Genomic DNA, 288,358 nt, shown 5'->3' with positions numbered 1-288,358 from the left:
AGTGTGAAAAACTTTGTTTAGTTGAGAATGAAAGAGACATTTCATTTATCGCTAGAAGACATTCGATAAATCAGCCAAAAGGTGAGGTTCGAGATATCAATCGTATTTTTAGCTAAAGCTAAATGGACTCCTAATTTCTATAACCACTGATTTTGTTGTCACTCTTCGGAAGACGAGTTATTTCTTCCGGACAACGTCAATTATTGCTGGCAGTTTAACTTCTCCACAGGTGCGCCAGCGTTTTGCTGTGGAGGCCTAATACTGTAAATATTTTCACCTGGAAATGACGAGGACTGAACGCGTAAGCTATAATATAATCATGAGCTGACATGAATAGCTTCAAAATTTGACACATCCAAGCAGTGAGTACAAAAAAACTGTCGGTAAATTATGCAATGTGCTAGTATCAGTTTAAAATAATTGTCATTTTCAGCTCCCTTGGCACAAGAGCAGCGAAATATAATTGTTTCTATACACGTATTTTCATCATTTAATACTGTTACATTGAATTTAATTTTTTTAAATAGCGTTTCCAATCTCACGAGATCCGAGCCGCTACTGTGTGTGCTCCGGAGCGCCAATGCTTTTCTGTTTGGAATGGTCTGCTTTAGAGTAGGTATAGAGCATTTCCTGTGATTTAAGAAGTCAAAAGTAGTTAAGTTGTCGCAGAAATGGCACCCTAACAATAACTATGTCATTACATACAATAATTCTAAGTACTACTCTCTATTACTATTAATTACTCATTCAAAATTTAAATATATGCGAATAAGGAACTTGCGGATGCGGATTAATTGCTGCGGATGCGGTTGCGGATTAGGACCTTGCGGATGCGGATTGCACTTTTCTTATCCGCGCAGACCTCCTCCCATGGAGCACGTCCAGTGCACCAACGGCAACCAGCAGCTGTTAACCGCGCTGGCGGCGAGTGGAATGCCCTACCACAACTACTGCATAGCAGCTTTGTGGCCAGCATGGGAGTATGTTGCAGAGGCTGCATTACCGTCCATAGTCATCACACGCCTATTAACAATCATGTTCAGGAGACCATCAAGAACCGTGGTGACGTCAGTGTAATTATCATCTTGAAATGTAAATAAAAGTGTCATTTCTGTACATCTCATTACGTATTTCTTTCAGTTACCTTCTGTACTACACTGTAAGAGTTCTTTGTATATTTGGTCCAAGTTCCACAGAGTTACGTTGTATGGCAGTGACGTATTGCGAAAATTACTTTCGTCCTTAAGTTTTGCACACAAGTGTAGTTTGGGTATAGTTATGTCATGGCTGAAGGTAATTCTTAAATAATGATCAGATGCAATGAATTGTTCTTATTTCCTCCGTCATACTCCAAAGGCCGGTGTGGCTGAGCGTTTATAGGCACTCCAGTCTGGAACCGCGCGACCGCTACGGTCGCAGGTTCGAATCCTGCCTCGGGCATGGATGTGTGTGATGTCCTTAGGTTGGTTAGGTTTAAGTAGTTGTAAGTTCTAGGGGACTGATGACCTTAGAAGTTAAGTCCCATAGTGCTCAGAGCCATTTGAACCATTTACTCCAAACTTCAAAATGCTAGGCATAACATAATGTTGTTGAGAGACGTCTACCAGTTCGAATTATACACACATCAAAAAGTTTTGCATCACCTCGGTTCCGGAACCTGTACAGAAAATTGTAGTAGAGATTAATATAATCATCACTTCCGCCGTTTTTATTGCTAATAAAAACCACACATTGCATGCATGTTGTACCACCATACAGCGAGACCTTCAGAGGTGGTGGTCCAGACTGCTGTACACACCGGTACCTCTAACACCCAGTAGCACGTCTTCTTGCACCGATGCATGCCTGTATTCGTCATGGCATACTATCCACAAGTTCATCAAGGCACTGTTAGTCCAGATTGTCCCCTTCCTCAACAGCTATTCGGCGTAGATCCCTCAGAGTGGTTGGTTGGTCACGTCGTCCATAAACAGCCCTTCTCAATCTACCCCAGGCATGTGCGATAGGGTTCATGTCTGGAGAACATGCTGGCCACTCTATTCGAGCGATGTCGTTATCCTGAAGGAAGTCATTCACAAGCTGTGCACGATCTTCTTCTATTGAAAAAGCTGCTTCACACAAACAAAGACTGCAAGATAACGAATTCATTTTCTGGCTATCATTTTTCTATAACTTGTAGATTATAGATTGCAGCGATCAGTCGTTCTTTTTAAACTTTATTGTGCAGATCTAGATTTCGGCTAGAAGCATGCAAAACAACCAATATATTTTGCATTTACAAGGAAAATCGGTCGTAAGGGATAAAGAGGTTAGCACCCTCTATATCTATAGCGGAAAAGCCAAATTGCACCAACCATGCATCTGACTGACATTTGGCGCCATCTATGAACTGTTTAGTAATATGATGAACAATATACTTTTATGTTTTAATAAAGGGAGATATAATATAAAGATAAATATATTTAAGCCATATCAACTAATAGGCGTATACAGTACGTGTCTTTTTATGTTTTATAAATTTTAAAAAAAAGTTTTACCGACCTGACGTATTTTAAATGTTTTAATAATAATAACGGACTCACAAGGAGTGAACATAGAAATTTTATTACTTACTGGCAAATATGAAAGAAATCGGACGACAATGTAAGAATTTTAGTTATGTTTCATTTTGTGTAATTCTCATGCAAATTTGAAATGGTTTACTTCCCTTGAAGTTTATAGACGTAGTTCACGTAGATTTCGCAATGTGACCAACCGATGTGTTCTCCGTACAGCCTGCCTTCCGCAAGCAGTGGAATTCAGTGAACTGTGGATGAAGCCCGATCAACGGGGAATTACGTGCATTGAGCGAAAATAATAGTGGTATGTAATATACAAACCATATGAGTTAAGCCATTACTTGCAACTTTTTATTACATCATCTAACTATGTACTTCTTATATTCTTAGCATTGAGAATGGCTAGATTCTAGCCGAAATCTAGATCTGCACAATCAAATTTAAAAAGGACGACTGATCGCTGCAATCTATAATTTACAAGTCAATATAACAGTCGTTGAGTGCAACAACTTTCTGAATGGAAGGTAATCTGATTTTTCTATAAGATAATACCTCATGTACTATTTAATCAGCCTCCGAAGAAGATAACCGAACCGACCAAAGCAAAAAAAGACAACCAGAACTTTGAACCGGCACTGCAAAACATCGGACATGGCATTGACTCCATCCTTAACGACATTAGTTTAGAAAATGACAAAAAGATGCCTGCCACCAGCCACGGATTCTTCGTGGGCATAAAAAAAGAGAAGCTTTGGTAGTGTGCGATGCCGTCCTTCCTGAAACAAAATTGCATTTTCAGTTCTCCGGACACCTCATTGCAGCCAACTTATTTGATGTAAATCAGTTTGACAAATACAATACCGATTTTCGAGACAAATACCTTGAAACTAAAGACACATACACATTTCTTGAAAAAGCAAGTTGAAGGGTGAGCTTCAAGTCTTCTATGCTAGGCCTAAGTTGAGAGCAGCTTCTTTAGCAGTTCCGTTTCTTTCGCTGATTCTAGAGGATGAACCTCGTGACACATTCGACGAGACTGTTAAGTTTTAAAGCTGCTAATCACGACGCCTATCTCGACATCAGAAGCTGAGCGCTGCTTTTCAATGCTCAAGAGAATTAAAACTTTCCTACGAAATACCATGAAAGAAGAATGGCTTAGGGATGCTATCGTGAGAAATGTCATTCGTGTGTAAAGTTGAACATTTCATTCTGTGATGATAGATTTATTTGTGAACAAGAAGGAGCGACGAATCGATTTACAGATATCTTCCTACTAATTATTTTGAACCTGTTTTCCCAAAGTTGCTGCTTTTGGTTAGTACAGTGTTTATAGTTTTAAATGTTGGTAATTTGATTAAACTCGCTTCGCAAAATCCAGATTACAACTTCGAATAATTTATTCATGATTTATTATTTCTCATACTGACACTCATGTTACAGCGAACACTTTTCTGGCAGTCGGCCGCGAACGTAAAAGAAACGAGTTTTACCTGTCGTGGGGAGAAGAGCGGATTGGGGGGGGGACAAGCCACACCTCCATCTCACAGGGCTGGAAGCCTACGTCCGTGTTCTGTGCTCCTGGGAAGGCAGAACCGATGTAATAATGTACATATGGATCACTGATTCAATCTGGTGTTGTGAGAGTCGTATTCGAACGCCGCGACAGAGCAAGATTGCTCTCTGCACCCATTTCAAAATAAGAAAAGGAAACAACCAGCAAGAACAACTCGAAGCAAAGCGGAGCACACAAATCATTTGGTAACGGCTAGAGCGCAATTGTTAGCTGAGTATGGTGGTGTCGTTACACGGTAGGTCAGGCCCGATCTCGACCGTTATCTTGAGCAACTATACATCAAAACACCCCCTGCTTACGACTGCCACGTAAAAATGACCGAAGATACCCTTTGAGGATTGAAGAACTGTGTTGTTGATATGCGTGTGCGCATGTGTATTTGTGTGTGCGAGAGAGATTTTCGGAGTTAGTGTTACGTTTTACATCTCAAGCAGACATGCGAAAAAGATAGCTAAAGTAACCCCCCCCCTCTCTCTCTCTCTCTCTCTCTCTCTCCCTCTCTCCCCCTCTCCCCCCCTCTCCCTCTCCCTCCCCCCCCATACAATCACCTGCTTTCATATTCTCCAGGAATATATAAATCTCTTACTGTGCATAAGAAGGGCGCTGTTATAAGTATTTATTTCTGTTTCTGTATACGTTTTGTTTTATACAATATCTTTTGAAATAAATGAATTATCGACAAAATACCGCAATACGTTCGATGCTACCAAACTGGAATGCCTCAGCGGCCTCCACTGCTAGTCACCTTACAAGCTTCGCCCCCATCTCTGAACTGCGTGAGATTCAGTAGCAGTTCTGTACAACTTTTGCTAGGACGAAATCCATCTTGCTGATGCGAAAATAACGGGCCTATTACAGGCAGACGGCGATTTAGGATTATTGTTGGTAGCAGTTTGTAGAGGTGACAGTAATGCAATTGGTCTAAGTTCTTCGGTTTGACTCTTCCTTTGCAGGTTTTAACAGGGCAACTACTCCCCTCTGCATTAACTTTGGAATTTGGTGTCTGTCCGTACAGTATTTGTTGTTGACCAAAGTCCTTAATTCGTTCCGTCGAATATTATTCAAGCCACCAGATTGTCCATTTTACTGTGATGGTCTTCTCAAATTCAGCCACGCTAAATGCTGTTGTAAAGCCAGTACTCTCCACTTGGTGTTCTCTACAAGCCTCGGCATTTTACATTTGTGGAAGGCCTGTCTGTTCAGCAGTAGCTGATGTACTATTTGGTTGGCAGTGACGGTATAATTTTAGTGATCGTAGTTGAATCAGGTGATGCTGAGGGAATTAGATTAGGAAACGAGACACTTTAAGTAGCTGATGAGTTTTGCTACTTGGCCAGCAAAATAACTTATGATAGCCCAAGTCGAGAGGATGTAAATGCAGAGTGGCAATGGCAGGAAAATAAATTAACATCAAATATAGATTTTAGTGTTAGGAAGTCTTTTCTGAAAGTATTTGTATGGAGTGTAGCCATGTATAAAAGTGACACATGGACTCTCAACGGTTTAGACAAAAAGAGAATAGAACTTTCAAAATGTGGTGCTTCAGAAGAATGTTGAGATTAGATGGGTGGATCACTTATCTAATGAGGCGGTACTGAATAGAATTCGGGAAGCAAGACATTTGAGTCATAACTTGGTTAAAAGAAGGGATCGGTTGATAGCACACATTCTGAGACATCAAGGGATCGCCAGTTTAGTATTGTAAGTGTTGGAGGTAAAAATCGTAGTGGGAGACCAAGAATGAATACAGTAGGCAGTCCAGAGGGATTTAGGTTGGAGCAGTTATTCGAAGATGCATCAAAACAAGCTTCGGACTGAAAAACACAACAGTTGAATCATTGCATCCAACTAATATTGTGTGGTCAGGATGCTTCCTTGCTTCTGACCAAAGACTTTCTTTGGATGATTAATACTTTTACATCGGAATGGGGTGGAAGGTAAAAACATGCAGTGATTAATTTGTGTTCACCCAGGACGGTTACTCGCATCCAGATAATTTGGAGGCAAACTCGATTTTGACTTCGCTGGATTTAATATTTTTCTCGAGTGAAATGAATATTCTCCCTCCTTTTCTTGAGTTGCTTGAATGAACGACGCTACTGTTACCCATGCGCCAGGTCAGTTGCCTGCTGTAGTTATTTGCTAAAAATGCTGGCAATTGGTAGTCTGATCGATCACTTAGGTACTTACAGGCATGGTAGTTTTGTTCCCGAGTGTGACAATGTCAGGAATAACTGCACAGCAGAGAATAAGACAGCACCAGGATAGCGAGCTAAACAAACTAAAAAAATAAGAAGTCAGACATGTGGATAACAACACGTTTGTATTATACAGAAAGGAAAACAGGAACAAAATACATTACTGTTCACTGTGCAACACAGATATTGCATCATGATGGGAATTGTCAACAGATCTTTTAACCAACATTTAAAATAGGTCATGTCCCTATCCTACTAATGACATGAAGAACACACTGTAAGACTCATACTCAACGACAAAGTATTGATAAATAGTTTTGAAGGGCTGCTTAACAAGGGCGAGAACTCTTTTGGAGAACTGAGGTCACGACATATGGAGTGTTTGGAAATTCCCGTTACAAACTTCTGGGACTTGTAGAGGGAAGTGAATACTTAATATTTTGGATAGGAACGTACCGTTTTCGTTCTACAACGCTTTCAGTTCAGATGTTAAGTCATTCACTTCGGCTTGATGAATTGAATTATGCCTGATGCAGTACAATTATTAGGTAACACTTCGAAGGGAAACATAATGAAACATCCACTTATCACTCAAGCACACATATTTGTAGTAAGACGTAAACATTGCGTGTTTTTATTCCAAAACAAAAAAGAACCCAGGATACTGTACGTACAGAACAGTACTGCTGCATTACAATAGCAGCTCAAAGTGACGACCATCAACATTTTTACAGACATTTTACACGTCATCCTGTCCACCTTATTGCATACCAGGACAAACAACTTAGAGATTTTTCTCTTTCCCTCAACAGACGTTGACGTCGGTACGTTTCCGGACATGTTTTCCTATTCAAAATATTATGTACTCACTCCTCTCTTACAAGTCCTAGAAATCTTAACGGGGATTCCAGACACCCTGCAGGTGCCTTACCTGGTTTGGCTGCGACGTCTGGAGAATGAGCAGCAGCATCTAGCGCTGTAGCGGCTACGGCGACGGTGATGTACTAATAACACCGTGATGCGCTTTTTTAAAATTATTATTCCGCGCGTAACCCTTTGACTGTCGTGTAACCGCAGCAGACCCTCACGCCTAACGCCGTGTGCCTGGTCTGTCGGTGAAACATCCATCTCTGAACATGTGCGGCAATCAAGGTATTAATGTGTAGAGGAATGCCTGACTTATTCGGCTCGCCAACTATTGCTAAACGTATAAATCAGTCAGCATCGGAAAACATGCGCCAGCGCCTACAGCCACCTCGTGAACCTGGGAGGAACAGTTGGCACACACTATGCGTGGTAGAGGTGAGCTTTTAACGAAGCAGCCGTGTTCGACCTACGCAATGGCTGCCTGTTTCTCCTTAGCCACCATATTGTGGTTTTTAATTAAACAATTAAACTTACTAATGCTATCAAACTGAAATTTCGGGTGCAGTGCATCCTGTAGCTGGAGATGGTATTGATTGGTCTTCTTGCTCAGTCCAGCGTAATTAGACCTCTAAATTTCGACCATAAAGTTTTAATGAATCGTAACTAAAAGATATCACATTCAAATTTAAATTACATGACAACCTTCATTCAACTATAAGTGATTAAATGATGGTATTATTCAAGGAAATATGTCAATATTTGAGGTGCTACATTTGATTTCTATCCTGTCTTTTCAATACACGTTCCACTATTCAAAAAACATGTAGGATGACCTCAGAACCCAAGTAACAGGAGTCTCTGGTGTCGATGTGAGCCACAACTTGACAATGACTGTTCCCTGCAAAATCACCTCCATGTCCCCCTCTCTTCCCAGTACCCATACCTGGTGCACATTGGTCCTTATTTCCCTAATGGCTCCATAACATGTATAACAATGGAGTTTTCAATAACTATCAAACCCCTCTCCGTGAAACAGAATGAGGTGGTGCTGGACTTGCATTCGGGAGGACGACGGTTTAAACCCGCGTCCGGCCTTCATGATTTAGGTTTCCCGTGATTTCCCTAAATAGCTTCAGGCAAATGCCGGGATGGTTCCTTTGAAAGGACACGGCCGACTTCCTTCCCCGTCCTTCCCTATTCCGATGGGACCGATGACCTCGCTGTTTGGTCCCCTGCCGCTAAATCAACCAACAACCAACCGTCCCTCTGCGTGTATGCCCAGACCCTGCTGCAGGAACGACCAAATGTCCACTTGCAGGACAAATGAACGAGGCCAGACGGCCACCCCTCGCATTCAACCTCTGCGTCCAGCAACGCGCATATGTAAGCTGTCACTCGGCCTGAGCTGAGCACAAGTACGCTGGAAGTTGCCCCATGCGGCTCGAAAGTCTCTTTTCCCTAGCTACTCTCTGAGACAACAGACGGCTGGCCGCAGCCAACAGCATCTTCAGCTGGTTCGAACTGTGTTTTCACAGCAAATACACTATCTGTCCATCCAGCACTACCAAACTTCTTAAGATAACAGATGCAAGCTGCTAGAAAACACTGAGCCTGTCACTGACACCAGATCACTGCACGTCGGCAAACAAGAAAATTTCTCCTTTGTTTCCTTAACAGCTTGCTCAGTGAACAGTTTTAATAACGTAAGGAATATGCTGCGCATAAACTTCCCTCCCTTCTCAACTACTGCCTCCCTTTCATTTCCTTCGACTCTTTATAAGTGCAGTCTGATTAATGTGTAAGACTAGATAAACTTTAGCTCCCTACATCTTATCACTGGTAACTTCAAATTTTCAAACAATATATTTAAGTCAATACTGTCCCACAAAATTTGCTACTATAACTTGGTTAAGCGAGACGGGTATAGACGTTAACGGGAGACTCCACTAGATCATGACTCCACCACCCGATCAACATCAAAACATTGCTGAGAATCGATGATGTCACATGAAGTTCTATCGTGTTGGTGTAAATACTTTATTTGAAATACATTGGGGAATGCTTCTCTGTGAAGTCCAGTGTGACTTGCTTGATCCTGTTATTTTAATGAAACCAAATACTGTCCCCATCTGATTTACTGAAGTGTGTACTTAGAATTCTCAATATCTGACTATGAATGTTCTGATTATGCAGGACTGAGAAGTGTAAGGAAATAGCTGCAGATAATAATATTCTAATTTTCTGGAAGGCGCCTCAGTAAATGAGGTGCAGTGACCCTTGACTCAGAGGTAGCCAGTTCCATTCCTGGGCGTGAAAAAATTTATATCCCTAGTATTTGGCTGGCAAGGGGTGGAGAGGTGGTGATGCGGTATTCATGATCACCATAACCTGTGCCTAGGCCCAGAGGTAAATTTCGAACATCACAGTGCCTCATGAAGCGAGGTATGTGGCGTTGTTGCTAGACTTTCATCCACTGGACTATAACATCAAATGTGTCGGCCATGTGGTGTTTTTTGAGAGGACTAGGGTATACCCTGACACCATGTTTCACACTCGCCTTTCTCTCATCTTCATAAACAACAAAAAGCTAACCCTAGCACTACACTCACTCATTACTAATCACCTGCATGAGGTGGTTGCACTTACTTCAGTAGCGCTGTGAGGGGCGGCCGGAGGGGGGGGGGGGGGGGGAGGAGGGTCCATCATGATTCGGGCGCCACTTGCAGATGGCCGCCAAAAGCTCTCCAAGGCAAACAAGATCTTCCGGAAAATGTATTGTTATTAGAGTAAATTCTATATATTATATAGATGGGGGGGGGGGGCAATTAAGTAATAAAGTGGAGTGTCGTACACCGGGTGCCGAAGAGGGGAGGGCACAGTGAACCTTTGTGCCTGGGCGCCAAGGGGGGGGGGGGGGGGGGCAATGAAGTGTCATGCCCCTGAGGCCATTATGTTCGCTACGTCGCAGGTTACTCTTAAAGAGACCTAACATATAAGTGGCATCAATCATTAAAGACTCTCCTCAAGCACTGATCCTCAACAGTAAATCATTCACATTTATGGAAATAACTTTTCTTCACATGGAGGTACCAATGTTATACAGCATGTACAGCACACAATTAATTCTGATCTACATGAAATTAACTACTAATTTTATCAAGATAAAAAGCCTGAATTATTACATTTAAAACTGCAGTGTAGTTACAGGAAAAAACCGAAGAGCAGCGATTTGATAGTCCTTGTATTGAATCATATTATTTTTCTTTCTTTTCTTATAAATAATCTGTATGTAAACTGAACCAAAGACACCGCCAAAAGTAAATTAACGAGTTGTTTTGTGGCAAGGATAATGTTTTGATACATCGTTAAATATCTTTATGAAACAAAGTAATAAATACGCTCTTCAGTTTATTAATTCATGTAACTTCACCCTGTTTGTTTCGGAAAGTGGTAGCGCACGGACATATGCTTGGATCGTTGTACCAGCATTGTTAAAAATGTGTATTTTAACCGTTCATTAAAAGTATTATAAAAAGTTATTAGAAAAGGAATATTTATTCGCACGGTTATAAGTTCAACTCCTAACATTTCACTCGCTGCCGAGATCCTGCATGAAGAGGTTCAGTGCAGACAAGAATAATTAACGCCGTACCTGGAGGAGCGTTGCTGCATCGACATTGTCGCACTCAAGACCAAACACAATGGAATTAATGTGAAGGTAATAATCAGACTTGACAGGCGCCTATTGAACTTGGTTTACTTGTGCTATTAGGTCTACAACTTTGCTTCCGCCGTTTTGCAATGGACGGCAGTAGCGGCAAGTGGGGTTCAGGTGGTTGGTCATAGGTGCAATACAATAAGCTTAGGCATCTGAAAACACAATGCCAAAAATATATTAATCGATTTGTGATTGCATCATAAGGTTATTCTCGATTAAGTACGTCAACTTACGTACCCATTCTCGCTATTTGCGGGACGTTTTAATTTTCTGCTTTAACATGAGGACATGTGCGGCTGTGGCTCTTAAAATGCTGGATAAGACCAATGGTGAGGGAACTATTAGTGTAAGAAAGTGCAGAGAAGGTTTTCAACGCTTTAAGAACGTTGGTTCTGATGTCGAAGACCGGCACGGCGGGGGAAGACAGAACGTTTTCGTAGCTACTGAAACAGACGAAGACAGTCACAGGACATCATTATCGAAAGCAATTGCTGCATTCGAGTTCAGCACTGAAACACAAACGGCCACAATACAGCGACAGACACGTAAAGGTAATTTTGCAGCAGGTCAGTGCTCGACCCCATGTCGCAAAACCCGTCAAAATATTCATGGAAACGTTGAAATGAGAAGTCCTATCGCTCCCGCCGTATTCTCCATACGTTGCTCCCTCTGACTACCACCTTTTTCGATCAGTGGCACACAGTCTGGCTGACCAGCACTTCCGATCATATGAACAAGTGCTAAATTGTATCGATTCATGGATCCCCGCGAAAGACGCCCAGTTCTTACGCCACGGGATTCGTATGCTATCCGAAAGATGGGAGAATGTAGTGGCCAGCGATGGGCAATACCATGGATCATAATTTTTTTGTAAGTTTTTCACAATAAAGGCCCGAACTTCTAGAAAAAACGGGAGAAGCAAAGTTGTAGACCTAGTAAAAATAGTGTGCTTCGTGTGTTTAAGAACTTATAGACAGATTGGCAATTTCAATGGTTGCGTTGCATACTACTGGAAGCAGCAGAATGTAATGCAAATTATGTTTATTGGCGTTGAGTGTAATGATATTCAAGGTCTGTCGATATTGATATCAGTTAAATTACCAAAAATTGTGCACAGATTCATAAATTACCTTCAAAATTTTCTCAACTACTCTTTCCAACCAATTTTTCCAATTATTCAAGCAATTATTAATCCATTTCCACACCCACATTCATTCTCATGTCAGTAACCCATGCGGATACTGTCAACATGAAGAAAATGTGAGCTAGGCATCTGTTAACTTATTTCAAAGTCAAGAAATTTACAACATTATTTGTGCGGAAAAGTGTTAATCCAGAGTCACTGTAAATAAAGTCACAATTATCTTCTGTTGCAGCTTTGGATGTTTTAGCCAAAAATGTTGTTATTGACAGCAATAAAAGATATATTGTACACTCAAAGCACTCGCTAGCACAAGATACAAGAGTGCTAATGTTCTTATTATACAACTTGCCGTTTTCCACCGTTTTGGTTTAAGAAAAGAAACCAAAGACACTACGAATGAAATGATAATTAAATCAAGGCTCTAAGCTGTCGACAGGCGTTGATATACATCAACGGGGACAGTTGAAAATGTGTTCCCCGATCAAGACTCGAACCGCGGATCTCCTGCTTACATGGCAGACGCTCTATCCATCCTTCTTTATCGCACTTTTTTTCCTAGCCACTTTTTATTTTTTATTTATATTTATTTTTTGTTTGTTTTCTCTATCCATCTTTATATATTACAAAGAAAAATTGTTTTACAAGGTCAGGCTTACAAACTTTGCTGACATACATTTTGTACGCTACCGCATAAATAATGTCTAAAATGTCCAAATGTTGACAAATAGTGGCTGATTAGAAAATTAATTAAGTAAATAAATGAATAAAATTGAAAATGTCCAAATGAAAAAGATATGAAGACATCGCTGATAGTACAAATACAAAAGAAACATGCTCCTCTAGCAATGAAATGAAATTCATGTCGGGGGCGACACCTGATCACCACCCGACGTTCGATAGAGCAATAGAGCCATCTATCGACCCGTTCTCCAGACACTGGCGTAAGACTGGGTCGTCTTCTCGAAAATAACTAAGGTTCCATTAAGTGTGATTGATGTCTCTCTCGGCTTACTTCGTCTGTCTCATCTCTCACCCGTCACATGCCATCTGGCAGCCGGGTCGGTAAATGTCCGCCGCAGGTAGTCAGCGAATTCTTGTCTATATTTCTTATGCTGTTGCAGCTTCGCGTGTCCATCCAGGAGAAAATGCCAAAAATCCATTTTGTCCTTTTCCGACTTGTTGTAGACGTAGCCTACAACCATTCCCCGTACCCATGTCACTGCATTGGTTTTATGGACCGGAAAATACGAGGGCGGTTCAGAAAGTAACCTCCGATTGGTCACAGTGCGGGTTGTGGGGGGAGTAGCGATGCCATCTGTGTGTTCACGCACTCAACAGGTCAGTCGGCATCAAGCCGTGGTCGAGTGAACGTCGTACCTGCGCTAGTTTAGTTTTTGTAGCAGTTTGAAATGTGTGCTGCAATAGAAAACCCCGCCAAATGTGAAGTGCGTGCTGTCATAAGGTTTTTTACAGCCAAAGGATATTCTGCAGCAGCTATTCATCGTGAGCTTTGTGCCGTGTACGGACCTAGAGTTATGAGTGAAGGAGTTGTCCGTGAATGGGTACGTTTATTTAAAAGTGGACGAGAAAACGTTCATGATGAAGAGAGGAGTGGTAGACCCTCATTGGTAACTGACGAACTCGTTCAGACAGTTGATGCAAAAGTTCGTGAAAATCGACGTTTCTCAATGTCGGAGTTGTCTACTGGTTTTCCACAGATTTCTAAGACTCTCTTGTACGAGATAGTGACAGCAAGATTGGGTTACCGTAAGTTCTGTGCACGATGGGTGCCCAAAATTCTTACCGACCACCACAAAACTCAAAGAATGGCCTCTGCATTAGACTTTCTGTCATGTTATGAGGACGAAGGAGAACCATTGTTAAACAGAATCGTGACCGGTGACGAAACCTGGATTAAGTACGTGAACCCTGAGACAAAAGAACAATCAAAGATGTGGGCACATTCAAATTTGCCTACCAAACCAAGAAAAGCCTCGCAAGATTTTTCTGCCAGAAAACTGATGGCAACGGTGTTTTGGGATGCCAAAGGGGTGTTGTTGGTTGAATTCATGGAACGTGGTACGACCATTAAACAAGACGTGTACTGTGAAACAATAAAAAAGTTACGACGGGCTATACAGAACAAACGCCGAGGTATGCTGACTTCCGGTATCGTTTTTTTGCACGATAACGCCCGTCCTCACTCTGCTCGCAGAACAACGGCCCTTCTTGAGTCCTTCAAGTGGGATGTTATCAACCATCCACCTTACAGCCCAGACCTGGCGCCAAGTGATTATCACCTCTTCATGCATTTGAAGAAATGGCTCGGGTCACAGCGGTTTGATGACGACGAAGAGCTCAAAGATGCGGTCACAGGCTGGCTCCAGGCACAAGCGGGTGATTTTTATGCAGAAGGAATTTCAAAGCTTGTGAAGAGATACGATAAGTGCCTCAATCGCTATGGAGACTATGTAGAAAAATAGTGCAAAGATGTAGTTGTAAGATGTATATATTAAAATATTTTTATTTAACTTGGTGTATTTTTTTAAATCAACCGGAGGTTACTTTCTGAACGGCCCTCGTAAGATTCTTGGGGGGAAAAAAAGTGTGTCCGATGAAATTGTTTGAGGGGCGTAGCACCATCTGCCGTGCCAAGTGCCACACGGGAGCCGTCTCACTACATGATAAACGATGTTTATCAGTAAATGTGATTTGAGACTTTCTCGGCGTATTCCATTCGTGAAATCTTCTCGGGTGATCAGCCGAGTAAAGGCGTCGTCTTCTCGCAACGTTGCGAGAAGACGACGCCTTTACTCGGCTGATCACCCGAGAAGATTTCACGGATGTTTATCAGTGTCCACTGTTGCCCAAGCCGGCCTTTGTGGCCGAGCGGTTCTAGGCGCTTCAGTCTGGAACCGCGCGACCGCTAAGGTCGCAGGTTCGAATCCTGCCTCGGGCATGGATGTGTTTGATGTCCTCAGGTTAGTTAGGTTTAAGTAGTTCTAAGTTCTAGGGGACTGATGACCTCAGATGTTAAGTCCCATAGTGCTCAGAGCCATTTAACCACTGTTGCACAGCTTAAACATAGTGGAGTGTCTGCCAAATGAATCGCATGCCGCCGTTCATTCCTTGCGAACTTCCTATTTACCACCACATCCATGTTGAGCGCACCGACGTTAGGAGGTAAACGTTCCGTATAACGCTCCATATCTGTCGCCAGTTCTTGTCTGGGTACTTCTTTTGCAGGGTATGCCTGGGGCACCGGCGCAGTAAGATTTGGTATAAATCTCGCGTCGTCGGTAGTCGTGTTGTTGAGAAGGCTTCTCTGACGTAGCTAAGCTCCAAAACGAAAGGCTTGAAATGTGATATCTTCGGTGAAATATGGCCCACATTGACTGGGGGCACCACTGAAGTGGGCGCCAGTGCATCGGCCATCGCACCCAAGATACTGCGAAATTGACCGCGCCACTGTCAAAAAATCGTACTGACGAATAACACCCGTGCCTTTTCATATACGTTCACTAGATCAAGTCCATCCTCTCCAGGCGGTAGCGTAAGCGTCGTGTATTGAATCTTAAACAGGTGTCCCACACTCACGTAAGTTCCGAAAGTTGTTTATATCCTTGTTGCCATTGTGCACGTTAAAGGCAGGACATGCGCTACGTGAGTGAGTATCGGCGCTAGGTACACGTCAACATAGGTCACCCTCTGAATCATATCCAACGCTCTTAATTTCTGTAACAGCACCATTGTCCGCATCAGCTTCAATATGCGTCAGTAGTTATCAGCTGCTGTCCGCTGCACATCCGTGTGGAACGTAACACCTAAACATTTTATGTTGTTAACTAACACGAGCGGGTCTTCCTCCCCTGGTTGTAATCCTCGACCGACATTCATGCAGCGTGACTTCTGTAGATCAAGCACGCTTCCCGCCGCCATCCCGTATCGCTGTATCCATACCAACGCCGTGCATACGTCGTCGCCTGTCCGTGCCAGCAGCATCACATCGTCAGTATAAGCGCGGCAATGATAAGTCAGTTGTGGCAATGGCACTCCCTCCAGCCGTCTTCGGAGACCATAGAGGCAGGGTTCCAACGCCATCGCATACAAAAATATCGAAACGGGGCAGCCTTGACGAACTGACAGTGAAATGACATTGTAGTCAGTGCTCCGCCATTCACTGAGACCTTTGATCGCACACCGTGTAACAGTCGCATGATCGCTAGAATTAAGGACTGTGGGATTCCCAATCTGCCCATCACTGCGTGCAAAAAGATATGATCCAACCTGTCGAACGCATGATCGAAGTCAATAGAAACTAGTGTCCCGCGCAGTCGGCGTGCCACTGCTAATGCGACGATATTTCGGTAACCACCAAGAGCCGTATGTACATTACTCTTACCGCCGAGGCATGTTTGATCTATGAGGGGTCTATCAGAAACTGAAGACTTCAGGCGAGCCCCCAGGGATGCGAGCGAAAATCTTACAGTCGCAGTTCAGGAGAGTTAGTGGTCTATAATCTCCTGGCCTTCTGCCGTGGCGTAGTTTACGTATTGGGATGATGATACCCTCAGTGAATTCCACAGGTATCTCAGTCTGCGGTAACAGGAGTTCGTTATACATCTGAATCCACGTCTGTCCCATGAGGTATGCAAAGAGCGCTAAAATTAAATTGGGAAGCCGTCCTGTCCTGCGGACTTGTTCGGAGCTCCCCTGGCAATTGCGTCTGTCAGCTCGTCCTCCGTTATCGCTGTGATGAAAGTCACTGCATCCAGTGGTGGTCCTCTAAGTGGCATTTCGGAGATGACATCATGTAGTGTCTCGTGGTTCACTTGTACAGGTCCGTATAACTGGCGGAAGTAGTCGGTAAACACCTGCGCAATATCTCGTTGGGTCACAACTTGCTGGCCAGTTCCAGAGATTAGTTCCCTGATCAAAGTCCTTCGTCGTCGTTGGCGTTGACGTACTACGTGGTGCACTGAGGGTGGCTTTGGCAGCAACTGTGTCCGCCAATCTCGCCCGAACCATTATCCCTTCCATTCTTAGTCTCGTCAGCTGTAATAACTTAGCTTTTATCCTACTCATGGTCGCGTGCCTTTCCGGCGATGGTTGTTGGGTCATCAGCTCCCTCAGAGCTGTAAAATAAAAATCCGCCGTCGCGCGGTTCCACTGCGATTTTTCCTGCCCGTATCGTATCAACGTTCTCCGTTAACGTTGGTTTTACAAATTTGATCTGCCAGTGGAGAACCGACGTGTATGCTCGTTGGTGGCGAACGCAGGTCTCCCAGACCACCTCTATCGACCGGCAGCGTCACGTAAAAGTGCACTATTCATTTTCCAGTGACCCTTACTCCGCCATATCTTCTGCCGCGTTAGTGAAATCATACAGACTTACGTCATATGATCCGTAAAACCCGCTGGCCAGATTTTGGCATCCAGTATCGCTGTCCGTAGAGCGCGCGTCACATACACTCTATCAAGTCTACTCGCCGAGTGTTAAGCCGTCGGCACACGGACCGTGCTATCGAACGTTAACGTTGAGCGTGCCAAGTTCAACGTGTTGCTGAACGCTCAGGAACGATGCGACTTGTGCACACGGTACGTGGGGCCCCAACGTGGTATACGCGATCGCAACGCACTCCAGCGACAGATAAGGGAAGTTTCTAGTTCGTAAGTCCGCAGCTCGTGGTCGTGCGGTAGCGTTCTCGCTTCCCGCGCCCGGGTTCCCGGGTTCGATTCCCGGCGGGGTCAGGGATTTTCTCTGTCTCGTGATGACTGGGTGTTGTATGATGTCCTTAGGTTAGTTAGGTTTAAGTAGTTCTAAGTTCTAGGGGACTGATGACCATAGATGTTAAGTCCCATAGGGCTCAGAGCCATTTAAACCATTGAACCTAGTTCGTAAATCACACTGTTTACTCAACGGGCGCGCGTAAAATTTCCAAGTTAGCTATGTTAAAACGCACATTTCCTTCATCGACCACGAAAAGGAAAGTACCATGTCCAATCAATAAAGACACAGGCTTATAAAACTTCCATTACAAACAGTGCGGTACAAATTTGGAATACTTCTCCGCATAAGATAAACATTATTTCGTCACTCCCACATTTTAGTAAAACCCCAAGGTCAGTCTTACTTGATCACAGTTCCTACCCAGTAGCAGAACCATTGTAACATGTGAATTAGGAAGCGTAAAACAAAAAGAGCAAAATATCTTTACACCAGTAGCGCAAGCTGTCCTGTAGATTAAGCCAATCGAACAAAGTAAAAAAAAAAAAAAAAAGGTGAACTTATATTTCCATAACATCAAATATTATAGCATATACTTATATTAAACTAATAATAAAGTATCAAAACCTAATAAATACGCAAATGTTAGGAAAAAAAGTTATTGGAAGTGTTAGGACGCGAACCACCGCCCAAATGAAGGCTCACTTACTAGACAAGGACGCTACTCATTACGCTAAACCAACATTAGACTCATTGGACGTAAACATATTTCTTACACTTCGCTAAAAACGTTAATCGTAGATAATTATGTTAGTAATTGAAATTTAATTATAACAAATTGTACCAAGAACAATGCGTTTTGCGTTGATCTTCAGTGTGTCGCTGCCTTCAAATAGCCTACTCTCATAATACGCAATTTACAATAATTCTTTTGCCACGAATATGATGTTTCTCATTATTTTATTGGAACGAATCACACAAGTAACTACGAGTTTTCCAGTGATTCTCAACTTGCTGGTGCTCAGAAACGGCATATATATACATATAGGCTTGAAATGAATGCCAATATGGCGCCTCAACTCTGTGCTGAAGGGAGACGGCGTGCGTTTGACGTAGGTGGCGTTTGGCCATCTCATTGGTCAACGCTTAGACGCACGCTCAGAATATCTGACATGCCTGATATTGCTCTGCACGTTCGGGAAGACTCCCGACCGTGCTATTCCATGCTATGACGTCAGAAACTCGGCACGCTCAACGCTCAACGTTCGGATGCACGGTCCGTGTGCCGACGGCTTTACATACGCGTAGCCCGTTCTATCGCCATGCTGCAGTTCCCAGGTATCCAGAACCGCCATTTCGGTAATCAAAGCGCGCAGTTCCATGCATGGCACATAATTAATAATTAGGTACCTGGTCCTTTTGGTCGACGACACAATTAAAGTCGCCGCCCCCTAAACAATTGTCATAGCGTCCGGCGAACAATGGTGCTATCTCTTCGGTGTAAAAGGTCGCTCTTTCTCTTCTTTTTGTGGAGCCAGACGGCGCGTATACATTGATGAAACGAACGCCGTCGACAGTGATCGCTATTCCACGTGCCGAAGGAAGAGACATGACTTCCTCCACTCCTATTCTTTCCCTGGTGAGGATCACCACACCGCATCCACTCTCATCGCGCATTGAATAATGTGCTTCGTAGTCGTAGAACTCCGAGGGCGATGTGAAACGCACTTCTTGTAGGAGTACAATATCCACGTCCGCAGCGTGTAACATATCTTTCAGCATTTGAATTTTAAGTGGTGTCCGAACGCCATTAATGTTTATCGTTGCAATGCGGTACGCCTGGCGTGCATTCATCGGTCGCTCCTCACCACACCAAGTTGTTCAACATTCCGCGGCCCCTCCCGGCGCTTGGCCAGGAATATCCTCAATCGCCACGTCCGTATCTTCATCCTGCTTCTGTTGGTCCATTTCTTGAGCACAGTCCCCCGGCATATTTCCGGAGCTGGCCGAAGGATGGCAGGCAGTGGTGTCACCGCACTGATGTTGGACAATTGTCATCTCCACTTCTGCCTTCCGGTCACCAGAAGGAGAACTCAAGTTAATGTCGCTATGCAATTCCTGCACCGTCATCTCGGTATCTGTTGAATCTACTGGTCGCAGGTCTTTACTGTCGTTGTCGTCCACTGTCCCCTCGGGTCTATGGCTATCGTCAGCACAACTCAGTCGACGCTTCTTTCTTCTCTTCGGCGAACGCTGTTTCCTTTGCCTTGCTTCCGCATCGGCTGTTTGGATTGCGTATCCTCCGTCTTGGGCCTGATCTGTCACGCTCTCGGTGGAAGCACTAAGCGCTGGCAGCCATCACGGTTGAGTCTGGAGCGACCGTCAGCTGCATCTCTTGTATGGGGTCCTGTGTCTGCTGTGATTGAACTAGTGGTCGGAGTTCCAATCCGTTGGTGTCCATGTTCTCTATAGTGCGTAGCTGCTGGCGCCCATCGGAAATCACCCTCACTTCTTCTCTCAGGGCCTCCACAAAGGTCAACAGTAATACAGTCATCTGTTGTGGCGCCTGAACGTCATCCCGCGGGGTTTGCACTAAACGTCGCTGGAGGCTTTCCGATCGGACGTGACCTTCTTTCCTGTACCCCGAGCAAGTGCGAGGTTGTCCATCATAGATTATAATCGCTCGACAACCCCCTATGTACAAATAAGAGGGTAATGTGGTTTCGCAGTTCTATCCATACTTGTCTCACCCCATTTAGTACGGGGTATGCGGTAAAACTCGTCCATTTTTCGGCCACATGGGATGGAACTGTACCCTACGGTCGAAAGGCGTCGATCGCAAGTTCAGACGGCACCTCAAACGGAAGTTCGAAGACCCGTATGGTGCGTATCCCCATTCCTGCGTGGTCGACTGTAACTGCACCAACATTCCCGTCGGCGTGACAGAAACGATATCCGTTCAGTGATCGTTGCAGAAGTCTTTCACTAGCCGCCTCGTCGATAAGCTTGACATAGACGACGCTTGAAACGATCGATAAATGTATTCCTACAATTTCCCGTGGACCGATTCTAACCTCTTCTCTTAAAAAACGTTCAATCTCGTGTGCCTTTGGTTGTGTATAGTCGTTCGCAAAACTGAACTTCAAAGTCGTTTTTCTGTACGGGTGTGCCATCTCGTTCTAGACTAAAAACACCGCAAATGCGAAGCTGCTCCGGCGTAAACAACAGGCGCGCGCACCGCAGCGCTGCCGGAGGGCAACACGGTCCGCACTGTGTCACTGCCGAAGGCAGACTCTCCATCTGAGCCACCGAGGGCAAAGAGGATAATGCGACTACAGGAATTTATCTCTTGCACGCTCCCCTGAGACCCACATTCCCAACTTAAATGTCCACACACTGCATTCGTAGTGCCCCTGCCCATTACACTCATTACTCGCAGCAGACAATCTTACCGAATCCCGTAAGCTTTCGGGTAATGCGTGTGCATCCAGCACAGAAGAAGAAGGTCAATGGCCGGTTAGCCTTAATTATATGAAGATGGTATCTGTTCTTTCATACCATCTTCATATTCATAAAGACACTATGAGGTTTTGGTAGAGCTTTGATACTCCAGAAGCTAGAAACAGTTGTTTTTCCTTGCTCGCAAAGGATAAATTTCAGTATTGACTGTAATAAATCCTTAATTGACCGGTAGTGGTGAACGATGTCAGAACACTGATGTCTCTTTCTACTTGTCGCACTCAAAACTCTCATCTAGAAATTGGCAGCAGGGGTCTACAGGCAATGAACGCATAAATAAAAAGAAAGACTCCATGTAGACTATGATATGCTGTACTAAAGTGTCTTCTAGGCTCTTTGTACTAATGATATTAGTCTAAGACAATAGTTGATAGGTCGTCTAAACTCTGTGCAGAGCATTATGCATCACGTTTTCCAAGATATTACTGCTATCTATAAAGAAAAAAAGGAACTAGGACATTGGCGACCACGCTTTTCACAGTGTAAATTAGTGGTAATTGTTTACGTAAAACCTGTGACTGCAGACATGACTGTGGCAATGATGTGCAGCTATTTTATGCATGTAGCGATGAAATATACTGGACAATCATAAATGTGATTAAATCCAGAGGTGTACGTACCACGTAGGGCCTGACAGTATGTCCGTCTGTTTGACATTTGTTCCAGTCTACTGGCATAAATTACCCATAATAGCCGTCATCATCTTCAAAGTTTATCATTTGCTATATACTGTTTAAAAAAAGTAGTTCAGTTCTAATGACAGCTTCGTTTAGCATTAAATACTGTGATTGACATACGCAAAGCATTTTTGTTGGAAACCATCAAGAGAGAGAAAGAGAGAGAAGAAACAAGACCTGCACTCGGATGCGGCTCGTGGAACAACTATGAAGGTAATTATTGTGATTATTATTTCTTGTTCATTGTAACTTGAACATTTGCCACATAATGTTGCAAATACATTTCTTATGTAACTGCTAACCTACACAAAAAAATGTGCTATGAAGAGCATTTTTCAAAATCATTACAGACTCCTTAGGAGTCCATCAGCAAACTCCGAAAAATGTAGGCGATTTCTCCAAACTTCACTCAAAATGTGAGTTCAAAACATTTTCAGTCATTCATCGCTGGGTCAATATTTAGTAGTACCAGACAGTGGTAGTAGGCCTACTGTTACCACTTTATTTTTTAGCACTGTCTTATGTGGTGTAATTTAACCTGCTGAGGTCTTTTGAATGGCAATCACATGCGTCGAGTCTCAGCAAATGATTCTATGCAACCCCTTTAACAGCTGGCAGGATACAGATTAGCTGGTTGTTTTTCAAGGAGTTCCTCGCGGAGTGGGGTAGTGGCTATGTACGTAAAAAAACAGTATTCCTTTTGAGTCGGTAGATATATCACGGCACTGCGCTGAACAGATATTTGAATGGTGTGCAGGGGCAGTTGAATTTATTGAAACTAAACTTCTAAGTGTTGTTGTTTATAGGTCCCTTACCTCTGACTTCAGAGCATTTCTGCTCAAGTTAGTGAGGATTCTTGGTTCACTTTATAGGAAGTACGAAAAATTAATTAACATAGATGACAAATATAATGCTTTCCTTACCACATTTCCCATGCCCTTAGAGAGTTGTTTTCCATTAGAACATTCTAAACAGGGTACTAGCAGTAAAAGGCAACCTGGGTGGCTGACTTGTGGGATAACGATAGCATGTAGAACAAAGCGGGAACTATATCAAAATGTGGCAAACGACAGTAGCCCCTTACAAACAGCATTGTAAGGTTCTTAAAATGTTATTAGGATGGCAAAGAGTATGTGGTACGCAAATAGAATAGCTAATTCATAGGATAAAATTAAAACCACATGGTCACTTGTCAAGGAAGAGTTTGGTCAGCAGCACATGGTCGACGGTATAAAGTCACTTTGTAGTAAAAATATTTCTGCTCCTGACAAGTCAGATACATGTACAGTAATTAGCAATCATTTTCTGAGCATTGCTGGTGGATTAAATAAAAATTTGGTTTCTACAGGGAATCATACAACTCTCTTGGCCAATGACTTTCCGAGACTGATGTATGAAATACTCCTCTGTGATACTGACAAGGGGAAGTTGAGTCAGTAATTAAATCACTGAAGACTAAGAACTCTCAAGGATATGATGGAGTGCCTAGTAGAATATTAAAGTACTGTGCTGTACATGTTAGCACTGTACATAGCCATATTTGTAATTTTTCCTTTAAGAATGGTCAGTTTCCTGAACGATTAAAGTACTCAGTAGTAAAGCTGCTTTATATAAAGGAGAAAGGGATAATGTAGACAATTTTAGACCTATTTCTGTGCCATCAGTGGTTGCTAAAGATGTTGAAAAGGTTTTGTATGTAAGGATAATTGATCATTTTATATCACATAATTTGCTATCAAATGTATAGTTTGGCTTTAGAAGTCGTTTAACAACTGAAAATGCTGTATTCTCTTTTCTATGTGAGGTACTGGACGGATTAAACAAAAGGTTTCGAACGCAAGGCATATTTTTTTATTTAACTAAGCCGTTTGATTGTGTTGATCACGAAATATTGCTCCAGAAGTTGGACCATTCCGGAATACGGGGAGTAGCTCACAATTGGTTCACCTTTTACTTCACAGTGCTTTCGCCAAGCGTTTGTGAATATTCCCACAGTTTCTTTCTGTGCAGTGAGAAATTCGATAATGGCATGTTGCTTGTAACGTACATCACCTACAGACGCCATTTTGACAGTGGCGGATTTACATACAGGCCCGCTAGGCACGGGCCTAGCGGCGGCACCTGAAGAGGGACGGCAATTTTTTGCTCTGTACTCATTTTAACGTTTTACAATTCAAAATAGCTGCGCTTAAAAAATTTTCAATATTATTAAACAACTTGCTAGTTTAAATAAGCCTTAAGAACTAAATTCGACAGTACAAGCTTGGAAATATACAGTTTACTTGGTAACTGAATGGAAATTTAACATTGGGTTTCTGTCTGGTATCATCTTCACGATTGTTTAAAATATTTTGAAGTAAGCTGTCAGGACGGCAATCAACATTAGAATGTTTGAAACATTTTTATTCCGAGAATGTTGTCGGCTCCTACTTAACCCTACCATATTTTCCCCGTGAAAATACCGGGACCCCTCAAAAGCTGTGATAAACTGGTCAGCAGTTTCTTAAATATGGTAACATGTGTGGGCCTCAGTATGTAAAACCGGACTCTACATAAATTTCTTGTAGAAATTACGGGGCAGTATCAAGCCAATCCTCCATTACTGTAATTAATGTGAAAGATCTGTGGTCTTCAATATCTGAGCTTTGATTTAATGACACCCATTGAACTAAACATTTTGACACTGGGAATGTTTTACATTTTTAAACACGTGTTTATGCGAAAAGAATGTAAGCAGAATATCTAATAATGCGTGAAATACACGTCACAACAGTTTAAAAATTTTATTTATTTATTTAGTTAGTTACTTTTTTTGGCGAAAAAAGAAGAAGAAACCAACTTTCGTTTGTCTCATTTATTGTGCTGCAGCCTGCATGATAATCAAAGCTCTCACTCTTTGCAATCTAATAGTACGTGGCATTGCAAATTTTATGTTAAACTTCTTAACTAAGCTTTTTTCTCCGAGGAAAGGTTATTTTTATTTTATGTTGGAAAAAAGGTGCTTTTGCATGTAAACTTAATAGCAAAAAAGCAACGTTCAAAATTAAGTGGGGTGGCATTTCGGAAATTGTCGAAAGAAAGGCGACAACGAGAAGCCAATGTTCTAAAAACTCTTGGCAGAGTAGATAAATTTTTCGCAAAAAGTGTTGCTGGTTCGACTTCGAGTTCAAGTAGTACAGATGATATTTCTGGCACTTCAGCTGTTGTAAAAGAAGTAAATACAGACGAAACAAAATTTGAAAATGAAGAAAAGCAAATTGTTCCTGACTTCGAGTTTCACGACAAACTAAGTTTCGAGTCAGACATTACAAAAAGAAATAACCTTGTTAGTGATGATCTTGCAGAATGGTGTGTCAATGATTCAACAATCGACATTCTCTTACAACGTGGCATTAATCAAAATTTTAACGATGATTTTTCTAATTCAAGAAGATCAATAGGCGACAAAACCAGATATGTGAACAAAAGTGTATTTTATCGTAAACTCTTAAATGGTGAATGAACTTTGTGTTATTTTCTAGTACGATACTCCTGTAGCACTAGTGCTGTTTTTTTGTGCACCATGTAAATTGTTCGGAGGTAAGGCCGAGATTGCTACTAATGGTATTGCAGACTGGAAAAATATTTCTAATATTTTATCTCATCATGAGAATTCATTTGAACACAATAATTCTGAGTTTTCACTCTTAACAAGAAAAAAGTCACTTGGAACAACAGATAAAAATTTCGAGTCATTTGTTGAGAGAGAAAAAATGTACTGGCGCAGTGTATTGAAAAGCTTGTTTGCAGTTGTGAAGAAGCCATCAAATCGTGGACTTCCCCTACATGAACACGTTGAAAGATTCCATTCAGTACATAATGGTCAATGTATGATGATGTCTCCTGAACTTATAGCTGAGTTTGATCCTTTTCTCGCAGAGCACAATGAGCGATATGGAAATCTAGGGCAGGGACATACAAGTTATCTTTCTTCAACAATATATGATGATATAATAGAGCTTCTTTCTGAACGAATAAAAAGAATTATCATAAGTGAAATAAAACAGACCAAATATTTCTCTGTAATACTAGATTGTACTGCGGACATTTCACATATTGATCAATTATCTTTCATATTAAGATATGTGAACGTTTGAATGGTGAACCTGTTGTACGTTTCCTTCTGTTTTTACCAAACCCGGGACACAAGTCCTAAAACTTAGCTGAGGCCGTACTAAAAGTCCTGTGTACAAATTCCATTGATATTACTGAGTGTAGAGGCCAGTCATATGACAGTACATGCAATATGACAGGAACGTAAACTGGTTTTCAGGCACACATTAAAGATCGAAATCCGAACGTGCATTATGTGCCTTGTGTAACACATTCGTTGAATTTAGTCGGCACTAGTGCTGCAAGCTGTTGTCGGGAAGCATCTCCATTTTTCAGTGTAGTGCAAAACCTTTATAATTTTTCTCTCTGCATCTATACAGTGCTGAAATAAACTTCTTTCTTTCATGAAACCAGGAAGAAAAACGGTATAAATTTATCAATGCCCCCACACATATTGCCAATAATACATTTGAAAAACCAATTGTGCGAAGTGAGGATTCAGCGTCATTGAATCAGCTCAGCAGAGTAGAAACATTATTCACGATGACAATTTGGAAGGACATACTCCAGAGATTTAATAGTGTAAATCTGTAATTGCAAAGTGTAAATATTGATACTAAAATAGTGCATGAACTACATGAATCACTTGTAGGATTTATTGCATTTAATCGTGGTATGTTAGATTATTATGAAAATAAATCCATGGAGATTGTGACTGATATAGACTATGAATGCACCCATAAAAGATCACGAAAATGCAAATTCGTGACGACGAAGAAGACTATGTAGAAGTTTTTTTGACAGGAAGGGAAAAATTTAGAGTCGAAACATTTCTACCAGTACTCAACAACTTGTACGCTGAATTAGTGAGGAGGAAGGAAAGCTGTAGGACACTGTTGGACTCCTTCACAGTTTTCAGTAACCTTAAGAACAGTTCACCTGACGATATTGCAGAACGTGCAGCAAAACTTCAAGGGTCCTAGGGACAGATTTAGAACCTTCCTTCACTAGTGAATGTGTACATTTCGCGCAACTTTTGAAATCTTCTGAGATTAGTGAAATGGGTAAATTTTTACGGAAAGAGAGGTTACAGTCCTTGTTTCCGAAAGTTGACATTGCTCTTAGAATATTTCTATGTATGGCACTTACAAATTGTTCAGCAGAACGCTAGTTTTCGGTTCTTAAAAGACTGAAATCATACCAACGTTCTACGTTGTCTGAGAAGAGATTGAACGCCTTGTCCATTCTTCACATCGAAGCCGACCTCCTAACTGATAACCGTCTGAACTATGAAGATATGATCAACGAGTTTTCTGCTGCCAAAGCAACACGCCAGCTTTGTTGATCGGTGGGTTTGTTTATTTATTCATATTAGTTTTAAAAATTTAACATTATAATGTGATTTTTATTATAACTTAGAGCACATTCATTGGATTTACAAACTATGTATTGCCTGTTTGTTTTACAATTGCCGATGGCAGAACGCGGAACTAAACATCGTTTACGCCCAGACGTGACCGAAGGCGCCCGATGATACTAAACAATATCCGAATGACCCAGGCCGCTCGGCGCTGTACAGTCAAGTCGTACTGATACTGTAGTATATTACAACTGATGCGTGTTCTTGGCGTCTGCTGAAATGTATACTTATCGCGGAAATATACGTTATCGGAGAGTACGCTCAGATGAAAATGTGTTAATAAATAACGTGATTCAGTTCTGTCGATAGATATGTAAAAGCTTTGCTAATACCGTTAGAAACAGCTACGGTGAGAGCAGTAGCTGCTGTACAAAACTGTTCAGCCCCTCCATGGATTAAAGGCATTGTGTACACTTATTATTCAGCATCTAGCCACACAGACCCTAATGCTTTACACGTTAACTGTCGGATTATAAAACAATTTGGTTTTTCCACACTAGTCTGTAAAATTATTCTGTAAAATTCTGTGATTCTTCGTCTGTATTTACTTATTAGTTCGTGCACCGAAATCTCTATTTCATTTTCATTTCTTACGCTTTCCTATAGATTCACGTATTAATATCGAACGTGGTTGGTTTTTTTTTTTTTTTTAGTCTGCTACATTCAAGTTATTAGACCGTAAAACGACAGTTTAATTTTGAACGCTTCTCTGTAAAAGTACGTATTAATTATAAATGTATGACACGTTCGCTTCAATTTTTAGATCGTAACACAACTTTTTTGTTTTCATTTTCGACGGTTTCGTGTAAAAGAACAGATTAAAAGTGAATGTATAACAAAAATCCGTTGTCTCCTACATGCTCTGCTGAATTTTTAGGCCATAAAGGAAAAGTTATTTTCCTTGCGTTCGTTTCAGTTGTGTTTCGACAGAAGAATGTGTTAATGCAGTTTTAAGTTTGTTTTATCCGCTGCCGTTCACCAAGTAAAGTTGAGGAACCATATTGCATTTTGATTGAGCGCGACTAGACCGCTGACGCGGCCTTCAGAACAACGAATAGGGGAACAGCTCCAGCGCTCCCAATCAAAACGGCAATTGTGAAGTGATCGGGTTATAGTTATTATTTAAAACACGTTTTATTTGGGGGGGGGGGTCATATAATATGGTGTGCCTAGGAACGCAAAACTGCCTTGCAGCTACGCCATTCGTCGGAAGTGTCGGAAACTTGGCACGTTCAGTCACGAGCAGCGTTGCCAACTCTAAAAAAATCCGAGTCGCTAGATTCAATATCAAAAGTCGCTAGAAAGTCGCTAAAACTGATTTTACTATGGGTGTACAGAAAATTTCGTGCTGCGAATGGTGCAGTAAGCCAGTCGTGGTGGGGGGTGGGGGATAGTAAAATATTAATAAAAATTGTCTCATACGTAATTGCTATATTGTCTTAATTAAATGACACATCGCTTGCAACAACATACATATAAAATATGCTAACGTATAATTAAACATGTTATCATAATTGACGCAACACATAAATTGTTTCAATCACAGTAGTCAAATATACTAGAAATATACAACTACATTTGTAACAAAAGAAAGCAAGAACTCAAATTAGGTTACAAAATATATACATACTGGTATGTGAGCTATTCATCGTCGTCACTCAGAAGATCGAATAACTCTTCTGTTTCATGCTCTGACAGAACTGTAGTTGATGTAGAGGGTTGAACGTCGCTCAAAAGATGGTGTTGCAGTTCGCCTGGTTTTGTCGCAAAAGAGTAACTTTTGTTCGTTCCAATAAACTCCAATACGTCTGACAGTATGTCAAAAGATGAACAATCTTTATTTTGTTTCTTCAGCTGGTCACTCAATATGATCAAAGCATTAATTGTCTTTAACGATAACCTGTTACGTTGATTAGTTTTTATAATCTTCATAGAACTGAATATTCTTTCCATTTTTGCATTTGAATGCGGTAGGCATAGAACAGTCATTGCTAGCTGTGAAATCAGAGAAAAAGGATTCTCCCCTGCGGCATTTTTATACTGCAAAACCTCACTCCAAAATCGAACAGTGTTAGTAGTGTTATTCCACCTAATGATCCACCTAATGAAGTTGATATTATGCCATTCTTGCAGCATACCGTCTATGAAATCGCCACTAAAACCCAATTCTTTGGCTACATCCGCTACAGCATTATTTTTATTCACTTTTAGTGTTTCTTCAACATAAAGTATTGACATTCTTTTAGGATCGTAACGTTACTTGGCAGTCTTTGTTGAATTTCTTTTATGAGTTTCAGACTAAATTGCATGCATCTCTTCTTCAAATCAACTTTATTTTCTTCTGACAAACTTGACTCAGACAATTTCTGTTCAAACATAAAGCCAAGGTTCGGATTTGCGTACATACATTCGCTTGGAACTGGTGTTGTCAACAAATCAACAGTTGAAAAAACTATGTTTTGTCCAAGTGATTGCATGACAAATATAAGTGTATCTAGTAATTTAGTGGAGTCATTGTCGTCACCTTCAAAAGCTTTTATTGCTATTGTACGTCTTTTAAAGCATGTCTGAGGTAAAACATGTAAAGATGATTTGAGTCGTCACAATACATCTTGTACTAAAGATCGGCCGTGTAACAATTGTCTTGAACCATGGCAAGTGAAAAATGTAGCTTTAGTTGTTTCCACTGCTCCAGAATTCTTCGTATTGCTGGTTCAATTGAAAGCCAACGTGTTGCACAGACCTTCAAAATTTTTAGTGGCTGTTTCCCACAATTTATTGTCTCATCAACTTTTTTATATTCCTCTTGGCTTTTGGGTGAAATGGAGAACCAATTGTAGGTGTCCCGTACAAGAAACTCTGTTTCTAGGTATGGTATTCACTGAGGCGTGCGAAACTGCAAGACGAAGAGAGTGAGAAATGCAACGGATCAATACCAAATGTGCACTTTGTACGATGTAATTGCATGTTTTTAGCGCCCTCATCACCGGAAAACACCTTCTTGCACAGTATTCCTAAATGATCTACAGCTAAAATAGGACAATGTTCAGCAATAAATAAAGAAAGGGCGCCTTCCACTCTGCTTGCTATTCTAACTGTAGTTTTCGGAACAATTTTCACAGGTAAGGCGGTTTGTGTTTTTTTTTAATCAATTTTTTGTTTATGCTTAATAGTTTTCGAATGCTTTCTAATATCACACAATTTAACATAAAACTCTGTTGCAGATACTTGACATCTTGCCTTGGATAAGTCTCCAACGACTGGTTTCAGCCACCCATTGAATTCAAGTTCTGCTTCCCACGCATCCCGATATTTTTGAGCGTACTGCTTCTTCTTCTGCGGTAAATCCATTATGTAAGCCGCCACAACATAAGTTTCATCAATTTATAATCACTGAAAATACATTAAAACTCAGGCGAACTAGATGTCATGAAACAATCTACTCACTCGGTGACTGGATATTAGTCCAATTGTTCATTGTTTAAAACGTAGTAATGTCTGAGATACCCCCATCGAATTGTTCTTGCATTACCACTGTGCATGTGGTAATAATTTGACTGCGAGTTAACATTTCGAAAAATTAGAGGTTGCTGGACAGAAATGTATTTTATTATACTTAATATTACGTAAGTTTTTTGTCAATTCGGAAAATAAATGGAGTTCAAAAGTTGAAGAATTGTAGAGCGATACGCTATCGACGATAACAGGCTAGTGGGCAATGAATAATGAATTGTTCTATAGTCAAGGTTTTCTTACTCTGTAGGCAATTCCCACATTCAGGTTTACTAAATGCTGAACAATTCTACATGATCTGCTAAGAACTTAATTTAACTTGTAAATCTAGAACAAAGTCAGTGTAGTACCCATTCTATAGTTCAAATCTTAGTTTTGTTAATGAAAATACTGGCCCAAAATAGTTTTGATTTGTACTTCAAAAGTCGTCAGTACTCCAAAAGTCGCCAGATAAGTCGCTAAATAATTTTTGTCGCTGAAAAGTTTTTTTTGTCGCTAAGACGAAGGAAAAAGTCGCCATTTCTAGCGACAAAGTCGCTAAATTGGCAACACTGGTCACGAGACTTCAAATAATACATACGTAACGTTTCGCATTCGTAGCATTGTTTCCGACTGAGTGAAAAAACATGCGGTGCATTACCTTCTGGGCAATTCTCGTAGATATGTCGCAACGAATTCCGACGTATTTTAATATCAGATGGCGCGTTCATTTGTTCGACAAGTTGTGTCAGAGAGGCCAAAGCGGCTTTGTATTTTTATTACACCGCTGTGTCCATTCTTGTCCATTGTCGTCAGGTCATTTGGAGGATCGCTCCAATAAGAACAAGCTAGGAAAGACAGGCCAATAATAGCTTGTATTTTCTTACGATAGCTGCATGTCACTTCCACATGGTCTATAAAGCAGAGTACAGTACCAATTTATGTCTACTTTGCGCTGTTGCATTACATAACGGCAAAAAAGAAAAGAAACTGAGCAAGCTGTGACGATGTCGCATATTCATTTTATTATCGATGCTTGCAATAAAGACCTACTAATTTTTAAAGGAATACCGCTATCGAGCAAATGAACGTGTCATGTGTAACCATTATTGCGCGCGGCTGGTTGCTGTAGTGAAGTATTTTGTCGTGGTTGTATTAAGTGAACCGCACACAGCATGCATTTAGTTTGAAATTGAAGTGTTTAAGAACGACAATGTAGTGACTGAATGTACGTTTATGTACATAACATAGTATTATAGTGAGCTTCTCAATATCAAAAAGAGCAAGCTAAAAAACAGCGCCGTGAATGTCATTTCAATGAAAAATGGCTACAAGAAACAGATTTTCCGGTGTGGCTTTAGGATCGAGATGAATGTACCTGATGTTGTTAAAACATGTCATTTAAGTTTTACAGTGAAATACGGCTCAGTGAAAGCGGTAATGCATCGTGCCTGTACCAAGACTCGTATTGATAAGGGTGTCGGTTGTGTTAAGAAACTCCACTGCTCAAAGGTATTTCGTGCCAGCAGGAACCAGTCAGGAAAAGGAAGTGTTAGCAACAGAACTAATATTAACATATCATGTATTGAAACATCATCACAGTTATCTTACACAAGACATTGGAAATGCTCTATTATCTCACTTTTTGTGTCAAGATTCGAAATATCGTCCAAAACTCACTTGGACGGACTAAATCTGAAACTATAGTAGAGAATGTATTGGCTCCATATTCTCTGCAACAAATTCTTAAAAAAATTCGTTGAACTCCAGTTTATATTGCATGTGATGCTTCAAATAAAGGAAATATGAAATATTTCCAGTTGCTGTCCTGTACTTCGATCAAGAAATGGGAACAGCTTCAGCCATTATATATTTTAACGAAGACGCCGACGAAACGTAACTTCTGTAACTAAGAAGCTTAAAGACAGCATAATTAAGACTGGACTTTCATGATCGCAAATAGTCGTTATAGTGCAGACAACTTTTTCGTAAATAATGGGAAAAACCTATCTCATTTCGTGGAGTTGAAAAAAAAATGTTTAAGGCACCACATTTTATTGCAGAATATCGTCACATACATGTACTGCATAATACTGCGAAAAATGGACTAAACCTACTGTCGTATGATGTGAGTCGTTAGTGGTTAAAATATTTAATGAGTTTTCTTCAAGTGCGAAGAAGGTGAGTGAGCTGAAGAACTTCCTAGTCAGAGCACTTCACACCACTCCGGCATGTTCCTGCACGCATTTTGACTCTATTTTTTTTTTTTCTGCTATAGATAGATTGATTCAGAGCTGGTCATTGTTGAAGACTTTTCTAAGCCAACGTGAAGACAATGCTGCCAAACTTATTTGGACATTCTCAGAGATTTACATGTATTTTGTCCACAATATTATGCATTTATTTAATACAACTGTAAAACACGCTGAAAGTGATTATATACAGATAACTGAAACATATTCTTATTCCTGAAGTTATTTACAGAAATTATTAATTGACAAAGAAATAAATTTCTTCGGATTCAAGGTATTACAAGAGGTGAAGAAATGTCCGCAGTGTGAAAAGCAAAATTCGTCAGAGAAGCTCAGCAAGTCTATACCAGGACTCTGGAATATATAGAAAAATGTTTTGACTTGGTCTATACCACGATTGTGGAATATCTGAAAAAATGTTTTGACTTCAGTGAAGATTCTGTTTTCGATCTTAGCTCTCAGTTAAATCTTGGAGCCCCTTAAAATGGAGAACGTAATGAAACTTATAGGTTGTTGTTGTTGTTGTTGTTGTGGTCTTCAGTCCTGAGACTGGTTTGATGCAGCTCTCCATGCTACTCTATCCTGTGCAAGCTTCTTCATCTCCCAGTACCTAATGCAACCTACATCCTTCTGAATCTGCTTAGTGTATTCATCTCTTGGTCTCCTTCTACGATTTTTTCCCTCCACGCTGCCCTCCAATGCTAAATTTGTGATCCCTTGATGCCTCAAACATGTCCTACCAACCGATCCCTTCTTCTAGTCAAGTTGTGCCACAAACTTCTCTTCTCCCCAATCCTATTCAATACCTCTTCATTAGTTATGTGATCTACCCACCTTATCTTCAGCATTCTTCTGTAGCACCACATTTCGAAAGCTTCTATTCTCTTCTTGTCCAAACTAGTTATCGTCCATGTTTCACTTCCATACATGGCTACACTCCATACAAATACTTTCAGAAACGACTTCCTGACACTTAAATCTATACTCGATGTTAACAAATTTCTCTTCTTCAGAAACGATTTCCTTGCCATTGCCAGTCTACATTTTATATCCTCTCTACTTCGACCATCATCAGTTATTTTACTCCCTAAATAGCAAAACCTCCTTTACTACTTTAAGTGTCTCATTTCCTAATCTGATTCCCTCAGCATCACCCGATTTAATTTGACTACATTCCATTATCCTCGTTTTGCTTTTGTTGATGTTCATAGGTTATGCAAACATAAATATAAATGATGACGAACTATTTTCTGAAATATATGCACTGAATGACGTCTTGCCATTCATTAAGAACTTATCAGACGCAAAAATTTCAAACAAATGGGTGACATTTTTTAAGAGATGCAAAGCTCATAATTTGCTGAAAGTTGTTCAGCATGCACTAGCAGTAGCACCGTCCAGCGCGTTTGTAGCGCGGATTTTCAGTGTGACGTTAAATATTTGGAACAATGAAAGAAACAGACTGAACGTGAAAATGGTGAAAGCTGACCTATTTGTGAATTTTAGCTACCGTATGAAAGATGCTGAATTTGCTAATTTTTGTCAAAACCAACAACGGGAAGAACTTCTTAAAACTGTGAAGTCAGAAAAGAAGTATAACTTTACAACATATAACTAGCAAACAAACTAGACGCTCGTAAAAATGGCTGGATTCACAGTATTAACAGTGAGTAAAGTGTTAAAAGATGTGTTGTGTAATGTGTTGTGAATAATAATAATAATAAGACATTTTCAGTTGTCCGGTTATGGCTCCTGTTAAAGTTGGCAAACCTATCTTCAAGCGCAAAGCACATGTATAGCGTATCGTAACTGTCGCTTGGGACCGGCAACAAATCGAATCACGTCCGTACCGCGACCTGCATGACCCATCATCATTCACGAATCAGGCCTCCGCTTCGCAAATATCGAAATCAATGTGGCAACTGCTTAGTTTCCTTCTGTCAGCCAGTCACAGCCTAGGACACTGTGCCGTCGTACGTTAGTGTTAGTCCTCATGGTTTTTTTAAATACTCTTGCCAATTATACGGATTTTATAAGTGATAATCTTAACTTTGTACTCTGCAAGATGTTCTCACGCCTTCCCTTCTGTGACACTGAACCAAAGGAAATATAGCTGCAATTCTTCTCAATCTGCGCCCTAAATGAAATACAATAAACCTAATAAGAGATTAAACTTATTCATACTGTAGAATTTAGTAACTTTGCATTAAATAAAACATAGCTATAGATAGCTCCTACTTATAGTAATATATCACTGTAAATTATGTATATACTCCGATGTGCTAAACTGAAGGACAAAATATTCATCATTTAGATTTGACGCTCCTTGAGTTTACCGTGTTTGCAGTTAAAATTGTAGGATGTGAAGTCCGCCAGTTACGCAAAACACCGTTTTTTCCAAGTACCCAAACATGTTTCAGCATCACTATGCCATTCTCAGTGGGTTTCCGTTTTATTTAATCTGTAATGTGAACATTTTTATTAAATGATTACAAAATTATATGGATATTTAGTTCAAACGATAGTTTGTTTCTTTTGTTAATACCTTCACACTTGGTGTGCTTGATTTTTCAGGACCACTTTCGTATTATTTATTACAGGCAGCTTTAGTAAAAATTTCAGATTAAATACAACGGAAACCCAATGATGATGGCACAGTGGTGCTGAAACACGTTTGGGTACTTGGAAAAAAACTGTGTTTTGCATTACTGGCGGACCTCACACCCTACAATTTTAAGGACAAAAGTAACTTTCAGATGATGTGTCACTGTCAAGTAACAAAGCTTGATGGATCTTGGACTATACATTGAAAGAACAGCTTACGGGATGGTACAGAAGTTAAGTGTAAGAAATACACTATGAGACGAACAGGAGTGACACTTTTATTCAAAGGCAATGATTACACTGAAGTCACCTTCATTTATGGTGATTCCCTGGTCACTTACAAAAGACAGGGCACAGTTCATAATATACTGTGTGATCTCCATGGATGGCAATGCAGGCTCTGCAACTGATTTATGGTGATTCCCTGGTCACTAAAAAAAGACAGGGCACAGTTCATAATAGATTGTGTGATCTCCATGGACGGCAATGCAGGCTCTGCATCTTGCTCCCATACTGGCGACAAGACTGGTATGGTCGTTTGATTCCACCAGCTGGATGGTCGTCGATGCATGTGGCCGTGCTGTAGTACATCTGCCCAACGCTTCCCACATGTGCTTGTTGGGTATTAAGTAGAGGGAAACGTGCAGGCCAGCCCAGTCACCGAATATTCTGTCGTTACAACAGCTGCTCCAGCTGCGCAGTTTGATGGGGTCTCAAACTGTCATCCACAAAAGTTAAGTCAGGGACCTCGTAAATTGTGTCGAAGTTACAAGCGCTGGCGCCAGCCACTGGGCCACTCCTTTAGCATTAAACGACTGATTGGCACGATCGTCAGTCAAGGAGATGGAGCTAGTTGCTGTGTAGACCCACCTTGTCCCCTATGACTATGATGTTCTGCTGTCTCGGTGGATAACGATTTCCGACACAGGTTTCCATCCATAGGTTTCCCCCCCCCCCCCCTCCCGGAACCCTCCAAAATCTCCACTAGTTTTCTGTATGCAGAGAATATATATGCTACTTTTATCTGAATGTATACCAGAGCATCATGCAATAATTTGCAGTAAATCAGCCAAGAACTTTTCCAGGTTTTTGTCATTGTTTCGCAATTACTAAATGTGTATAGGAACTGGATGTACGTCCTAATGTTCTTCTCCCTCCTCTCTCTATCCCTCTCCTCGTCCCCTCTCCCTTTGTCCATCTGCTCCTCATCCCCACTATCTCTGACCATCACCTTGTAAGGCTAGGCGCAAATTGAGACGCGTATAGCGCGTGTGGCGCGACGCAGCGCAGCGCGCGTTTTTGTAACATCACAGGTTCAAATAGATAGGACCGCGCAAATTGCGACGCGTCGTGACTGGGACGCGACATGCGCCTGCGCCAGGTCGCGCGGCGTTGTGGTTGAGGCACAGTTTCTCGCGCCGCGTGTCGCGCGTGCCTCGCAAGCACCGTGGGAAATTTGAGGCGGGGTGCGGAAAAGTAGCCCGGCCATACGCTCACATCGGAACGGCGAATATGAGCCGTGGTAGTATTGCCCATACGATAAATTTTGCCTTACTGTGTACTAAATTTTATTGCCTTTGGGTAGTGTTTCGTTTTTCGCCATTTAAACGCTCGAGCTTTATTCGTTAGTACATTATACTTTCCTGTTATTTATATCTGTATAGTTTTGTTTTGTTTTGTTTTTCTTCTGTCAAGAGAAATGCATACTTCTGCGATATTTTCAGATCGCAAGATCGGACAGAGGGCAGTGAATACGGAAGCAAGGAATATTATAAAATCATGTGATTAAGAAGCAAGGCACGAAAGTAAAACAAGGCTATCTTCTCGCTGCCCAGTATGCTGACGTATCTGTACGATCAGTTACAAAAATTTAGAAAGGGATAATCTCCACAGGTGTGAGCCCTTTATGCTCCTAGTAAAAAGCGTCCAAGATCTGAAGTATAGATGTCTCACTATGATTACTTGGATATAGATGTAATAATGTAATACGACACACTGTACTACATGCATGTGAATATCACATTTCCACTGCAAGCTAGGAACAGTCGAAAACAGTCACAAATAACAATGTGTTAATTGGTTCGCCGTGATGAGAAAAAGCATTTCAATTGTTGCATGCACATTATCAGCATTAAAAAACTAATTATACAACTAACTACGCAAATGAAGAAAATGATCGGTATTATTACGAAAGTAGGAATAGCCTAAAAGAGTGTTATGATTAGATATATTTAATTTGTTGAAATGTACTGCTGACAAGGGCAGATCTACTTTCATGACAGTGTTTATCGAACTCCAACTCACAAGGCACACATGGCTAGCTTGTGCATTCCTGTCGCGCGCATTATCTTCCGCTGCTGACAATACACTGACTATTGTGTTGTGGGAGAGATCAATTTTTTATTTTCCTCAATAACAACTATTTTATTCGCGATCGCACATTTGCCAAGCAGTAGGTGAGTAACCAGTATGTGGCATGTGCCTATCATTCCACCTGAAGGAACTATTGCCATTATTTTAATACTGCTCAGATCAAGAGAAAGAATAAAATTCTTTGGTAAGTTTCCATTCCAATCGCTCAGTGTTAAAAATACGATGGGTTACGCGGATTCCGCCAAAATTCCAACAGAATTGGCAATCTATTGTTGTGTGAGTTGTTAACCTTTTCTCATTAAGAGGCATCACCGTTTGTGGGAAACGGCCACATTTCTCTTGGTGACTGGATTAATTGTATTTCCTTTGACACAGTGTAAATTGCCAAACTCATCTCACAGAAGCTATTGAGACACAATTCCGAAACGGAGTGCCTGGTTAAACTAGTAATTGACAATCACAGAGCTCAATAGCTTACGAAAAACCTCATAGTGTCGGTTTGCAGTAACATAAAAGAAGAAATTTCGTGTTTATTTTCATACTACGAAGCTCTTGTTTCGCTAGCTGTCGATAACTCTTAAAATATTATAGTCACTGGAGTGAAATAAATAAAAAGTGTAGTATAAGTACTGATATATCGCTATAGATAAGAAAGTTCCGTGTGTTTAAGAATTGGCAAAACACTCTCCTCCTTGTGCGCTATCATTCGCCAAACTTTTGTTTCGATGTCTCGAGCGGTTTAGGAGATATGAGAGATGTTGCGAGTGTTTCATTCTCGCGAGCGTGAGATCGGAAGTGAGCGCGCTACATGGAATCCATTCTCTCGAGATCGGAGGCAGATAGAGACCTCCTCCCAGGTCTAAACAAAAATTCATCATGTTAGCTAAATTTCATACGCGGCAACATATGGTGTAATACGCACCAAACGCAAAATCATAGCGACCCCTAATTTTCGTTGCAAACTTTTTGAGATTTCCGTAGCGTCTTACTAAAATGTGTACTTAACAATCAGAATGGTCATTAGCGACATGATGGGCACTTCGCCTCGAAGCTGACATATAACGCTACAAGTACGGCAAAAATCAAATATTTTCAGTATATAGTTTCTGAAAAATCGTTAGAGAAAGATAACAGGTTGCGCGCACTTCGGTTCTGTCAGCGCAGAGCGTCGCCTAGCCCTTGCACTTATGCAGGCAAGCTAATTGGCCGCCTAGAAATGCTACGAGGTAACGAATGTGATGTACAGCTGAATGCTAGTGAGCCCGGGGCTGAGGGGCGCGTCGCAGTGGACGCTCCAGGCCAGCTGGGGATAAGACAAGGAGCATATGGCTGGGAACCGGAAAATCCCGGAATGGGGAATTTGGACGCTATGTTGATCTCTTAAGAGGGCAGGCAGCTATGTTCCCAGCAATAGCGAGCTTTGAGACAAACTCAAAGCTGTCTTCTTACAGCTCTCTGAGAGTCTGTAATAACTTATAATCAAATTTTAATGCAAATCTGAATACATAGACGATCCCAGAAAAAATGAGGTGTATCCAGTGATACAGAACTATTTCAATATCTTTAAAACTACAGAAGTTAATATTTCACACTGAACAAGTATTTTCACGATGAATATCAGAATTAACAACTTCTAATTGCTTCGTGCAGTTTCAACGAACGATTTCTCAGATGACAGCATTGCACTATAGCTATCATCCCTGAAAATTATATATCTGTATCTATTTTATTTACTGATTTACGATGCCTTTTGTATCTTTTTCATTACGCAAATGTTTGTCAGAATATCATATTCTACACATCTAGACAGCAAATAAACACAGCATCAGTAACTCATGTTTTATCATAGTTGTGTGTTATTTGATGGACATTTTATTATTTTGCCAATAACTTTATTTAAATTTTGATTGAAAGTGCTATTAAAAACTGTGTCAATTTAAAAGTGGTCAGTTGCATGTGTTAGCGCAGCAGTTGAGAAGAGAACTACAAGACGCTTCAGTCAAGAAGGTATAAATAATTGTTTAAAAATTTAACGACAATCTGCTGTCATTAATCATAAGTACACTTGCACAAGAGTTCTAGGTTATTTATTTATGAACCAACTATTATTTATCTTTATTGTAAATGAAATCACTGTAAACGAGTGTTTTTAACATTTATTTTATGTAAATATTGGTGGAATATAATAGTTTAGTGCGGGAAAATGGTCAATGTGAATCAGATCATGTCTGTAGAGCTTAAGGACGGTGTATTTAGGGTTCAGATGGCCTTCAGCCAATGGAAAAGCAGACGTTAGCGGAATACTGCGTGAAGCAAGTGGAGACTGAGACTTCTTGATTGAAGAGCTCAAGGGAGTGATTCAGGCCACCTTTACGTTTGTGCTGGAAGAAGACAGACCTGCCTATGGTGCGGTGCATGATTCGGATGTGTACGCGGTAGACTCTGGGCGGTGAACAGCTGCTAACATACTTTAACTTCTCAAGGGACTTAATATCTGGAGAGGCCTGAATGTGCTCCCATTAGGACTTTAACTATTGCTGCTTGATCTATGGATCTGAGAACGGATAGAGTATGAGTTACTATCCTTTGTGTCATGTGTGTTAATTTGTGAACCATCATGTTCAACTCTAAACTGTTTTGAGGTTGGTGAATGTTTCGAGTATTGTGGTCACGAAATGAACTTAGTTTTCACATCTCTCTGATGACTGTTTCGTTTGGGGATTTTGCTACCATTCTCATATCAACCTCAATGTAACTTTACTGGATTTACTAAGGGTGTTTTTGTCTGTCTCTTAATTGAGTGTTGTAGGTCCACTTTCTGTTTATTTGAGGTGTCCTGTCTTGAATAAACATTATTCAGCAGAATTCGTTGTTGTCTACATCAATTACAGGCTTTAAAATAGAACCATTGTTATTCATTTAACTTTTATATTCTGTTTTTGTGTATTTTATTAATTTCCAATTGTAGCCAATGGATAGACTTTTTGACTGCAGGATCAAAGCTACAAGTTATTATTCTCAGCGAATTAGCTGTGGGGCATGAAAGCAGACAGGTGTGGCTCAACCATGTGACTACATTGAGCTATTCTTCTTAAACAGAGCCCTACATAGCCTATGTACCTGAAGTATGAGTAACCACAGGTAAAGAAACAATTCGTTTGCTCTTTTGGGACTCTGAAGTAGCAACTACACTTAGCAGTAACCATTAGATACCACTGCAATCTCCTCTTATTCCACACTCTCTCTATCCATCTCCTCCTCCCTCATTTGTCTGTCCATAACTTCCTCTTGATATCCATTTCCTCCTCCCTTTTCTGTCCCTCTTCTACCCCTCCCTCTCGCTCTCTGACTTTATTGTTATTACAAACAGGATCTTGACTGGGTATAAAAGTCAAAATGGATGGGTAAATCGGTTGGTACATGGGATATGAGAGAGACCTTTACAGCTGCCGGATCTGTGTGGATAGTAATTTTAATGACATTTTCGTATCGTTTTAATCTACGACAGGTGGGACTATAAAGTTAGCCATAAACACAACTTTCCCGTTTTCTGTTAAAATGATTGCGAAAAATGTAATGCTATCGGAACCTCAAAACATTGCAGTGTTGACAAACAATGTTCTTTGTTCCGAAGTCGACCAATACATCCACGGCATAATCGACAGTTGGATAGTATCTGAACGTCAAACTTTCAGTTCGAATTGCCATCATTGGCCGTCTGTTTTGCCGACGTTCCAAATTATATCGTGCATAAGCTCCAGCTGAGCGAGTCTAATTCGACTGTATCCCTTGTTCCAGAACAATAATGGAATTCAATTTGCCTCCAAACGCTGTCTATGCTCTTTGTCAGTCTCATTGACATGATAGTTACGTAGTTGGTTGGCCTGCGACGCGTGTACGCTGACCATAGACTTACTAAATAAAAACGACGCTGACCGATACTTCGACGCTTCACTGGCGACATGTTTTCCAAAGAAATAAACCACAAACTGCAATCAATTGAATGTTTGCAACACACCAAATTACCACGAAATCAATTCAATCTTTGCAAAACACCAAATATATAATCCCCGCTGATAAAGCAATGAAATATTGCTTTCAGTTTTTGTATTCCTTGTCGTAAAATATCAGTATTCAATGCAGAATTTATTTTATGAAAACATGCGACAGATGAACCTTAAGCTGAATGTTACTTTTTTTTATGAGAACATTCGACTGGAGAACTGTCGAACCGACCGTCACATTTTTTCACTGAGATTTTCATACAAAAATACCATCAAATTTTCGACTTTTCCGGTGGATTTTCCAAAAATTTTCTTTCATAGGAACCTTGTGCTGACAGTTACGAACACAAAAAAAAAAAAAAAAAAAAAAAAAATCAGCCAAATTGGCTGAGCCGTTCTCACATAATGATCTTTCATACGTAGATTTATATACCATATAGTATATTACAGAAATACGTAGCCTATGCCCGTCTTTTATGAGAGCATCTTGTAAAAATTTGAAGGAAATCGGTCACATACCTTTCGAGATTTTTGATAACAGCCTTTCCACTTTCTATATTAAATATCTTTTTCTATATTATAGACGTTAAAAATGTGTAGGCCCATGTCCGTCTGAATGTTCATTAGAGTACCACGTAAGAATGTGAAGTAAATTGGTCAAGAACTTCTCGAGATTTTTGGTAAAAATAATAAACAATCGAAGTGTCTTAATAGGCTAGTGTAGATTATACGCTGGACCGCCTTATGAGCAGCGATCGGCTGAAATACTACTCAAAGGTGCAGACTCTTTGGTAACAGAGGACGATAATACAGAGATGATAACCTTTTGGACATCCTAAAAGCATCCGCGATGAAAAAGACGTATGGTTCAGGAATGTTCTCCCTACTGGTGTAACGTTCAACTCTAAATTGTATTGTGCTACCTTCAAATATTGAAGAAACTGCTTCAGTGTGTTCGTAGCCACAAAAATGCAAACGAACTTCTCCTTCTCCATGACAATGCAAGACTTCATACAAATCTGCGCTCCGAAGAGGAACCCACAAAACTTCACTGGACTGTTCTTCCTCTTCCACCCTACAGCCAGGATCTTGCACCTTCCAAATTCCACGTGTTTGGCCCAATGAAGGATGTACTCCGCGAAAAGCAGTATGCCTCCGACGTCGACCAGTGGAGTGGCATAACGCGGGCATATGGGACCTTCCAGTAAGGAGGCGTAAGGCAATCACATTGAATGGAGATTATGTTAAAAAACAGGATTTTGTAGCCAAAAGAGTGGGGAATAATGTAGTGTATTGAGAGGCTGAGTAAAACCAACCTGCTTTCAGAAAAAATAGTGTTGCGCGTCTTATTGAACGCCCCTCATATGTATTGCACTTGAATTTTGTAAAGATTACACCAGAAGAAATCAGAGGAACAGTTTCGGCAATATGCTAAAAATAATATTTCAGAGACAAAGGATAGGTTAATATATAATCAACTTTCAACATGATATACATTCTGGTATGAAACATTTTGATCAAACATGAACACCAGGTGCTGACTACATAAACAGGTTCGATTCAGTGTATGTCATTTATATAATGAGTGTTGTAAATTCCACAGCAAGCTTATATTTTATCTCTCTCTTTTAAATGCTATGTGTAAATGACTTGACATTTATTTCATCACATCTTTACGGCTCTGATACGTGACAGCAATGGTATTTTTATTTATTTCTGTGAAGAACAAGATGACTAAAGCAGGATCAAATATAATTATTTACATCATCCTTCTATAAAGAACACAAGAGGAAACATTTCTTTTTAAGTACCTCCAACTGTTTAAGAAGATTTTTTAATCAGTTCATTTGTTTACCTGAAGAAGCAATCGTTTATTTAATCCAGAAGCAATTACGATTTGATAAAGAACCAAGTATTTATCTCTGTTGTAAATTCTCTCCCTTCTACTAATAACAAATAGGAATTACGCATCTTAAAAAATAGAATTATTTTGTTTAATATCAAAGAAGCCAGGCCAATGAAGACAAAAGTGGCGAGCGTTAGGACTGGCTTGAAGGAGTGGACAAAGACCTGAAAAAGAAGGGGAAAAAGCGGGAAAATGTCTGTCGAGCAGTTGCCCACGAAAGACATAGGGTTCAGGTTTGAGTAACGGTCCAGCACTAAGTTGTAATGTGCCAGAAAGTTCCACTTATTACATTTTTAATTCATGTAAGAAGTTTTACCAAGATCTATACGTTTCTAAAAATATCCCGAAGGTTCTACAGATTTATTATTTAATACAGGATTTAAATGTCAGTTATACTGTAGCCAGTCGGCCTATCGACCCCGAAGAATATGGATTTGACACTAAAGTCGTCAGTTTTCCATTATATGTCTCTCACACCCACTTACATAGTTGCTAGATGTATGCACAGTATATTTTTTCTGTGTGGTAAGTCACATGCATACAGAGTGTGGTTGAGATTGCACAAAGCATTGTGCAGCTATGGTGGATCACACACACACACACACACACTCACACACACTTTTTTGTGAATACATTTATATGACAAGCCAAGAAAAACTGTTTATAAAGGTGTGATATTTATAGTTACTAGTACGAGGGGGCATGCAGCTTTACCGTATGATTAAATGATGATGGCGTCCTCTTGGGTAAAATATTCTGGAGGTAAAATAGTCCCCCATTCGGATGTCCGGGCGGGGACTACTCAAGAGGACGTCGTTATCAGGAGAAAGAAAACTGCGTTCTACGGATCGGAGCATGGAATGTCAGATCCCTTAATCGGGCAGGTGGGTTAGAAAATTTAAAAAGGGAAATGGATAGGTTAAAATTAGATACAGTGGGAATTAGTGAAGTTCGGTGGCAGGAGGAACAAGACTTTTGGTCAGGTGAATACAGGGTTATAAATACAAAATCAAATAGGGGTAATGCAGGAGTAGCTTTAATAATGAATAAAAAAATAGGAGTGCGGGTAAGCTACTACAAACAGCTTAGTGAACGCATTATTGTGGCCAAGATAGACACGAAGCCCACGCCTACTACAGTAGTACAAGTTTATATGCCAACTAGCTCTGCAGATGACGAAGAAATTGATGAAATATATGATGAGATAAAAGAAATTATTCAGGTAATGAAGGGAGACGAAAATTTAATAGTCATGGGTGACTGGAATTCGAAAGTAGGAAAAGGGAGAGAAGGAAACGTAGTAGGTGAATATGGATTGGGGCTAAGAAATGAAAGAGGAAGCCGCCTGGTAGAATTTTGCGCAGAGCATAACTTAATCATAGCTAACACTTGGTTCAAGAATCATGAAAGCAGGTTGTATACTTGGAAGAACCCTGGAGATACTAAAAGGTATCAGATAGATTATATAATGGTAAGACAGGGATTTAGGAACCAGGTTTTAAATTGTAAGACATTTCCAGGGGCAGATGTTGACTCTGACCACAATCTATTGGTTATGAACTGTAGATTGAAACTGAAGAAACTGCAAAAAGGTGTCAATTAAAGGAGATGGGACCTGGATAAACTGACTAAACCAGAGGTTTCAGGGATAGCATAAGGGAACAATTGACAGGAATGGAGGAAAGAAATACAGTAGAAGAAGAATGGGTAGCTTTGAGGGATGAAATAGTGAAGGCAGCAGAGGATCAAATAGCTAAAAAGACGAGGGCTAGTAGAAACCCTTGGGTAACAGAAGAAATATTGAATTTAATTGATGAAAGGAGAAAATATAAAAATGCAGTAAATGAAGCAGGCAAAAAGGAATACAAACGTCTCAAAAATGATATCAACAGGAAGTGCAAAATGGCTAAGCAGGGATGGCTAGAGGACAAATGTAAGGATGTAGAGGCTTATCTCACTAGGGGTGAGGTTTAATAGATGAAAGGAGAAAATATAAAAATGCAGTAAATGAAGCAGGCAAAAAGGAATACAAACGTCTCAAAAATGATATCGACAGGAAGTGAAAAATGGCTAAGCAGGGATGGCTAGAGGACAAATGTAAGGATGTAGAGGCTTATCTCACTAGGGGTAAGATAGGTACTGCCTACAGGAAAATTAAAGAGACCCTTGGAGAAAGGAGAACCACTTGGATGAATATCAAGAGCTTTGATGGAAACCCAGTTATAAGTAAAGAAGGGAAAGCAGAAAGGTGGAAGGAGTATATAGAGGGTCTATACAAGGGCGACGTACTTGAGGACAATATTATGGAAATGGAAGAGGATGTAGATGAAGATGAAATGGGAGATATGATACTACGTGAAGAGTTTGACAGAGCACTGAAGGACCTGAGTCGAAACAAGGCCCCCGGAGTAGACAACATTCCATTAGAACTACTGACAGCCTTGGGAGAGCCAGTCGTGACAAAACTCTACCATCTGGTGAGCAAGATTTATGAGACAGGCGAAATACCCGCAGACTTCAAGAAGAATATAGTAATTCCAATCCTAAAGAAAGCAGGTGTTGACAGATGTGAAAATTACCGAACTATCAGTTTAATAAGTCACAGCTGCAAAATACTAACACGAATTCTTTACAGACGAATAGAAAAACTGATAGAAGCCGACCTCGGGGAAGATCAGTTTGGATTCCGTAGAAATGTTGGAACACGTGAGGCAATACTGACCCTACGACTTATCTTAGAAGAAAGATTAAGGAAAGGCAAACCTACGTTTCTAGCATTTGTAGACTTAGAGAAAGCTTTTGACAATGTTGACTGGAATACTCTCTTTCAAATTCCGAAGATGGCAGGGATAAAATACAGGGAGCGAAAGACTATTTACAATTTGTACAGAAAGCAGATGGCAGTTATTAGAGTCGAGGGGTATGAAAGAGAAGCAGTGGTTGGGAAGGGAGTGAAACAGGGTTGTAGCCTATCCCCGATGTTATTCAATCTGTATATTGAGCAAGCAATAAAGCAAACAAAAGAAAAGTTCGGAGTAGGTATTAAAATCCATGGAGAAGAAATAAAAACTTTGGGTTCGCCGATGACATTGTAATTCTGTCAGAGACAGCAAAGGACTTGGAAGAGCAGTTGAACGGAATGGATAGTCTCTTGAAAGGAGGGTATAAGATGAACATCAACAAAAGCAAAACGCGGATAATGGAATGTAGTCGAATTAAGTCGGGTGATGCTGAGGGAATTAGATTAGGAAATGAGACACTTAAAGTAGTAAAGGAGTTTTGCTATTTGTGGAGCAAAATAACTGATGATGGTCGAAGTAGAGAGGATATAAAATAAAGACTGGCAATGGCAAGGAAAGCGTTTCTGAAGAAGAAAAATTTGTTAATATCGAGTATAGATTTAAGTGTCAGGAAGTCTTTTCTGAAAGTATATGTATGGAGTGTAGCCATGTATGGAAGTGAAACGTGGACGATAAATAGTTTGGACAAAAAGAGAATAGAAGCTTTCGAAATGTGATGCTACAGAAGAATGCTGAAGATTAGATGGGTAGATCACATAACTAATGAGGAGGTATTGAATAGAATTGGGGAAAAGAGGAGCTTGTGGCACAACTTGACTAGAAGAAGGGATCGGTTGGTAGGACATGTTCTGAGACATCGAGGGATCACCAATTTATTATTGGAGGGCAGCATGGAGGGTAAAAATCGTAGAGGGAGACCAAGAGATGAATACACTAAGCTGATTCAGAAGGATGTAGGCTGCAGTAGGTACTGGGAGATGAAAAAGCCTGCACAGGATAGAGTAGCGTGGAGAGCTGCATCAAACCAGTCTCAGGACTGAAGACCACTACAACAACAGTACGAGGGTGGTTTGAAAAGTTCTCGGAATCACCACGAGAGGTCAGCGCTAGCGCAACGAGTTGTTCACATGATATTTATTAGACTGTTGCTTGTAAACATGTGCCACGTCAGTGTTCTTGGAAGAGAGCTGTGGCAGTGACGTGGTTCTGTTATTGTTCCCGCATAGTGATTTGCGAGGATGGAAAAAAATCGAGATTCGAGCAGTGATTGAGTACTTCGTAAAGAAAGGTATGAAAGCAAAGGACGTTCATGCCGATTTCCAGAATACACTAGGGGTCTGTGGTCCATCATATTCGGCTGTTGCCAAGTGGACAAATGAATTTAAATTTGATCCGCGTAGTTGTCACTACTCTAAAATCATTCCAAAAGTGCACAAAATGGTCACGGAGGATCGCCGATTGAAAGTGCGTGAAGTTACTCACGTTTTTTTTGCCAGGTGCCATCCGAAAGGGTATATCACATTTTAACTGAAGAATTAGAAATGAAAAAATTATCTGCAAGATGGGTGCCGCGACTCTTGACGCTGGATCAAAAACGCCATGGCAAAATTACACGAACGAAGGTATGAATTGTTGCCACACCTGCCTTACGCACCTGATATGGCTCCGTCAGACTTTCGTCTCTTCCCACAACTGAAAATGTTTCTTGGTGGAAGAAGATGCACTTCAAACGAAGAACTGATCGCCGGAGTTGACAACTATTTTGCAGGCCTGGAGGAAATTCATATTCTAGATGGGATCAAGGAACTGGTATTTCGTTGGACCAAGAGCATTAATCTAAAAGGAGACTATACTGAAAAATAACAAAAAGTTTCAGTGATGTAAGTACTTTTTTTCTATTCCGTTCCGAGAACTTTTCAAACCACCCTCGTATGATTGACAATTGTCGCAATGATCGTATGGCAGTAGGTGTTGCAAGGTGTTGAAAGCTATACAGGACTTCGTGTAAAACCTATTCGCTTCAGTCCTTATTTGAAGGAAGATGCTTGTTATTCAAACGAAACTGAAATGTCCATCAAGAAGATGCAGAGAGACAAATGTGTAGAATATATATTTCTCTCTCTGTCCCCCACGAAATTCTTAGGGCTGTAGACAACGGCGCTCAGGGTGATGCGGTGTTCCTCGACTTCAGGACGGCATACGATATTGAGCCGTACTGCCGTTTAGTTAAAAAAATACGAGCCTTCCGAGTATCGGACCAGATTTGCGATTGGACTTCTGTGCAGATATAACTCAACATGTCGCTCTTAACGGAACGAAATGAACAGATGTAAAAGTAATTTCGGAAATGCCGCAAGGTAGGACCGTTACTGTTTACAGTATGTGTAAATTATCTAGCAGAAAGCATCGGAAGCCCTTTGAGGCAGTTCGCAGATGATGCGGTTGGCTGTAGGAATGTAGCAACGCCAGGGAACAGTAAGGATTTACAGAAGGTGGTACAGAGGATTGATGAACGGTGCAGGGACTGGTAGTTGACCTGGAACGTAAGTAATGTAACATTAGTGCATTCGTAGGCGAATAAATCTGCTACTGTACAATTACACCATTTGTGACGAACCGCTGGAAATAGTAATTACCTTAAAACATCTTGGATTAACTATGTGGAGTGACCTTAAGTTTACTGACCACATGAAACGAATGATAGGAGAAAACAGATGCCAGACTAAGATTCAGTGGGAGATTCTCAAGGAAATGTGTTTCATCCAAGAAAGATCTGGCTTACAAAATACTTATTCGAGCAAGTCTTCAGTACTGTTCACCTGGTTGGATGAATAGAAGAAGGAGAGAGAAAGAAAGAAGATCCAAGGAAGAGCGGCGCGTTTCATCATGGGATCCTTTAGCCGGTGCGAGTGCGTTTCGGAGATGCACACTGTGGCAGATCCTGCAAGAGGTGCAGTGCATCACGGAGAGATTCCAAGAGGGTACGTTCCGGGAAGAGCCGTACAGCATATGACTTCCTCCCACATACATCTCGGGACATAACCACAATGAGAAAATTCGAGAAATTATAGCTAATACGGAAGTATACCGGCAATGAACCTTTCCATGCCGAGTCTGTTAGTGTGTGGCGTAATGCAGCTGTTTTTCGTGGTTTATCCATGGACCCAGGACTGCGATGATCCTCAGCAAAGCGGAGACCATAGGCGATGGATTTCAGGAATTGCGACAGTCTCACCGCATATGTTGTACAGCGTGGCGTTTCATAGACATTTTACTTGTTCTCTTACATTTTGTCACTTCAGAAGTCGTTTATATGTTAGAAAGAATGGACGATAAGGAAAAGGAAATTGTGTCAGTCGTTGGCGGTTTGTACCCAGTGTACTCATATATTTCTCGAAAGAAAAATCACACAATACCTGTAAAATAACAGTTATAACACACCGGGTAATAATCGACAATACCGAACATAGTAGAACCAACATTTTATTAAGGGTCAACTGCAGTGTTGGTTTACACAATTTTGCCCTGCCTTATACATTTCTTTAAACTTTCAAGATACTTACTTTTTTCTGAGGTTAATCCTGAATCAGTGATGGTATTTTAAATCCTTCTTGCAACTCCACGGAAATGCGTATTTTTGTCACCAAATGTGTTTCGTTTTATTGAAATAAAATAACTTCACTGATCTTAGTGAAACACATATATCTTTTGGCTTGTTTTCTCCATCTAAAAACAGTTCATTACAAAATATGTTGATGTTAGTACTTAAGATTTTTGCTCACATCAGGAAAGCCATCTCCTTGCAATTTTTTTTTTTTAGACATTTCGTCGTATGCGCTGTTGTTTCTTGTACCGCAGCCGCAACGACAGATTGTGAAATTGCGTCTTAACTTACCCTTGAGATCTCAAAATTTGTCAGGGAAAATTGCTAGAACTTGTCCGGAAATCACGGAACTATCAGGAAATTTCACTTGGGGAAACTTGTGGCAACCCTGCAATCGTAATTGATGTTGTCGTTGGGTCAACATGTGAACACTAGGGCTGGTCTGCTGCTGGGCTGCGTGTTCAACAATGTACGATGAACGGTGTGTTCCAAAACACTTACACATGCACCACCATTGTGCTCTTTCGGCAAGCATGCCACGGATCACCCTCTACCCTATTTTACAGTGCAGACAAATCTCCGAACCGCACGTTCTGTGAAGAGTCGTAGACGTCCAACCATTTACGCCTAGTGGTAGTTTCACAGTCCTATCTCTTTCTGTAGATGCTCACGACACTAGTACGTGAACATTCGACCAGCTTCGCAGTTTTCGAGATACTCGTTCACAGGCTCTGCGTAATAATAATCTTCCCTTTGTCAACGTCGCTTATCTCAATGGATTTCCCAATTTGCAACCCTAATATTCGCTAGGGTGATTCCCCGTCCGTGTCTGCTCCGCATACGTCACGTGTCCGCAACGCCTCGAGGCGACATCCAACGTCGCAGTGGGTAGTGGTCATAGTATTTTGGCTTATCAGTGTGTAATAACATTTCTGAAGATGGTATCCTTTCGAAAATTCTACGCCTAAGAAAATTTATGTAAGCAGCCAAGTCCCAAAAGAAGAATGTAGTTGGGCATCTACAAGTTTTTTACAGTTCGTGGCTGAATATGAATTTTCCGAATCTTTTGACAACTCATTTTGGCGTTAAGATTTTTCTTAACTTTGTATGTTACGGTAACGTCGCGTGAGAGGAGTTTCTCAAAACTCAGCTTAATTGAGAATTATGCGAGGTCCACCGTGAGACAAGCACGACTCTGTACAGCTTACACCACTAACTAATCACGGCTTCCCTGTTCCGCTCGCGAATGGCGCAAGGGAAGAATGATTGTCGGTAAGCCTCTGTGTCAACTCTGACAACTCGAATTTTTTCGACATGGTCATTTCGCGAGATGTATGTGGAAGAAAGTAATAAGGGATGCGATCGAAAAGTAACTTTAGTGTAGCTAAAGTATCGACTCTGATGATGCAGTTTCAAAGTTTGTAACAGAAAAAGTTAAAGTAAGAGATTCTAAGCTACAAATTAAAGTCAATATCACTAAGAAGATGTTTGGTTATTTGCACTACTGTGTTAATGATCAATTAAATTTTGTTGTTTTCAATGCGTTTTTTGTTTCCATTCAGAAAAACAGTTGACAAAAAGTTGACATTATACTTTACTTATTTAACTACTGTTATCAAAAACCACTACCTCAAAACAGTTATTTGATGTTTTTGTGGGGCTGATAGAGGTGACGGGCGACAAAACAAAACTCTACACCAGGTGTCAAACTGCCTAGTTATGCCATTGCTTACCAGGTAGGACTGACGGAGGACACCGAAAAAGTTCAAAGAAGGGCAGCTCGTTTCGTACTGTCGCGTAGTAGGGAAGAGAGTGAGACGGATGTGATGTGCGAACTGGGATGGCAATCATTAAAACAAAGGCGTTTTCGTTGTGGCAAGATCTTTTCGCAAAATTTAGGTCACCAACTTCATCTCCCAAATGCGAAAATGCTTTGTTGACACCCATCTACGTACGGTGAAATGAACACCGTAGTAAAATAAGAGAAATCAATAGTTTGCAGCCGGCCGGTGTGGCCAAGCGGTTCTAGGCGCTTCAGTCCGGAACCGCGCGACCGCACCGGTCGCAGGTTCGAATCCAACCTCGGGCATGGATGTGTGTGGTGTCCTTAGGTTTGTTGGGTTTAAGTAGTTCTAAGTTATAGGGGACTGATGACCTCAGATGTTAAGCCCCATAGTGCTCAGAGCCATTTTTTTGAATAGTTTGCAGGGAAAGATTTGGGTGTTGATTTTTCCTAAGTGTTATTTGAAAGTGAAACGGTCATGAAATAGTCCGAACGTGGTTCTATGGAACCTCTGAAACACTTGGAAGTGAATTGCATAGTAGTGACGTAGATGTATTCCGGGCAATAATAAAGACCGATAAACCGTAGCAGAATCCGAAAAAGATAGTGCTGAATAAATAACGCAAAAAGGGCGCTGCAAACGAGAACGACTTTCACAGTTCAGACATCACACGAAAGCAGTGACGCAACATTCGAGTCAGAGTAAAAATACTGGCATATTTATAGCTGAAACTAATTTTAACTAGCAAATATTTGTCTGACAGATGAGAAACCTTCGCGTTGCGGTCGAAGCGGAGCACAAGTCAACATGTTAGCATTTCAGTTACAGCCAGTAGCAGTTAGTTCACGTAACTGAACCACGGACGTAAGTATACTCATAGGGGCTCCGGGACAAATGTCTAATATGGAGCCCTTCGCTTCCCGTGCCTACCCACACCCGACTCCTTTCCCAGCTCAACAAAACGTCCCTCCCCCCCCCCCCCCCAAGGCATACACAGTACATAACACTATTAACACGGCCGCTCTCTTCTCACTTGGATCAAAGTAAGTTAGAACAAAAATGTGTTTTATTTAAAACGCTTTGGTGAAGAGAAATTTAATCCTGATAATTTTTCCCTGATTTATCCTGACATGATACAACTATTCGTCGTTGCATCATGCACACAACAAACACAGCCTACTATCTGAGGTACAGTTTTAGTTAAATACGAAACCAATCTGTTTCTAAATCTGCATCCTGTTCGGCAAGCTACCTAATGGGGTGTGGCGGAGGATACATCTAGTATCACTAACTTACCCCGTTTTCCTTGTTCCACTCGCGAATGGCATGTAGGAAGAATGATTGTCGATAAGCCTCTATATTAGCTCTAGTATGAACTTTCTCGTCGTAATCATTTCACGAGATGTATGAGGGAGAAAGTAATACGAGATCTGATCAAAAAGTAATAAGAAAATTTGTTATTCTTAAGATATCTTTATTTATTCATCAACTTTGTGCCCTTCAGACTCATCCACATCAGATATAATACATTGATACCGGTGCTTATTACAATCTTGGAAGTACTTCTTTTCGTTGTGATGTTCAATTCCTTCAGTGATTCTGTTTTTATCTCATCAGTGGCGGCAAAACTACGTCATTTCATGGTTCTCTTCAGCCCGGGAGTACAAAGAAGTTGCAGGGGGCGATGTCCGGGGAATACGGTGGCTGAGGAAACATAACGGTTTTGCTTTTTGCCAAAAAGTCACGGACAAGCATTGCACCCTGAGCGGGGACAGTATCGTGATGCAGGTTCCGAGAGTGGTTTCGCCACAATTTTGGTTGTTTTCTTCGGATTGTTTCACGCTAGCGGCGTAAAACTTCCAGGTAGTATTCCTTTCCGATCGTACGACCATAAGGCAGGAATTGATTATGCACTATCCGATTGTAATCGAAGAAAACAGTAAGGAGAGCCTTCACATGTGATCGAACTTGTCGAATTTTTGCGGTCTTGGGACAAATTGGGCCTTGGTTTCGACGGCATACCTGTATGCCCATGTTTCGTCGCCTTTTTAATCATCTTTAGAAGTTCTTGATCGTTGTGTGATTCATGCAGCATTTCCTGAGCAATGTCTACGCGACCTTTGTTTTGGTTGAAATTCAAGTTTCGGAACAAACTTTGCTTTTGCACGCTTCATGCCCAAAACAACCGAAAAAAATTGCTTGATATGAGCCAAGGTTCTGCCGGCTCATCAGAAATCTCACTGACCTGAACTATTTTCTTTGCTTCTTCCACATTGTCATCAGTAATTGATGTGCTAAGCCGTGCAGGGCGGTCGTCGTCTTCGCCATCTCGATCCTCTTTGAAACGTTTATACCACTCGTAAACTCTTTTATTACTCATAGTAGATTCCCCAAATGCCACAGTCTACATTTAGAATGTGATGCTGGACTTTATTCTATTTTTCAAGCAAAATGTAATGCAATTTCTTTGATTCGTCTTTTTCGTAAGTAAAAATTCGCCGAGCATTTGGAAATACATATAACATTTTAGACTACCAAGCAAAAAATAAATAAATAAAAATTAAAAACCGCTGAAAATGCAAACGTACATCAGGAACAAGTTTTGAAAATCCGTTGTATAAACCCAGCGAAATTAAAAAAATTCCCGTTGCTTTTGATCACACCCCGTATGTTGTCAGACTCTTCCAGGAAAGTGGTCTCTCCAAATTTCAGTGGTAAACTCTCCTTAGTGCACGACGCCTCTCTTGTAACGTGCGCCACTGGACTTTGTTGGGCATCTCTGTAAAGCTCTCTCACCGACTAAACGAGCCCGTGACTAAACGCGCCGCTCTTCGTTGGATCTCCTCTATCTCTTCAACCAGTCATATCTGGTAAGGATCCCAGACTGATGAACAATACTCAAGAATCGCTCGAACAAGCGCCTTATAAGCCACTTCCTTCGTGGATGAGTTACATGTCCTTACGATTCTTCCTATGAAGAATCTCGAGTCTGGCGTCTGCTTTCCCTACTATTCGTTCTATGTTGTCTTTCCACTTAAGGTAGCTCCGGATGATCACTCCAATGCATTTTACGGTAGTTACTGTTTCCAGCGGTTTTTCACCAATAGTGTAATTGTACAGTAGGAAATTTATTCGCCTATGTATGTACAATATGTTACATTTATTTTCGTTCATAGCCAAATGCCTGTGCCTGCATAGTTCATTAATACTCTGTATGCCATTCTGCAAATCGTTACTGTCTTCTGGCGTAGCTACTTTTTCTTATAAACATTCGCATCATCTATGAACAGACTTAGAGAGCTACCGACGCTTTTTATTATATCATTTATATTCACTGTAAACAGAAACGGCTCTATGATACTTCCTTGGGGTACTCCCGGAATTACTTTTACATCTGCCAATTTTATACCTTTAAGAGCGACATGTTGAGTTCTGTCTGCAAATAAGTCTTGGATTCAGTAGTAAATCTTGTCCGACACTCGGTAAGCTCGTATTTTTTGCACTGTATGGCACTGTGGTACGGTGTTAAATGCTTTTCTGAAGACAAGGAACACGGCGTCAACCCGAGCGCCGTTGCCTACAGCGCTATGACCCTCAAGAAGGAACAGAGCGACCTGAGTTTCGCAGTATCTGTCTGCGGAATCCATGTTGATTTTTTTATACACTGAAGAGCCAAAGAGACTGGTACACCTGCGTAATATCGTGTAGGGCCCCCGCGAGCACGCAGAAGTGCCGCAACACGACATGACATGGACTCGACTAATGTCTGAAGTAGTGCTGGAGGGAATTGACACCATGAATCCTGCAGGGCTGTCCATAAATCAGTAAGAGTACAACGAGGTGGTGATCTCTTCTGAATAGCACGTTGCAAGGCATTCCAGAAATGCTCAACAATGTTAATGTCTGGAGAGTTTGGTGGCCAGCGAAACTGTTTAAATTCAGAAGAATGTTCCTGGAGCCATTCTGTAGCAATTCCAGACGTGTGGTTTGTCGCATTGTCCTGCTGGAATTGCCCAAGTCCATTGGAATGCACTATGGACATGAATGGATGCAGGTTATCAGATAGGATGCTTATGTATGTGTCATCTGTCAGAGTCGTATCTAGACTTATTAGGGGTCCCATATCACTTCAATTGCACATGCTCCACACCATTACAGAGCCTCCACCAGCTTGAACAGGCCCCTGCTGACATGCAGGGTTCATGGATTTATGAAGTTGTCTCCATGCCAGTACACGTCCATCTGCTCGATACAATTTGAAAGGAGTCTCGTCCGACCAGGCAACATGTGTCCAGTCATCAACAGTCCAATGACGCTGTTGACGGGCCCAGGCGAGGCATAAAGCTTTGCGTCGTGCAATCGAGTAGGCCTTTGGCTCCGAAAACTGGTTCGCAGACTGACAATTATTGATGGCCCAGCATTGAAGTCTGCAGCAGTTTGCGGAAGGATTACACATCTGTCACGTTGAACAATTCTCTTCAATCGTCGTTGGTCCTTTTCTTGCAGAATATTTTTGCTGCCGCAGCGATGTCGGAGATTTGATGTTTTACCGGATTCCTATTATTCACGGTACACTCATGAAATGGTCGTACGGCAAAATCCCCACTTCATCGCTACCTCGGAGATGCTGTGTTCCACCACTCGTGCGGCGACTATAACACCACGTTCAGTCTCACTTAATTCTTGATGTCCTGCCACTGTAGCAGCAATAACTGATCCAACAACTGCGCCAGTCACTTGTCTTATACAGTCATTGTCGACCGCAGCGCCGTATACTGCCTGTTTACATATCTCTCTGTATTTGAATACGCATGCATATACCAGTTTCTTTGGCGCTTCAGGGTAGAAGACACTTACGTTCTTCGGAAACGTCATAATTCTTGAGCATAAAACATGTTTCATAAATCCACAATAGATTGACGTCAGCGATATAGGCCTATAATTATGTGCCTCTTGTAGTGAAACCCTTATTAAAAATAAGAGATATATAAATGGGTGAAACGTAAAATTCTTCCGAAAGCTAATTGTTCAAAAGTGGAATATATCACAGTGACCTCAGCAGAAATATGCTGTTGTTGTTGTTGTTGTTGTAGTCTTCAGTCCTGAGACTGGAATCTTCAGCATTCTTCTGTAGCACCACATTTCGAAAGCTTCTATTCTCTTCTTGTTCAAATAGCTCTGAGCACTATGGGACTTAACTTCTGAGGTCATCAGTCCCCTAGAACTTAGAACTAATTAAACCTAACTAACCTAAGGACATCGCACACATCCATGCCCGAGGCAGGATTCGAACCTGCGACCGGAGCGGTCGCTCGGTTCCAGACTGCAGCAACCTGGAACCGCATGGCCACTCTGGCCGGCTCTCTTCTTGTCTAAACTATTCATCGTCCATGTTTCACTTCCATACATGGCTACACTCCATACAAATACTTTCAGAAAAGACTTCCTGACAGTTAAATCTGTACTCGATGTTAGCAAATTTCTCTTCTTCAGAAACGTTTTCCTTGCTATTGCCAGTCTACATTTTATATTCTCTCTACTTCGACCATCATCAGTTATTTTGCTCCCCAAATAGCAAAACTCCTTTACTACTTAAAGTGTCTCATTTCCTAATCTAATTCCCTCAGCATCACCCGACTTAATTCGACTACATTCCATTATCCTCGTTTTGATTTTGTTGATGTTCATCTTATACCCTCCTTTCAAGACACTGTCCATTCCGTTCAGCTGCTCTTCCAGGTCCTTTTCTGTCTCTGACAGAATTACAATGTCATCGGCGAACCTCAAAGTTTTTATTTCTTCTGCATGGATTTTAATACCTACTCCGAACTTTTCTATTGTTTCCTTTTCTGCTTAGTCAGTATACAGATTGAATAGCATCGGGGAGAGGCTACAACCCTGTCTCACTCCCTTCCCAACCACTGCTTCCCTTTCATGTCCCTCGACTCTTATAACTGCCATATGCTTTCTGTACAAATTGTAAATAGCCGTTCGCTCCCTGTATTTTACCCCTGCCACCTTCAGAATTTGAAAGAGAGTATAACAAAGAAATATATGTCATTCGAATTTCACATTCCATTGCAGCTAAACCTCCTATTTGATCAAATGGCTTTGTTCCCTGCTAATTGCTAGTATCATTCTTCCCTTCGTAGTCAACTGCAGAGTCGTTACTGGCGAGCAGATAGCTTGGTGACGACGGACCGTGATAAGATGCAGGCCTATAATGCAACAGAATAATGTACATTATACATAAAAAAAGCAGCAGTCGATCTTCGTGACAAGAAATTTAGATTGCAAAGTTCGAATAGCGAAAAAATGCTAACGTATGTGCACTAAATTTTTGAAAAACACAGTATATACAATTCTGTACAGTAAATGGCATGACACCATTGATAAATATAGACTATGAACAGAAGTTTGTTGCTAAGGCAGAATAGTCACAATTTCTGGGTGTGTGCACTGATGAGAAATTGAATTGGAAGAAACACATCAATGATCAGCTGAAACGGTTAGGTTCAGCTACGTATGCTATTAGGGTTATTACAATTTTTGGTGATCAGCATATCAGTAAATTAGCCTACTATGCCTATTTTCATTCGCTGCTTTCATAAGGCATCGTATTTTGGGGTAATTCATCATTAAGAGAAAAAGTATTCATTGCACAAAAGCGTGTAGTCAGAATAATAGCTGGAGCCCACCTAAGATCATCTTGCAGACATTTATGTAAGGATCTCGAGATATTCACATTACCTTCGAAACGTACCATATTTGCGAGAGTCTAATGTGCCATCGAATGTAATACGCATTCCAATTTTAAAAAATAAATTAATAAAAGGTTTTTTGGCACATCGCTGGTAGTGTATTTTTGTATTGTTGAAATTTATTTTACAATGATAACTTTGTTTCAAACAATTGTGAATGTATAATTGAACTATAAAAAACAATAAAACTCATTACGATAATAAGTGACATTTCACTATTAAAAAAGAACGCCTAACTTGATTACCTACATGACATACAAAGATACATACTGTAAATTACAAACGTTATCCATCCTTATTCACTAATGTCATCATTACTGGAATCCTCAGAAGAGTCTACATCAGAAATTGATTCATTTCCTCCTTCTCCGCCATCGTCGGTGTCGTCCCAGAGCACATCATCTTCATTGCCATCCAGAGTATTTGAAATACAGCATTTCTTAAATGATTTTACGATCCTTGGTGTTTCGATGCGTTTCCAGGTAGCCGAAACCCAGTGCACAATAATGTAGGGTGCAGCACGTTTAACTTTTCCTGACGGAGTCAGCTCACGGTTTGGTTCGCTAAACCATTTTACATACTGTTCCTGAATTTATACTAATGTCCAGGGTTGTAATACAGAAGTCATTCCTCCAGGAATAATAACACGGTCACTGGGTAGACTGTGGATCTTCTTTTTTACGTCGTGAGTGAGATGACCACGAAATGCATCAAGACAAATCATTGATGGTTGCTAGGAAAGCCCACCAGGACGGAGTTCCCACACGTTTCGGAGCCAGTCAAGCATCAAAGTTTCAGTCATCCATCTCTTCTCTTGATTCCGAACGATGACGTCATCAGGGAATAGATTTTTATTTTTAGGAATCTTGTGGCTTGTTTTTCGCTTGAAGATTAAAAAAGAGGGAAGTTTGTTCCCATCTGCTGTGATTACCAGCATTGCTGTTACGCGCTGTTTGTCGCACCCAGATGTTTTGATGTTAACTTCTTTTGTACCCTTCTCGTCAATCGTGTAGTTACGTGGCATATCAAACGAAATTGGAGTCACATCAGCGTTGCCTATTTGGCCCATCGAAAAATTCTCTTCCCAAACTGTGATAACTAGAGACCGGATTATATGCATTAGCATGTTGCATATGCATGTGCATATTTGGCTCCTTTTCACTGGTTGTTGCATATTTTAACTAAAAACTAGTAACGATGCATATTTTCGCTCTGTGTTTACATTATTTTAAAAATTTAGGCGGGTTGTCTCTAGCTTGATATTTCACAGATCGACCGCAACATAGAACTTCGTGCAATAGCTAACCGAGAGGCCACTGCCTAGCGAAATCATTACAGAAGAGGAACAGGAACAGGCAGACCCCCGACGCAGCTTTGCGTCATCGCGCGAGTAATGGCGTCTATGTGAGTTCTATACCGGATGAAGTTATTTGAGCCTGTATAGTTGTTAATTTTTCTTTGTTGAGGGGTAGAGAATAACGATGACAGTATGTTGGCCAGATAGATTTGAATGGACGTGGATCTGTAGTAGTTGTATGTAGTTTGGAAACGCACCACAATGCGCGCATTTCCGCCGAATGGTCAAAACATGGTCCTGTCGCACTAACTCAGTTCGCTCCAATTTCTAGATGGGTTGCAGAAGGTGGTGGATATGGCTTTGTCCGACTTCTGCTCAGTTCCGACTTAAAATGGAATGATCACGTGCGCAAATCTGTTGAAATGGAAGCAGTTGAAAGATGTGTAGGGACTGACTAAGACCATATTGGATTTTTACTATAGCAGATAGGTTTGAGGAAGGTGACTGGGCCGGCCGCGGTGGTCTAGCGGTTCTGGCGCTGCAGTCCGGAACCACGGGACTGCTGCGGTCGCAGGTTCGAATCCTGCCTCGGGCATGGGTGTGTGTGATGTCCTTAGGTTAGTTAGGTTTAAGTAGTTCTAAGTTCTAGGGGACTTATGACCTAAGATGTTGAGTCCCATAGTGCTCAGAGCCATTTGAACCATTTTTTTTTAAGGTGACTGGCTTCGTGATATGAGAGCGCCAGAAATATGATTCACTTGTGGCTGTGATCCAGTGCAGGTATGTGGCTGAATGGGAGGACCTGATTCCAAAACATAGACATCATTTCTAGCGGATAGTGTAACACTAGAGATCTGAAAAGCTGGTGTACATTGCTTACGACCTCAATAAGCATACGATTTACCACTGTTGTGATCCTTCTCAATCAGTCATCGCCGATAACTCAGTGGATATATAGCGGAACCTCTGACATTGTATCGATACAGAATACATTACACATAATGGATAAACATCTAGTGTGAGGGAGTTGCAAATACCGGTCATATGCCGCATTCCTTAGGCGAATGACTTTCAAAATTCACCGATTTTATCATGAGGTTGCATCGTGGGCTACGTGTTGTTCTGATAATACACATTCCTACAATCACCGTCGTGGTATTTGTTCGGAAATAACCTCCTCATTCAGAGGTAATGTCATACCTCGATTCGTAAAGCGGATATAGCTTTTAACAAGCATACTTGTATGCACTTGTAGAACCAAGATCGCTTGTGACAGTAAAATGCAGTAGTTGTTGCGATCGGATTTTTTTAACATCTGGCCGATTATGTCTCTCTCTCTAAGACACAGTGGTAGCACTCGCAGGAAGAAATCTAAGAGACATGCACACCCATCGTTGATTTTTGGTCAGTATTATTTAGTGTCGTAGACACTGAGTTATTGACGAATTATTATACTTAGTAGTAGTAGGAGATGAGTGATAGGTTCGCGTTGAGCGTCAGGCTTATGAAGTATGTGTCTGTGGGAAGGAGATGACTATGTCCAGTCGTAAGGAGGGTATGGTTTTGACTTGGAGTACTGTGATTAGCAAAGGGAAGAGTATGTCAAGTCAAAAGAATGGCAGTGATATTTTTATTTCCAGAGCCACTGCTGACAGCAGGGTGTATTTCCGATGCTTCGCTCATTGTCGAATGCCATTCAACTGAGACCGCAATCGTAACATTTAATTGTAAGTATAATGGTAAAACATATATGTGACCGATTTTCTAGAATGATTCTGTGTATGCATGGACTGTGGTGGGAATGATTCACGTTTCCCATTAACGGCAGCAGCCATCCGAATGCAGAGGCCTGTTGGAGTGTAGGAATGTATCTGAGTTAACTTCACGTCCTCTAGAAGACCGAATAGCGAACTTGTACATGGTGTGTGTTGGGAGGCTTTCGTCATCATGTGGAGATTTGAGAAGATTGTGTATGGAGGTGCATTTACGCTGGACCGTTATTCCCTCTCATGTAAATTGTTCGGTTGACTGCTTCTGCACATTTCGCGCCTTTATTTAGTTGAGAGAAGATCGATTGTGGTGTGTGCAAAAATGGTTCAAATGGCTCTGAGCACTATGGGACTCAACTGCTGAGGTCATAAGTCCCCTAGAACTTAGAACTACTTAAACCTAACTAACCCAAGGACAACACACATATCCATGCCCGAGGCAGGATTCGAACCTGCGACCGTAGCGGTCGCGCGGTTCCAGACTGTAGCGCCAGAACCGCTCGGCCACCAGCGGCCGGCTGGTGTGTGCATCTAGCATGTGGAAGACATGTTTGGGCTAGACATGGGAAAGACGTTAGTTGGTTTGTAAATTATATTGGTGATGTGGAATCTGTTACATCATCGGCATCGGTGTTCGAGAGTGGAAATATCAGTTTCCTCTATTTGTTACAGCACGCTGCACCTCGCTAAAGTTTGGAGTTTGTAGATAAATATTTTCCAGTGTATATCTTGGGAATTGTGTTGCGCTAGCGATCGGTGAGATGCTGCCTAGTGCTTGATATCTAAAAGTACCGCGAAAATGGTATAATATTATGGTGAAAATACGTGTGTTCTTGTAATCCCCGAGTCTGGAGATGTACGTAGAAAAGCGAGCAAGCAAGGAAGCAGGTTCGGAGCAGAAAGAGTAACGCGATTGTGCCGAGGGGAAACGAGTGCACTTTAGTACACGTCTATGTACGTTAATGTATGTGACAGCCTTCCCTTGAAATATACCGCTTGGAGTTCATTCTATCGTGTAGCTGTTGTAGCTCAATATTCAAGCTCCTGTCCTCAGTGGGAGAGCAGTGTAATTGAATAAGAGTCTTTCCGTATTTGACAATATGTATGGCACTTTGTGAGGTTTAGTTGTCGGTGCAATATGGTGATCACTGTAAAAATAACCTCTGAAAGTCTCGTCTGCAGAAGGAAAAAAGGCTGATGGTGCTTCGATACCGGCGGCATCGGCAGGTAAATTCGATAAAGAGCCAATCATAATGCTCAATTCATTCACATCCTTTGTATTGGGATATAGGAGCCTCTATATAGCGGAGGGAACGTTTGCGTGTGTTGAAAGCAGGAAGGGTAACACATGATGCACTGGGTACCACATTAGGTCCGCGAGGAAGACTGCATTCGGCGTTATTCCGCACTATTTTCGTAAACAGTTTCTGTTAGGGGAACAATTTTCGTGCATACAAGCTCAGATATCAAGAAAGCGAGCGTTAACTATTTCTCGGACACTATGCAATTTCTGAGAGGTTTACTCGGTTCTTATATTTTACGTAGTCGCGTGATTTAAGATTGAGAACCTTGTTAGATGCGCTTGTGACGGCTTATAGTTACGCGCGTGCACTTCGCGGTGTTGCGTTAGTCATGCTGGGTACTTAAGCAGGGTTAACCGCGTGTCTCATGTCGCACTAGAACCAATGCGCCCTGTGCTACTCTGGGAAGCACTGGAACATCTCTCTCGGTGCTGGACCGTACCACATTTATGCGTCATGGCGTATGGGAGCAGCGTGTGCGCGCGTTGGAGTTCTGTCACGTCAGTGTAACACTCGATGAATTCTAATTGTAAACACGAAAATAGACCCAACTTTCACCTGTAGCAGTGTGAGAGCGATAGCTCGCGCTGGCTTGCGTCTGGCGGCGGCTCGCGGCGGCGGGGGCGGCTACGGCGTCTGGCGTCGAGTGGTGGTATGTGTTTTTTTATTAGCAATCTTTTGTTTAAACTATGTTCCATCGATTTCATCGACCAATAGGATGCTGCGAATTAAGAAAAACTACTCCATACGTGTGAAGAATACCGATTTAATTAATTTACATAAATTTTTTATATCAACATAGTCTAGCGGTACAGTAGTTAATGGGAGGGAGTGTGTGAGTGGGTGGCTTGGAGCAGAAGAGCAGGTTATGTGCAGAACACTACGTTAATTTGCATACTTTTTATGTTAAATGCAGTACAATAGTTTAAGGGGGTGGGTGACAAAGAAGAATGCGCCAGAAATGGTGTTGAAACTCATATGAAATTCTAAAAGTGTAATGGAAAATGGTGGGGGGATATAACAGATTACTTAATTTAGTATCAAAGGCGGTACAATAGTTTAAGTGCAGTGACATGGAAAACGAAAAACAGAACAATAGATTAAATGTCGCCAAAGGCCCAAACATTAGGTTAAGACAGCCAGAGTACAGTGACTAACATTGGGTTATGCAACATGTTTGCCCCATTTAACTACTTCTTGCAAAACCTACATGCTCCTAAACAGCCGAGAATGATGAGCAAGAGAAATCCAACCCCCCCCCCCCAAACTGATTTTTTTATAAATAAACAATATACCATTTCCATATATTCCATACATTGTCTAAATTGTATAAACAATATTCCACACAGAGAAATCGAATTCCCTCCAAATGATCGATCAACTGAGTCTTTTTCCCGCCAATACCTAGGAAGAGGTGGCAGTCGGATGACTTAGGTTAGTGGAGGTTGCCAACTGCCCTTTTATTCTCGCCAAAATTCAAACTTCCAGCCAGGGGTTGTGACACTTGCGGCATCAACTGAAATCATGGCCGCCATCTTGGATGGGGTCGTGCACTGTGCATGTTAGTGCATGTTAGTACACAGTTAGCCCACCAACATGGGTTGGTATGGGGACGTGGCGGCCGGTTGAGGATTGTGGTGGAGAGTCCAGGTCCAGGTGGGCATCTGACAAAAATTGAATTTCCCGCCTGGGAGGGTGGCGTGGTAGGGGGGGTGTGTGTCATTTTCCCACCAGAGAGGTTAATTCTTTGATCAGTTTAATTAAGTAGTCAATATGACCTGTCTTCCTGCCATTTCCTTGCGTTAGTAGAGGTTGCATTGCCCTGATGGAATTTGAACTTCCCACCAGGGTGGGAGGGAGGGACGGGCGTGGTTGGGGTCATGGCACTTTCCCACCAGAGAGGTTAATTAATTGATCAATTTAATTAAGTAGTCAATCAAATTGATAAGAGTGAGAGGGGGGCCTATTCCAATAACTCAGGCCTGAAAGTGTACCTGTAGCAGCGAGGGGGAGGGGCTTGGGAGAGGGGGTGGGGGACAATAGGTTAAGTACCTGTCAATCAAAAGGAAATTGGGCTGACATGGAAAAGCACTTAACAGCACAATAGGTTAACTCAGACCTGGAAGTGTACCAGTAACAGCGAGGGGGGAGGGGGTCGGGAAGATGGTGGGGGGGGGGGGGGGACAATAGGTTAAGTTCCAGTCAATCAAAAGGAAATGGGGTGACATGGGAAAGCGATTAACAGAACAATAGGACTGCCTCTGAGTGCATACCTGCCCCTGATGTAGGCAACCTGCACTAACAAAATGCGCCAGCATCCCCTTCCTGAGGAGGGAGAGTAGTGGGAGGGGATGGAGGACAATAGGTTAAGTGCAGCGACATGTAAAAGCACTTAGCAGAACAATAGGTTAAGTACCTGTCAATCAAAGGAGAACAATAGGCTGACATAGAAAAGTAATAAACAGGTTTGCCCCTGTGTGTGTACCTGCCCCTGATGTAGGCAACCCACACTTACAAAATTCGCCAGAACGTAGCTTGTCCCCCTACTCGTGTTGTCTATCTGCAAGTGTGTCCCACATCAAACTTTCAATGAGACTTGGAATGCTCTCGGGATGGCTAAATGTACCAGTTACGAATCTTGCAGCTCTTCTTTGGACCTTCTCAATCTCTTGAATCAGACCCAACTGGTAAGAGTCCCATACAGATGAACAATACTCTCATACTGGACGAACTAACGTATTGTAAGCTATTTCCTTTGTTGAAGGACTGCATCACTTCAGGATTCTACCAATAAACTGCAATATAGTGTTCGCCTTGCCCGTTAATTGTGTAATCTAATCATTCCATTTGAGATCATTTCGAATAGTCACACCCAGATACTTGATGGATGATACCGCTTCCAAAGACTGGGCATTTATTTTGTACTCGTACATTAATGGGGATTTTCGCCTTGTTATACGCATTAGGTTACACTTACTAATATTGAGAGGTAACTGTCAGTCATTACACCACGCATTTATTTTCTGGAAATCCTTATTGATGTGTTCACAACTTTCGTGTGATACTGCTTTCCTGGAGACTACAGCACCATCGTCAAACAGTCTAATTCCGCTATCAGTACCATCAACCAGATCGTTTATGTAAATTGTAAAAAGCAGCGGACCTATTACGCTGCCCTGGGGCACACTTGAAGTTACGCTTGTCTCTGTTGAAGTCACCCCATTCAGGACTACAAACTTCTCTTTGTCTGTTAGAAAACTTTCTATCCAACCACATATATCAGATAGACTGTAAGCGCGCACTTTTAGGAGCAAGTGACAGTGCAGAACTGAGTCGAACGCCTTTCGAAAGTCGAGAAATATGGCATCAACCTGGGAGCCGGTATCTAGAGCCTGTTGTATATTATGCACAAAGAGGCCCAGCTATGTCTCGCATGACCGCTGTTTCCTAAAACCGTGCTGGTTTCTGCAGATGAGCTTCTCAGAGTCTAGAAAGGACATTATGTCTGAACACAAAATATGTTCCATGATTCTACAACAAATCGATGTCAGTGAAATTGGCCGGTAATTATGTGCATCCGATTTTCTACCCTTTTTATAGATTACTATGACCTAGGCCTTCTTCCAGTCCGAAGGAACTTGCCACTTTTCCAGCGATCTCTGATAGATGATGGATAAGAATGGTGCTATATTTGTAGCATACTCAACGTATAATTTTACGGGGATACTGTCTGGGACAGATTTCTTCCTGGCGTCTAAGGATCTTAACTGTTTTACAATCCCAGATACACTAAACACTATGCCAGCCATCCTTGCATTTCTTCGATAATTGAAAGGGGGAATGGTGCTGCAGTCCACTACCGTAAACGAGTTTTTGAAAGCTAGGTTTAGAATTTCGGCCATCTGTTTATCATCAGCCATTACATTACCTGTACTGGGCGTAAATCACCAAGCAGTACATTCTACTGTTCATGATCATTGATCTGACATGATTTAAGTATTGCAGTTTTCTGGTTTTGATGATGTGAATTGTGCAATAAATCTTTTTATTCAGGTGAGAAGTGGTAGCAAGGAAAGGGGCCACAGAAAGAGAACAGTATCTGACAGTTTGATCATTGGCACAAACAACAGATTTGCCTTGCAACCTCAGTCAACTAAGGAAGAGGCACAAGTAGATGTAAGTGTAGTCAGCACTCAACAGATTTTCATTAGGAAACCAACTGTTTCAAAAAAAGTAGAAAGTAGGAATGAAGTTTTGTTTTTAGGTAGTAGTAGCCATGGAAGAGGTTTGGGCCAGATGTTGCAGGAAAAATTAGGTGGCAGGTACCAGCTCACAAGTATTTTTAAGCCCAGTGCATATCTGAGCCAAGTGATAGAGGACGTAGGATCATTGTGCAAGGGTTTTACAAATCAGGATCATGTTGTGGTTGTGGGTGGAGCAGGAAACATTATTGATAGGGATCAGGGCTACAACAGTGAATGTGACCTGGTAAAAATAACATCTGCAACGAACCATACAAATATTGGCTTGGTTCCTGTTTTCATGTGGTATGATCGGCCCCAATTGAACAGATCTGTCAGGAGGCTTAGTATAGAGCAAGATCAGCTGATCAGCTGCTTTGGGTGGCTACTTTGTCAGGTATAGGTTTGGCTCCTGTTGATGGTATTGGTAGGTGGGACTTCACAAGACATGGCCTGTATCTCAATAGGAAAGGGAAGGGTAAACTGGCTGGGATGACAGCAAATTCTTTAAGGGGGGCATTGAAACTCAAGTAAGTAATTTTTTAGGCTAAGATCAGTGTCCAGTCATCCAACATTGATTGAAACTAAACTTAATGAGAAGTTCAGACAGGCAGGTACTAGAGATGTTAAAATATCACAAGAATCTCATAACAGTACAGTGAAAAATAATGTTAGTATGTCACAAGATTCAGATAAAAGCACAGTTAAAAATAGTGTTAGTATATCGTATCAGAATATAAGGGGATTAAAAAACAATGTAAATGAGCTTCTTGCTTGTTTAGAAAATTTAGAAACTGAGGTTGGAATAGATGTACTATGCCTGTCTGAACATCATATAGCCACAGGAATGGAAATGGTAAATGTAAGTGGATATAAGCTTTCAGTACATGTAAGTATAGACACTATGGAGGGAGAAGCAGTTGCCACATATGTTAAAATCTGTCGTATTGTGAAAAAATTGACAACTAAAAAATGTTGTGCAGAGCAACATACAGAAGCATGTGCATGTGACCTTAAACTAAATAATGGCACATTTTTAATTGTAGCTGTGTAAAGGTCCCCATTAGGAAATTTTCAACTATTTTTTAAATACTTGGAATCTTTGTTGTGCTATCTGTCAAACAGAGTAAAGCAAATTATCGTTTGTGAGGATTTCACTGTAGATTTTCTGAAAGAGTCAGAAGCTTGACCTTGAAGTATTACTTGGTTCTTTCAATTTGACATCAGTTATTGATTTTCCTACTCGGGTGGTACAGGAAAGCAGCACACTGATAGATAATGTTTTTGTAGACCAAGATAAATTTAATCATATAAAAACTTTTCCTGTTAAGAATGATCTGTCTGATCATGATGCACAACTATGGTCTGTCCGAACATGATGCACAGCTAGTTACAGTATATGACATAGCTCCATATAATAAGCAAAACAGTCCTTCAAAATAGTGTGATCAATTAATGATTTAACTATTCAAAATTTTAGGGAAAGCTTGCAACAGTTAGACTGGCATGAGATGTACAGCGAACATGATGCTAATTTAAAATTTATCCTATTTCATGATACTTTTGTGAGCATATTTGAAATCAGTTTCCCTAAGAAAACAGTGAAATATAATTGTAAGAAACCATGTGAAAAGCCATGGCTTACTAAAGGGGTAAAAATATCTTGTAAACAGGAAAGGGAAATGTATCTTATAGCTAGGAGGAGTAATGACCCTGAAACAGTGAAACATTATAAAAGCTACTGCACTGTATTAAGAGAGGTTATTAAAAAGTCCAGAAGTATGTGCATTATGTCTGAGATTAGCACATCTGATAATAAAATTAAAACAATTTGGAATATTGTTAAAAGGGAAACAGGACAGCTGAGAGTGCAGGAAGACTGTATTTCTATCAAACTCAATGAAAAGCTTGTTAACAAGAAGTCAGAAGTAGAAAACATTTTTAATAATCATTTTTTAAGTGTTGTAGAGAAAATAGGATCCAGCTATTCATTAGAAAATGCAAGGCAGCATATAGAAGAGGCAGTATCTATACAATTTGATATAATTTAAATTCAGCCACGCTCTCCTACTGAAATTACGAAAATAATAAATTCACTCAAAAGTAAAAGCTCACATGGAATTGATGGCATTTCCAACAGTGTACTAAAAGCTTGTTCTCAACAAATAAGTAAGATTCTCAGCCATATATGTAGTAGCTCACTGAAACAGGGCTTTTTTCAGATAGACTGAAATACGCTGTAATTAAACCATTGCATAAAAAAGGGGATAGGTCTGTTGCTAACACGTACTGCCCAATCTCACTTCTGACAGTTCTTGAAAAAGTAATTTACTCAAGAATAGCATCACATATTTGTAAAAATGAAGTACTAACAAAATGTCAGTTTGGTTTTCAGGAAGGCTTTTCAACAGAAAATGCTATATACACTTTCACTGGTCAAATATTAAATGCATTGAATAACTGAACATCACCCATTGGGATATTTTGTGATCTCTCAAAGGCTTTTGATTGAATGCATCATGAAATTCTTCTAGATAAGCTTAAGTATTGTTGCATGAGTGGGACAGTGCACAAATGGTTTAATTCATACTTAACTGGAAGAATGCAGAAGGTTGAAATTAACAGTACAGATAGTCTGCAAAAACCAGCAGAGTCCTCTAACTGGGGAAGTGTCAAGAATGGTGGTCAGTCTTAGGTCCCTTATTGTTCTTAATATATATTAACGACTTGTCGCTCTACATTCATGAAGATGCAAAGCTAGTTCTTTTTGCAGGTGATATAAGTATAGTTATCGCACCCAACAAGCGAGAATCAGTTGAGGAAATTGTAAATTATATCTTTCAGAAAATTATCAAGCGTTTCTCTGCAAATGGACTCTCACTAAATTTTGAGAAAACACAGTTTATATAATTCTGTACAATAAATGGCATAACACCATTGATAAATATAGACTATGAACAGAAGTCTGTTGCTAAGGCAGAATACTCAAAATTTCTGGGTGTGTGCAATGATGAGAAATTGAATTGGAAGAAACACATCGATGATCTGATGGAATGGTTAGGTTCAGCTACTTATACTATTAGGGTTATTGCAAATTTTGGTGATTAACATATCAGTAAATTAGCCTACTATGCCTATTTTCAGTCACTGCTTTCATAAGGCATCATATTTTGGGGCTATTCGTTATTAAGAGAGAAAGTATTCATTGCACAAAAGCATGTAATCTGAACAATAATTAAAGCCCACCCAAGAACACCTTGCAGACATTTATTTAAGGAACTCGGGATATTCACAGTACCTCCGCAATACATAAATTCACTTTTGAAATTTGTCATTAATAACTCATCCCAATTCAAAAATAACAGTGAAGTCCGTAGCTACTTCACAAGAAGAAAGGATGATCTTCACTATTCTGGATTAAATCTCACTTTGGCTCAGAGAGAGGTGAATTATTCTGCCACAAAAATCTTTGGTCATTTGCCAAATAGTTTTAAAAGTCTGACATACAGCCATCCAACATTTAAAAGCAAATTAAAAGAATTTCTGAATGACAACTCCTTCTACTCAGTAGATGAATTCAAAGATATGAAATAGTAACTGTAAAAAAAAATATTTTTTTTTGTGTAAAGGAAACTTATGTTAAAGTGACACGTCCACATCATTGCAAAATGTCGCCCGTATTCATGATCCATGGAACAAGGATTAATGTATGTGTGTACGCTGCTGTAGTACCACAGTATTGGCTTCTATAACTTACTGTTAAATTTAAACAAATTGCGACCCATTTCAATCATTCCTTGGTCGCACAAGCCGAGCTGACAAAAATTCAGAGGGAACGCGTTAATCAACCTGCTTTATCTGTCATTCGGGATTGCCCACACGGTAAATATTGTTAAATATACATAAATGAATTTTAATTTTATAGCACAACTTATGTGTTTTTAACAAAAACCTATCTGCTATTGGTAGGGAGGCTTGTGTGCCTCAACGATACAGATAGCCGTACCGTAGGTGCAACCACAATGGAGGGGTATCTGTTGAGAGGCCAGACAAACGTGTGGCTCCTGAAGAGGGGCAGCACCCTTTTCAGTAGTTGCAGGGGCAACAGACTGAATGATTGACTGATCTGGCCTTGTAACACTAACCAAAATGGCCTTGCTGTTCTGGTACTGCGAACGGCTGAAAGCAAGGGGAAACTACATCCGTAATTTTTCCCGAGGGCATGCAGCTTTACTGTATGATTAAATGATGATGGCGTCCTCTTGGGTAAAATATTCTGGAGGCAAAATAGTCCACCATTCGGATCTCCGAATGGGGACTACTCAAGAGAACGTCGTTATCAGGAGAAAGAAAACTGGCGTTCTACGGATCGGAGCGTGGAATGTCAGATCCCTTAATCGGGCAGGTAGGTTAGAAAATTTAAAAAGGGAAATGGATGAGTTAAAGTTAGATATAGTGGTAATTAGTGAAGTTCGGTGGCAGGAGGAAAAAGACTTTTGGTCAGGTGAATACAGGGTTATAAATACAAAATCAAATAGGGGTAATGCAGGAGTAGGTTTAATAATGAATAAAAACATAGGAGTACGGGTAAGCAACTACAAACAGCATAGTGAACGCATTATTGTGGCCAAGATAGACACAAAGCCCACGCCTACTACAGTAGTACAAGTTTATATGCCAACTAGCTCTGCAGATGACGAAGAAATTGGTGAAAGGTATGATGAGATAAAAGAAATTATTCAGGTAGTGAAGGGAGACGAAAATTTAATAGTCATGGGTGACTGGAATTCGAGAGGAGGAAAAGGGAGAGAAGGAAACATAGTAGGTGAATATGGATTGGGGCTAAGAAATGAAAGAGGAAGCTGCCTGGTAGAATTTTGTGCAGAGCATAACTTAATGATAGCTAACACTTGGTTCAAGATCAATGAAAGAAGGTTGTATACATGGAAGAACCCTGGGGATACTAAAAGGTATATGATAGACTACATAATTGTAAGACAGAGATTTAGGAACCAGGTTTTAAATTGAAAAACATTTCCAGGGGCAGATGTGGACTCTAACCACAATCTATTGGTTATGAACTGTAAATTAAAACTGAAGAAACTGCAAAAAGGTGGGAATTTAAGGAGATGGGACCTGGATAAATTGAAAAACCAGAGGTTGTACAGAGTTTCAGGGAGAGCATAAGGGAACAATTGACAAGAATGGGGGAAAGAAATACAGTAGAAGAAGAATGAGTATGTTTGAGGGATGAAATAGTGAAGGCAGCAAAGGATCAAATAGGTAAAAAGACGAGGGCTAGTAGAAACCCTTGGGTAACAGAAAAAATATTGAATTTAATTGATGAAAGGAGGAAATGTAAAAATGCAGTAAATGAAAAGCAAAAAGGAATACAAACGTCTCAAAAATGATATCGCAGGAAGTGCAAAATGGCTAAGCAGGGATGGCTAGAGGACAAATGTAAGGATGTAGAGGCTTATCTCACTAGAGGTAAGATAGATACTGCCTACAGGAAAATTAAAGAGACCTTTGGAGAAAGGAGAACTACTTGCAAGAATATCAAGAGCTTTGATGGAAACCCAGTTCTAAACAAAGAAGGGAAAGCAGAAAGGTGGAAGGAGTATATAGAGGGTCTATGCAAGCGCGATGTACTTGAGGACAATATTATGGAAATGGAAGAGGATGTAGATGAAGATGAAATGGGAGATATGATACTGCGTGAAGAGTTTGACAGCGCACTGAAAGACCTGAGTCGAAACAAGACCCCTGGAGTAGACAACATTCCATTAGAACTACTCACTGCCTTGGGAGAGCCAGTCCTGACAAAACTCTACCGCCTGGTGAACAAGACGTATGAGACAGGCGAAATACCCTCAGACTTCAAGAAGAATATAATAATTCCAATGCCAAAGAAAGCAGGTGTTGACAGATGTGAAAATTACCGAACTATCAGTTTGGATTCCGTAGAAATGTTGGAACACGTGAGGCAATGCTGACCCTACGACTTATCTTAGAATTAAGATTAAGGAAAGGCAAACCTACGTTTCTAGCATTTGTAGACTTAGAGAAAGCTTTTGACAATGTTGACGGGAATACTCTCTTTCAAATTCTGAAGGTGGCAGGAGTAAAATACAGGGAGCGAAAGGCTATTTACAATTTGTACAGAAAGCAGATGACAGTTATAAGAGTTGAGGGGTATGAAAGGGAAGCAATGGTTGGGAAGGGACTGAGACAGGGTTGTAGCCTCTCCCAGATGTTATTCATTCTGTATATTGAGCAAGCAGTAAAGGAAACAAAAGAAAAATTTGGATTAGGAATTAAAATCCATGGAGAAGAAATAAAAACTTTGTAATTCTGTCAGAGACAGGAAAGGACTTGGAAGAGTAGCAGAACGGAATGGACAGTGTCTTGAAAGGAGGATATAAGATGAACATCAACAAAAGCAAAAAGAGGATAACGGAATGTAGTCGAATTACGTCGGGTGATGCTGAGGGAATTAGATTAGGAAATGAGACACTTAAAGTAGTAAAGGAGGTTTTGCTATTTGAGGAGCAAAATAACTGATGATGGTCGAAGTAGAGAGGATATAAAATGTAGACTGGCAATGGCAAGGAAAGCGTTTCTGAAGAAGAAAAATTTGTTAACAACGAATATAGATTTAAATGTCAGGAAGTCGTCTCTGAAAGTATTTGTATGGAGTGTAGCCATGTATGGAAGTGAAACGTGGACGATAAATAGTTTGGACAAAAAGAGAATAGAAGCTTTCGAAATGCGGTGCTACAGAAGAATGCTGAAGATTAGATGGGTAGATCACATAACTAATGAGGAGGTATTGAATAGAATTGGGGAGAAGAGGAGTTTGTGGCACAACTTGACTAGAAGAAGGGATCGTTCGGTTGGCCATGTTCTGAGACATCGAGGGATCACCAATTTAGTGTTGGAGGGCAGCGTGGAGGGTAAAAATCTTAGAGGGAGACCAAGAGATGAATACACTCAGCAGATTCAGAAGGATGTAGGCTGCAGTAGGTACTGGGAGATGAAGAAGCTTGCACAGGATAGAGTAGCATGGAGAGCAGCATCAAACCACTCTCAGGACTGAAGACCACAACAACAACATTGCCGGCCGAAGTGGCCGTGCGGTTAAAGGCGCTGCAGTCTGGAACCGCAAGACCGCTACGGTCGCAGGTTCGAATCCTGCCTCGGGCATGGATGTTTGTGATGTCCTTAGGTTAGTTAGGTTTAACTAGTTCTAAGTTCTAGGGGACTAATGACCTCAGCAGTTGGGTCCCATAGTGCTAAGAGCCATTTGAACCATTTTTTTGAACAACAACATTTCCAGCTGGAATAACACGTTCTATATGATCGGAAGGAACGATTTTCAAAGCTGAAGGATTCGCTAATTTTGTACTTATGTTCAAATCCAATCACGATGATCTCCACTGAAGACTGGATAAATGTTCAAAAATTTCTAGAATAAATAAACGGTTCTAAGAAATAACTAGAAACTTAAGCAGTTCTCAGACGAGCAGTTCGTCAGCCATACAGCCAATTCAAGTCCTTGTGACCACTTTACAGGAAGAAAAAACAAAAACTGATACTTAAGAACAATTCCAAAATTTTACAAGATAGTTACGTGACGAATTGAATTCAAGCACGAGGTTTGGAGAACTGAACTAAAACGATAAGTACCCAGTTGCGACGTATTTAGATCCATGATAAAAGTTAAAAATTTTCAGTAGCATCGTCACAGAGCAAGTTGACTACGAAATACGTCATTTGATGATGATGATGAAAGCCAAAGATACAAACTCATCGCAAGATTACTGTACACCTGCTACTTCTAAAAGCTGCCGATTTGAAAATAAGCCTTCAACAAGTTTTGGCTTAATCACATAATCTCTGTTAGAAACAACGGCAAAAACATTAGAATTTAGATAAATATGAACGAAGATCAGCAAGACCCCACTGTGACTAACGAAAACGACAATCTGCTTTTGATGCTATAACCAAACATATTGGAGTACAAAAAGGAGAAAAGATTTCCTGTAAAAGATGATGAGCTAATGTGGTGGAAATCAAATGGACACAAGTACCACTATTTATTGCCTCCAGCTCGCAAGTATTTCTCAGCTCTTCCCAGTAACGTAGCCACTGAACAATCATTCAATGGAGCTGGCCTCAAGAACGTCGAAATAGATTGCAGCGTGAAAAAGCGGCAAAATTACTTTTTGTTATATATAAACTGCCGTTGATAAATTCTGAGTATTAATATAATAAAAAATAGTGTCTGATAAAGAATTGTTACTTTTTTCCTTCTACTTCCCCTTCCACTAAAATTGACTTTGACATCTGTTTCCGCTTCTGCTTTTGTTACCACACTTCGTTGCATCACTAGTTAAATGAGGCATCTTTTATTGCATCAAAATCTCTTTTGCAGTCGCCTGTCCATATCAATGGAATTTTTTTCAGTAAATTTAATAGAACAGCAGTATTTACAAGCTGATTTGGCATGAACATTCGAAACAGTTGGCCAGGAGCGAGTAGGACTCACACACTGAGGGTTTCAATACAAAGACAGTTTATCCATCCCAGGAATTGAGGATGTGGAAGATTTTTACCTGTTATCAACATAGATACTGGCAAAATATTAGACCCACTGATTCCAATACTTTCGAGAATATCTTAATTTCAAATTTGAAGTTGGATGACAAGTTACAAAAGAAATTTATTGTGTAATGTAATTACAGATTCCAATTTCAGATTTTTTCTTTTACTTCCACTGTGAAACTTGCTTTTTGTCTAATTTCGTGATTCTAGGTAACGGAAACTATCCTATAGGTTTGTATAGTGAGTTTTCGATTATAAATATATGTAACATAAATGGCCGTATCTCTTAACTTAATTGACTTAGAAACTTAAAATTTTTACATCGCCAAGGGACCAAAAACGTTAATATGTGACATAAATTTGAACTTGAGACGTCTACTTGTTTCCGAAAAAATGTTCTTAACAGATGGAGAGACAGGAGGACCGCCAGATGGAGAACGAAACAATCCTGTAAAAGTTCCGTTTTCAAAGATTGAGACACGGAACGCTAAAAATGAACACAAGACAAAAAATTCTTCGTGCTTTTTTTCATGCTGGAATAAGGGAAATGCTTTATTGCTCTGATTTTGTTTGGGTCAGTGTGATTTTATAGATGAAACTATGTGCCCAAGAAACTTAATTTTGTTCCTTCAAATTTCGACTTTATCACGTTTGCGGTAATCCTTGCGACAGAAAATTTGTGTAACGTCTTTTCTAACAGATCTACATGTTCTTCCCAGGTGTGGGTCACTAATAATAAATCATCAACGTATAATGTAGCTCTGTCTGGTAGTTCAGGCCCTTGTACGGTATCTAAGATAGTAATGAACATGCCCGAACACACATTAGACCAAATTGCAATAGGCCTACATAAAACTGGTAACTTCTTCCTCTAAAGATAAAGGCAACATATTTTCTAGATTCCTTAATAAGACACACTGCCAGTATGAATTTCTCAGATCTATGATAGTAAGATATTTAACTCCATGGAACTTTAATAGCTGTAATCAAAGATTTAAGTTTGAGTTCTTACAGGAATATTGATCTTATTAACGGCCCTCGCACCCAAAACTATATGAACACTCCCATCACGTTTTGCCACAGCTAATAGTGGACTACAGCAACATGGCACAAAAGGCTCAATTAATCTCCATTCGAGCGTTTGTTTTATCTAATTTGTGTTGGCTGCCCTTTTGGTCCATAGAATGGAATACATGTTGTGACAACAGATCTCCTGGGGATACTGGCATCTGCTGATAATACCCGGCTTGCTTACAAATACATGTGCATACTTTAATAGTAATTTTTTAAGTCTTTTTTGTTGCAGTGAGTCAATAGTTCTTACCTATAACCATATTTGCAATCTGACTACAGTATGAGGGTGTGCTACTGGTGTGTGTTTTCCTTGTCTTAAGTAATTTTACTCTTGGGTCGTGGCAGTACGTACCATTTGTTTTTATTAGACCTACTACAACCTTCTGGCTTTCAGTGTTTAAAGAATACTTACCTAAAGAGAAGTCAACTGCTGTGTCATTCTCTTGTAGGAAATCAGTGCCAAGAATGCATTCTACTACCAATCCATTTGTAATTCAGAATGGGCATTTTGTCTCTCTATTTCCTGTTTTAACCTCCACTGAGTTTTCATCTAGACATAGCTTGATTTAACGCCAATAGCTTCGATGATTTTGTAGTTTTTACAGGATATGTGGGTACTTTAGTGACATCATGAATTTTATTGAACAAATTGGACAATATAACGCTCATCATAGTACTCTTGTCTATTACAACTGTAGTCGGTATCTTTCTCACTTCTGCAGGTGTCATGTTTTGGATAATCAGTTCGTTCTGAACGTGCCATTTAAAATGGTTGGAAGTTAGTTCCTCACTGATATACGCGTCATCATTGTAACACAATAATTTTATTGTATTATCTTCGTTGCCCCCGAACCACGTCACGGCCAACATTCGAGGGCGCAGTGTGGTCGAATACCTTGACACCGTGTTTAGTGTATTGTGGCTCTTCTGCCATTTTAACGATGTACATAGTGGGCTTCTGTGTGTGCCACTCACTTTCAAATGTTTACTTTCGTACTGGAACATCACACATGTTATCATTGTTGTACAAGGATGGTTCGTTGTTATTCGACATAATGTTCTTGTGGTTGTTATTGTGACTCAGCCATTGCCCATTAGCATTATCGTAATAACCTGGATTATAGTGGTTGTCATTCCGTCTCTTTTTATATGAGTTTAGTAGGCCGCAATCTACTCCTTGTGGAGGCTGTCCCGATTGCGTAACATAACTTATGCAATTCTCTCTTGTCCTGCTCAGCTTATACTTCTGGGAGCTCAGTGGAGAGGATTGTGCGCTGTACTGTTAATGTTATGATTCCTCAACTTTGCATCCTATTGTATGAGGTCAAGTGAGTCCAGCACAGACATGAAATATTCAAGGTCGTTTCCAGATACTTGCACCAATTCATCTCTGAGATCCAGTGGCAGTTTAGCCTTTAATATCCGAAGAATGTCACGAATAGATACGGGTTCACCCCAGTATCTTGTTTTATTTAGGTACTTACCAAAGTACACTCCTGGAAATGGAAAAAAGAACACATTGACACCGGTGTGTCAGACCCACCATACTTGCTCCGGACACTGCGAGAGGGCTGTACAAGCAATGATCACACGCACGGCACAGCGGACACACCAGGAACCGCGGTGTTGGCCGTCGAATGGCGCTAGCTGCGCAGCATTTGTGCACCGCCGCCGTCAGTGTCAGCCAGTTTGCCGTGGCATACGGAGCTCCATCGCAGTCTTTAACACTGGTAGCATGCCGCGACAGCGTGGACGTGAACCGTATGTGCAGTTGACGTACTTTGAGCGAGGGCGTATAGTGGGCATGCGGGAGGCCGGGTGGACGTACCGCCGAATTGCTCAACACGTGGGGCGTGAGGTCTCCACAGTACATCGATGTTGTCGCCAGTGGTCGGCGGAAGGTGCACGTGCCCGTCGACCTGGGACCGGACCGCAGCGACGCACGGATGCACGCCAAGACCGTAGGATCCTACGCAGTGCCGTAGGGGACCGCACCGCCACTTCCCAGCAAATTAGGGACACTGTTGCTCCTGGGGTATCGGCGAGGACCATTCGCAACCGTCTCCATGAAGCTGGGCTACGGTCCCGCACACCGTTAGGCCGTCTTCCGCTCACGCCCCAACATCGTGCAGCCCGCCTCCAGTGGTGTCGCGACAGGCGTGAATGGAGGGACGAATGGAGACGTGTCGTCTTCAGCGATGAGAGTCGCTTCTGCCTTGGTGCCAATGATGGTCGTATGCGTGTTTGGCGCCGTGCAGGTGAGCGCCACAATCAGGACTGCATACGACCGAGGCACACAGGGCCAACACCCGGCATCATGGTGTGGGGAGCGATCTCCTACACTGGCCGTACACCACTGGTGATCGTCGAGGGGACACTGAATAGTGCACGGTACATCCAAACCGTCATCGAACCCATCGTTCTACCATTCCTAGACCGGCAAGGGAACTTGCTGTTCCAACAGGACAATGCACGTCCGCATGTATCCCGTGCCACCCAACGTGCTCTAGAAGGTGTGTAAGTCAACTACCCTGGCCAGCAAGATCTCCGGATCTGTCCCCCATTGAGCATGTTTGGGACTGGATGAAGCGTCGTCTCACGCGGTCTGCACGTCCAGCACGAACGCTGGTCCAATTTAGGCGCCAGGTGGAAATGGCATGGCAAGCCGTTCCACAGGACTACATCCAGCATCTCTACGATCGTCTCCATGGGAGAATAGCAGCCTGCATTGCTGCGAAAGGTGGATATACACTGTACTAGTGCCGACATTGTGCATGCTCTGTTGCCTGTGTCTATGTGCCCGTGGTTCTGTCAGTGTGATCATGTGATGTATCTGACCCCAGGAATGTGTCAATAAAGTTTCCCCTTCCTGGGACAATGAATTCACGGTGTTCTTATTTCAATTTCCAGGAGTGTATTTGCGGCAGCTACCCTGTCTGCTATTGAAAGTTTCCAGATCAAAGACTTCCTTTCAGAGTCATTTCTAGACATATCTTGACCAGTATTTAGCTAAGAACGCTTGCTCAAATTGTGCGTAATCTTGACAATTTCCCGCAGTCTCAATGGTCCAAGGCGTGGTCACTCCTTGTATAAACCTATGATTACGTGAATTGTTTTTGGCCAGTCCAGGACCTAGGTAGTACACCCTTAGATGACTTAATGAAAACGAGGGGATGACCTTTTCTTATCCGTCGTGAACACTTTTGTCGAACAGAACAGATGACAATTGAGGTGCTGCACCTCCCATACAATTCAGGGCCAGGTGAAATGTCTGAATTATTTAAATCATTGCCATACATTCCCTCATATATTTTACGACATATGTGATCATCTCGTACTCTAACAAGGGGTGTTTAGTTAGTTACTGTCTGTTTAACCAATATTAATTTCTGATGTACGAAGTGATGTTTTTGCGCCACTTCGGTAAATCTTTGTTTAGTGCTGTTTTAATTTGGTTTCACTCCTGTCAATGATTTCTTCCAAAGTTCTCTGTGTGATAATACATCGTTTTCCATTTGTTGAATAAAATGCGGCAATTCTGAATTAAATCTTTCCTTAATATGGATTTCTCTTCGTATGTCAAATTTAATTTTAATCTTAGCCATATGCTCTGCAGTGAAAATCTCTACTTTTGAATCTAGCGTGGGAACAGACTCTCTGATTTACAATTGTTCGTCAGACAGTTTGTTTAATTGTTTCGGGCAGGCCCTTGTATGCATCTTTCAGTGCAGCTATTTCAGTAATTAATGTGTCGTATTGTAACGACAAATTTGTCATGTCAGTCTTCATAGCATTTTGCTGTAAAGTTAAATAGCTGCAGTGGTGGTTAAGCTGTTATTTGAGAAGAAATTTCATTATAGAATGATCACAATTCAGACTTCGTCATTTCTGCTAAAGTGCTAAGCATTACATTAGGCCTATTTGGATCTTGCATTTGGCTGATGGTAGACTAAAAAAAGGATTAATTATTCAGCTCGAAATTCAGTGTTGTGAGCCGAAGCCCCTACACCATCTATAGCCACGTCAGCGTATTCGCTCTCATCAGCTCTAGAATCTGTCTCATGTAGCATTTCGTCTTCCATTTTGGACTATGTTAACATTATAATTACATTATTATCCTACAACTAATCACCGGAGGTCATGGGCTCCTTACACGAAAATATTCAGAGAACATCCTTAAATAACATCCAAAATTTTGTCGGTAAAGTTCGGATCATCGTACATTTAAAAAAGGGCAATGTCTGAAGTGAGGTTCACTATATGGACACTATATGATAAACAAGTATTATTCTACAGGACATCACAAATACTAGTGCGATATCATATATCGGATGGACACAACGTTGTATTTCATTACACTGAAATGATCAATGTAGCACTGACTAGGAAACAAAATTGCACCGACTGCGAACAGTTTAATAGAACCCGCATGTATTCTGCTTCTTCTTCTAATATTTCGGCTGTATACCTTTCAGCCATCTTCAGAGAGAGCCGTACGACTGACGCTCCAGCGCTCGCTCCATCCTTTTAAACTCGCGGACCACGCCACTGCGCATGCGGCCACAGATAAACAAGGCGCCAGTGATGTTGATTGGCGGCAAAGACGTACAATATGCATGAATTACGTCTGTGACTGCGCATTCGATCCGTGCTGAGAGGTCGATATATTACTGGGAGCTGAACTGTAGCGACGTCTTTGTAAGTTCAATATTGAAAGTGCCGGATTCCATGATTTATCTAATGTGAAACCGCTGTCTCTATTAATTAAATTCTTCGTCAAGCGGATTTCAACGGCCTCTTTGACTACGGAGTCCCAGAAAGATGAAACAGAAGTCAGAATTTCGACATTTTCATATACCATAGAGTGACCAGAATCAATACAATGCTCTGCCACAGCCGATTTACTGGGTTGTAAGAGCCGAGTGTACCTGCGATGTTCCGTACACCTCTCTTGGACTGTACGATTCGTTTGTCCGATGTATGAAAGGCCACATTCACATGGTATCTTGTAAACTCCAGGCTTGCGGAGTAGTAAGTCATCTTTAACGGAACCCAGGAGTGCAGCCGTCTTCGCCGGTGGACGAAAAATCACTTTTACTTTATGTTTAGTGAGGATCCGTCCTATTTTGGATGAAAGGCTTCCCACATACGGCAGGAAAGCCATGGATTTAAATGTTTTCTCGTCATCTTCTGCATTCCTTATGGACACCTTAGGTTTTATTTGTAGTGCCTTACGTATCTGTTGTGGAGAATACCCGTTGTCCTCAAAAACTCTCTTCAGATGTAAAAGTTCGTCTTTTAAACTACTTTCATCAGATATGACGTGTGCTCGGTGTACCAAAGTTCTTAGAACACTACTCGTCTGCGAAGGATGGTGACAGCTATTTGCATGTAAATATAAGTCCGTATGGGTCGGTTTCCGATATACTGCATGACCCAAAGTGCCATCTTCTTTGCGCCGAACCAAGACATCCAAAAATGGAAGACATCCCTCCTTTTCCACTTCCATTGTGAACTGAATTTGTCCATGGATGGAATTCAGATGGTTTAAGAAGTCCTGGGACTCCGTAGTCAAAGAGGCCATTGAAATCCGCTTGACGAAGAATTGAATTAATAGAGACAGCGGTTTCACATTAGATAAATCATGGAATCCGGCACTTTCAATATTGAACTTACAAAGACGTCGCTACAGTTCAGCTCCCAGTAATATATCGACCTCCCAGCACGGATCGAATGCGCAGTCACAGACGTAACTCATGCATATTGTACGTCTTTGCCGCCAGTCAACATCACTGGCGCCTTGTTTATCTGTGGCCGCATGCGCAGTGGCGTGGTCCGCGAGTTTAAAAGGATGGAGCGAGCGCTGGAGCGTCAGTCGTACGGCTCTCTCTGAAGATGGCTGAAAGGTATACAGCCGAAATATTAGAAGAAGAAGCAGAATACATGCAGCTGCATTCCCGAAACTTAATGGAGCAGTCATTGCGCCGCGAAAACCTGAAGATTCACAGTTTAATAGAAGAATACACATTTCATTACAAGAAGACGTCGATTATGTTTTGGGATGCTCGTTTCTAGGACAACGTAGTTTCGACTCAATCGAAATACGATTTGCCTTCATCACAGTTTCGCAGACCGATCTGGAAGCAATGGGATGAGATTGATCTCACACAAAATCTGGGGGTAAGACGAAATATCATCATAGCCAGGAGAGTTTCTATTTTTTGTGTTACAATCTCTGCTCCAGTGTTTTCAAAAGCTTATGGTATAGATGGTCTTGCGTCACAGTACATGATGTAATTCTCAACTTCGTTACATTATTTTTGGCCTATTACTGCGTAGTCACGAAATGAAAGGCAAGCTGAGAAGAACATCGTATGGTCCTACTTTCAAGCATAAAGTAGTGCTTTACGCTGAAAATATGCTAACAGGAGGGCAGGAAGAGAGTTCGATGTAGCTGAGAATAACTTTCGCTTATGTAACAAACAGAAATTGGCATTATTTGCAACTACCGCTACTAGAAGGAAATTCACTGGCACTCGCAAATGAAGGCAGCCAGACGTTGAAGTAAAAGTTTTGGAATACGACCCTGAAAGGAGGAAGAATGGGCAACCTGTGGCTAGTGATACAATAAGAAAGAAAGCAAACATGTCACCACACTTCGGAAAGAGAAGAATTTTTCGATGGACCAAATAGGCAACACAAATGAGACGCCAGTTAGCTTTGATACGCCACGTAATTACACGGTTGACGAGGAAGGGACAAAAGTTACGATCAGAAACATCAGAGTGCGAAAAACAGCGCATCAGTGCAATGCTGGCAATCAAAAGACCCCTAAGAACGAAAAGCTGTTCATTGATTACGTCATCGTTCGAAATCAAGAGAAGGGATGGATGAGAAACTTTAATGCTTAACTGGCTCCGAAACGTATGAAGATTCCGTCGTGGTGTGTTTTCCAAACTCGATGCATTTCGTGGTCATTTCACTGACGAGTTAAAAAAGAACAACCATGGCCTAGCCATTGACGTTGCTATTATTAATGAAGTAATTACTGATGTGTTACAGCCCGTGGACGTTCGTATAAATAAATCTTTGAAAGGTTACGTTCAGGGACAGTACGGAAAATGGTTTTGCGGACCATATCGTGGATTGAATCCGCAGGTAAAATTAAGCATTCTGCACTCCACGTTATTGGGTTTCGGCTACCTGGAAAAGCATTGAAGCACCAATGATCGTAAACTCATTCAAGAAATGCTATATTTCAAATACTCTGGAAGGCAGTGAAGATGATTTGCTCTGGAACGGCACCGAGGATGATGGGGAAAGAGGAAATGGATCCGTTTCTGATGTAGACTTCTCCGAGGATAACAGTAGTGATGACATTGGTGAATAATGATGAGTAGCGCCTGTAATTTACAGTATGTTTTTTTTTTTTGCATGTCTTGTAGGTAATCTGGTTAGGAGTTCTTTTTTAATAATGACTGCGTCGCTTAACAATGGGTCAGTTAAAATTGTTGTTTTGATAGTTCATGTATATATCTATTTTTGTGTAAAATGTAGCCTACCAGTGATGCGCCAACAAACTCCTTTTGTATGATTTTAATTTTTAAAACTGGGGTGCGCATTACCTTCTTGGCGCGTTAGATTCGTGTAAAAACGGTAGTTAGTTTACTCCATGTACATGACACAGCCGGAAACCCTTCGCCCAGTATGGAAGAAAGAGAGGTAGGCTGGATAGAATGTACTCTCAAATGACATAGGTTTGAAAATTAATTACCTCCATCTGATGAAACGAAAGTTCATTACAAAATATTTTATTTAATTGGGTTTTACTTTTTCTGATTAATAAATTTTTGTTCCCAAGTAAATGATCCTTCATTCATACAGATAGGCTCACCAGACGACCGGTTTTGCCGGGACAGTCCCAGTTTTCACGTACTTATCCAGGTGTCCCGAGAAAATAATTCCAGCCACACAGCTGTCTCGGTTTCTAATCCAGAAACAAAATGCGTGCAGAAAATATATCCAGGCTATTACAATAGAAAAGTATTTATCAGTCTTTTTGAAGAAAAGAATTTTATTTAAGTGTAACGTACCTGCGTGTTCCTTTCCAAGACACAGATACGTCTACATCTACATCTACATGGATACTCTGTAAATCACATTCAAGTGCCTGGCAGAGGGTTCATCGAACCACATTCACAATTCTCTATTATTCCAATCTCGTATAGCGCGCGAAAAGAATGAACACCTATATCTTTCCGTACGAGCTCTGATATCCCTTATTTTATTGTGGTGATCGTTCTTCCCCATGTAGGTCGGTGTCAAAAAAATATTTGCGCATTCGGAGGATAAAGTTGATGATTGGAATTTCGTGAAAAGATTCCGTCACAACGAAACACGCCTTTCCTTTAATTATTTCCAGCCCAAATCCTGTGTCATTTCAGTGACACTCTCTCCCATATTTCGCGATAATACAAAACGTGCTGCCTTTCTTTGAACTTTTTCGGTGTACTCCGTCAGTCCTTTCTGGTAAGGACCCCACAACGCGCAGCAGTATTCTAAAAGAGGACGGACAAGCGTAATGTAGGCAGTCTCCTTAGTAGGTCTGTTAAATTTTCTAAGTGTCCTGCCAATAAAACGCAGTCTTTGGATAGCCTTCCCCAGAACATTTTCTATGTGTTCCTTCCAATTTAAGTTGTTCGTAATTGTAATACCTAGGTATTTAGTTGAATTTACGGCTTTTAGATTAGACTGATTTATCGTGTAACCGAAGTTTAACGAGTTCCTTTTAACACTCATGTGGATTCCTCACACTTTTCGTTATTTGGGGTCAACTGCCACTTTTCGCACCATTCAGATATCTTTTCGTAATCGTTTTGTAGTTTGTTTTGATCTTCCGATGACTTTATTAGTCGATAAACGACAGCGTCATCTGCAAACAACCCAAGACGGCTGCTCAGATTGTCTCCAAAATCGTTTATATAGATAAGGAACAGCAAAGGGCCTACAACACTACCTTGGGGAACGCCAGAAATCACTTCTGTTTTACTCGATGACTTTCCGTCTGGAATTTTTATCTGCTTTTTTGAATAGGTATATTTTTCGCCAATTTTTCGAGGCTTTCGGGATTACAATATTCAATCTCGCTACGGCAACTCTGTGTTCACTAATCCCTGAATCGGTTTTGATACTCGTTATTAACTCAGGACTATTTGTTGCCATGAGGTCAAGTGTATTTTCACAAGCGTTTACTATTCGCGTGGGTTCATGAGCTAACTGCTCGAAATAATTTTCAGAGAATGCGTTTAGCAGAATTTCGGATGATATTTTATGCGTGCCTCCGGAGTTAAACATGTATTTTCGCCAACATATCGAGGGTAAATTAAAGTCACCACCAACTATTATCGTAAGAGTCGGGTACGTGTTTGAAATCAAACTCAAGTTTTCTTTGAACCTTCAGCAACTGTATCATCTAAATTGGGAGGTCGGTAAAAGGATACAATTATTAATTTATCCCGGTTGCCAGCAATGACCTCTGCCCATACTAACTCACAGGAAGTAACTACTTAAATTTTGCGAAACTACTTCTGACAGCAACAAACACGCCGCCGCCAGCCGTGTTTAGCCTATCCCTTCGGAACAGCGTTAGGCTCCTCGCAAAAATTTCGGCTGAGCTTATATCCGGCTGTAGCCAGCTTTCTGTGCCTATAACGATTTGAGTAGATAAATTCTTGCTGTGGGATTTTCAGCTGCTGCATCGGCATAGGCCTATTATCGATTTCAAAATGTCACGATAACTGACAAGAAAGGTAGGCGGAAGTGTAGTAATGAAGTTACGTATGAAGTATAAGCACTTCTTTTCGCTCTGAAATCTGGTCATCCTACACAAAAAGCTTCATGGAACTCTTCTGTAACACGCTTTGCAGTAAGTGAAGTAATCCCATCGTATGATGTCATTGTAAATGTATCCAGACGTGTCACATAAAGTTTTTTGTCTTCAGGATGGAGAGAATGAGTTGGAGCTTTGCTTCGACTCACAATTGACATTATTTAATTACGTAAAGCAACCGAAAAATACTTCCAAAATCCCAAACACATCGTCAATAATACGTCGAGCTCAGTATAATGGGTAACTTTGGACATTTTCGTTTCATGCAGTTCATATCTTTTTGCAGTATGGCTTGTACATGCCAGTCCTCCGAAAAATAGGGTTGTCCTACAAAAACATAGGACATTTTCCGAGACCTGTTTGCGCCTTTTGTCTCTGTGAGAGCTTCGTACTCCGCAGAACATCTCCATCCGACATTCTGCCATTGGTACTGAAAGCAAACGATAAATCTGTAATTCACGTTGCAGTGACGAGAACTCTAACTACATGAATGGCGGTTCAGACTCCCGTCAGCCTATCCAGGATTAGGTTTTTCGGTGATTCCTTTGAAAGGGCACTGTCGATTACCTTCCCCAGTTCAGACTTATCCTCCTACACCTCTAACGAACATGTCGCTTACTGGACGTTAGATCCTAATCTTACTTCGTAAAGCATAAATGTTTGTTCGCTGGTGTGTAGAACGTAAGGACGAAAGTAACTTTCGTACGGTTGTCTCACAGCCACGTAACGTAGCTCAATGAAACTTGATCCTTACATAAAAAGAACTGCTATAATGTAACACAGAACTGCGCAGTGAGGCAAACAAAAATAACCTGCTAGTTAGGATGTCACTGCGATTCATGGTGGTCCCCAGGATATTAAAAACGACGGAACATTGTTCCTAATATGATGTGTGACACCATGGACGGCAACGCAGGCTCAGCATCGTGCTCCCAAGTTGCTCACAAGATTGATAAGGTGTTTTTGTGGTATGGCGTTCCGTTCCTCCATCAGCGGGGTTGAATCTGCTTGATGATCGTTGGTGCACATAGACGTGCTTCAATAAGTCTCCCCAACGCATCCCACACGTGGTCGAGGGGATTTATGGTGGGGGGCCGGGCAGGCCAGTCCATTCGCCGAATGTCCTCTCGTTCCAAGAGCTCCTCCATCAACGCTATTCGATACGGTCGCCAGTGTCATCCATAAAAATAAGGACCGTGTACACCCCTGAAAAGACGCACATGATGAGGGAGTGCAGATTCACAATAACGTAGACCGGTGGTTGTACCGTGTTCAAAGATTTGATCATTACACCCATGTAACATTATGCCTTCCCACACCGTCTGGACCACAAAATCGATCATGTTCCTGGGTGCACGTATGAGGGTACGTGCAGAGTCACTACTCAGACTGAGTCTTCTCTCATCCGACAAGAGCATTTGATCCCACTCCTAGTTGTTCAGGGCGTACGCTCCTGGCACCATCCAAATGGTGCCGTCGATGTGTAAGTATTAACAGAACACAACGTACCGGTCGCCGGGCAAAGAGACCACCACAGTGCCACTGTGGAAAGTGAAATTGTGTGCCTTTCAGACCAGTTAAATGTTTTTGCAGTTGCACTCGCTGTATGTCGTCGACCCCTTCTTGCCTCTTGCACATTGTAGCGGCAATTTTCTGCTGTAGTTGACCGTGGACTGACGGTCAACAGTGTCTGTGATTCTCAACGCTCCCCATGCATATGAAACAATTCTGCGAGCAATACCAAACTCTTGGGCTACACTCGGAACACTTTGTCCTCCATCCAGTTTCCCGATGATTGTTCCCAGTGTGAATTCAATCATATATCTCCAGGCCGTGTTGTAAAGAAGAACACCACCACCATTAGTGCACTGTAACTGCTCACTGATTGACACACACTGTCTTTTCCGTTCCTGCCTCGTGTTGTAGAGCCAGCCCCATTTGGCGATATAATTACGCACACCTCACGCTGTGTGACGTGGCAACAAGCTCCCACAGTTTCATTCGTTTCCACTTGGTTGTTAATGTTTATTTTACTGTATCTAGCCCGTCCTTAAGTTCTGCAGAGCTGTGTATTTATAATAACATAAGCCATTTCCAGCTGGAGGTATCATCTCGACGTGTTTCTCATCAACAGTCCCGAGACAATCAGCGGAGTTCTAGATATTTTAGAACTCATTCGCCATTGTGGTCCACTCCTCTTCAGATTCTGGAACGTAAATAAATTAATATCACGCTAGAAAGATTACATTTAATAATATCACATTTTCATTATTTCTGAGAACTTTCACAACATAGTAGACAAAGTAAAAGTAAATTTTACATAAAGCTGCATTAAAAGCATTATTAAAGACATTTTAGGATTTAATCATTTTCAGTACAAAGCTGGAAAAGAATATGAGCAATTCGAATACGTTCTAAAAGATACAGAGGAATTTAACCTATATACACTGACGGAAAACAGTTGCAACACCAAAAATAATTAATGTAGAATAATGAAATGTAAGGGATACATTTGTCAACGTAACATATGTAAGTGATTAAGATTGCAAGATCACAGATTAATGTAAGCGCGAGATAAGCTATTCCAAATTGAACTGATGGTGCGTTAATAATCGATACAACGGCCAGAATTTTGAATGCAAGCACACAAATATTCATGTTTTGTGTTGGACAGGTGCCAGATGTTAGTTTGTAGGATGGATTTTCATGCAGGTTGCACTTGGTCGGCAAATACAAGGACAGTTAATGCTTGCGGTGCAGTTGTCGTCCGATGATGACCCAGATGTGCTCAATTAGAGATAGCTCAGGTGACCGAGCAGGCCAAAGCAACATGTCGACCCTCTGTAGAGCATGCTGGCTTACAACAGCAGCATGTGGGTGAGCGTTATATTGTTGGAAAACGCCCCCTGGAATGCTGTTCATGAATGGCAGCACACAGCTCGAATCACCAGACTGGCGTACACACAGGGTGCGTGGAATAACCACGAGAATGCACCTGCTGTTAAGTGGAATTGGTCCAGTGTGTGTGTGTGTGTGTGTGTGCAGCAACTCAATTGGCCTCCTCCTAACACACGGCCATCACTGGCACCGAGGCAGAACCAGCTTTCACCAGAAACACAGCAGACCTTCACCCTGCCCTCCAATGAGCTGTCGCGTTGCACCACTGAAGTCACAAATGACGATGGTTTGGGGTCGGTGAAACGCACGCTACAGAGCGTCTGACTCGGAGCTGTCCTTGAAGTAACCTATTTGTTACAGTCCGATGTATCTCTGATGTGCCAAGTGCTATGTGAATTGTTACGCCAAAGCAGTACTATGTGTCAGTCATACGCCGAATGGTCGTCTTTCCTCTTGGTAGTGCGACATGGCCATCGGCAGCTCGTTTTTCTTACGACCATATATTCTCATGACCACCTCTGCCAGCAGTCATATACACGGCTACGTTCCTACCAAGTCTTTGTGCAATATCTCAGGAGGAGGATCGAGCTTCTCGTAGCTCTATTATGCGACCTCGTTCAAACTCAGTCGGATGTTGATAATGGTGTGTTTGTCGCCTTGAAGGCATTCTTAACTGACATGAACTCGGCAAGTCCAATCTCAACAGTTCATAACGCTCACGACCGTTACAGGATGTATTTAAAGCAAACGTGAAACACGCCCATCAGCTTTCGTTTATGTCACACAACACTTTCTTGGTATTGCGATTTTTTCCGTCAGTATAGAAAGTGAGGAATGTGCTTCAGTTACATGCGCCATTTGTGGTAGAAAGTGAGCTGCTGTTCTGGCACCAAGTAAAGAGAAGTAGCGAAATCGACCAGTTGATTATCATACATCATCATCATCATCATCATCATCATCATCATCTCAGCATTTTCCCACGTCATGTGGGGTCGGCGTTGCTTTGCTGGATCCTTCTCTTCCATAAATGCCTACCCATTGCTTCTTTTCTGAGCCATCCTTTCTTCCGTAGGCCCCCTGCTACCTTGTCCTTCCATCTCAGTTTCGGTCTTCCTCTTCTCCTTGGTCCTTCGATTTCTAGGTCTTCAGTTCTTCTCCCCATGTAGCACTCCCCTCTTCTCTGCACATGTCCAAACCATCTTAGCCTACTTTCTTGGATCTTCTTCCTTACGGGCCCCACTTTCACTGTTTCCCTGATGTACTCATTCCTTTAGTCTATCCTTTCGTGTCACCCCACTCATCCACCTTAACATTCTCATTTCTGCCACTTCCATCTTTTTCTCTTGGACTTTTGTAAGTAGTAAGTTTCTGCGCTATACAGCATCTCAGGCCTCACCCCAGATTTTAAAGCTTTTGTTTCATTCTGCAGTTAACCTTCTTATCACACACTACTCCGCTCAATTTCCTCCAGTTCATCCATTCACTATTTATCCTGTGCTGTATTTCGGCCTCCAGTCCTACATCACTTTGCATGTAATAGCCTAGGTATTTAAATTTCTTGACCAGCGTCAGTTGTTCTCCTTGCAGGTTAATACGAGAGTCACCCCAAAAGAAATGCACACTATTTTTGTAAAAATACAGTTTTCATTCTGCAAATGTCTCTGAGCACTATGGGACTCAACATCTGAGGTCATCAGTCCCGTAGGCTTAGAACTACTTAAACCTAAGGACATCACACACATCCATGCCCGAGGCAGGATTCGAACCTGCGACTGTAGCAGCAACGCGGTTCCGGACTGGAGCGCCTAGAACCGCTCGACCACCGCGGCCGGCTTTCATTCTGCATGTGTGAAAGTTTTACAGTGTGTAGATACATCCTTCCCGCTTTGTTTCAAACTTAGTTCAAATTGTTCCCGTGAGTGGCGCCGTCACAGTATGTCTTCAAGATGGATGCTACACTTGACGTTCGTCAGAAGCAACGTGCTGTCATAGAATTCCTGTGCTGTGAAAACGAGACAGTGGGAAACATCCACAAGAGGTTGAAAAAGGTGTATGGAGATGCTGCTGTCGATCGCAGTACAGTTAGTCGGTGGGCAAGCAGGTTACGTGATGAAAGCGGGCACGGCAATATTGAGAATTGTCCTCGCAGCGGTAGGCCTCGTACTGCACACACTCCAGACAATACGCAGAGAGTTAACGAATTGGTGACTGCTGTCAGACGCATCACAGTGAACGAATTGTCACGCTACGTTGGGATAGGGGAAGGAAGTGTTTGCAGAATACTGAAAGTGTTGGCGTTAAAATAGGCGCGGATAAAACTATGGAAGCGACCACAAAACTCGGATGGACAACAGTGAAACACCCGCCTTATAGTCCTGACCTGGCTCCAAGTGCCGGCCGGAGTGTCCGTGCGGTTCTAGGCGCTGCGTCTGGAACCGAGCGATCGCTACGGTCGCAGGTTCGAATCCTGCCTTGGGCATGGATGTGTCTGATGTCCTTAGGTTAGTTAGGTTTAATTAGTTCTAAGTTCTAGGCGACTGATGACCTCAGCAGTTAAGTCTCATAGTGCTCAGAGCCATTTGAACCATTTGGCTCCATGTGACTGTCATCCCTATAGGAAACTGAAAGACTCTCTTCATGGAACAAGGTTTGAAGGCGATGACTCCCTTGTGCACGCTGTCAAACAGTGGCTCCAACAGATTGGTCCAGAATTTTACTGTGCGGGTATAAAGGCTCTGGTTCCAAGATGGCGTAAGGCAATTGAGATGGATGGAAATTATGTGAAGAAATGAAAATATTGTTCCTAAAGGATGTTTCTACACACTGTAAAACTTGTAGAATAAAAGATGGATTAAAAAAAATAGTGTGCATTTCTTTTGGAGTGACCCTCGTATATAGATCTTTGGCATCATTTGTACACATATACTCTGTTTCCAACCTGCTAATTTTAATTCCCTCTTCCTCTAGAGCTTTTCTTCACTGTTCAAGCTTGTCTTGAAGTGCCTCCTGGGTGGGTTCACAGATTACAACATCATCGGCAAACATCGTGCTCCAAGGTGCCTCTTTTTTAACATCTTTGACTAGTACATGCATGACAAGGTCAATGAGATATGGGCTGAGAGCAGATCCCCGATGTAGTCCTACTCTCACTGGAAATGCCTTTGTTGCACCTGCACTGCTCGTGACTTGTGTCATTGCACCTACATATATGTCTTCTACCACCCCGATATATTTTTCTCAGCCATTTACTTCTCAGACGTTTCCATATGTCTTGCCTCGGCGCTCTCTCATATGCCTTCTCAAGATCGATAAAGGCCATACGCAGTTCGGCTTGTACTTCTCTGTGCCTTGCCATCAGTCGCCTGAGTGCAAATATTGCGTCAGTTGTTCCTCTTCCCGGCATAAACCCAAACTGTTCTTCACATACTTCAGTTTCTAGACGCAACATCTTCTCAATTATCTTTTCACAGATCTTCATTGTGTGGGACATCAGTTTTATCCCTTATAATTGCCACAGTTTTGGATGTCCCCTTTCCCCTTATATATGGGAACCAGTATACTGCTCCTCCACGAATGCGTCATTCTTTCTCTCTTCCAGATCTTCTGCATTAGAGCCCAGAGAACATAAGTTTCTGTTCTCCCAGACTTTTCCATGCTTCTATTGGGATTTGGTCTGCCCCTAGGGCCTTCCCATTTTTTTCATTTTCTTCATTGCGTGTTCGACTTCTTCCCTCCTTTTATTACTTTTGGTCGTACCTTCATTTATATCTCCATCCTCATACTTCTCTCGTACATTTTCCTCATTGAATAGCCTTTCAAAGTACTCCCACCACCTACTAAGGATTTTCTCAAGGTCGTGTAATAATGCACCTGATTCCTTTATCTTCCTCATTGATGTTATGTCCTTGGTCGCCTTATCTCTTGCTTTAGCAATCCGTAGAAGTTGCCTGCCGTCCTGTCTTCTTTCCGGCTCTTCATACGCCTTGGTTATCCCGCACACAAATTACGATTTTCGCACGCTATCTACCTGTAGTCCCACCAGGTGTTATAACTGACGACCTCCATAATTTGCATTCATCCGAGGCAGTATGTTGTCAATATGTACTTACAGAGGGTACAGCCAGCGAAAGAGACAATCACTTCGAGTGTTTTTCACTTCGACTACAGTGTTTCCTTATTAGTATCTTTATTGTAATTGTTCAGTGTCATATCTGTGAAAATGAAATCCGTCGTACGTGGCAAAATTTGGAAGCAGAGGTCCACTTTGCTAGCTTTGTGTTGGGGTTGTCTGGTCATTTTGAATCTTTTGTAGGAATTCGGTAACACGTCATCTGCTGGTAATCTTTCGGTACTCTGAGCTGTATGCTTTGCGGCGGCGCGCGCAAGCTAGCAGAGCCGAGTGGGGCTCGGCAGTTGTGTGCAAGGAGAGGGTTATGGCTTGTGAAGGAGAGACAGCTGCCGTGGCAGTCACTAGCCGTTGCAGAGGGAACTTGCGACTGGAAGCCGTCTGTCGATGTGACGAATTGTATGCGGGAGAGTACAGTAGGGAGAGTACGGTCTGTGGCGGCTATTTAAGACATGTGGGGAACGTCATGTGTTCAACAGCACTGAATTAACCAAATTAAACAGATTCAAAGCATTGCCTGGGGCGTGGCTCAACTTGGTGCACTTGACTGAGCCACAACCCAGGAAGTAGTTTGAAACTTTAATTTGGTTAACGTCCTGCCCACGTTTGAGATGCAGATTCATGTCGAGATCTCTCCTTGTTCTAAAAGACTTTGAAACCTTTAACATTTAGTAAATTTGTCTTTTAAGAAAATTTTTTAATTTTTTGTAAAGCAGAAATTTGCAATAAAGTTACTTTTAGCATCTGATTAAATTATTGTCTTCTTACGATTAACGTGGCCGAAACAAATTTTGGCTTTGCCAGAGAATTCTCACTGCAATCTGAATGTGAAACGTACAGATTGGGACACTGTGAAATTCCCTGACAATAAATGAGCCATGTAAGTGCAACCTCTGAGTGAATGGTCCCAGCCCACTCCGCAGTTCCTCCTAGCTATACTGGTATATTGTTTTATGTCGGTTGGTTTTGTGTAATGATGTCAGCTTCAAATATTAATTTTTCTGGACCTCTTAGATGATATGGCAGGTTTCAGGAATTACGTGAACCATTACTTGTGCTGAAATTATACGTGATTTGAGGTATTCGTAAGTCCTTGCTGTCGCGAGAAATCACAGTGCTGCCATCAGTCTTTAGTGCCGTGTTATAGCTTTCTTTTTTTCAGTGAAGGGAGTTACTAGTCAGAAAAGATTCAAAAATGATTCAAATGGCTCTAAGCACTATGGGCTTAACATCTCAGGTCATCAGTCCCCTAGACTTAGAACCACTTAAACCTAACCAACCTAAGGACATCACACACATCCATGCCCGAGGCAGGATTCGAACCTGCGACCGTAGCAGCAGCGCCGTTCCCGACTGAAGCGCCTAGAACTGCTCGGCCACAGCGGCCGGCTGTCAAATATAGCCCTTTTCATTCTTGGTGATGAAGATAATTTTATAGATACATCATCAGTTCATTGACTAAATGTATGTGAGAAATTTGTCGCTCCAGTTGTCATACCATGTTTCCCCCACAAGTGGAAATGCAGCCAAGGCCATGGCGTTGTAGTCAGAGTTCGACGTATTGATTACACTAAATGTTGCAAGAATGCTTGAACTGTGTGGGACATACGGCATAGCGAGGATGGTTTGTGGAGGATTGTGGAAACTGACTGGAATGCATGGTTGTCAAGCGTGCACTAACATGTTTGACTACTTAACATGTGCTTCTGAAACGCTGTGTCGGATATTCTTGTTCGCCCAGCCAATCTGGGCCCGTTGTAATGCTACGTCAATTGAATAATTGGTTCGCTAACCGACCGCTTTGATCATAAGGACGTGCGGAGTAAGACTGAGTAACTGAGAAGAGTTACGACAGAGGTTCTCATTTCTCGTGAGTGCGCGCGCGTGTGTGTGTGTGTGTGTGTGTGTGTGTGTGTGTGTGTGTGAGAGAGAGAGAGAGAGAGAGAGAGTGAGAGAGAGAGAGAGAGAGAGAGAGGGGGGGGGGGGGGAAGAGAGTCAAATATGCGCTTCCGCACGTAATCATAGTTATCATAGTTTGTACAACACTGTCGACTGACTTTGAAATACAAAACATGTAACAGGCTAAATGTCACTACCATCGATCCGCGAACTTTTTACGAACGTTCGTCAAGAATAATGTTCGTAATGGATTTCCTTTTGTGGTCATCTTGCCATATATTCTCTGCTACGTCACTAAAAGGCCCCCCAACCATATTCCCCGCCCTCCGCCTTTACAAAAACAATGTTAGTACTTCACTTTTAGAGATTAAACGAAGGGACATATGGTTTGTCCCTATTCCCCTCTCGTGATAAGCTGATACATTTTCTTGAAGATGTATAAATGCTGTCTTATCTGTTTGTCGGTGACGTACGGTGTGTCACTCCACTTACTCGTAATATTTGCTGTTCCACTAGTCCTGAAAAAATCTCACTTTCACTTATTTCATTCTGACTTCGGCACTTCTGACAGGCTTACGCTATCTGTATTACTGAACGGTTAACCTGGGGCATGGTGCTCAGTCCCAGTTACAGATTACCTACCTAACGGCTTCCAGGGGCAACAAAACTTTGTAATTATTGACAGAAGAAAGCACATCCCAAATGAAGGACGTATTCTGTGTCTTGGATGCCATCCCAAAAGCAATTATAAAGTCCTGTTGGGGGATACGAATGCTAAAATTGGAAGAGACGATTTAAGTAATTCAAGTGGAAGAGACTGTTTACATTAACTCAACAACGACAATGGCATCAGGCTCATAACCGTTGCAACATCGAGAACGATGTTAATCAACAGCACTAATTTCCAAATGAAAGGATATACGTAAGAGAAGTTGGGTTTCACCAGATGCTAAAACGGCTAATAAAATAGATATATTGCAATTGACATCGAAGCAAGGAACTGGGTAATGGATGTAAAGGCAGCACAAAATGCTGAGTGTGGGAGCGAGGACTTGATACTAAAAAGCTGGCTAAAAGTACATCCCATAGCCAGAGTTTGAAACAATCTTATGAAACTAGTAGGCTACCACGTCGATGCGCTCAAAGATATTACAAAGAAAGAAGAATTTCACCTCCAGCTTAGCAACCACTTTGAAATTCCGCAGGAAGAGGATTCACAAAAGAACCCAGAGGTGAGGAAAGAAGATAAGGATGCAGTAAATGAGGTTGCAAATGCACTCAGTCCCGTCATCAAGGAGCGGATCATGGGCAAGATGGTTTGGTTTTAGCCTATAGAAGAAAGTCAAGGAGAGATAGCTATAAGACGCAGATTTTGCACAAAGCAAAGCACAGTTCTAAGAAGTACAGGAAACTCCAACCAATCGTTAGGAGTGCAAATAGAATGTACGTTAAAGGAATGATAGAGAAGGCTCAATAAGATTTCTTGGGAAAAGAGTCGCAAAAGATGTACCGATACTGTAAAGTTAACTTCTTTAAGAAGGAGGATCACAACCGCCAAAAATTCGTCAAGGACGATAATAGGACCACACTCACCAATGTGTTCAACATTACTTAGAGATGGAACAATATTGCAGACAGTTCTTCAACTGTGATGAACCAAAAATCTGTTCGAATTTCAGTATATAAAGAATCAGATAATGATGCTGAAGAAGAACAAAAGGCCAGGAGAAGACTGGATCCAGGCAGAAGTCATTCAAGCTGGAGGAGAGAGACTCCACAAAAAAATTTCAGCAACTAATCAGGGGATCTGGATTTTGTAGGAGATTCCAGAAGACTGGAAGGCAGCAGCCATCTGCCGTACACACAGCAATAGTGACAAAACGGACTGCAAAAACTACAGAGGAATCGCTCTCCTGAACGTCTGCTGTAAGATCTTGTCCAACTGTATGCTGGATGGAATCCAACCGTTTGCAGAAGAGATCGGTGGCTTTCAGAAAGGGCCGTTCGACTATTGACAACATCTGTGTGCTGCGATAGGTCACTGAGGAGATATGGGCATATGGCGATGATAGTTTTTAAGAAGGCTTCTAACTGCACTGGTAGACCTTGATGAACTGCCTAATCGAGTTTGAAATACTCAAAAAAACACGTCAGACCGATTGAATTTGTCTCACCTTTTCAAATGCCAAAGTGAAGCTCGAGAACCAAGTCTTGGAGAGCTTCTACATAAACACAGTGTTGAGACAAGTAGATGGTGTGTCGCCGATATTGTTCAACTTGGCGCTTGAAAATATAGTGCCAGAAGCTTTCCATAAGGACGTCGAGGAGATCGAGTTAGAGGTTGAGAAAATCACACATCTCGCATTTGCTGACGATGTGGCTCTTTTGTCCAAATTTAAGGGTGAACTGATGCAGATGAGCGACGGCGTGGAGGCGGCAGCGAGCAGAATCGATCTCCTTGGGAATGAATCGAAGACCGAGTATCTGGTGATGAGCAGGACTGATGCCTATTCAAGAGACCCACTCTAGCCTCTGGTAATAATCGGAACCCGATGACACAGTAGGGTCCATAATTTTAAATATATAGGGATAATATGTACAAAGGACGCATCATGTGAGGCAGATATCAAAGCGAGGATCCAAGCTGCAAACCGATCGTACTTCAGTCGGAGTCAGCTTTTTAATTCACATAATTCTCGAGGAATTACAAACTCTAGCTTTCCAAGACACTGACCCAACCCGTTGGGCTGTATAGTTGCGAAACTTGGAGTGTCCGGAAAACAGACTTAAATAATCTTACTCTTTTTTGAGCGAAAATGTTAAGGAAGATCTATGGACCGGTACAATAAGAAATGACTGGAGAATCGAGGTTCCGGCGTAATTGTGAGGCGGATGTGATCTACAACAGACCAAAAATTGTTGGCCTGATGAGAAGCAACCGGCGTATACGGACACGACATGTAGCTCGGTTGGAAGAACACTGATGGCCTTTGAAATCCATGGATTTTACTCCCTGTGGAAAAATACCACTGGGAAGATCAAAGGATAGCTGAAAAGATGGAATCCACGAGGACTTGCTGCACATCGGCATAGGGAATGACTGCCCACAGAAGGCACAAACAGAATCCAGTGGAAGAGGAGCCTTGTAACTGCGCGAGGACCTCTGGGCCCGATGGCGCAAAGTAAAGTAATTGACTGAATTTAAAAATTTAAAATGGTCATAATATTCTCATTAAACGGTATTATCTTATGTTAAAGATTTAACAGGCGGCCGGTGTGGCCGAGCGGTTCTAGGTGCTTCAGTCTGGAACTGCGCGACCGCTACGTCGCAGGTTCGAATCCTGCCTCGGGCATGGATGTGTGTGATGTCCTTAGGTTAGTTAGGTTTAAGTAGTTCTAAGTTCTAGGGGACTGATGACCTCAGATGTTGAGTCCCATAGTGCTCCGAGCCATTTGAAAGATTTAACACAATAAAACAAGTATTCCAGTTAGAAACTGTATATGCCTTGGGATAGCGTAATTCATCGCGCGCAAATACCCAGCTTTTATTCGTCCAATGTTTGAGAATGAGAGCAATTATTGATTTGCAACAGACGTTAGACATAATTTCAAACCTTTGCGAAACTTTTTCTTGCTAAAACCCTCCACAAAATGAGGAAAGGAAAAAATCTTGCTCTTATTACATTTTCGCTGATCATGCAGTAAAACTGCCGCATCGGGTACGTCGTTTTAATTGAGTACTTCTTTACTAAAGACAAGCACAAATTACCCATACTAGCGTCTTCCAACGAACCTTAAACGTAATTTCAAAACTTTTTCTCGCTTTCATGGTTAACATATTAACTCAGTTGCAATTAGTGATCGGAAGTCTGAAGCTGTTTTACGCATGAGAGATCAATTCTTTACTGTATCGGGCGTTTACTGATAAATTACAAAGGTAGGCCTAATGATGGAAGTACGACTAGCAGGGATGAGACCCATCTCACTGGATCTTTTTTTTTATTATTTTTTTATTCACTGCTTAACTCACCAACCCCATAGTGAGTTTTATAGGAATTTATTTCGAGTGTAATCGATTACCCCCCTGCACCCCCCCCCCTACCCCCACCCCCGCCCATGGACTTGCTGTCGGTGGGGTGGCTAGCGTGTCTCAGCAATACAGATAGCTGTGTCGTAGGTGCAACCACAACGGATGTGTATCTGTTGAGTGTGGTTCCTTAAGAGGGGCTGTAGTCTTTTCAGTAAGTTGCAGGGACAGCAGTTTGGCCATGTAACAGCAACCAAATCATTCTTGCTGCTGAAAGCAAGTGGAAACTGCGGCCGTAATTTTTTTCCGAGGGCATACAGCTCTGCTGTAAGATTAAATGCTGATGGCATCTTCTTGGCCAAAATATTGCGGAGGCAACTACTCCGGCGGATGCCGTCATCAGGAAAAACAAAACTGGCGTTCTATGAATCGAGGCGTGCAGTGTTATATCCCTTAATCGTGCAGGTAGGTTAGAAAATTTAAAAAGGAAAATGGATAGGTTAAAATTATATATAGTAAGAATTAGTGAATTTCGGTGCTGGAAGAACAGAACTTCTGGTCAAGTGAGTACGGGGTTATAAATACAAAACCAAATACGAGTAATGCAGTAGTAGGTTTAATAACGAATAAGAAAAGAGTAATATGGGTAAGCTACTATAGTGAACGCATTATTGCAGCAAGGATAGACACGAAGCCTACGCCTACCACAGTAGTAAAAGTTTACATGGTAGCCATAGCATAGTAAAAGTTTGGTAGCAGGAAAAGGAAGACACGAAAAAACGTAGGTGAATACGGGCTGAGTTCAAACAACACTTAAGTGTTACGGAGATGCTTCGGGAACTCAAATGGGAATCCCTGGAGGGAAGGCGGCATTCTTTTCGAGAAACACTATTGAGAAAATTTGGAGACCTGGCATTTGAAGCAGACTGCCGAACGATTCTACTGCCGCCAACATGCATTGTGCGAAAGGATCACGAAGATAAGATACGAGAAATTAGAGCTACGGAGGCATATAGACAGTCGTGTGTGTGTGTGTGTGGGGGGGGGGGGGGGGATTGTAGAGGGGAGAAAGAACAAGAGATGAATACAGTGAGCAGATTCAGAAGGATGTAGGTTGCAGTAGTATTCAGAGATGAAGAGACTCGCACAGGATAGAGTAGCGTGGAAAGCTGCTTCGGATTGAAGACCACAACAACAACAGCAACAGATGGTTACCATCTCCTAATGCGAAACGGAAGACTTGATTACCTAGAACAGCGGTGATCACCGAGACGCTAGTTGCGCTTCCAACTTCAAATTTAAAATTGTCTGTAATAGTTTAAATAATTTTCTAAAGTCACTCTTTTATTGCTTGTGAGATCGTACTCAGCTTAAGTGCAAGATATGTGAAGACTTAATTAGACTAGTTGCGCTAGTCATATTACGCAGCGGGTTGTACCAGCTGTACGCGTGCCGCATGTGATTTAAAATAAGCGGGCTTCTGCGCGCAGCCCACATGCAAGTGTACGCTAATAGCGAAGCCTGAGGGGCGAGTGATTGCCGGCAAACGTGATGTTGCATGGTAGAGTATTATGTACCGGTAGGACGTTAACAGCAAATGATGCTACTATCATTTTATTTCGGCGAGTGTTGGGAATTCCGCAGAAACGGTACAGAAGCAGTCGGATACCACTACGCGATGCTTACATAAAAACAAAGCAGTTATGTGAATGTAAGTACCCAAGGTCGTAACCCAACCCGAGCCAATTAAAACCCATATGGTCTACTTGTTCCCCTACCACTTGTCACTTCCAGATAAAGATCAATGCTGCGCAGGGATTCATGTGCTTGTTTTGCTAAACTGGCAGTGTTATGTCTCGAATAGCAAAACCCTTCGAAAAATATTGTTTGATACCCGGAAAGTGTCTTAAACCTTATGATGCCACCGACCAAATATTGCACTGTAAATGTTTGTCATCAAGCCCCTACGATCTCGGCCGCGGTCGTTTTCGATGATAATGTAGGTTAGGAGTCGTGAAGCTGAGATGATACCCTGCTACATTAAGGATATTTTATATTTTGATTTGTTTCAAGTGAAATAATATTAAGGTTTCTGTTGTGTTCCAAGTAATTGAAAGTACGAAGTGATTTAGTGAAGTTTACCGTTGTTCTTTGGCACCTTCATGAAGTTGAGCAGCCCTTCTCATTTCCCTAAATATTTCAGTTTTGCATAATGATTACCATGCATTTCATATTACTAGTAAACTTACAGCTGAGGCATCGTACAGTGAAACAGGGAATGATTAATGAAGACAATTCCCCGAGCAACTTGAGGATATCGTATTGTCTAGCTTTTATTTAACATACTGTCTTTCATTAAACCGATATTTTTAACATTTTGGATTTGAAAGAGACTGATGTTACGTCTCATTGAATTAAATGGTATTATACCAGTTACATGCACATAATTTGGACCACAAACTGGGCATATTAATTTATGTTTCCCATGGGGTCTTACATACTGATAACTTAAATGAAACATCAAATACTTTCAAAACTTAGTGGAATATGAAAAACAAATTCTTCTTTGTCATTCCCATTTCGATCATTAATAATCATTCTGCTTAGGCCTAGATACAAAATAAGGTGATGGAAAAAGATTATGAGCACCCAAATTAACTTATTCCCAACTGTCACGTGTAGCTGCATGCAATATCTGACAAATAGTAGCAATGTACTTCCAAAGCTTTGTTTCATGCCTTGCCCCCTCACCCTTTTTCACATTACTTGGTACTTTGCCACAAAATTTAGTTGCACAACAGCACAAATAAAAAATAACTGTTGAAGCTGAAAAAGAAATGTTCATATCGGACTGTACTGTATAAGCAATTCTACTTCAGGTACAGGAATCAGTCGCAGTTTCATAGGTCAAAATCTTTTATATATTCTATTACAGATATGATACTCATTATGTCTGCTGATGACATTTCTTTGTTTTATTTTCGTGTGTACATTGAAGGATATAGAGTAAGCAGTCTCATCATTATTATGATATTAGATAATGGACAAGTCTCTGTTGAGTACTTTGATGCATGTTATGAACATATATTTTACATAAACTACAAAAAATTCTAGGATGATTTACTATGTAACTTTTTACCAAATAGTTCATGGAGATTGCTTGTAATATTTTAATACTACTACTTTTCTGGTTCCTGGTCATTCTCTTGTGTTTTTGTTTCTTCTGTTAGTAGCTTATTCTCGTTGAGACTAAGGGTTGTTCAGATCCCAAACTTTGTGTTTAATTGTGGAGGCTACTGACAAATGAATAAACACAAATTTTTTATGCAATATCATAAATAATTTCTTAGAAATATTTTACAATTTTATAGTCTGTAAATATGGCAGCCTATCTTCACACCTAATTTAGTAGAAAACGCCACAGCTTATGTTTATTTCAGTTCATAGAAAAAAACATATAGATCTATTTTACTGACATCATTACATCCTCCAGCAGCTTTGAGGTGCACATATAACTCACTGAATTGTTTAGTTGTATGTATGCCAATTTCAGTTCTCATTCCAATGCTTAGTAATTTTTGAGTTAAGTACACTTTTAAATGCACTGCTCAAAGCTTTCCGTTTTTATATTAGTGGTGAAAACTTGTGTTTAGTAATGGGAGGATTCTATCTGCATCTCTGTGATGGTCAATAGGCAGTTTCTACTTGAGTTGATACTGAATTTCATTTGTGGGGACTGCCCCAGGCATCATGGTGTGGAAAGCTATGACCTACAATGACTGAACTCCTCTAGTATTTGTTGAACAAATACTGCATAGTGCAGTGTAGTGTACCTCCAGAATAACATCCAGTCTGTTCTGTTGTCATTCCTACAAAAGTGAGGAGGTGCTGTTTTTCCAGTAGACTGTGCACATTTATTGTGCTCTCCATAATGTTGTTCAGTTGCCTGGCCAACATGATCACTAGATGAAGCCATGATGAGTACATGTAAGAATGATTTGGCGTGAAATACTGGTAACTGCTCTGATCAGTTATGACAAGAGGTATAAGTAACATGGAACATTATCTTCCTGTTCAGCATAGTCATTTCTACTACTATATGAAAATGAAGGTATGTACAGCTATCTGGCCACAGATTTTGTATGTAAAGTACATACTGGGCTGAATGAATTGAAATTTTTCATGTTCATGGTTAGTATGTCTCAATAAAACCAAAATGTACTGCCATTTCATCCAGTTTCACTTTTCTCTTGTTGTTGTGTATTTCTGATTTTATTTGCTTGAAAATCTTTGTGTCCATTTTCCTGTATCCTCAGCGATTTAGTAGCAATTTGTGAAAAACTTTCTTTTAAGGCTATGTTCTTCAGCCGTTAAAACATCAAACAATTTATACCTCTTTCCATTTGATAGTTTGAGATTTATTTAATGTTAAACACAATTTAATATAATAAAGGTGATTGTACATGTTCAGTGGTTTAAAAGCGTTGAGAGAGAAAGTGGAAGTGAGAGAACTAAGGGAGCAATATTTTCAATGTATGAGGTGCATCCAGAAAGTAAGTTCCTATGACTGATAAAGAAAACAAAAACATGAATTAAAAATAAATATTTATTGGAATATTTACATAGATTCACTGGCTACTTCTCAGCATAATCACCTCCACTGTTGAGGAATTTATCATAACTGTGCATCAGTTTCTGTCAGAAAATGCTTCGTGATACAGAAGAGACGAGTCACTCAGATTGAGATTGGAGCTGTAGGGTGGATGGTCAAAGATCTACCCTACAAAACTGATTAAACTCAGTTCGTGTGGTGTTGGTTGTATGGGGTCTTGAATTGTCAGGCACAAGCATAAAGCCTCTTGTCAACATCCCATGTCTCGTATTCATAATCAGCCTCTTCAGATTTCTTGATGACTGGCAATACCAATCAACATTTACTGTCTCCCTTTGTGGTAAAAACTCACACAGGAGAACACCATGTCCATCCCAGATGACAGTGCACATGATTTTTTTTACAGAGATTGTCTGATTGACTTTATTGTCTTCACAGGTGAACCACTACACTGCCAATGCATCAATTGTTACTTTGTTTATGGTGTGGAGTGCAACACTCATGTTTCATCCCCAGTGATGACATGGTTGCGAAACTCGTCGCATTTCTCTGCTTATAGCTGTAGGAATGTCAGTGCTGCAGCCAGACATTCACTTTTGTGTCCATCTGTCAGTTGCCTTGGAACCCATCTTGCACACACTTTATGAAAACCAAGCCACTGGAGACTGTTTTATACAACACCGAGTAACACATCTGGGGGAACTGATGAGAGAGTTCTGAAATTATGAAGTGCTGATTCTGCAAAATGCTTGCTGCACACTTTCCATCACTTCTGGTGTCACCAGAGATGGTTGGATACTATGGTCAATGTCATGAATTTTGGTTCACTGTTTAGCAAAGTGCCTGCTCATCATCTGACCATACTGTCACTTGTTATGTTCTGTCCATACATGCATCAATTGGCAGTGGATCTCTGGTGGATATTGCTTTTGAAGGTGCAAAATCAATGCAGTCATTTTATCTTAGCCTGTGCAGTGACCCCTGCCATCACAAGACTAAAACTGCACTGCAGTATTCCCACATACCTCCACCCTACTCCTGCTTATGCACATTTGTGTCCACCTAGTCATGTCATCTCTGGGTGCAATTGGAACTTTTAATTTCTGAATGTGCCTTGTTGATATTACCTTTGGAGGTAGTAATTGTTTTCAGGAACGATGTGCCTTACTATGTTTATCAATTGCAAAATAATGATCATGAGATGCCACCAGAACTTCTGGTGTCATCTGCTTGTATATATGTTTTTTACACATGATGCTCTGGAATTCCACATTTGGCACTCAGTACTACAAAGAAATTGCAGAATCACTTCTAAATATGACAGTGCCCATGTGGAGGACATATAGCCAGCGAATGTAATCTAAACATGCTTTGTGGGCAATCTACTCATATTCTGTTGCTAGTAGCTACCTCTTGTGTGCAGTGCACTCCGCGAGCCACTTATAAAAGAGCTTTGCTGCCCTCAGTACCGTGAGTTGAGCTCAAATGTTATAACCCATGATGTCACAGAAGTCTGTCCTTTTGATTTTCCACTCAGTTCAAAACCACTATGAAAACATTTATCATATCCACATTTTCTGTTAGTAACCAAAACAAAATATCTCAAAACAGCTCTCACATCATTGTACATGTTCTGTCTTTTGATGACTATGATGTTCTTAGAATTTTGTGCACACTCATTCTATTGTATTGAATGCTTTCACACCTTTGTTTGCAAGTCTACCTCAGTTGGAGTCTGACTAATGTTGCCCAAGACAACCCTGACCTTTTTTTTTTATATAAATTATTTGCCAGACTCTTTGGTGTGATTAACGTGTCATATAAGTAGGAAAATTTGCTGCTTAAAGCTCTCTTCTGTAAGGTAACTCCATGAGATGAATTTTAAAAAAAGTAGTTTGAAATTGAAGTTGTGGGGATTAGAAGCATCACAGAACACACTTCACAAGAATAGTGTACACTGTTCTTCAGAGAGAATAATGTTATGACAATCTGTATATAATGTGGCTAGTGCTTAACTACCTATCTTATATTAAAGAAAACGTAATTAATAATTATCTGAGGATATCTGAAATGAGCTCTGCACAGGGAATAGATATACGAGTGATATACTGTACACTATACCAACAAAGATCCAGTTATGGCTATAAGTATTTGAACTGGGCTACTTGTGCAAACTCTTTAAAAGTGCCTAGACAGTGTTTGTGGATACATTCAAAATAATTGTAAACAAATAAGTATAATATAGTACATGACATAGTACAAAAATTTCAGAATTGTAGTCCTATAATGACATGGAATTCCAATAAAAGCTCTAAATTGTGTTTCAGCATGAAAAAGTTAATACAGGCATTGTTATGTACTCCATACACCATTAAAAGCTAAATGAAATAAAATTTTGGTATCGAAATGTGCATGAAATTCAGTTATAATGTTGCCCAATATTTGCATCTAAGTACTACAAGACAGAGCACTGTATCATGTCAGTACATTGTGAAAAGCATGTAAAACTGTGTGATGCATTTTCTTCTTGTGTATTACAAATGACAAAATGTGCATTGCAGAAATAATTTAGCTTTGTAAATAACTTCTGACAATTAATTATGTAAGTGTTAAAATGAAAGATGTAAAATAAACTTAGCTTTTCATTGTCAATTGCATGTTATGTTCAAAGTCAAATAAAATATATTCTGTTCTATAATTTTCTGTTTTATTCTGTATCCTGCACACTTAAACATTAGACTCAATTTTTTGCATAACTCACCATCCAATTATTATGTTACTTTGAATGGCCTTGGACCTTTTCATATTTATTTGTTCATTAAAATTTTAATTTGTATGTGTATATAGTTATTATTTCACCCATAACTATAAGAAAATACACAAGAGAAAATATTGGAATTTGTTACAAGCAAATTAAGACCTATACTGTTATGAAATATGTAAATAGTACATATTACTTTTCAGCTAAGAAGCTGCCCCCTGATGTAAACCCAAAAGGGGTTTTTGCATGTAATGAACTTGATCTGAAGGAAGTGAAAGTTTATGGCTTTGATTATGACTACACAATTGCATGTTACAAGCCTTCCATGGATTACTTATTATATAATCTTGGGAAAGAAACACTCGTCAACAGATACAAGGTTGGTGGTTGTAATTCATCTACTATTGGAAATGACTAAATTTTGGACAACATTCTAAAACTTATTATTATATATAACAAATTCTCTGAAATAAATTTGCTGTATCAGCTAAGTGGTGGACTAAAAACTCAGAAAAGATGACACTTTTTAATAAACTGAATGTGAATGTACATGTACATCAAAGGTTCTATTTACTTTGTTACCAGGCAATAAAATTGGATTAAAATTACTTGTTAGTTGACATTGCACACCTGGTCAATGAGTGATGTCCATAAATAGGTGTCATTTAATACCTGGAACACAGCTTTCTCATGTACCAGAAGCGTGTACAATGTTTCATCAAGCCTAAATTGAGGGTTAAGTAACAGACACAATGAAAACACTAAAGTGGAACATATGTCAACTAACAAGTTATATTAATTACATTATAGTTGTACCACAGAAATGTATGAAATATAGTAAAAATGTGAGTTTTTAGGGGATAGAAAGGGAAACAGAAACTTGTGGAAGAAGTAGTTGGTAAGGAAAAATCGGTCATGGGAAAGCATAAGAGCAAACAAGGTAAAACTGAAAGAGAAGGAAGAGAAATTGCGTAGACAATGGAAGAAATAGTGCCAAGAAAAGCAACAGAATGAGCTGTGCAAAAAAAATTTGGAGCAGCCAATGGGGCTGAAATCCTAATCAGGTCCTCCAGATGTATATTCTCCCTCCCTCCCTCCCTCTACCTCAGTCTCCCTCCCTTCCCCCACCCCACCCCCACCTCCTTCCCCCGCTACTTCTTTCTACCCCTATGCAGATTATGCCCTTGAATAGCTCGGGGCAGATTTCCTTCGCCATATTGTCCAGTCCTTACTAGTGTGTGATGTCATATGATACTTCCTTCCTTGTACCTCACTACTCTCTCAACCCATTTCAATGACTGACTGTACATCCATTTTCAGTCTTTCTCTTCAGTTTAATGATTTTTTAATGCACAACTTCTCTGTCTGCTGTTACTTTCTTGCATATGAGCTGCAGTTGTTTATTTTTATGTTTCCTACAAATATTTGCCACCTATATCTTTTTTGGGAAATCATTCCCCTAAATTACAGTGTAAGTACTTATGTGATTAGTGTGATATTTCAATTTTCTACTCTTTGAACAGTTTGTTCCAAGTCAGTGTCGAAAAGTTTGTAACTGTGACACGAACATATCTCAGTAAGGTAAACAGAAAGTTATTTGTTTACTGTTCAAAAAAACATTGCATCAACTACAGTGCAACCCAATTGTGAATGCTGTTCATGGACACGAGATAAGTCAGTTGCTGTTAATAAGCAGCTGGAAATTGCATGACTGCTGTCAAGCAGTTAGAATCTGCTGCGAATAGTTGTTGGGCAATCTACTGAGACACATGTACCAAAAAAACTCTCTCTCAGGAGTTATTACTACTCATTGACATGAGTTGTGATGATTGTTAATGATGAGTTGTTGGTAGGTCTGGGGGCTCTGCACAGGGGAAGCAGGCCCGAAGAACATTCAACATAGTACACACATTTCCCTATCTCTCAAACAGGAGTTGCCATCTCCTATTGATTATTGATGCAACAGACTTAACCTGTTGCTGTGTCCTACATTAGATAAAGTATGGGCAAAAGGCTATGGTGATTCATAAAATTTTGGGCATGTAGCATGCCTGAAATTCTATGGAACAGTCTTTACACTGCAAAAACATGAAGATGCCCAAAGGCTAGGGGTCCGTTACTCATTGGCAGTTTGAATGTGCTGTGAATAATGGTGCGCTTTTAGGAAGGGATAGGAGGGAGCACCTTGGCCACTCACCATATAGAAGGGTAGATACATACCATGTAGAATAGTTCATGATGGGTGGGACCATCCATGATATACAGTCTCTGTAAATTAACTTCTAAATTGAAAGCAGCTACCACACATTGGAACAAACAGTGCTTGTCATTTGACTCAAAGGCCACACTTGAATCATTTCAGTAACTGGAAGAGAAGGCCAACAAGGCCGGCCTTGCTCATGGAATTTCAGTTGTTATGTTGTACAGCATTGTCTCCCCCCCCACCCCCAAAAAAAGGGGGGGGGGGCGAATCAGAGCCTGCTTCTCATGCAGATGACTGTGTAGGGTGCACAAAAAATGTTCATATTAGTCAGCACTCTGTTCAGTCTAGATAATGATAGCTACATCCATTCACAACAAAATCTCACATGCAATGCTAAAATTTATAGAAGTAAAATTTTTTGGGGAAATCTACATGTACATTACAAGGATGGATTAATGGGAATTGGAAATGATGTAATTATTGCAATGGACAAAAAACTCAAATCCACTGTGATAGAAATTGAAATTGGTGTTAGATTTTTTTGGGTAAAGATGAAGGTGATTATAGAGTTAAACCAGTCATGCTGTCATCACTGGAGGATACTTCAATCATCCAAGAATTGAGTGGGGTAATTACAGTTCCATTTATTTACTCGTTCGGCATCACAGAGGCATAATTTACAATATTCTTATCACTATATACTAAAACAGAAAACAATATAATTCTACACTATATTAGATATGTTTTTGAGCCACTCTATGGCTGAGTCACTGAGTCTATGTATGTCCATGAGTTCACCACCATAGCCATACACTTTGCACACGAGTAGATGGTCCATTGTCTGTATTTCTCCGCACTCACATACAGCGCTGTCTGCCAGGCCCCACTTGTTCATCAGGTGTTTACATCTCCCAACACTCGTTCTGACCCGGTTTAGAGCTGTCCACACTCTTCTTGGTAAGTTGAAGCCATCAATCTTCTTGTTCGGATCGTGTACTAAATTTTTGTTCTTAAATTCACTTGCCGACCATACTTCGTTCCAGGCCGTTCTCGGCTCAAAGGCTTGTAGTTCTTCACCGATTTTCCAAAAGGGTGATCTGGATTTAAGCCTGTTTGTCGGTGTCAGATCTTGGTGGATAGGGAGGTCCGGGTTGTCTATAATTTTCCTGTAGGTTTTTAGAGCTAGCTGTGATCGCCTGATTTCTGGAGGCTCTATATTCGCTAGTACAGGAAGCCATGCACAGGGGGTGGCCCTGAGTGTTCCCGAGATTATTCGCATTGTCTCCCTCAGCTGGACATCCACTTTAGATACGTGTGCACTTCTCCTCCAGACTGGTGAACAGTATTCAGCTACACTGTAGACAAGGGCTAGTGCTGAAGTTCTCAAAGTGCTCGCTCCACATCCCCATGTTGTTCCAGCCAGTTTTGAAAGGATAGCATTGCGGGATTTTAGTTTTTGCTTTGTGTCTTCGAGGTGTGAGCTGTACGTTAGGGTCCGGTCTAGTTTCACTCCCAAATATTTAGGCTTATTCTCATGTCTTATGCTTTGGCCATTCGAAAAGATCTGTAATTTTCTGTGTGTCTCTCTGTTGTTGAGGTGCATTATAGTGCTGGTTGTTTTGTTTGGGTTGGGAAGTAGGTGCCACTTGGAGTAATAGGTGTTCAGGACTTCAAGGTCTGCATTCAGTGTTTCGTCGAGATCGTTGTAGTTTTTACTCTGATATGCGATGGCCAGGTCATCTGCATATGCAAATTTGCGTGATTTAGTTTCTGGCAAGTCAGCTATGTATAGATTGAAGAGAGCGGGTGCTACTGCTGAGCCCTGTGGCAGACCATTATTCAGAACCATGCTCTTACTGTTCGTGCCATGGAGTGAGACCTTGATTTTCCTGTTCGTTAGTATGTTCTTGAGTAGTTTGTAAGTCTGCTTGCAATTTATGATTCTAGTTATCTTAAGCAGTAACCCTTCAATCCATACTGTGTCGTAAGCTGATGTGAGGTCTATGAGGACCAGGCCAGTTTTCATCTTGTTCTGGAAGCCTTTCTCAATATAGGTTGTGAGGGACAGCACTTGATCGCAGCAGTTTCTACCTGCTCGGAAACCCGCTTGGTATGTTGGGAGGTTGGCTTCGATGTATGGAGTTAATCTAGTCAGCAATATTCTCTCGAATAATTTATAGGGGGTACATAGCAGGGATATTGGTCTGTAATTCCTAGGATTATCTCCAGTCTTTCCGGGTTTCAGCACTGCGATGACTTTTGCTTCTTTCCATTCCTTCGGCACAACCCCCGTGCTTATGCATTCCGTACAAAGTTTGGCCAACCACCTTCTTCCTAAAGTTCCCAATTCCTTTAAGAATTCTGGTAGGATGTTGTCAGGTCCGGCTGCTTTTCCTGTCTTCATTAGCTTCAAGGCCTGGGATATCTCTTCTGTCTCCACTTCTTTTACAATGCCCATGTTGGTTGGGTTATTAAGCAATAAACTGCTTAGCTCTTGGGAAATTTCTCTCTTTTCGGCTGTTTTTAGCTGGATTTTGGAGGTCTGTTTCAGGACAGCTGCAATCTCAGATGCGCTGGTTCCAAGAGTCGGCCTGTTAGGCGCTGTGGCACCGCCTAATTTCCTCAGCAGGCCCCAGCTCTTCCTGCTGGAGTGGGTAAAATCTAGATTCTCCATCGCCTCCTTCCATCTACTCCTACGATCCTCATTCATGGCGTTGACCAGTTGGTCTGCAGTCTCCTCGTCCCCGGTCTTCTCATATTCCTCCAGTAGTGTTTCACACTCTTTCGTCCAGCAGGGGGTGTATTCCTTTCTCAATCCTCGTGGAATTGCATTTAGGGCCGCTTTTTGTACTAAGTTTACGAATCTTTTGTAGTTACCGGGTTTTGGTGGTATCTGGTTTATCGTTTTCTCAACATAGGATCGGTATTTATTCCAGTCAGCTTTCCTCAGGTTCCACCGGGGGATTGGGAGGCTTTTTATGACTGGGATTGATAGTCCGATCTCCACTATTACTGGATTGTGCTGGCTTCGGGGGAACGCCTCGAGGACCCTTCTTATAGCTCGCACGTGTGTACCTGTTGCTCCACGTGTGACGAAGGTCACAGGATTACAGTTCCATAAGTGTTGACGATTATCAAACATCAGGTGAAATAATGCTAAATGCTTTTTCTGAAAACTGCTTAAAACACACAGCCCCCTCCTGATGGAAATGTATAACATCTAGTATCGACAAATTAGGATATCTATATTGAAACTCATGTTTGTGATCATGAGGCAATTAATTGTACACTTAGCTCTGCGTAGAAGCATTTAGGGAAACAGTATCTCAAGTTTAGAAGAATAATCGACTAAGGAATGGGTAGATATGTACTTTGTAGAACAGTTCATGATGAGAGGAAGATTCCTTGCTACATGGTCTTTGTAAAGCAACTTATAAAGTAGAAGTGACTATTGCACAATCGGTGCAGAACCAATCATAGGGCCACAGATAGGGACAGGCTAACTGAAATGCGAGGAAATTGTGCTCATGTGTTAAAGCAGTTAGTAGCAAGAAGCAAAATGAAGGGCAATAAATTGAAAACAGATACACTGAACTTCATTTTCAAATGTACCTTTACAATGGGAGATACAGAAGTGCTGCCCAAGTTGAATTCTTGCCTGCTACAGAGATTAATGACATAGTTGTGTTGAGAAACAACTGAAATGACTAAAGTTGAACAAGGCCCCATGGCCCATTGGAATCCCTGTCAGATTATGTACAGAATTCGCAACATAGCTAGCCCCCACTCTTAATCATAATATACTGTGGATCTCTCAAACTGTATCCACTGGTTGGAAGAAAACACACATCACACCAATCTACAAGAAGGGTAGCAAAGTGGTCCACAAATCTACCATCTAGTATTATTGACACATATCTTGTGTAAAATTCTATAGCATATTCTGAGCTCAAATATAATGAGGTACTGCAAACACAATAACATCCTTCATGCTAACCATGATGGATTCTGAAAACATCAGTCATTGCAAATAAGCAAACATTGTCCGAACAGGCCTTGAAGGCCCAATAGTACTGACCAGCCGCCATATCATCCTCAGCTCATAGGCATCACCAGATGCAGATACGGAGTGGCATGTGGTCAGCACATCACTCTCCCAGCCGTTGTCAGTTTTTGTGACTAGTGTCACTACATCTCAGTCAAGTAGCTACTGCCTCAATTGGCCTCACAAGGGCTGAGTGCACTCTGCTTGCCAACAGCACTCTGCAGATCTGAACGGTGACTCATCCAAGTGTTAGACAAGCCCGACAGCACTTAACCATTGCAAACCCAACTCAAGCTTTTTTGAGTTGACGCCCTAAAAGTTATGGATCAAGGCAATCAGGTGGCTAAATATTTCTTGACTATCACACCAATTGTTACTAACAAAAGTATGGCCATATAAGGTATCAAATGGAATTTGTAACTGGATTGAAGATTTTTCAGTGAGAATGATGCAGCATATTATCTTAGATGGGACATTATCAGCAGATATAGACGCAACATCAGATGTGTTTGGTAACGACTTGTTGGGCAATATTAATAGGAACCTCAAACATTTTGCAGAACAGGCAGTTATCTGTAATGAAGCATTACCAGAAAGAAAAATATGTGAACATTCAGGTATATCTTCATGAGATTTCAAAGTGGTGCAAAAACTGTCAACTTGCTTTAAATGTTGTTGTTGTTGTTGTGGTCTTCAGTCCTGAGACTGGTTTGATGCAGCTCTCCTTACAGTAAAGCTGCATGTCCTCGGGAAAAATTACGGCTGCAGTTTCCCCTTGCTTTCAGCCGTTCGCAGTACCAGCACAGCAAGGCCGTTTTGGTTAATGTTACAAGGCCAGATCAGTCAATCATCCAGACTGTTGCCCCTGCAACTACTGAAAAGGCTGCTGCCCCTCTTCAGGAACCACATGTTTGTCTGGCCTCTCAACAGATACCCCTCCGTTGTGGTTGCACCTACGGTACGGCCATCTGTATCGCTGAGGCACGCAAGCCTCCCCACCAACGGCAAGGTCCATGGTTCATGGGGGAAGCTTTAAATGTTAAGAAATAAAAAATTGTGCATTTCACAAAATGCAGAAGGTTTACTGTGAACACAATTGTAATCTGTAACTCACACAAATACCTGATTGTAACAATTTGTATGGATATGAAAGATGTGATCACATAGACTCTGTTGTAGGTAAAGTAGGTGGCCAACTTTGGTTCACTGGCAGGATTCTGGGGAAATGCAATCACTATACAAAGGAAACAGCTTGCAAAAACCAGGGTGGCCAATCCTACAATATTGCTCAAGAGAATTGAACACATACAAAAAAGTGCACCATGGAAGGTCAGTAATTCTGAAAAATGTGAACTTACAGATGGCTGAAGATAGTTGCTAAGTATCCAAGAAAAAACTATTTATGAAGTTTCAAGAACCAGAAGTAAGTGAAATGTCTAGCAGTGTATTGCAAGCCACTATGTATAGTTTCTGTAGGGGACAGGAAACACAAGATTGTACTAATTGCAGCAAGCACTGAGGTATTCAAGCACTCATTCTTCCTGCACTCTCTGTGCCATTGGAATGCAAAAGATCGTAATGTGTGGTATAACGGGAAGTACTATCTGCCATGTTCTTACCAGTGGTTTGCAAAGTAAGGGTGTACATCTAGATCAGGTTCTTCCAACTTGTGTGCTCCTGCTCTGCTGCAGAGTGCTCCCTATGCTGTTGAGCATTCTTGCTCATTGTGAACAATCAAACGGGCTGTCATGGAATAGCCTTGTGAACTGCCAGCCATGCCTTACATGATCACTGACCTCATTTTAGTGACATGCTATGATGAAGAAATAAATAATCAAGGAAATAAATAAGAACTGTTAAAAAGTATTGAGTTTGTTTATTCTGACTCCCAAAATTTGACATTTTCATTTCAGAACCAGAGCAACAACATCAAGAATCTGTGTGTTCGCAGCAGTAGTGTGGAGGAAGCTCTTCATTGTCGCTTCCTAAAGAAAAGACAATTGTCGACTAATCATAAAATCCATGGTAACTGCCACAACTGCTATTTTGAGGAAATCACAAAAATCTTCCAGAAAGCGTTCCTTTTTGATACCCTTTTTTATAGCCTAAACAAATGAAGGCAGTTAACCTACAAACATTTTTTAGAGTTAAGTTACTGTAAAACATTTAACAACAACAACAAAAAATTGTTGATGGAACAAAACAAGAACAGGGCTATGTGCCAACCTCTCTTAACATAAAAACCGGGCTAAGTTTACCACTTTTATTAGTAAATAAAGGGGTGTGGGAAGGATAATAATAATAATTTTACTATTATAAAAATCTGGAAACTACTGTTTACAGTTTTTATATAATAACTATATTATTATGAAAAGTCAGGTAGGCCTACAGAAAGTGCTGTGTTAGCAAACGAACTAGTTAAAGAACAAAGACGAAATCAAGCATGGTACTGTGTTCTTGCAAGTTTTATATCAAAATAAATGCCTTTTACAAAGTTTTCGTTACATTTTGTATTAATTTACCACTATTTTATAAGCAAAATATTACAATGTTACAGTCTGTAAACTGCTGCTGTGTTTACTCAGTCAGATTTTGGGAAAAGAGTTTATTTTCTTGTTTGAGATAAAGTATCATCTTTTTTTAAGTCCTCATCCTTCTCAGTTTTCAATCTGGCTGTTAGTTCAAGCTGGGATAGACCTAAGCCTTTTATGGTTTCCATCTTCACACATTTTTTGAATATATTTGTTTGTGTCCACTTTTCTTTAGCTAATTTGGAGAAGTCGTAAAAATCATCATCATTCATCATAGTCCAGAATGAGATTTTCACTCTGCAGTGGAGTGTGCGCTGATATGAAACTTCCTGGCAGATTAAAACTGTGTGCCCGACCGAGACTCGAACTCGGGACCTTTGCCTTTCGCGGGCAAGTGCTCTACCAACTGAGCTACCGAAGCACGACTCACGCCCGGTACTCACAGCTTTACTTCTTCCAGTACCTCGTCTCCTACCTTCCAAACTTTACAGAAGCTCTCCTGCGAAGTTTCATTCATCATAGTGTTAGAAAAGGAGTTTTGCTATTGGCATTACACAAAACTCTCACAAGATCAAAGAAACTTCACATTTTCCTACTCTTTCTCTTTTTTCAATTAGAGCAAAGTCTTGGTCACAGGTTAAGTATGAGTGTCTAGAGACGACATACTTGTGGTGAACGTCATCAAAGGAATCATTACAGACCAAGTATATCCATAGGAAGAATACCATCTGATTTTTGTTTTGGCCACAGCTGTTGTCAGACCACACTATTAACTTTTTTTCTGGGTAATTTTACTTTTAATCCCCCTTAACATACAGCTCACTATTTCATTGCCTCCCTTGTCACTCATGCCCTTGTGACAAAGAAACATAAAACCTTTATTATTACCTGCCATATGCAATCACAAATTGTAGCAAGAAAGTTGATGAAAATAAGACATGTGGCAGTGTGACAATGTTGGCAAAGAGAAAACCTGTTGTAAACCTATGGATACTGTGCATGTATCACTTGTAGGAGTGGTAGAATATACATGATTATGCTTCATCTCTTCTCTAGCTTTTTCAGCACATCTATGATGAAATTCTAGAGAAGTACGATGTACAGCTCTGTTGGTTGAGTCATTCAACAGTTTACTTTTAAGCAGATCACATGTGTTACAGGTATCTTTCCTTGGATGGTGAAATCTCAGTTTGGGAAAGTGTTCTTTCAGTACTTTTTTGTAGTACAAATATCTAATGTTTGTGTTTGCATAAAATGTAACAAAAGCCTCATACATTCACTGTAATTTAAATCTTGGCTTATGTAATGGCTTTCGTCATTTGGGAAACCTTTGATGTGTTCAACAATGCTTGGCTTGTGTGGCTTTCACCCGATTGGAAACTTTTGATGTGTTCAACAATGCGTTTTACGTCAACAGCTGTATATTTCCTCTCTTCTCTTCTATTTCCCCTATGTTCAATGTAGGTAACATCACCGCTCTTTTTTTGCTTTTACCAAGGTTTCCACTCTTCACCTGGTAATTTTGTGTATCTCCAGAAAGGTTTTTTTGCAAACCTTCGTCATCAGGAACTATATAAAAAACACTGGCGTGTCTGCGACTCTCCTTGGGTCCTTCTTAAGAACCACGATTCCTTCTTCTAACATTTCATACACTTATGTTTCCCATCAAATAAGAGTTTTGCTTTACATTATCACCTATTTCTTAGAACTGATTGAATATGTTTAATTTGTGTTCCAATGCAATGTATCTACATTGATAACTGCACCAGCATGAAACCTGCAACAAACAAATATGGGAATTAAAGGCATTAAATAACTTGTGACTGCCACAAATAACCTGTTTGTTTGCTACTCTGCACAGTTAGTAGGTCTACTGTAGCCCAGGAATCAAGCCAAACATAACGTAACATGGTCTGCATAATGTAAATATAGGCTAGCTTAAAATGCCACACAAAAATCATAATCAAGCGAAGTTCTTCAAAAAAGCCTTAGTCCTAAGGCGTTAAAGTTATCATATACACTTACCTCATCAGGTGGAGGTTGTTTTTGAGGCACAGTAACCTTCTTATTGTTATCATATGGTTTTCCCTTGGCTCTTAGCTTCTTATTTATTTGGGAGACACTACCTTCACTCCTTTCCCAATGTTTTCTTGTTTCATCCATCACATAAACCACAATAGCAAACGCAACTTGAACACTATTGTACCTCAGACTAAAAACAACAGCATGAGCACATAGCCCGGATTTTGTTTCAAAACAGGTGGCACTTAGCACCTGGAGCATTCTCTTGGCCATGTTTTAAACCACTTCCACACTGATTACTAGATAGCCCTGCTTTTACTGATGAAGGTTAGGCACAAAGCCCATATTTTGACGATAAAATATTTTATTTTATTTTTGGCACTTAGACCAGAATTTATAAGTAGTCGACAATTCTTTAGCTTTTATTCTTTTCATGGCTGAAAAGCTGCTTACAGCAGTATGTAAGTCCAGACATGCACATGATCTGTGTGGCATTTTTGTGCAGCTTGGGGAATGTTTTTTGCTCTAATGAATGATATCATCAAGACAAAAAAGTCAGCATGTTGTATACTTCTTTGTCAATAATGTTGAATTCTGCAAATCTACAATTTCCAACTGAAGTGGTGGTGGTTATGCTCTGCATGAAGGCATATATAATGGCACTGAACGTTGTTGTTTATCAGAGTTAAATACTTTGGAACATGGAAGACACTGTGGACCTCAGTCACCATCACTAAATAGAAATAACTCTTGAAATTGAGGCATAGGACTTCCACAGCTAACTAGCTGTCTGTCCAAACAGGGCTTCTTGCGTCAGTTTTTGCATCATGGAGTGGGTGGGCAGTGAGTTCACTTTCCCTAAGATAGGAGAATTTCACATGTGGCATATTCAGATGGGATATAAGGAAATAGTAGTAACATTGGAAACAGTGAAAAAATGACAGAAAAGCACTCTTATATATTGAAGCAGTGACTGTTCCTCAGGCCACAAATCTCAGTGAAAGGTTACTTGGAATACCCATAACATCGGAGGTACTTAGTGTCCTTAGTTTCAGCAAGACTTTTGTTTGATGAAACATGATGATGATTTATATTAGCAAATTGATAGATACATGTTAATGATTGAAAAAGGTTTGGGATTGTGAAAATAAAGAAAAATAACAAGGCTAGTGAACAAGGACAAGGAAAGAACAACTGATCTTACACCAACAACACTGTTCTACAAAAAAAAAAAACTTTTTTTCTATTTCTGATAAAAAATATTGTGATCCTAGTTGTATTTTGAGTGCTGAATTGAAAAATGTTTTTGGTTTTATTCTGTCAGGGATAGTTTATGAGTAATCGCAATTTTATTTCTCTTTTCAGTTTCTGATATAGTGCAGCAAACGTGAGGTGAAATTCGACAAACAAATGCACATCTTTATGATGTTATAAGTTCATCACATTAATGGACGGTGGGATCTAACATATAACACAGTAACCTATGTGTATACACTTTGAAGCATTTATTTGACATGAGAAATTGCAGAAAATTGACAAACAACTGCCTTGTAATGCACATCACTTTTTTCTCTTGTATTGTGAATCTTTCTTCTCTCGAATGATATTCCAGCAATAATCTGCTAACATAGAAGGTACCCACTTCCCTTCATAGCACCTTTCTGTGGTAGAAATGTCTTTATGGAATCTTTCCCCATGTTCATCCGATACGTCACTACAACTCTCTGTGAAGTAGTCCATATGAGAGTCCATCATATGTACCTTCAAAGACATATTGCACCCCAAATCCTGATATGCTTTGATCATATCCTTCACAATTGCTTTGTAGTTAGTAGCTCTTTTTCTTCCGAGGAAGTTTTCCGACACCATCTTGAAACAGTCCCATGCGGTTTTTTCTTTATCAGTTAAACATGCTTCAAAATTTGCATCTTTCTGCAGCTCCCTGATTTGTGAGCCCACAAATACACCTTCCTTTATTTTTGCAGCTGAAAGACGGGAGAATTTGGTAGCTAGATATGCAAACCCACAGCCTGTTGGATCCATGGCCTTCACGAATTGTTTCATCAGGCCAAGTTTGATGTGAAGCGGTGGAAGTAGTATATATTCAGGAGCTACCAGACTTTCGCCAACTTTCCATCTCCGCCTAGGCCATTTCTTTTTCACGAAGTGAGAATTTCGGTCTCGACTATCCCACTCGCAAAGAAAACAGGCATACTTTGTGTAGTCTTGTTGCATTTCCAGTACCATAGCAATTACCTTGAAATCTGCACATATTTTCCATTTGTGTTCATTGTATTTTAATGAATTTAGCATCCTTTGTACGAATTCGTATTTCTCTTTTGTCAAACTAGCGCAAGCTACTGGAACAGAGGGTATTTTATTTCCGTTATGGAGCAAAACACCCTTCAGACTTGTTTTCGATGCATCTATGAAAAGTCTTCACTCCTATGAAATATAAGTGAAGTTCAGCACTTTCATCAGGCCAGCAACATCATTGCAAAATGTCAGTGCTTCGTCAGTTGAAAAATAAGAAATAAAGGCATGTTCTCTGTGCCTGAACACACTGATTTTAGTACTTTGGTGCAGTAGATTATACTCTTGTAATCTTGAACCAAGCAGCTGCGCCTTTTGTTTACTTAGCCCTAGATCACGTACTAAATCTTTTAATTCTGCCTGTGTTAACAAATGTGGCGATGACTCACTTGTGCAGTGATATAAAGAATCATCATCTGTGATTTATGCAGTACTACTTATTTCACTGTCACTCGGAATTTGATCTCGAGCTCTTGAAGGTACTGGAAGGTTGTCCGAATGCCGCAATGGCATTCTTGCTGAAGGCAGATCTGGGTAAACAATGTGCCTCTTCGACTTTTTGTTTGTAAAACCCTGAATTTTTGTTAGACAGAAATAACAATCAGTAACATGATCCTTAGGCTCCCTCCACACCATGGGAACAGCAAACATCGCCACATTCTCTTTACCTTTCCACCACTGAATTAGTTTGCAGTAACATGTAGCACAACAGAAATGTGGTGCCCATTCTTTATCTTGGTCTCCACCTATACTCCAAAGTAATGTTTGTATGCTTTCTTTATGACTGAAGAAATTTTCTTCCTATTTCTGGCAAAAGTGAACTTCTCACAGATGTAGCAGAAGTTGTCTGGCTTATATCGACATCCACGACGATGTGGCATTTCTGCAAATTTAAAAATACCGCTTTGGTAATACACCTGTATTAACTTAATAGTAGGGAACTAGAGGAACGCTGATGTGTAAAAACAAGCAGTCGTTTTACCTTCAGCACCAGGCTCAATCAGTTTACACACAGGAATTAAAAAATTCATCCGTGCTCGGAAATACGACAGACAGTTACTTGTCAGCCAAAACACCCACTCATTAAGACTGACACAAACTGCGGCTAACACAACTGTTGTAAACTCGATGCACCTGCCCCTAGGAGGCGTGAAGCTTTACTGCCGAGGCAGCGACCGGCTGTCGCCGTTCGTGTTAATGAGATGTTTCAGGTGGTCTAAATGACATATGTGTGGCGGGGGTAACCTAATGATTGATTCTTCCCACCTGCTGTTGCACAAGAAATTATCACGTTCTATCACTACTGGATGCGGCAACATACCCGTATTTCTCCAAAACATCTCTGTGTTTGCCATGAATTGATTTTTTGTTTACATATTTGAATTTCCCACGGTAAAATGGTCTAGAAGCACATACTTTAATATCAGAAATAGAACCCATGTCGAACAGTGCAATCAGAGTGCCATATCTGTTAAAATGTTACATGGGAACAAATGAATGGATGAATAATAAGGCAGGATTTCTCCATTGTAAAACTATTCTCCTGCACTAAGCATCCTGTGTAACGCTGTAAATGCCAGTATAGTTGCCCTGTACATTCGTCTGTAACATCCATGTGATGTAGATGTAATAGAATTTCACATGAAGATGGAACACAAGTTTGCATCAATTCCTGTGAAACCATCCAGTGTGCAACAGAAACTGCCAATTTTGAGTTGCACAAAGGAGGTTAAAGTCTTGAAGCAGAGAACATATTAAGAAACAAATGAAATCATTAAGTCCTTACAACCATTCATATTTCCTTCTATTAAAGAAAAAATCCTGGTATCAGATAAAAATAGCATACTTTTTCTGATGATTCATCAGCTGACCAACTTGATAAATGATATGACACCATTATCATAAACATACTGTAGAACATAAAAGCTATACAAAATATGCCAAAGAAATAGATAGTAAACTATATGACAGAAGCATATTGGTATTCTCAGACAGCATATGAGTTAAGGGTGCTGGAACAGATGTTGATTGTGCAAGAACAACCAAAACATCTTGAAATCCTTCCCTCATTCAGTGGGAGGCAAAGTGGGAGAAAAAAGTAGATCTCTCTTATAAGATGGATCCCATTTTGCAGAATAATGAGATTAGTTATATGCCCCATGTGTTATAATTCTATATCCTATTAGTGTGCCTTAAGAAAAGGTGCTTTCAAAAGCTTGTAACAAACATTTCTTTGGAGGTTTCAACCTCCATGAGTAGTAGTCACAGTCAGAAGTGGCAAATGTTGCACCTTAGGTATTTATTTCACTATGTAGTTGAATGGAGCCTTAGTAGTAATAGTGTACTCCATCTGTCTTCCTAAGGAAGGCTGCTCTCTCTCTCTCTCTCTCTCTCTCTCTCTCTCTCTCTCTCTCTGTCTCTCTTTCTCTCACACAGCACATGCACCTTTGTACTGAGACGAACTGGAAATATAACACATTCATCTTCACTATTGATATTTGTTCTAAGCACAAGAAAATGCAGACAATGACAGATGCAACACTATTACATCTAGAAATAAGTTGTTACAAGCAGACACTTGACACAGAGTCGCTGAACTACTAGTCCAGTAATCGTAGTCAGAATTCAACATGTAACTGAGGGTGAGGCTGGCTGGGTCTAAATATATAAGCTGTTGACCAAATGGTGGAGTATACGAAGGAATGGCTGTGTGCGCATGCAATACTGGTGGCTACTGATACTTCTAGCATCTGCCAACTTCTTTGGCGTGCCTCACTACTGCATGCCCAGGGCTCTCAGGTGTGGAATCTGTGCAGATCACTACACTCCTCTCCCGCTGAGTGCAGAGTGTCGCTGATTCCTGAGGCAAGATGTGGTCGGCTGTGATGTGCCCCCCCTCCCTCCCGTTATGTCGGAGCACGAGATGTCTGGATCGATGATGGCCAATCCAAGACAGGTCCCTGGTGATGTCTGGAGATGGCGTGGAAGATGGAGGCAACTCTGCTATAGGTTGAGGCCACACAAGAATCATTGTACTGGGGAGGGGCATGTGCACCAGCTGGAGGGCAACTGGAGCTGCTGCTGGAGGCTGCAAAGTCCTAGGCTCATCAGGTGGAGATGCTGATGCAGAATGGAAGAGGAAGCTGGAACTCCAGCAGATAGGCAGCACCCAGTGACGGGGGCACAGATGCCTACTGGATGCAGAGTGGATTTCCATGGCATGGGACCTCCCAGTCCCCTAACCAGGGGATGTAGACACAGGAGCTGTTCTGACACATAGTGACTACTGGTAACCAATAGGGACACAGACCAAAACCATGCACCAAGACTGCTGTCTGCGTCGGAAAACCCAGTATAGTGTAATATGATGGTGGATGAGATCCTGGACAGAGAAGGGGGAGTAGCATTCTCTACTGGCACCCATGGAGAAGCTTTGCAGGGCTGCAGGAACCAATAGGACATATCTGATAGGCCATCAGAAAAAGCTTTAACTCCTCCTCAGCGGGGAAGTCCTGCATCTATTTTTTCATTTGGGTCTTAAAAGTGTGAACAACGTGCTAAGTTTCCCTATTAAACTATCGGTGAAACGGAGGTAAGCAAACATGGTGGATGGCTGACTGCACATAGAAATCGTGAAATGCTTGAGACAGGGTCAAAAGTAACTGGGAGACCGTCCATAGAAAATTTTTTTAAGAGAAGCTGAATAGAGACTTCGGTAGTGGCTGGCATATAGAAAACAAGTATGACAATCACTAAAAACATATTGAGAAATGGAACTGCAAAATCGACGTGGATACCTTCTCAGGGCTATGGTGCTGGAGGCCATGGGGAGAATGAGCTTGTGGAGCCACCTGAGACTAGCACGCTGGAACACACAGCAACCAAATACTCCAGATCTTGGCCAGTGCAGGCCAGTACACATCTGTGACCCTTGTGTAAAAGCTGTAAAGCTTCCCATCACATACCCCAGGAATAACCACTTTGGAAACTGCGTCTTCTGAGGGGATGAGGACAACTCATCTAAGACTGAGAGACGATGGCACAAGACAAAGTAGTTATGAAGCGGATTGGAAGCACAGCCCAGAGGACAAGAAGACCATCCCTTCTGGATGATGTAGACAACCTGCATGAGGACGAGGTCAGACCCTGTTGCCTTGATAGCTCGGGTGCTAGTGATTGGAAACCCATCTACCACCTCTTGGTGAGAGGAGATACCAAAGTGAAAACACACAAGCTACTCTAAATCATAGTCAGGGTCTGGGTCATCGAGCACCCAGTGAGGTGGAAATGAAGGTTGTAGTTGATTTTGAAGGGGAAAAGGGGAACAAGGCTCACCACTGCAATCTGTGGGCAGCCTTATCGGGGACCAGGAGAGGCATACTAAATAACCAAATTAATTGCTTATGGCCCCTAATTAGTTGGAATTTGGTGTCATACAATAAAACGTGAAATTTGGTGGCCACATACAATAGTGGACCTGTGCTGGGCTGAGTGTTTTGGTTGCAAACACTTGTGGCTGCTTGGAGCCATCTGCATTCCCATGGGTGAGAATTGCCGCTGTAATGTATTCCAAGGTGTCTATATAAAAAACAAAATAAAAAAATTGGTTTGCCAGGATCAAAATTAGCTAAAGGTGTTCCTTGAGCGTGGTGAAAGCATGGTTGCATGCAGGAAGCTAGATCGAAGAAGCACACTAGTGGAGGAGGAGGTAGAGAGGGTGCATAATTATGGACACCCTGGAAATGAAATGGTGGTAGTAGGCAATTTTAACTAGGAAGATCTGTAGTTCTTGCAGCTATGAGGGATGCGGCAGGTCTATAATGGCCCTGACAAGACTTCCCATGGGCCTGACACCCTGCCACAAGATGGGGTGGCCCACGTACTTGAGAGATGGTTGGAAAAATTTAGTCTTTTGCAGATTGCAATGCAGACTTGCAGCCTGGAGTTTTTGAAAAAGGGCTCAGAGATTGTGCAGGTGGTTGCTCATAATACATCCAGTAATGACAGTATAATCCTTGCAGTTGAAACAGGGTGGAATAGTAGATGTGACCTGTTCCAGGTAGTGTTGAAAATTTAAGGGGCACTTGCCACCCCAAACATCAACCATTGCTATTGATACAGGCCAAAAGGTGTACTAGGAACTATGATACACTTAAACTCGTCATCCAGGGGTAATTAGTGATATGATATGATTCATAATGATCAAGTTTGGAGAAGAATTGACCTCCTGCGAGATGTGTGAACAGTTCATTCAGATTTGGCAACGGGTACATGTTGATCACAGACCGTGAATTTGTGGTGACCTTAAAATAGCTGCGAAGTCAGAATTTACCAGAGGATTTCTTCATGAGGACGAGAGTGGCCCATTCACTAGAGGATAAGACAACAGCAACCCTGGGAGTGTAGTGTTATACGAATCTGCCTAGCATGAGAAAATCTAGAACGAGCCGAATGCTTCAATACCATGTGGGCTTGAAAGTCAGTGGTCATTCCACAAAGATATCCTGAAATTCTGAGCACAGAGATTCCTATTATTGACAGAGGACTTTGGCTGGTAGCGACTGCATGGATTACGTGACTGAAAAAGCAAAGGTCTGAAAGGCATCTTTCCATAAAAAGTTTTGCTGGTCTAGCTTCATGGAAGACAGTAAAGATAACAGGCCAAGTTACTGATTTATAGGTAACTTCAGCCGTGAATTGGCCAAGCAAAGGGATTTGCTGTTTACAGTAACCCTGGAGGTCCCTGTTTATTGGTGACAGTGGTGGAGAGCCGAGGTCTGAATCTGTTTGGGCACTAAGCAAGGAAACTGCCATGCCGGTTTCTACCTGCAGGTGCAGTTGTTGCAAAAGAACCAAAACCTTGATAAAATGCTTGTTGGAATCCTTTTCAGGAACAGGCCCTGATGATGATACTTCCTGGATATCCATATCCATGTTCTCTGTTGCTGTGTTCTGTGCAGTTGAGTGGCAGACCACCACAATGTGGCCCTTTTTTTTATCACTGATGAGAGGTGGTCCAATTACAGCAGCAGGGAGCGGCAACTTGAACAGTATTTATGTGCCGTGTGGAAGCCATCAGGTCAGCTGGCTTGCACCTTTGCTACGTCATCTTCCCCAGATGCAGTGGACGCAGCTGGGCCACACTGTACCGCTGTGATATCACACCAGGCTTCCAGTTGCCGACCAGTGGTGTGTGAGTTGTCATATGATTGGTCAGTTGGAAAAACCTCTTCAAGGGGGAGGGTTCTCTGATTGGAGAACCCATTGCTGGAATGGAATTCCTTATCCAGGGCGTAGCAGATGATAACATTGCAAACATCAGCCAGATGCAGATGTCTGTCCAGTTTCAGTGGAAACCTCTCAGCCTGCAAGATCCAGGCAGTCACAGAGGGTGGGATTATTGGTAATTTGGAGTTCCAATGTTAGGTGCATTATGGGGCCCCTTATGGACATGGCTGCCAAGAAGGGGAAGAAACCCAGTGTGCACTCCGTGTGCATACTGGGTGGAGCCATTCCAGACGTGGAAAGGGTCCTTCCAGATGCCATGAAGAGCCTTGGGCGCAACCAGCTGCAGGTGGTGGCTCACGTCAGTACTAATGATTTGTGTCGCTTTGGATTGGAAGAGATTCTCTATGGTTTCAGGCAGCTCACAGAAGTGGTAAAAGCTGCCAGTCTTGCTTGCGAGATGAAAGCAGAGCTCACAACAAAATGCAGCATAGCCGACAGGACTGATTGTGGACCTCTGGTACAGAGCCGAGTGGAAGGCCTGAACCGGAGACTCAGACAATCTAGGCTGCAGTTTCTTTAACTTGCACCATAGGATGGTTGGGTTTCGGGTTCTGCTGAATATGTCAGGAGTCCACTACACGTAGGAGGTGGCTACACAGGTAGGAGGGGCTCTGTGTCATAGACTGGGCAGTTTTTTAGGTTAGAGAGTCTTGGGGGAAAACGCAAAAAGGGTTCCAGTCTCAGAGGATACAGACTGAACACAGGAGAAATGTAGATACAGGAACCTTCGGTATACCAGCTGTAAATTGTCGTAGCTGTGTTGGGAAGCACCAAACCTCCAAGCGCTAATAGAGAGCACTGATGTTCAAAGCATTATAGGTATAGCCGGAGATAAGTTCAGCCGAAATTTTTGTGAAGAACATAACGGTGTTCCGAAAGGATAGGCTAACACAGTTGGTGGTGGTGTGTTCGTTGCTGTTGGGAGTAATTTATCTTGTTGCAAAACTGAAGTAGATAGTTCCTCTGGGTTGATATGGACAGAGCTCATTCTTGGCAACTGGAATAAAATAATAACTGGACCCTTTTACCAAACTCCCAATTCAGATGTTATAGTTGCTGAAAGATTCAAAGAGAACTTGAGTTTAATTTCAAACACGTACCCGACTCATACAATTATAGTTTGTGGTGACTTTAATTTACCCTTGATATGTTGGTGAAAATACATCTTTAAATCCAGAGATTCACATAAAATATCATCCAAAATTGTGCTAAATGTATTCTCTGAAAATTATTTTGAGCAATTAGTTCTTGAGGCCATGCAAATAGCGGTTGTGAAAACACACTTGACCCCTCAGCAATAAATAATCCTGAGCTAATAACAAGCATCAAAACGGATACAGGGATTAGTGAACACTTGGTTGTCATAGTGAGATTCAATATTGTAACCCCCAAAACCTAGAAGAATAAAGGAAAAATATACCTACTCAAAAAATCAGATAAAAATTCACTTCATGGCTTCCTGAAGACAATCTCCATTTCTCGAAATTAACAATGCAAGTGTAGACCAGATATGGCTTGAATTCAAAGAAATAGCATTGGAAGCAGTTCAGAGATTTACTCCAAATAAATTAACAAATGACGAAACTGATCCTCCATGGTACACAAAACTGGCCAGAACACTGTTGCAGAAACAATGAAAAAAGCATGCCAAGTTTAAGTGGGTGCAAAATCTCTAAGATTGGCAATCTTTTACAGAAGCTCGAAATTTAGGGCAGACTTCATTATGACATGCTTATAACTGGTTCCACAATGAAACTTTGTCTCGAACCTGCCAGAAAATCCAGACTGATTCTGTTCGTATGTAAAGTATGCTAGTGGGAAGTGCCTTCTCTGAGCAATAAAAATGGAAATACTATCGACGACAATGCTGTCAAAGCAGAGTTACTAAACACAGCCTTCAGAAATTGCTTCACCAAAGAAGATGAAGTAAATATTCCAGAATTCAAATCAAGAACAGCTGCCAACATGAGTAACATAGAAGTAGATATTCTGAGTAGTGAAACAACTTAAACCACTTAACAAAAGCAAGTCTTCCGGTCCAGCCTGTATACTGGTTAGGTTCCTTTCAGAGTATGCTGATACAATAGCTCCATACTTAGACTGGAAAGTTGCACAGATCACACCAATATTCAAGAAAGGTAGTTGGAGGAATCCACTAAATTATAGGCCCAGATCATTAATGTCATTGTGCAGTAGGGTTTTGGAACACTTATTGTATTCGAACATTACAAATTATCTAGCTTTCTACTCACACGAAGTGTTTAGTGCTATTCACAAGGGATTTCAAATTGATTCAATATTTCTAGATTTCCAGAAGGCTTTTGACACTGTACCACACAAGCGGCTTTTAGTGAAATTGTGTGCATGGATTTCAAATTGATTCCATATTTCTAGATTTCCAGAAGGCTTTTGACACTGTACCACACAAGCGGCTTTTTAGTGAAATTGTGTGCATATGGAATATCATCTCAGTTATGTGACTGGATTCATGATTTCCTGTCAGAGAGGTCACAGTTCATAGTAACTGATGGAAAATCATTGAGTAAAACATAAGTGATTTCTGACATTCACCAAGGCATTGTTATAGGCTCTTTGCTATTCCTTATGTATGTAAACAATTTAGGAGACAGTCTGAGCAGCAATCCTAGGTTGTTTGCAGATGATGCTGTCATTTATCGATTAGTAAAATCATCAGAAGGTCAAAACAAATTGCATAACAATTTAGAAAAGATATCTGTTTGGTGCAAAAATTGGCGATTGACCATAAGTAATGTAATGTGTGAGGGCATCCACATGAGTGCTAAAAGGAATCCGTCAAACTTTGGTTACACAATAAATCAGCCAAATATAAAGTCCGTAAATTCAACTAAATACCTAGGGTTTGGGGTGGACATAATTAAAATTAAGGTGTTTTTCTTTTCGGTAGTTTATTCTCACAAAATTTCATTCACCGACTTTCTCCTCCAAATGTGAAAATATTTTGTTGACACTGACCCATATAGGGAGAAACGATCATCATAATAAAATAAAGGAAATCAGAACTCGCACAGAAAGATATAGGTGTTGGTTTTTTTTACGCTTGATAAGACTGACATGGATGCTTCTTGCATCGGTAGGATTTGACTCTAGGTACCATGATGTGCATGCAGTGGTGAAAATAGGAAGACACAATGAACATGCGTTGTCAAATGACAATGAGGAAGGTTCCTGCAACTGAGCCAACTGCTGCAACACTTAATACAAGGTGATAGAAATCCATAACGATAACCATGCCAAACATGCATCTGCATCTGTAATGTGGAAGGTGTGGAAACGTTGCTTCCCAATCTTCCACTGCCTCAGCAAACAGCAGGAACAAAGGAGGAAACAGACCCGCAGATACAGGTTGAGAGATGAATGCTGGCAGAGCCTGTTGCATGACTGTGGTGAGAGCTTTCTTTTGTTGCACCAATGTTTGAAGCAGAGACTCCATGACATGATAAATATGATAAGCAACTGCAGAATGGAAAACACATGCAAATATGACCCTACATGTCACCAATGTGTTCTAACCTCAATAACACGCAGACAATGATGGCCACAACTTGTGTAAAGGGATGTAGCATCTGTGGTGACAAGACACAAACATCCCACATACCCATCTACATCTACATCTATACTCCGCGAGCCACCTTACGGTGTGTGGCGGAGGGTACTTATTGTACCACTATCTGATCCCCCCTTCCCTGTTCCATTCACGAATTGTGCGTGGGAAGAACGACTGCTTGTAAGTCTCCGTATTTGCTCTAATTTCTCGGATCTTTTCGTTGTGATCATTACGCGAGATATATGTGGGCGGTAGTAATATGTTGCCCATCTCTTCCCGGAATGTGCTCTCTCGTAATTTCGATAATAAACCTCTCCGTATTGCGTAACGCCTTTCTTGAAGTGTCCGCCACTGGAGCTTGTTCAGCATCTCCGTAACGCTCTCGCGCTGACTAAATGTCCCCATGACGAATCGCGCTGCTTTTCGCTGGATCATGTCTATCTCTTCTATTAATCCAACCTGGTAAGGGTCCCATACTGATGAGCAATACTCAAGAATCGGACGAACAAGCGTTTTGTAAGCTACTTCTTTCGTCGATGAGTCACATTTTCTTAGAATTCTTCCTATGAATCTCAACCTGGCGCCTGCTTTTCCCACTATTTGTTTTATGTGATCATTCCACTTCAGATCGCTCCGGATAGTAACTCCTAAGTATTTTACGGTCTCTCTGCCCTTGAACACTACCTCTCCCAACGCCCACCCAAAGATCTTCCAAAAATCTCATTCCTTATCACACTTAACAACTTCTTCCTCACCCATAATTACTTCACTTTTGAAGGCCAGACCTACAAACAAATCAGGAGAACGGCCATGGGAATCAGGATGGCTCTGTCCTACGCCAACCTCTTCATGGACCGCATGGAAGAGGCTTTCCTGAAGACCCAACAGCTGCTTCCCCTGGCTTGGTATACGTTTATAGATGACATCTTTGTGGTCTGGACTCATGGTGAAGAAACACTCCTTAATTTCCTCCATAACCTCAACTCCTTTTCGAATCTGAATTTCCCCTGGTCCTTCTCCAAAACCCAAGCCACCTTCCTGGATGTTGACCTTCATCTTGTTGAAGCTCTGTCCACATCAAACCCATAAACAAACAACAGTACCCTCACGTTGATAGCTGCCATCCATTCCACATCAAATGCTCCCTTCCCTACAGCCTAGGTATTCGTGGCAAACATATCTGCTCCAGTGACAAATCCCTCAACAATTGCACCAATAACTTGACCAGTGCTTTCCTCTCCCGCAACTATCCTGCAGACCTTGTCCACAAACAGATCTCCTAAGCAATACATTCCTCCCCATCCAACAACAATGTTCCTACCCCCAGACCACACAGAAGCATCCCCCTTGTCACCCAATATTATCCTGTCCGCAGCTCGTGGTCTTGCGGTAGCGTTCTCGCTTCCGGCGCATGGGGTCCCGGGTTCGATTCCCGGTGGGGTCAGGGGTTTTCTCTGCCTCGTGATGACTGGCTGTTGTGTGTTCATCATTGACTCGCAAGTTGCCGAAGTGGCGTCAACTAAAAAGGACTTGCAATATGGCGGCCGAACTTCCCCGCATGGGGCCTCCCAGCCAACAATGCCATATGATCATTTCATTTCATCCTGGTCTCGAATACATCAACAAATTACTCTGCCAGGGATATGACTTTCTCAGGTCAAGCCCTGAAATGAGATCATCTCTTGACAATATTCTCCCCACACCACCCAGAGTTGCCTTTCGTTGCCCCCTAACCTCCGTAACATCCTTGTCAAACCCTACAATATTCCCAGGCCACCTTCTGTATCCAGCAGTTCCTACCCCTGTAACCCACCCCACTGCAAAACCTGCCCCCTGCATCCCCCCACAACCACCTACTCCAGTCCCGCTACTGGTAAAACACACACAATCCAAGGCAGGGCCACATGTGAAACAAAACATGTCATTTATCAGCTGACATGCCTGCACTGCACAGCCTTTCACATTGGTATGACGACAACTAAACTCGCTGAGCGCATGAATGGGCACAGACGTAGTCTGCCTATGAGATGTCCAATACCCAGTAGTGGAGCATGCCCTCCAGCATAATTCTAGGGACCTAGGAACCTGCTACACCATACATACCGTTTGGCTTCTCCCACCCAACACCAGTCCCTCAGATCTGCGGAAATGGGAACTTGCACTCCAGCACATCCTTTCATCCCGCCATCCCCCTGGACTGAACCTACGTTAACCAACCTCACTCCCATTTACTCTTCAGTCTTCTCCTCTTTCCCTTTCCTCTTTAGCCATTCATGCATCTTTTCATCCTACATAGTTATGTTTATATTTATACTGTATACCTTTTTACTTCTGTATGCATCCTCTTTGGTTTGAAGCTGTCACAGTACTCACAGTAGAATATCTTTGGCTTCCCTCTGACACCCATGCCCCCATCTTTCCTACCTTCCCTGTTTACCTTTCTCCTGTTGCTTCATAACCTGGTTTGTGAGTAACTGAATCCACTTTCCCTTCTTCCCCCTTTTTTCCCCTCTCTCCTCTCTGACGAAGGAACAAAGTTCCGAAAGCTAGGATACGTTAATTTTCTGTCGTGTTTTGTGTATCTATTGGCTGTACTGAGCTGAGGTAAGTACTGGCCAGCCCCTCTATCTCTTTGTTAGTATTTGTTTCACATCTTTATATGAGATAAAGTAAATTCTTATTTCTGATTATCAGAACAAATTTCACATTTTTGGATAGAGTTGATTTTAACTGTGTGTCTCAGACCAAGATAGAAAATTATAAGCGGAACAGTTATTGTGATGTCCCACTTAGTAGCTGCAAAAGGATGATTTAGGAATGCACAGCAAACCAATGATGAACCTGGGAAGCAGAAATCTCCCTAGTTACTTTCAGTATTAGTTCAGGAAATAGAATTATATCTTTGTGTAAACAAGTGTGATAACAGAGGATTTCAGTTGTGTCTGTATCTGGTACATGAGAACAGTAGATGACTCACTTCTCCTTCCTCATTTAATAAATCAAATTAGGGAGAGTCCTTCAATCCTATTTGGAGCAACTAACAGATGGGTTGGGGATTTGTCAAGATTTCAGCATGTGTGCGTAATAGTTGTTATGAATTGTCTACCCATATTCCAATTAGTAAACCCAGGGGATAGTGCTATTTTAAGCTCAGATAGCCACATTGTATTCCTTTTGACATCTTGGTCAAATCCCATTGTGTCTGCCAGCTGCTTCTCATTTTTTCATTGATTAAGCTCAGAATATCTTGATAATTCCAATTCCAAAGAAAGCAGTTGCCAATAGGTGTGAAAATTATCCAACTATCAGTTTAATAGGTCATGACTGCAAAATATTGACACCAGTTCTTTGCAGAACGGAAAATGTGGTAGAAGCCAACTTCGGAGGAGATTAGTTTGGACTGTGGAGAAATGTAGGAACACGCGATTCAGTACTGACCCTACAACTTACCTTACAAGACAGGTGAATGAAAGGCAAACCAATGTTTGTAATATTTGTAGACTTAGAGAAAGCTTTTGACAATGTTGACTGGAATACTCTCTTCAAAATTCTAAAGGTAGTGGGGGTAAAAAACAGGGGGCGAAAGGCTATTTACGACTTCTACAGAAACCAGACAGCAATTATAAGAGTTGAGGGGCATGAAAGGGAAGCAGTGGTTGAGAAAGGAGTGAGGCATGGTTGTAGCCTATCCCAGATGTTGTTCAGTTTGTACACTCAACAAGCATTAAAGGAAATCAAAGAAAAATTTGGAGTAGGAATTAAAGTTCAGATAAAAGAAATAAATACTGTTATCTGCCAATGATATTGTAATTCTGTCAGAGACAGCAAAGGACTTGAAAGAGTAGTTGAACAGAATGGATATTGTCTTGAAAGGGAGGATATATGATGAACATCAACAAAAGCAAAACAAGGATAATGGAATGTAGTCGAATTAAATCAGGTGATTCTAACTGAATTAGATTAAGAAACAAGACACTTCTAGTAGTAGATGGGTTTTGTTATTTGTGCAGCAAAATAACTGATGATTGTTGAATTATAGAGGATATAAAATGCGGACTGGCAATGGCAAGAAAAACATTTCTGATGAAGAGAAATTTGTTAACTTTGAATATAGATTTAAGTGTTAGGACGTCTTTTATGAAGGTATTTGTGTGGAGTGTAGCCATGTACGGCAGTGAAATGTGGACAACAAACAGATTATATGAAAAGAGCATAGAAGCTTTCAAAATATGGTGCTAACAATGTTGAAGATTATATAGGTAGACTCTCATAACTAATGAGGATGAGACAAGAAATTTGTGGCACAAGAGGGTTTGATTGATAGGACACATTCTGAAATGTCAAGGGATCACCAATTTACCCTTGGAGGGAAGTGTGGGGGGAGGAGGAGGAGGAGGGGGAGAGGGGTACAAATGGTAGAGGGAGACCAAGAAATAAATACAGTAAGCAGATTCAGAAGGATGTTGGAGATGAAGAGGCTCGCACAGGGTAGAGTAGCATGGAGAGCTGCATCAAATCAGACTTTGCGCTGTAGACCACATTGACAAACATCATGGTAAGGAAATGCATCTTCATATTTTCATGGCACAAATACTGATCCATAAAATTTCAGACGTGCAGCTGCTTAAATTTGACTTCTTCTTCTAATATTTCGGCTGAACGCCATCCAGCCAAAATATTATTAGAAGAATTCAAATTTATGCGGCTGCATGCCCAAAATTTTATGGATCATTGTGGTAAGGAAGTCTATCTTTTGGATTTCGCTTAAGTTTATTGCTTGCTTTTCTAAGCTGTCTACTATTTTATTATGAAATATGCCACTGTTCCTTGGAATCCACAAGAAATTTGTTACTGTTCCTGCTTGCTTATTTGTAACAAATTCTTTAATAGTGTCTATAATTATAGGCAACACACCTATGTTTCATACTGCTTTGTCTGCAAGATCTGTTGAATTTTACTGCTTCTCAATCTGCGATGGCTTCCAAATAATAGATTGTTGTCTCTTAGCTAGAGAATATAGGGCTTGATAATTTTGTGCACGGTTGTGTATTGCACATCATGTCACTGTCGATGGTCTTGTATCCATCTTTATAAGTCTTTATTGAATTCAGGAAAATAGTATTGAGTGAAATGTTGATTTCATTCTTCAAATTTGGAGAATCCTTGTACTGTACATGTTATTAAAGCGTAGTGTATTTTCTTCTCAGAAGCTGAATGGGGTTAGAAATTCTGGTAAGACATTGTACTTCTGTATTTCATTTTCATATGAGGTCCATGAAGGGACCGGTCGGTAGGACATGTTCTGAGGCATCAAGGGATCACAAATTTAGCATTGGAGGGCAGCGTGGAGGGTAAAAATCATAGAGGGAGACCAAGAGATGAATACAATAAGCAGATTCAGAAGGATGTAGGCTGCAGTAAGTACTGGGAGATGAAGAAGCTTGCACAGGATAGAGTAGCATGGAGAGCTGCATCAAACCAGTCTCAGGACTGAAGACAACAACAACAACATGAGGTCCAACATTCAAGAGCTTTCATGATTACTGGCTGTATTTTATTTCCAGAGAAATAGTTAAATTTTTTGGTGTCTGGCCTACATTTCATTGTGTGATTAATGAGAGGGTGTCCTGTCTGAGATTTGCTACAAAATGACGTTAGTCACAAGTTTTTCTCTTGTTTCCTTTGTTTGTACCAGTACATACAATAACATACCTGAAACTTAGCTGGCAAAAATAATAAATATTAGTGAAATAGTTATAAAGTGAAATTTATAGGAGTATAAATATAGTATAAATATAGTTATAAAGTGAAATTTCATTGAAAATCTTTAGAACATAACATTATAAATTTGAACATTCTGCAGTTTTTGGTGGATGGTCTTTTCCCATGTCTTACAATCTAAAAATTTAAAAATGTTCATCAGTGTTAATACAATATTACCAGATACATCATCAAGACAGTGCTGAGACATAACCAAAATTCATTCCATTCCCATTACTTTTGTCTTATTTGTTCAACATAAACTAATTTGGCAGCTGAGCTGAGAACTGAACTAGTTTATACCTTTCACATACAGGAACATGTTTTATAGTCAAAACAGAATAACATAATTCATTCTCTTGAAAATTAAGTTTGAGAAAGCCATGAATAACTCAGAGATATATCTCCAAGTGACCAAACAAATAAAACTGCAATTTATTCATTCATTCATCACTAAACACATTTTGTTGCTTGTGGGAGAAAAAGGTCTCACTCATGTAATTATCAGGCGTAACACTATTCCATATAGATTTATTCTTATGACCTTCTATTTATCAAGCAGCAGTGCAGCTATTTCCATTTTCCCCCCTGAAGACATGTTAAAGGAATGTCTGAGCTTCACTTCATAGACTATATACAATTAATCATTATGGAGAACACGACTAAAACTGATTCCTGTGAGACACCAGTACACTGTCAGCAACAATCAAACAGGAGAAAGATGAAGAATTATTTGGACTGATGAAACTTAATCCTCTCAGAATAAATTAAACCTTTTCATTACTTGTATTTGTTTGTAATTTTGCATATTATTCTTTTCAGTATCCAAACAGTATAAAGTTACTTGAATATAAGCCAGGATTTGCAGTACGGGGGCTTCATTATGATATAGAAAAAGGTCTACTGCTGAAGATTGACTCATTCCTCCAGATACAACTAGGCAGTGTGTATCGTGGCTTATCTCCTGTGTCAGATGATGAAGTTCTGAAATTATATAAGAATCGAATTATTCCTTTAGCCTATGTAGAACCAAGGAACTATCAGGTACTTTAATCTTATTTTTAGAGCCTTGGCTTATAACTTATTGTTAGAGCTGCTTTTTGACATTATTTGTTATAAGGTGTCCATGTCATCAACAGGTCATGCTAGATAAATTTCAAATTAACAAAAAAATGTAAGTAATTAATACATTTTGTATTTTTCAGGCTGATATTAAAACAAAAATGGTTCAGTTAGCTGACTTATTTTCTGTGCCAGAAATGGGACTACTATGTGATGTTGCAGAACATTTTGAGAAACATCATATTGATTATCACCCTGAAATTCTCTTCAGGGATGTCAAGGTATTTACCTTTCTTTCTCTGTCTCTTAATTGCAGAGGCTTTTTTTAAATGTTTTCTTTTCTCTCATAGGGAGTAGGAAGCATGTAACACATGAAAATTACAGGAAAAGATTCAAATCATTAGCTATGGCATTGACAAATTACATTGAGTTCCTCTCCTTAATCCCATCATCTTGCCCTTACATTTACTGCAGGATTGCCTGTTGTCTTCTCCTTCTACTATTGTTTCATCATGATTTCTGAATTTTCAAGATGAGTTGCTCTTAATGTTGGCATACATAATTTTGGTGCCATGTAAATACTCTGCAGAGATGAACAGAATTTCCATATTAGTAACACTGCACCAACAATAACATATAAGTATAACGAAACACATACATCTGTATGCACTGTAACTGTTCACTGGGTGTGTTTGACATGGTTTTCACACCATTGGAAATACCATTTTTTACCATGATATGATGATTTCAAAATGTGTCTTTGCTTGAAAATTAGTCATCGATTGAATAAAAAAAAGTAAAATTTTCAACTTTTGAGTGGTTTTTCATTGTACCGATTAACAAAAGTTACTGAACTGCAGCTGCTCCAGCATGATGGAAGTTTGTAAATAACATTTAAAGCAGACTGTAAGTGTGTATGTATTGATTTCATCCAAATTTGGCACACAAACAGCAAAAATTTCACAGGTATCAGCACTGTGGGGTTTCTAACCTCCTATTTCCAATAGGAGTGGAGATTCGACAAACACGTGTTTTCAGCTCCTGGCATTTAGGCTGTCTTGCAGGACAGGTGTGTTATGTGGGAATCATTATGCTTTGCAGGGCAGCCTACACGTTAGGGGCAAAAATGTTTTGTAGCCCCTGATGTGCAGGCTGTCTGGCACGATAAGTATGTTGTGGCAGTAGTATCAGCCTGCTGTATTGACGTACTTTGCAGGGCTATATGTGTGGATGGGCATGTCCAATGCTATCTCCTAGTGATTGGAGAAATCCTACCATGGCAGTTCTCACATTGGTCGGGTTTCTATTATATCTAAATCTTGGTCGACTTTTCCTGTTTCTTATGTAATATATCCTCGTAACTCAATAGTTAATTCCTGTAATGTCAGAGTATTGTTCAGTACACCTTGCTCTAGATTTGCCAGTTGTGCAGTATCCCATTCCATAGTCGCCTATTTGCTGTTGGTTATCTCTTGTACTTGTCCCATTGTGTTGTTTAGTTCCCTGATATCATCAGTATCAACTGTTCTGAATGCTGTCTTCAGTATACTCCAACCTGAATTTAGCCATCACATCTTCTGATGCAACTACATGTGTAGTACTAAGGTCATCACTTAGTGTAACTGTTCCCGTAAACACTCATATGAAGCCTGTAATCCTCGGGGTTCCCCTTAGACGTCCTGCGATATTCCTTTCTGTCTGTGGCTTCAAGATACAATCTAGTGAATGTATCCCACAGCATCCATACCTCATTCCTTACTTCCTATGTTTGTAAGTTAGCCTCGGTGTCCATCAGCGGCTGATTAACATGACATTCTGCTGCCTGGACAACAGCACTCCTCCTTTGAGCTTTGATTCCATGGGAGTCTCCATTAATTCTCACCTGAAGATGTTTTAGTGCCATCAGAATTACTGTGAATGTCATTGTCGTCCTTGGAGGTACCTGGGCAGGAGAGGTAACTGTTTCAGTTTCCCTCCCCTTTCCTCAAGGATTTGATGTACATGGTTCATAATCACGCAGTGGACCCTGTTACCATAGTAACCATAGTATTCAAATTACTCACTTTGCTGTCTGCCAATCCCATTATGAGAAATAGTAAGAACAAATGTAAAATAAACCACTCTATACTAACAAATTATAATGATTCCATTAATCTAGAACAATACATTTCGCAACAAACCTGTTCTGTACACATCATAAAACTCAATACTCACTGGCACAACAGGAGAGCATACAGCACTTCGTGTACATCCTGCACACTATCTTTTGTTTCCTTCCTTCTATTCTTACCTTACACTTTCCTCATGGGTAATAGCACTTACAGTTGAGGTAACATGTCCAGGGTACTTTTAGAAAGTTTAATGCATCCTAAGTGGACAATGGAAGTTTGCGTCAGTAATTGCATGTCCAGGGTACTTTTAGAAAGTTTAATGCATCCTAAGTGGACAATGGAAGTTTGTGTCAGTAATTGCAACTTCATATTCATAGTGATGATTTCTGTATGACTTGGTACGGCCCCTTGTAGTGTATAATAAATTTCTTCTTTTTGCTGTTTGGTGTATAAGGACTTGTTAGCATGAGCCGTTGGCCAATCTAATGCTCAGGTTACTTAACATTACGTTGTTAAATTCTCTCCTGCTGCTTGATGGCTTTAGCATTTTCCTTCTTCACCCACTTCCAAACTTCCTTTAGCATTTTTGCAAAAATTTATATTGATTCTCCATTTTCCCAATTGTAGGTTTAATAACTTTGAAAGGCACAAAACATTTTTCCACTGTTTGCAACTTCAAATGGCAAAAGCTCAACACTGTTGTGAACTTTTGAATTTATGTGGCTATAACATATGATAGATAAATGTCCCAGTCATTGTGTTGACTATTCACATAATAAATTAACATTTTCTGGTGTATGTTGAACATGTTCAGTTCTCCCGTTTGCCTGAGGGTGGAAGGGACAAGTGCTAAGCTTTTTAGTTTGCAGTAGATGACATAACTTCATAATTAGTTTGGACACAAAGTTGGTGCCCTGATCCGTAATTATTGTGCAGGTACACCAAAGTTCAACAATCAATTGTTCATCATTGCTTGTGCTACTGTACTTACTTGTAGATTCGAGACAGCAGTCGTTGCAGTTTTTTGTGAAAAGTGGTTATCTGCCAGCATCCAATTAAATGGACACAAAATGTATGTGCTCATCATTCCTAATGGTTCAGACACCTCCGGTAATCTCTGAAGCAGTAGTCATTGATGGCTCAAATCACCACATTGTGCACATGGAACTTAGTTCTTGACATACTGGTCAATGTTCTATCTTCGCATTCTGCACCAAAACCATTCAGCTTCATTGTCTTTTGCTGTCCATGCCCTTCTAACATTTGGTTGTCAGCCTCTTTTAATACTCCTTCCCTCAGTGCTGCAGGTACCATAAAGCTTGACCTGAACATCATAATCTCACACAGTAGCTCATCATGCATAATGAACTGTGGTTGCATTTTGAATACCTGACAGTCCATGTCAGTGGTCTGCACCTTATACCTCTCAGCAAGGCTTTGACCAGACACATTTATGACACTGATTTTCCTACTCAGCTCATTCATCTTGTCATGCTTCCTGCTGGATTTTTGCACTACTTCAATATCAAATTCATTTAATTTTAATGCCCATCGAGTCTGTCTGCTTGATGGATCTTTTAGTCCTAATAGCCATTTTAATGGTGTTTGGACTGTTATAAGTTTGAATTTCGTGCCATATAGTTAACAATCAAAGTAAGTGACACTGTAGATTAAGCTCAACATCTTCTCCTTAGATGAATAATTCCATTCTGTTTTATTCGATTGCCTTGATGCATATGCTACCAGGTGCTCATTACTATCTACTCAGAACTTATATCATTACCTGGTTGCTTATGTCATAGGACAAGATAAATTATTTTTCATAATTTGGAAATACTAACACAGGACTAGTTGTTAATGTATTTTTCAGTCCCTCAAATGCAGATTCAGTCAGCTGTCCACTGAAATTTCTCACCCTTCTTCAAAATGGACTAGCAATGTCATCAAACCCTTTGATGAATTTCATATAATAATTACATAACCCTAAAAATGACTGCAGGTGCTCCACAGTTTGTGGTGATGAGAAATTATGGGCTTTTCATGTCAGTATCCATGCCATCATGGCAAATTACATGGCCTAAATATATCACTTTTGCCTATGCAAAGTTACACTTTTCAATACCTAATATTAAGTATGTTGAATACAATCTCTTAAACACTTCTTCCAGCCACTGCTTGTACTCCTTCAAGTCTGTAGAAAATAATGACAATATCATATAAGTAGACAATGCACAAATGTTTTTTTGATCCCCTCAATGCTCTGACCAATAATCACTGAATGTGTCCGGTGCATTCTCAAATCCAAAAAGCATCTATGTACTTTAGTAAAGCCCTCCTACAATGATAACTAAGTCTTCCATTGGTACTCCAGCACTACTGCTAATTGGTGGTTACTACTTTTCAGACCCATTGTTGAAAAATACTTATATTGATCTAGGTGTGCAGCTTTTCCATAATATTTAGTATCAGATATCCCTCTGTCCCCTCCCCCTCCCCCCCCCCCCCTCCATGTACCATGTACCTTGCCATTGGTGGGGAGGCTTGCATGCCTCAGCGATACAGATAGCTGTACCATAGGTGCAACCACAACAGAGGGGCATCTGTTGAGAGGCCAGACAAACGTGTGGTTCCTGAAGAGGGGATTGACTGATCTGGCCTTGTAACACTAACCAAAATGGCCTTGCTGTGCTGGTACTGCGAACAGCTGAAAGCAAGGGGAAAATACAGCCGTAATTTTTCCTGAGGGCATGCAGCTTTAATGTATGGTTAAATGATGATGGCGTCCTCTTGGGTAAAACATTCTGGAGGTAAAATAGTCTCCCATTCGGATCTCAGGGCAGGGACTACTCAAGAGGACATCGTTATCAGGAGAAAGAAAACTGGCATTCTATGGAGCGGAGCGTGGAATGTCAGATCCCTTAATCGGGCAGGTATGTTAGAAAATTTGAAAAGGGAAATGGATAGGTTAAAGTTAGATATAGTGGGAATTAGTGAAGTTCGGTGGCAGGATGAACAAGACTTTTGGTCAGGTGAATACAGGGTTATAAGTACAAAATCAAATAGGGGTAATGCAGGAGTAGGTTTAATAAAGAATAAAAAATTAGGAGTGCGGGTAAGCTACTACACCAGCATAGTGAACACATTATTGTGGCCAAGATAGACACGAAGCCCACTCCTACTACAGTAGTACAAGTTTATATGCTAACTAGCTCTACAGATGACAAAGAAATTGATGAAATGTATGATGAGATAAAAGAAATTATTCAGATAGTGAAGGGAGACGAAAATTTAATACTCATGGGTGACTGGAATTCGATAGTAGGAAAAGGGAGAGAAGGAAACGTAGTAGGTGAATATGGATTGCAGATAAGAAATGAAAGAGGAAGCCGCATGGTAGAATTTTGCACAGAGAATAACTTAATCATAGCTAACACTTGGTTCAAGAATCATGAAAGAAGGTTGTATACATGGAAGAAGCTTAGAGCCGGCCGGTTTGGCCGTGCGGTTCTAGGTGCTTCAGTCTGGAACCGCGTGACCGCTACGGTCGCAGGTTTGAATCCTGCCTCAGGCATGGATGTGTGTGATGGCCTTAGGTTAGTTAGGTTTAAGTAGTTCTAAGTTCTAGGGGACTGATGACCACAGATGTTAAGTCCCATAGTGCTCAGAGCCATTTGAAGAAGCCTAGAGATACTAGAAGGTATCAAATAGATTATATAATGGTAAGACAGAGATTTAGGAACCAGGTTTTAAATTGTAAGACATTTCCAGGGGCAGATGTGGACTCTGACCACAATCTATTGGTTATGAACTGTAGATTAAAACTGAAGAAACTGCAAAAAGGTGGGAATTTAAGGAGATGGGGCCTGGATAAACTGACTAAACCAGAGGTTGTACAGAGTTTCAGGGAGAGCATAAGGAAACAATTGACAGGAATGGGGGAAAGAAATACAGTAGAAGATTTTCAGGGATGAAGTAGTGAAGTCAGCAGAGGATCAAGTAGGTAAAAAGACGAGGGCTAGTAAAATCCTTGGGTAACAGAAGAAATATTGAATTTAATTGATGAAAGGAGAAAATATAAAAATGCAGTAAATGAAGCAGGCAAAAAGGAATACAAACATGTCAAAAATGAGATCGACAGGAAGTGCAAAATGGCTAAGCAGGGATGGCAAGAGGACAAATGTAAAGATGTAGAGGCTTATCTCACTAGGGGTAAGGTAGATACTGCCTACAGTAAAATTAAAGAGACCTTTGGAGAAAAGATAACCACTTGTATGAATATCAAGAGCGCAGATGGAAACCCAGTTCTAAGCAAAGAAGGGAAAGCAGAAAGGTGGAAGGAGTATATAGAGGGTCTATACAAGGGCGATGTACTTGAGGACAATATTATGGAAATGGAAGGGGATGTAGATGAAGATGAAATGGGAGATACGATACTGCGTGTAGAGTTTGACAGAGCACTGAAAGACCTGAGTCGAAACAAGGCCCCGGGAGTAGACAACATTCCATTAGAACTAGTGACGGCCTTGGGAGAGCCAGTCCTGTCAAAACTTTACCATGTGGTGAGCAAGATGTACGAGACTGGCGAAATACCATCAGACTTCAAGAAGAATATAATAATTCCAATCCCAAAGAAAGTGGGCATTGAAAGATGTGAAAATTACCGAACTATCAGTTGAATAAATCACAGCTGCAAAATACTAATGCGAATTCTTTACAGATGAATGGAAAAACTGGTAGAAGCCGACCTTGGGGAAGATCAGTTTGGATTCCGTAGAAATGTTGGAACGCATGAGGCAATACTGACCCTATGACTTATCTTAGAAAATATATTAAGGAAAGGCAAACCTACATTCTAGCATTTGTAGACTTAGAGAAAGCTTTTGACAATGTTGACTGGAATACTCTCTTTCAAATTCTGAAGGTGGCAGGGGTAAAATACAGGAAACGAAAGGCTATTTACAATTTGTACAGAAACGAGATGGCCGTTATAAGAGTCGAGGGGCATGAAAGGGAAGCAGTGGTTGGGAAGGGAGTGAGACAGGATTGTAGCCTCTCCCCGATGCTATTCAATCTGTGTATTGAGCAAGTAGTAAAGGAAACAAAAGGAAAATTCAGAGTAGGAATTAAAATCCATGGAGAAGAGATAAAAACTTTGAGGTTCGCCTATGACATTGTAATTCTGTCAGAGACAGCAAAGGACTTGGAAGAGTAGTTGAACGGAATGGGCAGTGTCTTGAAAGTAGGATATAAGATGAACATCAACAAAAGGAAAATGAGGGTAATGGAATGTAGTCGAATTAAAACGGGTGATGCTGAGGGAATTAGATTAGGAAATGAGACACGTAAAGTAGTAAAGGAGTTTTGCTATTTGGGGAGCAAAATAACTGATGATGGTCGAAGTAGAGAGGATATAAAATGTAGACTGGCAATGGCAAGGAAAGCGTTTCTGAAGAAGAGAAATTTGTTAACATCAAGTATAGATTTAAGTGTCAGGAAGTTGTTTCTGAAAGTATTTGTATGGAGTGTAGCCATGTATGAAGTGAAACATTGACAATAAATAGTTTGGACAAGAAGAGAACAGAAGCTTTTGAAATGTGGTGCTACAGAAGAATGCTGAAGATTAGATGGGTAGATCACATAACTAATGAGGAGGTATTGAATAGAATTGGGGAGAAGAGGAGTCTGTGGCATAACTTGACTTGAAGAAGGGATTGGTTGGTAAGCCATGTTTTGAAGCATCAAGGGATCACCAATTTAGTATTGGAGGGCAGCGCGGAGGGTAAAAATTGTAGAGGGAGACCAAGAGATGAATACACTAAACAGATTCAGAAGGATGTAGGTTGCAGTAGGTACTGGGAGATGAAGAAGCTTGCACAGAATACAGTAGCATGGAGAGCTGCATCAAACCAGTCTCAGGACTGAAGACCACAACAACACTAATGTGCCTCTGTTGCAGTTCTGGCATTTAAGTAATGCTAGTCACAACAGAGCATGTATTTCCTTGTCCTGTCTTATTTGTTTGGGCACAGTGACAGTGGGGGCTCCTAAGTGGGTATCACGTTCTTTGTTAATGCCACCCTTCAACTGTTGATTCATTGATGCCTCTATTATGGTTGCAGGTGCCGAGGTATTCTGTATGACTTCTCACAGACACAAGGATTATCCCTCCTTGGGATCCTGTGTTGCATCATATCATGGATGTCACTGGTAACAGTCCACTGGGATTGAACAAATGCCAGAACTGTTTAAGTAATGTGTCCATGACTACTCTACCATTTCCTTTCAGATGCTGTACTTTTTCATGTAATGAAGATGCAATGGTGATTGGCTAATGGCAAAGGACCATACTTGACTCGTCTAAATCATCTTCATCCAGTTGTCCAAATTGTTTACCAACAACCCCTTTGTCGGTGTCAAATTACCCAACCATGTGTTCTCCATTCACTTTCTGCATGTGTGCCTAGCTTCTGTGTATAAAACAAGTGACACATCAAAGTCGTCATTATGTTTCCATGGCTCTATAACACAAAAAATATCACTCCGGTAGGTCAGTACCTACATGTAACCAGAGTAGTTTATCGGTACTTCTTGGCATTTTGTCATACAAACTGAGTCATAATGGTTGTGCATACCTATTGTAAACAGTTCCACTTTTTACTAGGAGAACCTTGCACCAACGTATCACTTGCAGCAGTCTCTCCCAGTTGCAACAGTGTTCCACTCAATTTGGCAGTGTGCTGCAAAACATCAACTTTTGTTTGATGCTTATTCAAAAAACCCAATTCCAGGATCATGTGGTACTGCTTACAGACATGTGGCAACACTTCATATGTTCTAGAAAATTTGTTGCTCCATTACAAAAATTGAGCAACATTGACTTCAATGATGCTACTTCATTACTGCTACTCCAAGTAACCTATAACATGGGAAATTTAGTCTCTTCCTACCCAAGAGATCCAGACTCCCTACCGACACGGGAGCCCCTGTGTCCATTAAAAACCTGTGTTTTGTACAATTTTCCATGCCAAACAAGCAACATTTCACTTCTGCATACATCTTTGCAATATCAAATTTCATGTGGATGCCATTTGGCAGTTGGGGAATTCTAATTGGTGTTTAATGATCTACCATCCTTTTTCTTATTCATACAATCCTGTACCCAATATCCTGCCACTCCACACTCATAGTACGTTGGCTGACATTATTGCTTCTGAATGTAGCCCTCACATTCACACCTATGATATTTTAATTATAAAGAAAGAAAGAAAAAACATGTTTCTATATTGAGATCCTTCAGATTTTCCATCTGCTTTCTTGTCAACACATCAAGTGGAAGCCCACCTCATAAGAACATTTAATGCTCAGTGCTCTGCCTCTTTCTGGGCTATTCCATTGAGCTGCTCCCTAAAGAATCTGCTACTGTTCTTTTTACAGTAGCAACTGTATGAACTCCATTATGAGTTACTGAAATGTTTACACTTTTTTCAACACTTCATGGTGTATTACATATGTATTTTCCTTGCCGATGAACCATAATTTGCCCATGTACAAACATACTTTATTTGACCAGTCACACAGCCCTGTTGCACCTTGCAAGTTGTCAATAAATGCTGCCACATCCTCATTTGTTTTACATGAAAAAGGATTCACTAGATAAGCTACAACTGAATTTGAAGAAAGGTTGAGTATGTTGAATGAAACTTTTGTTTTAACAACCCCTGTGAGTTCACACTGTTACCTGCATTGCCTGCCCTCAAAGCATTCACTTGCCTTCACAAAACAGCATTACTTTCCTCAAGATTAGCTTCCTGTTTCACCAAGGATTCCATCACTTACTGAGTTGTTATTACTTGTTTTGTGACCCTGGATTTTGTGGAAAAATATCTACTAAGGGAACAATACACTTAATGTGCACAAAATTCAAAGGTAACCACTACAAGCATTAAGATACAGCAAGAAGAAAAAGCTTTTATTGTTAAAAGTGAATAGCTAATCACCTTGATTCCATACACTGATATACTTTTTGTCCATAATATCTGCAAGTACTACATGTTGATGGCATTGACTGCACATAGAGCAATTCATGGCCCTCCACATTACATTGCTGCATCTCACTGGTTGTAAATAGTGCTCCCTCTAATTTCCCTTAAACTGAGACACATCTGCAGGTCCTTCTGGTGTCACAAATCACATTTGTAGGTTTTCACGCATGTCAAGTGTCTCTACCATTGCTACGCTCAAGAATGGAAGAGGCCACAAAAATAGATTGTCCACATTTGAAACAACAGAGACTTCTGACACTAGCCTGTTGAGGTATCAGAAACCAATTCATCATGCCCAGATAGTGATGGTGTTGACACACATTTGACACAAGACTGTTGGGGTCAGGAGTTGATCCTAGGGTGGTGGAGGACTGGGTTATTTGGAGGTCTGGAGAAGATAACCCCCCCCCCTCTCTCTCTCTCTCTCTCTCTCTCTCTCTCTCTCTCTCTCTCTCTCTCTCTCTCTCTCTCTCTCCAGGACATGGTTGTAGAGTTGGTGGTGGTAGGAGCTGCTTGGAAAACTCTTAATGAAACATCTGTGTTTACAGCAGGGCTTTATTCATGTTAGTACACAAACAGGATTATAACAGGCAAGAGGTTGTTAGCCCCCACTGACATCAGTAGTGGCTGGCACACCAAGTGCTGGGATCAGCAACTGCCAGCATGGGAGCCAGCACAGCACACACCAGTGGCAATAGGTATTGGCATCGTTAGAGCTGCCCCCGAAGCATGTCAGATGCCACTCATAGCAGCCCGTCTAAGATGAAGTTACTGTGTACCACACCAGAATAGACAGTGTTCAGAATGTAGACCCTATATAGCTAAAGTCGAAGGCATCTCTGGGCAGTAATCTGTGATGAGCAAGCCTTCACAGACTGCTGTTTATTGGTAGAATCACTGGGCCACCACCACCTCAGACTGAACATGCCTCCCACTAGAGAGGTGGCTGCCAGCAGGAGACAGTCACCCAGAGGGAGACACAGGAGTGCGAAGCCACCAAGTCGTCAGGATACAGGCCCCCAGCTTGGGCGATTGCCTGCTGCTACTGGAGATGAAGTCTTTGGTAAATGACCTGATACTTCATCTCCCTCTACAGTAGTCGTCCTCCTCAAAATCAGTGGCTGATGGAGACGGTGGTGTTTCACAACACACAAACATCTTAACATGGTCATGAACAGAGAATGATGGCGAGCATCAGAGAATATCCGGGTACATCTGAGAATAAGGGCCTGATTTTGGGAGGGGGGGAAGGTATTCAACACCCACACTCCAGAAGAGACAACAGGCCATAGCTGCTGGGAATTGCCACTGGGCACTGATGATTTCATTTATTCTGCTCTTCTAGTTTAGTCAGCTCCTGAAGGAGCGTAGCCATAGAAACTGCAGTATTGCCCATCTTCATCCTTCAGAAGTGCTGCCTAGCTTCTTACACTTTGTCAACTTGCTGAATAACCTCTCTTGCATTCTGAAGACATCTTCTTGTGAAACTGAGACAGGGCTTCAGATTGACACTCACTTCCCCCTGTACGACGTCGTTTTAATGAGCATCACAAGAGCGGTTCATGGCAGCCAGTAGAGTTGTGTTGCAACAGCAGCCTTGTATTTGAAGTGAAATGGGTATGAAAGGCAATTCGAAAAATAAGATGATGGAAACTTCTGAAATGTAATGCTATAGAAGATTGCTGAGGATTAGGTGGATAGATCAAATAAAAAATGAGTAGGTACTGAATCAAAACTTGGAGAGATGCTCTGTCCATTGATCTGTGTTCTCCGTGTATGTCTTGTAGTCATCTTCTGAATCCCTAGATGTACTTATGAATAACCTTGTGTATGTTTTTTTTAAGGGTTTGTTTGTTTAGACAGCATTCTCCTATATTTATCCTTCCTGTGTCTATCTATATCACTTTCTTCTACAACTGTAAATGGCATTTTGTATTTATTTATCAGGCATTCTAATATTTTACATTATCTAAAAGCTATTTTCTCTGTTGCTTTTCCAGCCACTAATTACAAAGTAATCTTAACAGTGAGTGAATAATAACCACTAATTACAAAGTAATCTTAACAGTGAGTAAATTATGAAAGCTTTACTGAATTTAAATACACAAGGACTTGAGCAACTTTCATGCAGGTGGAGTCAAATTAAAACTGGCTCATTCTGTTTAGCCACAACATAAAATTTAACTTGGAAGGTACATTTTGAAGGCTTAAACAGGCTTACTGCCACACAATATAATGTCTTCCAAGATCTGATAATGTCACTTTTCTAATTTTGATGAGAACACTTCCACTTGTAACTTCTGATTACTACCAAACATACTGACAAAATTTCTTCCACAATTATAGAATTACTTCCTCTGTTCACAGAAATCTTCAAACTCTTAATATTGTGAATATTTCTGCAGATTAGCATAGCCGTTTTGTCATTGGGGCAAAACCTCAACTGTCATCATTATCTGCTCATCCCAGACTGCTTCTTCTGTGTCTGTCCAAATGTGTGTGATCTGATGGGGAACTCCCTACTTGTTGGCATAAACTGTTAACTCTGGAACCTTCCAGAAGGCCAGCAGTATGATATCCACCAGAAGTAGGTGTATATAATCAGTTATTTAGTGCAGACATTGCTGATGGTACCCTTACATTCCCACCCTTCTTTGTTTTGGAAAATTGTAGTTTTTTCTTCAAAATTACAGAACTCCAGCCTCCAAAAATCAAATGCTCTTGAGTATTACTTGTGGCTAGACCCTTGTTTGTGGCTTTACACCTCTACAATTCTCGAAGCACTGCAGCCACACTAATTGAGTCACACTCTAAATTTGACATACATATTTTGGCAGTTTTAATTGGTTTTTCTTTCCCTTAGAAACAACTGTCAATTCATTGAAATGCAAATATTCTTAAATGTAATATTAATCATTTAGTCAAATTCATTTAATGTTCAAGCAAAACAGGTTGTTGAAAATGTTCAGGTGTATATAACTGAGGTATTTAAGTATGAAAGTAAATGAATTTTTCAGAAATCGTACTTATTTACAAAAAATGACAAAGCATTAGATTTGGTATAAAACACACATAATACAAAGAAATAATTAGACAAAGTATGACATTTGTAGATTTTAAACCAATTCTCCATTAAATGACCCTTTCATAGACATTTTTTAAACAGTTGAACTGTTATGAGATTTATCCCTTTCAAAACCCTTTACTTTATTGTGACATCAAAGGCATTATACAAATTAGGCATAGACCTCATATACATTAGAAAAAAAATGCACCAAAAAATTTGTTCTGTAGATCTACTCATTTCTGTTGTTGGATAGTCATTAAGGGGAGTTAGAACAAAAAAAAACTTTTTTCTTATTTTCAGATTTTTATCTCATTATAAAATTTGCAATTTTTCGAATAAAATGATATATATAAAAACAAAGATGATGTGACTTACCAAATGAAAGTGCTGGCAGGTCTGCTTGTGTCTGTGTATGTGCGGATGGATATATGTGTGTGTGCGAGTGTATACCTGTCCTATTTTCCCCCTAAGGTAAGTCTTTCCACTCCACTCATCATCTGATCAGGTACGTTGATCCTGTTCTCCATTGCTTCCAGCCCTGTACTGCCTCTGTGAATGCATCATATGTCAACCTTGAGTTGGCTGCCCAAATCACATCGTTTGCGTCCATCACCTTGCCCATCATCAACACACATGTAACAAAACTGCATGGTTTCAGCAACGTTTCTCATCAACATATTGCTCAGCACATACAAATGATACTCAAACAGACAAAAGTCTATACATCCCTATAGTCTATACATTGCTATACATCCCCTTTCAAGTGCACTGCAGTTTCTTAGACGCTTAGCCTAGGCATTGCTGCTTAAAGTTAAACACACAAAATTTTGAGTTCAGTGTCACTGCAGGGAACATTCATAGTCCAGATCACTATAAATGAACACATTAATAGCTGTCATAGTTTTTTATCACTGTTGCTGCTTTGATTGTCACAGTTTCCTTTTATACCTGACAATAACATCTCTTGAAATTACTTTTCCACAGCTGTATTCTTTACTTGCGGCACTGCATATGGGTGACAATAGAATGGTTTATGTGGCCTGACCTGTATCATATTGAGGAGTCCTTTAATCCTGCTTGGTGATTTTGAGAACAGTTCTTCATACTTTAAGAGCGTACTCCACAATGTATCTTTCACATTAGCCCCTACTTATTTGATTCTGTTGACAATTTCTTCTTCCTCATTCACCACAACTTCTTTTGGACTGGGTAGTACTGCGACATTCTCACAAACATATTCTTCAGTAATCTGCAGATCTTCTACCCTTCCATCACAGATTCTGGAAAAGTTAGTGTCTTTCATAATAATCATCTTCCCGCTAAAATGAATAATCTCCATAGTCTCATCTTTATTTATTTCCTTTGTTGCATTAGCGAAACTGAAACTCAGACAAGCAAACAGCATCAATAATCATGGACTAAGAAAGTTGCAGAATTACTATTGCATCAACATTATATTTTGACTCTCCCACTTCTGCTTCCCATAATATATACTTCTAAATAGGAATAAGTTGTTCTCCCACTGTTCCTACAATCTTAAATCCATTAACAGGTAATTCAGGAATATATATGCAACTTTCTTCAAAAGTTTGTTGTGAAATTTCTTTGAAACTGCTGTCATTTGACTTGCAAACTCCAAAAATATAAACATTTCTTTTCCACACACTTTTCCTTAAATGATATAGTAGTAGCTTCCTTCTCAACTGTTCTTCCTCCATCATAGAGTAATTCTTTCTGTTCATCACTCATACCTTCTGCATTAATTACAGTTACTTGGCTCTGCTCTGGTCCCACCTCACTGCTTCCATAATTTTTGTTGTACTCAAGGTACCCTCCGCCAAACACCGTCAGGTGGCTTGCAGAGTATGCATGGAGATGTAGATGTAGAAAACAGTGACACTATGTGCAAAGTTCTGAACTGGGTGCTATTCAGAACTTTAGCTCATTTTCCAGCATTTCACTCATTCATCTCTTGTTTTGGTCTGTTAGGTGGTCTTCTATCATCAAATTGGGTGTGTTCCAAATGTGACTGATTTTTATTGTTATTTTTTCTCTAAGATCTATGCTGAAATTCACCATCTCTGTGATTGGTGATTCTTCTTTTGTGAAATAGTGGTTGATTATTCCATTGCAGTCTGCAGTTCTGCCCATACAGAGGTCTGCTATCACCTCAGTGCCCATTTGGTTCTGATCTATTACTATTATTATTTTGCTGTGGCGAATCTATAAATTTCCTGTAGTTATCTCTTCTTTCTTCATTCTCTATCTGTCCAAAAATTTATCACTTCTGATCACCTGTGTTGATTACAGTTCCCACCACTGCTTTCATTTTCACCAGGCAGCTGACTTACAACCCATTTTACAAAACCCTCTTTATCAAATGGTTTATCCAAGTATCAGTTCTTACCCAGTTCCTATTCAAAAAATTCAGTCGGTGTTCCTTTAATCTTTCTTGTATACTCTTTTATTATACATACACGTACAATGCAATCCTGCATGTGTTTTGATCAGTACACTGACAAAAATGCCACCTCAAATTCTGTGTAAGTCATTCTTCCTTTATCTTGTTGCATTCTGCAATTATAGCCATATCCATCCAAACAACTGGAAACAAATGAGCTATTTTCAGTGTCTGTCCATACTGATGGCAGTATACTCCTAAAACTCCTTATAGAAGTGACAGAATGTACGTCTCCTTTAGCTTTGAATCTGTTTAACTGCATACTCTGTAGAAAACATGTCTGTCATCTCTCAGCATCGCTTGCATCACTGCTGCACACACATAAAAATCAAAACATCAGTTGGTTCCAGAGGAATGTTTTGGCCAATTTCGAGTTGCATTCGAATCCAAATATTTGGGACTGGCATGCAGCTTCCTTCCAAGATCACACTGTGATTGCTTGTGTTTACTGGATCTGTAATTTGAGTCACCTGTTTGTTAGCTGTCCGTAGCCACTTCCTGCATCTTCAAATCAAGATTCATGATCTTAGTGCCCTATTCTTCCTAAATACTTTCAACATTATTGATACTACTCTCAAGCTCCTGTCTTGTTTTGTTTACTTCTGTAAATAACTCAGTGTGTTTGTTACCTTGTTTTTCTCTCAAATGTGCAAGATCTTGCGTAACTTGATCAACAGCAAGTTCTTGAATGTGTAGCATCTCTTGCTGCAATTTATTAATTACCTCTTTGTGATAGTGAACAAAAATTTGTCGCTCTTCTTTGAACTGCTTAGTTATATTACTCTGCATTTCTTTCAATTGTATATTTGTACACTTTAGATTTCTCCAATTCTAACAGCAAAATTTTTAGCAAGATTAGCCTCACATTTTTCATTTGCATTAGCAAGATTAGCTTGATTTTTCTCAAGGGTTTTTAGACATTTTTTCCATAAGAGTTTCATATTCTACAAAAGTAATTGCTTCATATTAGAAAGATCTTCAGTCTCTGGATTGTCGACATCTATTTCCTGTTGGTTAGTCTTTGCCAAGGAGTGGAGGTATTTTTATGCGTAGACTTTAGAGTTTTTTGCTTGTATCAATACTATCTTCAGTTCTACTACGCTCTCCATAACATGAATTTGTCAACCATCTTGTCTTTGTCATCCCTCTTGAATTTATTGCTATGCAACATAAAGTGGATCCACACACAGCACAATAAATTATCCTACACAAATACTTTTATTGTTTGCAGCACACTATTTATATAGTTAATAATGCCAAACAGTAATGCAGTGCCATGCAATACTATGCCCTTTCCTCAGTTATACATGACACTTACTTTTGTCTGTCTGTGGTGATGATCTGGCCATTGTAGTGAAGTACTGCAGAAGCAATGTGTCATAATGCAATCATTCTACACTCTTCTTTCATGCATAATCCAGCTGCGATAAAAACACTTCCCACGTATGCCCAATTACTGTTTCTACACTCCTGGAAATTGAAATAAGAACGCCGTGAATTCATTGTCCCAGGAAGGGGAAACTTTATTGACACATTCCTGGGGTCAGATACATCACATGATCACACTGACAGAACCACAGGCACATAGACACAGGCAACAGAGCATGCACAATGTCGGCACTAGTACAGTGTATATCCACCTTTCGCAGCAATGCAGGCTGCTATTCTCCCATGGAGACGATCGTAGAGATGCTGGATGTAGTCCTGTGGAACGGCTTGCCATGCCATTTCCACCTGGCGCCTCAGTTGGACCAGCGTTCGTGCTGGACGTGCAGACCACGTGAGACGATGCTTCATCCAGTCCCAAACATGCTCAATGGGGGACAGATCCGGAGATCTTGCTGGCCAGGGTAGTTGACTTACACCTTCTAGAGCACGTTGGGTGGCACGGGATACATGCGGACGTGCATTGTCCTGTTGGAACAGCAAGTTCCCTTGCCGGTCTAGGAATGGTAGAACGATGGGTTCGATGACGGTTTGGATGTACCATGCACTATTCAGTGTCCCCTCGACGATCACCAGTGGTGTACGGCCAGTGTAGGAGATCGCTCCCCACACCATGATGCCGGGTGTTGGCCCTGTGTGCCTCGGTCGTATGCAGTCCTGATTGTGGCGCTCACCTGCACGGCGCCAAACACGCATACGACCATCATTGGCACCAAGGCAGAAGCGACTCTCATCGCTGAAGACGACACGTCTCCATTCGTCCCTCCATTCACGCCTGTCGCGACACCACTGGAGGCGGGCTGCACGATGTTGGGGCGTGAGCGGAAGACGGCCTAACGGTGTGCGGGACCGTAGCCCAGCTTCATGGAGACGGTTGCGAATGGTCCTCACCGATACCCCAGGAGCAACAGTGTCCCTAATTTGCTGGGAAGTGGCGGTGCGGTCCCCTACGGCACTGCGTAGGATCCTACGGTCTTGGCGTGCATCCGTGCGTCGCTGCGGTCCAGTCCCAGGTCGACGGGCACGTGCACCTTCCGCCGACCACTGGCGACAACATCGATGTACTGTGGAGACCTCACGCCCCACGTGTTGAGCAATTCGGCGGTACGTCCACCCGGCCTCCCGCATTCCCACTATACGCCCTCGCTCAAAGTCCGTCAACTGCACATACGGTTCACGTCCACGCTGTCGCGGCATGCTACCAGTGTTAAAGACTGCGATGGAGCTCCGTATGCCACGGCAAACTGGCTGACACTGACGGCGGCGGTGCACAAATGCTGCGCAGCTAGCGCCATTCGACGGCCAACACCGCGGTTCCTGGTGTGTCCGCTGTGCCGTGCGTGTGATCATTGCTTGTACAGCCCTCTCGTAGTGTCCGGAGCAAGTATGGTGGGTCTGACACACCGGTGTCAATGTGTTCTTTTTTCCATTTGCAGGAGTGTATTTATTGTTCTGAAATCTCTTTTGTGGCATACTGTCTCTATTAAATATCCACTATTATTTCTGTTCCAAAAATTTTCACACAATATGTGTTGCCCACTTGTTAGTAAATTATCATCACTGTTCAGTCTGGTGCAATCTGATCCATTAAAATTCTTTTATAAAATGTGGCACTATTTTGATTTCATTAAATTTTGATGAATGTTTAATTTCACTTGTATCCAAAGTTTCTTTGCTGAAGAACAGAGTTCTTTCACACCGCAACACATGTACAGTTTCTTCATCAAAAACAGTCCCTTCAATTTTCTACCACTTTATCTGGAAACTGCATTAATTCTATCCCATCATACATCAACATATGTAACCATCCCCTTTGTTATTTAATAGTTCTCTAGGCTATAAAGATTCTCTCCTCCTTCAAGGCATCTTATCTTGTACATGATCACTGAAGAGTTGTTCATGCACCTAAGAAACAAAATATTATTCTACATTTTACTAACTGACTGAACACAGGAAGTAGATTTCACAGTTTGCATGAAAGTCTTCTTAGCAAAGTTTCCTTAAGGAGCACTTACCATTGTCATATGTTGGACTGCATTACAAAGAAACATGTAGAACTCACTTCTCCTGATATACAAAGTAACACAATGTTTTACCTTCTGATCAGGCAATTAAGGAGAAACTTGGTAAAATAAAGTGGAGGATTGTTTTTGATCACCTTCTCACAAGATCAATGCGCCCTCTCTCAACAGTACATCAGAGGCAGTATCAAATGTTCTGCAAGAAATACTTGTTGTTCTCTTATGGTTTGATACATCAAGCGGATATTATTAGTGATATCATGCAAGCATTCCTGCAACTTGTCTTGCATGAAGATGACAAGGATGTGACAAGATTTATATGGCACAGCAGTTTTCAAGACAGTTACAGAAACCACAACACCAGGAACAAAGTAACAACTAATCTTTTAATTAGACTTCCATTCAGCAGTACATTCTAGCTTTTGGCAATGCTGAGAGAACCCACTTCTAGACATGAAATTGCATTTCCCATTCCCCCATACATACAAGCCAACAACATTTTTATGGATGACTTCGTGTTTGGTGCAGGTGACGACAAGGAACCTATCGCCATTTATTATGAACTAATTAACAAAATTGGCCACTACTTAAAACCACTTACAAGACATTTGGAGAACCACAGTATGAGAGTTTAGTACAGATACTACAGTTTAGACATATACTGGAAGGTGGCAATCAACAGCTTCTACATTAATGTGGATAATGTCACAGAAAAGTTATCTGATGGACATACTATCTAAAGAAACTATTACAAACTGTAGCCTAATTTTATGGCCCACTAGGACTATCCTTTCCTGTGTTAATCAATGCAAAACTATTATTCCAAGAAATGTGGTGTTGAGAAATTAACTGGAATGAATTGCTCCCCAATGATCTGACAAAATAGTGGAATACTTGGGTGTCCGCTTGATCTTTACTGTCTTGCATTCATATCCCACAGTGGAATGTTCAGATCACATGAACTGCAGGTTATGTAACAAGAGGAAGTTGATAGAGGAGCAGAAGCATAAGATCTGTGCCCTTCACGTGCAGTTGAAAAATGCACAGGAGGAGCTAGATAGGATGAGGAGGGAGAAGGGGGTTGGGGAATGGGAGCTGGCTGTTGGCAAGAGATCTGCTAGGAGAAGGAGATTTTCAGATAGTTTTACTATTGGTGTTTGCAATAGATATGACCAACTGTCAGAGTCTAGTGGAGAGGAATCTCTAGTAGCTGTAGATGTAGGAAGTATGCAGCAGACCTCAGCAGTTTCGGTGGCTAGGACAGTTGCAAAGTTGAAGAGAAAGAAGAAGGTTGTGCTGTTAGGTAGTTCTCGTGGCAGAGGTGTAGGCCAGCAGTTGCAGGAAGTGTTGGGGAGTGAGTACCAGGTCACCAGCATTGTGAAGCCTAATGCAGGATTGGCTCAGGTGACTGTTAACATGGGGGGGGGGGGGGGGGGGGGTATGTAGGGATTTTACTAAAGAGGATCAGGTAGTGATTGTGGGTGGGGCTGGTAATAGTATTGATAGGGATGGGGAGTATGACATAGATGGTGACCTAGAAAAGATAGCCACTCAGACTGGCAACACGAATGTGCATTTCGTGGGACTGTTTCAGCGTCACGATCGGCCTCATCTTAATACAGCCGTCAGACATAATAACATGAGACTTGGGGGTGCGCTGATGACAGAAGGCATGGGTCACATTTCAGTGGTGTTGGTGGAGTCTATCAGCAAGACGGGTTTCACTAGACACGGCCTGCACCTCAACAGGTATGGGAAGGGGAGGTTGGCAAAGCTTATAGGTGGGGGTGGTGGGATCACTCATGGGAAAATTCCTGGGTGTTAGAGCTGCACCTTATTTAGATTGAAGTCAGCTGATCGACAAAGCTTAGGTATCCGAGTAATGAGGGAATTAGTATATTTCATCAAAATATACAAGATATTAGAGATAAAGTTAGTCAACTGCTTATAGATGTTGACTCTGAAATTATTGGTATATCTGAACACTTCTTAAATAAGGAGATAATTCAGAGGCTTCCTTTACCAGGATACAGGTTGGCTGGCAGCTTTTCTAGGAGCTCTTTGCGGTGTGGGGGAGCAGCCATGTATGTGAAAAATGGCATCCCATTTGAGTCAATTGATGTTTTAAAGTACTGCACTGAAAAGGTGTTTGAATGTTGTGCGGGTGTGGTTAAATTTAGTGGAGCTAAACTTCTAACTGTTGTTATTTATAGATCCCCAGACTCCGATTTCACAACATTTTTGCTAAAGCTAGAGAAGGTTCTTGGTTCACTTGATAGGAAATACAAAAAGTTAGTTAGATGTGGTGACTTCAATATTAATTGTATAAGTGATTGTGCAAGGAAAAGGATGCTGGTAGACCTCCTTAATTCATATAATCTTATGCAAACCGTATTATTTCCAACGAGAGTGCAAGGGAACAGTAGAACAACCATATACAACATTTTTGTACATTCCTCATTACTAGAAGGGCATTCTGTTAGCAAAAAGGTGAATGGTCTTTCAGATCATGAGCACAAATTTTAACTCTAACATGTGTTGCAGCACAAAAATCTTTTAAATATAGTTATCAACTTTTTAGGAAAGCTGATCCAGTTGCTGTAGAGACCTTTGTAAACCTTATCAAGGAACAAGAGTGGCAAGATGTTTATAGTGCGGATGCAGTAGACAATAAATATAATGCTTTCCTCAAGACTTTTCTCGTGCTCTTTGAAAGTTGCTTTCCATTAGAATGTTCAAAACAGTGTACTAGCACAAACAGGCAGCCTGGGTGGCAAACGATAGAAACAGTCAAAATCTAAATGCAGCAGCCCATTACAAACAGTATTGTAAGGTGCTTAAAAATGTTATTAGGAAGGCAAAAAGTATGTGGTATGCAGACAGAATAGCTAAATCTCAGGATAAAATTAAAACCATATGGTCAGTCGTAAAGGAAGTGGCTGGTCTGCAGAGACAGGTCGAGGACATAGAATCACTGCGTAGTGGGAATGTCCATGTTAGTGATAAGTCACATATATGTACAGTATTTAATAATCACTTTCTGAATATAGCAGGTGAACTAAATAGAAACCTAGTCCCAACAGGGAATCATATAGCGCTCTTAGAAAAAAGTGTTCCGAGACTGTTACCTGAAATGCTCCTTCATGATACTGACATGAGGGAGACTGAGTTAATAATTAAATCACTAAAGACCAAGAACTCTCACGGATATGACAGGGTATCTAGCAGAATACTGAAATATTGTTCTGTGTATGTTAGCCCAGTACTCAGCCATATCCCTAACTTTTCCTTTAGGAGTAGTCGGTTTCCTGACCGATTAAAGTACTCGGTAGTGAAGCTACTTTATAAAAAGGGAGACAGGGATAATGTTGACAATTTTAGACTTATTTCTATGCCAGCGGTGTTTGCTAAAGTTATAGAGAAGGTTGTATATACAAGGTTACTGGAGCATTTAAATTCACATAATTTGCTGTCAAATGTACAGTTTGGTTTTAGAAATGGTTTAACAACTGAAAATGCTATATTCTCTTTTCTCTGTGAGGTTTTGGATGGATTAAATAAAAGGTTGCGAACACTAGGTGTTTTCTTTGATTTAACGAAGGCTTTTGACTGTGTTGACCACAAAATATTACTGCAGAAGTTGGACCATTATGGAGTAAGGGGAGTAGCTTATAATTGGTTCGCATCTTACTTTAAGAATGGAAAGCAGAAGGTAATTCTCCACAATATTGAGAGTGGTAGTGATGTTCAGTTCCAATGGGGCACTGTTAAGTGGGGCATTCCCCAAGGTTCGGTGCTGGGGCCACTGCTGTTTCTTATTTATATAAATGATATGCCTTTTATTATTACAGATGATTCAAAAATATTTCTGTTTGCTGATGACACCACCTTGGTAGTGAAGGATCTTGTGTGTAATATTGAAACAGTATCAAATAATGCAGTTCATGAAATAAGTTCATGGCTTGTGGAAAATAATTTGATGCTAAATCACAGTAAGACTCAGTTTTTTACAGTTTCTAACTCACAATTCAACAAGAACCGATATTTTGATCAGACAGAATGGGCATATTATAAGTGAGATGGAACAGTTCAAGTTCCTAGGCATTCAGATAGGTAATAAGCTGTTGTGGAAAGCCCATGTTCAGGATCTTGTTCAGAAACTAAATGCTGCTTTATTTACCATTAGAACAGTATCTGAAATGAGTGACAGTTCAACATGAAAAGTAGTCTACTTCACATATTTTCATACACTTTTGTCGTATGGTATTTTTTTGGGGGTAATTCTTCTGATTCAAAAAGGGTATTTTTGGCTCAAAAACGGGCTGTTCGAGCTATATGTGGTGTAAGTTGGAGAACCTCTTATCAATCCCTATTCAATAGTCTGGGAATTCTGACATTGCCCTCACAGTATATATTTTTTTTTAATGTCGTTTGTTGTTAGCATTATTAGCTTATTCCCAAGAGTTAGCAGCTTTCACTCAGTTAATACTAGGCAGAAATCAAATCTGCATGTGGAATGCACTTCCTTGACTCTTGTGCAGAAAGGAGTCCAGAATTCTGCTGCATCCATTTTCAATAAGCTACCACAAGAACTCAAAAATCTTAGCAGTAGCCCAAACACTTTTAAGTCTAAACTGAAGAGTTTCCTCATCGCTCATTCCTTCTATTCTGTCGAGGAGCTCCTGGAAGAGCTGAAAAATTAAGTAAATTCCAGTGTTACATTGTTGATTTTCTTTATTTAAACTTACAACTTGTCACCTGAATATGTTTCTTATATTTCATTTTATCTGTTTTTACTATCGTGTTATAATTTCATGTATTGACTCGTTCCATGGCCATGGAGACTTCTCCTTAATTTGGTCCCATGGAACAATAAATAAATAAATATTTTATGGTGCTCCATAATGAGCATATGGGGCAGCTCTATATGTCCATAGGGTTTACATAGCAACACAATGATTCACTTAACCTGTAGCAAGAATGGACTTGCACCCATCAAAAAGATAACAACGCCATGTCTAGAACTTCTACGTGCACTTGTAGGAGCATGATTACTAAAATATTTCTGCACCGTCGCAGAGTACAACATTATCTATGCCATCTTGTGAACTGGCACTACAGTGACCTTTGGCTGGATGCACAGAGATGCTAATCGATGGAAGACTTTCTTCTGTAACAGAGACAGAAATTCATACATATACAACACCTAGTCAGTGGAGACACTGTCCTGAACATGGTAACCCAGCAGGTCACTTGACACGAGGACTTCTTGGCAATCAAATGAAATCTCAGCATATTGGTGTGAAGGACCACCATGGCTTGCACACTGAGAAGAATTTGGCCAGCTTGTACTCCAGATGTGCATTATGACCTCCCAGGAGAGAGGAAGAATGTAAAACATGTTGCAGCACCAACAACCCACGCCCCTTCCACCTCCCAACCTCATAGACATTTCTTCCGAATTTAGTTCCTACTGGAGATTGATTTGTACAACAAGCTGGATCCTGCACTTCACACTTCACACTTCACATGCAAGATTCATCACAAAGATAAACTTTTCTGGAGAGTTGGCAGCAGTTGATTGATTTGTACAACAAGTTGGATCCTGCACTTCACACACAAGATTCATCACAAAGATAAACTTTGCTGGAGAGTTGGCAGCAGTTGAGCTTACAAATGTATGCACTTAATCGATCAAAATAGTTCAATCCCAGTGTTTCATGTAGGAAATCCACGCACTGCAGAATGGTAAACGGGTGCCGCAAGACTCCAAAATTTGATGCTTTCGTCCATTCATTGAAGATGGGCTTCTTTTCTGGGAGGCAGATTACTGTTTGCAGCCCTTGCCAATGACCAATGATGCCCAATACTCCTTGATTGATCTCATTGCTTCATGAGACTCCTCATCTTTCAAACACTTATTAATCTTCATCTTTGTGGTGTTCAAATTGTATTATCTGAACTTTGAAAAAAAAATTGGATACTTAAAGGTCTTCAAACCACTAAAAAGGTCCTGGATATATGTTTACCATGCAACATCAGGTGCAGATTCAGTAGGTTCTCTGTACCTCAAGATAGGCATGAGTGTGGACAAGTTCAGTATAACAGTATTCACCTGTGCAACAACATGTGCAGTACATGTACAACTCCAGTATGAATACCGACACATTCTTGATGGTTTTACAGAGATTTGCTAGTATATGCAGATTGCTTCACACCTTCTACAACAAAAATGTGAAGACCTTTCAAGCCATCAATAAAGAATTATTGGGACTGTAGAACTTACTGACTACATCAGAGACCCATCACTCCCTCATTAAAAAGGGTATCATTAGAAACTGCATTGCAACATGGTGTTTGGTAGGGAAGTTGGTGGGCACCATCAAGCAGTGCTTACAGAGAGTGTTGGGATCATCAAGACTAAATGCAGAACAACTGTACATCAACTTAGTCTGTATTGAAGCTGCAGTAAGTGCAAGGCCTCTCTCTCCAGGAAATAACACAGAACAACTGATGCTGGCACTTTTGGCTGGTGAAAGGCTCTTAAAAGTGCCCACTAGACCAGAACCTACCATCACACAGAATTTGGCCATAGAATTTAAACTATGGCAGAAACTAGCAGATGACTTCCGGAAAAGATAGACCATGGAATATACACTCCTGGAAATGGAAAAAAGAACACATTGACACCGGTGTGTCAGACCCACCACACTTGCTCCGGACACTGCGAGAGGGCTGTACAAGCAATGATCACACGCACGGCACAGCGGACACACCAGGAACCGCGGTGTTGGCCATCGAATGGCGCTAGCTGCGCAGCATTTGTGCACCGCCGCCGTCAGTGCCAGCCAGTTTGCCGTGGCATACGGAGCTCCATCACAGTCTTTAACACGGGTAGCATGCCGCGACAGCGTGGACGTGAACCGTATGTGCAGTTGACGGACTTTGAGCGAGGGCGTATAGTGGGCATGTGGGAGGCCGGGTGGACGTACCGCCGAATTGCTCAACACGTGGGGCGTGAGGTCTCCACAGTACATCGATGTTGTCGCCAGTGGTCGGCGGAAGGTGCACGTGCCCGTCGACGTGGGACCGGACTGCAGCGACCAAATTAGGGACACTGTTGCTCCTGGGGTATCGGCGAGGACCATTCGCAACCGTCTCCATGAAGCTGGGCTACGGTCCCGCACACCGTTAGGCCGTCTTCCGCTCACGCCCCAACATCGTGCAGCCCGCCTCCAGTGGTGTCGCGACAGGCATGAATGGAGGGACGAATGGAGACGTGTCGTCTTCAGCGATGAGAGTCGCTTCTGCCTTGGTGCCAATGATGGTCGTATGCGTGTTTGGCGCCGTGCAGGTGAGTGCCACAATCAGGACTGCATACGACCGAGGCACACCGGGCCAACACCCAGCATCATGGTGTGGGGAACGATCTCCTACACTGGCCGTACACCACTGGTGATCGTCGAGGGGACGCTGAATAGTGCACGGTACATCCAAACCGTCATCGAACCCATCGTTCTACCATTCCTAGACCGGCAAGGGAACTTGCTGTTCCAACAGGACAATGCATGTCCGCATGTATCCCGTGCCACCCAACGTGCTCTAGAAGGTGTAAGTCAACTACCCTGGCCAGCAAGATCTCCGGATCTGTCCCCCATTGAGCATGGGATGAGCACTGGATGAAGCGTCGTCTCACGCGGTCTGCACGTCCAGCACGAACGCTGGTCCAACTGAGGCGCCAGGTGGAAATGGCATGGCAAGCCATTCCACAGGACTACATCCAGCATCTCTACGATCGTCTCCATGGGAGAATAGCAGCCTGCATTGCTGCGAAAGGTGGATATACACTGTACTAGTGCCGACATTGTGCATGCTCTGTTGCCTGTGTCTATGTGCCTGTGGTTCTGTCAGTGTGATCATGTGATGTATCTGACCCCAGGAATGTGTCAATAAAGTTTCCCCTTCCTGGGACAATGAATTCACGGTGTTCTTATTTCAATTTCCAGGAGTGTATTATAGAGCTGAGGACTTACACAAAGCTGAATGCACATCTGCAAGATGTATTGACTTACAACCTGGTGACCTGCCTTTCATTAAAGAGGACTGATGGCCACAACTTGTCTGGAGGAAATGGAGAACAGGAAGATTGAATTGAATTGAATTGAATTTTATTTGATCCTGTAAGATTACAATGTGTACAGTAAATGTACGTGTAATATAGGACATGTCAAAGTATTAAAATTCTTTATCACTTATTTTCCTACACCTTTAGCTTACATTTTTACATCACTGATAATGAGTAACAATATATACAAATTTAATGGCATAAGTATTCTGCAACACTGTAAAACTCTTTTTCAATGAGATAGTCTTTAAGTTTCTTTGCAAAGTCATTGTGAAGTACACTATCTTGCAGGGTTTTGGGCAGACTTCTTAGTAGTCTTATACCAGAGTACTGGGGTCCTTTTTCTAGCATTGCCAGTCGGTGGGGTATGCTCCGTACTTCATTCTTCTTTCTTGTATTGTGGGTGTGTACACTAGCATTTGTCTCTTGTTTGTTTGAGTTTCCCCACACAGTCACTCTATACTGTAAGTATGGTTCGAAAAGTCCATGATACACTGTACACAGAAGGTTCTTGTCTGAATACTGTGATAGTTGCATCATTAAGAATATGACAGAGCTCAGTTTCTTACAGACATTATTAATATGTTTTTTCCATTTCAGTTCATTATCCACAAGAATACCTAAGAATCTAGCAGATTCTACTTCTTCCAGCCTTGTTCCATCAACCTCTAAATCCATGTCTACAGCCTTTTTCTTGTTTTTAAACACTGCATACATAGTCTTTTTTAGATTTATAACCAGTTCATTTTCCAACAGCCATTGAGCTGTGACATTTGCAGATATGTATGCTCTTCTCTCAAGCTGTTCCATATTTTGGTCACTATTTAGTATTGTCATGTCGTCAGCATACAATATTTTCTTTTCTTCCTCCTCAACACCTATATCATTAACAAATACATTAAATAACAATGGCCCCATTACCGAACCCTGCGGCACTCCATATTTGATGGATTTGGTTTCTGATTGGTACGAGTTTCCTAATGATACATACTGCTTGCGGTTGCACAAGTATGATTTTATCCATTCACCTTGTTGCCCCCGAATGCCATAGTGTACAAGGAAGAGGGAATAAAATAAGGATGATAATACTGCATACATAAGATAGGCAGCAGATAGCATGCCTGGTTCAGCTGGTCGCACCTCTGGAGGTTGACCAAGATGGGTAGGACGTTGGAAATTATATAGTCAAAGACACTTATGACTATGACTGTTAATGCTTATGCCTAAGATATGACTTCTAAACTTTTTTGTTATATTTGTTCTGTGGTTGGCAAATAAAGTGCTTGATAGACTGCAAATATTAGCTTACTAATATCATTCATGACACCTTACAGTGCTTAAACATAATGTAAATGTAAACAACACTCAAGGATTAGGTCGTAGGCCTGTTTTGACTGGTTGACTGCTGCCTACATGACAATATGAGGACCAATCTGTGATTGTGGGACATCAATATGTCCCTAGGTCTGAAATATCTGATGCAGTGCTGGTAATTGAACCCAGTTCCATCCACACTGAATGCTGCAACACAAACCGTTTAGGTACAGAGACTGTCCTTAATTTCCTCCATCGAAATTATGTATATACCCATGCTTGGATTTGCATTGTTTTTGTTCACGATTGATGTTTATACAGTATCTGAGCACACAAAATCACTCACTTTTACCTTAATCACATGTTCCAAGGTCTTGCCTAATAAATTACACTGAATTGATATGGTGCTGTTTTCCAACTCATATTAAGCTACAGTTTCAAAAGAAAGTAAAATTCACAAGAACTCTAGCACAATTCACTTAAAAAAATTTAGTAATAACACTAGCCTGCAAAAGTTGTCAGCATGTAAGAAAATGCTTAGCAATTAAAGATTAAAGAAATGTTTCTCTCACTTATTTCCTTTAATCATGTGTGAAACTCTCACTGGGAGGTGCCATTTACAGTACCATATTCTAGTGCACTTTAGGGAGACATTAAAAACTTAGCATGCCTTTCTTACTGTGGATTGAACTGACAGTGCCAGTTAAAAAAAACTCAATTCTATCAAAAGATTAATGTTACTCATTGATTAATGATGCATCAAAGCATAGTAATGACATACAGAAACAGGAATTCAATAATGAAGGTTCAGCCACTCTGTTGATTCCCTTTCATTATAAACAACAGAATGTGAAAATCCTGTGAAGATTTGTTGAACTCCCATAGGCTGAATGAACTGAGCCTTTGGAAGGCCCATAGGAGCTGTACTTCATAGAAGCCATGTGCCCAAACCTCTGCTACTTGGAGCTAACTGGCATTTCAAGGTGCAGTCTTAACAAGTTACTACCTGTTTGAAAAATGTCACTCAGTATGAACAGTTCCAAATCATTCACTATCATTATTTAAATCCGCATGTGAAATATTCTAAATATGCCCTGATAATTTGAATTCTGGAATCCATTATTGATAAATATATTTTAATATACACTCCTGGAAATTGAAATAAGAACACCGTGAATTCATTGTCCCAGGAAGGGGAAACTTTATTGACACATTCCTGGGGTCAGATACATCACATGATCACACTGACAGAACCACAGGCATATAGACACAGGCAACAGAGCATGCACAATGTCGGCACTAGTACAGTGTATATCCACCTTTTGCAGCAATGCAGGCTGCTATTCTCCCATGGAGACGATCGTAGAGATGCTGGATGTAGTCCTGTGGAATGGCTTGCCATGCCATTTCCACCTGGCGCCTCAGTTGGACCAGCGTTCGTGCTGGACGTGCAGACCGCGTGAGACGACGCTTCATCCAGTGCTCATCCCATGCTCAATGGGGGACAGATCCGGAGATCTTGCTGGCCAGGGTAGTTGACTTACACCTTCTAGAGCACGTTGGGTGGCACAGGATACATGCGGACGTGCATTGTCCTGTTGGAACAGCACGTTCCCTTGCCGGTCTAGGAATGGTAGAACGATGGGTTCGATGACGGTTTGGATGTACCGTGCACTATTCAGTGTCCCCTCGACGATCACCAGTGGTGTACGGCCAGTGTAGGAGATCGCTCCCCACACCATGATGCCGGGTGTTGGCCCTGTGTGCCTCGGTCGTATGCAGTCCTGATTGTGGCGCTCACCTGCACGGCGCCAAACACGCATATGACCATCATTGGCACCAAGGCAGAAGCGACTCTCATCGCTGAAGACGACACGTCTCCATTCGTCCCTCCATTCACGCCTGTCGCGACACCACTGGAGGCGGGCTGCACGATGTTGGGGCGTGAGCGGAAGACGGCCTAACGGTGTGCGGGCACCAAGGCAGAAGCGACTCTCATCGCTGAAGACGACACATCTCCATTGGTCCCTCCATTCACGCCTGTCGCGACACCACTGGAGGCGGGCTGCACGATGTTGGGACGTGAGCGGAAGACGGCCTAACGGTGTGCGGGACCGTAGCCCAGCTTCATGGAGACGGTTGCGAATGGTCCTCGCCGATACCCCAGGAGCAACAGTGTCCCTAATTTGCTGGGAAGTGGTGGTGCGGTCCCCTACGGCACTGCGTAGGATCCTACGGTCTTGGCGTGCATCCGTGCGTCGCTGCGGTCCGGTCCCACGTCGACGGGCATGTGCACCTTCCGCAGACCACTGGCGACAACATCGATGTACTGTGGAGACCTCACGCCCCACGTGTTGAGCAATTCGGTGGTACGTCCACCCGGCCTCCCGCATGCCCACTATACGCCCTCGCTCAAAGTCCGTCAACTGCACATACGGTTCACGTCCACGCTGTCGCGGCATGCTACCCGTGTTAAAGACTGCGATGGAGCTCCGTATGCCACGGCAAACTGGCTGACACTGACGGAGGCGGTGCACAAATGCTGCGCAGCTAGCGCCATTCGACGGCCAACACCGCGGTTCCTGGTGTGTCCGCTGTGCCGTGCGTGTGATCATTGCTTGTACAGCCCTCTCGCAGTGTCCGGAGCAAGTATGGTGGGTCTGACACACCGGTGTCAATGTGTTCTTTTTTCCATTTCCAGGAGTGTATAATTTTGGGCTGCTCCTCCTCAAAGCCTTCAATTATGAGCTGTACATATGACAGACCATCGGTATTAAGAGAGGAGCTAACTCTGGCATTGTTTGAAAGAAACTAACACTATTTACAGGAAATAAAACAGCAAAAATTGTAATGTGTAGAGAACCCCCACATCTCTTATCAGTCTATGCAATTTTTAACATTCTTGTATAACTGCACCTCTCAAATGCTTCAGGCCTCTCCTATTCCGCTTTTCCCACAGTCCACAGTTCGCTTCCATACAATGCTGAACTCCAGATGTACATTCCCAGAAAGGCCAATGCTTAATACTAATAGACTTCTTTTGGCCAAGAATGCGCTCTTTGCCTGTGCTAGTGTGCTTTTAATGTCATTCTTGCTTCATCTGTCATACAATATTTTGCTTCCAATGTAGCAGAATTTCTTCACTTCATCCTTTGTGTGGTCCCCAATTTTGATGTTACATTTCCCATTAATCTCATTTCTGATACTTTTCATTACTTTCATCTTTTTTTGGTATACTCTCAATTAGTATTCTGTGCTCAGTAGACTGTCCATCTCATTCAGTGTATACTGTAATCCTGCTTTGCTTTCACTGAGGATAACAGTGTCATCAGAAAATATTATCATTGATATTCTTCACCCTGAATTCCAATTTCATCCATGAACCTTTCTTTTATTTCTGAAGTTGCATTTTTTCCTTACATGCTTTTTAATCCAAGCATTTCATTCTGGTCTTCCATTCTTATCATTTTTTCTCAGTTCCAACACATACTGTGTATTACCAGTCTTTCCCTATTAACTTAAGTCTGGTTTCCTGAGAGTTTTGAACATCTTGCACTCTTTTACATCATCAAATGCTTTTGCTTTGTTGACAAAGGCTAAGAATGTATCTTGATTTTTCTGTCATTATGCTTCCATCATCACATCAAGCACAGCGTCTTTCCAAAAGCTAAACTAGTCATCATCTAACAGATACTCAGTTTTCTTTCCCATTATGTATATACATACATTTTTTTTTGTCAGCAGCTTGGATGCATGAGCTGTTATGATGACTGTGTGATAATTCTCTCTCACACTCATCTGCCCTTGCTATCTTCAAAATTGTGTAAATGATATTTTTTCTGAAAGTCTGATGTTATGTCTCCAGTCTTATAGATTCTATACAAGAACTTGAATAACTCTTTGGTTGCCATTTCCACTAATTATTTTAGAAATTCCAAAGGAATGTTAACTATGCTATCTGCCTTATTTGATTGTAGGTCTTCCAAAGCTCTGTTAAGCTCTTGACAGTAGTACTGAATTCCCTAACTCTTCCAAATTTACTTCCATTTCTGTTTCTGCCACATCAACAGACAGTTACTTCCTCTTGCAGAGCCCTTCAGCATATTCTTTCCACCTGTTTGCTCTTTACTCTGTGTTTAGCAATGGAATTACACCTACTCTTTTAATGATGATACCATTGCTTTTAATTTCCCTAAAGGTTGTTTTGACTTTTCTGTATACTGCCTGTATTCTCCTGGTGATGATTTCTTTTTTGATTTCCTCATATTTTTCCTGCAGCAATTTCACCTTGGCTTAAGTGCTCTTGCTATTTATTTTATTCCTGAGTACTTACATCGCTGTATCCCTGTCTTTTTCTTGAAATTTTCGTACTTCCTCTGTTCGTCGATCAGTCAAAGTATTTCTTCTGTTAACCAAAGCTTCTTCCCAGTTACCTTCCTCAAACCTATGTTTGTAACTACAACATCTGTGACTGCCCTTTTTAGAGATGCCATTCCATTTCAAGTGAACTGCCGGTTGTGGAATTCTGTATCATAGTATCTAAAGCCTTAGAGAACATCAAATGCACCCCATCATTCCTCAGTACTTCAGTAGCCCATTTCTTTCTACATTGAATCTTCTGGATGATTCTATTAAACTTTAGCATACTCTTCATCATTACTAAATTGTGGTATGATCTATACATGCCTCTGGGTATGCTTTACAATCTAATATCTGAAACTCTGTCTGACCAGCATGTAATACTTGTATATATAAATTTACAAATGCTTCAGTGTGGACTGTAATAAAGCTTCTAGAATGTTCTAGAATATTTGTAAGCACAATATTCAACAACAGCCAAATAAAGGCATCAAGGTCAAAATTTGAAGTTGAACATATAGTTGGAATAATTTAAGAACTGAAAGGAACAATATAGAAGGGTTCATTTTTTTAAGCAGTAAAAGTTCATATTAAGCAGTTTACATTACTGGAGATTCATTGTACCAGAACATGCATACATCGACAGAGCCATTGTGCACATCATGAGACACAGAAAAATACAGTAATCCACAGCTGCAGGATTGAATATCTTCAGAAATATCCAAAAATAATGTGTTCTTCAGCAGTCAGCGTTTAACCAAGGTAATCACTGATGGAATGAATGTTGTAAATTAGAATAGGTAAAGAGAAAAGGGAGAGCCATAAACAAGAATAGTTCAGAAAGTAAGTTCTGTTTGGTAATAAAAAAGGAATCAAATACAGATAAAGAAAGCAATTTATTTCACAAAAATCTATAACATTTACACTGCTTTTCAACATAACCCCCGTAATTTTCCAGGCATTTCTCAGAGTGTGGCATAAGTCTATGTATTCCTTCATCATGGAATGTTGCTGCCTGTGTTGCCAACCATGTGATAACATGTTATTTCACCTCTTCATTTTTGTTGAAGCACTTATTGCCAAGGAATGATTTCAGATGCTGAAAGAGATAAAAATCACTGGGCACGAGGTTTGGACTGGATGGAGGCTGGCCAAAAACTGCACAAGTTCATCAGAAACCACAGATAGATGACCACTTCATTCTTTGCCATGCGCTTGATCATGCCCTTCCTTAAATTGTCAGACTCATCTTCCCACCATTGAAGTATTCATTACATTTTCCCAATAAACTTCGCAGAGTTGTAGATTGGTTTAATGTTCTTATCATTCAGTAATGGATCACAGATCTCAGTACACATGCAGCGGGATTTTTGATCAACATTGCCATTTTGTACAATCATTGTGAATGACACATGACACAGAGCAAGCTCAAAATGGTCATTTTGTTCTTCTTGAACCAGAGATACTACTGTGCATTAGCGGAACTGCGTAGCAGTGCCACAGAGAAAAATTGAAATGGAACTTACTTTCTGAACTATCCTTATATGTTTGGTTGAGTAAAAATACTACATAAATAATGTTCATATTGACATCCACATTTCTACATGTAGATGTGAACTTGCAAACTACAGCATAGTGCAAGGCAGAAAATACTTCATGCCATTGATTGTCCAGTTTTGCCCTGTTACCAGGACGTAATCATTTGTGCATAGAATGATGAAGAAATACTATCTTGTAAGTATCTAAAACTCTCTTATCTTTTTCTCACTTTCCCTACATATGTCTTTGATCGAGGCAGCAAATTTGTTTCATAGTCCTCCTTAAATACTATTTCTCTCAATTTTTTTTTCCAACAGCTTTGAATTTAAAATACCTGAACATCTCTGTTAAAACTTCACATGGGTATACAGATCAGTTAGCATTTTAGCAGTATTTCTCTGAATTCCTTCAACACCTCCTGTCAAAGCTATTCGACAAGGAATCCAAACACTGGAGCAATGCTCTAGAACAGTTCACACTAGTGTGTTGTAAGTGGTTTCCTTTACTGATGTATCACAGTTTCTAAGAATGCTTTCAATCCCTTTGCTCACTATAGATTTCCAGTTTACAATGCTTCACTGTTATACACACAGTGTTTAAATGATGTGACAGAATCCATTAAATTTTACCACTTGTATCTTGTAATTGGATACTATCGGTTGTAGTATGTGTGATGTACACTACTTTGCAAAAGTTAAGTATAATGAAGAAATGAGAGCATTTTTCTTAAACAGTGTCGGAAGAAAAAGCAGGGCAATGCTTCATCACAAGCTACTGAGTGTACAAAAGCATATGAAACAAGTTATTTGAAAATTTCTAAAACTGAACTTGTGTTTTTAAAAAGTTAAAGAGCTTCAGGTTTTGAATAATAAAGGTAATTTATTTTATCAATGGTTATAATGATTACAATTCATTTATATAAAAATGTGACACCCAATGACTATTAAGGACTTGTCAGTACTCAGCTCAAGGTTGATTTACATGGTTAACACTAGCTATTCTCTTCTCTGTAATAGGAAAGAAAGAACCAGTGAGCATGCATCTGCATGTTTACTAATGCATGATGCACATTTGCATAATCTTGTAATTCCAGATTTTAAGAAAATATTCTCTGATTAAATACTTATATTGATAGTTAAATAATGCCATCAAAAATTACCCATTTAATTCATGTCTACTTACAGAATTCTATAAGAAGCTGCCACCCTATCATGCATGGAATTGTTGAAAAAAATGTGTCTGAATACATAGAAGAAAACAGTTGTATAAGGCAATTTTTTGAAAGACTGGCTGCTGCAAACAAAAATCTATTCCTTGTAACAAACAGTCCTTATCGCTTTGTGTAAGTACTTATTCTCTATTGTGAAACTGTTTAGTAGTCACCTTATGAGAGACAACTATAGTCACTCTTCTGTTGTTGATTTAAATTCTGTTGGGCAATGTGGTATTAATGCCTGAAAACAGATCACTATGGATGCACGTTTGTTGTCTGAGTTTTTTGTTGCTCAGCTGTGTATCAACAAATTTTTTGCTTCAAAAGAGATGCTGTTCACATTCTCTTTTTAACCAAAGTTGTCACATTCTTTATTTATAACAGAAAGTCTCATGTATCATATAATTATTCTTATATGGTTACTTAGCAGATTCTGTAAATTGTATAAATAATGAAGGCTTTTCCGTGCAAGAATTTGCTGTATCTTATTTGTAAAACAGTGGAACTATATGTCCTATTTTGTCCTTTATGGGTATAAGTATTCTCAATAATTTTGTCCGTGGTGAACATACACAAAGAAGTAGGAACAGAAACCTGTAGGGAGAATAAGTAGTTGCAAACTATACAGAGCAGACAAAATGTATCTGTTCACCGAAATAAATGTGAAGTAGTACTTGCAGACATACATGAATATCAGAATAATCTCCAGATTTGTGAACTGATATTCACTCCAAGGTGGGGAGAAGAAAAGTTATGTAAAGGACAGAAGTTAAAATGAAGAATTAAATGTGAAGAACTAATTGCTGTTAGCTACATAACCCGAAAAAAATTAGTATACCCATACAGATGTTTCCAATTCAGTCAAGATTTATTGTTGCAACATTGCATATGAAATGATTACATTTACTGATCAATAGCGCAAGCAGTTCTTAGGTACCAGGTATTGACCTATGCTGCAACACCCATGTTAGTACGTGGTGTAGCCTTTACATGTAGCAATGCAGGCATCCAGTCGATCGTACAGATGGTAAATCGTACAGATGGTCGATCATACAGATGGTGAGTACTGTCCTGGGACATGTTATGCCATGCCTGTTCAACCTGTTCATGTAATTCTGTAATAATAGTTGGTTAATGAGTCACACACTCACTTCTCATCCTATCTTATCCTAAATGTGCTCAATTGGAGTCAAGTCGGGAGATCATGCTGGCCAGGAAAGTTGCTGCATGTCTTGTAGACCATGTTGAGTTTCACGGGCAGTATTTGGATGAGCATTTTGTTGGAACAACACATCAACTTCCTATTACAAGAACAGCAAAAGAACAGGTCTAACAACATTCTGCATGTACCGAGTGTGATTAGTGTCCCTTCCAAAAACATTAAAGGCGAATGAGAGTTGTAGATTATCGCACCACAGACTACGAGGCCTGAGCTGGGGCCAGTGTGTCTTGTGTCTTGGACAAATGCACCTATGAGACAACGCTTACCAGGTTTATATCATATGCACAAATGACAATTAGTTGCATGCAGGCAGAACTTGCTTTCATCGCTGAAGACCATAACTTGCCATTCCATCTTCCAAGTGCAGTCCTAGAACATATTCTGAACTCAAACATAATGAGTTGTTTTGAGCAGAATAATCTCCATGCCAACCAGTATGGATTCTGAAAACATCAGTCATGCAAACCCCAGCTCATGCTTTTCTCAATTTGCATCTTAAAAACCACAGATCGAGATAATCAGACAGAGTCAGTATTTCTTGGTTTGCAGAAAGCATTTGGCTCAGTACTACACCAAAACTTATTAACAAAATTTATTACTGTATTTAGAATTTTGTGATAGGGAGAAAGTGGCTGTACATGTCTTTAGCTCTGGCAAGCAGTGTTAATAGTATTGGATGAGTTTTAAAAATAGCTACGAACAACCAACGTGATAACATTTATCTTTATCACTGCTTATTATTTCTTGCCATTACCAGTTCAAACATTTTAGTCATTATCAGATGGCTACATTGTGTTTAAAGAATGAACTGTTAATCAACTGTTAATGCTTTGAATTCCTTGGTTTCAGTGATTGTAACCTAGTTGATCTGAAGGCTTGCAGTTTTTCATGTAGCAAAAAATATTGTATTGGTAAATGTATCACTGTGTTGAATGTTTTTCTAGTCACAATTATGAATATTCAGAGATAAAAGTGTGTCACCATTTGCTCTTATACATTGAACACTCTGATTCTACATTACCATCATGTTTTTTACAAGCTCTGATAACAAGCAAAGGCACTACCAGTGTCATTTACGTGTAAAATAGCTAATTATTAATAGTAACCTAAGATGTTTTGCAGATAATGCAGTTATCTGTTATGAAAAAAGTCTCAAAAAACTGCTCACTCAAATATTGAGTAAGATCTCAATACCAAAAATGCCTACTTGGTTTAAATGTTCAGTGATGTAAAACTGTACACTTCACAAAATGCAAAAGCATAGTATCATATAACTAGGATCTCAATTCATTGATCTCCATAGCTGAGTGGTCAAATGTGGCTGACTGCCATGCGGAGAACTGAGGTTCAATTCCCGGTACTGTCAGGGATTTTTAGTTGGTGGAAAGACTGGGGTGTGGTGTACTCAGTCTTGAAATGCTGATTGAGGAGCTACTTGACTGAGTAATAAGGCTCGAGGTCATTAAAACTGATAATAGCCAAGAGAGCAGTGTCCTGACCACACATACTTCCATATAACATCCAAAAAAGATATTGGCAGAAGGTGACCTGGTGGCTAGTTGGTAGCAGTGGGCCCACCAGGGCATTACAATCTCAATGAATCACATTTCGAATATAATATAGAACTGTAATACTTTTTATTACATGTATCTCTAGTTTCTGAGGATATTTCCAGTAATGAGTGATTATTAAAATCATTACATTGCAAGTGGGCAGCTGTCCAACAGCTTACTATTCCTTCACTATTTTCTGTTAATATTGAAACTGGTGGGTTCCTATGATTTCTGTATGACAGTGAGGAACCTCTAACAACTGTGATGGAATCATTAAATTTGTGTTTTGGTTATGTGTAAAGTGGTAGACTGTGATCACTGTATCTAATGAGCTGTACAGTGACAATACCAGTGATTGTATATCACTTATAATTGTGTGAGACATGTCCTCATGTTGGTTCCTACAAGATATTGCCAAATCTTATTACCTATGATAGTCCTCTCTGAAGAAGAAAATGAAATAAATAACAAAATTTTTATAGTGCTTCAATAATACTGTGATTTCAAGTGTCACTTTTCCATCTTACATTTCCTATGCACATGATTAGGGTGGACTGTTGTGTAACTCTTTCATTATGGACAATTCTCGTCAAGTTGGGCAAAGGTGGTTCCCAATTGCTTATACATCTTTGTAAGTAGTGGTAAGCTTACAGCTCCATTGCTTGCCATTATTTACCAATCACTTCGAGTGCACTTACTTTCTGATAATACCAGTTGTATTTTTGCATAACAAGGTTAATCAGTTTTTGCCCAAACATTTGAGCAGTACTCAAAAATGGCTGTTTTCCTAAATACATCTAGAAATTAATGTAATATTGCAAGCACCTGACACAATGAAAAATGCCACAAATAAAATGAAAAAGTCACTCAAGAAACAAAATCATTACCAAAATGTGCCATGCAGGTGATAAATAATTCTAGTTTAGATCAGTCTAAATGCCATGTCATTTTTCTGTTCTCTAAAGGCAGCCAAATTCTTGGTTGTCAGCTGTTCTCTATCTCCGCTATATGGTGAGTAGCAACTTTCCTTCTCCAATATCCTTTTCTCTTCAGGTAGCCAAATGCCTGTGATCTCTCAGTGCACTTATCCAAATGTATGGGCTTATCTCTTAAAGTAGTCAAATGACTCATTATTTCCCCTTACCCTTAAGGTAGGTGACCAAATGACTTGTCATTTGCATGGTCTCTTATGGTAGCCAGATGCTTCACCATTTATCTGTTCTCTTTAGGTAGTCAAATGCCTCATCACTACACTTTTTCGAGTGAACAGTTTGTTGAGATATGAAAAGGAATGATCACATACAGTCAGTCACAATTTACCTGTGACCTTTTGGTTCATTCATACTGGGAAAATGCTTTCAGTCTACAAAAGAGATTGCTTACAAAACACTCGTGCAACACATTCTAGAATGTTGCTTAAGTACAAAGTCTGTTCAGAAAATTCCTGATCATTTGTAATTCTATCCCATGTGGTTGGCATACCTGCACATGCCTATGTTTAACATGTAACTGCCGGAAGTTTCATTGTTTTATGTCTGGTAGTTACTGTTCAGTGCTGTACTGAGTAGAACATTGTGTCACACGGTTTCCAAATTTCGAGATGGCAGAGTTAGAGGAGCAATGCATCTGCATTGAATTTTGCATGAAACTCAAGGAAACCTTTACAGAGGTACAGGAAATGATGCAGGAACCTACAGTGATGAGTGCTTAAGCTGTGCTCAGTGTTACAAATGGTTCATATGGTTTAAAAATGGCGGGATGAAAGTTGAAAGATGACCCTCATTCAGTATGACCTACCGACAGTGCTAATGTCAGGAATGTCAACAAAACTGTGCATGCCAATCAAAGACTGACTGTAAGAGAGATTGCAGAAGAATGTAACATTTCAGTTGGGTCATGTTGTGAAATCTTGACACAGGATCTTGGAATGCATCATGTGTCTGCCACATTCATACCACAGCTCATGAGTCAAGACCAGAAAAACCTTCACTTTGCAGTCTGCGAAGAGCTTTTGGATTGCACGAATGAGAATGAGATATTTCTTAAGAGAATCATACGTGGTGATGAGACGTGGGTCGTTGGTTATAGTATTGAGACCAAGGTTCAATCTTCACAGTGGGTTGGGAAATGTTCTCCAAGAACAAAAAAAGCTCATCAGGTCAGCTCAAATGTCAAAGCCATAGTGATAGTTTTCTTTGGCTTTGAAGGATTAGTTCCTCATGCATTTCTGCTGCAGGGACAAACTGTTAATTGATGGTACTATCAGGGTGTGCTGTGATGCCTGTGAGAAAATGTGAGAAGGAAATGGCCTGAAATGTTGTGAGACAATTCATGGCTCTTGCATCATGATAATGCACCCACACATTCATCCCTGTTGGTGCGTGACTATTGCACAAGAAATGAAATCACTGTGCTACCTCATCCTTTATACTCTCCAGACTTGTTCACTTTTTTTTTTAATTTCCAAGATTGAAAAACCCATTGAAAGGACAAAGTTCTGCAATGATAGATGAGATAAAATAAAATCCACAGATGGCACTTTGCGCGATCTAGCAAGAGGCATTCCAAGACTGCTCCGGAAGTGGAAATGGAGTTGGGAGCAGTGTATCAACTGTGATAGGACTGGAATAGAAAGTGCTGTATGGGTGGATTGGGCAGGTCTTGCACCTGGGTTTTCCACAGGAATATGATCCTTGTGGCTACCAGTTGTGATTGGGAGTTGCATAGGGAAGGATGATGATGTTTGGTTTGTGTGGCGCTCAACTGTGTGGTCATCAGCAGCCACACAAAGTCCCAATATTTACACAGGCCAATTTTTACACAGTCAAATCCAGCCACTGTCACGAATGATGATGATGATGATGATGAGGAGGAGGAGGAGGAGGAGTAGGATGAGGATGAGGAGGATGAGGACAACACCCAGTTCCTGGGCAGATAAAATCCCGAACACAACCAGGAATTGAACCCAGGACCACGTAATCCAGAGGTAGCAACACTAGCTGCTAGATCACAAGCTGTGGACACACAGGGAAGAACTAGGATGTGGAGGTTGGGTGGATGATGGAACACCACTTTAGGAGGGGTGGAAGTATCTAGGATAGGATGTACCTCATTTCAGGACATGATGGTAGGTAATGAAAGCCCTGGTGAATGGTGAAGTTCAGTTCTTCCAGTCTGGGGTGGTGCTGAGTGATGAAGAGGACACTCCTTTGTGGCTGGTTCTTGGGGTGGTAGGAGGATTGGGAGTGTGAGGGGAAATGGCATGGGAGATCTGTTTGTGGACTGGGTCTGGGGGATGGTGCTTGTCTGTGGAGGCTTTGGTGAGACTGTCAGCATACTGAGCAAGGGAGTTCTTGGTACCGCAGACACTCCGCCCCCAGGTTGGCCATGCTGAATGTGAGGGATTTTTTAGTGTGAAAGGGGTGACAGCTGTTAAAATGCAGGTACTGTTAGTGGTTCGTGGCTTTAATGTGGACAAATGTTAGGATGGTGCCTTCAAAGAGGAGAAGGTCAACATCTAGGAAGGTGGGATGCTGGGTTGAGGAGGACCATGTGAAGTGGGTGGGAGTGAAGGTGTTAATGTTGTGAAGGAACTAAAGATGGGTGTCTTGGCCCCGAGTCCAGATAATGGAAACATCATCAATGAATCTGAACCAGACTAGGGGTTTGGTGTTTTGAGAAGCTAAGAAGGTCTCTAGATGGCCCATAAAAATGTTGGCAGGGACATCTTTCACTGGTAACACTAAACATTAATAGACAGAGGAACTCTCCAGTAATAGTGATAATGGTCAATGCAGTAAACTCTTGTCTCCCACAAGTAACTCTTCTGTGAGTTTACTTAGCAGGTTTTATGGAAGTTTTTAGTAAATCTTGCTCACATAATTAAGTGACTTGGCAAGAAAATGATTTATGTATTAGTTTGTGATTGAGTTGTTAAAATTAAATTTTGTAAGCAATATAACTGAGGCACAAAAGGCTTTCTTACCCATCATAAAATTACTCCTGCACTATTTAAATACATGCATAAAAAAAGTTTTGCTTAACGCTGGTTCCCAGAACTCCTGAAGTTAGACGTTGACTGTAGATATTATATCACAGACACAGACCCTTTGACTGTTCAGTGATGTCGCTGAACCTGCCCAAAGATGTAAACAACTATGCATGAGCAGCACCTATTAGACAGAGGGGGTCCGACAGCCAATCAGTTCCAGTCATTCCACTAGGTACGAGGTACAAGGCTCATGTTATCTGTAGTTCAGCCATGCCTAGATGGTCAATACTGTGGTTTGATCATGTGTGCATTGTTGCTTTGTGCCAGGAAGGGCTCTCAACAAGGGAAGTGTCCAGGCATCACAGAGTGAAAGAAAGCGATGTTGTTCGGACATGGAGGAGACACAGAAAGACAGGAACTGTCAATGACATGCCTCGCTCAGGCTGCCCAAGGGCTACTACTGCAGTGGATGACTGCTACCTACAGATTATGCCTCAGAGGAACCCTGACAGCAAAGACATCATGTTGATTAATACTTTTCGTGCAGCCACAGGACATCCTATTACGACTCAAACTATGCGCAATGGGCTGCATGATGCACAGCTTCACTCCTGATGTCCATCGCGAGGTCCATATTTGTAATCACAACGCCATGCAGCACGGTACAGATTGGCCCAAAAACATGCCGAATGGACCACTCAGGATTGGCATCAAGTTCTCTTCACTGGTGCGTATCACGTATGCTTTCACCCAGACAGTCGTCATCAGAGATGTCTTTGGAAGCAACCCGGTCAGGCTGAACACCTTAGACACATTGTACAGTGAGTGCAGCAAGGTGGAGGTTCCCTGCTGTTTTGAGGTGGCATTATGTGGGGCCGACATATGCAGCTGGCTGTCGTGGAAGGCACCTTAATGGCTGTACGATACATAAATGCCATCCTCCGACCAGTAGTGCAACCATATCGGCAGCATATTAGTGAGGCATTTGTCTTCATGGATGACAATTCATGCCCCCATCGTGCACATCTTGTGAATGACTTCCTTCAGGATAACGACATTGCTCGACTAGAGTGGCCGGCATGTTCTCCAGACATGAACCCTATAGAACATGCCTGGGATAGATTGTAAAGGGCTGTTTATGGATGACATGACTCATCAACAACTCTGAGCTATCTATGCCGAATCGCCATTGATGAGTGGGACAGTCTGGACCAACGGTGCCTTGATGAATTTGTGGATAGTATGTCACAATGAATACAGGCATGCATCAATGCAAGAGGATGTGCTACTGGGTATTAGAGTTACCAGTGTGTACAGCAATCTGTACCACCACCTCTGAAGGTCTCGCTGTATGGTGGTACAACATGCAATGTGAGGTTTTCATGAGTAATAAAAAGAGCAGAAATGATGTTTATGTTGATCTCTTTTACACTTTCCTGTACAGGTTCCAGAACTCTTGGAACTGAGGTGATGCAAAACATTTTTTTATGTGTGTAGGAATAAGTAAGTAGTGGCTCCTATAATGAAAATACAGGTATAAGAGGAGCTAAATGGCTACTGCAGAATGAGCTGTCAACATCTTATACATCACAGATAACACAGAAAATAGGCCTTTACAGTTGGAAAGTAGTAATCATATATATTTGTCACCTTTACATTCAGAAAATAAGCTCCTGGAAATTGAAATAAGAACACTGTGAATTCATTGTCCCAGGAAGGGGAAACGTTATTGACACATTCCTGGGGTCAGATACATCACATGATCACACTGACAGAACCACAGGCACATAGACACAGGCAACAGAGCATGCACAATGTCGGCACTAGTACAGTGTATATCCACCTTTTGCAGCAATGCAGGCTGCTATTCTCCTATGGAGACGATCGTAGAGATGCTGGATGTAGTCCTGTGGAACGGCTTGCCATGCAATTTCCACCTGGCGCCTCAGTTGGACCAGCGTTCGTGCTGGACGTGCACACCGCGTGAGACGACGCTTCATCCAGTCCCAAACATGCTCAATGGGGGACAGATCCGGAGATCTTGCTGGCCAGGGTAGTTGACTTACACCTTCTAGAGCACGTTGGGTGGCACGGGATACATGCGGACGTGCGTTGTCCTGTTGGAACAGCAAGTTCCCTTGCCGGTCTAGGAATGGTAGAACGATGGGTTCGATGACGGTTTGGATGTACCGTGCACTATTCAGTGTCCCCTCGACGATCACCAGTGGTGTACGGCCAGTGTAGGAGATCGCTCCCCACACCATGATGCCGGTTGTTGGCCCTGTGTGCCTCGGTCGTATGCAGTCCTGATTGTGGCGCTCACCTGCACGGCGCCAAACACGCATACGACCATCATTGGCACCAAGGCAGAAGCGACTCTCATCGCTGAAGACGACACATCTCCATTCGTCCCTCCATTCACGCCTGTCGCGACACCACTGGAGGCGGGCTGCACCATGTTGGGGCGTGAGCGGAAGACGGCCTAACGGTGTGCGGGACCGTAGCCCAGCTTCATGGAGACGGTTGCGAATGGTCCTCGCCGATACCCCAGGAGCAACAGTGTCCCTAATTTGCTGGGAAATGGCAGTGCGGTCCCCTACGGCACTGCGTAGGATCCTACGGTCTTGGCGTGCATCCGTGCGTCGCTGCGGTCCGGTCCCAGGTCGACGGGCACGTGCACCTTCCGCCGACCACTGGCGACAACATCGATGTACTGTGGAGACCTCACGCCTCACGTGTTGAGCAATTCGGCGGTACGTCCACCCGGCCTCCCGCACGCCCACTATACGCCCTCGCTCAAAGTCCGTCAACTGCACATACGGTTCACGTCCACGCTGTCGTGGCATGCTACCAGTGTTAAAGACTGCGATGGAGCTCCGTATGCCACGGCAAACTGGCTGACACTGACGGCGGTGGTGCACAAATGCTGCGCAGCTAGCGCCATTCGACGGCCAACACCGCGGTTCCTGGTGTGTCCGCTGTGCCGTGCGTGTGATCATTGCTTGTACAGCCCTCTCGCAGTGTCCGGAGCAAGTATGGTGAGTCTGACACATCGGTGTAAATGTGTTCTTTTTTCCATTTCCAGGAGTGTAGTAATCATTTGCATTTGTCCTCTTGTTTGATAGTCGCAGTTGGAATTTTCTTATATAGTCAGGAGACCTCACTGCAACATTTGATTCTTACTCTAAGAAGATATTGTAATAACTAGTCTGATTTTTTTAGGCAAGTTGTCAGCATTTATCTCATTCTGCAGCACAAGCAATGATTTGATTTCAATATTGTTTACTGTAAACTTGTCTTTTTCATTGAATGCAAAAAGTAATGCTTCTTCCTAGGATAATTTATTTTTTGCAACATTTTCATGTAAAAAAATTCCAAGTTCAGTTCTCAAAGGATATGCTTGTTTTCAGTAACAAGGGAATGGAACTGTTGGTTGGACAAGACTGGAGAGACTTCTTTGATGTTATTATCGTCCAAGCACGAAAACCACGCTTTTTCACAGATGAATCGCGACCTCTGAGACTGTATGATATAGATAATGAAATTCATGTATGGGACCGTGTTTTGAAACTTGAGAAAGGAAAAATCTATTGTGAGGTAGGCTGGAGTTTTTTAGTGATTTTTAATGACATAAACTATATAGATAATCTGTGCCTGATCTTATTGAAAACTGTGGACCTTTCTTCATGTTACTGTAAATTAACGCACTTCTGACATGACTTACAAACAGAAAAGTATGTGGATGTCTTGCCTGTTGGATTCTTTCTTGGTTTCTATGGCCGATGTTTGTTTGCCGATTTTTCTGATGTATCGCCAACACAAGTGGCTGGCATTTTTAGAGCTTCACCCTCCATTGCTGCTGGTGGAGTTGAGTTGAGCTCATAGCCGGAGATTACATGTACCTGTTGCACCAACATCTGAGGGGTTTCCGTGATTGTTACCAGTGTGCTTCTCTTCTTGCCACCTTGAATGGTCATTTACTGAAATATGGGAATGTAGGATCTGTTCACCATAATGCTTTCTTCTTTCTTGTTGAAGCTCGGAAAGCCTCAAGACGAATGGAATTCCCATATTGCAACAAATGACTGTTGGTGGTGGCAAGAATAGAACCACAGTGGTGATGATCATGGAAAAGCTGACAGACATTGACATGACAGGCACATATAATCTCTGGCCGTGAGCTCGACTCCAATCCACCACTAGCAGTGTAGGATGAAGCTTTGATAATACCAGCCACTTGTGTTGGTGATACATCTGAAAAATCATCAAACAAACATCAGACGAAGAACATGAGACAGAAGGGAACATGCAATATGTCAACATCAGGTCACAAAAGCCTGAACTATGTAGAAAAGTATATATTCCAATAAATTTAGTCATTAATAAATCCAATGTTAATTAAATCCAGTAGAAACACTATATAGTGTGATCATATAAAATAATTTATGAGTGAATGTTTTTGACAGTCTTCTATGAAAGTCACCTAAGAAAGGCTTAGTTGTTATTTGTTTCAAACACTTAAAACTTACTGAAGATTGCTGCTGTTTGTTATTGACTTCTCATATTACATTGCACTTGTCATTAATTGTCCATCTCTTGTCTTCAGGGAACTGTTAAACAGTTACAGGAGATGACTGGATGGTTTGGACAACAGGTTTTATATTTTGGTGATCACCCATACAGCGACCTGGCTGATGTTACTCTTGAACATGGATGGCGTACTGGGGCCATCATCAGTGAGCTCACGGTAATTATTTTGTAAGAATTAATATTTACAATTTTCATTGTTCTGTAGCACATGATTACACAAAAAATATGAGGCTGTACCCACAAATAATTGAGTCTTCAATCAGCTTCTGTGCCGGTGATACGAGGGTTGTTTTTTAAGTAAGGGCCGTTTTTATTTTTTTAAAAAAGATACAAATACTTTTGTAAAAAAACTTTTATTTTCTGATTCGACACACTTTTACCTATTTTTCTACATAGTTGCCTTGTTTATTTAAGCACTTGTCATACCATACAACTAAGTTTTTAATTCCCTCTTCAAAGAATTCGGCCGCCTGCTCCGACAGCCAAGAGTTCACGGCCGCTTTCACTTCATCGTCGTCATTGAAGCGCTGCCCGCCAAAATGGTGTTAAATTGTTAGGAGCAAGGTCGGGGCTGTATGGTGCATGGTCCAAAACTTCCCAGCCAAAAGAATCAATCAAATCCCGAGTCTTTTGAGAGGTGTGAGGCCTAGCGTTATCGTGCAGGAGCAAAACTCCTTTTGTCAGCTTGCCGCGCCTTTTGTTTTGAATTGCTCTGCAGAGTTTCTATAGAGTTGCACAGTAGGCATCTGAGTTGATTGTCGTTCCTCATGGCATAAAGTCCACTAGCAAAACACCGTGCCGGTCCCAGAACACAGTTGCCATAATCTTGCGCTTTGACAGCGTCTGTTTGGCTTTGACCTTGACGGGTGAGGTTGTGTGTCGCCATTCCATCGATTGTTGCTTGCTTTCGGGAGTGATATGGGATACCCATGTTTCATCTCCAGTGACAATTTGACTCAACATGTCATCCCTTTCTTCCTCGTAATGAATCAAAAAGTCCAATGAAGTGGCAAATCTCTTCCCTTTGTGGTCCTCTGTGAGGAGTCTGCGTACCCATCGAGAACACAGTTTCTTAAAGTTTAGGTTTTCAGACACAATTTTGTACAAAACCGATCTTGAAACTTGTGGAAATTCCAAAGAAAGAGTGGAAATTGTGAATCTTCTGTCCTCACAAATCTTTGTTTCGACTGCAGCCACCAAATCATCAGTGATCACAGAGGGCCGGCCTGAGCATTCTTCGTCATGGACGTTTTGACAGCCATTTTTAAACTCTCTAACCCATTGATGCACTTTACCTTCACTCATTGCATTCAAGCCATAAACTTCTGTTAACTGACGATGAATTTCTGCAGCTGATAGGCTTCTCGCGGTCAAAAAACGTATCACTGACCGTATCTCGCACGCGGCGGGCGATTCAATAATCTTAAACATTATAAAGTAGCACAGCGATGCGTACACGTCAGCTACAGAGCTGCAACTTGCATCAGTGTGAACGGGAAGGATGCCGGCAAGTGGCGCGGTGGCTTGTTGCGGCATCCCCGCGAACTACGGGACTATACGTGCAAACGGCCCTTACTTAAAAAACAATCCTCGTACAAACCTTATAAAATGGACTACAGAAAAGTAAATCAAAGAGTGTAATACACTTAATGAAAAATTTCTCTAGTGAAAGAGGAGAAATGAAAAGTATTTGTTTCTAATATTTTGTCACAAAATATGTCGATGACAAGAAGTAATGTTCAAATAGGAATATTAAGTTGCGTACACACTTGTGAACAATATGATCACTCAGGGAAAAAAAGGTGGATAGAGTCTTGCTTTATCATTCTGTGGGCCATACTGCTGGTGAGCACATAGGGGCTTCTACATCTACATCTACATGGATACTCTGCAAATCACATTTAAGTGCCTGGAAGAGGGTTCATTGAACCACCTTCACAATTCTGTAATATTCCAATCTCGTATAGTGTGCAGAAAGAATGAACACCTATATCTTTCCGTACGAGCTCTGATTTCCCTTATTTTATCATGGTGATCGTTCCTCCCTATGTAGGTTGGTGTCAATAAAATATTTTTGCATTCGGAGGAGAAATTTGGTGACTGTAATTCTGCGAGAAGATTCCGTTGCAAAGAAAAACGCCTTTCTTTTAACGATTTCCAGTCCAAATCCTGTATCATTTCTGTGACACTCTCTCCCATATTTCACAATAATACAAAATATACTGCCTTTCTTTTAACTTTTTTGGTGTACTCTGTCAGTCCTATCTGGTAAGGATCCCACACCATGCAGCAGTATTCTAAAAGAGAACGGACAAGTGTAGTGTAGGCAGTCTCCTTATTAGGTCTGTTACATTTTCTAAGTGTCCTGCCAATGAAACGCAGCCTTTGGTTAGCCTTCCCCACAACATTTTCTATTTGTTCCTTCCAATTTAAGTTGTTCCTAATTGTAATACCTAGGTATTTAGTTGAATTTACGGCTTTTAGATTAGAGTGATTTATTGTGTAACTAAAGTTTAACGAGTTCCTTTTAGCACTCATGTGGATGACCTCACACTTTACGTTATTCAGGGTCAACTGCCACTTTTCACACGATTCAGATATTTTTTCTAAATTGTTTTGCAGTTTGTTTTGATCTTCTGATGACTTTATTAGTCGATAAATGACAGCATCATCTGCAAACAACTGAAGATGGCAGCTCAGATTGTCTCCCAAATAATTTATATAGATAAGGAACAGCAAAGGGCCTATAACACTACCTTGGGGAACGCCAGAAATCACTTCTGTTTTACTCTATGACTTTCCGTCAGTTACTATGAACTGTGACCTCTCTGACAGGAAATCACAAATCCAGTCACATAACTCAGACAATATTCCATAAGCACGCAATTTCAATATGAGCGGCTTGGGTGGTTCAGTGTCAAAAGCCTTCCATAAATCCTGAAATACGAAATTGATCTGAAATCCCTTGTAATAACACTCAACACTTCATGTGAATAAAGAGCTAGTTGTGTTTCACAGGAATGATGTTTTCTAAACCCATGTGTGTCAATAGACAGTTTTCTTCGAGGTAATTCATAATGTTCGAACACAATATATGTTCTAAAGTCCTGCTACGTATCAATGTTAATGATATGGGCCTGTAATTTAGTGGATTACTCATACTATCTTTCTTGAATATTGGTGTGACTTGTGCAACTTTCCAGTCTTTTGGTATGGATCTTTTGTCGAGCGAACGGTTGTATATGATTGTTTAATGCATCAGCATACTCCGAAAGGAACCTAATTGGTATACAGTCTGGACCAGAAGACTTGATTATGTTAAGTGATGTAAGTTGCTTCACTACTTCGAGGATATTTACTTCTATGTTACTCATGTTGGCAACTGCTCTTGATTCGAATTCTGGAATATTTACTTCGTCTTCTTTTGTGAAGGCATTTTGGAAGACTGTGTTTAGTAACTCTGTTTTGGCAGCATTGTCCTTGATAGTATCTCCATTACTATCATGCAGAGAAGGCATTGATTGTTTCTTGCCACTAACATACTTCACATACGACCAGAATCTCTTTGGATTTTTCTGTCGGGTTTTGTGACAAAGTTTCATTGTGGAAACTGTTATAATCATCTCACATTGAGGTCCATGCTAAATTTTGAGCTTCTGTAAAAGATCGCCAATCTTGGGGATTTTGCGTTTGTTTAAATTTGGCATGTTTTTTTCATTGTTTCTGCAACAGTGTTCTAACCTGTTTTGTGTACCAAGGAGGATCAGCTCTGTCGTTTGTTAATTTATTTGGTATAAATCTCTCAATTGCTGCCGATACTATTTCTTTGAATTTAAGCCACATTTCGTCTACAGTTATATTATTAATTTGGAATGAGTGGAGATTGTACCTCAGGAAGGCGTCAAGTGAATTTTTATTTGCTTTTTTGAATAGGTATATTTTTCGAGGATTTGGGGATTACAATATTCAATCTCACTACGACAACCCTGTGTTCACTAATCCCTGAAACACTTTTGATGCTCGTTATTAACTCAGGATTATTTGTTGCTTAGAGGTCATGTGTGTTTTCACAACTGTTTACTATTCACACAGGCTGATGAACTAACTGCTCAAAACAATTTTCAGAGAATGCGTTTAGCACAATTTGTGTGTACCTCCAGAATTAAACATGTATTTCTGCCAACTATTATCCTATGAGTCAGGTACGTGTTTGAAATCAAATTCAAGTTTTCTTTGAAGCTTTCAGCAACTGTATCATCTGGATTGGGTGGTCGGTAAAAGGATCCAATTATTATTTTATTCTGGTTGCCAACAATGACTTCTGCCCATAATAACTCACAGGAAGTATCTACTTCAATTTCGCGACAAGTTAAACTACTTCTGACAGCAACAAACACGTCACCGCCAACCGTGTTTAGCCTATCCATTCGGAACACCGTTAGGTTCTTCGCAAAAATTTCAGCTGAGCTTATGTCTGGCTTTAGCCAGCTTTCAGTGCCTATAACAATTTGAGCATCAGTGCTTTCTATTAGTGCTTGGAGCTCTGGTACTTTCCCAACACAGCTACAGCAATTTACAACTGTTATACCAATGCTTCCTTTATCTACGTTCTTCCTGTGTTCAGCCTGCTCCCTTTGTGACTGAAGCCCTTATTGTGTTTTCCCGAGACCCTCTAACCTAAAACCGCACAGTCCATGCCACTCAGTCCCTGCTACCTGTGTAGCCGCCTCCTGCGTATAGTGGACACCTGACCTATTCAGCAGAACCTGAAACCCAACCACCCTGTGGTTCAGACCCTCCACTCGGCTCTGTACCAGGGGTCCACAATCGTACTGTCGACTATGCTGCAAATGGTCAGCTCTTCTTTCATCTTGCAAGCAAGACTGGTAGCCTTTACCACTTCTGTTTGCCGCTCGAAACCAGAGAGAATATCTTCTGATCCAGAGTGACACACATCATTGGTACCGAAATGAGTTTCTCATCTGGAATGATTCCACCCAGTATGCACACAGAGTGAACATTAGTTTTATTACCCTTCTTGTCAGCCAAGCCCCTAAGGGACCCGATAACACGCCTAACATTGGAGCTCCCAACTGCCAATAATCCCACCCTCTGCGATTGCCCGGATTTTGCAGGCTGAGTGGTTTCCTCTGAAACAGGACAGGTGACAGCATCTGGCTCAGCGACAGTGTCAGCCACAGACAGCACCTGGAACCTGTTATTCAGACGAACCAGGGAGGCTTTACGTGGGGCTGCTTGGGAAGTCTTTCGCCTCCTGCTTCGCCTTGGGGCGACCTCCTACTCAACCACAGGTGAGGGGTCAACCTCAGTGCAAGCAGTAACTGGGCTGGCCACCGGTGTGGACCAATTGGAGGACTCTGATGCGGTGGACGTCCGTTGGATTCCACGGCCGGCCCACAGCAGTGGTGCCCATCCACTGCAGCCTCAAGCTGTGTAACCAAAGCCATCACAGCCTGAAGCTGAGAGCGAAGTGTCACCAACTCGGCTCGCATCCACATACAACAATCGCAATCCCTGTCTAGTGTTTTTTGCTTTAAAGAGTTCTCATTTGGAAAAATGACCTCCTCATTTTCAATATGGAATATTAATCAGATTCTCTACAGTGTTTGCTGAAGTCACCTTTCTAATTACATAACAACGTGGATTTTACCATCTAGTATTCAGTGCCAGAGAATATCACACACAGTACCACATGACATGAAGTTCTAAATTTTTGATAAATGCAGCAAACAAAGTGTTTAAGCTTTTGCTGAAATAATTGCAGTTCTGTGGGAAATATTTCATTAGCCAACATCCTGGTTATTTCAACTTCAAAACTTTTTTTTTTTTCCACTGCCCAGTATCTCATTTAGACTTGTAGTTCAAGTGTCCTCTTATCTTATTTCTACCTGATAAAACTGCAGATTTGCTGATTTAGTCAGTTGCCTACCAGTATTTCAGTGCTGAAATTTCTTTCACCTTGTCTTACTTTCTCCCCCTCAGCATGGGACATGGGTGGCTCTTCTATCAAATAATCCTATTCCACCAAACCCTGTCATGTTTTTCACTGAATGCAAAACCCTCTGATTACATACATTAGAGTTACCATAACTTTTCATTCCTGTGTTTGCTGCTGCACGTCAAATACGGGTTTATCCTGTCTTTCTTTTATGTATTTTTTAGTTTTAATGGCTTTCTCAATTTTTCTGAATTACAACTACTACCATGTTACATAAATTATACTTTTTCATACATTTATTTGTCATATAGTAATTTCTTTACCTGATATAATCCTTAGTTCAGTGTATAGGTTGAGAAAATCTGGAAAATTGTATGTCAGAATCAGAACTCAAAAAACATTTGAGAAAGAATAAGAGCCTGTACTTACCAGGTACCATAATACATAAGTGAATGGAGAAGGATGGACAGACACACCTAACTCTTTACATACCATCAGTCCTCGGAGGCCTGTCTGTGATGTTTAATAACTTCTCTATTAGTAACTATACATTTTATTTTAATTAATTTTTATGACTTTTCCTAATTTGTCAAGTTAACCATAATTTTAAAAATAAATTTATAAAACATACCTATGGAATTATGCTAAAGCGTTGGTGCACGTTTCCTCCCATAAGGGCCTAGCAGGCCCATGCGATTAGGCAATTGTGGGTTCTACAAACTGAAAATAATGGAGAAGAGGACTATCAGATGAGGACATAAGGGAATTATTAGAGCAGTCTTCTGATTCTGAAAACCCACCTAGTGAATGTCAATCTTCCAGTGATGATGATAAAGAGGTAGATGGCACTGAAAACTCAAAACTACATGAAGATGATGATTATGAAGAATCCCTTTATGAAGATAGAAAAGAACAATTTAGTGAAGATAGAAAAGAACAATTTAGCGCAAATTCTGTTGAGTGTGAATTATTGTCAACTTGTAATGGGAGTGAAATTTTGGTTACAGCTTCACAGGCTGGAATTTCTGTTAGACGGAGCAAAAAGGATGTGTTAAAAGAAGACCAGGGACCTACAAGTTATTCAATTAGGAACTCTGATAATGTAGAATCTTGTCTTAAGATGTTCTTTCATGTACCCATCATTAACAAAAAGTGTATGGGGACCAACAAGGAATGTTGAATCTTTTACAAGCACTCGTTGGATATAGATTTGCATGGAATGAAAAAAATTCTTGGTATTCTGATGCTGACAGGAGTTTGCAAGTCTGAAAATGAAGATATCATCAGCTTTGGAGTGTTGAGAATGGCCGACCACTGTTCAATGAAATTGTCTCATAACTGCTTCCATGCTATTCTGAGAATGATGCACTTTGACAATGCAGCAGTCTGATGTGAACACAGGTCAAGTGACAAACTGAAACAAATCAGAGAAGTTTTAGAGATGGGAAATTACCTGTAGGGATGTCTATATTCCAGGATGGTGCATGACTTTGGATGAACAGTTGGTCATGGTTACTGTCCATTTCAGCAATACATTCCACCAAAACCTGGTGGATATGGAATAAAGTTCTGGGCAATTTGTGACAGTGCAACAAGCTACTGCTGGAAGATGGAAGTGTATTTGTGGAAGAAACCAGAGCCGTGCAATGTTGTGAAAACCCTGGTGACTGAACATGAAAAGACTGAACATAATATCGTGGTGATAATTTTCTTACATCTCTCAATTTAGCTCATTATTTGTTAGCAGAAGATCTGACACTAGTCAGTACTTAAAAAAAAAAAAAAAAAAAAAAACCATCACAAGCAAAGAAGCTTGATGTTATAATGACTCACAGTGCCACAGAGGATGGCATTAACACTATGGACCAGAAGATCCGATGCTACAATGTGAAGAGAAAAACAAGGTGGTGGCCATTGGTGGTTTCCTTCAACATAATCGATGTAAGGGTAATGAACGCATACATGATTTGGATGATGCTGGCTACCAATTAAAAAATTAAATGTTGGACTTTCATCATCAATTTGGGAAACCAATTAACAGGGGTAAGCAAGACAATGAATTCATTAGTAGCACTGGGTCCGGAAGGGCAGTGAAACCACCAGCTAAGAAAAGGAGAAGATGTGCAAATTGCATAGAGAAGAAAGATAGAAAAAGTCAAATTACATGTTATAACTGCACTAAACCTGTATGCTCAGACCATTCTGCTAACGTCTGTAGACCCTACGCAGATTTGCAATAAGAATAAAAGCCACCAGTAAAAGAACGAAAATTGTGTTTTTTTTAATACAAACTTTAAATAAATAACATCATTTTAAAAGTATTTATACCTCAAAAGTCAAACACATTGTAAGTAGTGAAAATAGTGTCAATTTAAACAATGTGGGCCTCAGAGGCCCAACTGGTAGGCAGTGCTATACAGATTTTATGGTAAGCAGAGAGTGAAATGGCTTGAATGTCTAGATTTTGTAAATTTTGTAGAGATAAACGGTCTTGGCTGCATAACAGGCTTTATTATTTTGTATTTTGCCAATAATGCATTTCATCTTGTTTAAGACAGCTTCAGATTGTCTGGTACAACAGGTGTTAAATACATAGCCTGACAGCCATGCAAACATCGTAACAGGTGAAAACCGTTGTCAATATTTAAGAAATCTGTCTGGTGCCCTGATATAAAATAGTGTTGAGTATATGGGAAATCACATTTAAAATACAGAAGGACGACCTTAGATAGTTTCCCTTGTTGAGTTTTAAGAGACTTCACCCAGTGCCCTCGTAGAGTATGTATACAGGGTGTTACGAAAAGATACAGCCACACTTTCAGGAAACATTCCCAACACACAAATAAAGAAAAGATATGATGTGGACATGTGTCTGGAAATGCTTAATTTCCATGTTAGAGCTCATTTTAGTTTCGTCAGTATGTACTGTACTTCCTCGATTCACCGCCATGATTTCATACGGGATACTCTACCTGTGCTGCTAGAACATGTGCCTTTACAAGTACGACACAACATGTGGTTCATGCACGATGGAGCTCCTGCACATTTCAGTCGAAGTGTTCGTACGCTTCTCAACAACAGATTCGGTGACCGATGAATTGGTAGAGGCGGACCAATTCCATGGCCTCCACGCTCTTCTGACCTCAGCCCTCTTGACTTTCATTTATGGGGGCATTTGAAAACTCTTGTCTACGCAACCCCAGTACCAAATGTAGAGACTCTTTGTGCTCGTGTTGTGGACAGCTGTGATACAATACGCCATTCTCCAGGGCTGCATCAGCGCATCAGGGATTCCATGCGACGGAGGGTGGATGCATGTATCCTCGCTAACGGAGGACATTTTGAACATTTCCTGCAACAAAGTGTTTGAAGTCACGCTGGTACGTTCTGTTGCTGTGTGTTTCCATTCCATGATTAATGTGATTTGAAGAGAAGTAATAAAATGAGCTCTAACATGGAAAGTAAGCGTTTCCGGACACATGTCCACATAACATATTTTCTTTCTTTGTGTGTGAGGAATGTTTCCTGAAAGTTTGGCCATACCTTTTTGTAACACCCTGTATAGTGCAGTCCAAAAGACATGGAAATCAGGGTTACAGAAATGAATCACAAAATATAAACCTGTAAGAAATGCTATTGTATGTGTTCTGGCTGTGCGCTGGAAATATTTAATAGACTCTGGAGCCAGTTTGTCCTTCTATTCATGGAATATGATGCACAGGAAGTGACCATCCACATTATTCTGTCTGACTGCTGCAAACAAGATGATCATAACTATGTACAGCACCTTGCGCTTGGAACTAGTTCTAGGTTTATGATGAGCCTTCGCATGAACCTATCATCAGAGCAGACTTCCTCGTTCTTTACAATCTGCTGATGGAGATGAAGGACTCATGCCTAGTTGAAAACACCAAAGGCTTGACAGCATCTGGATTTTGGCCTGAGGCATCTGCTCATATTGCCTAAGTAAGTCATGTGGCACATAGCTGCTGCATGGAATTTCAGCTCTGACACGACCCCCAGGAGCACCTTAGGAGGAAAGGCATGCCACTGTCCATGACATCGAGAAGACAGGTGATCCCTCCACATCTTGCAAACCACGACGTTTGGTTCCATATCATCTTAAAATTGTGACGGCAGAGTTAACAGTATGATTCGTGAAGGTGTAAAGCGCACTTCCAACAGTCCCTGGTCCTCACTGCTGTGTTTGTTCCTAAAGAAGGGTAGTGCATGGTGGCCTTGTGGTGGCTACAGAGACCTGAATGCCAGAACAGTACCAAATGGATAGCCAGTGCCATTGTGACAAGACTGTAATTATACATTGAGAGTTGCAGTTATTTTTAGCATCCTATACTGTGCAAAATTGTGTAAACAGATCCTGTAGCTGAACAATATATTCCCAAGACAGTGATCATCACTCCATTTGGCGCATTTGAGAGCAAATTTATGACTTTTGGACTCAAGAACACTGCTCAAACATGGCATCGCTTCATGGACTCGGTGCTACAGGGCCTAACTTTTTCTTTCATTTTTTCATCATTGGCAGAGCAACATCAGCATCATTTAACAGAAGTATTTAAGTTGCTGGAACACTGTGGTGTCATCCTAAACACTGCTAAATGTGTCTTTCACCAGACCCAAGTGAATTTCCAAGGTCATTGGCAGGATCACTACCATTGCAAGAGAGGATTTCACAACCAAATAAGGGCAAGGAATTGCATTGATTTATCGGCATGTTACATTTTTTTTGCTGTCACTTGCCACACCCTGCTGAATTACAGGAGCTGTTAATGGCAGTGCTCACTGACCAGAAGAACAAGAGTAACTTGACTATACCATGGACTAATAGTGTATGTGTGGTGCTTGAAGTAACCAGAAAGAGGTTCACAGACACCAAACTACTGCCTCATCCTGAGCCTACTGCACCTTGGCACCAGTAGTTGACACTAGCCAGATGGCAACTCATGCAGTGTTGCATTGATGGCATAGTGACGCATGAAACCATTTGTGTTCTTCTTGCACAAATTATTACCCTCACAAAAGCTGTGGAGCACATATGACAGAGAACTTCTGGCTATTTATGAGTTTGTCAAATACTCAGGCATCACCTTGAAGCTAGAGACTTCATTATCTACACTGACCACAAACTGGTATCTTATGGAATAAATGATGACTAACTGACAACCTCAGCTGCCAACAGGTGTTATTGTTATACGTCGATGTGGACAGCTGAAAATGTGTGCCCCGACCGGGACTCGAACCTGGGATCTCCTGCTTATATGGCAGACGCTCTATCCATCTGAGCCACCGAAGACACAGATGAATAGCGTGACTGCAGGGACTTATCCCTTGCACACTTCCCGTGAGACTCACAATCCCAACTGTCCATAATTCTACATATGTATTGTACCTTATAGACATTTGCCCACCAATTCATTACTCGCGCACACTTTGGCGATTCCCGTAAGCGTTTGGGCAACCTGTATATCTGTGTATCTTATGCTCTTTGCCAGAACAATACGAATCTTCCACCTAGGCAACACAATCAGCTAATGTTCATCTCACAGTTCAGCACGATGTCTGGGACATCTCTGGCATTGACAATGTGGTGGTTGATTGATTGTCTGAATGTCCAACTTTTCCAAATTCCAGGCAATTATGTCAAGCTACATTGTGATGTAACCACATCAAAACCATGGCTGTTCCTACCTATTGCTTACAGTGGGGATATCTTCAATATGCTACACATTGATGTCATCAGTCCATTGCCATTATCTGACAGCAAGTCCTACACACTTACAATTAGATTGTTACACCTGCTGGCTGGAAGTTGCACTAGTGGACAATGTTACAGCAGAAACCTTGGCTTTCATTTTCAGGCCATATTTGGCTGTTGTGCTTGGGCCATCCAGTATACATCATAACAGACAGAGGATGACAAGTTCAATCCAACCTGTTTGACCAAATCACGAAGTTTTGTAGCACAGCTCATCTAAAACAACATGCTACCATGGGATCAGTAATAGGCTGATTGAGAAATGGCACCACTCACATCAGACAGCACTGATGTGCCACAATTCTGAGTGGACCAAGGCCCTTCCCATGGTATTACTCAGCCTCAGAAACACTTTCAAACAAGATATAGACACTTCTTTGGCATAACTGGTGTATGGCAAGATGTTGAGGCTTCCAGGAGAATTCATGGAAACAAATGCTCCATCACAATCAAGGGAGGATCAACAGGAATTCTTACATTGATTGCAAGAGCATGTGGCCTGAATGTGTCCACACCAGCTTCACAGACACAGTACAACTTCCACCTTTGTGCATCAAGACTTGAGTGCCTGTTCACACATCATAGTAACTTGCTAACATGTGTTCCCTGCATGTTATGATTTTGAATCGCAAGCACAGAATGATTGAACAAGACGTGTTTTTTGCTGCCTCCTGTAGCTGTGATCAATAAAACTACTGTTAATTGTTTGAGGGAGATTTTGTGTAGCCCGGTTCTGTCATATCAAGTACATGCAGGTTCTAATAGTCAAATTATAATCTGCACAGCTTCTAGGAATACTTTTCTTGAGAATGTGGAGACATAGCAAGAAAATGTAATTTGCCACAACAGTGTGAGGTAGCTGAGCCTGGGAAAACTGTTAAAAAGAATGGACATTGCAGAATAAAATGCTCTTTATTTCTGGGCATGAAGGAGATATCTCACGATTGTGTTACAAAAATAGGATGTGAGAATGGAGATCTGAATTTGTGTCTGCACCTGATTTGTTTGAGAAACTGAATGAAATGTGTGTGACATTGCACGGAAAGAAGTTGTTTGCCCATGAAATGTGTAAATGTGTAAAATCTTTCAAAGCAAAACTAGATTGGTTTGAAAGGCAAAGCAGTGAAGATAATTATTGACATTTTCCTGTGTTAGGAAAAAATGAAGTGCCTGAAAGTACTTCTACTAAGATGAGGGATCATTTGCAGAGTTTCGAGGCTTCAGGACTTTAAGAAAACTGAGCCCCAGGCCAATTCTCTCTTTTATTCCATCACTGCCATACTGGCAGAGCACCTAAAGAGTTGCAACTTGAAATTATTGACGTGCAGTCAGGTCACATTGTGAGAGAAGTATTTAATGCTGATATTTTTAAAAACTTTGTTTGGTGAAAAAATTCCATATATGATAGAAATTACTTGGAAAATGTTCCTTATATTCGGGTCAACTTATACACACATCAAAAAAAGTTTTTCATCACCTTGGTTCCAAGAGTTCTGGAACCTGTACAGGAAAGTGTAATAGAGATCAACATAAACATCATTTCCACCGTTTTCATTGCTCATGAAAACCAAACATTGCTCGTTGTACCATCACACAGCGAGACCTTCAGAGGTAGTGGTCCAGATTGCTGTACACACCACTACCTGTAATACCCAGTAGCACGTCCCCTTGCATTGATGCATGCCTGTATTTGTCATGGCATACTATCCACGAGTTTATCAAGGCACTGTTGGTCCAGACTGTCCCACTCCTCAATGGCGATTTGGCGTAGATTCCTCAGAGTGGTTGGTGGGTCACGTCGTCCATAAACAGCCGTTTTCAGTCTATCCCAGGCATGTTTGAAAGGGTTCATGTCTGGAGGACATGCTGGCCACTCTAGCTGAGCGAGGTCATTATCCTGAAGGAAGTCATTTACAAGATGTGCACAATGGGGGCGCGAATTGTCATCCATGAAGACAAATGCCTCACCAATATGCTGCCGATATGGTTGCACTATCAGTCGGAGGATGGCATTCAAGTATCGTACAGCTGTTACAGCGCCTTCCATGACAGCCAGCTGCGTACATCAGCACCACATAACTCCACCCCAAAACAGCAGGGAACCACCATCTTGCTGCACTCACTGGACAGTGTGTCTAAGGTGTTCAGCCTGACTGGGTTGCTTCCAAACACGTCTCTGACGGCTGTCTGGGTGAAAGCATATGTGACACTCATCAGTGAAGAGAACGTGATGCCAGTCCTGAGCGGTCCATTCAGCATGTTTTTGGGCCAATCTATACTGTGCTGCATGGTGTCGTGGTTGCAAAGATGGACCTCGCGATGGACATCAGGAATGAAGTTGTGCATCATGCAGCCTATTGCGTACAGTTTGAGTAGTAACAGGACGTCCCGTGGCTGCACGAAAAGCATTATTCAACATGGTGGCATTGCTGTCAGAGTTCCTCCAAGCCATAATCTGTAGGTAGCAGTCATCCACTGCATTAGTAGCCTTCGGGCAGCCTGAGCGAGGCATGTCATCGACAGTTCCTGTCTTTCTATGTCTCCTCCATGTCCAAACAACATAGCTTTGGTTCACTCTGTGATGCCTGGACACTTCCCTTGTTGAGAGCCCTCCCTGGCACAAAGTAACAATGCACACAGGATTGAACCGCACTATTGACCATCTAGGCATGGCTGAACTACAGACAACATGATCTGTGTACCTCCTACCTAGTGGAATGACTGGAACTGATCAGCTGTCAGACGATGTCTAATAGGCACTGCTCATGCATGGTTGTTTACATCTTTGAGTGGGTTCAGTGACATCTCTGAACAGTCAAAGGGACTGTGTCTGTGATACAGTACCCACAGTCAACGTCTGTCTTCGGAAGTTCTGGGTACTGTGGTGACGCAAAACTTTTTTTGATGTGTGTATTTGTGAGCAAAGTTTTTCTTACTCAAAGACCAACAAGAGTAAATATAGATGTTCTTTGAGAGACATTAATTTACAGGCTGTGATGAGAATCTCAACAAGCAATATCACTAGTGATTTCAACATTTTTTTAGAAAGGGGCATTATGGTACATTTGTCTCATTAAACTGATTATATATAAAATTCATTGTACATGCAGCTGTAGGTTATATGAAATTAGCACAAAAATAAAATGAATAAGACTGCCACTATTTTATTTTATTTACTTTTATTGATTTTTGTGGTACACTTTATACCTTGGTTGAAATGCCAAGTTAACTACTGAATGCAATCATTTTCAAAGTTGTGGCCGTCCACTAAGCTTCACTTCCACAAAGGGCCCCTGAGCTGAAACAGTTGCCCATTCCTGATGTACAGGGTTGACTATAGTTCAATTCTTTTATCTTGGCGGCTCGCGCATGCCCGCCTAGACGCGGGAGACTGCTGCGTTGCCAGTTGCACACGACGCACGCGCCAAGAGAAGCAGCGCCATAGTATAGCATAGTTCGCAAGCTTACGTTTAGGGGGGAGTGCGCAGTTCATGAAGTATAGCCACCACGGCCGCATTAACCCTTTCGCTGCTACGAAGACGTGCTCCCTGCATTCCGCGCTGTGGGCGAAGTCACTGCACTGCTCGCCTGTGCAGACACACTGTGTTCCGACTGCTTTGACACTCTTTATCATTCGATTCCACAAAAACTATTTGGCTCAAAAATTAGATTTTTACCTATCTTCTTGACTGATAACTTCCCCCCATAAATGACTTAATTTTGTTTCGATGTTCAACGCAGTTATTATGCAGCATTAAATATAGTAAACCATTCCACGAAATTTTGAAGAGTTTGCAGAAGTAAAGTCCATAGAGTATACTTTCCGGATGGTCGATTTTAGTTGCCACAATGTTGAGAATGAAATGTGGACAAGATACCTATATATTTCATTTAATTTAAGTACCACATAAGTGTCGTATGTAATATTGAGAAATATTCCACCTTTCGCGACTGTAACAAAAGTTTTACTTACACTGGGCACGTTTGGCTTGATTTTAAAGCACTTCAATCAATCAAAAGGAAGTAGACAAAATACATTAAACAAAACTGTGGACTTACAAAAACATTAGGACCTGAATATACCGTCTGGCAGTGAAGTGCTCAGAGCTATGTCAAATACAATTTTGTGTGTGGCACACACAAACAGCATTTATTTGCTAAAACACTGATGAGCCAACACAAACGTTGAATATTGTGCTACCGCAGCACAAAACTAAGAAAGGTGACTTGGCAATGGAGGATACAAAATACAGTCCTCTTATGATGCTTCAAAAGAGAGAAACGCGTCTGGTCTAAATAAGTCGTTTATTACAGTTGCAGAAGAGGGATATATTTCAATACCATTGGTAAAACTGCGACTGTGGAACAAAAACAAGAAATAGAACATGAATACCATTGTGTATGTGCCATACCTTTCACTGATGGAAGTGCTTTAAAATAAAGCCAAACGCTCCCTGTGTAAATAAAACTTTTATTACAGTCGCGAAAGACGGAATATTTCTCAATATTACATACGACACCTATGTGGTACTTAAATTAAATGAGATATTGTTATACAGTAAATATTATATGAAATTTAGGTATCTTGTCCACATTTCATTCTCAACATTGTGGCAACTAAAATCGACCATACGGAAAGTATACGCTATGGACTTTTACCTCTGCAAACTCTTCAAAATTCCGTGCAATGGTTTACTACATTTAATGCTGCGCATCAAAACAAAATTAAGTCATTTATGGGGGCAAGGTATCAGTCAAGAAGACGTGTAAAAATCAAATTTTTTGGCCAAATAATTTTTGTGAAATCGAATGATAAGTGTGTCAAAGCAGTGGGAACACCATGTGTCTGCACAGGCGAGAAGTGCAGTGATGACAAAATCGCGCACAGCGCGGAATGCGGGGAGCACGTGTCTGCAGCAGCGAAAAAGTTAATGAAGAGGCAAAGCACTAGAAATTTCATTCAAACGAATAAAATTCGTGAAGTAAGGCACTCCAATATTGTTTTTAAATACAGAAAATATTAAGCACTGCGCAAGGTTTGAACTCATAACCTTTCACTTGGCACCCCAACACTTTAACCGTTACGCTACCTCAGCTCATTGAACGGTGTTACTCTATAAGGACTTTAACACCGCACGCAACTACTTATAAACACTGTTGGTATGACTATGAATTACTCACACTTCGTCGAAGTACAATACGAAATAAACAATTACCGCTGTTCTTTATTGCGAAAAAGCAGTTCGTGAGATTGAAACAAACACCTTTCCTTGCTATCGCCTGAATTAGGAGTCTTATTGCTTGTTTGGTTTAATTAATTAATAGAATATGAAGCAATTGGTATAAAGAATGCTTTTTCCAAACTTTCTATAAAAGAAAGTCTGCTATCAAGACATTGCTTTTGTTCAATTACTTTATTTATGACTGAACGTTTCTAAAACTGAAGACACTCGTCCGTGCTCTGCACTGCAGTCGAGATCTGGCAACGTCGTTCTCTGTTCATTGGCTGACTGTGTTTTGTGACGTCAGATGCGCAGAACGAACCTAAACTCGGCCGCCAAGATATATGACGCGCACTTTAATTTCCTGTAATGATTTTGAGTTCACCAATTAAAAATTCTGGAATCTGAATATGGAGTATTAGCTCCAAAATACATTAAAGCTGCTTATAATTCAGTATTTACTGACTAATGACAGAATTTTGTGGAAGAACAAATAACCTCTAACGTTTCTGTCTGCCAAATGAAATCAGTATTGACTCAATGAAGTTCGAATGTACAGAGTGAATCAAAATTCCACCGATAAACTTTCAGACATGATAGTATAAACTAAAACAAGAAAAAGAGGTCTGGTAAACATGGCTCTAAATTTATACCTTAAGAGCTGTTACCACTTGTTCAGTAGAACTGATGTTTTTCAGAGTAGTGAAGGTGAACAATTGCTCTTAGTTCTTAAGACATGCATTTCAGAGTCCATGTTTACTAAACTTCTTTTCTTGTTTTGGCCCATACTATCACCCGTGAAAAATTGTTGTTGTAGTTTTGGTTTATCCTGTATGTGTTTTTTCTAAGTATTTCAAATTTTTTATGAACAAAATTTTCACAGTCTGAATTTGGAGTCAGTTATGCTAATGCCTGTTTGTATAATTTCAGTTAAAATTTCTGTTGTCAGTAAACAGTATATCTCTGTATGACTTGTTGCACTCCTTTTATTGCAGATTGTTTGTCATGTGGTCTTTGTGTATGATAACGTGTTAAAACTATAAGGAAACACTCTGCTGTAATTGTCTTGGGTATGAAGCTGTTGCAATTTAATTTTACTACACTTAAATTTAAGGTACAATTCCAGTTGCATCCAAGAAGTCATGCTCAGAGTTGGTGTCTCTTCACTGAATACAATGATGCTGTGACAGAAAGGACATATTCCTATATTAGTGACAAAAATGGCCACTAAGCAGTTCATAGTGATTTATAATAGTACCTGGAGTCTATTGGGCCTTGTTTCAGCTGTCTTTCCAACTTGAAGCTGTTGATGCCACTTTTGAAGACAACAGTATCAAACAAATCTTGTTCTTCTCTTTCTCCACCATTGTACTATCACACTGCTTCTGATATGAATCCACATAGGTAATGAGATTTGTAAACCAAGAGATCTCATGCTACATCTGAAACCTATATGCATTGCCAATTACTGGACATATCTCCTATATACAACAAAGTACTCATACCTCAAAAGGAAAGAACAATGTTGCATAAAATTTCATTCATTTTATGCACTTAACTGGCATAACCCATTGTAGCCTAGGGCTTCACTGGATGTGATCCCTGACGAGGGTTCAGGATGGTCAAGTGGAGTGGCATTGGTGAGGACCTGTGATACTTCCAAGTTGTCAAAGAGACAGCATTACATTAATATCCATTTATTGCTGAGAGTTTTACAGTGATTCAGTCTCCTTCTCAGCATGGCCTGGTAGCATCCTTGCTGCAAGAACTCTCTAGGTGTCATGTCAAAGCCCATGGTGGAATCTGCAGTCATAGTCCCTGGTGCTGACCGCAATTAGTTCCTTAGCCTCATGCTGGGTGGAGCAGTGGCTGGCATGTCTCCACAGCTTAGCATGACTGTGGACATCCAATGAAGCCTTAGCGCTCTCATTGAGCATAGTTGCACTTAGGATCTGCAGACCCATTATGGTAGTTGTCATAATGGCGAGAAACCTCTTATGGCAATTGTCATGATGGCGAGAAGGAAGAAGTCCTACCAGCTACACAGACGCAAGCCCAAGGGGTGGTCTCAGCATTAGCTGATAAGGTGATACACACACTGCCAAGGAGTGGTGGCACCAGGCATCCTGCTGCCAAGGTGAACAGCTTGCAATTGTACAGATTAGTTCTTTATATGTGGAAGATCTGCCTGGCCTTCATCTTCAGTCAGTCATGGTTGTGATTGGCAGGATGGCAATGCCCAGAATTGAAGTTCCTGCCCCCCCCCCTCCCTCTCTCTCTCTCTCTCTCTCTCTCTCTCTCTCTCTCTCTCACACACACACACACACACACACACACACATATACAGAGAGAGAGATGGCTGCAGACTTGTAGAAATAGACTCTAAAAAGGCATCAGCTGGCAACAGTTCATTGTTTGTCAACAGGTCTTCCTGCAGCTAACAGAGCTGGCCTTCTGTTGATATCACTGATGTAGATGGAATGACCAGACTCTGAGCAGTGAGTGGATAGGAGGGGAGGGTTATAAAGTGGTCAATGATGATTCCTCCATATGGGTGACTGAATATGCTCCAGTTTTTTAAACCTGTCAGTGTTCTCTGCTAGATTAATGTTTAGTTTCAGAGCTTCAGAGTATTCTTTTATGCAAGACTGAAAGACATTCCTGAGTAGTCTTTAGGAGTAGTTACTCCATATTGCCCTTTTAACAGAATATTGTTATGCCTCCTTTGCAGTGAAATCATGGTGCTGAATCAGGTGTTCCTGACAGATTCCATTGCACAGTCTATGGCACCTGCTCCTTGCTTCCTTGCTTGTTTAGTGCCCCTAGGTGTTTATACTCATTATGCAAGCATTGTGTACCAGGCAGCCATACTCTGCCTGGACATAGATGCAGGCACCTCAAAAATTCTATTCTTCACTCCAATACTATTTTTTTGCTCAATAGAAGTCTGTGAGCTGAAATATTGGCTTCATTGTCACTATAGACATGAGGATTGCCTCATGTTACAGACTAACTAGGCATGAATGTAGTCTGATGTGTCCCTGAGCGATAATAATTGTAAGTGCTTTTCCTTCTGCAGTACATAAATTCTGCTGGTTTCATTTTAGTTGTAAATTTATGTTCTTTTCACAAAACATTAAATAAAACAACAAGCACAGAATGTTTACATTCAAATAGGTAAAAATTATGACAATTTATCATAATAAAATTCAAAAATTGTAGTTGAATGTTGTGATTGTATCTACAGTTGTAGAAATAGCAGTTCACTTGCAGCTGATTCTAACTATTAATCACAGTGGTCATTAACATGTTAACTGCCACAAGGCCACTGGCAGAGACGGCAAAGTGCCACACCTGACGCTGTTTGCCCACAGTAGCCACAGGCTCAACTGGGTTTAGTCCTCTATATGGTGCATGCATTAATTTGTAGTCCTTGATTGAGTTGATGGTGGTGTACAGGAAATTAGGTACATCATCTTGTTCAATGTTTTGAACTTTGTTTTTTCCAACTTTACTATTGACAGAATTTTCTGTACTAATTCTTACAAAATTTCATTGTCACTCTATTTCCATTGTAAAGATGACAGCTAATTTTGGTATGAACATTGAGTTTTGCTTTATCATATAAAACAAGCATAAATGGTTGTAGGTAAAATGGATCCCCTGCTGTCATCCTGTGGGATTGGATGGCACAACACTGTAAATGTCAATAAATGACTGGTTTCACTGAGAGAGAATCACTGAGAATATTGGAAAGAATGTGATTTTGATGTCAGTGATTCAGCATTATCAGAGTTTTCTACAAAAGAATATGAATTTGTGGACACAGTTAATAACAATATCAATGATGGTCACAACCATTGTATTGGTACTGGCACTGGAGTCCAAGAAAACTGTAGCAGCTGTAAAAAGCCACAATTGCGACCAAGACTAAACTGATAATACCTCTTCAATCCAAGATCACCGCACCATCTCAAGATATACTGTACTAAACAGAGTATAGTTTGTAGCCTTCAGAGGACACAAGGCATCAGACATGGAGCTCTGCTGTGTCCACGGCAGCCTCATGGCAGTTGATGTGTTAAAGAATTACAGTACAGCAAACAAGTCTACTGAATTCCAAATTATTTGAAAAGACTTCTTTAGATTTGTGTTTATAGACTTCATGTGATTTTTTAATGCTTGCTTTGAATAAATATTGTGAATATTGCCCTTGTCACCAAGTAAACAGTTGTTATTATTAATAAAGAAAATACTTGCATAGAATGCACATGAAGTCACTAGACTAATGCATTATTTCTCAGATGGAGTTGTGAACCTTACCAATATGTAGTTGGCAGACAAAGAAATGGGAATGGTAAAATAAGTGTTTCCAGAATGCCTTCTAATACAGATGTAATTATAAACACTGATTCCTGTTCTTCAAGAAAACATTATTAGGCGTGTTTCATATGTACAGTCCTAAGGAGCCTAAAAGTTCCACTTGTTGAACATGAGATCAGCAAAGAACTAGACCTAATCTTGATTATAATAACAAAAGGTGTTATAAGTGAATAAGTCTACGTTTCATGTTTTCATTTCTTTTATTCATCAGTATACAATACAGTTGTCAATAATGTGTTATTTTAGGTTGTGTAAAGATATAGACAGAACTATTTTAATGTTTTTTTTTTTTTAATTGTATTTCATACAATCATATCTGAAAGAACAGACACTTGAGATCTATGGACGTACGAAATACTTTTCCTTGATGTCAGCTGTGTTAGGTATAGATTGGGTAGTAGATCTGTACCTAATACAGCTCATTTAGCATCTTACACTTGTAGATCTAGTATGGATAAAGGAGTTGCCATTTTCATAAAACAAGGGTATAAATACAGAACTGTTGAATTAAGGAAATTCTGTGTTGATCAGCACTTTGAAGTTTGTGCATGTGAACTTCAGCTAGATAATGTTGTGTTGATATTAGCAACAGTGTACAGGTCTCCACTAGGAGATTGGGAGCTATTCATAAAAAAAAGTTTGACTCCCTATTATGCTGTCTGTCAGACAAAGAGAAGTTATTAATCAGTGGTGATTTCAATGTTAACTTTCTAAGCAATTCTGATAAGAAAAATGAACTAGAAGTGTTGTTAACAACATATCACTTGGAATCAGTGATCAGTTTCCCTACATGTATAGCTCAGGACATTAGTAAAAATGGTTTAAATGGCTCTGAGCACTATGGGATTTAACTGCTGTGGTCATCAGTCCCCTAGAACTTAGAAGTACTTAAACTTAAGGACATCACACACATCCATGCCTGAGGCAGGATTTGAACCTGTGACCGTAGCGGTCACACGGTTCCAGACTGTAGCGCCTAGAACAGCTCGGCCACTTCGGCCGGCAGGACGTTTGTACTCTAATGGATAATGTATTTGTACAGAAAGAGGATGTAGAACAAACGCCTGCTTTCCCTGTGGTAAATGGATTATCCAACCATGATGCACAACTGATTAACTTACAAAACCTAACAGAGTGTACAATTAAGAAACCATTAAGTAAAAGTGTGAAGGTGCTCAACCCGGTTGGGTTCTTTGGGAGAAGAGACCAAACAGCGAGGTCATCAGTCTCATTGGATTAGGGAAGGACGGGGAAGGACGTCAGCCATGCCCTTTCAAAGGAACCATCCTGGCATTTGCCTGGAGCGATTTAGGGAAATCACGGAAAACCTAAATCAGGATGGCCGGACGCGGGATTGAACCGTCATCCATCCGAATGCGAGTCCAGTGTGCTAACCACTGTGCCACATCACTCGGTAGTAACCACTGGGGTAAGTAGTATTACTGTTAAAGAGAATGAGACCATCTTAACCAACAGTATACAGGTAACTAATGTATTTAACAATCATTTCTTAAGTGTAGGAGAAAAAATTGGTGAGAATAGTTCAAAAGAAAAAGCCAGGCAGTACATGGAAGAGTCAGTTTTGAAAAATTTTATTCAGATTAAGTTTCATCTAACAACCTCTTGTGAAATAAGGAAAATTATTAAATCTTTGAAAAATAAATGTTCTTTTGGAGTAGATGACATCTCCAACAAGTTATTAAAACAATGTGGAGCTATTACAGCTGATGTTTTGAGTCACATATGTAATGCATCACTGACTCAGGGTATTTTTCCACACAGGTTAAAATATGCCATTATCAGGCCTCTCTACAAAACGGGGGAAACCACAGATGTCAATAATTACCAGCCAGTATCCTTGCTTACAGCATTTTCAAAAATCTTTGAGAAAGTAATGTACTCAAGAGTGGTTAGCCATCTCAACAGTAATGGGATACTTAGTAAATCACAGTTTGGATTTCAGAAATGCTGTTCCAATGAGACAGCAATATACAATTTCACTGTCCACATAATAGAGTCTTTAAATAGTAAAATGTCACCAGTAGGAATATCCTGTAACTTATCCAAAGCATTTGACTGTGTGAACCATGACATTATGTTAGAGACATTACAATTCTATGGTATAAATGGAACAGCATATGAGTGGTTTAAGTCATATCTACAGAACAGGAACAAAAAGTCTCTTTATATGCTTCAAGTGATTCAAAGGAGTTTGCCACTTCATCTAACTGGGGCAAAATTACATTAGGTGTACCACAAGGTTCAATCATGGGTCCCCTCCTGTTATTGATATATGTGAATGACCTCCCTTCTTATGTGAAAAAAGATGCTGAATTGACACTGTTTGCTGATGATACAAGCATAATTATTAATCCAGTAAAAGAAAGTCCGATAGAAAATGATACAAATAAGGTCTTTGGAAAAGTTATTAATTGGTTTTTGGCAAATGGGCTTGCTCTGAACTTTGAAAAAACACAGTACATCCAATTTTCTGCTGCAAAAAGTATAATTCCTTCAATAAACATAACACATCAAAAGAAGTCAGTAGCCAAGGTAGAACATACTAAGTTTGTGGGTGTACTTATAGATGAGAATCTTAATTGGAAATTTCATATTTTGGATCTCCTAAAGTGACTAGGTTCAGCAACTTTTGCAATCAGAATAATTTCAAATTTGAGGATGTAAAAATTAGTAAGCTAACGTACTTTGCATACTTCCACTCTCTGATGTCATATGGAGTAATATTCGGGGGCAACTCAACACTTAGGCAATAGGTATTCACTGCTCAAAAGAAAGTAGTTAGAATAATGTGTTGGTTTCATAGTCACACATCTTGTAGGCATCTGTTTAAAAGTTTAGGAATTCTTACAACTGCTTCACAGTACATTTACTCAGTAATGAAATTTTTTCTCAACAACATGGACCAGTTTAAAATCAACAGCGACATTCATGATTACAATACCAGAAAAAAGAAAGACCTACACTATCCTTTACTTAACCTATCTTTGGCACAGAAAGGGGTAAAATATGTTGCTATAAAACTTTTTGATAAATTACCAGATGAAATAAAATGTCTGATAGACAGCAGTAATAGTTTCAAAAACAAACTGAAATCATACCTCCTTGACAACTCCTTCTATACCGTAGATGAATTCTTGAATATGAGTAAATAAATCTGGACATATAATATATGCATTTTGTGCCATTTAATGGAATGGGATAGATAGTAGAAATATTTAGGTATAACACTATAATGTAAACAAAAAGAAAAAAGGAAAGAAAGCAAAACTTGTTTACTGAGCACATTTCTTGTGCATTTGACACATTCCACATCATAACGGTTTTTCATGCTATTGATCAATGGAACACATAACTAACCAACTAACTCAAGGAATTCGCCATCGTGAATTAATTTCAAAGTATTGTATTTCATGTTGTTATTTTGTACCACACCACTGATAAAGTTAAGATTGTAGAGTGGACATGTAGCTACTAGACTAATGCCACATAATGGCCATCTTATTTTATTTTCTTACTGTGGGTTCTTTATTCTTGTTACCTCTAACTTGTGACCCAAATGGCACTGCTTTTACTTGAAACTACATATTGAGAGGTCTCTTCAGTTTGCTATGAACTACTCCAATTATATGTTAACAGTAATAGTTATTTTCTTCCTTTTTATTTTGTAGTTTTTTGATTTACTTACTGATGATTATTGTATGCCAAAACACATTCCGTAAATGGTGTGAAATAGTTAAGGTGCACTGTAAGCTGACATAGTCACAGAATTATATCTGCAATGCATTTCCCTCACTGACAAAGAGGATTAAAATACAAGCAGAAGACGTATCAAACTGAGCATCTTATTAGTTTATCTAGATGTTGTCTTCATTTTAACTTATTATCGGGCTGATACCAAGGAGTTTTACTCACAGTATTTCATTGATTGCATGAGCTATCATGTCTATTGATGAAGTTATTTTAATTGTTTTGAGCCATACATTGTTTGTCTGCAGATGATTCATACTCAACTGATATGTTTGATGCATTAACTTATATTATAGTTTTGCAACAGTTCTTTATAAAGCTTCTGGAAGCTCATTTATGTGGACCAAAATCAGGAATTCCTGTAAGAAACTCTGTGACTCTCCATATTTCATATTTGCCCTTACTGAGTTCATAATCAGTTGCTGACTTTGCATACTTCTATCTCCAACTGTCATAGAGTAATATTTCAGAGCAATTCTGTGTTCAGACACAAAGTATTCCTTGCAAAAAAGCGTATTTTATTTAAGAAATGCGCATCCTTGGTGGTTTTCAGTTTCTCTCTCACTGTTCTCTTGTATTTCCAGCATGAAATTGAAACTCTTAATAACCCTGAGTTCAAGCAGCAATGTAATTGGCTGCAAATGTTGACACAACTGATAGAAGATCATCAAGATAGAGATGAACCTGAATCTTTACAGGAACTCAAAAAATGGATGGCTGAAAGAGATGAGCTCAGGCAAGTTGTAGCATAGTTTATTAACTGATGCTTCATCAGCTGTTGTAGAAAAGATCATTTTCTCTTGATAGTGACAACACATGCACAATCACATTAAAAAAGGTAAAGCAAAACATCAAATTACTATTAGGAATAACATAAATGTCATACATGCATAACATGCTTGGATAGTTCAGTAATAATTTTGTTGGACATTTGCATTAAATGTAGAAGGAAAGTATAGCAGCTACTGATTCGGAATTGTTGACCGACGTATTTCTAGAAGTTGTTCAGTCATCTGAATTTGAACATTTTCTTAACTCTTGCATATTGGCATCTTCTGTGCTACATACAAATACTGTATCTTGTTATTGTTTAGTGCAGATGATTTTGTTTTGTAAACTGCAGTGTTTGATTTGTATAGTTGATGATAAAATTGGGAGGAGAAGACAAAGAATGGCGTTATCTAAAATATTGCCTTTTTGTGAAAAGCCTCAGTGGAACCACCATGTTTAATATTCTTTTGAGATGGACAGTTCACCATAAACAGAATCTTATGCCGTCAGCCAAAAACCCATTATGTGTAGGTGTGGAATTAGACTTGTGAAATCTGCTTACACATCTCATCACCATTGCCTACTGACCATTTTCCAATTATGAAAATTGTAATGCAATGAACAGCCCCACAAAGGTCATTTATAGATGTCTCACATAGCAAAGCCACAAAAACTTTAACAGTTGGTACTTCAAAAATTGGTTTATTGTTTTTGAATCTTTGGTCCTCAGGTTCCAGTATTATGACTGCAGCACATTCATAAACACAATTATTGCATCATTCAAGATATCCTGATAGAACTATGGAGAAAGTCTTGTCCTGGGCAGTTTGAAGTTCAACATATCACTATTACTAAAGGAAGTGAAAAGAAGTACATTCCATTATGGCAACAGATGCCAAATAACATGTGACAGATACAAGATCCATTTCTTAAATTTTGAAGCCCCAGAAGCCACCAGTGTTTGATGCTAATTTACACTTTAATATTGGTATATGTGGTATTTATTGTACCTCAGTAACGTCTTCTTGGAATGCCCAGTGCCTTCATGACTTCAGAGATGGACTGCTTCACACTTTTATGACTCTCAATCTTCTTGTGTCTAGAATGGTTTCCTTTTTCAGGATGTAGCAGACTTTATTGTATTGTTTATATTTAATTTTGCAGCAATACACTATTCTTGATGCCACAATCATCAGGGTAACTTAAGGGAGGGAAATCATGTGTGTCATGTCAGTGAATCACATAAACTTTGTTTTGCATGGTATCATATTTTAACAGTTTGTGTATCATATCCTCTGAGGTGGAATTTGTGGACCAGCCAAGCATTTTCCTAGAAAGGCATGAAAATCTGCCTGAAAACCACACTCAGGCTGTCTGATGTACCAGCCCATGGTTGTTAAATTACTGCACAGATTCAATCTGTCTCTGACTCACATCCCTGTTGGAGTAAAGCTTGGAGTTGGTCACTATTGTCTAGTTTATGACTTTATACCAAGTTGATCTGGCAACTTCTGGTATTATTTTCAGCACTAAATTTTCCCACAAGATTTTCCAGTTTTGCTGCGGTAGTTGCAGCTTTCATTTATTAGGAATTGGTTTTCCTTTGAGAGCTATGGCCATGTTACAAACTTTTCCTTTTCTCAGGACACCTGTTGGTATGTAGCATTCAGTGACATAACAATTTTGGACAAAGTTTCATGAACATGGGATATTGACAATATTGTGAGAAAGTGCAGCAATTGGCAAGTGTGATCCCTTTTCTATCACACACTTAGTTCTGTTGATGAGTAGTGCTGCACATTTTGTGTGCCAGTCAGTTAGTCCCAGTCCACCCCCTCCATATAAACCAGTATATCGCTTGCTGTATAGCTCTCTCTACCTTTTTGGGTGTTGGGGGGACCTGAGTCCATAATCAGTGCTGACTTTGCATACTTCTATCTCCAACTATCATACTGAGTAATGTTTTAGAGCAATTCAGTGTTTATACACAAAGCATTCCTTGCAAAAAACATATTTTATATGAGAACTGTGCATCCTTGGTGCTTTTCAGTTTCTCTCTCACTGTTCTCTTGTATTTTGTATTTTGTGAGTATTTGTGGGTTGCTCCACTTGATTTTTTCTGTCATTGTTAAATTTCTACCTGCATGGATTTTTACTATCACTCTTATTTTATGTAGTGTTGTTCACCAATTGAGAGCCTCCATTCTTTGTGGGTATTTGCCATAATGACACCTAACATTTGGTGTTAATTTTTGGCAGTAAATCAATTCTGGTGTATATTCCATTTATTATTTGCAGTTTGCAACATCACATTCTTTTTAGGGTTAACAATAGCACCAGTAGCTTTTTTGTACCATCAGAGGATGTTATGTAAGATGTCCACATCTCGTGAACTTTTATTGAAAACACCCAAGTCATCACCACAAGCTCTGGATGTGAGCCTTTTATTTCCTATTGAAAGTCCTTGGCACTCACAACATATGATGTGGATGAGAGGATCTCAAGCTATTGTGTAGGACACTGTAGTAACAGACAACCTTGTCTGACCAATCTGTTGATGGGAATTTTCTCATTTGATCTACCATTAACAATGACTTGTGACACAGCATTGCCCAAAAATTCTATTGCAGTCATGAAATTGGTGTCTTCTTCTTGATAGGCAGTTGTGCTAACCACTACACCACCATAGCATTGTGGCTACCACAGTTGCACGGACTACCCTAGACCAGTGCCTTCCCCACTGGTTTGGATCTGCCCTGCAGATCATATTTAGATCTGGCACACAATGTGCTGTTTGTCAACAGTGGTATGAATGATACCCAAGGGAATCTGCAGGACAGAATTAAACCATGCACCATAAGTAAAAGAAAAAAGTGATCCAGATAGTATTTTTTGATTTAATACAACTAACTGATGTCACCTTAATTAGCTTACTTCTATTTTTCGTTTGATCGTTCTCCTTCATCCCTGCATCATCTGCAAATTATTCACACTCATCTTCATTTCCATTTCTTCGTATGTTAATATACAGCCTTTGAGCATTCTTCAAACGTTTAGTTAATTGAAAGTTAAAGTATGTAAGCCATCAGCACTTTAAAAGTATTCTTTTCATTCATAACAGTTTTATCTGTAGTCGACTGGTGGTTGTTCAGGTTGCATTTTATTTACAATATATTTTTATAGCATAGGGCTCAGAAATAAAACAGTCAAGTGTTTGACAGTATTACAATCTTTCTTACTTTTTCCCAATTGATTGGGGAGTGGCTGAATGGATATACACTTTTCAGTCAGTTTTGTTAATTGTTGTAGATATGTTGTGATGTAGTTCCTTGTCAGACATACTACATGTAGCATTTGAGTTTCTGAAGAATCTTAGATCAGATTAATAAAGTGTAGGAAATAAATCATAGAAGCGTGACCTCTGTATTTTTTATGTTTATTTTGAAACAATTACATAACAGTCATTTCAGAATATTCTGTTTTCCATGTTTCATCTAAACTTTTATTCAAATGAAGTCACACTGTCTCACTTATGCATCATTTTGAAATAATTCCTGCTGCAGCCAAACAAATACTGCCGACTATAATTTGCAAGCTAATTATATTATATTTGTAGTTTAGAGTAAATTAAGCTTTTTGTACAGATCATTAACACTGTTTGTATGTTCCAGTTTCTGATACTGCTACATCGTTATAGACTAACTCAGTAGCATTGTTTTACAACAAAATTTGTTCACTCCATTTCTTTGCAAATATACATTTTCTTAGCAGTAACGAAAATACATTATAACAGACAGTACCTTTTCTCTTATTGAAAGCTACCTTAAAGTTATTGTTAGCTGATCTAATTATGAAACATTTGGTGTGTACATGTAATGTTAAATGGCTCTTTTTCCCCTCTTTTGTACAATTTCTATGGATATTTCTTTCAATTGGTAAGTTATTTCTTTTTAAATGCATGGAAAATTATTAAAAAAAAATGTTTGGACACAAAATTTAGCTTCACGGTAGAAGTGATGTATCCTTTGTTTAAAAAAGACAGTTGACTTGTAGAAAAGGTTCTTGTATCTTTAAGAGTTCTGCAACAGCTGGTGCATGCATATTTGTATTGGTTTTGCTGGATATATAGAAACATTACGTAAAATTCTGAATTATTATATGCTGTGATAAGTGGAGAAACAATCCAGCTCTGTTGCACAAGATAACTGTTGTAACTAACTGTGGCATAGAGTTTCACAATTTTCCTTTTTTTGTAAAATATTTCTGTTGATGTGCACCTACTACGCATGCATCATGATTTTGAGAATATGTAAGAAGAAAAAATAAATCAGTTAAATGTTATGTTTACACATCTGTATTTGGTGAAGTAGAAAATGTGACATTATGTTGAAAATAGCAAACTTGGAAAACAATACAGTTAGTCAGTGGGATGTATGTGTACCATCTATGCCCCTTGTTTTATAAAAATCATAAAAATTTGATGAATAACAGCTGTATTTATGAGTGATGAGATTTTATGGGCAATCATTTTGTCAGAAGATGACAGGATGTGACACACAAAAACAGCAGGACTTATCAAAGCTTCTTTGCCTGGGAATGTCTACGTTTAGATATTGTAAACTGTTGTTTTCAGAAGGTAATCTACTTTTACAGTAAGTTCCCAGTATTGGCATTATACATACCATTAAAGTTTTAGCTCACATCTTCATTTGAAGGCTTTTACATACATAAAAAAGATACTTTAAATTTATGAAGTGAAGTGTATTGTAACATGATATGTTAAATGGTAATATACTCTTCATCTTAGTTCAAGAAATATGGTGAAAGTATTTCTTTGCTGCTACATCCTAGCAGATCTGTTATTTCCAGTAGCATTTGCTGAAACTATTGGACATCAAAATCAAGAATGCAGAGCATGTCAAAAAATTTATAACAGTTTGTTTTTAAACCTATTTCCTTTAGATCATTCTTCATTTTCTCATTGTAATGTCCATGAGCATCTGCATATACTTACACACATTTATGTTTCTGGAAACTGCATTATTTGTAATTTTAAACAAATAAGAACATCTTCATTGAATGTAGCCTCACTGAATTTTGTTGAACATTCAAACTCATTCTCAGTGCAAAAAATCCCAACCTAGTGTATGGGAAACACAACACCTTGACTTGTTTTAGAACAGTGATCTTTTCATTATTTGAAAACACTGGCAAAAACTGGCAAAATAAACTTGCTTGTACCATCCAATATTTATTTTGCAGTGGTGTAATTGGCACACCATGTCATCTATGAAAAGGAACGAGCATTTGGACATCATCTTTATGGTATTGTAACCTCTCCCTTCATTTTTACAGGCTCGTAATATTCAAAGCACATCACTGGGAAGTCTGTTTTGTTGACAGTACTTCTCAGCACCTGTGACAGTTTTACAAACAGTCTCAAGTCAAAATAAGTACGGTCTGTGTCAGAAACAAGTGAGTTGAGACTAGGTATTGGACACTGTCTTCAATTTGTTTCTGCTGGTGAGTGTATATGAAATCATGATACGTAACTGGAATTAAATAAATTAAAGGTGCAATCTAGATGGAAATTGGAATACAGAATCCAAACATGTTCACAGAATTGTGGAATTTATTTCCTTTATTGACAGAATTATAAATATCGTGAAGTGCACATTGGTTGAGCTTTTGCAATATGATGTAGTACCATTTTTCACTCTTGCTTCAGTTTCAGTCTGCAAGCAAAATCAGTGTCCAATGAAAAATCTCTTTTATAAGAAACAGTCAGTCATTAACTATTGTTTGTACCACTACCTCTGAGGCACAGAAACACTCCTTTCCTTACAAAGATGATCACTATTGTGAATTTCTGTCACTATTTTCCTTGCATCACCTGTGTTCTCTGTCGTCATTACAAAGTACTGCCAGCCAGAGCAAGGCTTACTGTTTGTTCACAGTATCTTTAGTTCTGGGCTCTCTAATTCAGAATCGCCAGAAGTCATTGGGCAAATAGTGTACATGCTTTGGGATTGCCAACTTGTGTACAAAAACACAGTGCAGTAGTTATTTTTATTACTGGATGTGACTGTCATTTCACTGTACTGTGTTAGATTATTCTTAGGTTTCCTTGATACAAAAATATTTAACCACTTTCTTCACCACTGTAGAACAAATGTAAATCAATAGCCATCATTTCGCAGGTAGGTTCCCAGCATTGCAGGGGTTTGGTGGCACTTATTACCTCACTCCTCACCTTCTTAGTCTGTATGCTAGGTGCAGGCTTCTCTGTCCATGTTCCTGTGCAGCTACAGTTTCTTGCATGAGGAAAGCTAAAACCTTCTACTGTCCACACCCCTATATAACAAGGGCTAAACAAAATGTGAAGAAATAGTTAGTTAAAATATTTGACCTCTTCTAAATTTGATAGCATTTTGTAATCATGCTCAATTACGAAAGATGTCTTGAATACATTCATTGACTTTAAACCTTTTTAAAATTATGCAGCTCCTTTTACTGTTGTACTATCTCACTGATTTCATCAGAAGTAGAATTGTAGACAACAGCACTACCAAACATATTTGATTCTGCTGACTAGTGTTAATGTTTTACCTTGGATTCAAGCAGACTTCACCTAACAGTGTATTCTACAGTTGTGGCCTTATGAGTAACAGGAAATTAGTGTATATTTGGTGAGTGGTAAATTCACATAGTGAAATCACATGTACATTTATACTGTAGGGTTCATATTTTAGTCAGAACAGTAGATTGAAATGTCTTGAATGGATGAAGATAAAATCTCTATAGATTGCTGCCTTCAGATTATTGGTGTCCTTACAATCACAGGATGCAAATAAGCAGCACCTTTGTCATTCGGCTCATTCTTTTTGATTCACATTTTAAAATACAGAAACATTCCAAGTGGGGAAAATACATATAAAAAACAAAGATGCTGTGACTTACCAAACGAGAAAGTGCTGGTAGATAGATACAATAAAAAACACACACACAAATTTCAAGCTTTTGCAACCCAAGGTTACTTCATCAGGTAAGAGGGAAGGAAAGGGAAAGATGAAAGGATGTGGGTTTTAAGGGAGAGGGTAAGGAGTCATTCCAGTCCCAAGACTTACCTTAGGGGGAAGAAAGGACAGGTATACACTCGCGCGCCCACACACACACACACACACACACACACACACACACACACACACACACACATATACAGACACAGGCAGACATATGTAAAGGTAAAGAGGTTGGGCAGAGATGTCAGTCGAGGCGGAAGTACAGAGGCAAAGATGTTGTTGAATGACAAGTGATATACGAGGGGCGGCAACTTTCCATTACCCACCAGGCCTCAACCTCCACTAATTTCAAGTTGCAACTCCTCGTACATCACTTGTCATTCAACAACATCTTTGCCTCTGTACTTCTGCCTCGACTGACATCTCTGCCCAACCTCTTTGCCTTTACATATGTCTGCCTGTGTCTGTGTATGTGCGGATGTACAGGGTGTTTCAAAAATGACCGGTATATTTGAAACAGCAATAAAAACTAAACGAGCAGCGATAGAAATACACCGTTTGTTGCAATATGCTTGGGACAACAGTACATTTTCAGGCGGACAAACTTTCGAAATTACAGTAGTTACAATTTTCAACAACAGATGGCGCTGCAAGTGATGTGAAAGATATAGAAGACAACGCAGTCTGTGGGTGTGCCATTCTGTACGTCGTCTTTCTGCTGTAAGCGTGTGCTGTTCACAACGTGCAAGTGTGCTGTAGACAACATGGTTTATTCCTTAGAACAGAGGATTTTTCTGGTGTTGGAATTCCACCGCCTAGAACACAGTGTTGTTGCAACAAGACGAAGTTTTCAACAGAGGTTTAATGTAACCAAAGGACCGAAAAGCGATACAATAAAGGATCTGTTTGAAAAATTTCAATGGACTGGGAACGTGACGGATGAACGTGCTGGAAAGGTAGGGCGACCGCGTACGGCAACCACAGAGGGCAACGCGCAGCTAGTGCAGCAGGTGATCCAACAGCGGCCTCGGGTTTCCGTTCGCCATGTTGCAGCTGCGGTCCAAATGACGCCAACGTCCACGTATCGTCTCATGCGCCAGAGTTTACACCTCTATCCATACAAAATTCAAACGCGGCAACCCCTCAGCGCCGCTACCATTGCTGCACGAGAGACATTCGCTAACGATATAGTGCACAGGATTGATGACGGCGATATGCATGTGGGCAGCATTTGGTTTACTGACGAAGCTTATTTTTACCTGGACGGCTTCGTCAATAAACAGAACTGGCGCATATGGGGAACCGAAAAGCCCCATGTTGCTGTCCCATCGTCCCTGCATCCTCAAAAAGTACTGGTCTGGGCCGCCATTTCGTCCAAAGGAATCATTGGCCCATTTTTCAGATACAAAACGATTACTGCATCACGCTATCTGGACATTCTTCGTGAATTTGTGGCGGTACAAACTGCCTTAGACGACACTGCGAACACCTCGTGGTTTATGCAAGATGGTGCCCGGCCACATCGCACAGCCGACGTCTTTAATTTCCTGAATGAATATTTCGATGCTCGTGTGATTGCTTTGGGCTATCCGAAACATACAGGAGGCGGCGTGGATTGGCCTCCCTATTCGCCAGACATGAACCCCTGTGACTTCTTTCTGTGGGGACACTTGAAAGACCAGGTGTACCGCCAGAATCCAGAAACAATTGAACAGCTGAAGCAGTACATCTCATCTGCATGTGAAGCCATTCCGCCAGACACGTTGTCAAAGGTTTCGGGTAATTTCATTCAGAGACTACGCCATATTATTACTACGCATGGTGGATATGTGGAAAATATCATACTATAGAGTTTCCCAGACCGCAGCGCCATCTGTTGTTGAAAATTGTAACTACTGTAATTTCGAAAGTTTGCCTGAAAATGTACTGTTGTCCCAAGCATATTGCAACAAACGGTGTATTTCTATCGCTGCTCGTTTAGTTTTTATTGCCGTTTCAAATATACCGGTCATTTTTGAAACACCCTGTATATGTGTGTGTGTGCAAGTGTATATCTGTCCTTTTTTCCCCCTAAGGTAAGTCTTGGGATTGGAATGACTCCTTACCCTCTCCCTTAAAACCCACATCCTTTCGTCTTTCCCTCTCCTTCCCTCTTTACTGATGAAGCAACCGTGGGTCGTGAAAGCTTGAATTTTGTGTGTGTGTTTGTGTTTGTTAGTGTCTCTATCAACATACCAATGCTTTCATTTGGTAAGTTGCATCATCTTTATATATATATATATATATATATATATATATATATATATATATATATATATATATATATATATATATTAGGAGAGTTATTGTAATTAATTGTTTTAATAAGAGGATGGATCAAAAAGTAATGCCCCATGTCATGAAAAACTTAATAGTTCACATACAATAGCGCAATTAGTACATATCATAGCCTGAACTGTCCACTGCACAGCACTACGATTGAACATAGTCACCATGCATTTGTACACATTTATATCATTTAAACCAGGTAACAAAACCAGTTTGGCAGAAATTCAGGGTTTTGCTCCTTGACCCATGATTTTAAAGGTGTTTTAATCTTGACCAAAGCATTGAGCCTGTAACCACACAGGTTGTCTTTCATAGGTCCAAACAGGTAGAAGTTAGTTGGGCCAAATCAGGGCTGTAGGGCGCATGAGGCACCACTGACCAGCCCATTTTTGCAATCACTCTGGTTGTGAAAAAGGATGTGTGCTTCTGTGTGTGTGTGTGTGTGTGTGGAGGGCTGCATTATCAAGATGGAGCTTGCTGGCATGAAAGTTGTTTGGTAATTTCTTCTTTTATATTGCCCCCTTAAGATTCTTAAGTGTGGTTACAAAGATTCTGCTGTTGATTGTGAATGCTAATTGTCTTCTTGAATGACTTCATCAGCATGTGCTCAATTGGCACCTGTGACATATGGTATCAGCTGGCTGCTGTGCAGTTAATCTGCAATGTCTTTTTCCCATTACGAAACTTCTTCACCCAGTGCTGCACATTGCTGATGTCCATTAAAACCTCCCTGTAGACTTTATTTATGGAAGACTCTAAAACAGCTTTAAAATTAACTGCTTTTGATACATGGGTTCAGTGATGGTACAAATGTAAACAAATGCATGGTAACTATGTTGAATGGTACTGTTGTGCAGAGGACAGCTCAGGCTATGATGTATAGTAATTCCACTGCTCTGTGTTCATTATTACATTTTGGAAAAGGAGGCATTACTACTTGATCTACTTTGTACCTATATGTTTACATGCTCACCATATTTCAAAAACTTCCAGATTCCTACTCCTCAGAAAGGAGCTAATGCTTCCATAACAGCAACGTTTGGTGTTTACTTTCCACACATGTACTTATTTTCTTGTTCAGTTTATCATTCTGCAATGGTTCTCTCCATCTTGAAGTGATCTTCTCACTCATTTCAGAGGGATCCACCTTCCATCAGATTTTTCGTGTGAAATGAATACCATTACGTAATAACAGGTGCTCGTAGGTTAACAAACAGAGTTTAGTATCCCAATTACAAATCATTTTAATTTCAGATTGACAATAATTTCTTACAGGTGAACAAACTTTCATTATGGTTTCTAGCAAATTTAGTTCTGCGTTATATATAGATCTCCCAAGTCCCATAATGACAGAACTTTGCCATAGATGGAGCTCCATGGCCCACTGCATTGCTTTGCAAACTTTGAGTCCCTGCCTGCTCTGACATCACAAGCATCTGCCTGGTGCCCCTGGAATATCTCCAACGTAAATCACCACACCAATCCAAACAGAACCTAATTTCCTTTCACTTGTAACTATTAGAACTTCAAACTAGTCTTTTGCAATTCAGTTCTCAGCCTTGTATATATTTTTATGAACACCAACTCTCACAATCTCGCAATTTCAAATCAGCGATAAGAGTGCATATCACCAACTGCCATGGACCACTGCATTTGTACCCTTACATCTGCTGCCCCTCAAGGATGCGTGATCGTATCTGCTTGCATACATGATGATGATAACAGAGGATATCACTTGATAGCATTCTCTCTGTTCTAGTACACATCCACGTACTGTCATACCTATGTCACGCATCTGATGGGTCCCTTATGTTAACCACATCTGTCACCATTATTATTCTAATCAAAAATGTTATGTCCATCAAGTCTGTACTGTGCCAAACATCAGGTAGAAATGAAGAGATATCATTTCTGATGGGCTGATTTGGATTACACCTCCTTATCTACTAAAGATTCCTTCACGTGTTGTATTTAACAGCAGTGCCATGTATCTTTAATCTAAATTGCTAGAATAGACAATGCAATCATAAGTAATATATCCTGTCCATGCAAAAGGTGAAAAAAAAAAAAAAAAGAGGAAATGTAGACATTTCAAATCTTAAAAGAACACCATACTGGACACTTAATAACTATTTTTAATAGTAACTGTAATGTTAATACTTAATTCTTCTTTAACAAGTTCCTCACAGGTTGATATTAACTGTCACTTTCATAGTTGGCTTTCCATTCAACGCATATTCTGTTCATCAATTGATTGCTATTTAATTTTTGTAATTCATCTCTTCACTGCTTTACATACAGACTAGTGTTGAGTGCTCCCTTGCCTTTGATATCATACTCACTAACCTGAAAAATGGTTGTGAGGTTTCATTGAATCCCACTTTGCCTTAAATTTGAACATAATACAGTGAAGAATTTATTCCTGACTGACTACAAAGGATTAAAATCTTGCCTGTTAAACATCCCTTTTTCTTTCCTTGTAATTAGGCCGTTAGCACGGTTGCTTTCAGATGAGGTATACATGCTACTGCTTATGGTCCTTTGTAGAGACATTGAAACTTGGATGTCAGTCCTTCAGTCTATGAACTTCGACTATGCTTCTTTACTAATGTCATGTCCCCTAATTTGTACACTATTGGGGCACTCTCTTCCCATATTTTTTTCTCTTGTTACCTGTTTTAATTACTGTCTCTTTAATATTTGATTGTGATACTGCTTCAGGCCAGTTGATATATTTAAAAAAAAAGGTTCACCTTCACTTTGCTTGCCTAAAATCTCTTTGGGTGCTACCACGGTAAACAAATGGGTGAGTTAGTTCATAATTCCTTCAAAATCACTTATCACCTTAATCCACTTGAAATGTTTACCAGCACAGTATGTTCAGCATAAGCTTCCTAATTCCTGCATCACACATTTGGTGGGGTAAGCTTGTGTGTGGTACTGCGGTATGAGGACATGATTGATTTTTTCCCATGTTAGGAAGTTGTGCCATAAATTGTGTACCACTATCTGACAATAAATGTTTTCGTCTCCCTACTTGTTTTATATAATGATCTCTCAGCTTTGGTGTGACATTATGAGTCATAGCTTTTCTCATAGGCTACTATTCAATTAATTTTGACCAGCATTCCAAAATGACAAAAATGGACTCCATACCACCCCATCGCAGAGGCAGTGGATCATAGAAGTCCACTGCTACTAAATCTCATAACTCATTGGGTATTATGGGATAAAGCAAGGTGTGCAGTTTTGTCATCTGTTTTTCACCTTCTGACGTGTCTCACACTGTTGCAAAATTTTTTTATCACTTCGGTGCTTATTTTCAAAGTAATAATACTCTCTAATGTGATGGTATATTTCTTAGTGCCAAAGTGACCATACCCAAGATCTATGTACCATGTTATGAATTGCCGGCCGCTGGTGGCCGAGCGGTTCTGGCGCTACAGTCTGGAACCGCGCGACCGCTACGGTCGCAGGTTCGAATCCTGCCTCGGGCTTGGATGTGTGTGTTGTCCTTAGGTTAGTTAGGTTTAAGTAGTTCTAAGTTCTAGGGGACTTATGACCTCAGCAGTTGAGTCCCATAGTGCTCAGAGCCATTTGAGCCATGTTATGAATTCTATATGGTTGTAGGGAATACAGAGCAACCAGTCACTTGACATGTGAATTTTATGATACAGTATCCCACTGTAAAGCTTCAGTGTGGTATTTTAACTCATCACTCACACTTTCTATCCACTGAAAATGTTTGAGTAGTGTTTGACCTCTGCATTGCAGAAATTTATAAGACCCCTATCTAAACTGTTTGTTTTTAAAAAATATATTGCAAAAGTGCCATGTTCTCTGATGTCTTATTGTGGCCGTAAATCTATTGGAAGCCGGAAAATGCACCCAGTACTATATCTTCATTGCCTTTGACATAACTTAAAGAAAAACTGAATTCCTGCAAGAACAACATACACTTAGTGAGACTACTGTGTAGCAACTATTTTTTGAGAGTAGTGTTAATGATGTGTGATATCTGTGGATGATGGTCTCACATCCTACTAATAGGTGTTAACACTTTTTAGAAGTCCATACTACTGCTTATACCGATGCCTCTTCTTTAGTCTTTTTCTTCTTATTATTTATCCCGGCTTCTTGAGATCTCTTATGAAGAGACAAAATATAACAAATTCCGTAGTGGTGTAGGACAATCAATGAAGTTACACAACAGTTTTGAAACTGCCACTTTATTGTCCTTTATGGAAAGAAAAACACTCTCATGTGGCCAGCAAACTTTAAGCTGCTTTACAGTGTTGCTAGGCAACGTAACCAACTAGGTGATATGTGCCTCAATTAATTTCCAACTTTGTGCATTAAGTCCAACCCATTTGTAACTATTGTATGTGATTTACTGGACAGCTCAATCATGCACTGGCATGTAATGTATTTCAAATTGAGTGCGCAGGTTTCAGTTTTCCCTAATGGGCTACACTACTTTTTTGTAATAACGTGATGTGGGATTACAGAAGTGTCCAAGTCCACCCGTCTGCTTTGACCCATGACATCATCGGGTGAATGGATACGCCCCATTTCACCCGTCGGCTTTGTCCTGTGACGTAAGGGTGTTGTGGTGTGTGATGTCATAATGGCACGTTGTTTGTTTTGGTTGTGTTTGTAGATGTCTTGTTTCATGGTGCCCTCTGGTGAGGTGTGTGTATAATGGTGATTGTAATGTGTTGTATTGGGTTTATTTGAGACTTGGTGTTGGATGTGTGCAATTGTTGGCAGCAGTGTTTGTAATTCCAAACGTAAGGTTTGGAAGTTTTTGCAATGGGTTATCAATTTTTTTGTTTATGTGTTTGGCATTTTTGTTGGGTGTTATTGGTTTGTTGTTTGCAGTGTGGTAAGATGTTTAATGCGTGTGTGTGTGTGTGTGTGTGTGTGTGTGTGTGTGTTTGTGAGGGGGGGGGGGGGGGGGGGTTGAGCTGGTTGATCTAGTTTTCAGTGCCAGAATTTGCTGGTAGTAAGTAATTGTTTTTTTTTTCCCTCTCGAGTTGTGATGTTTTATGTATTTAGGGAGTATTAAATGTGTTTTAATTTATGTAGGGACGTTTGATTTGTGGATTTTTGAGGTTGTGGCTTTGGTTTTATTTTTCATAGTTGTAGGTGTTGGTTTTTTGGTATCAAAAGTTGTGGTTGACATATATAGGTCACCGGAAATGACTGATTCCCATTTTTGTACGTGTTGGTGTTTTGGTATCGTCACCTGTGGTTGACCTATATAGTTCAAGGGAAGTGTCCGATTCCTGCAGATTTTGTTGGTGTAGTGCAATGTTGTAATTTTTTTTTTCTTTTTGTTCATTTTGTGTTTTGGGATCATGGTGTTTTTTTTTACCATTATGTTTATCTTGTCCTCATTTTGTGATGTATCTATCTCATTTAAAGTTTAAATGAAACTGGATTTACTCTCCATTGGGGTCAAGATCACAAAATAAAACTCACCACATAGGTCTGCGAACTGTACACACACACTTTTAGCACCCTAAGTGATAATTCGTCTCAGAGTAAAAGCTGCACATAAATTCACTTTTTTTATGCATACAAAATTCAAAACACCTTTATATTAAACAAATAAATTATGACATGTAATTACTAATTAAACATTTCCAATTCTGAATAAACTTCAAGAACTCGTATTTCATAATCAATAAAATTTTATTGCCTGAGAGAAATAATTAGTTTCCTAAAATGGATTCAGATTACAGTCAACTCATGTCTGCACGATGACGTCACGAATCAACACTTGCTTGGAATGAATGAAATACCTGTACTGAAAAATACTGTCCATTGAGTAATTTACTGACTTTTATAACAAATTTGGTACCCCCTGCATCACTACACTGCCCCCCCCCCCCAATCTGTAATGTCACAATAAGATTGAAGATGTTACAGGATTCACTGGAGTGTGCTAGGGTTGTGTACTGTGCTGTTATACCTTAGTTCAGCCATCTTAAGATTCATACTCTTTACATCAAATTTTATGTGAATAATTGCAAATGGGGGCCTAACAGAAATAGCCCGTTTAAATGAATCTCCAAAAGTCAATGAATTTGTTCGAATTTCACTTTCTGACATGATGCACTTCACACTCACTACACAACACACTCACAACACTGCACTATTTGGTGAGAGGCCCTTTCAACTGGCTGCATAAGGCAGGGATTGAAGCCAGTTCCATAGAAAATGGATAGAACCACGACCTCCACTGAGCCGTACGCAGCTATAGTCGGCTCAGTCATCTTCTTCTTTCTTGCTTTAAGGCTTTTCAAATGAGTTGCGTACAGTGTCGGGTCAAATGACATATCAGCTGGTAACACTATCTCTGCTTCTCTCCACTGTGTGTTTTGCAATTCTCTCTGGAGCAAGTGTTGTGTCTTTGCCTGATATTGTTTTGTTAACAGAAAAATGAAGTGAATGCGCAATTCTTCCAGTTATTTGGTGAATGTGTTTCATAATTTGTTTAATAAAGATTATTTCCTTGAAATTTGGACTACAGCATTTTTTGTCTGTTTCATGGCTTGAAGTTGCTTACTGAAGGTTGGGAATATTCTCGTCTGTGTGTTTATCGTGATATACTTCTGTGTTTAAAAGGTTTCATTCGTTAACCGTCAGGTGCTGGTTTATTGTTATAAAAGCGTGCTACAGATTTGCTTATGTGTTTTCCCCTTATTATGCAGATTTGCGTTTTCATCATAAATACTGTGAATATTGTTCACCTGTGCTTCTTTTGGTGCACTTCCCCCCCCCCCCCCCCCCCCCCCGCCCCGTATATATTGTCATCCAATATCGAAGTTTTTTCCGTCACATAATTGTCCCCAGTTTATATTACACAATAGTCCTTCCACCTTCCTACCATCGTACCTTCACGAGATTGTATTAATTTTCCTTACCATAATGGTTATCAGTTCATCACAAAATTCAAATAATTATTTCCATATGTTTTGTATCATACTTTCATTGTCTTCAATACATGGTTTTCTTTTTATTATGTTTTCCAGATTATAATGTCGATTAGACAATTACACATCAGCTTCCTTTTCATTCCTTTCTCTTATTTCCTTTAGCTTTGATCGTGCCCGTTACACATACATGAAATATACTTTCTACCATTAATACATATAAAATTCCTTCAACAATTCATAAACATAAAATACTTATGCCTCTATGGTAGCATTCTTTTAAACTTAACTAACAATCTTGGCGTCAGTTAATCTTGCTTTCTCTTGTTCTTCAATCAATTAACTGATTCTTTCTCTTTTCAGAAATTATCTTTTCTGCAAACTTTTTCATTTTAATCTTCTTAAATTATATTATTGTGGTATGTTTACCATAACACATACATTGTATTTAATAATAACTGAATAAAATAATCCTCGTAACTATATATAAAATAATGAACAAAATTATACATCTTGTAGCTCATCCTGTTCAAGTCTAATTCAGTGTCCCGTTAGTAAATACTCTTATCATTCTCTTTCCCTTCATTTTCTCTTCATAAATGGTACATACCTTCTCATTGATAAAATTTCTTTGTCTCTGTGTGGTGGAATAAACCTTTTATCACATCAGAATTACAGTCAGCAAATATATAACTTCCTTCATGGGGAATTTGCATTATTCTTTATGATCCAGTATATAAATATTGTCATTTCTTATTTAACTTTTTCTTTATCGAGGTCTTTGGATGGTTTCTCATCAATATTTCTTCTCCAGCAGCATAAGTGATTACCTTCTTCACATTTTTATCAAATTTTGCTTTTCGTAATTGTGCTTGATGTTGTAGATTTAAGTAAACTTTCTTTGAGATGTCCTCCTTAGTGAGATTGTCTCCTTCAATTTGTGGCCATCCCTTTAGCCAGTCTTGAGAATCATTCTTGCCATACATCACATATAGCGTTGGTACGTTGATAGAGACAATAACAAACACACACACAAATTTCTAGCTTTCGCAACCCATGGTTGCTTCATCAGGAAAGAGGGAAGGAGAGGGAAAGACAAAAGGATATGGGTTTTAAGGGAGAGGGTAAAGAGTCATTCCAATCCCGGGAGTGGAAAGACTTACCTTAGGGGGAAAAAGGGACAGGTATACACTCGCGCACACACACACATATCCATCCACACATATACAGACACAAACAGACATATGTAAGGGCAAAGAGTTTGGGCACAGATGTCAGTCGAGGCGGAAGTACAGACTGACATCTCTGCTCAGAATGATTTGAATAATCAATATGGTAATTCACGCAGACGTGATATATACCCAGAAGACAATCCTGATAGTATACAACCTTGGAAAGATCCTTTGACACCTGAAGTTCGATGGGTAGATGCAAATGTAACTCAATAAGCACAACAACCACAAGGACCAATACCACTTGGTAATGGAGCAATAAAAAAGTGGCGAAGTGAACAACTACCAAATTCCGACCATACAGTACGTATTGTTGAAGTACATGAACCACTGAATATGACATCTATCGAAAGATTAAATTAGAACTGGTCACTGAAAGCCTTCGTAGGATGACTGGAGAGGATGAGGAGGGTAGGCACCATTTTAAAGTGAATGTACAGAGGTATGATGATGATTTGGATCTAAGGAAGGAACTGACTGAAGAAACACCTTACATTTCCAATAAGTGTGGATGAATTTTGCAAGCAGTAATAAATGGTATTGATGTTGAAATTTTGATTGATACTGGAGCACCTATAAGCGTAATGATGCAAGATTGTTTTAAACAAACTAGTTGAGGAGCATAAGTGCTTACCTTTCCTGTTACTGGATGTACTGTACCTGGAGCATTCAGTGCAAAAGTGCAAAAGGTCTCAAAGCAGGCACGAGTTAACTTTATAATGCGAGGGGCTTCAATAGAAAGTACCTTCTTGATTGTTCCAAGAATGACCATACCATGTGTTTGGGGTCTAGATTTATTTGTGTAAGTCATCAGTTTAAAAGAAGGAACGTATAACTTGGACTTTGAAGGCGACATTTTGACAGTCTGTATGATAAAGGGCAAAATAGTCCTGGATCAGTATTGCATTAAATTAATGGTTAGCTATATTGGTACGGACTGTAATTTAGTTGGTGATATTTTCTATATTGAATATACTGGATAAGAAATAAGTCAAGTTACACTTCAGGAGAAAATCTCCAAATCCGATTACCTATCTGCAAGTCAACGAGAAGATTTGTGTTGCTTGTTAAGTAATTATCTGTCCATATTTAGCAAACGTCCTGGAATAATCAAAGGTTTTGAATACGACATTGTCCGATTGTCCCATGTCCGGCCATCCAGATTTAGGTTTTCCGTGATTTCCCTAAATTGCTCCAGGCAAATGCTGGGATGGTTCCTTTGAAAGGGCACGGCTGACTTCATTCCCCATTCTTCCTTAATACAGAGAGACCAATCACCTCAGTGTTTGGTGTCTTCCCCCAAACAACACAACACAACCTCCTATCCCAATCAGTTGGGATATGGAAAAATACGAAAATAAGAAAAATAATTTAACTTTTGAAACTGCTGGTTTATTGTCGTTTATGGAAAGAAAAACACTCTCATGCGGTCAGCAAACTTCATGTAACATTTTGTGTGTGTAAGGGGCCTTACTAGGTCGCAAATCATTCTAATGAATTAATTAAGCTGCTTTAGAGTGTTGCCAGGCAATGTAATCAACAAGGTGATATGTGTCTCAATTAAAACTGGACCTCTATATTTTGAATAAATATTTGGTTCTTTTTTTCAAAATCAGCACTTGTCTCAAAATTAATTTCCAACTTCGTGCATTAGGTCCAAACGCATTTGTAACTATCGTATGTGATTTACTAGACAGCCCGATCACACACTGGCATGTAACGTATTTCAAATCGAGCGTGCAGGTTTCAGTTTTCCGTAATGGGCTAAATGACTCTTTTTGTAATAACATGATGTGTCTATCTCACATAAAGTTTAAATGAAACTGGATTTACTCTCCATTCGGGTCGAGATCACAAAATAAAATCACCACATAGGTCAGCAAACTGTACACGTTCACTTTTAGCACTCTAAGTGATAACTCGTCTCAGAGTAAAAACTGCACATAAATTCTAATTTTTTTTTATGCATACAAAATTCAAAACACCCTTATATTCAACAAATAAATTATGGCATGTAATTACTAATTAAACATTTCTGATTTTGAATAAACTTCAAGAACTTGTATTTCATAATCAATAAAATTTTATCATCTGAGGGAAATTATTAGTTTGCTAAAACAGATTCAGATTACAGTCAACTCGTGTCTGGAAAATGACGTCATGAATCAACACTTGCTTGGACTGAACGAAATACATGTACTGAAAAATACTGTCCATTGAGTAATAACTGACTTATATAACAAATTTGGTACCCCCTAAATATGATCACAGTTGTTTTTTGTTTGATTGTTGCAGACATTTACTAATTGACTCTAACTTATGTGGGTCTGGCCTTATTCCTTCCGTATTTATCACATGTCCTAAAAATTTAACTTCAGTCCTATCAAATTGAGATTTAGATGGTTTCAGGGTATATCCCTGCAAATATAGTCGAGATATTAATTAATCCAATGTGTATATGTGATCCTCCCAAGTTTTTGATATAATTACTATGTTGTCTTCGTATACCAAAATCTTGTGTTCCAGATCATCTGCAGTTGCCTTATCAATAGCTGTTATGAAGATTGACACTGAGACATTCAATCCAAATGATAGTACCTGAATTGATAAGCTTTACCCTCAAACAGAAATGCTGTATATTCACGTGATGTCTTATGCAATTTAATTTGCAAATATCCACATGTTAAATCCATAGTACAAATGTATTTCACCCCTGAAAAATCTCGTCAATAACTCATCCATTATGAGCGGTCTGTCTCTCTCTGCTTCCGTTATCCTATTTAGCGTTCTTGCATCAAGCAATGGCCTGACTGCTCCATCTGGTTTCTTAACAACAGCTAGTGGGTTTTTATAACAACTATTATACAGGGTGTATCAAAAAGAATCATCTGATTTGGCACATCTATATTTCTGAAACTGATAAACTTATATAGTGATTTTCCCATAAGTGTTCAATATGCCCCCCTTGAGATGCACAGCATATGTCAATGCTGTATTCAAATTGTTCCCACACTGCACTGCACATGTCATGAGTTACAGATTCCACAGCACCTGTTATGTGGTGTCTCAGTTCATTCAGTGTTTTTGGTAATGGAGGCACATAAACAGAGTCTTTTATAAACCCCCACAAGAAATAATCACATACAGTCAGATCCGATGACCTCGGAAGCCAGTAAGGTAGGGCTGAATCACTTGGTCCAGCGCGACCGATTCATCATTCAGTAATCCTTTGATTTAAAAATTTTCAGATGCCAGTGTGGCGGTGCCCCATCCTGGTGGTAAATGAAGTCATTTGAATCAGTCTTCGACTGTAGGAAAAGAAAGTTTTCAAGCACATCAAGATATGGACTTCTTGTAGCAGTGTTCTCAGTAAAGAAAAATGGGCCATGCACCTTTTCCCATGAAACAGCACAAAAAACATTAAATTTTGGAGAGTCCCTCTCATGTTGTACAACTTCATGTGGTTGTTTCGTATCCCATACTCTCACATTATGATGGTTCACCATTCCATTTAAATGGTATGTTGCCCCATCTCTTAACGTCTCTAAGTATGGAAGAAAACTGTCATCCTCCATCTTGCCAAGAACCAAATTACAGAACTCCACACATTGTTGTTTCTTAACTTCATGAAGAGCTAGCAGTAGCTGAATTTTGTTTGGTTTCATGTACAAACATGGACGTAACCTTTGCCAGACAGACCTCAGGGGCAAGTTGAGCTGCACGGCGAATGGATTTCTGTGGACTTCTTGTGAAACTATGGCGTATGCATCTGGTGTCTGTATCAGACACTTGGGGATGGCCCAGCAATTTGCCTTTACACAAACAACCTGTTTCTAGGAATTGTTCATGCCATCGTCTAATGCTCTGTGCTGTAGGGGGATCCACATCATACCTAGTGTGAAAGTCACGCATAACTGATCCGCATTGCACAAAAGGTAGAACACAAAATGCTTCCTGTTGTCCCAACACTATTTTTACTAGAACTGAAGTGGCCTGGTCACACTGCTGCTACCTAGTTGGAACCATTTAAAAATTGAGAGTTTGCTCTTTCCAATAGTACATTGTTCATGCACATATCTCACATAACATTGGATGGCTCTTTTTGATACATGCTGTATATTCCCTATTACATCCCAATCTATCAGCCTACTAATTTCATGCCTTACCATGTCCTTTAATGCTACTAATACCTTGTATGGCTTCACATAAAACAGGTTAGGATGTTTTATCTTTAGTGTGCATGGGAAGTCTTTAATCATTCCTGGTTTCAGTGAAAATACCTCTTTATGACTGGTAAACAACTGAATAATGTCTATTTTCTCATTTGTATTATGTCCTAATGATTTATCAATATTAGCTACAATATCTTCCACTGATACTGTTTCCATATATTTATTGGCCATTTGTATCTCCATTTGATGTATTTCAGTTTATATTATGAGTATTTCATTTGTGAGATTGAATAGCGATGATACTAGTTGCTGATTGTCACAATATGGAAAAGTTACATATCCCATACAACAATGTAAAATAACGTTGAATCTAATAGACAGTTCATTTGCAGAAGGACAGGGAAGTTCACATCAGACACAAGGGCAACAGGTAACTAAACTTATGTGTACCAATATAAAAATGAATTACTATTTCTGCCTGCACCAATTTACAGTTTTTTCCTGTAGTTCCCATCAGCTTCACTACCGTGACCAGCAGCATTGGAAATACATGCATCAAATTGTAGGTCATTACAAAATTCTGGGCCACAACACACATTTCACAGTCCAAATCCATAATTACATCTACTGCTACCTCACCATGTCTCATAACTTTCATTGGATGTAATTTTCAGTCATACATTGATTCTCATCTAATAAACCAATCATCATCGTATTACCTTTATCATACCTAATCATAAGAGATTCCAGTGATACTGGCTTGATTGGAACAACTTCAGAAAATCGAGCCTCTCTTCCAAAGCTTATCAGTTTTCCCTCTGAGTGTTGTTATGAAATTCGTGAGTGTTCTGACTTCTGCAGGAGTAGTTTGATTACCATCTCTCCACCTACATATCGATCTACTGTTATGTTGGTTATTATATTTATTTCTTTGTTCTCTTTTTCCCATAAACTGACTGTTAGTTTCGACTTGTCTACTGCCCCTAATCGTCTTTGTATGATTATTGTTCCAATGTTTTGACTTGCCTTCTATTATATCCAGCTGTTCCAAATATTCTAGAAGGCTGTTAACTTTTCCCCAGTCTTTCCCTAATAACTTATCTCGTACTCTCCAAAGTAAGTGCTGATAATAACTTCCAATAAGTGCCACTCATGAATCAGATCATCAAAGTATTTGGCTATATTTAGTTGAGATTCAATAAAATCTCCATATCCTATCCATTTACTGCTACTATATGGTTTTGATCCTAATAATTTCAAGTGAAGTTTATTTTGTGCTCCCTCACATCACTGTTTAGCTGTGAATTCTCTTTCAGAATCAATAAAAGACTTGAAATCATCTACCCTTGGCATGTCCAGTTGTGCTGCATTCCATTTTCACACACACACACACACACACACTACTTCGTTCATTACTCTTAATCTTCATCTTCATGTCAGCTGGTCTGACTAATGTGTGAAAACAGGACGTCTTATGTGTTTGAGGTCTTATTCAACTGAGAATGTAATGTAATTTCTTTATGCTCATTATAGCATTCCAATTTTTATAAATGATTGTCAATTACATTAATTAAGAATGATTTTGTTTGTATATCTCTCTTCATTAATTTTTGCAATATTCATTTTAGACTCTAGTAATGCAGTTTCTACTGTTTGGAGCCATTTAATTATCATGTCTCGGGTTGTCTTAATGGAATGTGTGTTTGTAACGTACCCTCTACCTTGTTGTTTAATAATTCCTACTATATGTCTATTTCTGTTTTGTGTTTGAACCCTAGGTCAAGTCTAGTTTCCGGTCTATCATTTCTCCATTATTCATATTTAATTCCATCTGTTGTAATCTGGTATCCATTTGTTTAACCTTGAATATAACTGGGTAATATTGTTATTCATCTGATCTATCATTGTTTCTGTATCCTAATGACAATGCAATTCCATGTCTGAAAACTTTTCGTCTATCTGTCACATGATGTTTGTAACAACCCTTTGGCTGTTTGGTGGTCTCCTACAAGAGCCATGGTAGTTAAAGTCATGTCATAACTATTCAGCATATCGACACAAGGTATTACTATACTGTCATATTAAACAGGTACAGCCTTGGCTTTAGAAGAATTTGTTCAATCTCATTTGATGCAGTCTCCAACAATGTCTTTCCTTCTCATCCCGTACGGTAAGTGTCCCCTGACCTGCGGTTCTGGGTGACTTACCCAAAATCTATCCCTTTTCCTAGACCTCTCCAGTCCTTTTCCTTCAACCTTCTTCCTTCCCCTTCAACCATTCTACCTGAAGAAGGAGCCACTGGCTCTGAAAGCTTGCCAATCACAACAGTCTTTTATGCGTGTATGCTACCATGGCTTGGTGAGTAGATTTTTTATCTATCCAATTAAGTAATTATACAAACAAATTAACATATCTCATTTTTGACCTACCAGATATTTATAGCTGGGAAGGTAGATGTTGATGTACACTGTTAAATGATGCACTGCACTGCTGTGAGGTGTTGATGTGGAGGACTGGAATGTGTGCACGGTACTGCATGGTCGTGATGCTGTGGGCAGAAGCAGACAGATGATGTACATGTATTCAGTGATTCATTGTAGCATTAAATTGGCATGCTGGAAATGTATTGAAGTATTGCTTGATTCATATTTAGCAATGCACAGATGCAAACCAGTTACAACATGTGATATTATTGACAAATAAACTAATTACCAGTTGTTTACATGCATGGCAACACATCGTTGATTCTTGTTACTACAGCTAAATTGTTCTTAATCTCCGAACACCATCCAAACAGGCCTTGGAAGGCCCATCGGTACTGAACGGCTGCCGTGTCTTCCTCAGCCCATAGGTATCACTGGATGCGGATATGGAAGGGCGTATGGTCAGCTCATTGCTCTCTCGGCCATATGTCAGTTTACAAGACCAGAGCCACTAATTCTCAATCAAGTAGCTCCCCAGTTTGCCTCATCAGAGCTGAGTGCATCCCGCTTGCCAACAGCGCTTGGCAGACCAGGTGGTCACTCATCCAAGTGCTAGCCCAGCCCAACAGTGCTTAACTTGAGTGATCTGACGGAACCAGTGTTACCACTGTGGCAAGGCCGCTGGCCTAAATTCTTCTTGAATGATTAAAATTATATTTTTCACTTGTAATTATTGATATTCTGCTGTACAACAGAATAAAACACATTCATTTGCAACTTTAGAGGGATTCTTATTGTTTTGTGTCTCATAATTCCACAAACTGTATCACCTTAACGATGTCCATTTTTATCACTACAGTTATAATTAGACTTTGCAGATTAATAGCATGTAGTTATACCCATGCTTTTTTTCTTCTCATAAATTTTCTACATGGTTGTCAGCTGAAATTGTTTGATTGGTTATTTCATCTTCTTTACTTCTGTGAAAGATTGTACATGTATTTAATTTTTTTCCCATCAGAATTCATTTCAGAGGATAGGTTCACAAACAGGGATTATTATCCCAGTTACAAATTGGTTTAACTTCTGATGGACAAAAATTTCTTCGCAATAATAAGAACAGACTTTGAGTCAAATTCAGTTGTATGTTATATATAGGTCTCCTTAGTTACCAAGTCCCATGATTACAGAATTTCATCATAGAAAGGGCTCCATGGCACACCGCACTGCTCTGCAAACCCTGAGCCCCTGCTTGGTGCCTCCGGAATATGTTCAACATAAAGCAATTCAGTTATAAGCCTTTTATATATTTCTACACATACAAACACACACGATCACATAATCTCAAATCAGCAATAAGGGTACATATCACCAACTCTCATGGACCACCATGCACGTTTACAGTGTCTTACCTATAATACCACACTATGCTTTGGGTTCTGACAGCTGATCCCAGAAATAAGGGTTTTTTGCAAACAGACAAACAAACACACACACACACACACACACACACACACACACACACACACACACTGCATGTGTTTCCATTGCTTTTTGGTGAATAATACCTACTCCTCCACTGTCTTTTTCCTGCCACGCAGTTGTTTTGTTATGCACATTGTAGTGTTTTATGGTAGTGTTAATTGATGGATTTGTATACAATCATCTTCCCTTTGATGAATTTCCTGCTCCACATAAAATGACACAGGATGTGAAGCGATTCTGAAATTACTTATGTATGTATGAAATCTTTGTGTTTCACTAAGAGATAGGGTTCAGTTTCATGCCTTTCAAATCCCAGCTCAATTATGTAGTTCCTGAATGTTTTATTCCAACAATGAGGAACTTCTTTTAGACGATAAAGGCTTTACCTCATAAGACATGCCTGATTGCTGCTATCACTCTGTCCGACAGGTTGCTTCATATACATAGGATCCTACAAATCACTATATAAAAAAGCAATGACCACATGTGTTTGGATTTTCATTTTTCAGTTGTTGTTTACACTCAATATTGTTCAAATAATGTATGTGTGGGCCAAAGGACTAAAAACCTAGTCATAATCAACTCTTATTCGTTGTGAAAACCTTTTAATTATCATTCTGGCATTCACTTTATTAACTGTACCATCAGCATTTATTTTTATTTTGTAAAATGATTTACAGGGAACAGCCCTTTTTGCTGGAGAAAGATCTTCTGAAGAGTAAACCCAGGTCTGACTGTCTTTTAGTGCTTTTATCCATTGCTTCCTTTCATTTATCTTGTTCATATGATTTTACAGACAAATGGAAAAACTGGTAGAAGCTGACCTCGGGGAACATCAGTTTGGATTCTGTAGAAATGTGGGAACATGTGAGGCAATACTGACCCTACGACTTATTTTAGAAGCTAGATTAAGAAAAGGCAAACCTATGTTTCTAGCATTTGTAGACTTAGAGAAAGCTTTTGACAATGTTGACTGGAATAATCTCTTTCAAATTCTGAAGGCGGCAGGGGTAAAATACAGGGAGTGAAAGGCTATTTACATTTTGTACAGAAACCAGATGGCAGTTATAAGAGTCGAGGGGTATGAAAGGGAAGCAGTGGTTGGGAAGGGAGTGAGACAGGGTTGTAGCCTATCCCCGATGTTGTTCAATCTGTATATTAAGCAAGCAGGGTTCGATTCCCGGCGGGGTCAGGAATTTTTCCTCCCTCGAGATGACTGGGTGTTATTGTGCCGTCTTCATCATCATCATTCATTCCCATTACGGTCGGAGGAAGGCAATGGCAAACCACCTCCACTAGGACCTTGCCTAGTAAGGCGGCGCGACGCTCTGTAAAGAAGTATGGTACTCATCATCATCATCATGATTTTACAGCTTTGTGAAATGACTATGGTAGTTCACAGTTTTCTTAAAGGAGTAGCTATATAGTCTTATTGGATGTTTGAGTGTTAGCTGATCCCATAACTCTGTTTGTCATACCCCCACATACGTTGGTAAGTCTTGTACAAATCGAAATATATGTAGCAAAAACACTGCAGTTTACTGTGAGCGTGCATTATGACTCTTAGGTGCACCCACTTTGCTGTGAAGTGTAGGGCATTATCTTATGTTGAATAGTGCCTTCTTATGAGTAGTTCCTCAAACTTCTTTGTTGTCAAACTGTACCCCAGTAAGGTTCATAGGAACTTTTACATGATGTCCAACAGTCTTTGCTTCAGCTACAAAATGCCTCAATTTAAGAACAACCTCTTATCTTCCTTTGATGAAATAAATGTGTGAAAGTCTTTTATAAACATCCGTAAATAGCACAAAATATCAATATTGAGTCACTGGATGTTGAAATGGACCAAAACATCTGCATGAATCAGCCCTTCTGGATTGGTAGCTTTTTCTTTTCTGCAGAAAGGATGTCTATGAGCTTTTTCATAAATGGAACATTCACATAATTCAGAATACAGATTGACATTGATGTTTTACTCCTTGCAAATTATTTCCTTTTACATAGTATGTAATCTAATGTCCAAATCTGTCACAATATAATAGAAGTAAATTTTTATTGAGTGCATGTAGTAAAACAGAAAAGTGGGGTTCAAAACTTCTCATAGATAATCTGAATAAGTCTCCAAATCAGTCAAACTTAAGTAAAATAATACTGTTCCTCTACTAGTGCAATTTTAGAACCAATCATGTTACATTTTTCTACTGATGAAATAAATTCATTATTTGGATTTTTAATCTGTGTAACAAGAACAGAAAAAAGTTCCTTTGAATTTGTAGTTATACTCTACATCTCCCAATATCAGTTTCTACCAATTTCTATTTATTGCTACTTCAGTGGTGATAGTTTCCTTACCAATTCCTTCACCAGTACTTCCAACTTTATAAGTAATTAGCAACCTTGCCCGGCTTTGTATGGGTAGCACAAAATGTCTACAACTGAATGACTTGTCTGCTACGGCATAACAAATCATATAGACAAACCTTCCTCCTCAATCATTCTATCTATCAATGAAAACCACCAAAATCCCTACAGCAGTTCCTGATATTAGTGTTCATACACAGAGTAAAACAAGTGGTGGGAGACTTCAAATTGGTAGTATGTACAGACAGTTCATGATGACAAAAATTGTTCAAATGTCTTAAAATTCCTTCTGACATTAGTAATGTGGATTGTTGCTGTACAAACCAGCCTTCTTAATTAAACAGTCATATATAAATATGAACAAACAATTTATACAATTCAATTCAAACTTTTCAAGCAGAAGCAAATTGTATTACCTTTTTTAAAGTTTCATCAGTCATATTTGTTGTCAAAACAATTGACAGATTCCTATCAGTTTTGAGAAATGTATTGAGAGCAATATTATATGATAATTTTTCTGCTGGACTGCATCTTCTCTACAACCAGGTTTAGTTTTAGCAACCTTTCTTTGTCAACATCAAGTGGTCCTGAAATACCTCTGTTCCAGTTACCAAGTGAGGACAACAATGGTCCAAACCCGCGTCCAACCATCCTGACTTAAGTTTTCCATGATTTCCCTGAATTGCTTCAGACAAATGCTGGGATGGTTCCTTTGAAAGGGCATGGCCAATTTCGTTGCCCATCCTTCCTTCATCCAATGTGACTGATGACCTTACTGTTAGGTCTCCTCCCCCCAAATCAACCAACACCTTTTCCAGTTATTTTTTCATACAAGATACCCAGTTTTTATAAGATTTTTTTTTCAATCACTTTGCTGTCACTGAAAATGTAATTTTATTACAAATTATGCAAAAAAACCTTGATTTGACTCAAAGTAACTTAACCAGCAATAGCACAGGCAGGATGGAAAAGAGGGGGGGGGGGGGGGGGGGGAGTGGTAAGCTACAGTTAGTGAGTGTGTAAATGATTGTATTAACAGGTTACATCAGTACAATCAATAATTCAACAAGTATACTTGTTCAAAGGCAATAGTTTCCCTTGTAGAGTACTGAAAAAGAGATAATTACATTAAGAAAGAACAACAGAGGCAAAACCAGACTGTCGATGCTCTGCCAGAGAGAAATCACATAAAATAAAGAAAGGGTAAAAAATGGAGCATAAAAAATGATGTTTCTTACTCTGATTCTGACAGTGAAATAAAGAACATTTCTCACATGGAAATAGTTCACTGATAATGTTCTGGGCAATATTACATGAAAACAAAATTTTCATCTCCTTCTTCTACCCTACCTGAAGTAGTGAAGCATTGGTAAGTACTTGTAGCTTTGTGCCCCCCTCCCCTTCCCCTTCCAATCCTTCTTTATTCTCTGTACTGAGCAACAGGAATAGCTAGCAGTTCCTGAAACACACTCAAGCACAGTTTTTAATTAGATTTGCTTTCTCATTTGCCTCATCTGACTAACATTTAGTGGCACTGGATATAATCACACTTGCTTGGGTGATCGACAGTTAAATGAATGGAGCGCCAGGCCGGAATCACCCAGCACTCATGAACAGAATGTGTTTAACAATAATGTCACATTATTTTGTGCAAGATCTAAAAACCATGGACACTAAATACTTTTAAGACCTGTTGAGGCATTTTCATGGAGGACACAAGGTTTTTTTGTTATTTTTTACAATTAATACTAACTTTAAATTGAAACATTCTTTTAGAAAGGTAAATGATAACATGAAAATCAAGGAAAAAATAGTAGCTATGCATCATGAAGTAAACTACATGCAGTGTGTCTGTGATCATACTAGAGTTATTAAATAAAGTGAATGCCAACATTGACAAGCTGTGTTGAGTGATTGCCATAATGTGGGGAGTGCAACAATGGTTTTTATAGCCAGAGTAATTCATTTCAGCAACATACATAGGAACTCTAAATATTAAATTCCACCCATCAACTAAGGATCTTTCCAAGACTGAGTGGCTTGCATGTGTCTGTGGCACATCTAGCTGTACCATAGATACAAACTCATTCATTGGAGGTGAGCTTATGGAGAGGCCAGAAAAATATGTAGTTCCTGAAGAGAGGCTGAAACCCATTCAGTACTTGCAATGACAGTAGCATGTATGACAGGCCGATCTGGTCTTTTAACATCAGCCAACATGATCTTGCTATGTTGGTATTGTGTACAACTGAAAGCAAGAGGAGACTACAGCTATTATTTTTCCCAGAGACGTGTACTTCTATTGCACGGCTTAATGGTGTTGGCATCCTCTTGCGTAAACCAGTCCACCATTCAGATACTTGGCCAGGGACTATTCAGGAAGGAGGATGTTGTGATGAGGAAAAACAAAACTGGCGTTCTATGGGTCAGACTGTGGAGCATTAAAAACCTTAATTGGGAAGGTAGCTTAAATAATTAATAAATAGATTGAAGTGAGATATAGTGGGAATTGGTGAATAACATTGCCCAGAAGAACAGGACTACTGGTCACATCAGTACAGGGTTATGAGCACAAAATAAAGTGTGAGTAATGCAGTTGTAGGCCTAATAATGAAAAAGAAAATAGGAATGTGAGTAAACTGCTATGAGCAGCATAGCGAATCCACTATCGTAGTCAAGTCACAATAGCACAAATTTATACACTTGCTAACTTCATAGGTGATGAAGAGATTAAAACAGTGTTTCATGGGGTAAAAGAAATTATTCAAGTTGACTATTTTGTGAAAAGGGAAGTTGCTACTCACCATATATCAGTGAAGCTGAGTCGCAGATAGGCACAACAAAAAGACTTGTCACAAATATAGCTTTCAGGTAGTAAGGTCTTCATCAAAATTAGTCTAAAAACACACACACACACACACACACACACACACACACACACACACACACACACACACACACACACACACACACACATATATATATATATATATATATATATATATATATATATATATATGCTTGTGTCTGTATATGTGTGGATGGATATATGTGTGTGTGTGTGCGCGAGTGTATACCCGTCCTTTTTTTCCCCCTACGGTAAGTCTTTCCGCTCCCAGGATTGGAATGACTCCTTACCCTCTCCCTTAAAACCCAAATCCTCATCTTTCCCTCTCCTTCCCTCTTTCCTGACGAAGCAACCGTTGGTTGCGAAAGCTAGAATTTTGTGTGTATGTTTGTGTTTGTTTGTGTGTCTGTCGACCTGCCAGCACTTTCATTTGGTAAGTCACATCATCTTTGTTTTTAGATATATTTTTCCTATGTGGAATGTTTCCCTCTATGATGTGACTTACCGAACGAAAGCGCTGGCAGGTCGATAGACACACAAACAAACACAAACACAAACACAAACACACACACAAAATTCAAGCTTTCGCAACAAACTGTTGCCTCATCAGGAAAGAGGGAAGGAGAGGGAAAGACGAAAGGATTTGGGTTTTAAGGGAGAGGGTAAGGAGTCATTCCAATCCCGGGATGAAGATATAGTTGGTCATGGCGACTAGGAAGGAGGTTGTTGGTTTGGAATCTGTTGGGCATTGGGAAAGGTAGTGTTCAAAGCAGTAAGGACATGGGCATTAGGGAATTTAACGTAAAGGGAGGTGGTATCAATAGTGACCAGCAGGGCACCATGTGGTAAACAGACAGGAAATGTGGAGAGTCGGTGGAGAAAATGGTTGGTATTTTTCATATAGGAGGGTATGTTCCAGGTAATAGTTTAGGGTGTTGATCTTTGAGAGCAGAGATTCTCTCAGTAAGGGCACAGTAACCAGTCACAATGGGGCATCCTGGATGGTTGGGTTTATGGACTTTAGGAAGCATGTAGAAGGTAGGAGTGCAGAGAGTGGTAAGGGTGAGCAGAGAATTGGACTCTGGGGAGAAGTTCTGGGATAGGGCTAAGGATTTGAGGAGTGATGAGATCCTCCTGGATTTCTGGAATGGGGCCATGTGGATAGGTTTGTAGGTGGATGTATCTGACAGCTGTGGATTTCTTCTGCCAGATAATCCTTGTGGTTCGAAAAAACAGTGGCGGAGCCTTTATCTGCAGGTCGGATTATAAGGTCGGGATTAGCTTTTAGAAGGTGGACTGCATTTCTTTCCACGGAACTAAGATTAGTTTGCATGTTGAGGCATTTGGGGAATGCTGATGAGGCAAGGTGCGAGGTTAAGAAACACTGTAAAGTTAACAGGGTGTGATTTGAGGCCATTGGGGGTGGATCACAGTTGGATGGAGGAGTGAACCGAGTTAGGCAGGGTTCAACATTGGTCTTTTGTTGTTGGTAGGGTTGGTGACGAAAAACTGTTTCCAGTGTAGGGACTGGGAGAAGTAGAGAAGGTCTTCAACAAGTCCACATGACTGAATTTGGGAGTGGGGCAAAAGGTGATGCCTTTTAAATGGACTGATATTTCTGTGAGGCTAAGGCTTCTGGAGGACAGGTTCATTACTTTGTTTCGGTTCTGTTTGCATTCTGGATTCTTTGGATGGTGGAAGGGAGTTTTGGAGGGTGGGGTAAATGTAGTAGTTCTGTGAGACTGGGTTTGTCAGCTGTGAGGGGATGTGGAGGAGGTTTAGAGGTTGTTGTAGAGGGGGTGGACAGTGGTACTCCAAGGTGGGAGTAGGAAGTGAGCAGGGTGGAGAGCTTTCTGAAGTGGCATTGTGCATGTTGCTCTAGTTCCTGGAGGGCAAGAGTTTCAATGTGTGATATGGGTTCCAGGAATTAGGGATTGCAGTATGTCCCCTATAACTGAAATGAATAGCCAAACATTTAAATCAAGTCAGGTTTTTACAAAGATGGCACTTACCTAAACTGAAGGATCTTCTGGCTCCGTGTCTTCAGATTCACTGTCGTTTGTTTCAGCCACGTGTATCATCACAGATTCCATTATGGTGTCTCTTAAACCCTGGTTCAAGAAATCAGTTTCTTGCAATGCTTCTGTGTGTTTTATGCACCTCTCCCAGTCCTACTGAGTAACATTGTCATCAGCTTCGTGTGTTAGCTTCTCGACATCAGCAAGTCTAAAAGTAGTATTTCTTTTCGCTACTTCTCACTTTACTGGGGCCCATATCAACCCAATCGGATTATACTGGCAGTGATATGGTGGTAGACGTACCACTTGGTGTTCCATTTCATATGCCAGTTGATCTAATTTGCAGCCTTCATTTCATACTGAAAATGAAACAGTCGTTCTCTTTAACGACTCCATAATATTTGCCTTGCGCCAATTTGAATGTGGCAGCTTTTCTATCTGAATGGAGTGGTATCTGGCGTTTTCCATCACGATAATTGACCCTTCTTCCAGTGCAGACAACAGTTGAATAAACCAATTCTTAAAAACTTCTCCATTGATTTCTGAATGGTAATCGGATTGGCAAGCACTTTTTCCCACCACGAAAATCAAGTTTGGCCTCTGGTATGAAGCCTGTGGTTAATGAACCAGCGTGGGCAGTGATTAATCGGCAGGCAGTAGGCACTTTCAAGGCGCCATTTCCTTGGGAGCCATGCCATATATATTTATGGGTGTGGTTCTGTGAAATCCAAGTTTCATCCAAGTACATGCAAGAAGTGGATTGTACGCCAAAACTTTGCTCTTGCTGCCGCAATGCCTCTGCGTTCCATTAAGAATTTCTGTCCGTCATTACACTTCTTGAATCGGAAACCAAGGGAGCGGAGAAGATGAAGAACGGAGGTCTCGAGCCCGAGTAATTAATTTTTTCACGGAAGTCAGCATGTACTTTTTTAGCTGTTGGATACTCTCCTCTGTTGTAATATCCAAGTACAGTTCTACGCATGAGCTCTTTGTAAAAATCGTCAAAGTTGGTTGATTTCCATTCATGTTCATATCCCTTTATTGGAGAATTGAAACACTAATTCATGTCTAGAGATTCTGCCAATGACACGGATTTGCTAATATGGCCTACAGTTGACTTGGAGACACCACATGCTTTAGCAGTAAATTTATGAATTTGCACAAAATTTAAGTTATTCCTCGCTTCTTCATTGTCGGCCAGATCAGTACTTGAGTACATTCAATATGATAATTTTCAATTGTTTATGAATGTCTTTCTGCCCTTTATGCACACCGACCGGAGGAGTACTACAAGTAGGCCGCTGCTCCTGCATTGTTGTTCAACATCGAACACACGTAGAACCTTTCCAAAGACAGTAAGACTGAGATCAGACGTGAACACTCAATATGGCAGGGTAACACCACAGTCTAACATAAACTGTGGTAACACTGAGCTTTCAGCTGATCTGACTTACCGCACCACTAATGGTACCTACATGGCAACAAAGCCGAGAGGTGGGGCGAATCACAGCCCGCAGCCCCTGCTGGCGGCAGGCAGCGGCCGTGACCTTGAAGACTCTACTTTCATGCCGGCCACTCAAGTGACCTCCTTCATGCAACTTTGACCACAAATATTGTCTTACATTATTGATTGAGAACTTCAACTGGCAGAATTTGAATTACTCAGAGCATCTCTTGCAGTTGCCTTAGGATCTTCTAATTTCTTGTGCCTTTGTCTCATTTGGGTGCATGGTTCGCATGGTTATTAACAGATTTGGCAAGGTTAATTTAAGGATTGGGTGGATGGCCTTCCTATTGCCACACTGTTATCACCGAGGATGAAATATGTGCACCCCAACTGTCTGTGTGTAGCGTTATTCATTTGAAAGTGAGCAAAAGGTTTTTAAATCTGCCTAAAAGTCATTCTCAATGATTTATGGAAAATCTCATATAAAGATGTGAAACAAATACTAACGAAGAGATAGAGGGGCTGGCCAGTACTTACCTCAGCTCAGTACAGCCGATAGATAACACAAAACAGAACAGAAAATTTACATTCCTTGTCAAACCCTACAATATTCCCAGACCACCTTCTCTACCCAGCAGTTCCTACCCCTGTAATCGACCCCGCTGCAAAACCTGCCCCAACCATCTACTCCAGCCCCGAACATACACAATTCAAGGCAAGGCCACATGTGAAACAACACGTCATTTATCAGCTGACATGCCTGCACTGCACAGCCTTTTACATCGGTATGACGACAACTAAAGTGGCTGAGCACATGAACGGGCACAGACGAACTGTCTGCCTAGGAGATGTCCAATACCCAGTAGCAGAGCATTCCGTACAGCATAATTCTAGGGACCTAGGAACCTGCTACAACGTGCATGCCATTTGGCTTCTCCCACCCAACACCAGTCCCTCGGCTTCTCCCACCCAACACCAGTCCCTCGGAACTGCGGAGATGGGAACTTGCACTCCAACACATCCTTTCATCCCGCCATCCCCCTGGAGTGAACCTACATTAACCAACCTCACTCCCATTTACTCTTCAGTCTCCTTCTTTTTCTCTCTCCTCTTTAGCCATTCATGCATCTTTTCATCCTACGTAGTTGTGTTTATCTTTATACTATATACCTCTTTACTTCTGCTTGCATCCTCTTTGGTTTGAAGCTGGCACAGTACTTAACAGTAGAATATCTTTGGCTTCCCTCTGACAACCATACCTCCATCCTTGCTACCCTCCCTGTTTACCTTTCCCTGTTGTTTCATAACCTGGGTTGAGAGTAACTGAATCCACTTTCCCTTCTTCCCTTTTTTCCCCTCTCCCCTCCCTGATGAAGAAAAAAAGTCCTGAAAGCTAGGAATGTAAATTTTCTGTTCTGTATTGTGTTACCTATCGGCTGTACTGAACTGAGGTAAGTACTGGCCAGCCCCTCTATCTCTTTGTTAGTAAAAATCATTCTCAGACTGACAGGCACACTGACCCTTATTGTTAATCCACTGGGCAGATTCAATCTGGAGTCAGTGCACCTGTCTGTCCCAGAAGTGGTACTTAAACACACCTGAGTTTTGCCTTAGGATGAAATCTGATAATTCCAAAATAAATTGCAACGTAATTTTAAATAGAAAAAAATGGCACAGCTGAGAGGAAGATACATTTGCCATAATAAATAAACTGACAACTGGCAGTGTCAGTTGTGTTTTACTTGATCTTTTAGTATTATATAGTACTTGTTATAAACAACAGAGCAAGAATTCAAAACATTCAGTATTGTAAATTTATTGAACAGCAACAATTTTGAATAGGCTTTCTAATGCTGATGAAAATACAGAATGTTATTCAGAGATTTAATTTATTAGATTATCAATAAATAATATTTCATTTTCACTAGATAGTCCTTGATCTTCTTTGGAAAGTTACTGACATATACATGATTCTGCCATAGATGAAATTTTAAAAAATGAAGGAAAAGTGACCATGAAATGGGTAACACTGCTGTTTCTCCAAGATGCAATTTTGAACAAAGAAAAAGAGTTCTTCCATTTCTTCTTTCACATTTTGTGGTCAAGCATTTTTTTTTTTTTTTTTTTTTTTTTTTTTTTGTATAAATATCATACATTTATCAAGGATATTTATACAAGTTTACTTAACTTTTTATACAAATTGTAATACTGTCCAATACAATGTTTCACTCCAAAATTTATAGTTTATTGTACAAGGGAAAAGAGTACATGCAACAGTGCTAAGAGACTGAGCAACAAGAAATAATATGAATCCACTGGTGTTTGGATCAATAATTTCTAAACTGTGTGATCATTATTTGTACCTTGTTTAGTGTTGTTTATGCTTGTATTATGTTTGAAGAAAAAGAAATTTGTTTTGCTGTATATAATTTAACAGCTGTATTTACTGGCTGCATTTAAAGGCTGACATTTTTTCTTTCTACTTGCAGGCACAGGATCAAGAATGTGTTCAATGAACAATTTGGCAGTGTTTTTCGAACTTACCACAACCCTACATATTTCTCAAGGCGTTTGTTTCGCTTTGCAGACATATATACTTCCAACATTACAAACTTGCTCAATTATTCTGTGAAGCACACCTTCTATCCACGTAGAGGTGTTATGCCTCATGAATATACCTCATATTTTGTTTGAGAGAAAAATTTATTTTACTTTTATTTGCAAGCAGCTGTAAGATATCGACAAAAGTAATGAATTGCCTTAATTGTAGAGTGTGTAAAGATGTAATTTTGGAGGAAGATATATGTGATTGACAATAATTAAAAATGAAATATAATTAGCACATCACAAAGAATTAAGTAACTCTCCTTTGTGTGATGTATTTCATGTTTGGAATTTGGAGAAAGTTCTGATAACTCACTGGCTTTATTTTTTATCAGTATGTTATAGTTCTAACTTTTATAAGGAGGCATTCTGACAAGACTTCTTTTTTTTGTCGTCTTCAAAGGAATGTTGGAGCTGTTAAATGAAACTGTTTGCAGGACACAAATATTTCTCTTGTTCCTAGCAGACTAGTTTTTAATTAGGTAGTTCTAATGGTACCAGTATTGAATTAGCATATGTACTTCTTAAATTTTGACACTTTTGCATTATAGTTTTATATCTTTTGAATTTACTTTGCAACTTTAATTTAAAAAAAGTTCATCAAGCTTGTGACAGTATTGAAAAGATGATCATGAGACTTCTTGTATTATCAGTTGTGGAAAAATTGCTTGCATTGCAGATTAAATGAAACAATCACTGTTGGTATATACAGCGTGTATTTGTAAAGTTTCGCCTATCCTGTCAAAGAAGTAGTCACCAGTTATGTGAATGTATTCCATAAGTGTAAGGGATATAGAAAATTGCACTCTGTGGCACAGGGAAAAAGTGCAGAATGTGAATAAAACCATGCTCTTTAGACATAGAGGTCAGATATTAACCATAATTTGTTTGTCATTATGACAATTAAAACTAGATCCTGGTGGATGGAAGACATTTACCCATAACCTGTCAAAACTCCAAAGAACATGGCGCTTATTTTTTCCTAAACTTAACTCTCCTATGGGAGCTTAAAACAAACTAGGAGAAAATAGAAAACAAACAGAATACAGAGTTATGATTGATGCTAATAGCAGTCTATTGACCAAACAGAAGTCATAATTGAGAAGCAAAATTGAGGCAGAAATGAAAACAAATTTTAAAAAATGATGATTCACTAAAACGAGAAAACAGGTAGAACAGAAGTGACACAAATTAAACTGGAAAATATAGTTAAATAAATGGAGGAATGTATACAGGGAAAAAAAGAAACAAAATGGAATTACAATTCATTAAATTTCAGGAGTGCAGCTTCATAAACTCTTATTTCTTCTTCTAATATTTAAGCTATATAGCTTCCAGCCATTTTCAGAGTAAGCCAATGGACTGAAGGTGCACGATTCATTCTGTTCTTTTAAGCAAAAACATCTTTGTGAGTTTATTAAAGAAATGACCTGAGTCATGATTTTTCCAGGTTGTAACTCCCATATCTTTTAATTAAATTCTTCATAAAGATGTTCTTACAGTGCAGCATTGATAACCCAGAATGGTGCAAACATTTAGGCACAGATTCAGTTTGTGTGTTCTCTTTGCTGTTCATCAGTGTCTCTGGTGCTTATGTGTTTGTGTTTTACAACAATGAGATGAGTTCTTGTAATCTCAATCAGTCAGCTCACTCTGAAAATGGCCAAGAGGTTTCTGGCCAAAATATTAGAAGAAGAAACAGAGTTTATGCAGCTGCACTCCCAAAATTTAATGGATCAGTTATTGCACTGAAAAAACATTAAGACACACAACAAGGAGTCCTGTCAACAGAGAAGAGAAGATAGGCACAAAGATAAAGAGCAAAGCAGAAGAAAGCATGAGATAGGGACCAAGAAAGAGCATTGCATATGATAAAATAAGTCAGAAGGGGATAATACCAAAGCTATTTTATCTCTACATCGTGTCCGACTGTACTCCATCCCTGATGTCAACAAACAATTAAACTCTAATTTTCCCATTTAAAAAATCATAAAATGTATTCTTTTTACCATTACCCTGGCCTTCCTTTCCTGCTAACTTGGTTTCAGTTCCTGGCAAATGAATCTTAGAATTTAAAAAATTGTGATTTGTGTTTAAATGGGTTTTCTTGTGTGAACTTCTTGGGTTTTACAACTTTCAAAACAACCAAGAATTGCTTATGTTCATACAGTTTGTATTATCTTTTCACTTTTTTTGCTCATATTATATTATATGCACTCACTTTCATTTTTAACATTACTTGAAATCCAGTACATTTAGAAGATTTATTGTTATTAATAAAATAAGGTGGAGTTTATTGCTATAGATTTTTATATATTTGTATGTCACTGTTGAAATTGTCAGTAATATTGTTATTCTTTTAACCAGCATCTCTCTAGAAACAGTAATGTTTGTTGAACTTATTGAAAAAGTTTAAGAGCAGTAGGAAAATTATCTTTGAAAAATAGTAATCCAATTGCCAGTTGCTGAATTTAATTCATACATTTTGTTATCATTTTGTTTATGGATTTTATTGATTCAAGTAGTTAATGGACCCAAAGACTGTCACTCCAGCTGTTAAAATAAATATATTTACTAACAAAATTTTGATGTCATATTTGACATTTTGACTACTGTCTGTCTCTTTATATGTGAAAGAAGTACATTTTTTAAACAGAACTTTCTTTCTACTAAGATGTATTTGAATGAATACAACAAAGATTCTGTGAAGAACATGATTAAACTAAGCAAAAAGTGATGTGTAAGGCATCAGTCTCATAGTAAATCTCTTAATTTTTCAACTGAATATGAATGAGAATTGTATGACAGATAGTTAATCTCTCATGTGGTTAATTTGTGATTTTTACTGTTCCTTGTTTCGTAATATATGAACACAGGCAACTTCATTACAAATACATTTATTTCATTGAAGATTTGCAGCTATTGTATGATGAATACTTTGAATGATAAGAGGAAATTAAGCACAGATATGTATTTACTGCATTACTGTTGTTACGATATTGTCCTGAACAGTTCATCATGTTTTGGGAAAGGACAAATGATTCATTTTTGTATTTTTTTAGGTATTACCTTTAAATGAATTTTTATATATTTATATTTTTGTAATTTTAGCTTTTTGTCAAATTCTTGAGTGCCATACCATGTCAGAAAGATACGAATTGACCAAATACAATTGATAAGCTGAACAGGCAACAGATTACATTCTTACGAGGAAGTTTAACTAGTCATTTTAACTATTACTAGTACAAATCAGCCATGCTGCAGACTTATTAGAACTTCCACAAATTATTTGTGTAGAATACTGTTGGAATATTTACTCTAGATGCAAGAAATAAATGCTTGATGATTTAGAAATGAGATATGTAAATGGAAATGTCATTATTTTCACTTTTAAAGTATTAGTAGGAGAGGAATTTCTGTGAAGTCTAGTTTCTTTATGTTATACATAAAGAGATCCACACTGAAACTTTATTTGATTTCATGTCATCCACGACATTGCTGTATTCCAGTAAATGGATGTGACAAAATTTACACCATGACTTCAGAAGTATTATTGTACCCTGTAACTATATATTGTTGTTTTGTTATAAAAGTATTTAATAAATAAATGATAATTTGAGATGAATGTTCCTTAAATTTGGAGAAGGTGAATACTGTTATGAAGCATTTGGTTGCTTCTGAGAAATATTTTTTAATTCATCTTGATAAATATATCTGAAAACAAAGGTGATGTGACTTACCGAACGAAAGCGCTGGCAGGTCGATAGACACACAAACAAACACAAACACACACACAAAATTCAAGCTTTCGCAACAAACTGTTGCCTCATCAGGAAAGAGGGAAGGAGAGGGAAAGATGAAAGGATGTGGGTTTTAAGGGAGAGGGTAAGGAGTCATTCCAATCCCGGGAGCGGAAAGACTTACCTTAGGGGGAAAAAAGGACGGGTATACACTCGCGCACACACACACATATCCATCCACACATACACAGACACAAGCAGACATCTCACAAGCAGACATATATAATATATAATATATTCGGTAAGTCACATCACCTTTGTTTTTAGATATATTTTTCCCACGTGGAATGTTTCCCTCTATTATATTGACATCTTGATAAATACATTGACACAGAAATCTTGAGATTCGCAGTTAGGTGTCTCGGATTATTTTTTGTATAAAAATACCTCTTTCTCTTAATTGATTAGAAAATACACATTTAGATCATGAGTTATTGTAATACACAGGAATTTATATGTATTATAAAATATAACAGTATTTTAAATGTGTTTTCTTCCTTCTTTTAAGTTGTGCAATTTAATGTAACTTAGGTTGTTATTGCACCTTATAGTATAAATCAAATTAACAGACACATGTTCAGTCATGTATGCCATCCATTATTTACTTATGCTGAGTACCACTTACAAGTCACTCCTGCACTGCATTGTTTTTGTGCATTGTAAACTTGGGCATTAAATGGTCCCTTGTTCTTAAGTTAACTATACCAAATAAAACACAGATGTTTGTCTCATGGCATTTAACTAGATAAACCAAATAAAACACAAATAAAGTAACGTAACTTTAATGTTACACATATGTGTTGTACAGTGCTCAGAGACAGTCATTAACTGTTCATCAGTTACTCACAAGTATTAGTAATTCACTTGAATTGACAATAACATCAGTGTTTTGTGTCTCATAACCAATTAAAATTTTGAGTTGCAATTTTGGACTACCCTTAAATTACAACTGTCTCCATGGCTGGAAACAGCTTTTAATGAAAATCATAATGTGCTCTTCCTACACAGGAAGTCATATCAAAATATTGTGTGTTGTCATCAGTATTTTGTATCAACAAATGGAATTCTTATTCTGTTATGTGGATTATAATAGAAGACTTGTCTACAATTGCAGTGGCAGGCTGGACCTAACATACACACATTCATAGAACAGATGGATGAACAATCATGATCTATAATGTGCATTTTTAACTTGCAGTATAATGAATAATCCATTAAATTTTGGGCATGCAGCCATGCAAATACTATCACTTCAACTGATATTTTGGCACTATTATCAAGCCATCCACAGAGTGAGTTGAGACTGACAACAAGGTGCCAAGGAAAGCTTTATATACTTCACTGCGGCAACCAAAATATCAGCTGAAGAAACGGTATTTGCACTGCTTCATGGCCAAAATTTAATGGAGGATCTGTAGTATATAGCCAGTTCTGAAATTAGGTTTTCAGACAATGACACCACAATGAGTTAATACTGTAGACTGGTTCTGCTTCCACCTTTAAAGTTTGTTGAATTAAAAGCATAGGTGTGAGATGGAATGCAAAAAGGGACCTCTTGTTGAGTAATTTTTATGTTCAGCGGATTTCTATCTCTAAATTTCAGTGAGTTATGACAGGTTGAATATTGGTGATGGAAAATAGATGTTTTTAGATAATGTGCTTTTAAGTTTCACTTCACTACCATTGTGTATTTTGTCATATTTAAGAAACAAATTGTGCGTATATATTATCTTTAAAATGCCCTTTATCAAATGGTACAGACTTTACTAAGTTAACATTACACATTAAGTGGTTAACTCCTTCAGACCTATAGCATTTTATAATGCACAAAAATTTAAAACCAAATAAATTGGTCCCAAATTGAGTAAAATTAGCATACCCTGCAGAGCTTTCTTCTAAAAATATGCATTTCTTACTCTGTGCTATGTTATTTTTAGAGAAAATTTTGGTTTTGAAGTCATTAATGGGTCCAAAACTACCTACAATTTTGAAATCACGAAACAACCAAATATAGATTACGTAGATCCCATGTTTTATAGTGGCCAAATGATTTGGTTTTCTGCTTCTAAAGTACTTTTCTGAAGAGGCTCAAGGTCATTCACAAACAGCATTTTCACTTCTTCTTCTTCTTCTTTGGTTCTGGAATATCTGGCTGGCAAGATTCTGCCTCAGAAGTCACTGACTTGAGGTTTTGGTTCTACTTCAGAACACAGAGTAAGGATTTCCACAGGTTCTGGAAAACAGGGAATTTAAAACATGTCAGGGAAATCAGGGAAATTTGAAAAAACACTGGAAAAATCTTGTTTTTATCTCAGTAGTTGAAATGGTTTGTTTACTGAGGTGTCATGCATTGTTGTTAGCTGGGTGCAGCTGACTACGTTCATTGCTTCCCTACTCCATCATTACAACTTCCTACCACTCCCTTCAGTTTGCAATCACTGCTGCCACCACTTCTTGCCACTAGCGTAACAGCTGCTGATGAGAAGCAGTGAGGCATGAGTGTTTTGTTTGGATCTGATTCGGAGAGACTGTAGATGCAGTAGCCAAGAGATGGCAATCATGTGTGCACGAGTTGTGTCTGAGTGATTGTGTGAATATGTGTGCGCTCTCGTTTTCTGACAAAAGCTATGGCTGAAAATTTAGGTGTGAGAGTATGATTGTCATTTCTATGTGCCTGTCTGCAGCTCAGAAATCATATTTACAGTGCATTGCTACCTATCCTCATTATTATTGATTCTCAGAGTATTTTTACAAGTTATCTGTTGCATGGATTGATCCCCGTGGTCTCATTTCATCTACATGCTGTCTGTGGCTTGTGAATATCTGGCCACATGAGTGGATTTCCACAATGAGCCAAAACCACAGGCTGTTTCTGCAGATCTTTATAATGGATCGGGCCTGCCAATTTGAAGCCATTCGATTCCCACTAATGTGCAGGCCCTGCCTGTCAGAACTAGTCTCACCGATCTGCCCGCAGGCCAGGTCTGTTAGTGTGTGGCATAATGCAGCGGTTTTTCGAGGTTTATCCATGGATCCAGGGCTGTGGTGCTCCTCAGCAAAGCAGAGACCATAGGCGATGAATTTCAGGAATTGCGACTGTCTCACCGCAAGCATGTCATACAGTGTGGCGTTTCATAGACATTTTATTTGTTCTCTTACATTCTGGCACTTCAAAAGTCGTTTATATGTTAGAAAGAATGGACGATAAGAAGAATAAAATGTGTCATTCATTGGTGGTTTGTACGCTATGTACTCATATATTTCTTGAAAGAAAAATCACACAATACCTGCAAAATAATATATATAACACAGTGGGTAATAACCAACAATAACGAACATAGTAGAACCAACATGTTATTGACAGTCACCTACACTTTTGGTTTACACAATTCTTCCCCGCCTGATACACTTCTTTCAAGAGGCTTATTTTTTCAGAGGTTATTTCTGAAATGAGTGTAGGTATTTTAAATCTGTCTTGTGCATATTTTTGTCACCAAATGTGTTGCATTTTATTGAAATAAAAAAACATTAGTGATCTTAATGAAGCACATTGTCAGTTTACATCTTAACTTACAATTGAGATCTCAAAATTTGTTAGGGAAAAATGCTAAATGTCTGGAAACAAGGAAATATCAGGGAATATCACCTGTGGAAATGTGTGGCAACCCTGAGAATGTTTTTTTATCCCTCTTTGTAATAGGGAACGATGCAACACAAAATCATTTTCATCAGTGTTCATTTTGCAGTGTTCACTCCATTTGTAGCTAACAATATTTAGTTACATGAGGCACTTTGTCAGCATTACTGTGCTTCAAGAAATTTAGCTAGTCATATGTATTCACAGCGCTTCACCTTTTTGATTTCTGGCAGCAGCAGTGGGGTAAACATGATGTAGGTGCAGGGCTTTGTTGCTGGCATTTTAGAGCTGTCAACTGCAAATTGGTAACATTTGTAGGCATTTATAACTTTCACATAAGAAGGGACCACTTCTTTGGCATTATTGTATTCAGAAAATATTCTTATACAAAGCTACTCTGAGACCCATAAAATGCCTTTAAAATTTAGAAGATACTAGCTTGGGAAGCACTGCATACACAACTGCAAGATTTAGAAAAGGGGCCTCTTGTTGGGCTGATGTTAGTTCCCCATAACAACAAGAAGTCCTCTTCCAGAAGACAGATATCAATTGCTTTTAATGATATTGTTAACTCCAGTTTGGTTGAAACAACTTTCAAATCAGTATGAGCATGTACAGAATGAAGTAAATTAGTGCAATATACAAAAAGACAAAAGTAGATATTTTGATGGTATTGAACATTTTTGTTTCTAATGAAAATTTTACTTCTTTGACAAGTGGTTCCTTTTCACTTTCTGTTACACGTGCACACAGATATACAGTGGATAGACAAAACAATGTGAACACCTGTACTTACTGGAGAATGGTTTATTAATGAGGGTTGGGCCCCATTTTGCCCATAATATAGCTGCCATTCTTCTTGGAATACTGGCATATAATGATTGAATAGTCTCCAGTGGAACGTTGTGCCACTCTTCCGTCAGAACCTCTTCTAAATCCTCTAGTGATAAGGGAGGGAAATCTGCTTCAGAGTCTGCACTCCAATACTGCCCACAAGGGTTTGATAATGATCAAGTCTGGAAACATGCAGGCTGGGGAAGACTCTGTAGTTCAGCTGCATGCTCCTCAGAACAAGATTGTACTGTCCTGGGTGTGAAGAAGTGCGTTATTGTCCTGAAATATAGCATCATTGTTGGGGAACAACATTTGAACCTGATCACCTAAAATGTTCACATAATCATTGGTTGTAGCATGGTCTTTGAGAGTAATGATGGGACCAGCAGAATACCATAATTGCCTGCCCACGCCATCAGATTTCCACCTCCATGCGTAACTGCTGGAACCAAGCAATCAGGATTGTAGGTTTCTTTTGGCGTTCTCCAGATGTTAATCTGGCCCAATGTTGGAAATAATGAAAATATTGACTCAAAGGATCATATGACATGTTTCCACTGATCAGTCATCCAGGATTTATGCTCCTGACACCATGTTTTGTGCTTCTTTGCATTGATTGTCCTCACTAATGGTTTCGGTATAGCAGCTCGTCCATGAATATTTGCTTTATAGATTTCTCGGCGGACAGTGTTGATATATACAGGGTCTCGAATATGGCTATGGAGCTCTGCAGTCACTTCAGCCACCGCAATTTTGTGTTTTTTTTGACACAATTTGTGTTAGCATATGATGACCTCCGTCATTTAGCTTTGATTTGTGCCCATTTACATTTACACGATAATGTCTTTACATGTTTTGTGTAGACAGTTCGGACCAGAAGAAAGTAGATGCTTTTGGAACGAGCTGCTATAGAAGAATGCTGAAGATTAGACAGGTAGACCCGGTAACTGATGAATAAGTACTGAATCAAATTGGGGGAAACAAAATTTTTGGCACAACTCGACTACGAGGTGTGGATTACTCATCAATCTGATAATGGAGGAATGTGTATGTGTATGTGTGTGTGTGTGTGTGTGTGTGTGTGTGTGTGTGTGTGTGTGTGTGTGTAGGTGGGGGGGTTAGAGGATGGAGAAGGTGATCAAGGCTTCACTATACTAAGCATGCCCAAATGGATGTGTGTTTTAGCAGTTATTTAGAGATGATGAGGCATTTACAGTATAGACTAACATGGAGAGCTGCATCTCCACATCAACAACACAAATATTAATGAAAACAATATGACATTTGTCCTTTTAAGTGACATAGCTCTGCCACATAATGTAACATCATAAGAAAATGAGGTCAAAATGCAGAAAAAACTACAAATCACAAAAGAATACATCTGAAATTTATATTATTAATAATATTTTCATATACAATGTTTATGTCAAGTTTACTGGCTATCAATGCAGGGTGATTATAATTAAAGTTAAACTTTCAAGCCACTGTAGAAATAAAACCACTGGTCAGAATGACATCAAATTGCATTATTGGAGAAGGGGTAAAATGTATGGCAGAAGAAAAATAAATAGTTACAAAATGTAGCTATTGATGGTGCTGTAAGCATCATAATTTATTAGTGGTCAACTACAAATGACAAATGAAACATACAACAATGCCTAAGGTGTAAATTTGACACTAAACAAACTGTACTACTCATTGTGCACGGGTGTACAGGTGTGATACTGTTAGTTATGTAAGCCCAACCACCACAGCAAGGTCATATCACATTGGATGGGAAAATACCCACATTAAAGCATCAATCACATTGGTTTTTAATTTTCCTGAGGCCAAAAACTGCATAAAAAAGCCTCAGTCACATCAGTTTTTAATTCTTCTGAGGCCAAAAACTGCATAAAAAGCATCAATCAAAATCAAATCACATTATTAATTTCCATCTGCCTGGCACAAAACATGTTCAATATGCTGTCCATCGTTTTCTGCAACAAGTTGAAATCGAGAAACAGCATGTTCCACAACTGATCGAAATGTTTCCTGGGTCACATTAAGAATGTTGCACAATCCGTGCCTTCAATGCATCTAAGTTTGCAATCAGAACACCGAACACAACATCTTTGAGATAATCTCATAGCCGGAAGTCACACGGATGAAGATCAGATGACCTGGATGGTCAGGCTGTAGGAAAATGTCGGCTGATAATTCTAGCATTTCCGAAATGGCGCTTCGCAGCTGCTTAACTGGATTTGCAATGTGTGGAGGTGTGCTAACTTGCATAAAAATGATCCCATCCACACATCCACGTTGTTGGAGAGCTGGAATGACGTGGTTGCACAAAACACACTCACAGCGCTTACCAGTAACGTTATAGGTAACTGGACCGGAAGCACCTTTCTCTTTGAAAAAATATGGCCTTATGACAAATGATGCCGTAAACCTGCACCAAACAGTGACCTTTTTAGGATGAAGTGGTACTGATTGATTTGTGTGTGGATTTTCCATTGCCCATATTCGACAATTCTGTGTATTGACACATCCTGTCAGATGGAAGTGGGCTTTGTCTGTCCACAGTGAACCATTGTCCACTTCTGTATGAGCAAACAGTTCTAAAGCAAAGGTCTCTCTTGCTGTCAGGTCAGCAGGAAGCAATTCATGCACATGTGTAATTTTGAATGGATAGCAACGAAGGATGTTTTGTAGGATTTTATGCACCTTCCTTACGGGTATGTCCAATGTTTGGGCATGTCTCCGTGCACTACATGTTTGCACACCACCACTCGTCTCCTCCTGCAATGCTGTGGCCACTGCTTCCACTGACGTCGAATCAATTCATTTCCTCCCTCTACCAGATTGCACACCAAAAGAACCTGTTTTTTCGATTTTACAAATAATTTTCTCCAGGCCCACGCAGTCATCGGACCAATGTTTTTTTTTCAAACCCTTCAGTGTCCGGAACTTCTGCAGAGTGACTTTTTCACAGTCATCATTCTTGTAATACAGCTTTACAAGCAGAGCAGAATCCTGCATTGAGACCATCCTGGCAAACGTCACAGATGCGAAAGGAGGAAAAGCCGTGTACCTGGAGCGTTTTTACCAACTTCAGTGGATTGTGCACATGATGGGTGTTTTCATTTCTGTATTCTGACACATCTATTGATCAATGTTCACTCTATTTTTTTTTTTTCTTTTGCCATATGTTCCCCCCCCCCCCCCCCCCTCTCTGATAATATACCATTGCAATTTGATTTAATTCTGACCAGTAGTGTTATTTATACAGTGTTTTGAAAGCTTAACTTTAATTATAATCACCCTGTATCTTAAAACCAAAACTAATGTCAACACAACAGCATGTCATAGGAGGCAATGATTAATACACATGTAGACATTTGCTAGTCTTTCACCTACCACTGGCAAGTAATCTAACTTGTTACCATTTTGGAATTTGAGAAACAAACATTTTTTATTTTCATTTATACAAAATCATGTGCACTGTAATTTTTCTTTTAAAAAATAAAGGCATCTACTAACCCTGTACAGTCTTGATGCTTTGGACATGAGAGTAAGATGTAGAAAGTGGAACTCCTCACTCATTCAGTCCTGTTGCATTTTGTTTTGTTAATATTTACGAAATTCCTGGAAAGTCAGATGTACTGATCAGTTTTCAAGGAGTTACTCCAAAAGTGTTGAATAAAGAAATAACAATACGAATAACGTTAGTTGATTAATATTAGTGACTAACAGATAACTGCAGTATAGTGTTTGTTGGCTCAATATATCAACTTGGAATTTATTCAGTAGCTCATCAGGATTGATAGAGAAGAGAAATTCTTCCAATCCATATGTGGCATACAGCAAACCACAGTATTGGTTAACAGTATTGGTTAAAAATGGTCGTAGTTGCAATTTTAGTTTTTTATTTTTCAACGACACATTTTGCCTTATTTAGGCATCTTGAGGTTATCTACATAGAAAACAGAGAACAAATACATCTATTTAAGAATCGCGATCGCATTGTGCAGACTTGGATAACCTATAAGCATGTATAAACAGATCACCTATTGAAAGAGCAAATACCTTAATTTGGTATTTCTTAGAAGAATCCTTTAGTCAGTGTAGCCAAAGAGCATCGTCAAATATATCAGGCCAACATCGTCTTCGTTACACTCAGTAAAAACTAGAAATATAAAATAGTAAAATCATTACCTTTTCTAGATGGATGCGAGAGGAACAAAGATCTGCATAACGCGTTCCCGTTCACAGGAGCGAGTAACAGAGTAAGATGGGGGCTCAGGTAGTAAGCATAATGTGCCACAGCGTCGTGTGCTAGTATTGAAGCCTAATACAGAATCACCTCAAGAGTTGGCGCTGCGACGTAGCAGTATAAAAATGAGAGATCGTAAACTGGATATACATACACACAAAAATTTTATAAATGTAATGCACATAAAACATTGATAAAGATGGAATTACTAGGGGCAACACCTGTGCATAACTTACCCCAAAATTTTATATTTTACTTCGTCAAAAGTTTGGGACAAACCAGAACAAGGGAGCTTATTTTTACATTCTTCGGTTAAATCAGGACAAGGAAACATTGTTCATTTCTTCCAAATAGGAGTCAATGGACTATTATGAAAAAAATGGCTCAAATGGCTCTGAGCACCATGGGACTTAACTTCTGAGGTCATCAGTCCCCTAGAACTTAGAACTACTTAAACCTAACTAACCTAAGGACATCACACGCATCCATGCCCAAGGCAGGATTTGAACCCGCGACCGTAGCGGTTGTGTGGTTCCAGACTGTAGCACCTAGAACTGCTCGGCAAGTATTATGACTTTATATCTGCATCTACATATACATCTACATGGATATTATGCAAATCACACTTAAGTGCCTGGCAGAGGGTTGACTGAACCGCTTTCATGGTAATTCTCTGTTATCCCACTCTTGAACAGCACACAGAAAAAACAAACACTTACATCTTTCTGTGCAAGCACTGATTTCTCTTGTTTTATTGTGTTGATTGTTTAGCCCTATGTAGGATGGCATCAACAAAATATTTTCGAAGTTGCAGGAGAAAGCTGGTGATTGAAATTTCATGAGAAGATCCCACCGCAACAAGAAATATCTTTGTTTTAATGATGTCTACCCCAAATTCTGTACAATGTCTGTGACATTCTCTCCCCTATTTCTCAATAATACAAAATGTGCTGCTCTTCTATGACCTTTCTTGATGTACTCCTTTATTCCCATCTGGTAAGGCCCCTATGCCAAGTAACAGTACTCCAATAGAGGACAGACAAACATAGTATAGGCAGTCTCTTTAGTAGATCTGTTAAATCTTCTAAGCATGCTGCCAGTTAACGTCAGTCTTTGGTTCACCTTCCCCACAACATTTCCTATGTATTCTTTCCAATTTGAGTTGTTTGTAACTGTAATTCCTAGGTATTTAGTTGAATTTACAGTCTTTCAATTTGATTGATCTACTGTGTAAGCAGAGTTTCACAGATTCCTTTTAGCACTCATGTGGATGTCCTCACATTTTTCATTATTTATGATCAATCGCTCATTTTCATCCCATACAGTTATCTCTTCTAAATCATTTTGCAATTTGTTTTGATCTTCTGATGACTCTACTATCCAATAAATGACAGCATTATCTGCAAACAACCTAAGATGACTGTTCAGATTGTTTCCTAAATAATTTATACAGTAAGAAGCAGCAGAGGACCTTGGGAATCTCCAGAAATCACTTATGACTCGATGACTTTCCATCAATTACTACAAACTGTGAATCCAGTCACATGACTGAGTTGATATTCCATAAGCACACAATTTTATTACAAGCTACTTCTGAGGTCCTCCCCCCCATGAACCATGGACCTTGCCATTGGTGGGGAGGCTTGCGTGCCTCAGCGATACAATTGGCCGCACCATAGGGGCAACCACAATGGAGGGGTTTCTGTTGGGAGGCCAGACAAATGTATGGTTCATGAAGAGGGGCAGCAGCCTTTTCAGTAGTTGCAGGGGCAACAGTCTGGACGATTGACTGATCTGGCCTCGTAACACTAACCAAAACGGCCTTGCTGTGCTGGCACTGTGAATGGCTGAAAGCAAGGGGAAACTATAGCCGTAATTTTTCCCAAGGGCATGCAGCTTTACTGTATGGTTAAACGATGATGGCGTCCTCTTGGGTAAATAATTCTGGAGGTAAAATAGTCCCCCATTCGGATCTCCGGGCGGGGAGGACGTCGTTATCAGGAGAAAGAAAACTGGTGTTCTATGGATCGGAGCATGGAATGTCAGATCCCTTAATCAGGCAGGTAGGTTAGAAAATTTTAAAAGGGAAATGGATAGGTTAAAGTTAGATATAGTGGGAATTAGTGAAGTTCAGTGGCAGGAGGAACACGACTTTTGGTCAGGTGAATACAGGGTTATAAATACAAAATCAAATAGGGGTAATGCAGGAGTAGGTTTAATAATGAATTAAAAAATAGGAGTGCGGGTAAGCTACTACAAACAGCATAGTAAACACATTATTGTGGCCAAGATAGACACGAAGCCAATGCCTACTACAGTAGTACAAGTTTTTATGCCAACTAGTTCTGCAGATGATGAAGAAATTGATGAAATGTATGATGAAATAAAAGAAAATATTCAGGTAGTGAAGGGAGATGAAAATTTAATAGTCATGGGTGACTGGAATTCGAGAGTAGGAAAAGGGAGAGAAGGAAACATATTAGGTGAATATGGATTGGGGGTAATAAATGAAAGAGGAAGCCGTCTGGTACAATTTTGCACAGAGCATAACTTAATCATAGCTAACACTTGGTTCAAGAATCATAAAAGAAGATCGTATACATGGAAGAATCCTGGAGATACTAGAAGGTATCAGATAGATTATATAATGGTAAGACAGAGATTTAGGAACCAGGTTTTAAATTGTAAGACATTTCCAGGTGCAGATGTGGACTCTGACCACAATCTATTGGTTATGAACTGTAGATTAAAACTGAATAAACTGCAAAAAGGTGGTAATTTAAGGAGATGGGACCTGGATAAATTGACTAAACCAGAGGTTGTACAGAGTTTCAGGGAGAGCATAAGGGAGCAATTGACAGGAATGGGGGAAAGAAGTACAGTAGAAGATGAATGGGTAGCTTTGAGGGATGAAGTAGTGAAGTCACCAGAGCATCGAGTAGGTAAAAAGACGAGGGCTAGTAGAAATCCTTGGGTAACAGAAGAAATATTGAATTTAATTGATGAAAGGAGAAAATATAAAAATGCAGTAAATGAAGCAGGCAAAAAGGAATACAAACATCTCAAAAATGAGATCGACAGGAAGTGCAAAATGGCTAAGCAGAGAAGGCTAGAGGACAAATGAAAGGATGTAGAGGCTTATCTCACTAGGGGTAAGATAGATACTGCCTATAGGAAAATTAAAGAAACCTTTGGAGAAAAGAGAGCCACTTGTATGAATATCAAGAGCTCAGATGGAAACCCAGTTCTAAGCAAAGAAGGGAAAGCAGAAAGGTGGAAGGAGTATATAGAGGGTCTATACAAGGGTGATCTACTTGAGGACAATATTATGGAAATGGAAGAGGATGTAGATGAAGATGAAATGGGAGATATGATACTGTGTGAAGAGATTGACAGAACACTGAAAGACCTAAGTCGAAACAAGGCCCCGGGAGTAGACAACATTCAATTAGAACTACTGACGGCCTTGGGAGAGCCAGTCCTGACAAAACTCTACCATCTGGTGAGCAAGATGTATGAGACAGGCGAAATACCCTCAAACTTCAACAAGAATATAATAATTCCAATCCCAAAGAAAGCAGGTGTTGACAGATGTGAAAATTACCGAACTATCAGTTTAATAAGTCACAGCTGCAAAATACTAACGCGAATTCTTTACAGACGAATGGAAAAACTGGTAGAAGCCGACCTCGGGGAAGATCAGTTTGGATTCCGTAGAAATGTTGGAACACGTGAGACAATACTGACCTTACGACTTATCTTAGAAGAAAGCTTAAGGAAAGGTAAACCTACGTTTCTAGCATTTGTAGACTTAGAGAAAGCTTTTGACAATGTTAACTGGAATACTCCCTTTCAAATTCTGAAGGTGGCAGGGAGCGAAAGGCTATTTACAATTTGTGCAGAAACCAGATGGCAGTTATAAGAGTCGAGGGGCATGAAAGGGATGCAGTGGTTGGGAATGGAGTGAGACAGGGTTGTAGCCTCTCCCCGATGTTATTCAATCTGTATGTTGAGCAAGCAGTAAAGGAAACAAAAGAAAAATTCAGAGTAGGTATTAAAATCCATGGAGAAGAAATAAAAACTTTGACGTTCGCCGATGACATTGTAATTCTGTCAGAGACAGCAAAGGACTTGGAAGAGCAGTTGAACGGAATGGACAGTGACTTGAAAGGAGTATATAAGATGAACATCAACAAAAGCAAAACGAGGATAATGGAATGTAGTCGAATTAAGTCGGGTGATGCTGAGGGAATTATATTAGGAAATGAGTAAAGGAGTTTTGCTATTTGTGGAGCAAAATAACTGATGATGGTTGAAGTAGAGAGGATATAAAATGTAGACTGGCAATGGCAAGGAAAGTGTTTCTGAAGAAGAGAAATTTGTTGAGATGGAGTGTAGATTTAAGTGTCAGGAAGTCGTTTCTGAAAGTATTTGTATGGAGTGTAGCCATGTATGGAAGTGAAACATGGATGATAAATAGTTTGGACAAGAAGAGAATAGAAGCTTTCAAAATGTGGTGCTACAGAAGAATGCTGAAGATTAGATGGGTACATCACATAACTAATGAGGAGGTACTGAATAGAATAGGGGAAAAGAGGAGTTTGTGGCACAACTTGACAAGAAGAAGGGACCGGTTGGTAGGACATGTTCTGAGGCATCAAGGGATCACAGATTTAGCATTGGAGGGCAGCGTGGAGGGTAAAAATCGTAGAGGGAGACCAAGAGATGAATACACTAAGCAGATTCAGAAGGATGTAGGGGAGATGAAGAAGCTTGCACAGGATAGAGTAGCATGGAGAGCTGCATCAAACCAGTCTCAGGACTGAAGACCACAACAACAACAACACTTCTGAGGTTCAGTGTCAAAGGCCTTCTGATAATCTAGAAATATGGAATCAATTGGAAATCACTTGTCAATAACACTCAGCTTTATTTGAGTAAAGAGTTAGTCATGTTTCACAAGAACAATAGTTTCTAAATCCGTGTTGACTGTGTGTCAATAGACCGTTCTCTTTGAGGTAATTCATAATGTTCGAACACAATAAATGTTTCAAAATCCTGCTGCATATCGACATTAATGATATGGACCAGGAATTTTGTGGAATACTCCTGATGCCATTCTTGGATATTTCATAGTATGAATTTAATGTTACCTACAATAAAAAGAGAAATTATTGTCATTTTATTTAGTACTAACTTTTTCAGACATCTATCATGTTGAAATATGAGTTAAAATACTTTAGTACTAATCTCCTTTATCAAAAGGTATGAACCCAACCATATCATTGTGACAAAGGAAGTCAGGATGAGGGGTACACTTAGCATGGAAGATCAATGCCCTATAATGTCACTCCTCAAACACAACAACTACCAAGTCAATAAATTAACAATTTATTCAAGACAATATGTATAAAACAGCTAAGACGCAATCAACACGTGGCCATCTTTAAGACAATACCAAAATACCAAAACTGGCTTAAAGAGATGAGCCACAAAGATTTCAATACTTAAGGAACAATAAATTACAATTTGGAGGTGATTTAAAGAAATGTGACACAGATAATTTCTTTTTTTTAAAGAGCAATAATTTGCAATATGAAAGTGATTAATGGAACAGACACCAGTTCATAAGAACCCAACTAACACAAGCAGCAGAACGAGTTACAAATTAATACAATTCATTCGAAATCAAATCTAAAAAAAAAACCTTTTTTTTTTTTAAATATACAAGAAACACATTAAATGTTTACCAAACGGGCAGTGACACCAGGCTACCCTGGGTAATAGGTGACTTAAATTAAAATGCCGGAAGCAGCAGACCAGCCGTCCAAAACAACACTGGGTGGGCCCCAGTCACTTCCCATTAGACGTCACGACACGGCTTCTGTGCATTGAAGTGAAACGTGGCACCACTCCCAAACATCCCAACTTGCAAATAACTGGAACACAAACAGACCACAGGAGACACAGCAAACACCAACCAAACATCAATTAATATAAGTTAAGAGATCAATAAATAACAATATAAATGAAGCAGTAATTGCTCTTTTACTAATACTGAGTGAGTGCATTTAAATAAATGCATGCATATAAAGGAACTACGTATAAATGACTAGCTTTACAGAATACGAATCTTTACAAATGAGAGAGTGAGTGTCATTCTTCAGTTTCCCCCAGTATTTCGTGCTCGAACAGTCCACGGGTGTACTGCCGGTCCATAGGGTCCAACGGGCACATATTTCGGTGATCAGACATGTCGCCATCGTCAGGTGAGCTGACAAACTGTTCGTCAGTGCACCTGATGATAGAGACATGTCTGATTGCCAAAATATTGTGCCCGTTGGACACTATGGACCGACAGTACACCCATGGACTGTTCGAGACTGAGTGCTTGTTTTCAAATAAATGGATGTTTATAAGCGACCCAAATTTTACAGCAATATACAAGGGACGACAATTTGATGGCAATAAAAATACGCTGAAAATCTCATACAGACAATACATAAACTTCTGAATACTGTCCCAAAAACCCAAAATATATCACACAAACCTTCATGCTAATCAGCTTCCTAATAATAATCCAACCAGCTGATTTTTAAAAGGAAGTAGTAATTGCTAGTCTCCATGTGGTCACACACTTTGTTGGCTGCTCTTACTTCCACAACGCGTACATTAGGGCAACCAAGCAACACGTACACTCATCGCAACGCAAATAGTTCAACGAAAAGAAGGCACCAAAATCACTTACATCTTTGATGGAGAGCACTGTTTGAGATGAATGAGATTTTCACTCTGCAGCGGAGTGTGCGCTGATATGAAACTTCCTGACAGATTAAAACTGTGTGCCGGACTGAGACTCGAACTCGGGACCTTTGCCTTTCGTCGGCAAGTGCTCTACCAACTGAGCTACTCAAGCACGACTCATGCCCCATACTCATAGCTTTACTTCTGCCAGTACCTCGTCTCCTACCTTCCAAACTTCCAGGAGAGCTTCTGTAAAGTTTGGAAGGTAGGAGATGAGGTACTGGCAGAAGTAAAGCTGTGAGTATGGGGCGTGAGTCATGCTTGGGTAGCTCAGTTGGTAGAGCACTTGCCCACAAAAGGCAAAGGTCCCTAGTTGGAGTCTCAGTTCAGCACACAGTTTTAATCTGCCAGGAAGTTTCATTGTTCGAGATGGTCTCCAGGGATGGGTCTCTCCGAGAAAACAGGCACGAAGGCAATGTGATGAGCAGCGCCCAGAGTTGACATCAGGCAGGTCCACCAGAAACTCACAACTGTCTTACAAGGTAGACCCGCTGTGCCACTGTGGCCAAGCATGCGTGTTTTCCTCTTTTGTCCACAAAAGCACATCCTTGCACCCCCTAGCAAGTCCAACACCAACTGCCACAAGTGCGAAACACCCACGAGCTCACAAGGGGCAAAGAGCCTAGTACAGCTGGGTAATCGATAGTGTCGTGCCATAGACCTGATGTGCCAGAAAAGGTGCACCATGGCTCAGTCATTAGGTAGATTGCAAATTCAGGCAAACCTCCGTAAAACGATTACCATTACAACAACAAACCCGAGTACAGAGATAATTTTATATGGACTCGGCTGATGTCCTAGATGCACTATGTTAATTACTCCTTGTTACAATGATGAAGTAAATTTAGCAACACCCTGTTATAACAAAGACAAAATTTTGAAGAATTTCCTATTTCCTATTTCTAAGAAGCTCACTATAGTGGTAGGTATTGTTTATTTAGCTGTTAGACTTTCGGCACTTAATTTCCAGTAGCTTTGCTACACATTACAGTACTGTATTGATTCTAGCGGTGAAGAGAATAGCGTACATCACAGGAGATCTGTGCTGAGCGGCAAACGTCAAAGAGCTCCCTTGTTTGAATGAGTGTTTAGTTTGTCCATTTTTGAGCCTCAGTAGCAGGCAGAAGTGTTTTGTTGGGCTCATACACAGCCAGGAAGTATGGACTTGCACAATCAACGTTAGCTACATTCCTTAAAAAACCAAAAGAAATTGTAGAAAGTTTTTTAGGTGGCAAATTTAACCTTTCAAGAAAAAGAATTAAGACGGCTGCTGCTCACGATGTAGACAGTGATGCACTGTGATGGTTTAATGCAATGCATGTGCATAATGTACCAATTAATGGTCCATTAATATGTCAAAAAGCCATAGATTTTGCTAAGTTGCTTGGTGATTCTAATTTTAAGGCAAGAAGTGGATGGTTGCAAAGGTTTAAGGACAGGCATGGTATCGTACTACTGATCAAACCTCGATATAACAAATTTTGTGGGACCATGAAAACTAAATAGTTGTAACAGGGTTACTGTTATAGTCTGGTTTAGTTATCATGCTCGGGGCAAGGAGTCACGATTTCGTGGCTGAGAAGTATATTACTGTAGTACTTTTCTATGAAAAAGAACATTAAAAGACAACTTATGAAACCAATTTGGTTCACTTCATATATTAATACTGTACCTGTAGAATATCTTACTTTCGTGTACAGGAAAGCTCACTTATTTTCCTTTGTTTCTTCTGTTTTTTCAAGATTCTCTAGTGAACATTGTCTTTATCTCCTCTAACGCAATCAATTACTGCACTGAAACACTGGGGATTGAAGATGCTTCTTGCTGAATGTGAGAGGTTCCATGCCCTCTTGTGCATGTTGCCTCTCATTTTCATCAATTTGATTAATGTTTTATGTCACTGCACAGTGGTAACAGGCCGAATAAGGTTATTGTATTGAGAGTATTTGTACTGAGAGCTCAAAATACTTTTCACTTGATTCTTATGCATGTTGGGTTACTTCCCTGGGTGGCTTGTGTTGCCACTGCGTTTCCGGTTGGGGGCTGCACTTCTGTGAATACTGAGAGGGTCATACATCAATGGGCTTCAGTGCCTGGTGGAATGACTGACGTGGTCAAGTTTCGCCCATTGTACGCATGGCGAAAAGATCTGAAAGGTGTCCGAGTGTCACCGCAGTTTATATGTTTGCCATTCTGGCGCATCTGGAATAAAGACTGCTGGCGACGACTGACTGCACTGTCCGTATGATTCTGAGAATACTTGTGGACCGTGCCCTGCTGGGCGCGACTGTCTGGCGCCAGATGGCCAGTGGTCTAGGCATGTTGTTTTCGTAGCCGGTCAAACAGCAAGTTCAGTGCCCTCAGCTGAATAGCAGAGGCATGATTGGTCAACTTAAACTGAGGCTAGTTGACATCATAAAGCCCCGCTTGAAATTGGAGGGAATGGTCTCTGTTAGTGCGAATGATGTTCTGAGACAATGTGGAGGAATTTTGGAATCAGCACTGAACACTCATTCGCGGTTTTCAAGGATAATAGGGAGTTGAGCAATGTTGGCTTTGCTCTTGCATTGCACGGGTGCACTGGATTAGGGATCTGATCTTTGTCGGATGGTCTTGCAACTTAGTCACACTTTTTCGGCAGAACTTGTAATTTTCGAACAGCCTTCGAAACCAGGGGCTGAAACAGAGTTGCAGCACAGCAGAAGTCGGCACTTATATCATCAGAGCCGGCCGAAGTGGCCGTGCAGTTCTGGGCGCTGCAGTCTGGAACTGCGAGACTGCTACGGTCGCAGGTTCGAATCCTGCCTCCGAGCATGGATGTGTGTGATGTCCTTAGGTTAGTTAGGTTTAACTAGTTCTAAGTTCTAGGGGACTAAGAACCTCAGAAGTTGACTTCCATAGTGCTCAGAGCCATTTGAACCATTTTTTTTACACCATCAGAGCGCTGCCTACCGACGACGTGCTGCAGATTTTAGGACTGGTACAGTATTTTGTGGTTTCGGCATTGTAGGATTTATCATTTTTATGCTGAATCCCTCAGCAGCGCCCGCACTCGCTTTGCTACAAGTCCACCTTGCTTGTTTCTCCATGTGATCCCATTTGAGCTCTCACTACTAATCGCAATACTGCATTATAGTCTGGGGAGTAGTATTTGATTTATTAGGACCTCCAGTCATTATCATCAATCTATTGCATCACAGAGAGTAGGAGCCTGTTGTTCTCGAGTGAACTCTTATTCTCATAACAGTTCTGTATAATCTACCCTATAGCCTACTGTTCGTATTGACAATCAAGTACCTTAGTGTTCTGATTTATAATAAATCACATTGTAATATTTTATCCGCATATCATTTCATAGGTAGATGCAGAATCCCGTTTCCTGTCATTTATTATGAAAAAATTTAGCTTTTTCTTTACTGAGTAGATAATGATTTTTATTAAATTATTGTGAGTGTGCACTCCTTATTTTACCAACCAGCAGGGTCCACCATCAATTCCTTTCGTTACCATTACGCACATAATCAATTAGATGGTAGGTAAGGAGGGGGTCGAGTGCGTGTCCAGTTCTCATATAAAATTTGCCAGAATTAAAGAGGTACAAATTCTTCTCCACCCCGGCACCTCGCAAATGGTTTCCAACTAACCTATTAGCTCCATCACAAGAAGGGATTCGCACTTATCACATCACTGTCATCATCAGAATCTTCAACAGGTGAATTACCCTTTAACTCCTCGATGATAGATTCGACGGTACATGCTTCAAACACCAACGACTCATCATCCACTAACAAGTATGCAACTACTGAAGCATCTATGGTTTTACCAGTAACTGCTGAATAAATCTCTAGATCACTTTGAATACCATCCTGCATTATTTCATCCACCACAACATTCTCACAAAGATCTTCACTTTCAGAAATTCTTGCATTTTTCCAGCAGTTCGCAATCACATTTGGCTGTACACTGTTCCACGAACTAGCCTTCTTCACACTGAAACTGCAGGGATTGTACACCTTTCTTTCAAAGTTTGCGATCACATGTTTAACTAAATGTGAACAGAATTTATTTTGTCTTAAAGTTCTTAATTATCCCCACATCTAGTGGCTGAAGAATCGAAGTACAGTTCAGGGGGAAGCAGCAGTGTTCAATGTTCTATAATGCTAGCAAGTTATTATGTGCACTACAATTATCCACTAGCAACGCAATTTTCTTGTTCTTCATTGACATCTCTTTATCAAACGAAAGCACCCACTCACTAAAAAGAGTAGACATCATCCATGCTTTTCGATTTGCCTTGTAATTAACTGCAGTAAAAGAAATCACATTTACAATATGACTGTAGCAAAACATTACAGCTGAAGCCATACTGTACTGAATTAATTTATAAATTAAAGAAAGGTAAAATGAAATGTATGTACCCTGTTACCTGGTAAGCTTCATACATTTTTGAAGCCCTGTGGGTTTGCTGATTGATCACTGGTGGTGTCAATTTGTGTGTCCCTGACGCGTTGATGCAGAGAACAGTAAGGCATACTTCATACTGCTTCCCTCCTTATACTTTGCTCCCGTAAAGGCCATCGTCTTCTTTGGCATCAGTTGATAAAACAATCCTGTCTCATCTGCCTTGTCCAAGTTTTCAGGACTGTATTTTTCTAACAGTTTACACTTGGTGTTTTTCCTCCAAAATTCTGCATCACCTAAAGGTTCTGATTTTTCTTCTCCTGGAATCAATTTAAAAATGATCCCATGCCTGTCCTTAAGACTTTGCAACCAACCGTTATTTGCCTTAAAATTAGAGTCGCAAGCAACTTATGGAAATCTAAGGGTTTGTGTCATATCAATGGACCATTAATTGGTACATACTACACACACATCTCATTAAACCACTGCAGTGTAGCACTGTCCATATCAGCAGCAGCAGCCATCTTCATTCTTTTTCTTGAAAGGTTAAATTTGCCACCTACAAAACTTTCTTCAATTTCTTTTCGTTTTTTAAGGAATGTAACTAACGCTGATTGTGCAAGTCCACACTTCCTCGCCATGTCTACTTGTTTCATTCCATTATCATTGTCTTTGAAAACCTCCATTTTTGTCTGCAACCTTATTTATTTCCAGGTTCCAGACATTGTCCAAATTTTAGCGAAGTCCAAAGTGTTTACATCAACTAAAAACATTCACAGATTGCAATAATCATGGAGATAAACTGCATATGAGCCCAACAAAACACTTGTCTGCAACTCATGCTCAACAATGGACAAACTAAACACTCGTTCAAACATAGGAGCTCTTTGGCGTTTGCCTCTCAGCACAGCTTGCCCGTGGCTGTATGCTATTCTCTTTACCGCTAGAATAAATACAGTTCTGTAGTATGTAACAAATCCTCTGGAAATAAAGCACCAAAAGTCTAATACCTACCGCTATAGTGAGTTTCTTAGAAAGTAGGAAATAGTTAATTCTGCGAAATTTTGTCTTTGTTATAAAAGGGTGTTGCAAAATTTACTTTGTCGTCGTAATGAGGGGTGATTAACATAGTGCATATAGCAAATCAGCCAGGCCCATATAAAATTATCACTGTTTACAGGTTTATCGATGTATTGGTAACCATTATACGCAGTCTGACTGATTACATGCGCGCTCTAGTATAAAACACCTTTTTACAAAACTCATAGAAATTTTTGTTAGTGCCACTCATGAGAAAATTGTACAAACCCTTACCAGATTTTTACCATTTCATAAATTAGATATACAAATTTCTTACGAATATACTAAGACATCTTCTAATAATTTCCGGGTATGCAGCCGGATCCCGCCGACATTCTGCCACGATTTGTCGGCCCAGAGACGTCCGGCCATCATCAGGTGAGCACACAACTACTGAAGAGCCCAGGTGCAGTCGCGGTATTTATGCCGAATCTCGCGCATGCGAAATGTACTGGCATCCTACAGCGCATGCGTCAGTTGTTGACGGGATCCGGCTGCATACCTGGAAATTATTAGAAGACGAAATACGCCAGGAAAATTTCAGAAGTCACATACTAAGACATGTTTGGACAGTGCACATTCCTGAAGTAAATCTCTGGATGGAAGCAATCATTATTATCTCCGGCTATATTTGCAATCATCATCCATTCTTTATAATAGAACATATTTTCTGGTACTTTAATGACCTTTCTGCTACTGTTATCAGACAGGAGTAGTTACATCTTTAAAGCAACTTATAACCTACTATATTACTTTTTAATTATAACCTTCCTTGGGGACAGGATACTAAAAGACACTTGTCTCATTATAAATTAATTTCTACTTCAATATACCAAGCGAACCACTGCAGATCAGGTAGGTTTCTGTAATTTTCAACTTTGCTCACACAATGTTGTTGTTCTTGCATATTTTCTCTTTTTCCTTGCTCAAGACATAGCTCCTCCTGTTTATAGCACACACCTCACTTCCATCCCCTCTACTCCGGTAATTTAAGGGAAACTTACTCCTAATTTATTATGAATCCGTACCCAATTGCCTTAGTTTCTTTTTCTCTCTCCTTTAAGAAATCCATTGAAGTGACCAATTCATGCCACTATAGATCTTAATTATCTTTTTAGGGCTCTGTTAGTACTGGATTTTTATTTTGACTAACTTTTGAACTTTTGCAAAAGCTTGTATAAATAGTTGTTCTGTTGCATGTTTCTATGCGCCACACGCCAGTCAGCTATGTGTGAGTGGTTGTCTTTCCTTTATTTTACGTATTATTCCGTCCAGGAATTTCTGTTGTTCTTATAAGTTTCATTATTTGAGCATTTTAGTTAGGTTAGTGTACGAAAATACAACTTAAAGAAGTCATCATGGTACCGATAAAAGGTAGGTACATATTTATGAAAATTTGAAGCACTGTGGAACAACCTCCACACCACACCATACCACAACCTCTATGTGCCTGTGGCATTGAGAAGTGTATCCTAATATGTATTTCCGGGTTTACCAATTGACCCACATCTTTCACTTAGCTTAAGATAGACTTGACGGAGTCTACATTCTGAACACACCACCTTTTCTGTCTCTTTTTAATTTTCCCAAAATATTTAGTCGCTATCTGACAGCACATAAAAGTTAAACAGTAAATGTATAGTCAAAATCTCACATGTCCTCTTCATAAGTAATCACTTTGCTAAAAGTACACCTCATACCATTTGCAAAAACCTCACATAAACATCATGTAAATGAACACCAAAAGCTAATAGATACTTGGAGTTTACGCAATCATTTCAGAATTTTTAGCTAAAATCTGTCACATACATATTCTGCCAATTTTAACTGCAAGTGTGCATTACACGAATTTATCTTTCCCAAACCACCTGATTACGTACTACATCTGGCAAAGTTGGTGTGTTAATAATTAAATAAACTTGTTGCTGACACTTTGTTTCAAATGAAGCATACTACATTCTGCCGAAGTTGACAAAGTGGAATGGAAAGCATCTACCTTGCTTAAATCTGTACCTGGTACTAAAATATTCAGACTGATACTTGTGTAACAAGTTTGGGTTAACTTGCTGTTTAATTCAATAGCACATGCATTTACTGGTCCTATAACATAATCAGTCTGCCCAGATACATCAAAATGTAACTCCTGACAATTTTTTTACTTATTTCTTCGTTTCCCTGGCAGGATTCTTCAATATATTCATCTAACAATTTGTTTTTAACAATATATTTTGTCGTTACTGGTAATGCAGTAAACGGTTCTTTGCAGCTAGCGCCCCATTGTTTGTGTTTTCCAAATCCCTTCTAGAGTATCTAATGTCACATTTATCATATTTAATTTCCACTCTGCCTCAGCATAGCTTTGTACTAATTGTCCCATATCATAGTTATAAATCCCAAAGGGCTTGCAAAGTTACTTGGTAATTGCCTTCATGCATGTTTATGATTACTATTAGCATGCAGTTAAAAGGGTTACCAGTTTATTCTCGTCTCGGTTTCAGTAATCGGGTTATTTAAGAAGGGCGGTGTAGGGAAGCAGCCTACTCACGCCGTAATAAACTCACATCAGTCTTTCCATTGTGTGCCAGCCAGTCCGTTGTAACTAGCTCTGACGTCATAAATGTTGCGCAATACTTTAAAAATCAAGCAAATAACCTAAAATGTTTCTAGCATGTCAGGAATAATACTAAATTAATGTGTGTTGAATATCAGTTCGATAACTTAAGCCATTTTCGAAATTTGGACGTTTTTCTGTAAAAATCATTGGCGCAACAGAAAAGAGCTAGAAACTTCAAAATTTATATTTAGATTCATCTTTCATAATAATTTAATAAAAACAGTACTTTGGATTTCACAAATTAAGATTTTAGTGGAAATTCATGATTTTCTGGTTTTCGTCTCAAAACTTAAGGAAGCAAGATAGATTAAGTAGGCTAATAAATAAGGCTAGGATGTTTAGATTTAAATAGGTTTGAGATCCGCTATAACTATGAAGATGTGAAAAGTTTCATTTGAATACCTATAAAATTATAGCGATAGCGTATCTCCAAAGGGCCAGTTCAGAGCTCGTCTACTGCGTGCAGTGTAATTAAATTAATTCTCTCGCCCAAAATATTTAACTTAGCCACGTCAAAATTTTATTATCAATACTTACCTGCGTGCTGAATGCACATTTAAATTAAGAGCTTCATCGGCCATCAGCAAAAGAAGCTATGATTTATTAGGTAACTTAAAGTGGTGCATTACTAGCCCAGCGGCTAGTCGGGAGAGACGATTTGATCAGGCGTTCCCTTAGCCATCCGCACCGCGGCTTTATATATAAGAACGCTGCGCGAGGAAGCAAGGCCCCAGTTCTCTCCAGATGCTGAATAGCACGCCATATGTGTCGGGAGTCGCGTCGCGTCGGTATCATTGCTACAAACTGCCTCGGATGCTGTATTAAGTTACTCGAGATACGCGTAACCGTGAAATCATTTTTGAGTGAAGTGTTAATTCTGGGATGATTTTCATTATCGATCTTCAGTTTGCGTATTGTCGTATTTTCACGTGCCGTCGTGGACAGACATTCTACCAATTATTTAGCGTGGCGTTTGATGAACCTAATCATCAAATTATGGCGAGCATTCATTTTAACATTTAATTCGGACATTTATAGTTGCATCAGCGCATTAGACTCTGAACTGCTCTGTTAGTTAGGTTGTATGGATACTTTTGTTTTTCATCTGTGACTTTCAGAATATATTCAACTATTTCGGAATATCGTTTTTGATTATAAATCCCGGACAATCTCCTAATTCCTCAGAGCTATAAGCTGCAGCTATAAGTGTATTCTCAGATGAAGTGGGCACTAGGAATTCTAATTACAGGCTTCACGTTTTGCTAATCACTTTCTGGTTGCTAAAGTGTAATTAGAGAGCCAGTGTTGAGAACGGCGAAAGACAGCATAAATAACATTCTAAATAAGAGGAGAAAGAAAACTGGCATTCTACGGATCGGAGCGTGGAATGTCAGGTCCCTTAATCGGGCAGGTAGGTTAGAAAATTTGAAAAGGGAAATGGATAGGTTAAAGTTAGATATAGTGGGAATTAGTGAAGTTCGGTGGCAGGAGGAACAAGACTTCTGGTCAGGTGACTACAGGGTTATAAACACAAAGTCAAATAGGGGTAATGCAGGAGTAGGTTTAATAATGAATAGGAAAATAGGAACGCGGGTAAGCTACTACAAACAGCTTAGTGAACGCATTATTGTGGCCAAGATAGATACGAAGCCCACACCTTCTACAGTAGTACAAGTTTATATGCCAACTAGCTCTGCAGATGACGAAGAAATTGAAGAAATGTATGATGAAATAAAAGAAATTATTCAGATTGTGAAGGGAGACGAAAATTTAAAAGTTATGGGTGACTGGAATTCGAGCGTAGGAAAAGGGAGAGAAGGAAACGTAGTAGGTGAATATGGATTGGGGCTAAGAAATGAAAGAGGAAGCCGCCTGGTAGAATTTTGCACAGAGCACAATTTAATCATAGCTAACACTTGGTTTAAGAATCATGATAGAAGGTTGTATACATGGAAGAACCCTGGAGATACTAAAAGGTATCAGATAGATTATATAATGGTAAGACAGAGATTTAGGAACCAGGTTTTAAATTGTAAGACATTTCCAGGGGCAGATGTGGACTCTGACCACAATCTATTGGTTATGACCTGTAGATTAAAACTGAAGAAACTGCAAAAAGGTGGGAATTTAAGGAGATGGGACCTGGATAAACTGAAAGAACCAGAGGTTGTACAGAGTTTCAGGGAGAGCATAAGGGAACAATTGACAGGAATGGGGGAAAGAAATACAGTAGAAGAAGAATGGGTAGCTTTGAGGAATGAAGTAGTGAAGGCAGCAGAGGATCAAGTAGGTAAAAAGACGAGGGCTAGTAGAAATCCTTGGGTAACAGAAGAAATATTGAATTTAATTGATGAAAGGAGAAAATATAAAAATGCAGTAAATGAAGCAGGCAAAAAGGAATACAAACGTCTCAAAAATGAGATCGACAGGAAGTGCAAAATGGCTAAGCAGGGATGGCTAGAGGACAAATGTAAGGATGTAGAGGCTTATCTTACTAGGGGTAAGATAGATACTGCCTACAGGAAAATTAAAGAGACCTTTGGAGATAAGAGAACCACTTGTATGAACATCAAGAGCTCAGATGGAAACCCAGTTCTAAGCAAAGAAGAGAAAGCAGAAAGGTGGAAGGAGTATATAGAGGGTCTATACAAGGGCGATGTACTTGAGGACAATATTATGGAAATGGAAGAGGATGTAGATGAAGATGAAATGGGAGATACGATACTGCGTGAAGAGTTTGACAGAGCACTGAAAGACCTGAGTCGAAACAAGGCCCCGGGAGTAGACAACATTCCATCGGAACTACTGACGGCCTTGGGAGAGCCAGTCCTGACAAAACTCGACCATCTGGTGAGCAAGATGTATGAAACAGGCGAAATACCCTCAGACTTCAAGAAGAATATAATAATTCCAATCCCAAAGAAAGCAGGTGTTGACAGATGTGAGAATTACCGAACAATCAGTTTAATAAGCCACAGCTGCAAAATACTAACACGAATTCTTTACAGACGAATGGAAAAACTAGTAGAAGCCGACCTCGGGGAAGATCAGTTTGGATTCCGTAGAAATACTGGGACACGTGAGGCAATACTGACCTTACGACTTATCTTAGAAGAAAGATTAAGGAAAGGCAAACCTACGTTTCTAGCATTTGTAGACTTAGAGAAAGCTTTTGACAATGTTGACTGGAATACTCTCTTTCAAATTCTAAAGGTGGCGGGGGTAAAATACAGGGAGCGAAAGGCTATTTACAATTTGTACAGAAACCAGATGGCAGTTATAAGAGTCGAGGGACATGAAAGGGAAGCAGTGGTTGGGAAGGGAGTAAGACAGGGTTGTAGCCTCTCCCCGATGTTATTCAATCTGTATATTGAGCAAGCAGTAAAGGAAACAAAAGAAAAATTCGGAGTAGGTATTAAAATCCATGGAGAAGAAATAAAAACTTTGAGGTTCGCCGATGACATTGTAATTCTGTCAGAGACAGCAAAGGACTTGGAAGAGCAGTTGAATGGAATGGATGGTGTCTTGAAGGGAGGATATAAGATGAACATCAACAAAAGCAAAACGAGGATAATGGAATGTAGTCGAATTAAGTCGGGTGATGTTGAGGGTATTAGATTAGGAAATGAGAAACTTAAAGTAGTAAAGGAGTTTTGCTATTTGGGGAGCAAAATAACTGATGATGGTCGAAGTAGAGAGGATATAAAATGTAGACTGGCAATGGCAAGGAAAGCGTTTCTGAAGAAGAGAAATTTGTTAACATTGAGTATAGATTTAAGTGTCAGGAAGTCTTTTCTGAAAGTATTTGTATGGAGTGTAGCCATGTATGGAAGTGAAACATGGACGATAAATAGTTTGGACAAGAAGAGAATAGAAGCTTTCGAAATGTGGTGCTACAGAAGAATGCTGAAGATTAGATGGGTAGATCACATAACTAATGAGGAGGTACTGAACAGGATTGGGGAGAAGAGGAGTTTGTGGCACAACTTGACCAGAAGAAGGGATCGGTTGGTAGGACATGTTCTGAGGCATCAAGGGATCACCAATTTAGTATTGGAGGGCAGCGTGGAGGGTAAAAATCGTAGGGGGAGACCAAGAGATGCATACACTAAGCAGATTCAGAAGGATGTAGGTTGCAGTAGGTACTGGGAGATGAAGAAGCTTGCACAGGATAGAGTAGCATGGAGAGCTGCATCAAACCAGTCTCAGGACTGAAGACCACAACAACACAACAACAACAACAAATAAGAGGAACTGATTTTACATTCAAACTTTTATACAGCAACCATATTTTCAATAACCGCCGCCCCACATATGGTGCATCGGCCGGGAATCAACTGAGTAAAAGTGAAAGTGATTTTTTAACTATTCGGATTCGCGAGCGAAATGCGACACGCAGCTGAGTAATAGAACAGTGAAAGTGTTACGTGTGCATGTGGACGACGCAATTGGATTAACAACGCATCTGGATTGACGGAGCTGGCACTGAGTCTAGCGGTGCTGCCGGCATCGCGAGAAGCCAGTTTCGCCGCACCGCAGTCGTCCGCCGGAGCAGCCGGAACCGCGCCTGCAATTGCGGACCACGCAAACACACAACAGCCGTCGGAGTGGAGTGCCGTCTGCAGTTCAACGTGCCACGTCGCATCAGTAATCCTGGTACGCCGCGCCGGCAACGCCATACGTCGTGCAGAAGGAACTAAGTTAAGTGAAAAGCTGTTAAAAATTTTACTAACCTGCACTAAAAGACTGTCAGCGATGGAACCGCCAAAAGAAACTGAGGTTAAACTTATATCAGAACCTATGTCTGTTGAGGAAACTGTAAATCCAGACAACGATTCAAGTGTAAATATGCATGAAAGTAGTAATGTTAAAGTGAAATATGAAGTATTGTCTCCTGACAGTAGTGTGGGAAGGGGCAATGATTCAATAATAGAGACCCCTGTAGTAAAGCAGAATGCAGAAATTGTTAATTTATTGGATGATAGTTTCTCTGATGAATTAAAAATGAAACAGTCATCAGAGATGGTAGAGTTTAAGAAGGAGAAGTTAGATATGACTAATCAATCAGAAGTTTCATTTAGTTTTGATGATTCTGGTGTTGGAGCTAGTTTTTCGTCACCTGAGTGTGATAAAAAGCCAGCTAGTGAGCAACCCAGAGATACTGGGGCTGTTGATTTAAATGTTATATTACAAGCAATAGCTGCCAGTAATGCAAAAATGACAGCTGAATTAAAGTCTGAAATGGTTGCCAGCCAAACCAATTTTAATAAACGGTTTGAAGCAATGGACAATAAATTAGAATCCAATAATGCTGAATTGAAGTATGAGATTGTGGCCAGCCAAACTAATTTTAATAAACGATTGGAGGTAATGGACGATACCTTCAAGGCCGGTTGCAATAAGTTGAAAGAGGATCTAGACAGTTTGAATTATAAAATTGATTACAATCATGAGGATATTAAGAAAAAGGTTGCTCAACAGTTTTCTGAAATGTATAAAACAGTAAAATCCGAAGTTGCTGAGGTTCGCAAAGACTTCGAAATGGAGGATGCAAAGCTGGAGCACAAGTTAACAGAAAAGATCGAGGCGGAATCTGAACTGTGCTCAGATAGGTTTAAAGATGTTAATATAAAAGTAAACATATGTCAAGCAGACGTAGATGCAATCAAAACTGATACTACTCATATTGTACAAAGAGTAGATAATGTTGAAATGAAAGTAGAAAATATTAGTACTAACATTGCTAACATTGAGAGTAAAGTAGCTTCAGTAACTTCTGGTAATAGTAGTATACAACAAGTGGTAGCTGCAAACGCCGCTTTTATCGGGTGTCGGAAGTTCTTGCGGTTCGATCCTGATAAAAATATCCACCCGCTAGATTTCTGGAACGATTTTGAAGATGTGATTCCACCAACTTGGTCTGAACGAGAGAAAATCTCATTTATTAGAAGCCATTTAGCAGGTGACGCCATGCGTTGGTCAGCTGATGTTATGTTGAAGTGTAAAACATTAGCGGAGTTTAGAACAGCTTTCATTAATGAGTATTGGTCTAGCAATAAGCAAAATGAAGTGTTGAGAGAATTTTGGAGTGGAAAACGCTTCAATGCATGCAAGGAATCAATTAAAGAGTTTGCTAGGTCATGGATTTCACGTTTGTCACATTTGGACGAAAAGCTGAAACCTGAAATGATAATACTAGGTCTTGAAGCCAAACTGCCATGGTATTGGCAAACTAGAATTATATCTGCCCCTAGAGACAATCTGGATTGTTTCATTGAGTATTTGGAACGTGTAGAACGTGTTGCTGCCAATGAGGAGCAAGCACGTAATAACAGAAATGCTAATAACAATAGTAGTAATTTTAGGAACGAGCAAAATGGCAATGTAAACATCAGAACAGTAGGTGTTCGCCATCCTAAGAGAGGTAGGAATTGGAGAAATGATTATCAGAACCAACAATGGCATCCAAGTGATAATAATTTTGTTCCAAACAAAATTATGCAGGTAAACAACAGCGCGGAAAGCAATGCTATGCCAGCTAACTATAATGAAAATAAAGGAAACAGTAGTAGGCCGAGGCAGGAAAACTAGTTCCCGTCTATGAGGACACTGGCGCTCACCAGGCGGTTACTTTTCCTAAGCCAGTAATTACAATAATTGGTAAGACAGATCAGAATACTCAGACTGAACATGTGGATGAAGAGTCGGTAGCATCTAAGAATACAGCAGAAATATTAGACCACTCACAGTATTTGATAGATAGCGTGTTAGAGACGCTTTCTAAGTGGGAAGAGAAAGAGAAGGCGCAGCAGTGTAATGGTAGGGAAGAGCTACAAAATACTGAATTGTCAGGTGAAGAAGCAGAAGAAATTCATGCTTATATTTACGATGAGGATGATGTGCTCTTATCTAAAGTGCCTGTGCAGGATATTGATAAGGTACTAATAGATTTAGGACAGGAGATAAATGAGAATGTAGAGGGTAGCCTGTTGGGGGTCGATGAACCCAGTAGCTGTGACCAGTTGTCACTTGAGAAGGAAAACGACGATAATGGTGAAAGTGGTTTAGCTGTAACTAGTGTTATGCCCGGTCTGGAGGTGCAGAATCGCCCAGACTACAGTAATTTGGGTTATGTTCAGCAAACTAAATGTAATGAAGTCGTGCGGTGTTTCGATTTAAAATTAATAGACCGACTGGAAAAGGCAGCTGAAAATGTAATTCAGGAAACCCCTACACACTGTGACCTAAATGTAATGAAGACAGATGTCGATCACTTTAGTTGGAGACAAATCCAAAAGGAACTATTGGATGAGTTTGAGGAACACCTGTACAACCTAGAATACGCCACCCTATAATAATAGTGAATATGTTGGGTATCAATGTACGTTGTCTCTTAGACAGTGGAAGTGAGGTGAGTGCAATATCTCAGTCCTTCTTTGATGCATTACCTGGTAAAGACAAGCTTACAGTAATGAGGGTATCAGGACTAAGAATAATTGGTGCTACTGGCAAGGTGTCAAAAACGGTAAAGCAAGAAGCTTTACTGCCCTTTAACATTAATGGTAATTTAATTGATCATCCATGTTTAATTGTAAACAATCTCAGTATTGAGGTTTTAATTGGCATAGATTTCCTGTCAAAATATCAGAGTGTTGTTGACTTTGAAAGAGGCCAGTTAAAAATGGTCTTGCCAATAACCGGAGTAATTACAGTACCTTTTAGTGATAAACATGTAGTAACTGATGATGAAGCTTGGGAGCTGCCTATACGAGTTCTGAAAAATAGGAGATATTTGGACGAAGGTGTTAATCTTAATACAAGTAAGCTAAACACAGAAGAAGAAGAAACAATTATTTTGGACAAAATAGAAGCTAAATTGCAAGAAATCGATAAAATTTCTGCCAATCAGAAGGAAGAACTGAGACAGGTTCTAAAAAGGCATCATAAAGTATTTTCAGATTGACGTGGCGTGGTCAAAGGTTATGAATGAATGCTGTAGGGAGGAGGTTGGTCTGTAACCTCTACACAGTGTGGCAGCTGTGCAGTCCCAGCTGTGTGAGATCTTCTTTCCTTTTCAGGTCTCACTCATTCTTCATCTTTCCTGTCCACAAAAATTTCGACCCCTTCTTTCCAATATGACAAATTTCTGAAGCTAATGAATGCTGTAGGGAGGAGGTTGTTCTGTAACCTCTACACAGTGTGGCAGCTGTGCAGTCCCAGCTGTGTGAGATCTTCTTTCCTCTTCAGGTCTCACTCATTCTTCATCTTTCCTGTCCTCAAGATTTCGACCTCTTCTTTCCAACACATGAAAATTTTCCGTCATGGCTATCAAGCCATGAGTTCTGTAACCATTCTATCCACCGATTAGTGAAGAAAAATACCTGTGACATACCTAACAGTGACATAAACAACAGAGAAGTATGATGTAATTAAGATAAAATGTATTTGAGTAACAAGTATGTATAGAACCCTGGTAATATAGTAAGTACAAAGAGTTGTTTTATTGGAAATGGTCCCACAATAATATTTTAAAAAGATGTACAAATTCATGTACAAGCAGGATCTGAAGTGGTAGTGAAACCTAGTGTATGCATTAGAGCTAACTAATAAATAGTAAGAAGGAGATTGCTTAGTGTTATGAAAAATATGCAGATAATTTGTAAGGATGAACTCACCTTGTGTAGCAAGGAATGGCAGTGTAATAGAATTAAACAGTGTTTGTGGTTGAGACGTGAAGGACACGTCTTTGAAATATTTATAAGGTTGGAGCTGGCCATTATTTTGGTGTAGTGTGTGACAGGACACACCTACACGTATTGAGGTTATGAGTTGGAGGCGTGAATGCGACCATAGGTACCCTTATGTTAAATGAGACAGAGCAGCTCATGGTGTCCTATAGGTTTAAGGAATTTAGCATTACGCTCGTCCATAATTACTTGATGCACTTTAGTGGTAGGTCGAGAGAGACTACCTGTGGTTTCAGCGTCCGATCGAGTGGAAATGGATTGCCACGTGAGCAAACTAATCAGCTGCAATACACTATGGATATTAAATAAATGTGCTATCCTGTGCTTTAAATTTTAATAGAGTGAGTATTACTTAAGTTCATACACTAGCAACATAATTGAATAACATAATGACAGACGTAAAAAATTATTTTAGCTCAGCATAAATACACTTCAAAGTAATTAAGTACCTAATTTCAGATGTGGAACTGACACAGCAGCAGAGGACCAATAAGTGGATTTTGTAGTCAACTAAATGTAGTGTGTTTTGAACACTCAGAACTGTACTATTACCAAAAGTTACTCATATGTACAAAGAAGCTGAGAAAACTACTAATCAAATATACTCATACTATCTCTAAGAATAAGGTAATCGAAGATGAGTCAGCTAAGTGAGTAAAATACAGATTTGTCAGTAATGTACCGAGCATTGGTTCAGTGTTCCGGCCCAGAAATAATAAACTGAAATTAAATAGGATTCATGATTGTATGCCTTGAGCATAAATTTTCTCTAGTACGTGACTAACGGCGTTTTGAGCCATTTGTTTACCGATTTTATGACAGTTAAGTAACCGTAAGAGTAAAATTGAAAAAGTTCTGTTAACTTTGTTCCAGAAAAATATTGAAGGATAAAATGTATATATCCCCATTTCATTGTGACCCACCCTTAGATATTAAGTGAACAGAGTCTGAGGCACTCTTTTTGTTTGTTCTACAGGACAAACCAGATAATGGCAGCCTGGTAGCTGCGTGAAAGCGTGGAGTGACTTGGACACAACTCACAGTGACCCCTCCCCTTTCCCCATGTAATTTAGAGTGAACGTGAAGGACGCACACCATAGCAACTTCCCCTCCTCTACCCTTGTGGATGGAAGTGTAGGACGCCAGCCAAAGCGGCTACAACCACGTGTGTAAAAATTATTTGTGAAATTTTCTTTCAGGTTTAGAAAAGACTGCTAAGATATAATCATCTGTTTATGTATCATGTTATTTTCTTTGAATTTATGTATGTAAAAATGTATTTAATGGAGTTAAGATTTTCATAATTTTACATATTTTTATGTGTTTGTTTGTCTAAGGCAATATATGTGCCAAAGTGTTTCATTGACTTTGCTTAAATTTTGAGTAATAATGTTGCTTAAGAGGCAGTGAACATGCCCGCAATTTAAATAATTAATGTAGGTAATTAGTTTTCTTTTAATGTTTCTATATGTTTACATTTCAATTTTAAATTTTCATAGGAAGTTAAGCTGTACTCTTGCTTCCCTTTTTGTAATTAAATTTTTTTTTCATTCATTAACATTCATAAACAAAAAATTTAAGTAGAGGGTGATGCAGGGAAGCAGCCTACTCACGCCGTAATAAACTCACATCAGTCTTTCCATTGTGTGCCAGCCAGTCCGTTGTAACTAGCTCTGACGTCATAAATGTTGCGCAATACTTTAAAAATCAAGCAAATAACCTAAAATGTTTCTAGCATGTCAGGAATAATACTAAATTAATGTGTGTTGAATATCAGTTCGATAACTTAAGCCATTTTCGAAATTTGGACGTTTTTCTGTAAAAATCATTGGCGCAACAGAAAAGAGCTAGAAACTTCAAAATTTATATTTAGATTCATCTTTCATAATAATTTAATAAAAACAGTACTTTGGATTTCACAAATTAAGATTTTAGTGGAAATTCATGATTTTCTGGTTTTCGTCTCAAAACTTAAGGAAGCAAGATAGATTAAGTAGGCTAATAAATAAGGCTAGGATGTTTAGATTTAAATAGGTTGGAGATCCGCTATAACTATGAAGATGTGAAAAGTTTCATTTGAATACCTATAAAATTATAGCGATAGCGTATCTCCAAAGGGCCAGTTCAGAGCTCGTCTACTGCGTGCAGTGTAATTAAATTAAGTCTCTCGCCCAAAATATTTAACTTAGCCACGTCAAAATTTTATTATCAATACTTACCTGCGTGCTGAATGCACATTTAAATTAAGAGCTTCATCGGCCATCAGCAAAAGAAGCTATGATTTATTAGGTAACTTAAAGTGGTGCATTACTAGCCCAGCGGCTAGTCGGGAGAGACGATTTGATCAGGCATTCCCTTAGCCATCCGCACCGCGGCTTTATATATAAGAACGCTGCGCGAGGAAGCAAGGCCCCAGTTCTCTCCAGATGCTGAATAGCACGCCATATGTGTCGGGAGTCGCGTCGCGTCGGTATCATTGCTACAAACTGCCTCGGATGCCGTATTAAGTTACTCGAGATACGCGTAACCATGAAATCATTTTTGAGTGAAGTGTTAATTCTGGGATGATTTTCATTATCGATCTTCAGTTTGCGTATTGTCGTATTTTCACGTGCCGTCACGGGACAGACATTCTACCAATTATTTAGCGTGGCGTTTGATGAACCTAATCATCAAATTATGGCGAGCATTCATTTTAACATTTAATTCGGACATTTATAGTTGCATCAGCGCATTAGACTCTGAACTGCTCTGTTAGTTAGGTTGTATGGATACTTTTGTTTTTCATCTGTGACTTTCAGAATATACTCAACTATTTCGGAATATCGTTTTTGATTATAAATCCCGGACAATCTCCTAATTCCTCAGAGCTATAAGCTGCAGCTATAAGTGTATTCTCAGATGAAGTGGGCACTAGGAATTCTAATTACAGGCTTCACGTTTTGCTAATCACTTTCTGGTTGCTAAAGTGTAATTAGAGAGCCAGTGTTGAGAACGGTGAAAGACAGCATAAATGACATTCTAAATAATAGGAACTGATTTTACATTCAAACTTTTATACAGCAACCATATTTTCAATAACCGCCGCCCCACAGCGGGTGATTGGCTGCCACCTTATCGCCCAGGCACTGACGATTTGCCAGATGTTCGGCATATGGGCTTGGCATTTCCTCCGCACCCCTATACGTGGTCTAACCGCCAGCATCGGTTAAGTGGGGGAAAATGGTAAGGAAAAGAAAAAGATGGACTAGAGATAGGAAAAGGATAGGAGACAGGTTTTTGATAGGTCGTCGTGGGAAACACTTGGTCTGACTCCTCCCCTTCGGCCTGTCCAGCATGGGTGACCCTGCTCGTAGCTACGCCATTGCCAACACAGCCCTCCGGATCCAGAGCATGCAAACCTCCTCACCTGCACAGACAGTGCTATGTTAATGTGGTGTCCCCTAAGGAGGAGTTAAAAGAGTAGTAAGTTAAAATTAAACTTTTCATACTGGTAGTTGTTGCACTAAAGTAATTATATTTAGATAAAAAAGTGTTCTGAACAGAAACACTTTAACTATCCACAAAATACACCAACACAACAATAAAAAAAATCAAATTGGTTTCTGCAAAGCTCACCAAACTTAGTAAAGCAGCTTGCCACATCATGATGTTACTGGATACCTCTCACTGCAACTTGGTGAAACGGCACTACTGTTGGTAGATGAGCAGTCAACCTTGATCCTGCTAGTTGTTACATCATATTTATGGGCCAGATGAAACAGTAGTAGCCTTTGAAGCTGTAGTCTATGACCATACACCATGTGCACTCATTAAATTCTTCTGTGAACTAATTGTTGTTCAATTTTATTACTTATCACCAAATATTTCTTCTTAAACTTCTCCATTTATGGTGCTTGTAATTACTCATGTACTTCAGCTTATCATTTTGCTTTTGATTGCTTTGTGAATGACAACAGTGACTACTTTGCAGTAGATCTTCAATTTAAAATCACAAATCTTTTTTTTTTAATTTGCTGGTTATTACATTGCACTGCAAAACTTTATTACAATCACACTGCCCTACAAAACTTAAGGACAGGTAGATGAAGTAATGTATGCACACAGTTGGGCTTCACGTGTCAGTTGAAGGAATGGGAAAAAAAGACAGTGTGTTTATCAGTGAGCAGTTACGGGGTACTATTGTGGTGGATTTCATTATAACATGGCCTTGGGGAAGATTAATCGGGAAACTGGAAGGAGGACCACCTGTGATGAGTGTAGCCCAGGAGTTTGGTATTATTCACAGCATTGTTTTACATACGTGAAGAGTGCCCCAAATACACAATGGCCCCAGGAACATTGTTGAACATGATCATTTTGGTGGTCCGAGTGTTATGGTGTAGGGATGCATAATCTTTCATGGGCGTACTGACTCCCAGATCTTTGAATATGGTAATCTCTTGGGTCAACATTATTGTGACACTGTACTCCTCCCCCATGTGCATCTTTTCAGTGGTGCATTTGGCCATTTTTATGGATGACAATACATGACTGCATCAAACAGCACTGGCAGAGGAGCTCTTGGAATGAGAGGATGTTCGGCAAGTGAACTGGCCTACCTGGCCCCAACTTAAATCCCATCCAGCATGTGTGGGTCACATTGGGGAGACTTACTAAAGCATTTCTACATGCACCAACTACCATGCAGCAGTTTTCAATTGTGCTGGTAGAGCAATAGAATGCTCTACCACAAGGATTCCTTACCAACGTTAAGGAGAGCATGGGATCGTGTTGCAGCGCATGTGCTACAGTCTGTGGTGATTGCATACACTATTAAGAATCAAGTCCTGCCTTTTGTAACATCCAGCGGACCATCATAAATTATGGCGACTTCAGTGCAATTATTGTTTTTGAATAAAATTGTCATTTCTGTTCACCTCATGTGTATTTCTATCAGGTACCTTCTGTAATATACTATAACAGCTCTTTATATGTTTGGTC

At 40.1% G+C, this 288,358-nt stretch overlaps 2 protein-coding genes across 4 annotated transcripts; one reads left to right on the top strand and one right to left on the bottom strand.

Moving 5' to 3' along the window:
* Positions 1-101,717: 101,717 nt before the first annotated feature.
* LOC126261714 (5'-nucleotidase domain-containing protein 3) lies at positions 101,718-250,819 on the top strand. Of its 3 annotated transcripts, none has more exons than XM_049958563.1 (9): positions 101,718-101,914; positions 107,780-107,955; positions 137,147-137,368; positions 137,530-137,667; positions 173,056-173,213; positions 183,261-183,447; positions 184,457-184,597; positions 210,133-210,284; positions 247,086-250,819. In XM_049958563.1, the coding sequence occupies exons 1-9, from the start codon at positions 101,755-101,757 to the stop codon at positions 247,288-247,290; spliced, it is 1,539 nt and encodes a 512-aa protein (XP_049814520.1). In that variant the 5' UTR covers positions 101,718-101,754; the 3' UTR covers positions 247,291-250,819. The 3 variants fall into 3 exon arrangements, with proteins under 3 accessions (XP_049814520.1, XP_049814522.1, XP_049814521.1); XM_049958564.1 differs by lacking the exon at positions 101,718-101,914 and adding an exon at positions 101,983-102,202; XM_049958565.1 differs by lacking the exons at positions 210,133-210,284; positions 247,086-250,819 and adding an exon at positions 205,047-205,431.
* A 19,370-nt stretch (positions 250,820-270,189) lies between these two features.
* Positions 270,190-271,620, bottom strand: LOC126203402 (tigger transposable element-derived protein 6-like). Its single transcript, XM_049937747.1, has 5 exons — positions 271,402-271,620; positions 271,075-271,318; positions 270,960-271,033; positions 270,718-270,904; positions 270,190-270,578 (listed from the first exon to the last, which is right to left on the bottom strand). Exons 1-5 carry the CDS (start codon positions 271,618-271,620, stop codon positions 270,190-270,192), a joined length of 1,113 nt encoding a protein of 370 aa, XP_049793704.1.
* Between the last annotated feature and the right edge of the window lie 16,738 nt (positions 271,621-288,358).

The sequence above is a fragment of the Schistocerca nitens genome, chromosome 1 (assembly GCF_023898315.1).
Source record: "Schistocerca nitens isolate TAMUIC-IGC-003100 chromosome 1, iqSchNite1.1, whole genome shotgun sequence".
NCBI classification, from domain to species: domain Eukaryota; kingdom Metazoa; phylum Arthropoda; class Insecta; order Orthoptera; family Acrididae; genus Schistocerca; species Schistocerca nitens.
The sequence above is the reverse complement of the archived record's forward strand: the minus strand, read 5'-3'. Positions and strand labels throughout refer to the sequence as shown.

Bases quoted from the DNA above. Each gene is read 5' to 3' on its own strand.
- LOC126261714 (XM_049958563.1), top strand. From the start codon at position 101,755: ATGTTGCATGGTAGAGTATTATGTACCGGTAGGACGTTAACAGCAAAT. The intron at 137,369-137,529 runs GTACTTTAATCT...TGTATTTTTCAG, and splicing joins TAGAACCAAGGAACTATCAG to GCTGATATTAAAACAAAAAT. The intron at 137,668-173,055 runs GTATTTACCTTT...GTCTACTTACAG, and splicing joins TTCTCTTCAGGGATGTCAAG to AATTCTATAAGAAGCTGCCA.
- LOC126203402 (XM_049937747.1), bottom strand. From the start codon at position 271,620: ATGGAGGTTTTCAAAGACAATGATAATGGAATGAAACAAGTAGACATG. The intron at 271,319-271,401 runs GTGTAGTATGTA...TCTAATTTTAAG, and splicing joins AGTGGTTTAATGAGATGTGT to GCAAATAACGGTTGGTTGCA. The intron at 270,905-270,959 runs GTAACAGGGTAC...AAATTAATTCAG, and splicing joins AAATGTATGAAGCTTACCAG to TACAGTATGGCTTCAGCTGT.